This window comes from Onychomys torridus, chromosome 14 (assembly GCF_903995425.1).
Source record: "Onychomys torridus chromosome 14, mOncTor1.1, whole genome shotgun sequence".
In the NCBI taxonomy this organism is placed as follows: Eukaryota; Metazoa; Chordata; class Mammalia; order Rodentia; family Cricetidae; genus Onychomys; species Onychomys torridus.
The window spans coordinates 24083465-24371822 of NC_050456.1; the positions used below are offsets into that span (position 1 = coordinate 24083465).

The window sequence follows — 288358 nt, forward strand, 5'->3', positions numbered from 1 at the left end:
CCAGGCTCTTCAGAGAAAGCTGTCTAAACAAGTCTTACCCGACAGAGACACAGTGCGATCTGCCTTCTCCTTCACACGAAAGAAGCCACTCTTGGACTTCCTGGAGGCCACATCTGGAGGTGACATGTAATAGTCGGGTGGTGGTGTACCATGCCTTTAATCCCAGCACTTGGGAGGCAGAGGCAGGCCTGGTCTACAGAGTGAGTTCCAGGTCAGTCAGAGCTGTTACACAGAGAAACCCTGTCTCAAAAACCCAAATCACCACCACCAACAAACTAGTGGAGGTGGTATGTAAATTAAACAGGTACACTTATGTCTGTAACAGAATAAAAAGAGCAAACAAAACATTTCAGATAAATATTTTAATTATCTTATTATAGTTTACTTATAGTATAAGTAAACTACTATATATGGATAACCATATGCAACTATTTACAGGTACATAATCATACATATAAAACTTGAAATGAATACACAAAGCAGAAGGGTTAACACCACATTAGAGATGTTGCTTCAGTGCTAGAGAACTTTATATAAATGAATTTGTTCCAGAGCTTCTCTGTCAATGTCCTTTTGTGGGTACACATCGAGGTTCAGTGGTATCTCTTCCACCCAGGAAGACAGCTGCACATTAATCTATGAGAAAAATAGCATAAACAATATGAAAATTTCAGAATGATCCTATTATTTGGAATTTCACAATATCACCCTAAGTTACACAACAGATTTCTTAAAAGAATTACTTTTATATTTATTAATGTTTGCATGCATGTATGTGTATCATGTCTGTGCCTGGTCCCCAAAAAGGACACAAGAGGGTGTCAGATTCCCTGAAACTGGAGTTAGAGGTAGTTGTGAGCTGCCACATGGGTGCTGGGAACCGAATCCAGGTCCTCTGCTGAACCATCTCTCCAGCCCCCCATACCACAGGATTTTTATTACCATGAACAGTACTAAGTTATATAGTACCACATGAATAATTTTTTGTCATTCTCAATTTGTGGGCTTCAAGATTTATTTTACTCTGATTTGGAACTTGAAAAAAGTTAAAAAAAATCTTTAAAAATAAAATGTTTTTAGATCTATTTATTTTATGTCTATGAGTGTCTTGCTTGTGTGTAGACTGTGCCTCACCTATGTGTGCCTGGTGCTCATGGAGTTCAGAAAGGGGATTATCCTGGAACTGGAGTTATGGTTGGGAGCCACCCTGGGGTGCTGGGAACTGAACCCAGGTCCTCTGCAAGAACAGTAAGTGCTCTCAACAGCTGAGCCACCTCTCCAGCCCCTAGAATAATTCTTTGAATGTAAGTAGTGTAGTAATGACCATAAGGTTCAAACAATCAAAGATGGAAGCAGTAGGAACACATGGAAAGTACAGAACGCTGTTCTCACTCCCACAGCACCGGTGAGGAGCAATAGCTCTCCACAACCTGCGTCAGCTGTACCCCAAACCCTCTACAGTCTGGAGCCCTGACCACACAGATCTCTGTAAGGGAGTTTTCTGTTTAAACAAATTCAGCAGCTGTCACACTCGCACATGTGGATATTCAGGACAAACGTCCGGAGTCAGTTTCCTCCACCATGTGGGAGCTGGGATTGAACCAGGTTGCCAGGCCTGAGCAGCAAGGGCTGTTACCTGCTGAGCCATCGCACTGCCTCCAAGTTGTTTCCTTCAGTAAGAAAGCAACAACGTCATCAGTTTATGAGTAAGACCTATTTGATAAACTTTTAATTTTTTAGATAGGCTGGCCTCCAGCCAACTCTCAATCTTCATGCCTCAGCCTCCCACGTACTGGGGATTACAGACTTGCACCAATGTCTACAATTTTCACGCCTCAGCCTTTCACATCCTGGGATTATAAACTTGCACTAATATGTTTAACTTTTAAAAAATTTTAACAACTCATTGTATTTACTTTTTGTATGCATGTCTACTCATGTATTTGGTACACGCCATTTCTCTAGACTCATGTGTTTGTTTTCTGAGACTAGAGTTTTTGATATAGGCCAGGATGGCATTGAGGTCATTCATGAACCTCCTCATTATTGCCTCTGGATTGAGGAATTACAGGCGTCAATGGCTGTTTGGGCAGATTCATGTGCACAGTTAATGAAGCTGATATTTGGGGACTGGGAAGATGTTTCTGCAGTTAGGAGCATGTACTGCTCTTGCAGAGGACTCAGATTTGGTTCCCAGTACCCACATGATGGCTCACAACCATTCCTAAGTCCAGTTACAGGGATTTGATTCCCTCTTCTGACCAATATGGGTACCAAGCAATATGTGGTGCACATACATATACGCAGGCAAAGCAGTTATACACATAAATAAATCTCTAAGTCTCTAAAAAGCTGTTATTTTGGTAAGTGAAAAAAATCACTAAATTGGCTCATAAATACAAATATTATGAATGAGAAATTTAGAAAGAATTTTTTTTTAATTTTTTTTAAACAGGGTCTGGCTGGGCTTGAACTTGCTATGCAGACCAGATTGTCCTTAAACTCAGACATTCTTCTGCTTCTGCCTCCTAAGTGCTGGGATTAAAGGCATGTGCCATTGTGCCTGACTAACAATATATTTTAAAAGGGATGTTTCTATGAGAATGGAAAACTATGAGAGATCACATTATGACTGGTAGGCTCTCACAGGGAGGAAATGGAGCTGATAAATCAGGATTACTGTCTTTCTTTACACATTTCTTGATTACTTCCTATGCTGTAACAAGCAGAATTAGGGCAGGAGAGATGGTTCCGTGTTCAAGAACACCTGCTACACAGTCATGAGGACCAGAGTTCGGATCCCAGTGATTCTAGATTCTATGGGACTATTAATATCCATTGTCACACTGAAGTAGACCAGCCTGGGCCACAGGTTTCAAAAGAAAAAAAGGTTTCAAATTGACTTGGGAAATCAAACTGCATGAAGAACAGTCTTCCACTCTACTGGAAATCCTTGGACAACTTTGACCCCCCGGCGGCCCCTTTATTTTGTATGAGAATCAATATACAGACTGACTGACCTAAAAATGCACTCATCATTCATTCCTTCTGTTCTAAAGATCAGTATTATGATTTGGGCACTCATTTTTCCAGTTTAGTTCTGGAGAGGGGGTTCTGTTGACCAGGTTGGTCTCAGTGGGCTCAAGTGATCTTCCTGTCTCAGCCTCCCATGTGGCTGGGTTACTCTTCCCCTTCCACTATAATGTGGGGGCTAGTGTCTTACCCACATTCACTAGTGTTTATTAACGTACAACTATGACCTCACAGCTATTAAAAACTGTGTAGAGAAATACGGGAATCTATATCCAGATATGAATTACATTTCAATGTTTTGAGGGCAGAAAAATAAATCACAAAGCAGAACTTTAGCAACATTGTCTTGCTATTTCTAGAATGTTATATTAGTTATCAGAAAAAAAGCAAAGTTTTGATAAGAAAAAGTTGAAGGGCTGGTGATCTATAGATCAGTATAGTGTTTACCCAGCATGCATTAGCCCAAGGGATTTTCTGTTTGTTTGTATTTTTCGAGACAGGGTTTTTCTTTTCTTCCTTTTTTTTGGGGGGGGGGGTGGTGTTTCGAGACAGGGTTTCTCTGTGCAGCTTTGCGCCTTTCCTGGATCTCACTCTGTCGACCAGGCTGGCCTTGAACTCACAAAGATCCAACCGGCTCTGCCTCCCAAGTGCTGGGATTAAAGGCATGCGCCACCACCACCTAGCCTGTTTTTTTTTTTTTTTTTAAAGATTTATTTATTTATCAAGTATACAGTGTTCTGCCTGTATGTATGCCTGCACGCCAGAAGAGGGCACCAGATCTCATTCTAGATGGCTGTGAGCCACCATGTGGTTGCTGAATTAAACTCAGGACCTCTGGAAGAAACAGCCTGTACTCTTAACCTCTGAGCCATCTCTCCAGCCCAGGTTTTTCTTTCTATAGACCAGGCTGGCCTCGAACTCAGAGACCCACTTGCCCAGCTAAGGAGCCCTAATTTTAATTCCCATCACGACCAAAACTAACCAAGCAATCAACAGAAGCAACAGTGGTTACATACCTCAATACCTACGAGAGAATCCTGGAGACTTGGCACGGTCACTAAGAGTGACCCTTGTTTCCTTACATTTTGGATGATGTAGTTCCAGGCACTAGAACACATTAAAAACTGGTACGATCAAACAACAGGAAGATATTACATAGTAGTCAGAACACAGATAGCTCTCTTGTTCAATGTCTTGTTTAACATCTTTTCTCTCATGCTGGGGAGAGAAAGAGAGCCTCAACCATGCTAAGCAATCTACTCTGCCTCTAAGTTACAGCCCCAACCAAGTTTGGTGGTACACGCCTGGAGTCCTAGCACCGAGGAAACGGAGGACAGCCTGGAGAACACAGTGACCTTCATTCAGGGCACCAGCCTCGGCTACAAAGTTAAATACCGTTTCAACAAAACAACAACGGAAAGCAAACCCTGTGTATAGTCTTTAATACACAATCCAGCAACTGTACACTTTGCTATTTACACAAAGCTGAAAACACGTATTTACAAAAAAAGATCTGTACATGGATATTTACTGCAGTTTTATTCATAATTGCCCATCCTGGAAGCAGCCAAGATGTCCTTCCAGGGGAATGGATAAATTGTGATACATCAAGACAACTGCATATTGTTCACCACTAAAGGAAATGTGTGCTCAAGTCACGGACACAGAGGAGAACCTGGAAGGGCTCTGGATTGTACGAGTCTAATTACCTCGTGCTGGAAACTTAAAGCTACAGTTAAAATATCGGTGGCTGCCAAGGGTGAGGCTGGAGGACAGGACAAAGGGCTGAGCAGGGGATTTTTAGGGCCATGAACTATTGTCCATGTTTTAAGGCTGAGTGTGTGTCAATACACATGTATACACACACGGGCTGCACAACACCAAGAGATAATCTGCTGTGGACTGTGCCGTACCAAAGATCCATCATAACAAACATACTGTTCTGATGGGATCTGATAATGGCACAGATTCTGTAGGTGTGGGGGTAGAGCGTACAGGAAATCTTTATCTTTTTACACTGTTGCTGAGAACTCAAAACTTCCCTAAGAAAAGCAAAGCAGAAACCTGACACTGGATTTTTTTTTTTCCTGAATAAGAATGACAAAAGAAAATGCAGACAGTATCTAGAAATCTAGATGGCAAATGTTTACCCACAGGAAACAGAACTATAGCAACACAGTAGAAACTGGCAAATTTTCCAGTTCCTGAGGGGTGTTGGCCAAGTTACGAGGTTAGAGTTCTGAGATGAACAAGATGGGGATGTGGGCAACTGGAAAGTTTCTGAATAAGGAAAAATGACGTTTTCAGAGTCACACAAGTCAAGCAGGACCAGCATCAAAAGCTTTGTAGTTCCTCTGTGAGGCACATGAGAATCAGTCCTTCAGACGGAAGCCAGGGCTGAGATTGCTGGGGACTGAGGGAGATGAAGAGTCTTGGGGAACAGAGGGCACAGAAGCCAGGAACGGAAAATAATGGCAGCTGTGTGGACTACATCTTTTCAAACTCACACCGAGAGTGAAACCAGACCTCATTTGACTGTCTGTAGTATTTTGGGGGTGGAATTGCACTATCACAAGGCACCTGCAAGGTTTGGTGGGACCAGTCAGTTCTAAAGGATAACGAAATGGGACCTGCTGATGCATTTCAGAGGGCAGTGTGCCTTTGACCAGTTCTGGTTAACTCTCGGGGTTGATATGCACCGGACGCCTACACTACGTATGATCTCGACAGTTTCCCAAACCAGTGGGGGGCACCGGTGAGACAATTCAGGGGCACACAGGCCTTGCAGTGAGATGGGGAGGTGGGCGGGTAGTGGTATCTAGCATTTGCACTTATTTTTGGTTGAGGCTACAGCTAGCAGGTTTCGTAAGTTTCAGAACATATTTACAAGACAAACTGTTCTTTTTTCCTGGATGGGTATAATATCGCATAGCAACATTCAATAATAAATCTCACTGTTTTAGCTAGGGCTATTTTTTTTTTATTGTGATGTGATTCCTAAAAATGATGTATAATACAAGACTAAAGAACTATAGTAGTACAATCTTTTTTAGTACGATTTTTTTCGTTTATCTGAGACAGGTCTCCCAGGGATCAGGATGCCCTCAACTAGCTATTTAGCTGAATTCACAGCCATAGAGCACCACAGAAGAGCTGCATCTTCGTCCAGCTTGGGTCCCAGAACCCTGACTAGGGCAGCGAGGGGATGAAGTAAGGAGACAGACAGGAAGACGGGGCTGGGTGGGCTGTGCTCTCGGACGGGGAAGTCGCGGTACCTGGAAGCTCAGTGCTTATTCCAGACACGTAAACGGGATATCGCATGCAGCTGAGCTAGGAGCTGGGGCTTACGGGCTGACAGGGAAGCAGGCTGAGTTAATCTCACCAGGAGCATCAGTCCCTGCAGCGGAGCAGTCTCCAGGCAGTAAACATCCAGGGGGAGAAAGCTATGGTGGTCATTTCCTACACACTATTATCATCCGCACAGGGAGGAGAGGAAGGCTTTGCACACACCAATAAATAAATACATGTAAACTTTAAAAAAAGATTAAATACATTTCACAAAAATCAGGTTTTTCAAAATTTTGCATTTTAATGTTTCTTATTAAGATAAGTTGATTTGTCTGAAACTGTCAAAGAATAAATAAAAATTATTAAAAAAACAAGCTGAGCTTGTTTTAAAGTCAGCATGGAAACGTTTCTACCTCACTAGTCTCTTTTCACACCTTGCTGGGTATTATTTTAGTAACAGACTCCTTGCTTCAGTAAACAACATACCTGGCCTGTTCAGCCTCAGTAAGAAAATATTCGAAGACATTGTTCATCACAATGACATCGGCACTTTGCAGAAGGGAGCCTTGGGTGCGGATGTCTGCATGAAGCACCTGCAGAAGGATGAGCTCATGTAAGACTGTGAGAACACTGCATCCCGCAGCTACATGAGAGATGCCTCGGAGAGATGGCTCAGAGGTTAAGAGCATCAGCTGCTGTTCCAGAGGTCCTGAGTTCAATTCCCAGCAACCACATGGTGCCTTACAACCACCTAAAATGAGATCTGGCGCCCTCTTCTGGCCTGCATGCAGACATGCAGGCAGGACACTCTATATACAATAAATAAATACATCTTAAAAATAAAAAAGAGAGAGATGCCTCAACCGCATCCCACAGCCACGTAAGAGATGTCTAATGGCTCAGGACGCTGTGCAGACCACAGACAGTTCTTAGGATCTAGTAAACCCAAAGCTTGTAAAGAAGATGTTTTGAATGAACTATTTGTTTTGTTATAATTGTGTCCCCGATTCATAATTATTTTAACAACATTCAGAGATTTTTCCCATTATAATTACACTGTTAGGGACACAGTCAAAGGCTCTGGGTGTGATTATGGCGTTGCCCAACTAGATTTGTGTTCTCAGGCAAGCAGTGTCTCCTAGTGATTATCAGTCCTTATTACACAATATAAAGATTGAAAGGTAGATAAGAAAACAAAAACAAACCAAAAACCCTGCAGGGGCTGGAATGATGGCTCACTGGTGGAGCGCATTTACTGCTCTTGAAGAGAACAGGGGTTTGGTTCCCAGCACCCTCATGGCGGCTCACAGCTGTCTGTAATTCCAATCTCGGGGAACCGATTCCTTCTTCCCATCTCTGTGGTCACCAGGCATCACATTCGGTGTTCGGACACACATACAGGCAAAACACTCAGACACATAAAATAATAAATTTTTAAAAAGTCATATAACTCAAAACCTCAAGCCATAATTAAGGCTTTGCAGACCACAGGTGCGGTAACAAGAAAACACATTTATTTGCTCTGGAGAGAAACAAATAGATTTTACTTTAAAAGGAAGAGAAAAACCTTTCCCTTATGTTATGTGAGTTTTTTGCAAAGAAGTACTCAAGTCTTACAAATATATGGTATGTAAGGTGTTGTGTGGTCTGGTTTTAAAAAACATTGTTTTTTAAATTATAAACACTCTACAAAAGTTTTAATTCATTTGGCCTAGAACCTTTAAGCAGAGCTTTGACAATCTTCAGTAAAAGAGAGAGCTCGGAGGGCCAGGCTCTTGTCACAGACAAGCCAGTTAATAATTTCAGGCACTATAAACACGAAGCTTAGTGACGCAACAGACACGTAAACGAAGCCATTTCTTTTCATCCTCTCTTCTTGTCCTTAGTCCCTCCTTTTTCTTTCCCATCTACCTCTACTTTTTTGTTTATTCCTCCATTCTTCTACTACAATGACCTAGTCAGAAAGAGGACCCAGAAGGACCAATTAATCATGGGAGCCTAAAGAGACGCTCTCAGGGCTCCAGGAGAACCCTAAGGGATCCTCAGGGCAGACTCTGGACAACCAAACTCAAGCAATACTCAGTGGATCCCTCTTCTATGCCAGCTACTGCGCAGGGAGACAAGGCAGTTAGATGAGACGCCGCATCTGTGCTCAAGGGTGGTACACCGTAGTAATGTGACGGAAAAAGTCAGCTGATGCAACTCCCCAGTGCAAGCAACGGGATGAGCCAAGAGCAATGACGGGAAAGAGAGAAAGTTTAGTGCTAGCCTGGAGGAAGGGAACAGGAGAGTGTAAAACGACAGACCCTGTAGGTCAAGGCACTCACATGGTACACACACAGGCAAAACAGATAAAAAAGAAACCAAAAAAAACCTAAAAGCACAGAATGAGCCTGAAAGGGCTGATGGGTGTCAACAGGTGCTATCAAAAATGATTACAGAAACTGGTTTTGGTGATTTTAAGACTCTTCAATACAGTGCTTATCTACAGCTTCAAGGAGGGAAATGGTTAAGATTTCCAAAATTCATAAGGTGGCATGAAAAAGCTTTAATTTAGGAGTTAGGGATGTTAGCGTGTTTGTCCCACATAAGGCCCTGGGCTTTTTTTTCCCTCACTGGATAAAAAGAAAAATCAAGTTTTTTATCATAAAGTTACTGATGGTGGCCACAGAAGCTACAAGCTAGGATAAAACACATGGGAGTGTATCAGAATATTTTGAAAAGTGATAGACATTTCATAAAATATAAACATTTTATATGCCTTTATCACTATATTTAAAAACAAAAGCAAGAACTTGATTATCTGTTTATTAACTGATTCTTTAGAGGTCAGGATTTTTAAAGGAAGATTTATTTATTTTTGCTTTATGTGTATGGGTGTTTTGCCTGCATGTATGCATGTACCACATGTGTGCAGTGCCTGTGGAATTTAGTAGAGGGTGACAGAAACTACTGAGTTGGAGGAGTTATAGACAACTCTTAGCTGCTGCTATATGGGTGCTGGGAATTGAACCTGGGTCCCCTGCAATGCTCTGAACTACTTACGTATCTCTCTAGCTCCCAATGAGTTCTCAATTTTTAAATCCCAATTTTCAACTGAACAGATATTTTTGTTAGCTATGTGATTATTATATAAGAGCAGACTGAGGCCAGTCAGGTCTACACAGTAAGTTCTAAGTCAGCCAAGGATGAAAAAAAAGAGAACTCATGAATTGATATTTTGCAGTTCCAGGGACTGAATCCAGGTTTTGACCATGGAAGGCAAGTACTCTACCACTGAGCATTACCCCCATTTCCATGAATTCTATTAGTATCTATAATTACTAATATTCTAATAACATCTGTTACCACTAGGCAATGAGTTCACTCTGATCACTTACCGCTATATTTCTAAGATGACAGTAGGAAGAGAAGTTAGGTGAGGGAATAAAATAATCACCTTTATAAAAAAGACGAAGGTTTGATCTTAATCTTTACACATTTTATTTATTACTATTTATGCATACGTGTGTGTGCCTCCTTATTTGTATGTAAACCATGTGTGTGCAGGTGCCTGTGGGGACCAGAAGCATGTTGGATCACATGCAGCTGACATTACAAGCAACTGTGAACACTGGATGTAGGCGATGGGAACCTGGGTCCTCTGCAAGAGCAGCAAGTGCTCTTAACCGCTGGGCCCTCTCTCCAATCTCTTGATCTTTAACTCACTGAGTCTGTCAATGTTTAAGGACAGTAACTTAATATCAGAGATTGTTGATATTCTCTTACTGCCATGAGAAGTAAAGAACCTTATCAAAATTTCAAAGATTATTGCATTAAACAGACCCCCTCCAAAAAACCAAAACCCCAAGTCTTTTGTCTTATTTTTCTTCTCATAGGAAAAACAGGAAACCTGCCCTAGCCTAACACAGACCTCCTTCCCTAATAACCACGATCTTGTGACATTTACAATGGCTCCCAGTTTATAAGAAGATAAACAATCATGAGCAGTACAAGCCTTTTCGTTTTCAGTTTAATAACATACACCGGCAGCCACCCTCCGGAGCGTTACAGTTCTGCTACCCAAACCAGGACACGGAGAAAGAGAAGGAAAAACCTCACAGCAGGTCAACTCCCCCAGTTTCTCCACAACAGCAGCAGTAGGTTAGAATATGGAAGCAGTCAGGGAAGACTCCTGAGAGGTAGAGAACACACTGTAACGGTACCTTTATTCTGTCACTGAACTGGTACTTGTTAATGACCATTTCCTGCAACTGGCAAAATTCTCCATTCAGCTCTACTCCACAGAGCTGTGCGGCTGAGCTGTAAAGATATCCCTGAAACAGGAAGACAGGCATGGCGTAAACCAGTTAGCTTTTAAGTAGACGTTATACCAAAAAGCTCAAACTGTCACAAAACATATAACGTTCAGAACGTTACTCCTCAAGGTCTTGATTGGAGTCTGTTAATTCCTATCATTTAGCTGTATTTTTACAGACTGATCTCTAAGCTTTCCTGATAGACTGGGCATTCAGCAGTTGGAAATGAGGAAAGTGACCACATTCCCAACCTCTGTAGGGTCTCTCGAGCCTTGGTCATTTCTGGGGAAGTGATACCATGGCAGAGTGGAAGAGTTGACCTGTAGGGAATGCAGTGATGACCACACCATTTCTAACTGGGAAGGAGGGTGACTGACCAGCTCAGTTAACAAGGATGCGGAGAACTGCCTGGGATGGGGATCTTCTTTGCAGGTGACAACAATCCTATGGAAGGAAAGGTCAACTAACTTGACTAACTGATTTGAGAAGGATTCATGTAGCCCAGGTTGGCTCTGAACTTTCAGCTTCTGATGTCAAGATCAGAGACATGCACTATGGCTGACTCCTGATTACCTATCAACACAAGTTTGACTCTAGAACTCCATCATAGATATTTACAGTATGTTTCAAAGTACAGATGTTGATATGAAGAAATTGGTATAGCTTCAACCACTGACTGGCTATGGAGAAAAGTGTCAATCTATTTACCTTATCAACACCGATACTATACGTGCAATTATTGGACAGTACACGTCTGCGTATTTGCCTTCCCTCCCTCTCTCTTTTGTGTGTGTGTGTGTGTGTTGTATGTGTAAGTGAATATGCAGGCTCATGAGCATGGGAGGAAGCCTGAAGATGCTCTCCAAAGAAAAGCTAGTAGGGCTGGAGAGATGGCTCAGCGGTTAAGAGCCCTAGCTCTTAACTCTTCTACAGGTCCTGAGTTCAATTCCCAGCAACCACTTGGTGGCTCACAACCATCTGTAATGAGATCTGGCCTGCAGGCAGACATGCTGGCAGAACACTGTATACATAATAAATAAATCTTTAAAAAAGAAAAGAAGGGGTTGGGGATTTAGCTCAGTGGTAGAGCACTTGCCTAGCAAGTGCAAGGCCCTAGGTTCGCGGTCCCCAGCTCTGGGGGAAAAAAGGAAAGAAAGAAAGAAAAAAGCAAAGCAAAGCAGAGCTAGTGGGGGAGGTGGGCAGAGCTGCTGCACCTATAACCCTAGCATTTGGAAGTATTGAAAGAGCACCGTTTCAAGGCCAGCCTGATAATTCGGCAAGACCCCGCCTCAAACCCAACCCAACCCCAAACAGGAGCAATAATAACAAAAGCCATCAAATTGTGTATTATCTATTTACAGAATGAAAGTTTAAATCAAGAGTTGGTTTCTGTCTAAAGCGGGCAGTAATGCCAGGGAGCGGCAGCAGGGGTCACATTCCGCCGTGCCCAGACCTTTTTCTAATGACTTTAGAACGTTCGAAGTACCCATGATCTGAATTTATAGTGAGACACATGATATTTCTTTCTTCTTTTTTTCTGGCTCTTTGAGATGGTTTCTCTGTGTAACCTTGGTTGTCCTAGAACTTGGTCTGTAGATTATCAGGCTGGCCTTGAACTCAGAGATTCACCTGCCTCTGCCTCTGCCTCCCACTGGCTGAAGTGACATTTTAGAAACAAGAGTAGTTTTGTTTTGGGTCACAGAAAATTGGATACGGTGTAATCTTAGACACTGGCCAGTGTATACATTTAAAAACAGGGAACTAGCTATCCATAATCATTAAGTGACTTTCTATGACCACACAAAGGTTTCTTGGGCCAAGTAAATTTTTTAAAAAATGATTTTATTTTTAACTATATGTATGTTGCAGGAGGTGGGAAGTGGGATGTGCATGCATGTGCAGGTATCTGTGGAGTCCAAATACAGAAGAGGGTATCATATCTCCTGGAGCTAGAGTTACAGGTGGTTGTGAGCTTCCTGACCTGAGTACTGGGAATTGAACTCAGGTCCTCTGCAAGAACACTAATAAGTGTTCTTAACCACTGAGCAACCTCTCCAGCCATAATTTGTTATTTTTATGAGCTCTTATCAAAGCTCACTATACTACTTTTATTTTAATTTTCATTTATTTATTTATTTTGGAGCTGAGGATCGAACCCAGGGCCTTGTGCTTGCTAGGCAAGCACTCTACCACTGAGCTAAATCCCCAACTACTACTTTATTTTAATATAGCACAAAGAAAAAGAAAACAGGCACGGAGACAAGCCTGTAGTCACAGTACTTAGTGGACTGAGGCAGGAGGATCAGGAGTTCAGGGTTATTATCCTCACCTACATAGTTAAGTGTGAGGCCAGCCTGGGCCACATGAAAAGCACCCCCAAACCCCCACCAAACCAAACCAAAACAAAACAAAACAAAAAACAGAGGGGGTAGTGGGAAGGGAAGGGGAGGGGAGAGTGAGAAGGAGTGTCAGCCAGTCACATGGTCTAGTAGGTTTCTATTTGTCACGGTGTTGTGGACACAAACCAGGAGAGGAACTTGGACAGCTGGTCTCTGAAATTCCAAACCCAATACTACCATCCAGCAGAGTTTAGGAGCCTGCCGATGGATCCTATTTGACCTTATCCTGTCACTTTAAGAATAAAGCCAAGCTGTCACCTTGGATGGTGGCAGGCAAAGCTGTGGCTAGCAGAAGAAAGTGTTTTCCGCATGTTGAGTATGTCCACAAGCTGGACTTTACCCCATAGAGGACTGTGCCAAGTCTGGAGCCAATGTCAACCAAGAGCTTTCCTGCCAGGTCGGGCAGCACATGGTGATAGATGAACTTCAGCTCCATGAGGGAGAAGGAATGAGAGATAAATCCTGGAGAAAGAAGAGAGTGGGCAGCACATTAGTGGTTTGTCTCTGTTCTGAGACACGGTCCCACTGAGCAGCTCTGGCTGGTCTGGAACTCAGAGAGATCTGCCCGCTCCATGTCGGGAGTGCTGGGATTAACCTGCACCACCAGGCCTGGCTGGCTGCTTCTCTCCTCCTCGGCCAAGTTTCTCACCTTAGTTTCTGTGACAGCCTGACTCTGGTTTTCCTCTGACCTGGAGGACACTCAAAGACTCACAACATCATGTCTTACAGAGTTTAACTGTTAGGAAGGGGAGATAATTTAGTCATAAAAAAACAACAAACAGCCGGGCAGTGGTGGTGCACACCTTTAGTCCCAGCACTTAGGAGGCAGAGCCAGGCGGATCTCTGTGAGTTTGAGGCCAGCCTGGGCTACCAAGTGAATTCCAGGAAAGGCACAAAGCTGCACAGAGAAACCCTGTCTTGAAAAACCAAACAACAACAACAACAACAACCAAACAGAAGATGGTAACCAAATGGAAGCAGGTGGACCAGTCTCCGGGACAGCACACACGCTGTGCCTGTGTCCCAGTCACACAGCTCAGGGTGGGAGGGGCGGGGCCACCACACCCTCATCTCCCGTGGGTCTTCATCCTCACAGCCCCTCATCACACCAGTGATTCCTCTGGGGATCCCAAATTGACGAGTCCGTCTTCCGTGTACCTGTCACAGTCACCCATGGCGACAACCGTCTCAGGGTCGCTCGTTCTTGGGAGCACTCTGGGTGTCCAAACGCCATTATAACTGATCACATGGGGACAGAGCCCAAACTTCAGGTTTTTGTTTGTCAAACCTAGCTCTAGAAATGTTACAAACCAGCCGTTGGTAGACGGTATTTCAGTTTTTCCTCTAGCTCTCAGCCACGTCTTTTCCTATCCTGTGAATGCCATCTTCAGAGGTGTGTCACTTGGTCAAAACACAGCTCACACAAACTTTTCTCGGGACCCTGGGCTCTGCCTAACCCACCCAGTAATATTTTATTGCTCTCAGACTTGCTCAGCACGGACTCCTTCAGACCCCCTGGAAGTTACACTTCTCACAGGAAGGAAGCCAGCATGTGGTCCATGTCAATCTCCGCTGAGGCTGAGTACGAGGAGGAGGCAGGTCCTGTCTTCAGTCCTGACTAGGCTCTGGGCTGAGGAGCTATCACTGCTTACACAGTTCTGGAGAGGACACTAAGGAAACCAATCTCCGCGCTCTAGCCATTTTATCTACCCACCCACTCACTCATCTATTTAGTTGTGAGTGTGAGAGCGAGCGCACAGATGTGCGTGCCTCAGTGTGCATGTGGTAAGTGGGTTCCCCCTCCTACCACGCAGGCCCCGGGGAGCAAACTCAGGTCATCAGGGTCGACAGTAAGTGCTTTTGCCCACCGAGCCATCAGGCTGGCCCTTAGAAAGTATTTCTATGTTGTCCCCCTACTTTTAATTTTGGTAATAGCTATGCTACAGGTTAGCTTTTATTTTAAAAAATGTCCAATAATCTGATCACAAATTTACACACTCAAGACATGGAAAAAAAAAACAAACAAACCGCACACACAGACAGACAGACAGACACACAGACACACACACACTCAGGTAACAGCTCTGCAACCCTGAACGCCTACCCAGAGGCACTGTCTGGTGAGAGCCACACACAGCACAGTAGTTTCTGCTCATTTTTCCTTCCTCACACAACGAGTCAATGACGTCTTCATCATAAAGGAACGCATCAACGTGAACTGTGGGTTCTGGCTGCTGTCGCATCTGGAGAAACACATCAAAGGAGATAAAGTACAAAGGAACTTCTCTTTATTGCTAAATAAGGCCAAACAGCAGCAGCTGTTCTAAGTCCTGAGAACAAGGCACAGAAAGATGCTGCCGCTGATTCAATTCTGTTTACCGCTCCTCCTCCCTCTGTTTTTGCTGAGACACTGACAGCAGCCTTCTCTTTAATCTAGAAGGACACAGAACACGGCTGAGATCTAACTGTTGAGTCTTACATGTCAACGACCATCAAAATACCTGGCAAGTCATCTTTGTTCAGAAAGTCAAGTTGTCAAATTGCTAAAACATTATTAAAACTTCAAGCTTATGTATGTGGCCATGGTAGTTCCCATTTGTAATACCAGCATTTGGAAGATGGAGGCAGAAGTGCCCGAGGCTGAAGCTAGCCTGGGTTATGCAGTAAATTCAAGGCCAGCCTGGATTTCAGCCTGTATCAAAAATCAAAACAGGCTGGGCATGGTGGTGAATGCCTTGAGCCCAGTACTTGGGAGACAGAGGCAGGTGGGATACCTGTGTGAGTTTGAGAGCAGCTTGGTCTACACAGCAAGTTCTAGGCCAGTCAAGGTTATAGTGAAACTGCCTCAAATATAAATAAATAGATAAATAAAAACCCATTATATATCCACTAATATATAATACCTGTTACATATATAATTACACATATACCAGTAACATAAAACGGAGCCGCAGCTGTCCCTTCCTCCCAGCAACCCTCCTGTCTAGCCCCTCAGATGCTCGAATTACAAGCATGTGCTATCATGTTCATCTTTATTTTCCTTTTAAAAACTCTCACAGTATCTTCTTAAAGGCTATAGGTTAGTTTTTAATAAATGAACACTCTTCCTTATTTAATGTGTTATATTATAGCATGGTGTTGATAAGAACATTAGTAGCACCCCAACCCCATCACAAGCTTAGTACCAACAACACCCCAAACTGTATTCCAAAGTCTCACTTTAACATGACCTTCTGCCTCGCTCTTCTGAGAGCCATCAGGGACTGAGCCCTTTCTAAGACGTTCAGTGTTCATAGCACTCATGTACTATAGAAATGGGGGCTGCGGGTGGTGACCCACACCCATGACCCCAGCTCGGGAGGCTGAGGCCTCGATTTTGAGGCCAGCAGCATTACAGAGCAAGACCTGAGCAAAAAAAAAACTGATTCACCCATCAAATAATCAAACAAACAATACTCTCTGATGGTACCCCCCCCCCCCAAGAAAAAGCAACAACATAGGAATTAATTTCTCTGCACAGGTGTTTATAGATGGGAAGGCCCAGACTGTTAACTCTTGATTTTTTTTTTTTTTTTTAAAGATAGGCTGGTATTCTATCTCTAGGATTCTCTAAAAAACATTTGTTGAGTAAAACAGGACCGGGCAATCCAAAGGTTGAAGTCTCAAGAGAAATGGACATGACTGAGACACTAAGTGAAAACGGCTTACAGCTGATTTTACAGCTGGGGAGACCACCAAGCAGGGGCAGGGAAGAAGAGATTTCTTGAGTGGCACACAGAGAAATGAATTCCGTAGGGAAGAAGAGATTTCTTGAGTGGCACACAGAGAAAGGAATGCCGCTCAACACGCTCACTTTCTGAAGGGCTAGCTGCTCCGAGCACAGCACGGCCTCGGGGGGCAAGCAGCGGCGAAGGTCCTCGGCTATGTTCTTCAACATGACGTCATGATTATCTTGAGTGAACTCATCGAAGTCCCCTGAAAAAGAGCAAAGGGGAAAGAGAAATGCCCCCCCCCCCCTCACAGCCAGACCTAGACTAAACGATTACAGACACACACTTCCCATCAGACAGCATAAATTTGTAAGAAGCCTTCTAGACACTGGCATGAGAGTGCTAACCCAAGTTCCACCTAAAATGGTGAAATTTTCAGGCTGTCAAGATGGCTCAGTGGGTAAAGACACTTCTTACAAAAAAACCTCTATCTCTGGGACCCACATGGTAGGAGGGAATCACTCCACAACCTGTCTTCTGTCTCTACTTGCAATTCCAATTCCCAGCATTACCAGCAACCCCTACCCCACAAATTCTTTTTCTGTCTTCTAACTACTCATCAAATAAAAGCAAAGTGACTCAAGAAAACATGTAGTATTTAAACGGCTTTCTTTTTATTCATGAATAGTACTCCTCTAGTTTTCAGGGTATTAAACTTCCTAATAAATAATAAAATATTTTATCTTTGACCATATGAATCTTAGGAGGCATTGTTCAAGGATTACTTGGAAGACAGACAGCTTTAATCTGAATATCTTGACTCCAAATCTATATCTATATCCATATCTATGTTTATATATCTCCAATCTTGAAAGTAACAGGGCTGCGGATGATGGGTGGGGCGCAGGGTGGATGTTGTGTCCCAGGGGGTGGAAGGCTTGTCTACTTGTTCCAGGTCCCGTTTGTTCTCAGCAATGCATAAACCAAATGTAGTACCACATGCCTGTAACTCTAAGAAGCAGGAAGATCACAGCTTGAGGATATCACTGGCTACATAGGAGTTTGAGGCTAGCCTGGGCTACATAAGACCTAGTCTCAGAAACACCAAATAAACAAGAGTAATTGGCACCAACTACATAATCTATTTGAAATCATGCTGTCCTGACGCACCATAGCCAGAGATGAATACACACACACACACACACACACACACACACACACACACACACAATTATTTGTTTAGAGACAAGATTTATCCTGAAGCCCAGAGAGGCCTTGAACTCACAGCGATCCTCATGTGTTAAACTGCCTAGTTAAAACAAGATATTTCCTTAAAATTTTTTTTGAAAAAATATTTACTTTTATATGAGTGTTTTGCAAGCAGGTATGTGTGAGCAGTGTGTGTGTGTGTGTGTGTGTGTGTGTGTGTGTGTGTGTGTGTGTGTGTCTGTCTGGTGCCTGAAGAAGTCAGAAGAAGGGCATGAAATCCCCTGGAACTGGAGTTACGGTTGTGAGCTGCCATGTGGGTGCTGAGATCTGAGCCCAGGTCTTCTGCAAGAGCAACAAATGCTCTCAACCTTTGGGCCCTCTCTCCAGGAATCAGCCACTTTGGAAATCAATATGGCGCTTCCTTAGAAAATTGGGAATCCATCTCCCCCAAGACCCAGCTGTAGCACTCTTGGGCATATACCCAAGGAATGTTGAATCATACTACAAGGGCATTTGCTCAAACGACACATTTTTAAAGCCTGTGGCCAATCCCTGATGGTCTGGTAGAAGGGAGAAATAAAGATGGCCAAGGGTTGGGGATTTAGCTCAGCGGTAGAGCGCTTGCCTAGCAAGCACAAGGCCCTGGGTTCGATCCTCAGCTCCCCCCTAAAAACAAAACAAAACAAAAAACAAAACAAAACAAACAAAGATGGTCAAGATAGAAGGTTAACAGCAGGCCAATCCAGGTAAAGGTACACTACGGCATCCATTTTTCTGCAGTTTCCACTTTCTGTGGTTAAACTGTATCATTTGTAAGTAGTTCATAAATAATCCAAAACAGAATACAATTTATCTGGAAACACTCTCAGAGGTCTGCCACTCTCTAGGATGCTAAATGTTGACTGCAGAAGACTATGAGTGAAGTGTTAGGTTAGAAAACGAAGCATTTCACCTTTCTCTGAAGAGACTATTATGGGTTCTCTCTGCTATCCTCTACAGAGACAAGCTTCTCTGTGTATCCCTAAACATCTGAAGGGAATGCCACCCATTTCCTCCATTTCTTCAACTCCCCAAATACTGGTTAAAATTATGATTTTTTTTCTTGCATGTGTGTATGTATGCAGGTGTGTATGTGTGCATACACATGCATACACCTATGTAGGACACCAGATGTCAATGCTGGGTGTATTTCTCAATCACTCTCTACCTCAATTTTTGTTATTTTGTCATTTCATTCATTCATTCATTCATTCATTCACTCATTCTGGAGCTGAGGACCAAACCCAGGGCTGAGCACTATGCAAACACTTTACACTGAGCTAAATCCCCAAACTACATATATATTTGGTTTTTCGAGACAGGGTTTCTCTGTGTAGTTTTGGTGTCTGTCCTGGATCTCACTCTGTAGCCCAGGCTGGCCTTGAACTCACAGAGATCCGCCTGGCTCTGCCTCCCGAGTGCTGGGGTTAAAGGCGTGTGCCACTACTGCCCAGCCCTCAACTTTTGAGACAGGATCTCTCACTGAACCTGGAGCTTGTCAATTCAGCTACACTAGCCACCAGCAAGTCCCAGGGAGCCTCTTCCCTCCGCTCCCCAGGGCTGGGGTTACCGGCACTTGCTGCCATGCCCAGCTTCTTGGAGGATGCGGGGTTGAAACTCAGGTTCCCATGCTTGCACAGCCAACACTACCCACCGAGCCGCCTCCCCAGCACTACGCTCTTTTTGTAAAAACACTAAAATGTAATGTATAAGCAACACACGGGTTGCATTTACATATCGATATCTGTATATAATAATGATTATTAATGTTTGCTTAAAAAGGTGAAATGCAAATGTGAACTTAACAAGAAGTTGTAGATTTTCAGTTTGTATACAAACTCCTTTGTTACAAATAAATATTTATGCTTCTAAAAAAAAAAGAAATATACAATGAGATATAGTCTCAAAAACACAAAGCAAAGTAAAACTAACAAACAACAAAAACATTAAGCAAGTTCAGCTGAGATCCATCTGGGGGAGGACTCAGAAGCTTTCAGTCTGAGGAAACAGGATCAGCTGAGAAGTGGGGGGGTGAGCCTGTAGTGTCTGGACCTCTCCCATCTGTCCATATCTCTGCACCACTTTCCACCCCAGGCCTGCGTCACCCTTGCTGGCCCCACCAGACTCTCTACAGCTGCCAGAAACTTGGAGGCGTTGGTGAGATTGCCCTACTGATCAACCTGCTCAGCTGAGCTCCATTCGGGAGAGGTTTCAGAAGCCTGCAGCCTGCAGTCTGAGGAAACAAGACCAGCTGAGGAGCGGCCGAGCGTGCAAAACGCGACCTGAGCAGGCCCAGCCACTGAACCAGATCACCAGAGTCATAAGCCCACCCTACACCGACTGGGAACAGGTAAGGCCCCAACTCTGGTCTGGCAGAATAGGTCTCTAGCCCCTAAGCCCCTGCCGTCTGAGACCCACGGACCAGACAGCTACCTTTCCCTGCTCCCCCACCAAAACAAACAAACAAACAACCCCCCCCCCAAAAAAAAACCCTAAAACACCCAGGTCCTGTGAATCCAACAACCACTGGAGCATAGGCCCACTAACACTGATTGGACTAAGCTGCTCCCGGAGAAGCAGAGCCCAACAGCACCAATTCGACCAAGAACTCCTAGTGGACCAAGACTAACAATTAGAACAAGAGAGGCACCTTCAGACACAGACACCGCCTGCACCGAATGGAGGAAGAGATGAGTACACGCCAGTGCAAAAATACAGGCAACAACCTATATGACACCATCAGAACCTAGTGATTCTACACCTGCAACACCTGAACATACCAAGGCAGAAGAAGCAGAAGAAATCAATCCTAAAAATGACTTTAAGAAGATGATAGAGGCCCTTAAAGAGGAAATGAAAAACTCCCTTAAAGAAATGGAAGAAATGGGTTGGGGATTTAGCTCAGTGGTAGAGCACTTGCCTAGCAAGTGCAAGGCCCTGGGTTCGATCCTCAGCTCTGGAGGAAAAAAAAAAAAAAAAAGGAAATGGAAGAAAAAACAAACAAAAAATTGGAAGAAATCAAAGCAAGCCAAGAAAAAGTAATTAAACAGATGAAGGAAACGGTTCAAGATTTGAAAATTGAAATCGAGACAATAAAGACGACACAAACTGAGGGAATGCTGGAAATAGGAAATCTGAGTAAACAAACAGGAACTACAGATGCAAGCGTGACCAACCGAATGCACGAGATGGAACAGAGAATCTCTGATGTTGAAGACACAATAGAGAAAATAGATTCGTCAAAGAAAACACTAAAGCCAAAAAAGTCGTAACACAAAATGTCCAAGAAATTTGGGACACCATGAAAAGACCAAACCTAAGAATAACAGGAAGAGAGGAAGGAGAAGAATACCAACTCAAAGGCCCAGAAAATATATTCAACAAAATCACAGAACAAAAACACTAAGCACATGTAATATACATAGTTGAAAGAACAGTAAAAATAACATAATTTAAGGTTCTGTACATCTACTTTAAGGAACAGAATGTGACCGCCACTTCCTTTTGTAAATAAAGTTTTACTCATACCAGAAAAAGTAGGGTTGGGGATTTAGCTCAGTGGTAGAGCACTTCCCTAGCAATCACAAGGCCCGGTGTTCGATCCTCAGCTCAAAAAAAAAAAAAAAGGTAATACATAAAACTGTATTATATATGAAGCAGTGAGATGTTCTGATGCATGACTATATCATTTAATATCTAAATCAGGTCAGAAATATCTCCTATTTATGTGATATTTCTTTATGGTGAAAAACTTTCAAAATCCTCTATTCTAGCTTTTGAAAACATGTCATTATTTTATTTTATTTTATTTTTTGGTTTTTTGAGACAGGATTTCTTTGCGTAGCTTTGCGCCTTTCCTGGATTTCGCTCTGTAGACCAGGCTGGCCTCAAACTCACAAAGATCCGCCTGCCTCTGCCTCCCGAGTGCTGGGATTAAAAGGCATGCGCCACCACCGACCGGCAAAAAACATATGTCATTATTATCTAGAGCCAGCTTATTGTACAATAGCACACAATTACCTCTTTCCTTTTTGTTCTTTTAAGACAGGGTCTCACTTTATAGCCTTGAACTCATAGAGATCCACTTGACTCTGCCTCCTGAGTGCTGGAATTAAAGGTGTGCACCATCATGCCCAGCTTCCTTTTTAAAATTTTTTATGGAGTCAGGCTCCATACTGCCCAGACTGGGGAATGCCTGATTCTCCTGCCCCAACCTTTCAGACGCTAGGGTTATAGGTGAGCATCTCCACACTTCTCTAACCACTTTCTAAAACTACTTCCTTTGTGTGTGCAGTGATCAGTGGATAGTTTTCAGGAGTTGGTGCCTTCCTGCACACACAAAGTAAGTATTTCTTGGGAGCAAACTCAGCTGTCAGGCTCACTCACTGAGCAGTCCTGCTGGCCTCTGGCTTCTTTCTTTTCTGGAGACAAGGCCTCTATGTAGTCTTGGCTGGCTTTGAATACACAATGTAGCCAGGCTGTCCTCAGACTCAGACATCTATCTACCTCTGCCTCTTGAGTGCTGGGATCAGAGGTGTGAGCCCAGCAAGCCCAGCTTTCGGGATACACTTTGTTTAGAATAACATATTCATGTAATAAATAACCACAAACACCAAGTCTGCTAGCTGCCACAGATCAACTGGAGGAAGAGAGAGCTGGCCTGCATTTACAGAGCAAGGACACCAAGTCTTTGATGTCCAACTGAATGGCAGATGTTACACAGCCGACGGTAGCAGAACATGAACTTTGGTCATGCTCATAAGAAAGGCGTCCTTCCTTTTTATAGCACGGCTCTCTCTGCACAGGAACAGTCTTTCTCTTCGTAACTTGAGGAGGGTGACTAACACCAAAATACTTGGCTCTGAACTGATATGCAAGCAAAGGCCTTTTTGTTTCTTCCCTTGCATATCTAGTTTAATATTCTAAGTTACTGATTCATATAAGCTCCAGAAGAGGCAGATTATACCTTGTAATAAAACAAAATAGTATTAACATATATCTCACACTGTCTTAGATGCTCTGGTTCTCCCTCAATAATGGCTTTTCTCACTGTATTCCTAAAATCTAGTTAGATTTTCCCAAGGAGTTAATTAATACCTAGAACCTGCTTAGTTGCTCTTTACAGATAAAACAGTGTGATAACTTGTATGACTCAAATTTAATTCACTTGCATCAGTAACTTTTTTTCTGGTTTTCTGAGACAGGGGTTCTCTGTAGCTTTGGAGCCTGGCCTGGAACTAGCTCTGTAGTCCAGGCTGGCCTTGAACTCAGAGAGATCCGCCTGGCTCTGCCTCCCGAGTGCTGGGATTAAAGGCGTGTGCCACCGCCTCCTAGCACATCAGTAACTCTTAAAGAAAACCAAAAACTTCATTATATTAAATGAAAATATTTTGAGGCCCAGTTTCTTTGGATTTAGTTACGATCAGGTTAACAAAACAGAGGCTTGCTGTGAGCTTACCTTCTATAACTAAAGACTCTCAGAAGCTCAGTGTGCCCTCTCACCACGTGGCAGACCACCATGTACAGCTGCTAAGGCATGGACACAGTCAAGGACAGGATTTCTTTGTTCATCTGAGTTAGAATCTGCCTCTCTGTAACTCTGAATCGGTTGTCTCTTTCAGCATGAATGGTACCATCACCATAAGCTATATATTTACTGGATGAGCGCTCAAAGCATACTGAACTGTGCAAGTTTTCAAACACAGTCATTTATATCCAAGAACCCTATACACAGTACACATATCATTTTTTCTCTTAAAAACAAAAACAAAAACAAAAACCAAAACAAAAATCTGAGAACTCCGATTTGACTGCATTCAAAGGCATAAGATGATTTCTTTAGTAACTGTGGACTTCTTGGTGCTGGTTCTATGTAATGATCTTAAGTAGTTAGAAGTCAACCCTTTACTCACCTGGCTTTACCTCTGCTCTCTAGAACACTATCTCTAGAGACTCTGAACATTTTGGAGTTAGACTACTTGAATCTGAATCCTGCGCACACCAACTCATTATCAGAGTTACTCAACTCTGAGTCTCTGCTGCCTTATCTATCAAATGGAAATAGTGACCCACATCAAAAGACTGTTGGGTGTGTGTGTGTTAATGGGAACACAAATTGCAAGTTTAGAACATTGCCTTAGGGCTGGTCAGATGGCTCAGGGGTTAGAGGTACCTGAACTTGACCCCCAGTTTCACTGCTACACGCTGTCTTTTGATTTCCACACACATGCCCACACACATTCATACAGACACATAATCATACAAATAATTATAATAAAAATAGTGTCTTGGAATTGTAATCAGGCACAACCATCATTCAAGAAGCTCGTTTGCTCTGATAATTCTTGGGGCTGGAAAGATGCCTTGGTGGTTAGTATGTATTATTCTTGCATGGACCCAAGTTTAGTTCCCACACCCCAAGCCCTGAGCTTCCACCAGGGCCTAAACTCAAATGCATGTAACATCTCCTCCCATATATCTGAAAGTAATTTAGAAATTTACTAATTTCATGGTCAAGGTGAAAACTTGCCCAATTTGATCTTTTTTTTTTTGAGACAGGGTTTCTCTGTGTAGCTTTGTGCCTTTCCTGGAACTCACTTTGTAGACCAGGCTGGCCTTGAACTCACAGAGATCTGCCTGCCTCTGCCTCCTGAGTGCTGGGATTAAAGGCAGACACCACCACCGCCTGGCACAATTTGATTATTTTGATATGCTATAGTTTCATTTATGTATATTCCGAAATGTTCAACTGCCCTTGATTCATAATTGTTAATAGGAACTTTCAAACTTCAAAAGGAAATTTTTAGCCAAGATGAGTGAAACTGATATTACTTATGGTGGTTGGCACAAAACTGGGAAATTATTTTTCCCTAATAATGGCTATAACAATATCAAAAATTGGAATTCACTTTAAAATGTTTATTCTAGGATAGCCAGGGCTATGTAGAAAAACTGTTTTGAAAAACAAAAACAAACAAAAAAGGGAACTATGTAGACCAGGCTGGCCTTGAACTCAGAGATTTGCCTGCCTCTGCCTTCTAGTGCTGAGATTAAAGGTGCGTGCCATCATGCTCAGCTTAAAAAAAAAAAAGACATTTTATTTGCACATGTATGTATGTCTGTGTATGTACTTGTGTGTGCACGTGTGCCACAGTGTACAGGCACAGGTCACAGGACAACCTGCAGGAGTTGATTCTCTCCTTCCACCTTGTGGGTTCTGAGGATTGAACTCAGGTCAAACTAGGCTTGGCAGCAGATGCCTTTACATACAGAGCCATCTCACTGGCCCTAAAAAAAAATAGGTCTAAAGGCCACTGCCATTTTAATTTGTTACATTTATGTAATTTCTAAGCATTTATCTTTTATTACTTATTATTTTTATTTTTTGTTTGTTTTTTTGAGACAGGGTCTCTATATGTAGTTCTAGCTGGCCTGGAACTTGCTGATAGACCAGGCTGGCCTCGAACTCACAGAGATCCTCCCACCTCTGCCTCCCACATTCTGGGATTAAATTAAAGGCACCTGCCACTACAACTAACCCAGGCATTTACTCTTGAAAAACTTATTTTTAGTGTTTTAAATTACATGTGTGTGGTCTGTGCATGTGTCTGTGGGTACATTCAGACGACAGAGCTGCCATAGTCCCTGGAGCTGGAATTACTAACAGTTGTCAGCAGCTGGGAACTGAACTCAGGTCCTCTGGAAGAGCAGTGAGTATTCCTAACTGCTGAGCCATCTCTCCAGCTCCTCACCTCTGGACAGTTAGAAACCGCTCTAGTTGTGAAAAACTAGGAACACCATGATAAACATTTGGGCATGCATGGACTCCTTACTCCAGTACTCAGACACACTGAAGGCTTTTGCAACATACTTTCCAATTTCCTGCATGATTATACTAACTTTTTCTGATAGATATGGATAAGAATGGGTGATGGCCGGGCGGTGGTGGCGCATGCCTTTAATCCCAGCACTCGGGAGGCAGAGGCAGGTGGATCTCTGTGAGTTGGAGGCCAGTCTGGTCTACAGAGTGAGTTCCAGGACAGGCACGAAAGCCACACAGAGAAACCCTGTCTGAAAACACAACACAAAACAATAAAAAAAGAATGGGTGGCGCTGGGTACGGTGGCACCTTCCTGCAATGCCTCCCTCCTTTCTCCTCTCCCTTTCTACTGGCGGGAGCCTGAGGCAGGGTGAGCACAGATTCTAGGAGAACCTGGGATAAACAACAAAAATGCACACACACTTCATCAAACTGCCAAAGCACTGGATGTAATCATAAAAAACAAAGTGGGTTGTTTTCATTTGCATTTATATTCACTATTAGACCAAATGTCTTTTAACTGTATAACAGCTAAAGGTGTGGTAACAGTCCTTTGGAAACTTCACCCTTTTGGAAAAAGATTAAAGCCGTGTCAATTGACTGCCTGAGGGCAGTTGAGATTTTCTCAAATTATATAGAAGTAGGCAGGAGAGGGAAGGAAGAGCTTCTCTAAAGGACGACATAAATCCTTTCGAAGTTTCTGCTTACATTTAAACAAATATACGGGGAAGAAACACGGTCAAGGCTGACAGCCTGAGAGTCAAGCCTCACTTTGGGTGAGAGACCGTTCAGCTGGTAACGGCAACAGTGTTGCAGACCTGTCCAAGTTCAGTTGCCAGAACCCATACAGAGGCGGCAGGACAGACGGACTCAACAGAGCTCTGCTGTGAGGGCCACGAGCACGCTGTAGCACCAGTGTGCACACACACACTGATGTTAGTAATACATATTTTCAAATCCCACTTTTCCTATGTCGTATGTAGTCCTTCTATTGGTAGTTTTTTTTTTTTTTTGAAGCTGATTTTCTTTGTATCACTTTAACTCACGAGGTCGGTGATCACCTCCCTGACAAATGTTCATGGCTAACTAGTTCCCTGTGTAACAGACCCCACATGACTGCTACAAGCCAATCTTCTGCTTTAATCTCACTGCCATTTACCCTTCCTACAATTTCTGGATGATTTCCTATTTCTCAACATATTAAAATTCATTCTACACTTTTAAAGCCATTTATATCACCAGGCTCTAACTATCCTTTTTTTTTTTTTTTTTCAATTTAATCTTGAATTAACAAATAGTCATTATATATTTTTTCTGGGGTACAATGTATGCTTCACAGAAGTATCAAATCAGCCCAGCTATTACATCTTTCCTCTCACATACATATTTCTTGTTGAAAAGAACATTAAAATTTTTTTTTTTTTTTTTTGGTTTTTCTGAGACAGGGTCCCTCTGTAGCTTTCCAGCCTGTCCTGGACTAACTCTGTAGCCCAGGCTGGCCTTGAACTCAAAGAGATCTGCCTGCCTTTGCCTCCTGAGTGCTGGGATTAAAGCCTTGAAACACCACTGCCTGGCAAAAAAAAATCTGCTTTTAATAATTCTGAAATAGCTGGATGGAGAAAACTGCTTCCAAAAAGCTAAACAAACAAACAAACAAATAAATAAAATGGTGAACTAAACTTTGTGTCCAGTGATCAACATCTCCCCCTTTTCAACTCCATTCCTTACACTACACATAATGACTTCCACTCAACCTTATGGTTCTCCAAGTTTGGCAAGTTCCTACTCTATGTGTGTGTGCTAGCCTTTGAATGTGCTTGAACACCTGATCTTAAGTTAGCAGTGCTGTTGTGAGATGCTGTGGAACTCTGCGGGCAAAGTTGTTTGTGATCTAACAAAGTTTGCCTGAAGATCAGAGTGTTCTTTTGTGATCTAACAAATAAAGCCAATAGTCAACCACAGAGGCCGGGCGGTGGCCCACACCTCTAATCCCAGCACCCGGGAGGCAGAGGCAGACCGATCTCTGTGAGTTCGAGGCCAGCCTGGGCCAATCAAGGAATTCAAGGTTAGTTGGGGCTGGACGAGAGTCTGCCAACATGAAACAAAACAAACAAACAAACAAAACCACTTCTGTGTTGAAGTGTAGTTGGAACATGTAATTGAAGTGTAAATGTTGAAATTTGGTGTTATGTGTCCCGCAAATAAACAGGTATAACAATATACTCCTTATTTTGGTTGACTATACAGGCAGGTACAGATGGCACATCTGTAATCCCAGTACTCTGGAGGCAGAGAGAACTTGGAGGATTCCCAGTTGGAGGCTAACCTGGGCTACAGCTTGAGACTCATTTAAAAAAACAAAACAAACTGGGCAGTGGTGCACATGCCTTTAATCCTAGAACTCAGGAGGCAGGGGTAGTTCTAAGAGATAGTTCCAGGACAGCCAGGGCTACACAAAGAAACGCTGTCTTGAAAAACAAAAACAAAAACAAAACAAAACAAAACAAAAAAAAACAACAAAAACAACCCCCCCCCCAAACCCAACCAAACAAAAAAACCCAACCAGGCAAAAACAAAACAAAACCCAAAACAAAATACTCCTTCAAGTAATCTAATTTCTTAAAATATTCACGCTAATAAACATTCTTTAGAAACTCCAGTTGATTTCTAATCACAGACTTCCAGAGTGGAAGCGTGGCTGCTGAGTGGCAGAAAAGTCCCTTGAAGGGTGGGCGGTGGCTGGAGAGGCCTCCCTGCTTGGGGTTCCTTGCTGCTGCTGCTCTGGCAGGGGATCTGGGCGTGGCTCTCAGCGCTCACACCAGGTGGCTCACAGCTGCCAGGAACCCCAGTTCCAAGAGATTCAACCCCCTTTCTGGCCTCTGCAGCTCCTGCACACGTGGCACTTGCTCACACAGATATATCAATAAAAATAAATTTTACAAAGGAAAAAAAAAAAAAACCAGAACTGGTGGGATGGCTCAGTGGGCAAAGGCCCTGGTTGCCAAGCCTGACAATGTGAGTTTGATACCAGGAATGCAACATGGTAGAGAGAGAGAACCAATTTTCCCAAGTTGTCCTGATTTTCACATAAACACTGTGGCATGCTCCTCCTGCCACACCCCCATACAAACTAAAACTTAAAAATAAAAGTAAAAACATGCTTCTTATTCAGTGATATTGGGACTATGGTTTTATTAAATTAACATCCAGAACAGACTTGAAAGTCAATCCCATTTTGAACAAGAGTCTCAATTGATGCTTCTAAACCTGGGGATTTCAATTACAGACAATTCAACAAGACTAAGGGGGAAGTTATTTTAGTAACCGTGCAAGTGCCAGAGAAAGGCATCAGTGCATTTGTGTGTTGTATGCATGCATGTGGATGCCAGAGGAGAACCTCAGTGTCTGTCTTCCTCAGGTGCCTTCATATTGCTTTTTTTTTTGTATGTGGAGCTGAGGACCGAACCCAGGGCCTTGCACTTGCTAGGCAAATGCTCTACCGCTGAGCTAAATCCCCAACCCAAAATGAGGTTTGTTTGTTTGTTTTTTGTGGAGCTGAGGATCGAACCCAGGGCCTTGCACTTGCTAGGCAAGCACTCTACCACTGAGCTAAATCCCCAACCCCTTTTTAAAAAATTTTTAAGACTTATTTATTATGCATACAGTGTTCTGCCTACATGCCTGAGGATCTGCACGCACCATATCTTATTACAGATGGTTGTGAGCCACCTTGTGGTTCCTGGGAATTGAACTCAGGACCTCTGGAAGAGCAGCCAGTGCTCTTAACCTCTGAGTCATTTCTCGGCCCCTCTACATTGTTTTTGAGACCTGGTCTCTTACTGGGACCTGGAGCTCACCAATTAGGCTAGACTGGCTGATTAGGGACTCCCCCAGGAATTAGTATGTCTCTGTTTCTCCGGAGGTGGGATTCCATGTGCTAGGGTCACACTGCTGCGCCACTGTCAGGCTTTTTTATGTGACTTTTAATATTAATACACTTACGGTTCAGGATATAACACAGCCAGGCTGTAATCCCAGCAGTTTGGAGGCAAAGAGAAGTAGAGATGGAACTCAGGTCCTCATGGTTATGCATCAAGCACTTTGCTGTCAGGAGCACAAAGGTCCTTGCACTCACAAACAGCACTGGAGAAACCAGGCATGTTAAAAGATGCCAGGCTGTCTTTTCAAGGGTGTGGTGGTTTGAATAGGAATGGTCCCATAGACCCAGGTGTTTGAATACCTGGTCCATAGGGAGTGGCACTATTAGGAGGTGTGGTGTTGGAGTAGGTGTGGCTTTGGTAGAGGAAGTGTGTCACTGGGAGGTGGGCTATGAGGTTTCAGAAACTCAAGTCAGCTCTTGGCCTGTGGATCCAGATGCTGAACTCTCAGCTCCTTCTCCAGGACCATGTCTGATGGCACACTGCCACGATTCCCACCATGATGACAATGGAAGAAACCTCTGAAACTGTAAGCCAGCCCCAATTAAATGTTTTCCTTTATAAGAGCGGCCATGGTCATGGTGTCTCATCACAGCAATAGAAACCTTAACTGAGCCAAAGGAGAAGATGTATACCCTGATTTTCTTCTCAGAAGTCTGGGACTGGAAGTAGCTAATAGCTTAGGTCAGTAGTTCTCAACCTGTGGATCTTGGACCCTTGCACAGGGATCGCATATCGATATCCTGCATATCAGATATTTACATTATGATTCACAACAGCAGCAAAATTACATTTAAGAAGTAGCAACAAAATAATCTTTTTTTTTTCCTTCGAGACAGGGTTTCTCTGTAGCTTTGGAGGCTGTCCTGGCACTCGCTTTGTAGACCAGGCTGGCCTCAAACTCACAGAGATCCGCCTGCCTCTGCCTCCCGAGTGCTGGGATTATAGGCGTGTGCCACCACCGCCCAGCAACAAAATAATCTTATGGTTGGGGTCACCACCACACGAGGAACCGTATTAAAGGGTTGCAGCATTAGGAAGGTTGAGAAGCCCTGCACTAGGTGATCCTGGTGCTGTCTGTTGGGCCAGGCCATACCAGGCTCCCTTAAGCAGAACCAGATGACCTGTGTGCTACCTGAATGGCCAAGACCACACCAGATCCTCCCCTAGACCCTTAAGATAAACACATGTAGCTTATCTTTAGAACCCATCTTCATGGAAGAAGTGACATGTACTTTGAGAAGAGTTTCCAAGTAATTATGCCTCATTGTGTACTCAGGATTGTGTTACACCAGGAAACTTTTTTCCAAATTGTACTATACTTAAATACGCCTAAAACCAACTGCCCAGTGTCAGATTCTAGAAGCGCAAACCAACACTGGCTAATGAGTCATGTTGAACTGAGTTTTCTTCTGGTCTCACTAGGATCATTACTCTGCTGGCCCTGGTACTTGCAGAGTACACTTTACTGAGCTATCGCTCTATGCTATGATACATTTTTGGTGTGAGCCTGAACCAATAAGCTACCTCTTCAGTTCCAACACTGTATTTTTGTAGCCAATAATGCTTTCGGAATAAATGACCAGATACTGAAGTATGTAGAAAAACTAGAAGGAGGTTGGTGTGGTCAAATAACTGGGTGATGGTGGATGAAACAGGCAAGTTAGGACTTAATGAAGTGGTAGCAGACAGACAACATGTTCACAGTGAGACCCTGTCTCAAGAGAAGCATATTTTGTAAATTCCTATCTTGAAACACTCTTCTTGTATTGTCTATAACCACGGAGTGGTGTTTTTGGTTTCCTATACTTTCCAAGATAAACTTTGAGATGCTGCCTCAAGCCAACTTTAGTTTGGCGTCTCACTTAAAAAAATGACCTCTCAAAATGTTTAACAATCATTATAATACCCAAAGGAGTTAACTGTCTCTACACCAAGAACCCTTTTTTCTAATAGGTCAAGGTTGAAGGTCTCAAGTTGGGGTTAAGGGTGTAGCTCAGAAGGTGTGGACTGCTTGCTTAGCAAGCACAAGGGCCTGGATTTGACCTCCAGCACCAGCACAGGGAGAGGATGTAGGAGGACCAGAAGTTCTAAGTAGTTCTATGTTAAGTTTAGGGTCTAGCAGGACTACAAGAGACCGTGCCTCAAAAAATAACAAGACATTGGAGGTCACCACCAAATAAGAATATTTAAAGTAATCCGTCTGAATGAAAGCAATCTTGGGAATTAACGTTTTGCAGTATGGAAGGACAGCACACACTGGTACAGTTCTCAAAAAAGGGGGTAGCATATAAATAAGGCAGTGCTTTCAGCAGGCTTTCCTCTGCTAGAAAAGATCAATTTTATCCAATAACTAGATCTAATCACATTTCCTCCATTCTAATTTGTGACTTTTCACTTTTACTATTAACAGCTTAAACAAGTCTTTTATCCATCCTACCCCCCCCGCGAAAGACTATTATTAAATGGTCTCTTTTGCCATGTATAAAAAAAAAAGTACTAGCTACATAATTTTTTTTTTTAAACCTTGAAGATAACTCTACAGCCAAAAACCTCTTTTGAACATTGCCATTCCTGGTAGAATCCGCCTAAGCGAGTAACTTAACAAAGAGGTTCTAGAAGCCTGTCTAAAGTCAGCAGGGGAATCACAAAACCACCTAAAAGGTTGGTTCTCAGGCATTCAATCCTAAAATGCACTGTGATGGGCAGGCGTGAGGCGTGCGGCACTCAAGAGCTGCCTAGAGACTCGGCGCCCAGCCCCACCCTGTCCTGAAAGATCAAAGCCCGCAGCAAACCGCCGGGCCCTCGCTAGGACCGCTTACGGGTAGTTCTCATCCAGTGGAGCAGTGCCGGGACATCTGCTGGAGCCGTAGTCCGGAGCAGCTGAAGCACAGCTCGCCGAGCGGAGCCAAAGTCCATGGCGCAGCGGGAAGGCGGGACAGGAACAGGTTCGCACTGAGCACGCGCAGCCAGACCCCGCCCCCTGGGGGGGATACGAGCCGCTAAGCCCCGCCCCTTGAGGGGGATCCCGCCTCTCGCGGCTGCAGAAGCCCCCCTCGCCCCGCCCCCTCGCCGAGTCCTCCCGCAGGCTGTCGCCTAGTCGCTTTTTCTCAAGGTGGCTGGCTCTCCGAGTCCGGACGTCTCCTCGAGACTGCACCCGGAGAGGGCCGGTTCCGCCGCCAGCTCGCCGCCGCAGTGACGTCCAGGTAGCATACTAAGGTCAAAGGTCAGCTCAAGCGCAGCAACACCCTGAAACCCTTAGCGGAGGCGAGCCGCCGAGTGGCGGCTGGGTGCCCCGGAAGCGGAAGTATGTTGTCTTCGCGAAGGGCTGGACCACGCTGAGTGATGACGTCTCCTCGTTGGGCGGAAGGTTCGGTGGCAGTCGTCGGTGTTCCAGCTGGTGGGAGTTGGCTCCACGGTGCTGGGCGCTGGGCCCCTAGTTTATGTAGCTGGGAAGTTGGGCTGCGGGGTCGCCCCTGTCCTCCTGCTTCCAGTGTTCCCGGGTCTGCGTCTGCGGCGTAGGGGCCTCGCCAAGGACTCGCCGGCCCCACGGGCCACGGCGTGACGGGCGCCTTTTTGCGGTGAGTGCGGGGCTTTTCCTCGCTCTGCGCGACTGAGAAGGGAGCCCCGGGCAGCCGGACCCCTAGTGTGGGCGAGGCGCCCCTGCGGGAGTCTTCTCTCGTCGCCACAGGCTGTGATCGCCGGGACGGAGGTGTCCGGACACTGTTATTATCTCTAGTCCTCTATCGCAAGTTTTAGGATGCGCTGTCACCCTTTTAATTTGTCTTCAGATTTACCCGAGCCAAATACGATGTGAGCATTTGTAGTCTTGACTCATTGGTGGCTTTCCTGAGCGATTTTAGATGAGGCTGCTTGCCCCAAACCTTCTGATGTGTATCAGATTTTATCTTCCTGTCTTTTAGTGCTTAGCATAATGTTCTTTCTGCCTGGAGTGGATCTTGGCTAAATTAGTGAGTTAGTTCAGTGACAGTGATGAGATATACTGACGACTTTTTTAAAATCAGTTGATGCTACCTGACAATGCATTTTTTTAAAACTTTCTTATATCGACTTTTGGTTTTTGAGACAGGGTTTCTCTGTGTAACAACCATGGCTGTGTTGGAACTCGCTTTGTACGCCAGGCTGGCTTGGAAGTCACAGAGATCCGCCTACCTCTGCCTCTGCTGAGATTAAAGGCGCCACCTCTCCGCTTATATCGACTTTCATGTTGCCAGTCTTCACTTAGTTGTTAGATATTCATTTGAACAAAATGTGTACGGGGCTTCCTTCCTTCCTTCCTTCCTTCCTTTCTTTTTCATTTCTTTTCTTTTTTTTAAGCTGTAAGGATAAAGTAATGAAGGACACAAGCCCCAACCTGGAGAGGCTGGCAGTACAGAGAAGAAAAAAGTCCACAAATACTTATTACATAGCCTGATGAATAATGAGAAACTCTGGTTAGGCATAAAGAGGTACAGGATAACAGATGAAAGTTAATGTGCCCTAAGAGATTTGTCTGAACTGCTTGCTGTTGAAATCAGTTTCCTAACAGGCTTATGAGGATGGAGAGGTTGGGTAACCGTTGGGTGCAGTACCTGTTACATAGCAGTAGTGGTGCAGAAGAGGGGACATTTCCCTTCACCGCAACTGTGTTCGATGTGACTGATTAGTATTTTCTGACTTAATAAATAAAGAATAATATACAGGGAGTACTCCTGTAACGACAGCTACTGGAATGGTAGCTTTTCTTTCTTTTAAAGAGACTTTCTTTCCCCCAGTGTGCTTTTGGAGGGGGGAGGGGGATCAGTTAAAAACTACAGTGTCTTGGGGATACTTTTAGTCGTGTTTGATTCTCCCTTTCATTTGCCCCTTACTGCTAGAACACGAGATCTTCCATAGACTTCCCCTGGGCATTCTCACCCACCTGTGCTGCTTCCATGCCTCATTCCCACTGGCCGACCACCTCCATGCATCTTTTTCTAGCCTTCATTTTGAGAGTTCTGCACTTTCTGCGGGACTCAATAGGCCCAAAGCAAATGAGCTCCTTCCATCTCCCATTTTACCAGGTTGTGTAGTGTATATGTTGAAATGTGTAGAAGCGGTGTGTTTTTGAGATTTGACCCTTATTGTTGAGTGTGTTATGCGTATGTTCAGTTTTAAGAAAGACTCAGCCACATGTGCCTAGCTACTTTGTAGGCTGGGAAGGGAAATTACTGGGCCACAGGAATTGGAGGTGAGCCTGGGCATCATTATCAATACCCCATTCCTAAAATGCACAACAAAACTCTGTGTAATGAAAGGCACACTTACGCAGACATTCTACTTAGGTTGCAGACCAGTGAGTAACTAAGACTCTTGAATTTTTTTCTGTATTGATTTTTCTAACTTTCAAATCAGCTTCCCTTTTGCTTTTCATTCATCTGTTAATGACATCACTAGCCACCTGGCCATTCAAACTGGAAACACTGGAATAGTTTTTGACTGGTTCCTCTTCTTTTTACAGCCATTTGGTCATCAGTCCTGTAGACTGTCTCGTTGTTGTTCAGGAGCACTTTTCTTGTCGAAACGTTTGGATTATGGCTAGTATTTGCAGACTCTGATTCTTGGAGTTTTCTCCATTTGAATCATTTGCCATTGTTTCTAAAGATGTTTTTATTCTATATATATGGTTATATATGTTTTTGTTTCCCCTTGTGAGACAGGATCGTAATATGTTGCCTTGACCGACCTTGGAGCCATGGCCTCAATTGTTCCTCTTGCCTCAGCCTCCCACGTAAAACACCTGTAATGGACCTCACTGCCTAAGAGACTTTAAAAGTTGAGGACATCCTGGGCTGTGGTGGTGCACGCCTTTAATCCCAGCACTCAAGAGGCAGACGCAGGTGGATCTCTGTGAGTTCAAGGCCAGCCTGGTTTACAGAGTGAGTTCCAGAACAGCCAGGGCTACACAGAGAAACCCTGTCTTGGAAAACAAAACAAACAAACAAACAATTGAGGACAGTTTTCCCTTCCTGGGTTTGATTTGCAGGGTGCTGCTGCATGCAGTGATTTCTAGACCTGACTGCATGTCAGGGTCTATAAGGGCTTGCTTTGCTTTTCTACAAGAGTTTAGATAGGTACTATTCCCCCTCCCCCACCAGGTTATTGTCCCTGGGGATTCTGACTGAGGGTTTTAGTTTGAGCTGATAGGCATTGTATAAATGTAACTAATGTAACATTGCTTGGGCTTGTGCCTTCCTCCCCTTTTCCATCATTCCCCTCAGTGCTCTTTTTAGTTTCAAAAGCAACTATTTTCAAGGATTTTTTTTTTTTTTCAGTTTTTGTTTTCAGTTTTCATCTTGGCAATATTTTGTGTAAAGATTCTTTTTATGACTGACCTGACAGCCAGACGGTATCTTAAGAAAGGATTCTTGTAGGTTTTGGTTTGCTTTCTTCGTTCTTTCCTTCTGTCTCCCACCCAGGATCTTATGTAGCCTTGGCTGGCCTGGGACATGCTATGTAGACCATGCTGGCCTCACAGAGGTCTAGGAGTCTCCCTTCCAAAATAAAAGCTGTGCACTACCACCACCCCCCCTTTGTTTTTTTAGTTACTGTTGTTTATTAGGTGTGGTGTGGGGAGCAGGGGAGGTGTATGTATGTTTGTGCATATGTATGTGTTTGAGCAAGTGTCTGTGTGGCCTGCTGGTCTGAGGAGGAAGCTAGGCAAGAATGTTGGATGTCTTCTATCCCTCTCTGCCTAACCCACACCTAACGGGGCCTTTTTTTTTTCTTTTTTATTGTAAAATCTTTTTTAAGTTATTTTTTATTTTTTGAGATTATAAAATAATTTCATAATTTCTCCCTTCCCTTTCCTCCCAACAAATACCCTCTTTTATATCCCTGTGCACTTTCAAATTTATGGCCTCTTTTTCATTAATTGTTTTATACACACACACACACACACACACACACACACACATACTCCTAAATACATAAACACACCTGCTCATTCTGTATGACTGGTCTGTAGGTTTTCAGGGCTGACCATTTCTCCTGCTCTCAGCATTCCGTAGTTTCCTATAATTGTTCCTTCAGGTTGAGGCCACCGGAGGGCTGTTGGTTACCACCAGGGTGTGTGTGCCACTACTGCACCCTGACTGTACTGTACCAGTTGTTGTGGTGTGTAACGGTCAGAGCTGGGTAGGACTGGTGCTTGCTTCCCTCCCTTGGAAGCTTGCATGGTGCCTTACGGTACCAAGAAAGCTAGTCTTCAGGGAGGAGGTTTTCTGGTCGGTTTGGGCCCTGTGTCTGAAGTAATGAAAACGTGGTGTTTTCATTAATAGGAGGTGGGAAAGCAACCAAGGGTGATAGCAGTAGCCTATAATGTTTGGGAGTCTCTTGGACAACCCTGACAACAACTCAAAAGAGGGATTCTCATGTCTGGTGTTGCATCTTTATTAGATGGTTTTTGGTTCTTAGAGGGAATGTTGTGAGCCCAGATGAGAAACTTTGATTTCAACTATATATGTATATTTATATACAGACTTAATTATGTTTTATTTTGGTTTTGTTTTAGGTAGCTTGTTAATGGTGATTTCTTTGCGAACACTCTTATTATGGTTGTTTTACGCTCCTGGCCTTTGTCTGTGTTATCTCCCTGCCCGCTCCCTAGTTAGAGCCCTGCTCTATTTTTCCCCCCTCTCCATCAGACCACTTGTTCTCTAATACACCCCGTCTACTGCTTCCCCGCCCCAGCCATGGCCCCTTTCACCTTCCTGGTTTCTGCAGTCACTCTAGGCTGTGTGCTCATCTGAAGCTTTGGAGCTACGAGCCTTAGGTGAGCGAGAACATGTGGCGATTGAGACTGGGACTCTAATAAACCTGAAGCCCACCATCTTGACTAGCTAGCTGGCTGGCCGTTGGGCTCCCTGGATCTACCCCTCAGTGCCGGTGTACAGGCCCGCACAGCTTTTACATGGGTGCTGGGAATTCAAACTCGGATTCTCATGCGTGCACAGGATGAGGCATTGAGCCATTTCCCCAGGCACCTCATTATCATTTAAAATTATATTTACTTTCAGAGCAAATGTGGATTTATTAAGGAAGAGTGAGGAAACTCCAGAGGATGAGAGGGATTGCAAGGGAGGAATACCCTTCTCTTTTAAAATAAAGCCTGTTCTGTAGCCAGGTTGGCCTAAAACTCATGATCCTTTTGCCTGGGTCTTCTGAATGCTGGAGTTACTGGTATGCTTTACCATGCCTGCCCTAATTGAAATTTCTCTCCCTTCGCTCCATCACACTGAGGTTGGGGCTGGAGAGATAGCTCGGTTGGTGATGTGATTGCTATGGGAGAAAGAGGACTTGAGTCCAAACCCTACCATAGTTTAAAACTCTGGGTAAACATAGACAAGAATCAAGAATGGTGGAGATGTTGTTGTAATCTTTATGTCCAGCCAGAATATTTCGACTTACTAAAGTTGTCTAAGGGAGCCAGGGAGATAGCTCAGTCACTAAAGTGCCTTATATGCACAATGGCCTGATTTGATTCCAGGATCCCACACAAAATAGCCAGGCTGTAGCTGCACATATGTGTAATCTCATGGGGACATGAAACAGGCAGAACCCTGGGGCTCCTGGCCAGCTTATCCTACTTGGCCAGTGCCAGGCCAGTGAGAGACCCTATCTCAAAAAACAAGGTGCACAGCTCCTGAGTAATAACACTTGAGGTACCTCTGCTGTCTGTCTGTATGTATGCACACACACACATGTGTGACCACATTCACATGAACATACACAGCTATGAGGTGTTGCTATGGTTTTGATGTTATTTTTTTCCTTGTTTTTGAGATAGTCTCACTATGTAGCCCTGGCTGACCTTGAGTCTGCAGAGACCCACCTGTCTTTGCTAGGGTTAAAAGCATGCACCACCACACTTGGCTTATGGTGTTAGCTTTAATGTTAAGATTTTAAACTTTGAAAACCGCTGTATGGTTGTGGCCCACACCTTTAATCCCAGCGCTCGGGAGGCAGAGACAGGCGGATCTCTGTGAGTTTGAGGCCAGCCTGGGCTACAGAACAAGTTCTAGGACAGACTCCAAAGCTACACAGAGAAACCCTGTCTCGAAAAACCAAAAAAAGAAAAACAGCAACCAAAAAAAAACAAAAACAAACTGCTGAAAACCAGTTATTTTAGCGAGGTGTGGTGGCACACATCTGTACTCAGGTAGAGGTGTGAGGATTGTTCCAAGTTCCAGGCCACCCTGGTCTACATAGTGAATTCTAGGCCAGCCAGGACTGTATAGTGAGTGAGATTCTGTCTCAAAAAAAAAAAAAACCAAAAAAGGACTTTGTGGTGGTATGATAGGTGATTTATCTTCTGAAATTAACAAGAGAGCTTTGTCTGTATTAATCTGATGTTAATATATTGATTTTGAATGAAGACATTTTTATGCTGGCATGATTCATGGAGCATTAGTAGGTATTTTTTGTCTTTTTTTCTTTCAGAGCAGAGGCTCAAACCCAGGGCCTTGGGCTTGCTAGGCCAGTGCTCTACCACTGAGCTAAGTTCCCAGCCCATTTAGTAGGTATTTAATGAATGGACAAATGAGTACAAATCACACCTAGCTGGATTCCTAGTGTATATAACGTGTAGCATAAGCTCTGTATTTTACAAAGAAGTGTATTGGAAAGTTTTTCTTCTTGACCAAAAAATAAAATGCCTAAGTGTGCACTAAGTATACATATGGGTAAACAATATTAAGTATACACATAAAATTAAAATAAATACATCTTAAAAAATTAATACTCACTGCCAGGTGTGGTGGTGCATACCTGTAATCCCAACATTTAGGAGTTAGGGGCAGGAGATCAGGAGTTCAAGGTCATTAGGTACATAATGGGCTCTAGACCAACCGTGGATACGTTAAAAGCTGCCTCAAAAAGAACCAGACTGACAGACAAAAAGTGGTGTGTTGTGGTGTGCATTTATGGTCCAAAACTCAGCCTCTCGCTATAATCCATTTACCAACCGAGTCATCTGCCAGCCTGAACTATGGTTCTGTTTTTTTTTTTTTTTTTTTAAGATTATTTATTTATTGCCGGGTGGCAGCGGCGGCCGCGCCTGTAATCTCTGCACTTGGGAGGCAGAGGCAGGTGGATCTTTGTGAGTTCGAGGCCAGCCTGGTCTACTAAGTGAGTTCCAGGACAGACTCCAAAGCTACAGAGAAACCCTGTCTTGAAAAACAAAAACAAAAAACAACAAAAAAGATTATTTATTTATTAATTAATTATGTATACAGGTATACAGTATTCTGCCTGCATGTGTCCCTACAGGCCAGAAGAGGGCAGAAGATCTCATTACAGATGGTTGTGAGCTACCATGTGATTACTGGGAATTGAACTCAGGACCTCTGGAAGAGCAGTCGGTGCTCTTAACCTCTGAGCCATCTCTCCAGCCCTGAACTATGGTTCTTATCCCAATCAGTTTACCTGAAATGTCCAGTTTGAATAAGGCTGCCGATGTCCTGCAGCATTGTGTAGCCACTGCCGTAGTCAGTTTTAGAACATTTCCACCTCCAAACACCATACCTACTCGCAGGTCCTTCCCTTTATTCCCTGAGCCACTGTGGATCCCCTCTGTTCCTGTAGACGTGCCTGCTGTGGTGTTTAGTGAGGGAAATGATAGTCTCAGGTCTTCTGTGTCTGGTGTCACCCTCTGTGCACAGTGTGTTCAGGACTTATCCGTGTTGTAGCATGTTCTGGACTTCATTTCTTTTGATTGTCTATTAATAGCCAGGTATATGGCTCCCCACATTTTACTTAGCCATTCATCAGTTGAGGGGATATTTGGGTTGTTTCTATTTTTTAGCTATTATGAATAATGATGTTGTGACTGATCATGTTTTGTTTTTACATATATCTTGTTTTCTCTTAGATAAATACGTTGGAGAAAAATTTCAGGGTCTTTTCTTTCTCTCTACGTAGTCTCTGTCCTCAAAGTCAGAGACTTGAGACCTTCTGCCTCCCAAGTGCTGGGATTAAAGGCATACACCACTTCCCCCCCACCCCCAGACAGGGTTTCTCTGTGTAGCTTTGGTGCCTGTCTTGGATCTTGCTCTGTAGACCAGGCTGGCCTCAAATTCACAGATATCTGCCTGGCTCTGCCTCCCGAGTGCTGGGATTAAAGGCCTGCACCACTGCTGCCCAGCCACTCACTGAGATTGGCCTGGAACTTGCTATTAGCCTAGGCTGGCCTGGAATTCTTGATTCTCCTGAAGTCTAGATTTTATTTATTTATTTATTGAGCTGAGGATTAAACCCAGGGCCTTGTGCTTGCTAGGCAAGTGCTCTACCACTGAGCTAAATCCCCAACCCCTAGGGTCTAGATTTTTGTAAAGAAAATATTTGTAAAGTGTGCTGCTAAAGGTACGTGGGTAAGCTGGGCATGTAGTGCTCAGTAGAGTAAGCATCTCTCTGGGCTGTGGGAATCCCTGAGTTCAATTTCCAGCACCTTGTAATCTTTGTTCTTGGGAGGTGGAGGGAGACAGATCAGATGTTCAAGGTCATCCTTGACTTCACAAGTTCAAGGAAGCCATACATGAAACCTGCCTTAAGATAAATAATATTTTTTTTAAAAGAAAAATACTTATATAAAGAAGGGTTTGTTGGAAAATGTCACATTTGTTTCTTCTCCTTTTCCTCCTCCTCCCTTCTTTCTTTTTCTTCTTCTTTTTTTTTTTTTTTTTTAGTTTAGCCGTGGTGGTGTGCACCTTTAATCCCAGCCAGATCTATGCAGAGAGACTGTCTCAAAAACAAAAAAGAGCTACAGTATAAGAAATTGGATTTTTTTTTTTTAAATATATCCTGCCTATCCTAGAATTTGTTACGTAGACCAGGCTGGCCTTAAACTCACAGATACCCACCTGCCTCTGCCCCCCAAGTCCTGGGATTAAGGGTGTGTGCCATCATGCCCATCTAGATTCATTGAAAAACTTAGTTTTTATTTTGTGTGTACTTGAGTGTTGTATTTGCATGTATGTATGTATGTGCATCGCTTGTGTGCCTGGCACTTTTCAGAGGTTGGAAGAGGATGTGGATCCCATGGACCTGGAGTTACAGATGGTTGTGAAGCACCGTGTGAGTGCTGGGAATCAACCCAGATCCTCTGGGAGAGCAAGAGTTCCTCACCTGTGTGCGGTCTCTCCAGCCCCCTGGATTCATTTTCACTTTTTATGATGTCACGTTAACAAATCACCGTGGTGTCACAGATGGACTGTGTCGCTGTGGTGGCAGTGATGAAAGGAGACCCGAAACACCCACCTGTCCATGGGAAGTACTTACTTCATTGATTTAGCTTACTGGATATGGGACAAGACGTAAATCTGGACTCTTGCATGAAGTAGGTGCTCTTTGAGGTTAAACAACCATGTAACTGTTAAAAAACAAAACAAAACAAAAACCTTGGTTAAGGTAAGTAAAACTTTTCATTTTCATCATGGCAGCAATAATTTAAAATTTTAATTTAACTTTAATTTTTTTTTTTTGGAGCTGAGGATTGAACCCAGGGCCTTGCGCTTGCTAGGCAAGCACTGTACCACTGAGCTAAATCCCCAACCCAAATTTTTAATTTTTTTTAAGACAGGATCTCACTGTATCGCCCGGGCTGACCTCCAACTCACAGAGACCCATCTATCTCTGTCTCCTCTGCTGGATTAAAGGTCGTACTACCATGTCCGGATTTAATTTTTTTAATTAATTTTTTAAAGATTTATTTATTTATTATGTATACAGAAGAGGGCACCAGATCTCATTACAGATGGTTGTGAGCCACCATGTGGGTGCTGGGAATTGAACTCAGGTCCTCTGGAAGAGCAGTCAGTGCTCTTAACCTCTGAGCCATCCCTCCAGCCCCAATTATTTTTAAAATCTAGACAGTGTTTCAGAGATCTCCTGTCCTGTTTCCCAAGTGCTGGGATTAAAGGTATTCACCACCACACCTGGAAATAATAATTACTTTAAACTTATAAATTACAAAATTTTGCTTGAGTTGGAATATAATGTTTACTAATTACTCAGCCTGAGATATCTCCTTTCTGTTATTAGATCCTGAGTTCATTTCCCCCTCCTACATCTTTAACTCCCCTAAGCTCAGTCTCTTAAGTCTCCCTGTGGTAGATACATTAGCTATTTTCTTACTGTTTTCCTTTTGAATTAACTTTTTTATTCCGTTTTTTAAGTTTATGGGGTTTTTCTTGCCTACATGTATGTCTGTGCACCACATGCATGCCTGGTGCCAGAAGAGGATACCAGGAGAGGGCATCAGATTCCCTAGGACTGGAATTACAGGCAGTTGTGAGCTGTGCTGTGAGCTGCCATGTGGGAACTAGGACTTGAACCTGGGTCCTCTGGAAGAGTGTTTAGTGCTCTTATCTACTGAGCCATCTCTCCAGCCCCTTATTTTTTTTAAAGGATTTATTTTTATTATTTATGTGTATGAATCTGTGTGAATGTTGTGTGGGGGTCACAAGAGGGTGCCTGATTCTCTTGGAACTGGCTGTACAAGCAGTTGTGAGCTGCTTTAAGTGTGAACTGGTAATTGAACTCAAGTCCTCTGGAAGAGCAGTATGTTTTAATTGCAGAACCATCTCTCCACCGGGTTTCTCTTTTTCGTCTTTTCCTCCCTCCCTCCTTCCTTGCCTCCTTCCTTCTCTCTCTCTCTTTTTTGAGATTAGGTCTCTTTAGCCCTGCCTGTCCTGGAAAACGTATGTAGACAGGCTGGCCTTGAACTCACAGAGCCTTTGCCTCTGGAGTGCTGGGATTTAGACATGGGCCACTATGCCCAGCTTCTTTTTGTCTTATTTCTAGTATCTTATATACTCTGCAAAAATGGGATCAAGTCTAGATAATCTCAAAAGGGCTGTGTAGTTGGAAGTTTTCCTGTGTCCCCTCCAGTCCACAGCTGCTCAGACCCAAGTAAACACAAGGAGGCGTATATTAATTAAAACTGCTTGGCCATTAGCTCAGGCTTACTACTGACTAGCTCTTACATTTAATTAAACTCAGCCCATTTCTGTTAATCTATATGTCATCATGTGTTACGTGGCTTTAACTGTGTGTGTCATTACATGCTGCTCCCTGGACAATGGGCTGGTGTCTCCTGACTCAGCCTTCCTCTTCCCAGAATTCTCCTTATCTGCTTATCCTGCCTATACTTCCTGCTTGGCTACTGCCCAGTCAGCGTTTTATTAAACCAGTGTACAAAAGTGTTATCCACATCAGGGCTGCCAAAATAATTATTTTGAGCAGTTATCTTTTGCCCAATATTGTTTATATTGGACAGTTTTTAAGCCTTTAAAACTTCTATTCCTTCTATATCGCGCTCGCTCCTGACTAGAATGCCTTGTCACCACCCCCATGGCTTCCAGTGTTTGCATTCCTGCTCTTCTCTTTCACACTTACCAAATTCCCTTTTGCCTTCTTTCCCACCTGTTTAGTTTGCCGATATTTCAGAGTCAAATTTTGACAAAGCCTATCTTGTTTAGCTTAGCCTAATTTTGTTTTTCCTTCTGTAATTACTGTGACCCATTATTGCTAGGTGTACTTTACTAGTCATTTGTCAGGATTCTCCAGGGAAATGGACCAATTTATTTATTAATTATTATTATTTGCTATGTGTGTAGAGACAGGTATTTATTGTAGGAATTAGCTCAGACAGTTATGGATGCTGACAAGTCTAAAGTTGGACAGGAGTTGTTGGCAAGTTGCAGGCTCCTGCAGTAGTTGCAGGCTCCTGCAGTAGTTGCAGTCCAAAGGCTAATGTGACAGGCTGAATATCAAAGACTTGGGAGCTCATTTTCTTCTTTGTAGTTAGGCAAGAGCAATTTGTTTTGGCATTTATTCTGCTGTTCATTCATATACCTTGCCTTACCAGCTAGTAAGTAAAGCATGTTGAGGCAGACAGTACAACCATATTTACTTATCTCCATGAGTTCTATCATCCTGACATGGAGCAGTATATCTGTATACTTTTATAAAGGTGTACTTTTTTTAAGACTGTCCCATGTAACTCAGTCTGGCCTCCAACTCATTCCCGTTCCTCCTGCTCCCTGTTTTCAAGTGCTGGGACTTCAGAAGTCCCATGCCTGGCTTAAGAGAAAGGATTTTTGAGATTACTGTATTTTGGAGTTAAGAAATCAGGAAATCAGCTGGGCAGACCTTTAATCCCAGCACTTGGGAGCTAGAGGCAGGCCTGGTCTACAGAGCGAGTTCCAGGACAGCCAGGGCTACACAGAGAAACCCTGTCTTGGAGAGAAAAGAAATCAGGAAATCGCTTTAGAATGGGGAGAATAATTATTTCCTTGCTGGTTAGAGGAATAAAATGAAGTAATGTGATTTTTTTTTTTTGGAGACAGGGTCTCACTGTGTAGCCTCGGCTGGTCTGGAACTCTCTATAGACCAGACTGGCTTCTAACTCATAGAGGTCTGTTCTGAACTTCAAGTGCTGGCATTAAAGGTGTGTGCCAGTGGAGTCATTTAGTGGGTGACTGTCAGGTAATTAATTTGGCTCAGCAGTTGATTTGTTTTGTGCTAGAAAAGTTAAGTGATTTATGAATTAAGGTAAGTTGTCCTTTTCCTTTTTCGTTTTTGCTTAAGAGTAAGATTCAGAATAGCCCGGAGTTCTATGATGTGGGAATTAAGACTATTTCTGGAGAGTTCAGGTCCCCTTTAATTTACAAGTGGACACAGTGTGTCAGTCACTCATATTCATGAGCATGTGCCAAAAAGAGAACAAAATTCATTAAAGATCATGTTTTTATTTCCTCAACAGATACTGACATTTTAAATCTGACCACTTATATCTAAGATCCTCTAATTAGATATTTAAGTGGAATTAAATGAAATTAAAATATTACCATTTATATTTAAATAAAATTCTCTAATTAAATATTTAAGTTTAAATATTAAATGGAAGATATTTAAATCATAACCAAATAGCTGTTTTACCTTTCGAACCATGCATGTATTAAAGTTGCAGGTTGAGGTGATAGAAATTGAAAGTACTTTAATTTGAATTAAATACTAGCTGGGTGGTGGTAGTGCACGCTTGTAATCCAGCACTTGGGAGGCAGAGGCAGGTGGATCTCTGTGAGTTCGAGGCCAGCCTGGTCTACAGAGCTAGTCCAGGTCAGGCTCTAAAGCTACAGAGAAACCCTGTCTTGAAAAACCAAAAGAAACAGAAAAAAAGAAAAAAGAAAAAAGAAAAAAAAAAGAATTCAATATTATTCTTTTTTTCTTCAGTTAGGAGTTAATGAGAAAATAGTTTTCAATTAACATTTTCTTTTCTTTTCTAGAGTTCTCATAAGTACATCTTAAAGCCTTCAAGATGGTTCTAGCAGATCTTGGAAGAAAAATAACGTCAGCATTACGCTCATTGAGCAATGCCACCATTATCAATGAAGAGGTATGAAAATGCAGTATAAGATACATGTGCTGGTACATTGTTACTAGGATTAGAGAGCCGGACTAAATGATGATCTCTAGAGTTGTGATTTAATTTGATGTAGATTTAATATTGTGAATACACTGTAACAGTAAGGAGTGCATTTTATTGAAAAATCAACTACCCTGTTATCTTTTTTTTTTTTAACTGAAATTTATTTTTAATAAATGTGTATTATGTGTATGTCTGAGTGAGGTTGTATGTGTACCAGTGCAGGTGCCCAGGGGTGCCAGAAGAGGTTAGGTATGGGAGCTCAAGTTTCAGGGGGTTGTGCTAGGAATCAAACCTGGGTCCTCTGGAAGAGCAGCAAGAGCTCTTAACCACTGAGCCATCTCTCCTGCCATTATTTCATCTTAGTAGTCAGAACTTAAAAACAAAACAAAACGGAAAAAAAACCTACCTGTGTGTGTGTGTGTGTGTGTGTGTGTGTGTGTGTGTAAACATAAACAAAACCCCAAACAAAACAGTGTAGCTTTTGAAATACTTGAATCTGGAAATGTAGTTTGCTGTTCTGTCTCAACACAGAACTAAGACTTCATGGGATTCTTTCTCCTGGGTAGACATGTGCTTGCCTGTTTTTTTTTTCCGTATCTTTCATTCAGCATTCTTCATATAAAGGGAACAGTTTTGCCGTAGAGTGGTGGCAGGTACCGTAGGGAGACTGAGGCAGGCCAAGCCGGGGAGGAAGAGCTTCTCTCCCTTTACCTCCTCAGAGAAGGTTTTTCTGCTGATTCTGATGACAAATCATAGCTGAAACCATGATCATATCTGAAATAGTCTTTCTGTATTTATAGGTTTTTTTTTAGATTATTTGTTAATTTTATGTGTTTTTTAAACTTTTGTGTGTTTTTAATTTTATGAGTGTTTTGCCTGTTTGTATGTCTATGCCTGATGCACAAAGGTCAGAAAAGGGTATTGGATCCCCTGGAACTAGAGTTATGAATGATTGTGAGCCACCATGTTGGTGCTGGGAACCTGCCTTAGTTACTTGTCTATTGCTGACCAAAGTAACTTTCTTAAAAAAGAAAGTGTTTAGCTGGGTCATGGTAGCACATGCCTTTTATCCCAGCACTCAGGAGGCAGAGATGGGTGGATCTCTGTGAGTTCAAGGCTAGCCTGGGCTACAGAGTGAGTTCTAAGATAGCCAGGAGCACACAAAGAAACCCTGTCTCAAAAAACCAAAAAAGAAAGAAAGTTTAATTTGGGGTTCACAGTTCTGACCATCATGGTGTGGGGAGCATGGCAGTCAGGGAGGCATGCACTGCAGCAGTAGCTGAGAGCTTACATCTAATTTACAGGCATAATGCAGAGTCAGGCGGCCTGCTGTGGGTCTTTGCAACCTCAGCACTTACTGCCCAGTGACACAGCTCCTCCAACAAGGCCACACCTCCTAAACAGCCCACCAACTGGGAACCGACATTCAAAAATATGAGCCACAGAACTGAACTTGGATCCTTTGGAAGAGCAGAAAGTACTCTTAGCCACAGAGTTAGCTCTTCAGTTTAGTGGTATTAATAGTTTTTAAGTTGAAGATACTGTGTCTCTCACTCTCCTGTCTACTCAAAGGCTTGTTGCCATTGTATCTTAATGATTTGTTATTTGAAGGCAGATGATGATAGTCCATGGTATTCTTTCTAGTTTGTAGTAACAATGAAAAAATTATAAGTTTAGCTGGGCGGTGGTGGTGCACACCTTTAATCCCAGCACTCGGGAGGCAGAGACAGGCGGATCTCTGTGAGTTTGAGTCCACCCTGGGCTACAGAGTGAGATCCAGGAAAGGCGCAAAGCTACACAGAGAAACCCTGTCTTGAAAAACCATATGAGAGAGAGAGAGAGAGAGAGAGAGAGAGAGAGAGAGAGAGAGAAGAAAGAAAAAGAAAGAAAGAAGGAAGTTCTAAGTTTCACGTTAGAATCCCTGGCTCAAGGTGCCACTTTAGCCATTTCATAGTTGTGTGTTCGAAATGTGAGTGGACCGTTTAAAGGGTTGGGGATTTAGCTCAGTGGTAGAGTGCTTGCCTAGCAAGCGCAAGGCCCTGGGTTCGGTCCTCAGCTCAAAAAAAAAAATGTGAGAGTAGCATTTACTTTAAGAATTTTTTAAATTAAATAAACTAATACATTAAAACTATTTTAAGTTGAGTTGGAGAGATGGCTCATCCATTAAAGACTAAGCTTATTATCAAAAGTTTTCTGTGTTTCAGGAAAAATTGTAATACAGAATTTAATAATCAATATTTTAAAAACTAATGAAATGAAATAATTTTGAGACTGTCTTACTTGGAAATTACTTAGATTATTTAACAGAAATGGAAAATTAGTTCAGATTTTTCTTTTTTTGCCGAAGCTGAGGACTGAACTCAGGGCCTTGCCCTTGCTAGGCAAGTGCTCTACCACTGAGCTAAATCCCCAACCCGATCAGATTTTTCTTTACTGGAAGAGAATCTTCCCCTAATTTCCTCCATGAAGGTTTCTCTAGAAATTCTTACTAATATTAAATCACAACTTAAGTTGTTGCTTAGTCTTATAATCTACTATAACTAAAACAACAGCTTTCTGAATAACAACAACCACCAAAACTACACAGAGAAACCCTGTCTCAAAAAAAGAATAAAATGGTTATGATTAATACTTGGTTATTAATACCTGTGCAAAACTAAATGCCGTGCATTTTTGATAGAATGACTGGACATTAATGTTTTCTCTCCAAAGGTAATTAAAAATCTTTTCTTACCTCCAATAGTGTGGTATTGCTATATCTTTATTAAGCTGCGGTAGTACATGATACCTGATCAACCGTTATTTTTATGTTGCTGAAGTAAAACATTAAGCATATTTCAATTTTATTTATTTTCAGGTATTAAATGCTATGCTAAAAGAAGTATGTACAGCATTATTGGAAGCAGATGTTAATATTAAACTGGTGAAGCAACTGAGAGAAAATGTTAAGTAAGTTGAATTAATTGTGTAAAAAACGGTACAAATCAAGTTTGGTTTACTGGGATTGAGGAGGTGACTAGGGAAGCTTGCTGTATTATGATACTTTTATACAGCATTAGAATAATACAGAACTCAAGTGTCCGAAAACTGCCTGTGGAACAGGGTGTGATGGCTCATGCCTGGGAGACAGAGGCAAGAGAAGTTTTGAGTTCGGGCTAGCTTTCATTATATGAGTCTCAGGTCAGCCTTGGCTGAAAGATCTAGACGGAGGGAAGAAGGAGGACTGGATTTCCATAATGGTGGTTCAGTGAACCAGGACAACTTCATCTCATCGTAGATTTTCTTCTGTCTTCTTTATTTGGTGGGCTCAGTCATTTTATAGCTAAATGGACATACAACTTTAATGTAAAGGCTTTTTAACAGTCCAGTTTTTTCATGAAATTGAGGTAAGATTACCTGAGTCAGTCTTCTTCATGATTGAAGAATCATATTCTCTTTTGTTCTTCATTCTGGTTTCTCTGCCCGTGTTTGAAGGAGTACTGTGTGGTCTTGGGGAGAGGCACGTGGGTAGGCATCTAGAGCACATAGGCACCTCTGATAACTTCCTGAATCCAATGCTAGCATTCCTCCAGAAATGCAGAAAGCGTTGATAGTCTGGGAGGGATACAGAACTACGAGCATTTAAGAACTCAGAACTAGAAAGTCAGTGTGATTCTCTGTGTATAAACTTTACAAGCTTCAAGAAAAATAAAATTAATATTTGTAGTTATAGCCAGAGAATTTACTACTTATGCATTGAACTTGAATGAAGCCTTGAAAAACTAACCAAAGTTTTACATCTAATATTTTATGATATAATTCTTTGTGGTATAATCTTATGAATCTGTAATAATTATATGAATGTCAATTAGTTTATTAAAATGAATGATTGAGTACTTTTACATTCTATGAGATAGAAATACTTTCAGATTATCTTAATGGACTTTTCTTCTATCCTAATTGTCACTCTTATGAAGGTCTGCAATTGATCTTGAAGAGATGGCATCTGGTCTGAACAAAAGAAAAATGATTCAGCATGCTGTATTTAAAGAACTTGTAAAGGTAAAGTGTATCCAGAGTATGAGTCCATCAAACACAGCTTTTGAGTCCCTTCTAACATACTTTATGGACAGTTCATCTGTATTGAAATATAAATTTGAGCCCGCAAAGGTGTCTGCCTCTAAGACTGACGACCTGCATTTGACCCTGGAACCTGTGTGGTGGAAGGAGAGGGCCAGCTCCTCTAGCTGTTCCCCGACTTTCACATGTGTGCCAGGAGACATGAGCACAGACAGACACACGTACACACAGAAAAAAATGTTAGAAAAAACAAGTAAGTGGAGGGCTATTTTAACTTTTCTAAAGAACATTTGTGTGTGGGTCTGGTGAGATGGTTCAGCAGTTAAGAGCACTTGTTGCTCTTGCAGAGAACCTGGGTTCAATTCCTAGCACCCACACAGTGTGGTTCACAACCATTCATAACTCCAGGGGATCTGATGCCTTTTGCTGGCTGCCACAGGCACCACATGGTACATACATACATGCAGGCAAAACACACATAAAATGAATAATATAAAAAATTAATACAAGAGCCAGGAGGTGGAGGTGCACACCTTTAATCCCAGCATTTGGATTGTAAAGTTATTTGAACAGGAAATACACACTAATTTAAATACAAAGAAGGAGATGGTGATAAACAGAAATGACAAAGTGCCTGCCTTGCTATATGAAGCCCTAGCTCTATCCCTATCAAAATTAGCTTTAATTTAATTAAACTTTTTCTTTTCTTTCTTTCTTCCTTTCTTTCTTTCTTTCTTTCTTCCTTCCTTCCTTTCTTTCTTTCTTTCTTTCTTTCTTTCTTTCTTTATTTATTTATTTATTTTATTTATTTATTTTTTTTGTGTTGCTCTGGCTGTCCTGGAACTCAGTCTGTAAACTAGGCTGGCCTTGAACTCACAGAGATCCGCCTGCCTCTGCCTCCTGAGTACTGGGGTTAAAGATGTGCACCACCACTGCCAGGCAACTTTTCCTTTTTAATTTAAAAGGAAAGACAATTTTTAAAAGTATACACTGGCTGGAATTGAAGACTTGTATATGAGAAAAGAAATATGAAATATCTCATATAGATTGCATGCTGAAATGATAACATTTGGGTAATAAAAATATATAAGGCTAAATCATAAAATATTTTATTATTTATTTTATATATTATGAAAACCCCTCAAAACTACATTCATTCATTTATTGTGTCTGTGTGTGTGTCTGTGTCTGGCAAGTACGTACCATGTTCAACAGCTTAAGGGAGTTGGCTCTTTCCCTGCATCATGTGGGTCCTTTATTTTGTGTGTATGTGTGTGTGTGTGTGTGTGTGTGTGTGTGTGTGTGTGTGTGTGTCTGTCTGTCTGTCTGTCTGTCTGTCTGTGTAGGGAGTTGGCTGTTTCCCTCCATCACGTGGTTCCTTGGGATTGAACTCAGGTTGTCATGTTTGCTAATCGCCTTTGCCTGCTCAGTCTTTCCACTGACTTCCGAATTTGAAGTTTGTATGGGTCCACGGGTCCATTTGTTGTACATTTATGTAGTTGTGACGCAGACTGTGATGTAGACGACTCCTGACCTCTTCATTTGCCGTGAAATGCCTGAGTGTGACTTCAACACTGCGGCAATTATAAAAGTCTTCGGTTCCCCTGCACAAGGGGCTAGTAGACTCGTCTAAGAGTGTTGGGGTCGTGGTGGCTTTAAGAAATGGAAACATCCTTAGCTTGCTTTTTATAATGTCCTAGGACTTTTGAATGTCCTGTGTTAGTCCGACACTTTTATCTTTGGTCTCCAGCTTGTAGACCCTGGAGTTAAAGCATGGACCCCGACTAAAGGAAAACAGAATGTGATCATGTTCGTTGGCTTGCAAGGGAGTGGTAAGACGACTACATGTTCAAAGGTAAATGCACTGAAAAGTGTCTGTGTAAGATGTGTTTGTACAAAGTTTTGTTTTCAAGCCAAGCTATCTATTGTTGTTTTAGAGTTTTGGTACTCGGTATGTCTTCTCTGCTTTTGTAATATTTTTTTAGGACACAGAGTAGACTCCTATAGTCTCCTGTGATATTTGTCAGCATGTTAGACTTGTAAGCCAGGTGTGGAGATGCTTACCTGTCGTCCCAGACTGTTGTGGAGTTGGGAAGATCAGGAGTTCAAGATCATCCTCAGCTACATAGTGAGTTTGAGGTCAGCCTGAGCTGTATGAGACCACCTCAAAACAAACAGTGAAAAATAATGTTAATTCCAGTTCTTTTGAAAAAGAAAAGGCAACTCCTGTCCTTAAGGAATGTAAGCATGGCCAGATGTAGTGGAGGAAGGCCGGTGGATCTTTGTGTTGTGGCCAGCCTGTTCTGTAGTTACTTCCAGGCCAGCCACAGCTACTGGAGAGAAAGAGAGGGTGTAAGACAAGGAGAGCTCGAATGCACACGTGATTTTTTTAATCACTTGAAGAAAACAAGGGAATTGACTTTCTCTTTTGACACAATTTCCCTTTGAGTGTCCCACTGTTCATGATATTGCCTTTTATCTTACTATCCTTATGTTGATGTTTTATTTCTTACGTGGCCCTCTTGTCTATGACTGGGTCCCCCACAAGTGTTAGCCATGTTACAGTTTAAGGGTGAGGGTGATGGTTGTTTAACAGTGATTATTGCGGCCCTGTTACCTTACATTTATTGAATGAGAATTAGGATTTAAACTATGCCTCAGAATATTTAATATTACATTTAAGAGAATTATGAGCAGTTTTACTTTACTTCTTAGATAAATAAGATTAAACAAAAGTTATATATAAAATGAATTGTTTTCTGATACTTTATTTTTAATCTTCCTTTCCCAGTTAGCATATTATTATCAGAGAAAAGGTTGGAAGACCTGTTTGATATGTGCAGATACATTCAGAGCAGGTAGTGTGTTGAACTTAAACTTTTATTTTTCTTTTTGTATTTTTTATTGTCACATTTGAGGCTTCATTAATTCTTTATCTCTTAGGAGCTTTTGACCAGCTAAAACAGAATGCCACCAAAGCAAGAATTCCATTCTATGGAAGGTAGGTCACTATTTTTTTTTTTCTTTCTTTTTTTCTTTTTTGGCTTTTTGAGAGTCAGTCTCAGTTCCAGTTCTGTCTGACCTGGAAAACTCTAGTAGTCCAGGTCATCCTTTTGTAATCCTTGTAATTACTAGTGTAATCCTTTTGTCTCAGTCCTCTGGGTGCTGGGCTCACAGGTGTGTGCCACCATACGTGCCTTCCTTTTTTAATTCTTTATCATTTAACAGTATGTACTCAGGGCCTGACAGCCTGAGTTTGACTCCAGGAAGCATGGTGGAAGGAGAGAACCAACTTCATAAGGTTACCCTTTGACCTCCACATGTACTGTGGCGCATTTGTGGGTGGGTGTGCTCACATGTGTACGTGCATGCACACACACACCTACAAAAGTATTTCTTTAAGTAACTAAAGTGAGGTATATAGTAACACACCTAATTAGCACTTTTAATGCTTTTTATTGTCATCTACCATACAGATTTTTATAGGAAGATCGATCATTTTACATTAAAATGAGTCTTTGGACAGCTGTCTTAGTTAGGGTTACTACTGTTTCTGTGATGAAACACCTTGACCAAAAGGCAACTTGGGAGGAGAAAGTGTTTATTTGGCTTACACTTGTAAATCATAGCCCGTCATTGAGGAAGTCAGGGCAGGAACTCAGGCAGGGCAGGAACCTGGAGGCAGGAGGCCATGAAGGGTGCTGCTGCTGGCTGTTGAGCCTGCTTTCATAGAACCCAGACCGCCAGGCCAGCGATCTTGTGCAGGCATTTTCTCAGCTGGGGCTCTTTGAGAACTTCAGCTTGTCTCAAGTTGACCTTAAACTAGCCAGCGCAACTGCTTTGTACATGGATTCCCATAGCAGTGCCTAACGGATTGCACAAATTTGTCAAAACTCATCAAACGGGGATTGGGCATGTACCTTATGGAGTGAGTACTTGCCGAGGATATAGAAGGCCCCGAGTTTAATACCTAGGTGCCCTCCCCACCCAAAAAAGCAAAGCAACCCTCCCCACCAAGAAAAAGAAAAAGAACCAATTCTCATTAGAATGAATGAATGAATTCTCACTAGAATGAGTGAATGAATTCTCACTAGAATGAACCCAGTGGGGACTGATGAGATGGCTGGCTTGGCAGGTAACAGCACTAGTCGGCAAGACTGGCACCCCGAGTTCCATCTCCAGGACCTGTGACTCCACAGGTGCACCATGGTTTCTTCATGCTTATACACATACACATAGAGAAGATTAAATAAGTAGATACATATAACAAAAAACTGAACACAGTGGCACACTTTATTGTATCATTTGTTAGAAAGAGGAATTTAGTTTTAGAATGATAATTACTGCAATTTTTTATGTGACATACTATCTGTATATATGTAGTCACTGTCACTTTCTCTTTGAGTTTTCAAGCCTTGGCTGTCCTGGAACTCACTTTGTAGACCAGGCTGGCCTGGAACTCACAGAGATCGGCCTGCCTCTGTCTCCCAAGGGCTGGGATTAAAAGCGTGCGCCACCACCGCCCAGCTCATTGTCATTTTCTATGAAGAAACATTTACAAATTTTAGTTGTATGGCTATAATCTTAGTATTTAAGATGCTGAGGTTATAGCCAGGTGTGGTGGCATGTACACCTTTAATCCTAGCACTCGGGAGGCAGAGGCAGGCAGACCTCTGTGAGTTCTAGGACAGCCTGGTCTACAAAGCAAGTTCTAGGACAGCCAGGGCTGTTAGAAAAACCTTGTCTCAACTCCCCCACCCCCCCAAAAAAAAAGATGCTGAGGTGAGAATTATCATGAGTTTAAGACTACTCAGAGCTATATAGCTGATACCAGGTTAGCCAGGGCTGTATAGTGAAACCTTATCTTAAAAAATAATTAATAGAGGGGCTGGAGAGATGGCTCAGAGGTTAAGAGCACTGACTATCCTCCCAGAGGTTCTGAGTTCAATTCCCAGCACCTACATGGTGGCTCACAACCATCTGTAATGAGATCTGGCGCCCTCTTCAGTGTACATAATAAATAAATCTTTTTAAAAATTAATTGATTGATTGATTGATTAAATAATGTCTAGTAATGCTAATAACTGTCATTTTTATTTTAATATATTTATTATCTGTGTGTGGGTGTTTTGCTTGCATGTATGTTTGTGCAGCACATGTGTGCCTGCCTGGTGCCCTTCAGGCTAGAAGAGGGTGTTATATCCCTTGGAACTGGAGGTAAACATGGTTGTGAACCATGCCATGTGGGTGCTGGGAACTGAACCTGGGTCTTGTGGAAGAGCAGCGGGCTCTTAACTGCTGTGCGATTTCTCCAGTCCCTATACTTTATTTTTTTTTTAAAGAAGTATTTATTTTGTTTCAAGTGTGTTTAATACTCACATACCAGATAAACCTTAAATGTTCAACCTCCATGTATATAGTAGATGATGATGTCATCATGATGGGGTACTGTACAATCTCAAAGTATTGTTTCACAGGAGTATTTAATAAGTTCATAAAATGTTAACAGAATGTTATTAAATGGAAAAGCAGGTATAATATGCTTTGTAGCATGACTTCACTTATTAAAGAAGATTTAAAAATGCTTAAGGAAGCAATTCAGACAAAACATGTATTAGAATTATGCAGAGTTTGTTTATTTTTTCGAGACAGGGTTTCTCTGTAGCTTTGGAGCCTGTCCTAGACTAGCTCTGTAGACCAGGCTGGCCTCGAACTCACAGAGATCCACCTGCCTCTGCCTCCCGAGTGCTGGGATTACAGGTGTGCGCCACCACCGCCCGGCTTGCAGACTTTTTTTTTTAAGATTTATTTTATTTATCATATGCAGTGTTCTGTCTGCATGTATCACTGCAGGCCAGAAGAGGGCACCAGATCTCCTTATAGATAGTTGTGAGCCTCCATGTGGTTGCTGGGAATTGAACTCAGGACCTCTGGAAGAGCAGTCAGTGTTCTTAACCTCTGAGCCATCTCTCTAGCCTCCAAAGCTTTGTTTGCCTCTTTTTTCTCTTTTCTTTTTTTGGTTTTTATAGACAGGGTTTGCGCCTTTCCTGGAACTCACTCTCTAGCCCAAGGTGGCCTCGAACTCACAGAGATCCGCCTGGCTGTGCCTCCTGAGTGCTGGGATTAAAGGCGTGCACCACCACCACCACCCGGTTTATGCAGACTTTTGTAGGAAAGTTCAGTGGTGCTTCATGATGCCAAAGAAATGGCTTCTGGTTTTGTTACTTATTAGGAATATCTTCTTCTAAATTGAAAATATAATATTTTCACTTTTTCAGACTATATTAAAATGAACTGATAATTACCAGGTAGATAGTATTTGGATGTTTTCCCGTTGTAATGTTGTTTAATCAGTTGTTCGTGTTCAATAGCTACACAGAAATGGATCCTGTCATCATTGCTTCTGAAGGAGTGGAGAAGTTCAAAAATGAAAATTTTGAAATTATTATTGTTGATACAAGTGGTCGGCACAAACAGGAAGATTCTTTGTTTGAAGAAATGCTTCAAGTTTCTAATGCTATAGTAAGTAGCTTTCTGTACGACACCACTTAAGAGACTTTAGTCAGTTTAACTATGAAACCTGATTGAGTTTTTGGTGAATATAAGTTACTCCTTGCCTATAAGACATCTATTAAGTAGTTTATTTCTGTTTGGGGGACCTATAACTCTGTGATAAAGACAATGTCATCATTTTTGGTCTTCAGTGTAGAAAAATATAATGAAAAATTAAGAATTAACCTTAAATAGTTGTTGATTTTTTTCTCATTACCTAAATTCAGTAGAAACAATTATTTTGAAGATTTTTCAAAATGAAACATTAATATTGTCATTTAGTGTCTCCTTTAAAGCTCCTGAAAATGGAGCTGAGCATGGTGGCACATGCCTTTTATCCTAGTACTTGGGAGGCACAGATGGATCTCTTGAGTTCAAAGCCAGCCTGATAACATTAGCTAGCTCTAGGCTATCCAGCCAAGGCTACATGGTGTGTTAGACCCTGTGTGTTAGTCACTGTTCTATTGCTGTGGAAGAGACAACATGACTAAGGCAGCTCTTACAAAGAAAACATAATTGGAACTGGCTTACAATTTCAGAGTCCATTATCATCATGGTGGGGAACATGGTGGCACACAGGCAGACATGGTGCTGGAGAAGTAGCTGAGGATCCTACATCCAGATCTTCAGGCTGCAGAAGAGAGCAAGCCTCCGGGCCTGGCCTGGGGTTTTGAAATCTTAAAGCCCACTCCCAGAGACACACTTCCTCCAACAAGGCTGTACCTACTCCAACATGGCCACACCTACTAATCCTTCTCAAGTAGTACCATTCCCTATGGCAAAGTATTCAAATAAGTGAGGCTTTGAGGGCCATTCTTACTGAAACCTCCATGCTAAAACAAAAATAAAATTATGGAAATAATGTAGAGGTAAGAAGCAGCTCAACACCTGTTGCATACATTAGAATGTTCATGTTTGGTTGTCAGGATGTTGTCAATAATTCTTTGGTTAGTGATTGGTACTAATTAGTGTCTTTTTAGTGCTACTGTTTTATTGACAAATGGGGACAGATCTAAGGGACACGTCCTCAGTCTATTAATGATTCTGTTTTCTGAATACACCCTTCCACCTTGTACTTTTTCTGATTTACTTTTACTGTTCCTTTGCCTTCAGTATCTAAAGGTGTTTGCATAAACTCCTCCTCCTCTTCTAATTCTTCTCCTCCTCCTTCCCCTTCTTTTGTCCTCCTCCTCCTTTCTCCTTTCTTTTGGAAACAGACTCCAGGTAGCCCTGGCTGTCCTGGAACTCACTCTGTAGACTAGGCTGGACGATACTCAGAGATCCGTCTGCCTCTGCCTCCCAAGTGCTGGGATTAAAGGCATGCGCCATCACCTCCAGGCAGCTTTTCTTCTTTATTCAGTCCTCAGCTCAGAATAATTTCGAAGATGCTACCATATTTTCTTCTATATATCATGGACTCAAAGGTTTTCTTACTGTCTCTTTGTCAAGCCCTATGTGCCACTTAATTCACGGTGCCCCCCCTCCCCCTCCCTCCCTCAGTGTTTATTAAATAATATTTATAGTAAGCATTCTGTACATGCTCATGGTGACCTTTAACACCGGTAGGAACAAGTCTTTTTCATTCATTCTTTCTAGCAACCGGATAACATTGTTTATGTGATGGATGCCTCCATTGGACAGGCCTGTGAAGCCCAGGCGAAGGCTTTTAAAGATAAAGTAGATGTAGCTTCAGTAATAGTGACAAAACTTGATGGTCATGCCAAAGGAGGCGGTGCTCTCAGTGCGTGAGTATCGGATGGAGCTTCACTGTTGCGGTCGTTAAACCCTTTGCCCTGTAAATCATTTGATCCATGCCTTGGGATCATGTGTGTATGTGTGTGTATTTATGAGTTTCTTACTCTGCTTTTAAGACTATCTTAGTAATGAATTGATATGATGCATACAAGAGATTTAAGTAGAAACATTTTGGAGCCTGTCTGATATAGTTCTAACTAGTGAAAAGAAACTTGAATTTTATACCTTTTGTCTGTTATCTTTGAAAAATCCTTTGGATATTTGTTTTCTTTTTTGAGGTTATTATTGGTTTTTGTTTGTTTGTTTTTTTTCCTGTGTAGAGTTGCTGCCACCAAAAGCCCAATTATTTTCATTGGTACAGGGGAACATATAGATGACTTTGAACCTTTCAAAACACAACCTTTTATCAGCAAACTTCTGGGTAAGTTCAGTGTGGAATTATAGAACCATCTCTGAGATAGTGTGGATCTTAGAGAAAATTAGGGTTTTAACCCCTGTGCTTACTAACTGGCTCAAGACAGAGATTTCCTTCTGTGACTTACCATTCTAACCTCTGGCTTACTTTCCGTTCCTTGTTTCTTTGAAGTGCTGGGGACCAGTTTTGCTGCCGAGCCGCACCCCAGCCCTCTGTCCTCTTCTGTGGTTAGAATGGTAAAGTGGGTTGTTGGATGCAGAGCTTTTTGGGAGAGTTTGAGCACACACTACAGGAATGTGCAGTTAGAGTGATGGAAGTGGTGATGGCAGCAAAACTTGTCATCCTCTTAAAGTGTGTAGTTAGTGAGCACGGGGTGAGGGGGTCACCCCGGTCCATACCTTTGCTTCCTCCTTAGCTTCAGTTTCTTTCATGTCAAATACAGTGAGATCATGTAACCAACCCTGTAAACTGTTCCATGTATCAGTGTGCTCTGCATCGTGTAAAGGTGAGCACGTTGTCATGTTCATTTTCCGTTTGGTGTCTTACAGGTATGGGTGACATTGAAGGGCTGATAGACAAAGTCAACGAGCTGAAGCTGGATGACAACGAGGCGCTCATAGAGAAGCTGAAGCATGGTATAGTGCGCACAAAAGCATGGGGTCTCAAATGTTTCTCTGTCTTCCTTTCCTTTTGGTGGTGCTGAGGATTGAACCCAAGGCTTTGTGCATGCTAGAATTGCTCTACAGCTCTCTACCTCCCCACCCATTGCTTTTCGGAGAGAGATCTTACTGTGTAGCTGAAGCTGGCTTTGGCCTCTGATCCGCCTGCTTCTGCTTGGGTCATAGGCATGCACTATCGAGCTTTTTCTTGATTTCTTTTTCTTTTCTTTTTAAAAAGTTGGATGTGAGGGGAGTCAATTTGCACATGTCCCACAGCTCTCATGAAAAGGTTAGAGGATAACTTTGTGGATGAAGTTTGTTCTTTTCTACCTTTACATGGGTTCCAGCGGTTGAACTTGGTTCCCTGGGCTTGCAAGACAAGCACCTTTATTCACTGACCCATCTTCCCAGCCCGTCTTTTTGATATATTTACTATTAATTCATTAGAAATGATAATGTCTGTATCTAGAATAATCAACTTTTCAAATACTTTTTTTTAAACTGGGCATAGTGGCATATACCTTTAATCTCTTTGAGTTCCAGGCTAGCCTGGTCTACAAAGTGAGTTCCAGGCTATCCAGGGCTACATAGTGAGACTCTGTCTCCAAAAAATAAAGAGGTTCAATGCTTGTTTTAGATGATTTATATGCAAATCATTTTAATTCTTGGGCATCTGAGCAGCTACTGAATTAGTTTTGTTATCTTATAATCAAATTAGCTGAAAGTTGACATCGAAGCTTTTATTTTCATTCTTGCAAACAAAACATCTGAGAATTCAGAATACACTTAGTATATGTATGTATAGACTCAGGGTCTTGTGTCCTGGGCTGGTCTGGAGTACCTTTTGCTCTGGCTGCTGCCTTTCAAGCACTGAGATTACAGGTGTGCCATCACACTTGGCCTTTTTTTTTTTTTTTGCATATGGTTTTTCAAGACAGGGTTTCTCTGTGTAGACCAGGCAGGCTATCCTTGAACTCACAGAGATCCGCCTGTCTTTGCCTCCCAAGTGCTGGGATTAAAGGCGTGTGTTACCATTGCCTGGGTTTTTGGTAGTTTTGAGAGGAGGTCTTGCTGTACAGCCTTGGCCAGACTAGAACTCACTATGTAGACCAGACTGGTCTCCATCTGTGGCAGTCCTCCTGCCCTCTGCCCTCTGGGGTTACAAGGCTGCACCACCATGCCTGATCTATAGAGTATGTCTTTTTAAATCTGCCTTCCCAATTATGTGTGTATATACTAAACTATGTAAAAGGAAGTTTATAAGGATGAGATTAGGAACACATATAGACCCTTTCTTCACATCATGCAAGGGGAAGACCACTTCTGTATCACTGTTCAAGACTCAGATTCTTCCACTATGGAACTTCGGCTTTATCTGTAAAAAGTAGGTGGTGGTACTGATGGTTATGACGGTCACATAACAAGAGGAACACAAACACTTAACAAGTGGTTAATGGCCACCCTGGCTTTTCTCAGGCCATTTTGTTAATTCCTGTGTTTGTGTACTGTTCTGCCCTGCCTGCCTTCTCTTCATGTTGTACTCCTGTGTTTACCTCTCAGATGTTGGTGGGTTTTTAGGCATCATTGGAGGCCACCTCTTTCTTCCTTCCTTCCTTCCTTCCTTCCTTCCTTCCTTCCTTCCTTCCTTTCTTTCTTTCTTTCTTTCTTTCTTTCTTTCATTTTTTTTTGTGGAGCTGAGGAACGAACCCAGGGCCTTGCGCTTGCTAGGCAAGCACTCTACCACTGAGCTAAATCCCCAACCCCCCACCTCTTTCTTTCAAGCTTCACCCTTATTAATCTGTATGTTTACTAAACCATTTTTCCACTGATACGTTCCATAACACCTCACATTCAACATATTATCTTCCACCCTACTCTTGAACATTACCCTTGTTTGCTGTTTGTTTGTTTGTTTATTTGTTTGTTTATTTATTTGTTTATTTATTTATTTATTTTTCGAGACCGGGTTTCTCTGTGTATCCCTGGCTATCCTGGAACTCGCTCTGTAGACCAGGCTGTCCTTAACTCAGAGATCCACCTGCCTCTGCCTCCCAAGTGTTGGGATTAAAGACATGCATCACCACCGCCTAGCTCACACCACCATTTTTATCAGTGAGTGTTAACAACATTTGCCTGTGTCTGGAGTCAGAAACTTGGGTGTTATCTACTGATACTTTTTTTTGGGGGGTGGGGTGAGGTTGGAGACAGGGTTCCTCTATGTAGCTTTGGAGCCTGTCCTGGGACTTGCTTTGTAGACCAGGCTGGCCTTGAACTCACAGAGATCTGCCTGCCTCTGCCTCCTGAGTGCTGAGACTAAGGTGTGCGCCACACTGCCTGGCTTACCGATTGCTTTTTCACCTCCAGGACTTGGGATTGGACACAGGATCTTATGCATGCTAGGCAAATAGTCTGCCTCCCAGCCATGTCCTTAGCCTTCTTTATTTTTCTTCTAGTCTTAGTGCTTTCACCCTTGAACACCTCCAGTTTATCGACCAGTTTCTCAGCTCTTCTGCAGCCATGCTATTTTATCTCATACCTCAGTTGCTTATAAAAGAAAGTATTTAATTGCTTACAGATGCAGAGAGTGAGTCCATGACCATCTTGGTAGGGGACATGGCAACAGGCAGGCGGCCATGGTCGTCACAGTAGGGAGCTTGGCAGCACACAGGCAGGCGTGATGCTGGAGTACTAGCTGAGAGCTTACATGGGATTCACAGGTACAAAGCCAAGGAAGCATAACTGGGGCTGGCATGGGCTTTTGAAACTCAAAGCCCACTCCTGTGACACTTCTCCAACCAGGCCACACCTTCCAATCATTCCCAACCAATCCACCAACTAAGGGCCAGACATTCAAATATATGATTGAATGGGGACCATTATCATTCACACCACCACATCCAAACCATCCTTGAACTTGAGAGCCTCTTGCTTCAGCCTCTGGAATGATGGGGTTACAGATGTGTGTCACTAAGCCTGGCTGATCTCTTTATTCAGAAAATAAGAGTTTTCAGAAATTCCACTATGATCCCATCAATCTAAAATCCTCTGTCACCTTCCCCTTGTCCTTAGAGGGCTTATAAAAGACCCCGTTATCTAGTTCCTGTCTTCTCCATAAGGTTTGACTCTGCTATGTTTAGCATTCTGTGCCAGCCATGCTGAGCTTTGAATTTCTCCAGTGTAAGTTGCTCACACTTTTTGCTAGTCTGTGACATACATCCTCTCTTTATACTCCCTGTGGACAAGTACTTAATTCAGAGGATAACTTGCTGGAGTTTCTTCTCCTACCTTTATGTGGGTTCTGGGGAATCAAACGCATCTCATTAGGCTTGGTGGCAAACATCTTTACCCACTGAGCCATCTAGCTGATTCCACTTCTTTCTTTGTGAAAGGCCAAAGTGGATTATTCTAGAGTCTAAACACTGGTCCTTATAACAGAACAGCAAGTATTCTTAGTCGCCAAACCATCTCTACAGCCCAGTTCTGTATTGTGTCCATTTTCTCTCAACCAGTTTATTTCATACATGATTTCTCCCTTCCTAATTTATTATTGTTCTTGTTATCATTGTGTGTGTGTGTGTGTGTGTGTGTGTGTGTGTGTGTGTGTGTGTGTGTGTGTGTGATGTGTGTGTGGGTAAGCACACTGTGGCATGTATATGGCGATCAGAGGGTACTGAAATAGTTCTCTACTTCCACCTTGTGTGGTTTCCAGGGATTGAACTCAGGTCATCAGTTTGCCTGGCAAGTACCTCATCCACCGAGCCATCTGACCAGCCCATATAATTTGTTTTTGGTTTTGAGACAGAATCTTCCTTTCTTTGACTGACGAATCTATTTTCTCTATTGTGTCTTCAACATCAGAGATTCTCTGTTCCATCTCGTGCATTCGGTTGGTCACGCTTGCATCTGTAGTTCCTGTTTGTTTACTCAGATTTCCTATTTCCAGCATTCCCTCAGTTTGTGTCTTCTTTATTGTCTCGATTTCAATTTTTAGATCTTGAACTGTTTCCTTTATCTGTTTAATTACTTTTTCTTGGCTTTCTTTGATTTCTTCCAATTTTTTGTTTGTTTTTTCTTCCATTTTTTTTTGTTTGTTTGTTTTTATTTTTTCAAGACAGAGTTTCTCTGTGTAGCTTTAAGGGAGTTTTTCATTTCCTCTTTAAGGGCCTCTATCATCTTCAACTTTTTTTTTTTTTTTTTTGCCAGAGCTGAGGACCGAACCCAGGGCCTTGTGCTTGCTAGGCAAGCGCTCTACCACTGAGCTAAATCCCCAACTCCCCTCTCTATTATCTTCTTAAAGTCATTTTTAGGATTGATTTCTTCTGCTTCTTCTGCGTTGGTATGTTCAGGTCTTGCAGGTGTAGAATCACTAGGTTCTGATGGTGTCATATAGGTCTTTATGTTGTTACCTGTGTTTTTACACTGGCGTGTACTCATCTCTTCCTCCGCTCGGTACAGGCGGTGTCTGTGTCTGAAGGTGCCTCTCTTGTTCCAATTGTTAGTCTTGATCCACTAGGAGTTCTTGGTTGAATTGGTGCCGTTGGGCTCTGTTTCTCCAGAAGCAGCTTAGTCCAATTGGTCTTAGTGGGTTCTGTCGTAGGGAGCAGTTGTTCCCAATCGGTGGAGGGTGGGCTTATGACTCCAGTGGTTGTTGGGTTTGCAGGGGCTGGTTTTTTTGGTGAGGGAGCAGGGATTGGTAGCTGCCTGGTCCCTGGGGCTCTGATGGCTGGGGCCTAGGGGCTAGAGACCTGGACTGCCAGTCCAGAGATGGGGCCTTACCTCTTCCCAGTTGGTGTAGGGTGGGCTTATGACTCTGATCTGGTTCGGTGGCTGGACAGCTCCTTTTCTTGCGTTCTCAGGTCGCTCGCCCACTCCTCAGCTGATCTTGTTTCCTCAGACTGCAGGCTGCAGGCTTCTGAAAGCTCTCCTGAATGGATCTCAGCTTGACAGGTTGATCAGTAGGGCAATCTCACCAACGCCTCCAAGTTGTTGGGCTTCACAGGATCGGCAGCTGGGCCCCAGGTCGGCTTTGGGCAGAATGCTTGAGTCTTATGGTCTATTCCCCGAGTTATGGGATTCAGAATCTTCCTTTCATAGTCCTGGCTGATTATAAACTTGGAATCTTCTCTCCTCAGCCTCCTGAGTATAGAGAATACAGAATGAGCCACCATGCCCATCACCAAAATATTTTTGTAATCATCAATGAAGTTTTTTTATAGTCGTCAATGAAACTCTAGTTTTTTCATCCAGGGACTCTCTGTGTAGCCTTGGCTGTCCTAAAACTCTGTGTAGACCAGTGTGTCCTCAAACTCGAGGATTGATTCAGCTGACTCTGCTGGGATTAAAGGCCGTGTCATCACTCCTAGCATTATTTGAGTACGCTTGTCCTCAGTCTGTCCACTTTCCTAACCACGGACAGCTAAGCTATGAAGACATTTCAAAAATGTCATTTTCACTGTTTTATATTCTTGCCTGTAATGTATAGAAATTTTACATGTTCTATATTCCCTTTAGCTTTTGCTATGTTCAAGCCTTTTAACTGTAGCCATTTTAGTAGATGTAGTTTGCCTTATTGCTAAGTTTCTTGTAACTGCGTATGTCTATCTAATGTGCTAGAATAGTAAGCTTCTCTGGGATACAATCTGTCCATGTGCTTATTACTGCTTACAGCATTCATCCTGTCTTCCACTCAGTAACTGTGCAATGAATGTTTGTTGATTGGATACTATGCTTCAGGATGAATTCATGATTAAGGAAAATACTAGTTTTATTGAATGGAAATGTGCGTTTTCTCCTATATCTGAATTATTTATATTGTATTTCAGGTCAGTTTACATTGCGAGACATGTATGAACAGTTTCAGAATATCATGAAAATGGGCCCATTCAGTCAGATCTTGGTTAGTTATCTTTAAATGTTTCTAAAGTTCTTTGTCTGTTTTTGTGTTCATTTTATTTGTACAAAGAAAGCAGCTGTAATACACTGCAGTGCAGCAGGTATGGCTGTAACAGAAGAGCCACCTGCCTTGTTAGCGTGTGTCAATTGTGTACAGTAGTGGGTTTGCTATGATACATTCATGGGTTTATATAATGTACTTTTTATTGTGATTTCTAAGAACAGTTTTACTTGCATAAATCATTTGGGTAAAAAGTTTGTTTAGTAATTAGTTTCAAGGCTAGTATTTAAATATTGACATTTTGAGCAGTATTAAGTCATTGATGACTATGTTTCAATCTGTTTTAGGGGATGATTCCAGGTTTTGGAACAGATTTTATGAGCAAAGGGAATGAGCAGGAGTCAATGGCAAGGCTAAAGAAGCTGATGACGATAATGGATAGTATGAATGATCAAGGTAAGAGAGTGAGTGACTTGACTGGGCAGTGTTCCGGATAGCAGCAGGTTTTGAGTTTCATGATTTCTTGTTGGCAAGATGGAAGAAACTTAGATCCAAAGATTATTTTTAGGTAGATCTGGAGTAACTTGTAAGCTCTCACTAAAGGGTTGTGATCATTGGGCTGATTCATTGAGAGAAATTCAAGAAGTATAACACTTCTCTAAGTGAGCTCCAAAGAAAGAATTGTATGTTTTCATCTAGTTGATAGAAAGAAATGAATGGGGAAAATTACAGTCAGTTTTGAGAGAATCCTGTGCTTAAAAAAATTAAATGTTGGCTGGGTATGTTGGTGTACTCCTTTAATCCAGGCATTTGAGAGGCAGAGGCAGGTGGATCTCTGAGTTTGAGGCCAGCCTGGTCTACATAGCAAGTTTCAGGCTAGTGAGAGATACATGGTGAGATCCTATCTCAATATAAATAATCAGGGGCTGGAAGGAGGTCTCAGCAGTTAAGAGCACTGGCTGTTCTTCCAGAGGTTCTGAGCTCAATTTCCAGTACCCACATGGTGGCTCACAACCATCTGTAATTGTAGTAACATGGGATCTGATGTCCTCTTCTGGTGTGCAACTGTACATACAGATAAAACACCCATATACATAAAGTACAGAAATAAGTAAATCTTTAAAAAAAAAAAAAAGAGAGAGAGAAGCTATTTATAAATAAATAATCAAGTAAATTCAGTGTTTTTTTTTTTTAATTGTCTCTTCAATACTTAATGTGTACCTTTCAAATATAAACCATTTAATCATCATGGTTCTTAAGGGAGATAGTTCACTATTATATATCTTTTCCGGATGAAAAAAACTTATAATCATACTGAGTGAAAATTTTCAAGGTTACTGGACAGTAGAGAGGCTGGGGTCCAACCTAAGCATTTTTCTTGGGAGTCTGTCCTCAGTCACTCTGTAGGGTACATGATGGCTCTCCCACATCTGAAAACCTTTTTTTTTTTCTTCTTTTTGAAATCATGTTTGTATTTATTTGTTTATCTGTTTGTTATCGAAAGCCTTCTTTTTATACCGGGCAGGGGAGTATATATGGAAATGCCAGGCAACAAAAATTCTGTAATTAGAGTTATAACCAAATGACATACTTCCTTACATAATTATTCAGTTTATTTATAGTTTCAATAAAATCCCAGTCTCTAGGCAAGGCCGTGCACACTTATGATCCCTATACTTGGGAGGTGGAGGCAGGAGGAATAGGAATTCAAGGTCATTCTTGAGCTGTAAGGTAAGGTTGAAGCCAGCTTGAGCTACATGAAACCATCAAAAAACAAAAAATGATACTAATAAATAAGTAAAAGTCTAAATAAAAATCTTCCTTTTCATGTTTGTAGCAATTGGTAATAGTGATTCTCAAACTTAATCAAAATGGAAAATGCCAAGACTGGGTAGCTATATAAACACACACATGTAATCCTAACACTGAGGCAGGAGTACCATGAGTGAGCTGGAGGCTGGCCTGGCTATGTAGCAAGTTCAAGGCCAACAACAGCTATGTAGCAGCTCTTGGCTTCAGACTAAGGGAAAAAACAGTCTGAAAAAGGAACGCTCAAGATTAGCCAAAACACTTGGAGAGGTTCAAATGTCTGATGTAACTGAATATCAAGACAAGGTGGTTCTCCCCCCTCAGAGTCCTAAGATGCTCTGAACACTGTCTTCTAGAAATCTTCCCGTTTATTTGCATTCCTGCATCAGCAACTGAGAGTTTGTATCTGGAGGAGAGAGTTGACCCAGCTGTGTTTAGTGAAGACAGTCTAACTTCACGATCCTTATTGCCATTCTTTGCAGAAATCAGTGTTTACAGATGTGCATTTGTTCGCCTAGATTTGGTTTTTCTATTTCATGCATTTGTTCTGTAGTTTTTGTTGTTTTTTGAGACGGTCTCACTATGTGGCGTTAGCTGACCTGTAACTTGTTATGTAGACCAAACTGGCTTCAAATTAAAAAGAGATCTGTTTCTGTCTCTGAGTGCTAGGATCAAAAGCATGTGCCACCAGGCCTGGATCATTCTGTACTTGGACTGATTCCAGAAACTGCAATCTTATATTTCCGATGCTGTTAGCCAATCACTGGGGTCGATAAGACTGAGGCCACCTATTTTTTAATAATGGAAACTGACTTTTTTAAATTATTATTTTACATGAATGGGTGTTTTGCCTGTATGTATGTCTGGTCAAAATGGGTGTGCTGTGCCTGGGGAGGTCAAAGGGCATGGGGTTCCTTGAAGCTGGAGTTCCAGACAGCTGAGAACCACTGTGTGGTGTGGGAAGCAAACCATGATTTTTCTGGAAAATCAGCCAGTGCTCTTAACCACTGAGGTACTCCCTACCCCAATTTTTTTGTAGACCAGGCTGGCCTCAAAGTCAGAGATTCGCTTGCCTCTGCCCCCTGAGTGCTATGATTAAAGCTGTATGCCACCACTGCCCAGCTCCCCCGACCCACACTCCCTTTTATAAAAACTTGGTTACGTATTGCCAGGGGTGTGGGGGGACTTGGTATATGTGTGTAGAGGTCAGAGGATAACTTGGGGAAGTTGGTTCTTCTACCATGAGAATTTCAGGGATTGAATTCAGGTTGAATATCAGGCTTGGCAACAAGCGACTTTATCTACTAAGCCATCTAGATGGCTAGTTAAGGCATATTAGCGAGGTCATAAAGAGAATGTTGGGCGAGGCGTATCCTGTGCCTATACTCCTGTCACTCAAGAGGCCAAGACAAGATCACAAGTTTGAGCTCAGCCCGAGATACGGTGAAAAAGAGACTGAGAGGTGTTTTCTCTTATGTCTGCATTCTGGCTCTGTTTATTTTGTTTTTGTTTTGTTTTGAGACAGTTACACTATGGATTCTTTTTCTTTTCCCCCCTTTTTTTCTTTTTTTATGACAGGGTTTGCTGTGTATCCCAAGCTGGCCTCGAACCTTGTGATCCCCCTGCCTCACCCTCCTGAGTGTGCTACCTGCCATGCAGGCAGAGCTTAAAGCAGCTATGTGGACTGAAGTCCACCTCGTTCCTTGATTGCATACAAGTAAAGGCAGAAGAAGTGCGCCTCCTGTTCTGAGTGATCACACACTGAAGGGGCCTCAGAGTACAAGGGCTAGCGTATGACCAGGGAGAATTCCTCCATTAACTGTAGGTAGAATCTGCTGTCTTCTACCTGCTTAGGAGACCTACATTTGTGAATCAGAAGTTAGCAGCTGTTTATAGGGTAGAATCAGGCTAAGTGCTTCTGGTCTGTTTTTGAAATATGCCATATTGTGATTTGTGGAGGACATAGAAAGGACGGACATGTGAAATACAGAGTGACAGACATAGAGTTTCAGAAGTCCTCAGATTTTTCTTTTTTCCTTTTGAAGCCAGGTCTTACCATGTAGTCCTAGCTGGCCTGGAACTTGCTATGTAGACCAGACTTACAGAGATCCTCCTGCCTCTGCCTTCTGAGTCCTGGGGTTAAAGGTATGTGCCACCATGCTAGTTTGTTCTCAGAATATTCTGTTTAAGTTGTAGATAAAGTATACATATGTTTGCTTTGTTCTTTTTATTCTAATGCTATAAATATTTTTATTATATTCTACTTTAAATTTTTAAATTAGAAGCAAACCTGACAAACAGTAACATTTATTAAATCTGTTTTGTGGTTTGACCATTTACATGTCTCGTTCTGTATATAATAAGATAGATATTTTATAGTATACAGACAGCAGTGACATTTTCTCTGTAAAGAGAAACAAGCTGGGGAGATGGCTCAGGAGGTGACAGCACTCACTGTGAGGCAAGAGGCCTGGATTTCAGACCCCAGAACCCATGGTCAGAAGCCATGCGTGGATGTCCATTCCTCCAGCTCTGGTGCTGAGGAGTGGGGACAACCAGATCCTAGGAGCTTGCTGCTCGGCCAGCCTACCCAAAACAGCAAGCTTAGGTTCGTTGAGAGCCCCTCTATCAAACAGATAATTTGGGAGAGGACTCATTTGTACACACACATGTGTCAGTACACAAACACACCCTCCTCCCCATCTGAGTGTTGGTGGGGTGCCTGCCTAGCATTCAGGAATCCCTGTTAGAACCCAATAAACTGGGTGTGGTATCAAACCCAGTAATCCCAGCACTCAAGGAGTGGAAGCAGACAAATCAGAAACTCAAGGTCATCCTCCCCTTCATAGAGATTTTGAGGCTAACTAGGGATACATGAGACCCTGTCTCTGAAAACTAAAAATAAACAAAAACATGTCTGTACAACCCTCCAAAGTTATATATTGCTTGTTTGTGTTCACCTCTTCCCTGTTCAGTTCCAAGTTTTTCATTTGGCTTTATTTCAGTTTTCTTTTTTATAATTTATTTTTATTTCATTTACATTGGTATTTTGCCTGCATGTATGTCTGTGTGAGGGTGCCAGATTTTGGAGTTAGAGTCAGTTATTACCTGCCATGTGGGTGCTGGAAATTGAACCTGAGTACTGGAAGGGCAGTCAGTGCTCTTAACTGCTGAGCCATCTCTCTAGCCCCCTATTTTTATTTTCTAATAAATACATTTCCATTTTAGGACTGGAGGTATAACTCAGAGGCAGAGTGCTTAGCTACTGTGATAATGAATGATGCTCTTATGTAAATGATATTATTTGGTCCTTGTCTGCAGAACTGGACAGTACAGATGGTGCCAAGGTTTTTAGTAAGCAACCAGGCAGGATCCAGAGAGTTGCCCGAGGGTCAGGTGTATCAACAAGAGACGTTCAAGAGCTTCTGACTCAGTACACCAAGTTTGCACAGATGGTCAAGAAGATGGGAGGTATCAAAGGACTTTTCAAAGGTGAGGCAAAAAGGTGCTTTATCACTTCAGAGAAGGAAGTGAAGAATCAAAATATTACTGGAAAAGGTGCTGTTGTATTTCATGTTGTGGGGCTTGGGGCTTTGCTCAGTGGTAGGGCCTGTCTGAGTCCCTGGTTTCATCCCAGTACTGAAGAAGAGAGACAATCTGAACTTAATGTTAAGTCAAGTACTACCAGGATTTATCATGTGACACATGATTTATCTGTTTTTAGAATCAAGATGGTAGACATTAATATTGAAAATGATTTTATTTCTATCAACATACATACTATAGAATATTTAGAGAATGTAAGAGTATAAAAAATTCAACTCTCGTGCTGGAGAGATGGCTCAGAGGTTAAGAGCACTTACTGCTTCTAGGAGTCCTGAGTTCAATTCCCAGCACCCAGTTGGTGGCTCACAACCATCTGTAATGAGATCTGGTGCTCTCTTCTGGCCTGCAGTCATACATGCTGTATACATAATAAATAAATAAATCTAAAAAAAATTGAACTCTCTTTCATTCCTCAAAGAATCCCACAAATCCTGTGGAGACAAAAGTCGATATAACTGATTATTTTTTCATATTACTAAAAATTCTTCAAATATATCCATTAACTAGGTTGGGTATCACATGCTAACAGTCCCGACTTTCTTGAAACAAGAAAAGCAGCAGGGTCGTTGCTGGCCTGATCCTCTGCGATTCCTTTAAAGCTAGACCTGGTGTCAGAACTCCAGCAAAACTCAAGTCTGTCTGTCTGTCTGTCTGTCTGTCTGTCTCTCTCTCTCTCTCTCTCTCTCTCATCACTGCCTCCTCCTGTTTCAGCAGTGTTTGTGTCTAGATCCTTAGATGACTCTTCTGTTGTTGTGCCCAGTCAATTTCTAGGTAGTTCCATGGAGTCGGTTTTCCTCTTTGGTTAGAACTATGGTAGACACTAAGTCGATTTTCTAATGTAGTGTCTAGTTTAACGGTCACATATTTTCAGAACATTTCCAGTTGTAACTGATTGGAGTTGGTGCGTGGCCACCTCTCCCTTGTTCCGTCCCTTGATGTTTCTTCTCCCTATTTCTCTGTAAGGACATCTAAACATCCCTGCTTTTCATCTGCAGACTGTCTCAACGTTCTCATTTTACTTCATTTCTAGTCTTAGGGCTGGAGGTGTAACTCAGAGGGAGAGTGCCTGGCTAGCATGCTTGAGGCTCCGAGTTTGATCCATACTCCACCACCCCTCTCCAAAGTTTCAAGTGGGCACAGTGTCTATAATCCCAGCATTTAGGAGGCAAAGGATACCTTCAAGTTCAACGCCAGCTAGGGCTACGTAGTTAGACCTTACTTCAAAAAGTAAGACGAAGCTGGTGATGCCCCCTTGAAGCAGAGGCCAGCCTGGTTTATAAAGGGAGTTCTAGGACAGCCAGAGTTGCATAGAGAGTCTGTCTCAGTCAGTTGGTCAGTCAAACAAACAGTCTTCCTGTAAGCCACACCTGTTGATTGTTCATCTTTTCCTCACGCGGCCTTCCTGGGTTGACACCACAGCAACCAGCTGAGTGTTTTCTTCTCCTCAGTTTTGTTTGATTGGTGTAGTGGGACTGGGATCAAACTCAGAGTCTCATGTAGGCTGTGTAGGCTTTATACCACCAAGATTTATCACTTGGCCAGATTTATTTTTTATCTTTTTATTCCTGCTGGAATTTATTTTGCTATGTATAGTATAAAATAAAATATTGTTTTTCTGAAGAATTTATTCAGAGGCCTTCTTTTGATTTAGTTTCTATAATGTGAAAAAACAAATGAGCTGGGCGGTGGTGGTGCGCACCTGTAATCCCAGCCCTTAGGAGGCAGAGGCAGGAGGATCCCTGTGAGTTTGAGGTTAGTCTGGTCTACATAAAGAATTCCAGGACAGCTACACAGTAATATTCTTTCTCAAAAAAGGGATATACAAATATCTTTGAGATCATATGCCAGGCGGTGATAGCAAACTCTTTTGATCTCAGCACCTGGGAAACAGAGACAGTCAGATCTCTGAGTTTCTGAGTTCCAGGACAACCAGGGTTGCACAGAGAAACCGTGTTTTGCATGTTCGTTTACCAGTTACTCAGTCTCCCCTAGTTAGTCCTTTTCGGTAACTCCAGCTTTTTGTCCCACCTCCCCTGTCACTCTTCTGCGCCCTCCCAATGCTGGGCCGTGGAGCAGTCAGTGAGCCACTGAGCTCTGGCCACAACCGTAGTTTAAATTTTAAGCTATTATTTTTCAGTGAAGTAACTTTCGGTAAACAAGCACTACATAGATAACCACATGATTAGTGAACATTTTGTGTCTCCTGTGTTATTTGGGGAGATCGATATTTCTTTCCAGAATGGTCAGGAATACACCCAGGACAATCCAGGAGCACCACATGCCCATGTGGTCCTGTTTGGTCTTTTGGAGTTCCAAAAGCTGCCTTACTGTGTCCTTTGGATCTCTCCTTGTGTTGGTCCTCACAGCTTCCTGTCTCCTCAGGGTCCCTAGCAGGGGCTGCCTAGTTATATTAGGGGGAAAAATCATAGCTTTAAGAAATACTTCAGCCGGGCAGTGGTGGCGCACGCCTGTAATCCCAGCACTTGGGAGGCAGAGGCAGGTGGATCTCGTGAGTTTGAGGCCAGCCTGGTCTACAGAGCTAGTCCAGGACAGGCTCCAAAAGCTACAGAGAAACCCTGTCTCGAAAAACCAAAAAAAAAAAAAAAAGGAAAGAAATACTTCTAGCCAGGCATAGTGCCTCATGCCTTTGATGTCAGCACTCGGGAGGCGGAACCAGGAGAAACTGTGAGTTTGAGGCCAGCCTGGTCTACAGAGTAAGTTCTAAGATAGGCACCAAAGCTCACAGAGAAACCCTGTCTCAAAAAATGGGGGGGAAAAAAAAAAGAAAGAAAAGAAATACTGGGTCATGCCTTTGACCTCCTTACCCAGGAAGCCTGGCTTACATAGTAAATTCCAGTGTAGCCGGGGCGAATGCAGTAACAACAATGATCCTATAGATAGAATTTCTTGTGTTTGTCCCCCAAAAATGTAATTGAGACCAATATTAGTAAGCTGTATGATATTCTATACCACATCATATACTAACTAAAAACTTTTGTTTCATCAGGTGGTGATATGTCTAAGAATGTGAGTCAGTCACAGATGGCAAAATTGAATCAACAAATGGCCAAAATGATGGATCCACGAGTTCTTCATCACATGGGTAAATATACAATCTTTGGCCAGCTGTAGCATAGAGTTCCATTTATAAGGGTTGTAGTTTAATGGTAAGACTTTTGTAGGTAAGACTGTTCAAAAGGTGAGTGGTTGAAGGAAGATGACCCTCTGAATCCTGACTGGTTGAATTTTATTTTATAGAATACTTACTTCATTTGTCAGGAGACTGTGACAAATAAATGAGCAAATAAATGTATGTGAAAGCAAGCCTTTAGTATGGTTCTGGCCGTATAGTAAGTGCTCAGCAAATGGTAAATTCAGCCGCTGTCCTGAATTGACCAGTTTTTATAAAACTAATTCTTGTTACAAAAAGACTTTGTCTTGACATAGAAATGCTCTGTTCAGACTTCTTGATTGCGGACAGGAACTATTCCAAGATCTTTTCGTGTTTTACCTTATTCCTCGTGGTAACTTCATGAAGCACATTTTCCACTTTCTTTTTAGATGAAAATAAAGCCGATAACGCACATTTTTCATTGGTTGCTGACGAAATTGCTGTCAAAGCACTGTTTTAGAAGTTAAAGTACTTGTTAGGCGGAAGCAGTAAGCATTTCGAGTCCGCCTGGTCATGACCTGTCTTACTCTGGTCTCCCTCTAGGTGGCATGGCAGGACTTCAGTCAATGATGAGGCAGTTTCAACAAGGTGCTGCTGGCAATATGAAAGGCATGATGGGATTCAATAACATGTGAAGAAGATGCCTTACTATAAACTGACGTGGATGGTTCTGTTACCTCCTTAGACCTCAGAGTCTCCCCCCTTTTGCAAGTCGGGGAGAAGTTTCTTGCCTGTCCTGCTCTGGTTCTTTAGCCTCGCCCGTTTCCTTTTGTCTGCCTTCTCTTCTGACGGGAGGGAGGGGTGGCCGGTGTTTCAGGCGTCATCCTGTTTCTGCTTCACATCTTCTTGTAGTGTGACCGTCATAACACTTCTTAAGTTAAACAAATCATGATGTAAAATTTTAGTACTTAAAGATTTTTAATCGTCTCAAAAGCCAAGCGTCACATTTATAAACAGTCGCGATCAGTAAATTACATGACTTTGAAGGAAAGTGCTGCAAAATAAACTTCAAGTGACAAGTTCAAGGGCGTTGACGTTCTTTATGGTTCAACGTGCGCAGTGTATCCCCAGAAAGTAGACAGAACGCTGGCAGGTACATTTAAAGGGAGATATGGTAGAATAATTTAATCATGACTATTAGGAAATATTATTTACTTTAGGATAAAATAACTTTATTAAAAGTAAACCTCAGCTTTGTTATTTAAATTGAAATCAAGAATTTGGTTACAGTTCGTAACACATGACGTATCCAATTCTTTACATGTTTTTTGGAGTCCTGTAGTCCTGGATTGTTTTTAAAGCCATTTTTATGTTTCTTACATACTATTGAAGAATTATATGTTTTGATAATAGATAATACATAAATTTTCTAATGGGCAAGTAATATTAAATTATTAGGCTACAGTATTGTATATTAAAAATAATAAGGCCATGGCAAAGTTGGTTAGATTGTTGGTAACTGTTGCTGCATGTGTCTGTGTGGGTGTTCTTGTGCTGTAGCACATGTGTGGAGCTGAGAGGCAACCCCCCCCCCCCCCCCTGATTCAGGGTAGCTTCATGTAGTTTTGGAGCCTGTCCTGGATTCTCACTCTGTAGACCAGGCTGGCCTGGAACTCATAGAGATCCACCTGCCTCTGCCTCCCGAGTGCTGGGATTAAAGGCGTGTACCACCACTGCTTGGTCTTTTTTCCTTTTTTTGGACACAGGGTCTCACTATGTAGCTCTGGCAGTCCTGGAACTCACTCTGTAGCCCAGGCTGTCCTCAGACACACAGAGATCCACCTGCCTCTGCCTCCTGAGTGCTGGGATTAAAGGTGTGAGTCACCACACTGAGCTTCAGAGGACACCTCGGCAGAAGTCAGTTCTCATTTCACCATGTGGGTCTAGGGATTGAACTCAGGTCAGTCATACTTGGTACCAAGTGCCTTCACCCACAGAGCCATGTCGTAGGCCACAGTGTATGTGTGTGTATGGACTTATTGGGATGACTTACAGGCTGTAGTCCATCTGAATGAGAAGTCCAATAGTCTCGTCATTGCTCAGCTGGTCCTCTGTGTATCCTGGAATCCTGGAGAAGTAGACTGCAATACCAGTGGCCCACAACTCTGCATTTTGATTGATTGTTTTCCATAGTGGTCTATCCGTCTGTTACATGGAGAAGTTTCTTTGATGAGGGACAGGACTGTATTTGTCCATGGGTACAGGACAAATATTTAGGATGTAGTTAGGAGTTAGCCTGGTTTAGTGAAGTGGCAGCAGTGGTAGCTTGTAGGTTCTCCTCCAAGATGTGTGACTTCACTAGCCCTGGGTAGTTGGCTAGGTCTCCAGTGGCAGGCATAATTTCCAGTCCAGTTAGAGAACTGTTAGTTATCCCTAAGGTATGTGCCACATACACATTCCATGTACAGTGGAGCAAAGGTATGATGGCGGGAATAGCAGAGAGCTCACATCTTTATCTGCAAGTAGGAGGCAGAAAGAGACACACTGGGAATGGGAAGAGGATTTTGAAACCTCAAAGCCTGCCCCTAGAGATACATCATCTCAACAAGGCCATACCACCCAGTCCTTCCCAAACAGTTCCATCAACAGACCAGGTGTTCAAGCTTATGAGCCTATGGGGGCCTTTCTTGTTCAAACTACTGGAGAACCACACCCAGGTGGTCTTCCTGAAGAGCAGCAAATCCCCTTAACCCTGGCCATTCTCCAATCCCCTAATTAATTAATTTCCTTATAATTTTGCTTTAAATTCCAATTACAGTTTTTTGGGTTTTTTTTTAAGATTTATTTATTTATTACATATATAATGTTCTGCCTGCATGAATTCTGGCAGGCCAGAAGAGGGCATCAGATCTCACTGTAGATGGTTGTGAGCCACCATGTGGTGCTGGGAATTGAACTCAGGACCTCTGGAAGAGCAGCCAGTGAGTGCTCTTAACCTCTGAGCCATCTCTTCAGCCCCAATTACAGTGTTTTGACCATTATAATAATTTATCAAATGTCATCTTAATATTCTCTGCTTTGGGAATGAAAGTTACTGGTGTGGTTAATTTGCATCTCAGTTGCTAAGAAAGTAGCTTACTTTACCTCTAGATGAGTTGTCTAGCCTGTGGCATGTTATTGTAGTAGTTAGGTGATGTATGTAAATGTTTTGTGCTAGCTTCTCCTGAAGTTTTGCAAGGAGGAAGGACATTGACCTATGCTTACGATTGAGTACTTACACACCCATGGTCTTAAGCTAATTCCCTGCACTGACATATATAGTCTGTAGTGTTGTGGGATATTTGTACACTGTATGAAGATATATTGATGTGATTGGTTTAATAAAGAGCTGAATGACCAATAGCTAGGCAGGAGGTATAGGAGGCATAATCTTGGCTCAGGAGAGACGCCAACTGGACATGTGGAGTCTGACATACAGAATGAAAGGTAAAAAGCTACACAGTAAAAACGTAGATTACTAGAAATGGGTTGATTTAAGCTATAAGAGCTAGTTAGGAACAAATCTAAGCTATAGGCTGAGCTTTCATGCAGAAAAAGTCTTGTTACACATAGCAGGGAATTGATATCTAGGTAATTTTATGTTTTTAGAGTGAAACTACACCTTATCAGGCAGTATGATTTTTAATATTATTATTATTATTGTTGTTGTTGTTGTTGTTGTTTTTCAAGACAGGGTTTCTCTGTGTAGCTTTGTGCCTTTCCTGGATCTTGCTAGGTAGACCAAGCTGGCCTCAAACTCAGAGATTGCCTGGCTCTGCCTCCCCAGTGCTGGGATTAAAGGCGTGCACCACCACCGCCTGGCTAATATTTTATTAATATGAGCCTATCATTTAAGTTCTTTGGGGCATGTTTTCTTTATTGAAACAGGGCCTCACATTGTATATGTAACCCTGGCTGTCCTGGATCTCTCTCTGTAGACCAGGCTGGCCTCGAACTCAGAGACCTGCCTGCCTCTGCCTCCCGAGTGCTGGCATTAGAGGCGTGCAGCATTCTGCCCAGCTGACTTGTCTACTTTGTATCTGACCATTCTCTTTTCTTTTCCTCCAGTTAAATATATATCCTTTAGCTTCATTTAAGAGTCTTATTAGCTTAAAACAACAAAACTATCAGTACCAGTTGGATCATAAATATTAAAAACAAAACAAAAAAGCTAAGAAATTGCATGTAGTACCTGCTGCTAAGAGGGATAATTGAGGTGTGCCTGGCATTAACAAGTGCCCAGAGCACTCACGATTCAGCATCTTGTTCCTCCACTTGCCCCGTGAGCACAAACACTGTTGTAGTGCTTTGAAGAAACAAAGCACTAAGAGAATTGAGCAAGCTGTGGAATATGCTCAACTTTTGACCAAGAGAATGAAGGAGGAAAAGAATCAACAGGGACAGACTCCCAAGAGATGTAGGCTGTCCTCCATGAGAACGTCTAAGTCTGACTTAGTCAAAAATAAGTAAAGAATAACAAGTGATCAGACCTCGGAAAAAGAGAAGAAAGCTGGGCAGTGGTGGTGGCGCACACCTTTAAACCCAGCACTGGGGAGGCAGAGGCAGGCGGATCTCTGTGAGTTCAAGGCCAGCCTGGTCTACTGAGGAAGTTCCAGGACTAGCTAGACAGAAAAACCCTGTCTCAAAAAACCAAAAAGAAGAAGAAAAAAAAAAAAAAGAAAGAAAAGAGGAAGAAAGAAAAAAAAGAAATGCCCCATAAGGGCAAAGAGATGGGTCAGCAGTTAAAATAGTGTGTGCTCTTTGAAGGGCTCTGGATTCAGTTCTCAACACCCACATAGGCTATCTACATTCTGTAACCCTAGTTCTAGGGGATCTAACATCATCCTCTTCTGCCCACAATACATGCAGCCAAGGCACCTGTACACATTAAATAATATTATAAGGAATTGACATTCCTGACACTTACGGTGTTGTGGTTTTGTTTTGTTTTGGGGTGTGTGTGTGTGTGTGTGGTTTTTTTTTTTTTTTTTTTTCCCCAAGACAGAGTTTCTGCTTGTAGTTTTGGTTCCTGTCCTGGAACTTGCTCTGTAGACCAGGCTGGCCTTAAACTCACAGAGATCCACTTGTCTCTGCCTCCTGAGTGCTGGGATTAAAGGTGTGTGCCACCACTGCCCGGCCTTGTTTTTTTGTTTTTTGTTTTGTTTTTTTTCCCCCCCTTTTTTGATACAAGTATTTTTTTGTGTGTGTATAACCCTGGTGGAACCTTGACCAGGTTGTAGCCCAGGCTGGCCTTGTACTTAGAGATTTGCCTGTCTCTGCCTGCCTAGTGCTGGGATTAAAGGCGTGTGCTACCACTGCCCAGTTGACATTCCTGACACTTTTTTTTTTTTTTTTACAACCTAGAGAAAACAAGGTGTAACAGCCTGCTTTAGATATATTTTCTTTTTAATTTAATTGTTTTTTATTGCTGTGAAGAGAGACCATGACCACAGCAACTCTTTTTTTTGGGGGGTGGGGAGCTGAGGACTGAACCCAGGGCCTTGTGCTTGCTAGGCAAGCACTCTACCACTGAGCTAAATCCCCAACCTTAATATAATCTTTTAATTTATTTTATGTTCATTGGTGTTTTGCCTGCATGTATGTCTATGTAAGGGTATTAGATCTTGGAGTTGCAGACAGTTGTGAGCTGCCATGTGGATCCTGGAAATTGAACCCGGGTCCTCTGAAAGAGCAGTCAGTGCTTTTAACCACTGAGCCATCACTCCAGCCCTCTTTGTAATTTTTAAAAAAGTGGCTTATTTCAGCTGAGTGGTGTTGGCTCACACCTTTAATCCCGGCACTCGGGAGACAGCAGTAGATAGGATCTCTGTGAGTTTGAGGCCTGTCTGGTCACAGAGGGAGTTCTAGGACAGCCAGAGCTACATAGAAACCTTGTCTCAAAAAAAAAACAACCAAAAAAAAAAGGAAAAAGATTTCATTTTTATTTTATGTGCATTGGTGTTTTCCCTGCAGATATGTCTATGTGAGGCTGTCAGGTCCCCTGCACCTAGAGTTATAGATATCTGTGAGCTGCCATATGGGTGCTGGAACTTGAACTCAGGTTCTCTAGAAGAGCAGCTAGTGCTCTTAACCACTGAGCCTCTCCTACCTACACAGACAGGGTTTCTCTGTGTAGCTTTGGTGCCTGTCCTGGATCTCACTCTGTAGAGCAGGCTGGCCTCGAACTCACTGAGATCCACCTGCTTCTGGCTCCCAAGTGCTGTGATGACAGGCGTGCGCCACCACCGCCAGGCAGCTGAGACATGTCTTCAGCCCTGTGTATTTTTATTAAGCCAGATACTCCCCCCCCCTCCCTTACATCATACGTTTGTTTCTGTATATGAGTGCCAGTGCCTGCCAAGGCCAGGAGCATTGGATCACCTGGAGCTAGATTTACAGGCAGCTGTGGACTGCATGTGCTGTTAACTGTGGAACCACCTCTCCCACCTCAGATTCGCTTTTTTCCAGATAAACTCATGTCAGCCTCAAATGAGGAAAGCATATAGTGATAGCTAATGTTCACATTTTAAGAGTTATGCTTGCTTGCTTCTTACGTTCTTACTAGTGTTAAGTGCTGGGGGTGGTGGTGTATGCCTTTAATGGAAGCACTCCGGAAGCAGAGACAAGTGAAACTCTGACTTTGAAGCCAGTCTGGTCTATATAGGTCCAGGCCAACCAAGGCTATATAGTGAGATCCTGTCTCAAAAAGTAGAAAAGGAGGCATGCTCCTTAAAAGACACAAAGGATGGAGAATTATTGTTAGATAAGATTTCAGCCTTTACTTTGTTCTTGGCAAGTTAAGGGGTAGTAATCTCAGTTGTTACCAAAATGCTACAAGAAACAGCTGCACATTTTTGATACTTCATATGGTAGAAGACTGGAGAATGAGCTCCATTAGTTGATAATGTATGCCTGATTTTATAATATTTGGTAGTTATTGTGTTAACAGAAATAGTGTATGAGCTTGCCTTGAAGCAAGAAGACCTTTAGATTATGATTTTTGAAGATCAGTAATAGAATCCTTGAAAGAATTCTATTGTGTGTGTGTGTGTGTGTGTGTGTGTGTGTGTGTGTGTGTGTGTGTGTATTTGAGATAGAAGATACATTGCCAGACTGGTCTTGAACTCCTAGACTGAAAAGACCCTCCTGCCTCATCCTTCTGCGTAGCTGGCGCTATAGATGGGCGCCGTGGTGCCTGGTACTGCTCTTTACCACTTGTGCTGTTGAGCAGATTAACCTGTGTCATCTGTAAAGGTGATAAAGTACTACTTCAGAGTTATTCAAAGAGAGAAGCATTGCTACAAGAAAAGACCTTACAGGCTTCCTGATATATTGACCTCCACAAACGAAACCACTGCTTTTATTTAATGATTTTCTTTACGCCTAACAATCAGCAGAAATGGGTTGTCCTATTTCTCCTGGGCTTCATCGCCACCACCGTCAGTTGCAGGGCTGGGGATTGAACCCAGACATGCTAGGCAAGGCTCTACCGCTGAGCGGTATCCCTCAACCTCGTATATCATCCCTGATGAAAACATACCCATCTTAAGAAAAATTCTACTTAAGGGGTAGGATAACCTGAAAAAAGAGCCCCAACTAATGTAAATGTATGCATATACATTCACACAAGCTAATATAAACATATGCATGTACATATACACAGTTAATATAAACATGCATATACACATACACACATACACACATACACACAAGCATATACACACAGCTGTGCAAAGCCGCAGGAAGATTGTGTCTGATGAATATTCCTGGTTCACAGTTTTTGTTCGGCTTTCTTTTCCTGGTTTCACACAGTGACAGGTCCAAATCTACTTTTATAGCTCTGTGTGTGCCGGGTTTGAAGAACATAGAGGTGGTTTTGATTTACGCTGCAGCTTCCTTAACGGCAGCGTGAGAGGAGAACTGTTTGGCGTGTGCCTCCACTGCCTGCTTTCATTTCTTGAGCTGTGACAGTTTGGAAATGACTGTAAATGCTCAAAATAAACTACTGGGATTTCTTCAATTTCCTGTTGCTTTGTGTTGTTGATTTTTAATAAATTGCTCTTCAGTTGTGTGTGTTAAAAATCTGCCATTTTGGGGCTGGAAAGATGGCTCAGTGGTTAAGAGCACTGGCTGTTCTTCTAGAAGACCAGAGTTCAATTCCCAGCACCCATATGGTGGCTCACAACCATCTGTAATGAGATCTGGCACCTTCTTCTGGCCTGCAGGAATACATGCAGACAGAACACTGTATACATAATAAACAAATAAATCTTTAAAAAAAAAATCTGCCATTTTAAGGAGATATTTCCAGTTTGTTGAAATATAACTTGCATTCTGAATTTTCAGTTATGGTTCTTGTAAACCATGAAAATAACTCTGATTCAGCATTGAAAGTTGTAATTTAATGTTTGTTGCTAATGTGCTATATAACGTGTATTTATAGATAGCTGCATGTTAATAGTGATGATTGATTGTCCATGCTTGTAAGAGGGAAGAGATTTTGGATACACACAGTGTAGAACTGTGGTGTTTATAAGGTCAATTCACAGGACGGAACAATTGGCTCTTATTTCCAATTGGTCACAGTTTGGTTTTGATGTTTTGGGTGGTTTCAATCCTTTGTTTATACCACCATATCGAATCAGGTCATGCAATAACTTGTTTACTTCATGTTAGTTTGGCTGTACTTATTATCAGTGTTTCAGTGAAGATTTAAGGAATTGCTCTTTGTGCTTAAAGGTTTTTGTTACTGTTTTTAGATAGAGTCAACTATATCCAGGATTGTGAGGACAGCATCACAATTAACCCTGGAGTGGATGGAGGGGCACGTTTGTAGTGGGTAGCTGTTCCAGCTTTGACCTGGAAGTAGGCTGAGGGAGAGAGATGCTGCTAACCCCCACGATGAGAAGCAGATGTAAGATGCTGGTAAGCCACGAGCCACCTTATAAATGAACAGAAATGGGTTAATTTAAGATATAACAACAGATAGCAAGAAGCTGCCACGGCCATACAGTTTATAAGTAATAGAAGATCTGAGTGATTATAAGTGGGCTGTGGGACTGCGGGGGCTTGGCGGGACCGCAGAGAAACTCTCCAGCTACACACATTGTTGACCCACCTTTGTCAGAGAGGGGCCGAATATTAGGCAGAGTGAGGAGAAGATAGAGTGCACAGTAGAGAACTATCAGGTGAGGCTGTTAGGCCCTCAGGGCCTGCTGCTACTGTTCTCAGTAGCAGATATGCCACAACTTGGGGGATATTTCTGAATTGTGACTGGCATGAAAATACAGTTTAAAACTATCGAATGAGTCAGGTTTGTAATCCCAAGGCTGAGAGGCCGCAAGATACTGGGTTACAGGACAGCCTGATCATTTGAAAAAAAACGAGTGCACGTGGAAAGCTGAGAAGGAGGTGTGGCTAAAAGAGCCACTCACGTTATGGTACTATTCCTCACAAAATGGTGTGTGAAATAAAAGACCCCTATGTTGGGAAATAGGGGTCTCTAGGACTGTGTGAGGAAGCAAGTATAAAAGAGGATCTGGGGAGTTTGGATCATCACATTTCTGTGGCCAAAATAATGTGTATTTTTACAAACATCGTTATTTGAGACACGGTGTCTCATGTAGCCCAAAATGGCCTCAAGCCTGCTATGTATGAGGTTCCCCCCTCGACCCCCTTGCCTCTTAGTGTTTTGATTACAGTTGTGAACCACCTTGCTGGACTATATTTTATTGTTTGGCTTCGTACCTATTAGTGAAGATGTTCCTGTTCATAAAAAGATTACCTGGAGAAGCTTCAACTAACATAATGTCGAAGTTATGTAGTAAGTTGATGATACCTCAGCAGTCTTTGTGGTATTTGCCTCAAATCCTAGCACACAGGAGGTGGAGTTAGAATTGTAAATTCAAGTTTACCCTCTATGTAGGGAGTTCTATGGCAGCCTGAGCTACGTGAGACCTTGTCTCAAAAAGAAAACCACGAGGTCTTGTAGTAATTATTGCAATTACGGTTTCTTTAATTTGGTTGGACACTAGGGAAAATAAAGTTTGGGGGTCCGCCGCACCTCTTTACACAACACAGCCCTATAATTAAAATATCCCTATTCTCCAGCATACTGTAATTCACCCGTGGGGGCTTTTATTTCAGGTACATCTCGTGAGGGATGGAACATGAGCTGTGCGTTTTTTTACAGCCTCAGAGCCCGCACTCCTCAGCTATCTCGCACACACGCACTTAGTTCTGGTTTTACCAGCTCAGAAACCGGTATGTCCGGTCTCCGCCGCCCGGTTACCCGGCTGCCGAGCGCCCGCGGCCCGGGTGACCGCCGCCCGCGCAGGTAGGGCGGTGACCCGCGGTGGCCACGCCCCCGGGTCCGCGGAAGCGGCGGAGGCCCCGCCCCGTGCCCGCAGTCCAGGCGCGCCTCCGCGGGGAGGGTGGGCTGTGTGCTGCGGGCCGGGCGGCCACCGGTGCGAGCCTCCGTGGGAGCCTGCGTGCGGGCGGTGGGGAGCGTTCCTGCGATCACCCTCCGCGTCGCCGCTGCCCGGGCCGGCGTGACGATGGACCGAGAGCCGGGCCGCGCGGCGGCGGGAGAAACGGAGGCGGCGGCCGCCGCGGCGTTCGGAGACGCGGCGCGGCAGGTAGGTTGGCGGCGAGGGGCAGCCGCCGCCTCGGGTGCAGACCTCCGCTGGCCGTTCCGGGGTTCTTCTCGGTGTCCCCGTTTTGCTCGGACCCGGAGCGGCTGCCGAGGAGGGGCGCCGCGGCCTCCGCTGCCCGGGCTTTCCGGGGTGACGCTCCAGCCACCGGTTGCGAGCGAGAGAAAACAGGCGTGTCCCGGAAAGGCTGTCCTTAAAGTCGCCGAAATTGAGGCGCGGCAACCCTCGGCTGCTCGGGCTGCGGGGTCGGCCTGGCGGTGGCCAGGGACCGGGGGTTAGCGAACAGCAGATGCTCTGTGAGCATGCACTGTTGAGCTAGCTCGGTCTACTCTTAGCCAGCCCAGGGCCCAGACTCGGGGAAACTGTGCCGTCTGCTCACTCGCAGGCTTCAGTTAAGGTTGCCTGATCTGGACAACCAGCCCCTCGCTGAGACTTCTAGTCTTCAGTTCACCTAGTCAGTCCACTTATTAACGTCTGGAGGTGGGTGTTATCCCCAGTTCTCGGATGAGACGACCTGACCTGCACAGCCCAACACAGACAGGAACTAACAGCAATTGTGAATCACAAGGAGAGTGTCAACGGCTACCTTAAGACAGTGGTATTTAATATATTTAATCCTTTGTATAGAACATTTCAACATGTAAGTATAAAGATCACTAATGAGGTGTTTTACAACCTTTTTAAATTTTATTTATAATTGGGTGTGAGGCGCTCAGCCTATTGGGCCAAATGCAGTTCCTGGAGCCATCCTTCTCTTCATGGTGCCCCAAATCCAGAGGGCAGTTGTGATTGGCCACATAGTAAATGCAAATTAGCCACTGGTGGCTGGTGGTTGTGTCTCAATCATCACTGGTTTAGAAAACATTGCTTTAAAACCTACTTCGGGAGTATGTATACTGGTGGCTATTTAAAACTTTGAATTACTTCTACTTCATGTAAGAAAGGTGCTTTTCCAGTAGCGTCATTTTTGAAAATAAGTCCTTGAATGTTGGTCAGTCGCTTCCCCGAAACTACAGGTTGCTGAAGTGTGGCCCAACTGTGAATATGTCACTCCGAGTTGTAACATGCTAACAAAATCGGCTCTATGTAGCGGTTCCCGCGGAATCTTACCCCCACCCCTTCTTGTTAAGGGGAGGGTGTGACAGGTGAAGAGTTCCGGCTGGAAGCGGTAGGATCACACTTGTAGTTCCAGCACTTAGGAGGCTTTAGGAGGATTGCGTCTGTGTGAGGCCAACCTGGCTGGGCTGCGGTGTGCGTGATTGATGGTTGAGGGGAGACTCGAACTGTCGCCCCGCTGGCTTGAACTGCCCCTTCAGGAGTGCAGTCTGGATGTGCTTCCCGCTGCTGTCCTGCTTTCGGGGCTGCGCTCAATCTGCTTCATCCAGAGCCTGGCAGAGGGAGCCTATCAATACTTGCCTGTTGTTTCAGGGCGGCTCCTTGCTTGGTTTAGTAATACTAAGTTGTGCTAACTTTTCCTGGGGAGGCACAACCACTCCTCCAACCACCGCAGAAGGTCACCAGGGACACACTGATGGCTGCATCACCATCCCGTCCCACCCAGTCATGAGTGGTGATCTCATGGAGTCCCTCGTTTAATCAACCTTTTATTTCTATGTAGTCTTGAATCTCCCAGAATTACTTGGTAATGATAGCTGAAATTCTAGCTAAGGGTCTCCCAACCCTGCCTTCAACAGTTCCATAGACGTGGCCACCCCTGTATTATTCTTTAGTTGCCGGGGCTAAGGATCATTCCAAGATGGCATCTTGTTACCATCAGAGGAAAAAACGTGCCAGCCCACAGTGTTTTCATATGTGTGTGTATGCACATGTGTTCGGGTCCCTGAGGAGGCCAGGTAGAGTCGAATGCCTGGTACTGGAGTTTCCAGGCAGTGGTGAGCCACCTGACATGGTTGATGGGAACTGAACTCGGGTCCTTTGAAGAGTAGCAAGTGCTCTTAACTGCTGAGTCGTCTCTCCAGCCCCGGTTTTCATGGTCTTGATTTAAAAAAAATACACACACACACACACTTAAACAGTAAGGGCTATAGAGAAAAAGGTGAACCTCACAGGAATACCCGTGAGGCTTTTCTTCAAGTCACCACCCCACACACGACAAAAGTATTTCTGTGTACGCCTTGCGCTGCTTCCTTGTTGACACAGACTCACTTCATGGATAGAGACTCCTGGAGTTTACCAGGTTTTTTTCATCTTACTCACATTCCTGAAGTAAAAACACCTCTGGGAAGTCCAGGGGCTTGCCCAGTTTGAGGAAGAGGTCAGTGGAGAACCGGGAGGAGGAAGATGCCGACATCTTTCTTATATTTCCTTCTCCTGCTGTTACTGGAGAGAAACTCCATCCCAGCCTGGGGATTCATACCTGTAATGCTAACCTTTGGGAGTCTGAGGCTGAAGGATTGCTGTGAATTTGAGGCCAACTCAGTCTACATAATGAATTGTAGAGTAGCCTTGGCTACAGAGTGAGACACTGTCTCCAAAGAAAAAGAAAAAGGCCAACCTGAAGTAGGACGCAGACCAGGAGTAGAAACCGTAGACTTCCTGTGTTCTCAGTTAGGCCTTGGCCAGGCACCGATGCGACATTTTATACAGGCTCTTTTCTGAATAGACTTAGCAGAATCTCAGCCTCGGACCTACCGAGGAGCTCAGGTTTCAGCTGTTGGTTATTTAGCGCCTCTGTTACTAGGCAGAGCTTCTGCTGTTACTGTGTTGGCCAGAGGATATGGAACCCACCCCATGTTGCTAAATAACCTGGTTGAGGAAGGGGATGGAATAATTCCAGGTGTTGTATTTATTTTAAAAGAAGGAAGGCCTGGATGTTATGGGCATCTACAAAAAGACAATTTCTATTAAAAACAGGTCTTGTAGCCAGGTGTGGTGGCACATGCCTTTAATCTCAGTAACCGGGATTCAGAGGCTGGAGGGGCACTCTCTGTGAGTTGAAGTCAGCCTGGTCTACAGAGGGAGTTTCAGGACAGGCAGGAATAAGGGGAAGGGTGGGGGGACTGACCGACTCTGTCTTAAATACAAAACAACAACCAAAAAAAAAAAAAAAAACAACCCCACAGCTCCTGAGACTCAGGATTATGGTCTAGTTAACCATAAAATAAAGTTAATGGACATGTTAGAAAATTGTGTTTGGGGTTGGGGATTTAGCTCAGTGGTAGAGCGCTTGCCTAGCAAGCAAAAGGCCCTAGGTTCTGTCCTCAGCTCTGAGGGAAAAAAAAAAGAAAAAGAAAATTGTGTTTTCAGATCTTTGGAGGTTTTGAAAATGAAATTTGTAATTTGTATAACTGACAGTAAAATATTTTTTAAGGTTTATTTTATGTGTATAAATGTTTTGCCTTTATGTATGTATGTGTGCCACAGTGTGCTTGGTAACCAAGCATCAGCTCCCCTGAAGTGGAGTTATGGGTGGTTGTCAGCTGTGATGTGGGTCCTGTGTAAGAACAATACATGCATACATGCTCTTACTTGCTGAGCTATTGATCCAGCCTGCCCCCACTCCCCAGTAAAATATTCTCATATGCAGGCTTAGAATCTGTAAAAATGAAATGTCTGGAATCATCAGAAAATAGTTTTTATTTGTAATTGTTGAAAATTTTGTATCTAGTTATTTTTTGGTTGGTTTTTCCTGATAAAGCCTCCCTTCACCGCCCCATTTCCCAAGTTCAGGCTGGAAGCACACTCATGCCATGAATTGTCTCTCAGAGGCTTGCCACTTTCTAGTCTGGTTCACAAGCCATAGGCCAGGAGCCAGATCCAGGCACTCATCCTTTTCATAAGTGTTTTTGGAATCCAGCCATGTCCACTCATTATATGTGTCCATATGAACGGCTTCTCCCCGCCGGCTTTGCAGAGTTCACTTAGGAAAGACATTAGCTGGTCTGCAAAACTAAGACATCGACTATTTGGCCTTTAAGTTTGCTTAAAATGATAGGACTGAAATTTGCAATTTACTGTGTTGAAAACAACGGTTGGTTTTTATTACGTGTGGGTGTTCTGCCTGAACATATGTCTGTGTGCTTGCTGCCCAGAGCCCAGAAGAGGGTGTCAGCGTCCCGGGATCTGGAGTTCAGGTGTTTGTGAGCCGTCATGTGTGTACCCAGAACCTCTTAAGAGCAGCAAGTGTTGAGCCCTCTCCATGCCCCTCTTTTGTCTGTTCTGTAAGATAGGCTCTCGTAGCTCAGGCTGGCCTCTGAGTTACTGTGTAGTGGAGGCCGGCCCTGAACTCTTGATCCTCCTGGCTCTCCCTCCAAAATACTGAGATTATAGGCTTGCACTAGCTGCCACAGCTGTCCTAAGTCTTTTATATGAAATGAGATCATTAGAACAAGTCCAATGCCACTGAAAATCGTTACATACCAAGAATGTTACTCAAAATGTGGTTTTATACTTACGCAGTTTCGGTACTGCAAAAAACAACAAAAAATCCCTGTGAATCGTGTTTCAGGCTTTCTCTTTTGTAGATTTTAAAAATGGGCAAAAGTCAGGATTGACAGAAATTTTGGGCTAGTTTTTATGATTTAGGACAAGTATGACAACTTGAGTTCCATCCCTGGAGCATCCTTTTTAAAAATAGCTTGGGCTGTAATTCCAGCACTGGGGAGGCAGAGGCAGCTGGGTAGAGGCGGCTGGGTACAGGGCTTGCTGGCCAGTCTGCCTGGCCAGTCTGCCCTCCTTGGAGAGTTCAGGGCCGATGAGAGAGCCTGTCTTAAAATATAACAATGATGGATGAAACATTTGATTGTCCTCTGGCTCCACGTGCCAAACACATATATCACCCCCATCCCCAACACACACACACACACACACACACACACACACACACCCCTACACCTGCATTTCCCAAGCTGTGAGCAATCCCACTATTTGGTTGATGGACAAAGAAGGATCAAAAGTTTGAAGTTATACAAGATTAGCCCAGACCAAACACACATACACAAAACAAAAACAAAACCTGAGTAAATAATTCCCTCAGAGTGAAATTTGGATGTGTTTAGAATTCCATACATAAGTAGTTTCTGTTTGTTTGTATTGTATTTTGATTTTGTTTCTGAGACAGGGTCTGTGTGTCCCTGGCTGTCCTGGAACTCTTTATGTAGACCAGGCTGACCTCAGAACTCAGAGAGAGTCACCTGCCTCTACCTCCAGAGTGCTGAGATTAAAGGCGTGCGCCCCCATACCGGTCTCCTATAAGTAGTTTTGAAATTTGTAGATCTCTTTGTTAAAAAACTGTTGCCAAGGGTTGGGGATTTAGCTCAGTAAGGCCCTGGGTTCGATCCTCAGCTCAAAAAAAACTGTTGCCACATATATACTAATGACGAAGTTATCTGAGAATTCAGGTATAGAACACTGAAGGCTTTTCAGATTTTATTTGCACAGTGTTTAAAATTCTCCCTAACCCCCAAGGCTGGAGGGATGGTTCAGCAGTTAGGAATGCTTATTGCGCCTATAGAAAGGACGTGGATTTGGTTATTAGCACCCACATGGTGGCTCACAGCCATCCATAACTCCTGGACTAGGGGGTCCAGTGTGGGCCAGGAATACATGTAGTGCACATACATATTATGCAGGCAAAACACTCATATACATAAAAATAAATAATAAAAAAAGTTTCCCCCATTATAAATGCCTTCTCCACAAGAGCCCTTCGTCTTTTTAGAGACTTACTGAATTTGGTACCTTCTTGGCCTTAAAAGGATTTAGGATTCCTGAAGTTTGTATAATTGTTTTTTAATTGCTGAAGGATTTGTCTAGTTTCTTTGGTCTTTAAAATAAAGCAAATGGGCTGGAGAGATGGCTCAGTGGTTAAGAGCCCTGGCTGCTCTTCTAGAGGACCCGGGTTCAATTCCCAGCACCCACGTGGCAGCTCACAGCTGTCGGTAACTCCAAGATCTGACACCCTCACACAGACATACATGCAGGCAAAACACCAATGCACATAAAATGAAAAATAAATAATTAAACAATCAAGCAAATGTCCGTTAGCTTTGTTGAAACTCGTTTTCTTAACTTTTCATTCATGTAGGTGAGTAATGAAAGAGGCTTTGAGAATGTAGAGCTGGGGGTCATCGGGAAGAAGAAGAAAGTCCCTAGGAGGGTCATCCACTTCGTCAGTGGGGAGACCATGGAAGAATACAGCACTGACGAGGACGAAGTCGACGGCCTCGAGAAGAAAGACGTGCTGCCCACCGTCGACCCGGTACGTGGGTGCACATGGAGTGGAAAGGACCGTTTGAAGCTTAAATCAACCACATTCCTTATGATCCGGTAGAAAACATTGTTTTTCACACAATATGGATGGGAATATTTCCAATATTTCAACAGCCTAAAGCAGTTCTGCTCCTTTTTTTTTTCTTTTTTTCTTTTTTTTTGGAGACAGGGTTTCTCTGTAGCTTTGGAGGCTGTTCTGGAACTCGCTTTGTAGACCAGGCTGGCCTCGAACTCACAGAGATCCTCCTGCCTCTGCCTCCCAAGTGCTGGGATTACAGGTGTGCGCCACCACCACCTGGCTAAAAAATACCCTTACATTTCTTTCTTTCTTTTTTTTTTTTTTTCTGGAGCTGAGGACCAAACCCAGGGCCTTGCGCTTGCTAGGCAAGCACTCTACCACTGAGCTAGATCCCCAATCCCCTGCTCCTTTTTATCAACGTTCTTTATCAGTGTGAATTTATGTGAGGCTCCCGTAAGTAAGTCAGGGTTGGAATCCTAGTCCTTTTCAGTTCATAAAGGAGTGTTCTTCAAGGTAACAAAGTCCACTGATCCCATGTTTACAATGGCACCCCTGAGAGGTTCAGGTTTAGATGCTGGTCATGGGGCAGTGGCTGTATAAGCTGTATGCTAGTGGGGATATAGGCAATAAACCAATAAATGTTCTATGGTTAACCAGGCTCTCAAAAGTGCTATAAATGAAATAAAACCTAGAAACAAGTTAGAGAATTAAAAAATTATATTTAAGACATGCTAATTTTTATAACATTTAGCTCAGTAAATTTTTGGCTATTAAAAAAAAAATCAATTCCAGCTGGGTGGTGGTGGTGCACGCCTTTAATCCCGGCACTTGGGAAGCAGAGGCAGGCAAATCTCTGTGAGTGTGAGGACAGCCTGGGCTACAGAGTAAGTTCCAGGACAAGCAAGGCTACACAGAGAAACCCTGTCTCAAACCCTCCCAACCCACCGCCAAAATTCCAAATCTCTAGTACAGAAAATATTCAAAAGATTGTACAATATCAGAGTAGCCAGGCATGTTGAATATTAGTGGTTCTCATATAGTGGAAGGATTGTGTGGATAAATATTTTCCTTTTACAGTACACTGAAAGGGGTTACAGTTGTCCTTTAAAATGTTTGTATATAACCATGTTTTTTTAAAAGATTTATTTATTTATTATGTATAAAGTGTTCTGCCTGCATATCCGCCTGCATGCCAGAAGAGGGTATCAGATCCCATTACAGATGGTTGTAAGCCACCATGTGGGTGCTGGGAATTGAACTCAGGACCTCTGGAAGAGCAGTCAATGCTCCTAACCTTTGAGCCATCTCTCCAACCCCGATATGTATGTTTTTAAAAGTCATTGTCAACTGGTCAGGAGTTCAGGACCAGTTCCAGCTACATAGCAAGTTTGAGGCTGGTCTGGGCTACATAAGACCCTGTCTCAAAGGAAAAAAAAAAAAACAAAACCAAAAACCATTGTCTCAAAAGTTAATCCAGACAGGGTTTCTCTGTGTAGTTTTGGTGCCTTTCCTGGAACTCGCTCTGTAGCCCAGGCTGGCCTTGAACTCACAGAGATCCGCCTGTTTCTGCCTCCTGAGGGATTGGATTACCACTCTGGTCTACAGAGAGAGTTCCAGGACAGCCAGGACTGTTTCATGGAGAAACCCTGTCTCAGAAAACCAAAAAGAAAGAAAGCATGAAGAATACTTCCTACCCGAGGATTGAGTCTTTTTAAAGGGCCTTGTCGACCCCCTGCTCCTGTTCCATACAAATCCACCGTGTAGAGTGTAGTGTAGTCGTGGTTAGCGTATTCACAGGTATGCACAGCTTCAGTCAGTTTTCGCATGCTATGTCGTCTTGAAGAGCTTTAGTTCACTTTCTACCTCCATGTTCTACCTCATTCCTAGCAGCCACTAATCTTTCTGTCCCTCCAGAGGCTTCCCCATCATGAACAGACGCATGTTCTTTCTGACTGTCTTCTTTCATTTTGAGTGATCTTTTCTTTTTTTTTTTTTTTAGCTGAGGACCGAACCCAGGGCCTCATGCTTGCTAGGCAAGCACTCTACCACTGAGCTAAATCCCCACCCCTAGAGTGATGTTTTCAAGGTTCATTCATGTTATAACACATGTTGGTACTCTGTTCCTTTTTACAGTATCATTGTATTACACAGTATCCAAATAACACTTTATTGTGTGAATACACTGCATTTTTTCCATTCCTTTGTCAGTTACTGGGAACTCTGGTTGTTTATAGCATTTGGGTCATATGACTATTGCGCTGTGAATACAGGCTTTTGTGTCACTGTGGTTTTTATGTCTTGGGTCTGTAGCCAGGAGTGGAGTTGTTAACTGTTACATTTGAGGACCTTTGTCCAGTCACTTTTTATGGTGGCTGCACCATTTCTCATCCTTTTTAAATTTTCTTTTTTAGATTTATTTATTATGTATACAGTGTTCTATCTGCATATTTACCTGCATGCTAGATGTGGGCATCAGATATTATTAGAGATGGTTGTGAGCCACCATGTGGGTGCTAAGAATTGAACTCAGGACCTCTGAAAGAGCAGTCAGTGCTCTTAACCACTGAGCCATCACTCCAGCCCCTTAAAATTTTTTTTAACTTTCATTTTTATTTTGTGTGTACAGGTGTTTTGCCTGCCTGCATGTATGTTCATGTACCATGTGTGCATGGTGTCTCCTGAGTGCTGGGATTTAAGGTGTGTACCACCACACTTGGCTAGAGATTTAATTCTTCTGTTTATTTTTAAGGTTTTATAGTATCAGCTTGGGCATGGAAAGTCCCAAGTTCAAGGCCAGCTTAGGGACCACAGTGAGGTCCAGGCCAGGCCAGGCTACATAGTGAAGGTTTCTGTGTAGAGTTTGTTCATTCAGGTCTTTTGTTCTGTTTTTGTTTTGAGACAACCTGTAGCCCAGGCTTGTCCAGAATCCAAGGCGACTCTACCGTCTTAGCCTCTGAAGTGCTGAGATGACAGTGTGCTCCCAGTCGCAAGCAGACACATCTGTTTTGGGATAGTTTCTGTATGATATGGGTCAGGTCAGACTTCATACCTTGCCATGTGATTTTCCAGACTTCACAGTGTAAAGTCTGCCTTTGAGTGGTGACTTAGCCCCAGTGCTGTGAGGAGACACCATGACCATGACAACTCTTTTCTTTTCTTTTTTAAAAATATTTACTTTTATTATTTTTTAATTGTGTATGTTGTCTTATGTGGGAATATGCATACATGAGTGCATAGGAACTCCTGTAACTAGAATTACAGGCAATGTTGAGCCTCCATGTGGTGGCTGGGAATTGAACTCAGGTTCTCTGGAAGAGATGACAGTGCTCTTAACCACTGAGCCATCTCTCCAGCCCCTTAGCATATTTTTCAACAGTTGGAAGACATGAATCTATCATCTTTTTCCTTTTTTATTTTTTTGACAGGGCCTCACTATGTAGTCTTGACTGCCCTGGAACTTAGACCAGGCTGATCTCAGACTTGGGATTCTCCTTCCTGAGACTTGAGGTTAGGTGTGCATGACCACTCCTACATAGAGTTATTCCTCTCTCACAATAAAAGGCCAGTGAAACAATCCAGGCCAAGATGGGCACTGCCATGGCAACTCTTATAAAGGAAAGCGTTCAATTGAGGCCTTGCTTTTAGTTTTAGAGGGTTAGTCCAGTGTAATAATGGTGGGAAGCATGGTGGCACATAGGCAGACATGGTGCTGGAGAATTAGCTAAGAGCTACATTCTGATCTGATGGTGCCTGTGTGCGTGTGCGCGCATTGGACTTTTGAAACCTCAAAGCTCACCTCCAGTGACACACTGCCTCCATCAAGGTGACACTTCCCAGTCCTTTCAAACGGTGCCACTCTGGTGACCGGGCATTCAAGTCTGTGAGCCTGGGGGGCCTTTCTCATTCACACCACCACACGCGTCTCTGTTCTTGTTGAGTCCTTTGACTATCGAATATGGTTTTATTCCGGACTTAGTCCTCACTGACCCGGTGGTCTGTGAATCTGTTCTTGTGCCAGGGCCCTTCCTTGTCTCTTGTCTTCTGGAGCACTGAGCACAGGTGTGCTGTCCCGTGCCTGGAGCACTGAGCACAGGTGTGCTGTCCCGTGCCTGGAGCACAGGTGTGCTCTCCCGTGCCTGGAGCACTGAGCACAGGTGTGCTCTCCCGTGCCTGGAGCACTGAGCACAGGTGTGCTCTCCTGTGCTTGGAGCACTGAGCACAGGTGTGCTCTCCTATGTCTGGAGCACTGAGCACAGGTGTGCTCTCCTATGTCTGGAGCACTGAGCACAGGTGTGTTCGCCTGTAGATTTGGAAGATTTTGAAAATCTGAGTCCTGGGCTTGTTTGTATTTTCCTCTTTTCTAGATTGTTTCGACTGTTCTAGGTCCCTTAAAATACTGCATGACTTTTAGAATTGGTTGGTCAATTTCTGAAGAAAAGGTAGTGGAGATTGTGTTGAGTCTATAGGTCTGTTTAGGGCAGTGGTTCTCAACCTGTAGATTGCAACCCCCACAAGGCTCACATATTAGATATTTACATTATGATTCATAACATGAGCAAAATTACAGTTATAGGGTAGCAATGAGATAACTTTATGGTTAGGGATCACTACAACATGAGGAGCTGTATTAAAGAGTCACAGCATTAGGGAGGTTGAGAACCGCTGATTTAGGGAGTATGGCCATTTTATTAACCACAGAGTTGTTTTAAAATCAGTCTTGGGTTGGGGATTTAGCTCAGTGGTAGAGTGCTTGCCTAGCAAGCACAAGGCCTTGAGTTCGATCCTCAGCTTCCAAAAAAAAAAAAAAAAAAAAAATCAAAGTCTTGACAGGAAGACTAGAGGCACATTTTTGGAAGAAAATAAATTTTGGGGTTTTACCTGTAAGCTAACAATCCTTGGAAACCCACAGTGCAGCCCCAGATGGGTACTTTTAGATGGCGATGGCGGCAGGGAGGCTGGGGTGGTGACGTGGCTCTGTGATTTTGGGTCAGCAATATCTGTGTCCAAATAATGGGCTGGCTAAGGTCCTTCTACGTAATTGTGGGTGATAACGGTGCCATCGGCCTCTTCAGCCAGAGCAGGGTTCTTGGGTAATCCTCACTTTAGTGTTGGCAGCTACTGTCTCTAGAAACAACTACAGGAGAGCTGAGTGAGAACATCACCGACTTGTTGGCTTTTCATCTGAACCAGCACAGTACTTGGCACAGTGTGTGTGTGTGTGCGCGCACGTGTGCGCGCGCGTGTGTGTGTGTGTGTGTGTGCGCGCGCGTGTGCGTGTGCATGTGTGTGTGCGTGTGTATGTGTGTGTGCGCGTGTGCGTGTGTGTGCGCGTGTATGTGTGTGCGTGTGCGTGTACGCGCACATGTGTGTATATGTGTGTGTGCATGTGTGTATGTATGTGTGCATGTGTGTGTGTGTGCGTGTGTATGTGTGTGTGTGTGCTTGTGTGTGTGCGCGTGTGCGTGTGCGTGTGTGTGTGTGTGTGTGTGTGTGTGTGTGTGTGTGTGTGTGTTGGGGGGTGGTAACTCACTTGTACACGTATGTGGGGGCCGGAGATCAGCCTCCAGTGGTGTTCCCAGGAGTCAAGGTTTCTCACTGGGACCTGGAGCTTGTCACCTTGAGTAGGCTGACTGGCCTGTGAGCCCCAGCAGTCTTCCTGTCTCTCCCCTGTGCTGGGATTACACGTGCTGGCCACTGGGACGGGCTGTTTTCATGGGGTCTAGGAATCGAACTCAGGTCCTCAGCTTGCAAGGCAAGCACCTCACCAACTGCGATATCTCCTCAATCCCTGCAGACCTACTTTTCATCACAAGATGCTCTCTACTCCGTCTTTTTGGAGACAGCATCCTCGTGTAGCTCAGGCTGGCTTGGAACTTGATAGATAGACCAGGCTTGCCTCAAACTGAAAGTCTAATTATTCTAGCAATGCCTTCCAAGTGCTTGGATAAAATTATATGTATGCACATCTGGCTTACTCAGTCTTCATACATGTTCTAGTTGGCTTTTTAATGCCTTTATAGTCATGAATATATCTGTAAAAAAAGTTTATGAACAAATTTCTCTTTCTTTTTTAAAAATTTTTATTTATTTTTTATTTTTAGTTTTTCGAGACCGGGTTTCTCTGTGTAGCTTTGCGCATTTCCTGGAACTCACTCTGTAGCCCAGGCTGGCCTCGAACTCACAGAGATCCACCTGGCTCTACTTCCCGAGTGCTGGGATTAAAGGAGTGTGCCAATGCTGCCTGCCCCCCCCCCCCCCAGCTGAGGACCGAAACCAGGGCCTTGCGCTTGCTAGGCAAGCGTTCTACCACTGAGCTAAATCCTCAACCCTTCTCTTTCTTCTTGAAAGAAATTTAAAACAAAAAATAATATATAACAAAATATATAAACAAAAAAGTATTGGTCCAGTGAAGCATGTCTGTAGTGTCAATTCTGTCAATAAAAACACAGTTATCTTAGGCAGCCTTCACACAAGCAAGAACCAAGATTAGTTTGCTGTAGGGAGCATACTGCCAGCAGTTCTTGTCAAATGCACTGACCGGATTTGTGGAATTTGGACGTCAGCACTTACGTGTTTATTTGACTGGATTCCTACCTATGGAGTGCCTTCTATGCCTACTAATTATTTGACCAGTTTCTCTGGTTTGAAGACAGTGGCTGTTGGAAGAATGTTGCTAACCTGACTTCTTGTTGCAGACAAAACTTCCCTGGGGCCCCTACTTGTGGTTTTACATGCTTCGGGCTGCCACATCAACCCTCTCAGGTATTGCTCTACTGTTTGACTAGTGTATGATTGCTCTAGAAAGTTGTGCACACAGGAGTGTTCCCGAATGGGATGTTCCCACTGAAGAAGAAACAAGTTAGGGAACCCCTTTGCCCTCCCCAGGTTGCCAGCTAGCATTGGAGACTATCACTCTACCCGTACAAATGTGCCTCAGTTTATAGTTGTGTTAAAACGAACAAGGGCCAGCAAGTTGGCTCAGGCAGGTAGAGGTGCTTGCCACCAAACTGACCAGATTTGATCCCTGGAACCCCATCAGGGAAGAACTCGTTCCTACCGAGTTATCCTCTGACCTCCGTTTTGGCCCGCCTTAGTAATAGTAATAAAAACTACCCCTGGACCATGGCACCGTTAATGTGGACAGGGTTGTTGCATTTCGAGCCCTGTCACCATCCCTTCTGTTACCTCACCAGTTGGTTTCCTACTGTTGTTGATCCCATTGTGTCCCATGCTTATTCTAAAGCCTTTATAAACCATTCATATTTAATTTTTATTAGAATTTCATTTCTTCCTTGCATGTTAGCATCTTACTATTTTATTCCTTGTTATGTAATTATGGGGATTCATGGTTTCCTCCATGTAATTTTTTTTTGTGGTGCTGAGGATTGAACCTGCCCTGTACATCCTAGGCAAAAAACGCTTCCACTGAGTTATGTCCCAGCAATATTTTACTTCTTAAATGGAAATGTAACTGATATTTGAAGGAAGTGAATTATCAACTTATGCAATTATGCCAATAATTTTAAACCATAAAACTTAACTGTTTCTGGGGCTGGAGAGATGGCTCAGACATTAAGAGCACTGGCTGCTCTTCCAGAGGTCCTGAGTTCAGTTCCCGGCCACCACATGGTGGCTCACAGCCATCTGTAATGCGATCTGGCGCCCTCCTCTGACCTGCAGACATGTAGCCAGAACACTGTGTACAGAATAAACGAATAAAAATCTTTAAAACTTACTGTTTCTAGTTAACTACTTGATAACTTCTGTCAGTTGTTTTTATTGGAGCAAATCGTGGCTGGTATTGAGCTAACATTTATTTATTGAGCATGTATTGTGGTCACGGCTGATGGGACAAAAGAGTCCAAGCTTTACACACAGCTCTGTATTTGAATGTTAGCTTTTTTCTCTGCTTTGGCAACTTCTTTAGTCTTCTAAGCCTGACCTCTCATTGCCTGCCGGAGCCTTCTATATTAGGTGCTGACCTTGGTGGGACAGAACACACAGCAAAAGCAGCTTAAGAGCGTGTTCTCGCTCATAGCCGAGGTGTCCACACCATGAGGAGGCCATGGCAGGGCCATCCTCCCTTTCCTCCTCATTGATAATTACAGTGCCTGATGGGAGTTGTGAAGCTGAACTGTGGCTGGCCTAGTACACATCTGATCCCAGCACTGTGGAGGCTGGTGGGGGGTCATCGACTAAATACTCTGAATATGCTTGCTACATAGGGAGACACAGTTCTCAAAACAAACATGCCCAAATAGGAACGTGAACAGACTGGGTGTCCAGGACGGAAGTGAGGAGTCAGGGTGACACATTTATTGGGTTTAAGGACAAAACAGTAACTCTTGTATTCTTAGTACTACATAAAATGCTCAAGAGATGTTTATGAATTGTATGTCTCTTAATTTTTGTATCTTTAGTGTGTGACTTTCTTGGAGAGAAGATTGCATCTGTTTTGGGCATCAGCACCCCAAAATACCAATATGCCATTGATGAGTATTACCGGATGAAGAAGGAGGTGTGTCTCCTTTTTTCACTTTATTGATGGTTTGCCCAAGGCTGATGAGCTCCACAATGAATGTGTGGATACTCTAGGAGCCAAAAAGGTAGCTCCTGTGGTTTCTGCATTGGGAGACATCAAACACAGGACCTTACATATGAGCCCCAGACAAGGGCTCAACCACTGAAGATAGCTTATTTAGTTTATTAAATTAACATATTTTAGAATTCTTCAAAATTCAGATTTCATAAGGTAAATGTATAAAACTTATTGCTGGGCAGTGGAGGTGCATGCCTTTAATTCCAGCACTCAGGAGGCAGAGGCAGAGGCAGACAGATCTCTGTGAGTTCGAGACCAGCCCAGTCTGCAGAGCAAGATCTAGGACAGGTTCCAAAGCTACACAGAGAAACCTTGTCTCAAAAAACAAAAAAAAAAAAAAAAAAACCAAAAAACCAAAAACAAAAAACAACAAACAAAAAAAAAAAACCACCACCACCAACACCAACAAAAAAACTTACCCTAGGTTTTGTTTGCCAGTGCTAAGTCAGTTGTTTTGTGGTGTATTACTTTGATCTTTAGATACCTTTTGGTATTTTCGCTTTAATTTAAAAATGAAGAAACACCAGCCAGCCTGTGTAAGTAGTGAGGTAGTTACTGAGTCCCCAGCCTCAAGTCCCTGTCATCTTGAGAACTACGTCTCCCGTTAGGTTATGTATAAAATGCTCAGAACAGCGCCTCGTGTACACTGGCAAGCACACAGTAAACCAGACTGTGTTACTCTCCTTCAAGTGAATCAAGAGCAGCAGGTGAGGGAAAGCCAGAAGAGGCATGAAAACAGGGTGTGGGGTCAGTGAACGGCAAGCAGCTTTGTTCTTGGGGGCTGAACCCGGAGGCCAGCCTAGGAAGATCACCTTATTCCATTGTGTGGCTCCATGCATGCATGGTTTTAAAAAACAAACAAGAAAACACTACGAGCCGTGTTTCGAGGCTCCTGAGCCCGGTCAGCCCTCTTCAGTAGCTTCTCAAGTCTGTCCCACCTCAGGATGATACGATCCTCTCGAGAGGTCATTCTGTACTGACTTGTGTCTCAGGGTCCAGGAACAGTGCCACCTCCTCTATGAACTGAACAGTTCTGAACCAATGGGCTGGCTGTCTCCGTAGGGCTTCTGTATCACCCTCTCTGTACGTCAACTTCTTACTGGACTGCAAAGTTCTTGAGGGCAGGACCCGGATGATCTTGATTAGGTGCTTAGGGAAAAACCAACCATGCTATACCATTTAATGAATGAACCAACCTGTTAAATAGGATGTCACCGTATAATTAAAGTGTCACAGTAGCTAATGCAAGTGTCATAGTAGCTCATTTATTACTTTATTGGGTAAGTTAATTTAGCCAAGCTAAGTAGTGCTGGGCTATCCACTTTTGAAAGTAACGATTTTACTTTGAGAACAGGGGAACGACAGGTTTGTTTGGGTGGTGGTAGTTCTCTCTCTCCCAACCCCCTCCCTCCTGCCCTCCCTCCCACCTGTGTGTGGTATTAGGGATCAAACCTAGGTCCTTGTCAGGCGTGCACTTCACCACTGAGCCACACCCCCAGATGTGTGTACATTAGACATGACGCTCAAGTTCGGTCTGTGAAGAAAAAGATGCACTTCGAGAAGAAATATTTGTTCCCTTTTGGCCATTAGCATTTTAACTCCTGACATTTTCCATTTTTTTTTTTTTTTTTTTTTAGGAGGAGGAGGAGGAAGAAGAAAATAGGATGTCTGAAGAAGCAGAAAGACAGTACCAGCAAAACAAGATGCAGGCTGATTGCACTGTACAGACAGATCAGCCGGAAACAGTGGTGGCCAGCTCGTTTGTGAATATTAACTTTGAAATGGAGGACAGCTGTGAAGGACTTGAGGAGAGCAAACAGCAGGCAGCCTCTGTCCCACCATAGACGGGAAGGACTGCATAGAAAGTGCTGCCCTAAAGGTCAATCAGGAACTCTTTACATCTTGTTTAGTGGGGCTAAAACAACTATTTATATTTAAATTATTAGGGGGAAGTCTGTCTTTGTTCTTATGCTCTATCTATCAGAGTCAGCTCTGAAGTTGGGATGTTTTTATTATGAGTTAAATTACCTCCCCCCACCCCACCCCCCATTCATATATACTGACCAGTGCTAAGCCCAGTGCTTTGGTAAGACATTTCGCATGGCATGATAACACCCACCTTTAATCCTAGCACAGAGAGGCAGGGGCTGGTGGTTCTCTGTGAGTTCAAGGCCTACCTGGTCAAACGTAATGAGCTCCAGCCTAGCCCATGAGACCCTGTCTCAAAAAAAAAAACAAAAAAAAACAAAACAAAAAAAAACCAAAACAATAAAGGTGTTCCACATTAAAAGGGGAGTTAATTTGTTCCTTGAGATTTTTGGTTTTGGGGCATTTGTTTAAAAAGAGAAGAAAGGTGTAAGTATTGACTAACCGTCTTTGGAGCTAACAATCCTAACAGCCTCAGACTGAAGTACCCTACTTTGCCTCATGCAATGCCTGCCTTGCATTTAACACACCTGCCCATTAGTTTCACACTAGGATGGTTCAGAGTGTGCAGTAAAGGGAGCAAGATGGAGGCACTGTGGATTTCCTTCGTTGAGACTATGTTATGGAAAGTGTTGGATGTACTACTCGGAATCTTAAGATGGGTTTTCATTTTCACCACAAGCCACTCCTGTGTTTTTCAGTAGTTAATAACTTGCTCTGGTCACAAAGGAACACTAGTTACCGAGTGAGTTTGTAGTTCTGTCAGGTGTTGGTCCCTGTGACTACCCACGTGGCTGGCACCTTGGACATGTCACACTCAGCCCTCTGCATCAGGAAGGCTAGCTGGGGATGAACTGCTAACAGTCTACTTTTGTTCACCGTTTGGAAGTCACGGTGACAAGTCGGACAGTTGACGTGAACCAGGTTTGGCCCTCCCTCCTTACTAGGTCCCTTTACAAAGTTGTGTAATATGAAGCTAATTTTTGAGGAATATTCCTACATACGTGTTCAGAACCTTTTATATGTGTAACTGATTTATACAGATGTGGACAATGTTTTAGATGCTGATCTTTTAAAAGCCTTCTCATAGCTTTTAGAAATTAACATTTATAAACTGGCTTTCTAAGAAGCATGACGTTTTCTGTCTTCAACGTGTACATTTCAAACATGGATAGGTGAGCATGATTGTAGAGACTTGCCAGTGGACCTCTCAGTAAGTTCAACTGAAAGCTGGGTTTTTAACTGAATATTCAAAGTTTGAGTCAGTTTCAGTTGGACTGAAATTTGTAAAGCACAACAAGTATGGTGTCTTCCTTGGAGTCGTGAGCTGGTGAGCTAGCTCCCTTCCTGGGTGCAAACGATGTGACTTAGTTCTTAGAGGTTTATCTTTAGACTGTGTAGTTAGTGACACTATCAGTCAGTTTCCTAAAAACCAGTCTTAGTTGACAGTTGCTGAAACATGCTGGCCTGACCTCTGCCTCATGGCTTGTTTTTAAACAAACTTGGAGACGGAGCTACCACCTCAGACCCTAACTTGTTAGGAGGTGAAGGCAGGTGGTCTAAGGCACCTCTCCTGACATGCTGCACCTCAGAGTTTACGACACAGCCTCTGATTACAGTAGAAGGGGGGGGACCTGCAAAGCCTTGAGGTTGCTGAGTTTACTGCCTGCTTGTTGGGAGCGGCTGGTTTGTAATGCTGAGTTATTTATTCACCGGGCCTTATATTTGTATACTTTGGTTTATGCAAGCTATAAAATGATCATAAATGGGGTAAATGGTTTGTTTTCTTTTAGGCCTCTCTCACCTCTAGTAGAATTATTTTCCCCTCTGCATCACAGTCTGCGACGTTCTACTTTCTTCTCATCCCCCTAAAAACTGACCACAAGGCAGGTGTGGTGGTGCATGTCTGTACTCCCAGCACTAGGGAGGCTGAGGGAGGGTCATGAGTTGGAGGCTGGCCGAGACTACAGATCAAGACCCTTATATTTCAACAACAAAAAAACCCATAAACACATGAGTTAGTATAAGGAGTTAGTAATTCTCTAACAAAAACCTTTAACAAAAGGTACAGTGTTGTAAATGTAACTTGATAATGGTTAATAAAATTAGACAAAATTTCATACTTGTGATTTTAATGAAAACAAAATATTTGCTTGAATCCTTTTTTTTTGAAGCACCATCTTAACAAAAAAGAACTGGGGGGAGAGGGGGATGACAGTGGGTCCAATGGCTGCAGGCGAGCTTGACACCCTGACTTTGAGCTCCGGGAAGGAGAATTGACTCCAATCCACTGACCTCCATGTGTGCTCTGGTGTTTACACACAGGACATAAATGAAATCGTAAAAATGGCATGGAGGCACTCACCTTTAAACTCAGCACTTGGGAGGTAGAGATGATGGATCTCTCTGAGTTCAGGGTTCAAGGCCAATCAATCTAGTCCACATAGCGAATTCCAGGCCAGTCAGGGCTACATAGTGAGACCATGTCTAAAAATCACATCTAAAGCTTTTGAATCCAGAAATGCAGGGGTTTACTCTGATACTCTAATGGAAAAGGCTAATGTCCTTGGTATTCATGAAGAACAAACACTATAATCCTATATGAACACCAGAAATAGTCCATAAACTCAACTACCTACAGCAAATCTTCCTCTTCCTGAGCTAAATGGAACTAGAACTCACCACTTCATTAGAAAAAAGCAGTTGGTCCTATTACTTTGAAATGGTTCCCACCGCAACCAAAACTCTAGCAAGCAAGCTGTTGCTGTGTCGTACAGGCATGTGATGAGTTTTATTTAGGATGTTCTAAGGGTTCTGCGGCAGAGGTTTTGCATGCAGCATTCAGGCATCTTTAGGAAGGTGGTCTAGTCTTGCAGCGCTCACGTGTCATCGAGATCCGAAGAGTTCTCACTGTCATTTGCGACCAGGGCTTCTCTGTTCTCGTAAGTCCAGAAGCCATTCAGATCAATTAGAATGGTGGTGACTGTGTCTCCCTGATTACTGTTGATTAAATCCTGAAGTGAGATTTTCAGAGGATCCTGTGGTTTTACCATGTCAAAGATTTCATCCTGTAAGAGAAAAGGATAATAATGAAAGCTGGGCGAAGTAATTTCTGTCACACCATGATGTGAAAGCCAGGGTGGACTCTGAACTCTTTTTATTCCAGTCTTTTCTTTCCCACTTGATAGGCATCTCCTTAACACAGACTTTTCTTGGGCAATTCCTTAGCTGTCGGATAATGACCTCTCATTTTATAGATGATGAAAACAGGCTCAGTGTAATTCAAGCTCATAGCTAATTAATGGCAGAGCCATCTACTACAGTGTTCTTTGAATGCAACTGTTTTTATACTTTTTATTGCCTTCTAATGGTGGGGCAAAGTCTGGACATAACCTTTTCACACCCATGCTGGGAATCAAACCCAAGATGTCCCTCCAGGCAAGCACTTTGCCAGTAAGTTATATCACCATACCTTTTAAGTAAGAGCTGAGCTAAATATTAAAAATTTAATTTCCAATAATAATAGCACCTTTACTCTAGTCCCAGTATGGGAAGAATGGAAATCCGTATTAAAGAATCAGTCATGAAAATAACAAAACTGTGCCAGACTTAACTAGAATTGGTGGAAGAACCTCTTCTATGTTATGAAATATACAGTATAAATATTTGCAAGGCAATAACCTGTGTTTTCTAATTTTTTTTTCTTTTCTCAAGACAGGGTTTCTCTGTGTAGCTCTGGCTGTCCTGGAACTTGCCTTATATACCAGGCTGGCCTCAAACTCACAGAGATCTACCTGCCTCTGCCTCCCAGGTGCTGGGATTAAAGGCGTGCGCCATCACTACCTAGCATTTTCTAATCCTGTGTCGTAAAATTACTCAAGAATATTTAGTAGTTAGCATTATAAACAGTTACATTAAACAAATTTCTAGAGTAACTCAGGTTCATAAAATATAAACTTTTAAACTGTGCATTCTTTTTTCCAGATTAGTTGAAGATTCAAATGCTGGTTCTTAAATTCGTGTTACAAAGTTTGGAATTCAGTCCCTTCAGGCTTATTCTTGGCTAAATTGGTTAGGGTATTTTATTATGTTACTCAACTAAACCAAAAAGATACTGCTGGATGTTTCTTCCTGACTGGTGAACTGCTAACTAAATGCCAAGGAGCAGTGTGTGTTTCACTAACGGTGGTTTTCCTGATCTCTGTTTACTCATCTCTGTGAATGCTCCGTGTGTGCCAGCCAGGACCTACAGAGGGCCAAGGAGGGCCTCAGGTCCCTGGAGCTGAGTTACAGATGGTTGTGACTGCCCAGCATCGCCCTGCAGAGTGCTGGGAATACAATGCAAGGCTCCGGTGCTCTCACTGGCTTTGCCGTCCTTCCAGCCCCAGTAATGAGTTTTCATATTGAAAATGGATGTTTCTTTAAATCGGATGGATCAAAGCATGCAGGCTCTTTGAGGCAGCACACCAAGAAAGGTCTTGAATCTGAATAGTCCTCCAGTTGAATGTGGAGTACAATGAAAAAGACTGCTCAAGGATGCAAGCTGACACTCTTCAAATAAAAGGAACGAATGTTTCCATGAGAACACAAGACTGACAGTGAAATTATCAACTTTATCAATCAGTAAATCCAAATTTGTCTCTATTTCTGATGATTTAAGAATCAGTTCCAAACAAGTGACAGCGAAAAGCTGACTTGGAATAGTGTTTCATAATTCATAAATTACTTTCATATACAATTGGATAAAACATGACTTAGTATTATTATGGTTATATTATCTGATGTTATGTAAGTAAATAAAAGACTAACCTTGACATCTTGAAATGAAACAGGATCCTGTCCATGGATTTTCATTAGTTCTTGTATGGCCTGTATTTAATGGAAATTAATCCATAAATAAGAAGTGAAGCCCATAATTCCCACCTGCTCAGCCCAGTTCCTGTGCAGTCCCACACTAAGTCTCAGCTTCAGCATCTTTCTGACGGCTCCACTTCCAGTGCGCACCTGGGCGAGTACACCCCTGGCCCTGTCTACACTCACACCGAGCTATCGAGAACTTGGCAGAGGAGGAGGGTTAAGGCTGCAGGCTGCTGTCCCTATTTCCCAAGGCTAGCTCAGCCCTCACATTTGTTTCCAAAAGAGAATACTGAAAAGATGTCTAAGAATATCTGCTTGACTTTACCATTATATATTTCCTAAACATAGAAGGAACAAAACAAACAGACCTGATTTCCACTTTAAATCTATTTACTGTCGGAATCCTTTTAAATTTATAATCCATTTAGGTAAAACTGTCAGTAAGTAATTTAAACCAAACAGTTTAATGTATCTAGGGTAACAACGCCCCTGTACCCAAGCCACACTTACCCTGAAGAAATAATTGAGGGAGAAGACGTTGAGATACCCCTTGTTCTCGATGTCCAGCAGTTTGAACATGTATTGCAGGGCGGCAGGCTCTTTTCTGTTCTCTAAGGCAAGAACAAAGTCCAGGTAGGTCTTATAGTCCTACAGAAGAGAGAACATTCACACAGGGTCTGCAGTGGGATTTTAAATGAGCATCTGCCGAGATGAAGGGATTTGTAATCACAGATGGCAAAGTTAGCTAGTTTTTAAAATATGAAATAAATCTACTTGTGCATTTAGTGTTGGTTGCTAGGAATTCTACGTAGGCACTAATCTAGGACAGTTCTGAGAAACTCAGCTCATTTTTTTTTTTTTTTGAAGATTTGCTTAAACTATAATTTTCTTCCATACTATAGTATTGTCAAGTCAGTGATTAAGTTATTTTATGCTGCCATTAAGTTTATGTCTTCATTTCATTTTAGTTTCTTTGAAGAATTTCTCTTCTCTAAAATGAACATCAGTCTATTTAAATTGTTATTCAGAACTCATCCATGTCTGTGGGTTCAATCACCTGTGGGCTGAAAATATTCAGGTAAAAGTTTTAATTTGCACCCAACGTAGACTTTTCCTGTCATCAGTACTTAACACAATACCACTACATAGCATTTATACTATTAGGGATCACAAGTAGACCACATATGATGTGAGAATACTGGAGCCAGTACATGGAGCATTTGTGGATGCTGATACTACTCGAAATGGATTCTGGAATCAGTCAACAGAATCAGGTCTGAGCTTGCTGGCATGTCTGTAACTCAGAACTCTGAAAGCTGAAGCCAGCACGGGCCTGCAATTATTTCTCCAAAACCAAAGAAACAAGAAATCGGATGATTTCCAATAGGATGAGGAGGTTGGCTCTATGGTAAAGTGCTACCTCACAAGCATGAGGACTTGAGTTCAATCTCCAGACCCATGTCTGGGACGGTGGCGTGCATTTGTGGTCCTGATGCTGGAGAGGTGGAGATGAGGATCCCAAGTGTTTGGCGTCCAGCCGTTCTAACCTAATAAGTGCCTCCAGGTGAACCAGAGATCCTGTCTCAGCATTCCTAAGGATGACGCCTAAAGTTGTAGACCTCTAATACACAGGCATGTAAACTTGTATACACACAAACAGAAAAATTTAAAAAGACGAATGGAAGCTAGAAACATCAACAGAACAGAATGCCTACATCTTGAAAGGGGCACTTGATGATTACTTAACTTGCGTTTTTAATTCATTTTGCTTGTTGAAACAGCCTCACTCACCCCAGGCTGCCCTGGAACTCACTATGTGGCTCAGGCTGGCGTCAAACTCAAAGAGCTTATGTCTCAGCCTCCTGAGAGCTGTAGTTACTGATGTGAGCCACCATGCCTGGCAGAATACTTATCTTATATGATAAAAAAGAATACTCACTTGGAAAAGAACTTCACATTCTTGGAAAAGATTTTATAGACTATAATTAAAAATGATCTTTGCACCAGGCAGTGGTGGCTCATACCTTTAATCCCAGCACTAGGGAGGCAGAGGCAGGTGGATCTCTGAGTCTGAGGCCAGACTGATCTACAGAGCAAGTTCTAGGACAGCCAGACTACACAGAGAAACCCTGTCTTAAAAAAACAAAAACAAGGGGCTGAAGAGATGGCTCAGAGGTTAAGAGCACTGGCTGCTCTTCCAGAGGTCCTGAGTTCAATTCCCAGCAACCACATGGTGGCTCACAACCATCTGTAATGAGATCTGGTGCCCTCTTCTGGCCTGCAGGCATATGTGCAAGCAGAATACTGTATACATAATAAATAAATAAATAAATTTAAACAAACAAACAACAAACAAAGCAAAAACAAGAGTTAAGGAGATGGAGCTCCATCATGGCTTAACTCCATCCACTGAGCCCTCTGTTACTCAGCAGAAGGTATCATTCATGGCAAGACTCCAACAGGCTATGCGCTGTAGAGTCACTTCTGTGCCGCCTCACACCCTGCTTGCACACAGCGGCACAATACCACCAAGAGCTCACTCATCTCTACGGTTATTCCTTAGGCAGCCTTGGTTTGGGAAATTATGTCCTACCGTCTCTCATTTGTTTTGAGATGTTCTACACCAGTGGTTCTCAACCTTCCTAATGCTGTGACCCCAACCATACAGTTATTTTCATTACCACTTCATAGCTATAATTTTGCTACTGTTATGAATCATAATGTAACTGTGTTTGCTCAGATGGTCCTCTGGGGTCATGGCCCACAGGCTGAGAACCAGTGGCTGACAGTCTAGTCCATGCTGACTTCAAACCAGATTTCCCTGAGTTCTGGATTACAGGTGTGCAGCACCTTTCCTATGAGTTTTAATCTGTAGCCTTTTGTTGTTTGTTTTGTAAAATGGTTTTCATACAGCTAAGGCTGACCTTACAGTCATGATCCTCCTGCCTCCATCTTCCAAATGTTGGAATTACCAGCTTGTAACACCATGCTTGGTTCTGCATGTTTTGTTTTTTTGTTTTTTGGTTTTTTTTTGGTTTTTCGAGACAGGGTTTCTCTGTAGCTTTGGAGCCTGTCCTGGACTAGCTCTGTAGACCAGGCTGGACTTGAACTCACAGAGATCCACCTGCCTCTGCCTCCTGAGTGCTGGGATTATAGGAGTGTGCTACCACCGCCCGGCCATCTGCATGTTTTTAATAGCAACAACAGTGATTTTTTTTTTTAAAAGATTTATTTATTTGTTATGTATACAGCATGTATGCCTGCAGGCCAGAAGAGGGCACCAGACCCCATTACAGATGGTTGTGAGCCACCATGTGGTTGCTGGGAATTGAACTCAGAACCTCTGGAAGAGCAGCCAGTGCTCTTAACCTCTGAGCCATTTCTCCATCCCAATAGTGATTTTTAAAATGCTCTTTGGAAGTTTTCTTATCAAAGCTCAGTGTGGTGACCCACCTCTTTAATCTCAGCACTCAGAGGGCAAAGGCAGATAAATCTCTGTGAGTTCTAGGTCAGTGAGGGCTACAGAGTGAGATCTTATTTATTTTTTTAAGGAAACTTTCTTACTAGGCATAGTGGTATATGCCTTTAATCCCCAGCACCAAGGAGGCAGAGGCAAGGTAAAGGCTAGACTGGTCTACATAGTGAGTTAAAGGCCAGCCAGAGCTACATAGTTAGACCCAGTCTCCTACTACCCACTAAAAAATTTTCCTTCTCAAGTATTTTGAAAACATTAAAGGGAATATTAAACAAAATCCCTACCTCTCTAACACCTGTACAATCTATATAGTCTAAGATCTAAGTTCTTAAATTAAGTGTAAGTAGACCTCCTTGTATCTTGGGAGGGAAAAGGTCAACTGCATGCTAGTTATCTTCAGCTACTAATGCAGACCCAGTAATCCAACACGGCTCTCACAGGTGGCTATGGCAGCTCCCACCCGAACCCAGCACTGGGGACTTCAGCAGGAGTGCCTCCACAGGAAGTCCCAACAGTTAAGGCAATGGGCCTGACTTCAGTCAAAGCATATGAACGAGGTCTATGTCAGACCTGGCAATTTAATGACCGAACTATTATATAGAAATAGTCTACAGGCGGGGCAGTGGTGGTGCGCACCTTTAATCCCAGCACTCGGGGCAGAGGCAGGCAGATCTCTGAGTTCGAGGTCAGCCTGGTCTACAGAGGGAGTTCTAGAACAGTCAGGGCTACACAGAGAAACCCTTGTCTGGGAAAAAAAAAGGGGGAATGTTTTACAGGATTTACTGAATGCTCAGATTTTTCTTTTTACTAGCTCCTTATTAGGAGTGTCAGTATACTTAGGTATCCTGACGATGAAATGAGGAAATACTAAATTCTGAGCCCAGAAGGAAGGATTTGTAACTGAATTTCCATAAGAACAGACTCAGAATGTCAAGTAATTCCACTGACTTAACATTTTTAAAAAAAAATGTATTGCCGGGCGGTGGTGATGCACGCCTGTAATCCTAGCACTCAGGAGGCAGGGGCAGGTGGATCTCTGTGAGTTCGAGGCCAGCCTGGTCTACAGAGCTAGTCCAGGACAGCCTCCAAAGCTACAGAGAAACCTTGTCTTGAAAAACCAAACCCCCCACCACCAAAATTTATTTATTATGTATACAGTGTTCTGCCCAGAAAAGGGCACCAGATCTCATTACAGATGGTTGTGAGCCACCATGTGGTTGCGAGCCACCATGTGGTTGCTGGGAATTGAACTCAGGACCTCTGGAAGAGCAGCCAGTGAGTGCTCTTAACCTCTGAGCCATCTCTCCAGCTCCTGACTTAACATTTTAAGATCAGGTTATTAATCACTGATATTAATTTTAAGAACCTGTTACAGACTGGTATTAATAATGCTGAAGGAAGCAAGGCATGCTGGCACATTCCTGTAGCTCTGGCACTTGGGATGGCAAGACATGAGGGTCAAGAGTTCAAGGTCATTCTTGATTACAAACCAAGTTCAAGGCCAGTGTGGTCTACCTAAGACCCTATCTTTAAGACAGATAGACAAACCAAAAACTATTGATTTACATCAAGAAAATAGCTTATAGAAACCGTAGGAGCCTAGATTCTTGAAATTTATCAGCAGATTTCAATACCATTTCTCCATCGTAAGTGAGACACTCCTGGAAAACACGGTCTAAGAAGACATTGGTCATGGTTGCTGTTCCGTAACGGGAGAGTTCTTCTTTACTGAGCATGCCATTGTGATCTTTATCAAGATTCAAATACTGACCTTGCAATAAAGAATATAGGAACATATTCAGAGCCAAAATATTTTTTAATTAATCACAAAGGCTGGACATTAACAAAATGTCATTTTATTACCTAATAGTCTGATTGATAGTAAAGGTAGTGGCTTACTATCAATAGTAATAGTTGGGCCTTCAAATGTTGACTGGAACAACTACTAAGCTAAATTCACACAAAAAGCTCATTATGAAGCTTGTGATTTTTGGCCTATTACACTTACATTTTTGTTTTCAGTTCAACCAGTTAGAACATTCACAGATTTCTAAACTTGGTGGCTCAACAAGAAGCACCCATATGCTTTCAGCTTACGTCAGCAGTAACAGATCCTAAGTGAGTCAGGAGACCATTCAAAATAAAACTATAGAAAACTAATGAGATTCAATAAATCCAAATCGCTCCCCAATACCCGTCTCTGTGCATCCTGACAACAGCATTCTATCAAAATAAGACAACAATAGCTGCTGTTGGAGCCAATGAAAATGAACCAAATTACATTGTTCTACTGAAAACAAAGCATAGCAACTATGCAAGAGTTCCAAAAAGTTCAAACAGTAGTACAGTAAGGACATCTTAGTAATCCAGAGTGCTAACTAACCCTTTGGCGGGGAGAACACTCTGGTCTTAAGGTAAATAGCCTGTGCATAAAACAGAGGTCTGAGTAATGGAACTTGAGAACGGGATCCTACCATAGACCCTCAGGGCGGAAGGAGCAGAAAACCAATTTGTTTCTTGACTCTCTTTGGACAGTTCTTCATCCCTTAGCTAAAGAAACACAGAAATATAATTAGAAAATAGCAATTACCATGTGATAAAATTAAGTAGTTTAATAAATATTTACCTCCAGTAAATCATCTAGGAAGCTGCATGCTAAAATATCTTGAATTTTGATCTTCCCTTTAAAAAATATAATGAAACACAATTTCATTTTGAGAACAACTTATTTTTTAAAGATGTTATTTTACAAAGGCAATTATATAATTTATATGATAAAGATCTAGCTCTTAGATTCCTTATTTTGAAACAATGAAAACACAAACACACACACACACACACACACACACACACACACACACACAAGCAAAGTAAAAACACTCCAACAAAAAGACAAAACAAACCCCAATAACCCACAAAATCTCTACATATTTACTTGGTTTTTTGTTTTGTTTTTCCAGACAGGGTTTCTCTGTGTAACCTTGGCTGTCCTGGAGCTCCCTCTGCAGACCAGGCTGGCCTCATGCCTCCAGTTATAAGAAGCTAAGCAGTAAACTCCTACTAGAATTGTGCTGTCAGAACCTGAAAAGGTCATGTCATATTTTGCGACTAGGGACCATCTTGGTAATGGGGGTGGGGCTGGAGAGACTGCTCCGCTGTTGACGGTAAGGCTCCCATGTCTGAAACACTGCTACCAGTGCCTGTCATCAATGTCACCAAAGCCCCTTCTTTCCTTTTGCCAAGCATGGTGATGCACTCCTTGAATCCCAGCACTCCGGAGGCAGAGGCAAGCAGATCTTTGTGAGTTCAAGGACAGCCTGGGCTAGGCAGTGAGACTCTGCCTACTAACTTAACTAATTAAAAGGGTATAGCTCACTGAAAAATTGGGGGTTTCTATGTTTACTAACCTGGCCACCACTTAGGAAAGAGTAAGACTACATTATAGTAACATGACCCTCAAACACAGTTTTTCATAAAGAAGAGAGCAATTATCCAGTATGCCACACACCACAGATAGCAGATCATAGAATTGTGGAACTCCTTAGAACTGGAAGAAGTGACAGTGACTGGTCACCCAGGTCACATTTTGAGGGATGAAGGAAACTTTTTTTTTCTCTTTTGAGACAGAGTTTTACTATGTAACTCTGGCTGTCCTGGAACTTACTATGTAGACCAGGTCAAACTCCCAGAGCCCGCCTGCCCAGTGTGAAGGAAATTCTTCAGTGGGTAGGTGTGGTGGTTTAAATAGGAATGGCCCCCACAGGCTCCTATATTTGAATGCTTGATCATAAGGGAATGATGCTACTTGACCAGGATTAGGAGGTGTGGCCTTGTTGGAGGAAGTGTGTCATGAGGGGTGGGTTTTGAGGTTTCAAATGCTGCTTGCGGATCTAGATGTCGAATTCTCAGCTACTTCTCCAGCACCATGTCAGCCTGCACACTGCCATGCTTCCCACTATGATGACAATGGACTAAACCTCTGAACTGTAAGCCAGCCCCAATTAAATGTTTTCTTTAAAGTGTTGCAGTGGTCATGGTGTTTCTTCACAGCAACAGAACACGGAGACAGTAGGTGACATCCACCATTGAATAGCTGGTTACAGTCAGTGCGAGAATATTCTGAACTATCCTTATACAAAGCAAAGTATTGTGGCTGTCTTGTACACTGGTCCACTCTTCTGAGGTTTGCCAGATTATGTCACTGACATTAGAAAACAAAGGGAAATGGAAGAGACTTGTCTAATATTGAGATAGTATGCAATAAATAATATCCCCATATTTAAATTTATTTATGTATTTATTTATTTATTTATTTATTTATTTATTTATTTATTTATTTATTTATTTTACCTGTTCTTAGAGGGTCCAAAAAGAAGAAGAACTTCCTAACTGCTGTGCAAACATAAAAAGAATAAAAGGATTTTTCCAGCCCATCTAATTGTGGCAAAGTAGGGATAAGTTCCAGTATGTAGTTTTCTAAGTCCTGGAAACAAAACAAAATGGTTAAATGTCTTGCCTTGACTTCCTCACTATGGCAGACTAGAAACCGGATTTTAAGCCAAATGAACCCCTTCTCCCTTAAGATTGCCTTGCTCAGAGAATTTCATAACAGCAAAAGAAACAACATTAGGACACCAAGGTAATACATTTAAAACTCTCTGGTACACACCTATAGTCCCAATATTTGGGAGGCAGAGGCAGGAGGATCACTGCAAGTTCTAGGCCTGCCCAGCTACAAAGGCTGCAAAGTGAGACTTTGTCTTACAAACTCCAAATGAACAAACACAAGTCTCCTGTGGTGCTTTACATTGATTTTAACAACTTTATTTTTTGCTCTAACCATTCTAAACATGTGTGCCTGGTAGATCAGAGACATCTAAGTTCCTAAAAGAACAGGCTCCTCAACCTGGTGTCTGAATGAGCTTCCCAGCTCCTCCTGCTTTCTCCCAACTTTGGTCTCTCCATTTCCCTCACCAGTGTCCCATGCCTGTACACACGTCCGATCCAGCGGCAAGGTGAGCAGTCTCTCTCTGGGTAGTAGAGGTGGTGGTAGGATGTCCAAAGTGTGAACTGAATGGACCTATTTTCAGCTTTGGGGGTAGTTTTGGGTGCTGGTGGTGAGATAAGGTTTCACTACGTATCGCAGGCTAGCCTCAAACTTGTGAGTCATCTCCTGCCTCAGTCTCTGAAGTACTGAGCTTAACAAGTGCTTCCAGCTTCTTCTACAGTCACCGTTCATCTCGGCCACTATCATTTTTCCCTCACTCTGCTACCACAGACAGCGGCCTATCATTTCTGCCTCCATCCTTTGTTCTTATAATTGCCCATGATTCATCCAGAATGATCTTTAAAACTAGAAACGTGGGGCCTGGCAAGATGGTCTAGTGGGTGAGGGCACTTATAGCCAAGCTTGATGACCTGGGCTCAATTCCCAGGTCCAGATGATAGAGAGAACCAACTCCTACAAGTTGTTCTCTGACCTCCACAAACTCACACGAAAAAAATAAGACCAAAACCCCAAACCAACCCACACCCTGGTAACTCACTGAGACATTCACTGGCTTCTTTTGAATCTCAGAATCACAACCTGAACTCTCCACTCTAGCCTAAAAGGCTCCATATGTAGGCACCATCAACTTCTCTGACGTCACCGCCACTACAGCTTTGGTCTAGCCACACTGGCTCCATTTGTACAGAGACAGGCGAGAGCCCTTTCCTACAATGTAGATCTGAATCTTACAGCACAAGAATGATGCTCTTTCCTTGGAAGGGATAAGATGATGATCAAAACACATATGTGAATAGTTATTAACTCATTAGCTTTATTGATATTTATGCCTAACAGATCTTCTCCCTTAAGCTCTAAAAGAGGACTCTGTTTTGGAGAAAAAAATATAAGCCTAAAAAAGAGCTACATAATTTAGATAACTGCCAAAAATACTTAAGTAGCATAGCCATTTGGGTCAGGAGGTTTTAATCCCATTCCTAACCAGGCCTAATGACATTCGTACCTACAGGATATAAATATCCTCTTGGTAACTTATCACGTCCCTCTAAAACTACGGGTAAAAGCAAAGCCACTTCAGATTTCTCCTCTATTCTATAAAAGAGAAATTTCCTGGTCTTTATCAAAGTAATAAATAATGCATCCATGAAAACAGCCAAGCTGGCGAGGTGAGATGGCTTACAGGCAAAGCGCTTGCTGTGTGAGCCTAAAGACCCGAGCTTGAGTATAAAATCCACGTGGAAAGGTGGAAAGAGGACCAGCTCCATCAAGTTTTCCTTCAGTCTCCACATGTGTTCTGTGGCACATGTGAGCCCTACCCCATCTCTTTCTAGTCCCTAGAGGGGCTGGCTAGGGAGATGGCTCAGTGGTTAGGGCACTTGCTTTGCAAGTGTGAGGACTGGAGTTCAGATCCCAGAACTAAATGCCAGTGGGCGTGGCGGTCCACCTGTAACATCAGCCTTGGAAGACTGACCCAGGAATCTCCAGAGAAAGCTACCTAGCAAACGAGCCATGTGGCAGGCTCTGGGTTTGGTCAAAGAGCCTGACTCCATGAAGAAGAGGGATTGAAGATGATCCCGACATCAACCTCAGGTCTCCATGTCTGCCTGCACACATGCCGAACATGCACAGTTCACACACATACAAAGGAGATGGAAAAACAGAACTCGGAAAGCTTTTTTCTTCAGTAATTGTTCTCTGTCTCCGTCTCTGCCCCTGGGACCTCAGAGATAAGGTCTCAGTACATAGTCCTAACCAGCTTGGCAGTGGTCTTTATATCCTGGCCTCCTAAGCTAGCATTACAGGTATGGGGCACCACTCTATTCTCGTCAACCACTTTTAAAATCTGTTTAAATACATTCTATTTATTCACTGATAATGTTTTGTCATAGCTCAGGCTGGCCTGGAACTCTATATGGAGCTTCAGCTACCCCTGAACTCTGAATAATCCTCCTGCCTCAGCCTCTACAGTACTTGAATTAGAAGCATGTGCTACGATGCTCAGCTTCATTTTCCTTTTAAAAAGATCAAAAGATTTGTTTTTTAACATGTTAACAGAGGTAAAATCAGGCAAACAAAAGTTATGAAGACAAAATAAACTGTATCTACAACTTAGTGATGATTCATGTTAATACTTTGGTATCTATACGTTTATTAAATTGAGATCAATACTCACTGATTCCCGAAGGTACCCTTGTCCAGCAACATCATATAAACTGAGTCCTATTCTTGTCTGATGCAGCCAAACTGATAATAAACAGGAAAATGACAAGTAAATACTCAGATCTGTTCTTGAGCATATGAGAAAAGAGTAAGATCCTGGAGTAGATGTGCAGACCAGTTCCAGAACTCCATAAAGCCATTTTCACATAATTAAGTGACCAGTGATCCCTGAGCCACTTAAAATTGAATTCATTATTTTAAACAAAAGCCTCGTGTACCCTAAGACCGGTGGCAAAGTAGAGCTGCCAAAAGCAGAAACCCTTCTTCCTTTTTCTGGGTCATATGTACTGTCCCCAAAGGGCCTTCCCCGTCAGTCTGTCCTTTGCCAGAAAAAGGAAGAAGGGTTTAAAATAATGAATTCAATTTTAATACTGAAAATCATACCTCTGTAGAGTGCACAGAAGAACCATAATAGCATAGGAAAAAACATGCCACAAGGGAAAAGTAATAGAAAAGCACAGGCCAGTGCCTACTTGATTCCAGACAAAACTCACACACACAACAAATCACCTTTTCGCATGACGTAGTTAAAGAACTGCATGATGGAAATTCTTCCATATGAATCTGTATGAAGGAGTTTGGCAAAGACTTTTGCAGTAAAAAATTGCCTAAAAAAGGAAATAAAAATTAAAATGGTCTACCAGCATAGTACAAAACTGACATCTATAAGAATTAGAAAACAACATAAATTCATACAATTAAAAATCAAAGTAAGAAACAATAAAGACTCCTCATAGTTCAAAATTTGAAACAGTAAGTTATAAATGTTTGCATTCTTCAAAGAATGAGACCTAGGTGCATGCATGCCCTCACCTGCTAAAGCCTGGGCTCAGTTGCCTATCATGACGGCCCCTTGGCCTAGCCACAGTGAGAGGCAGGCTCATCTGCAGGGGCGCCCTCCAGTGCCAGGATGCAGAGTGGGGCTCCCAAGCTGCAGGAGGAAAATCAGTAGGGCTGCTGGGTAGTCACCCATCACATTACCCACCACACCTTAGGAAGGATAGAGAATGAAATTGGAGCGGTTGGTATTCCAGCTCCTGTTTCTGTGTATAAAGGTGGTAATGAAGGGCCGGGTGGTGGTGGTGGTAGAGGTGGTGGCGGCGGCCGCCTTTAATCCCAGCACTTGGGAGGCAGAGGCAGGTGGATCTCTGTGAGTTCGAGGCCAGCCTGGTCTACAGAGTGAGTTCAAGGACAGCCAGGACTGTTACACAGAAAAAACCCGTCTCAAAAAAACCAAAAACCAAAAAGGTGGTAAAGGAACGAACACTGGGGACGCCTGCATGAATCTGATGGATCTGGACACAGCAGCTCCAACAACTGCGACTGTGCCATCCCACCTGGCTCACCGGTACAGACCGCAACAGGGCTTCTAAAGCAGACACACACAGCACTGAGTAAAAATATCAGCCATTCTGAAGACGGTAACACTGAGAAGGAAATTAACCCAAAGCACCTAGAAGAAGAACTCCAGCTGGATATGAGCTTGGTCAGATGAGTGAGAAAACCCCTCTCCCCCAGAGTTCCTTTTCTTGTTGTTGTTTTTTTGAGACAGAATCTCACTGTGTAGCCCAGGCTGGCCTTGAACTCACAGAGATCTGCCTGCCTCTGCCTTCCAAATACTGGGATGAAAGGCGTGCGCCACTATACCCAGCTGAAGAGTTCCCTTTAAATACCGAGTGCACAGCTACTCTCAGCATCAGAACATGCTTAGAAGAAAGGGGGCAGCTGATTGTGCATGCTGTAATTCCAGCACCCAAGAGCTGATGAATGAGAACTGCCACATATTTGAGACCAGCCTGGGCTACAGGGTGAGTTTCAGGTCAGCCTGGGATAGAGCGAGACTGATTCACATCAAATCAAACCAGCCAGGCTGAGCCAACAACAAAAAAACGTTTTTCTGGCAGACTTTCTGAAGGTTTGCCTCCGTCTCTGCTGCTCTCCAATGCACTGGAGATCCATCTATTAAGGAACCCGAAAACCACTACCAGTACTTCTGATGAGAACTGGCTCCAACTTTGCTTACATAGTGAGCACACTGGAGCTTGTAACAGCTCACAGAAGAACCATCACATTCCCAGGGTGGTTCCACCATATTCTGTAAACACAGCATTTCTAGTCTAGTAAGACAAAGGAACAGACACTAAAAGCATGACCATAATTCTACCCATGGGATCAATTACTGAGTATGACCCACTGGTGTCTACTCTAAGCATCTTGTAGTAAAATCTCCTAGGACATTAAATACAGTGTAAATGATGTAATACACTGGCCATGATGTATATAGTATTTAAAAGATTACCTATAACCTTAATTGAGTTCATAGTTCACATTTCAAAATGCTGAACAGCATTAATAGTTTAAAAACTACATTAAAGACTTTGTCCCAAAGGAGTATCATGGTCTACTAACCACATAATAGAAAATATTATGTGTTTAAATGGATGTGGGTTGCTGTAGAGACCATGTAAGTATATAAATTACCATTAAGCACCTAACATCCAAGAAAGCCCACTGGAGTCTGTACGTTCCAGCTCTCGGGTGCCAGTCTCCAATCTGGCTGTGAAGCCAGCCCCTGAGGCGGCCAGCTCTCGGCTGTAGACACACACTCCATCTTCTGCTCATGTAGCCCTGGTCAGCGGAGTCTACCATCTGGTTTACCTTTGTGTGCCCTTAAAACTGGCGTCACAGTGAGTGAATCTGATTTATATTTATATCATATTTATATTTAAAAGGCTATAAATAGGAAAAAGTAAATCTTTGCTATGCTAAAAAGGAATGAAGACGGGCTGGAGAGATGGCTCAGAGGTTAAAGCTGGCTGCTCTTCTAGAGGACCTGGGTTCAATTCCCAGCACCCACATGGCAGCTCACAACTGTCTGTAACTCCAGTTTCAATGGATATGACACCCTCACACAGACATACATACAGGCAAAGAGCACCAATGCACGTAAAATAAATAAATAAGCTGGGTGGTAGTGGTGGTGCAGGCCTTTAATCCCAGCACTCGGGCGGGAGGCAGAAGTAGGCAGATATCTGTGAGTTCGAGACCAGCCTGGTCTAAAAGCAAGTTCTAGGACAGGTTCCAGAGCTACACAGAGAAACCCTGTCTCAAAAAAATCAACCAACCAACCAAAAAAAAAAATTTTTTTTTTTTCGAGACAGGGTTTCTCTGTGTAGCTTTGTGCCAAAAAAAATTTTTTTTAAAAAGGAATGAACAAATTAGAATCATTAAATGGCATTATTTTGTTTATTCTTTTTCTTTTTTCCAAGACAGGATCTTGCTGTGCAGCGTAGCACAAACTAACCTTGAATTTACAATCCTCCTGCCTTAGCTTCTAGAGTGCTAAATGACAGGCATATGCTACCATGTCCAACTTGGTATTTCCCCCGCTGCGCCCCCTCCCCTTCCCCCACCCCATCATCCTTCCCTCTATCTCCCTCTTTTGAGATGGGGTCTCACTATGTAGCTCTGGGTAGCCTGGAATTTGCTATGTAGAGTAGGCTGGCTTCAAAGTCACAGACATTCACCTGCTTCTGTCCACTCAGTGCTGGGGGTGTATACTGCTATACTCAGTGGTATTATTTTTCTTAATAACTTCATAGCACCATTTGTTCTTGCTGTAAGATTTATTATATTTCATTAAGTTGACTGCTTCAGTTTCCAGAGTACTGGAATTAAGTACCACTATGCCCAACGTATCTTATTTCTCTCTTTCATCTGAGACAGGAACTCACTGTGGAGCCCAGGCTGGCCTTGAACTTGTGACTATCCCCTGCATCAACCTCTCATGTGCTGGGCTTACAGACAGGTGCCACCACACCCAGCTTTGTCTTATTGCTCTTTCTAACTCCACACCAACACTTTTGCATGCATGGTACAGTACATGTTTGTGCGGCTGTGGGCATATGTGCATGTAGGTACATGCAGAAGCCAGAGGTTGATGGCAGGGATCAGTGCTCTCCACCCTATTTGTTGAGACAGATTCTCTCACCAAACATGGAGCTCACTGATTTGAGTAGCTGGATGGCCAATGACCTTGACAGATCTGCCCACCTCTGGTCTACCAACACCGTGGGTTGCACACATATGCTACTGTACCCAGCTTTTATACGATCACTCGGATTCCGACAGGCTAAGCCATCTCCCCAGCCTCCAATTTTTTTCTTGACTCTAAATAATTTTATCACATTTCAGTCACTTAAACTAGTAGGCCAAACGTCACTCCACTGACCCTCGAGGCATAAAAATGTCTGCCACGGTCCTCTTTAAATCCCATTGTTCTTACTTGCACTTTGGTCCAGCCTTTTCTCCAACCTTCAAAAAATTTTCATAATTGATCATTGCTTCCTCTCCAATCATAGGTGGTATCTGGTGTTTATCCAGCAAAAACCATAAGTTCTTAAGAGAATTAGGGAAATGGAAATGTTACAAGTTAGCGATGGATTTAAGAATGTAAGTGCACCGTTTCTGTCTAATAAAGGTGAATCAATGCCCCGTTACTTTGATGACTAATAAAATAACTGACACTTATTGTGCTTACTAAAGTTTAAGCTTCCAAAATACATTGCTTCTTTAATCCATGTATCTATCTAGTGTAGGCAGCTATCTACTTTACACATGAAAATTCAAGTATAAAGGTATCAAGTCCATTGCCTAAAGTCACACCATGGCAGGGGGCTAGGATTTGGACTTCTGTTTTCCACCCTGACAACCCACTAGGATTATGTGGAAACTTAAGAAACAAAACCTTAAGAGCACTATCCTTGGACATCAGGCCATGCAAGTTCAGCAGCTGATTCTGGTACACTTATACACGCCCTGTTTCAGAAACCTATGGAGTACTACTCTGCAGCGAGAATTCAAAGAGGCATAACAAAATCCTGCATGACTTAAGTATAAGAAAGAAATGGGTAACAGCTAAAGCCATGTGAGTCCACTTGTACCTGTAATTCTTCATTATCTAAGAGTTCTCTGCTTTTCCTCTGTAGAAAGACAGCTCTAGATTCCTCTCTTAACTTCTGAAGTAAGACTTCATCTTCCGCGGGCAACTAAAATCACATTGGAAAAGTCACCTTACATCAATATCAAATGAAATAGTCTGGGTAGCCAGCCTGCTGAGACTATATCACCGAACAGTATTCTTCCCACTAATACCTACAATAAAAATTAGAAGAGCCTAGAGCTCAAAAAAGGGGGATTAACAACTTTACCTTCTTGTACCAACTTACTGGTACAAGCTTTTAGTAGATTCAAAGTATTTTCTCACAGTGATAAATCAACTGTAATAAAATATACAAAATGTTCGATGTAATCCTTTGTTTTAAAAAATATATGCTTTGGATCCCATTTTTGAAATTACATTTCATTTACAGATTCAGGAACTTCCACTTAAACAGCACTTACCCTATAATAAAACCGAGGAATGGTCTTATAGAATTCATTTGTGTTTTTTCTACCTCCTTTCCATTCTGAGTAGTACTTGGTAAATAAATCCATTTCTTCATCTTTTAATTCTTGTTCACTTTTTTTCCCTAGTAACAATAGCAAAAAAAAATAATAATAATAAAAGTGAGAAAAAGCATAAACACCAAATATTATTTTTACTCAGGATAGCCTAGTATCCTAGGCTAGTTAAAACATCTGCAGGGACAAAAAGGCCTGTGTTTAGAAACTGAATGGACTAACTTGAAATACTGCCTTCCACTGAAGTAGCCTCCTTACATCAACCACTGACTTGTCCAGTACAATGAGAATCAGGGTGTTCCCTGTACTTGTGTTTATCATTGAAGCCTGCCTCTTCCGCAAGTCACTGTCTCATTTAAAAACCTTTAAAGTGTTTCAATTCATCCTATCACAAGTACTTGCTAGGACGAGGAGGATAGCTCAGTGGTAGAGTGCTTAGGTCGCATATACAGAGCCCTGGGTTCAATTCTCAGTGCCAGAAACAAGAACAGACACCCCTGAGCACCTACTGTACAGAGTCCTGTGCTGGACACTGTGGCTAGAGGAAGCAGAGCAGGCACAGGCCCTGACCTGATACAATTTTGGCCCCATGACCGCATGACCGCAGTTGGTCTTTAATAACAAAACAAAGAGCAGCACTGTCTGAGGCTCAAAGCTCAGAGCTCTACTGCCCTCCAACCTGCCTGCTGTTGACAGGTAACTTAATCACGGAGCCATTTTTCTTTATTGAGGATAAACATCTATGGAAACAGTGTGTACTGAGGTTCCAATCCTGGGTTGTGTGCACACTGTGCCAGCACTCTACCACTGAGCTACACCCTAGACTCCAGGCTTCTTTATTTCTTTAATAGGTCTCACTCTGTCCCTCAGGCTGGCCTCAAGCCTGTGACTAGCCCGGTGTCTCAGCCTCCCCAGAGCTGGGATTACAGATGAGAGTGACCACGGCTAGATCCCAGATCCCTGCTAACTCTCTTCCGAAAGCACAGGCTCTAACACACGTCCAAATCACCTCTGTTCACTCAGAACCTCAGGGCTGTCTGCACGCCAGCCTCACTGGGCTCTTCAACTCTACCATCTAGTTTCTCAAAAACTGTTTTTCCCCAGGTGGTGGTGGTGCACGCCTGTAATCCTAGCACTCGGGAGGCAGAGCCAGGTGGATCTCTGTGAGTTCCAGGCCAGCCTGGGCTACAGAGTGAGTTCCAGGAAAGGCTCCAAAGCTACAGAGAAACCCTGTCTCGAAAAACCAAAAAAACAAAACAACAACAACAACACTATTTTTCTGTCTCATTTTCTTTCAAAGGTGACACTGGGGTTCTTCAGTACTTTTCACACAGCACTTCTGGTACCAGTCACGTTAACTTTTAACCTTGAACCAAGCCGATAGTTTCTTTAGTATGGTTTAGTACTATTGGAGAAAACTGAAAAATTTTGCAAATAAAATGGGAATTGAAAAGGACCAATGAATTTAGCCATTAAGTGGTCACTAATGATTCTTCACAAGCAGGAATAAGAGACAGTAAGGTTTTTGTTGTTGTTGTTGTTTTTCCGAAACATTCTCCGTGTAGTTTTGATGCCTGTCCTGGAACTTACTCTGTAGACCAGGCTGGCCTCGAACTCACAGAGATCCGCCTAGTTCTGCCTCCCAAGTGCTGGGATTAAAGGAGTGTGTCACCTCTGCCCAGCCTGAGAAAGTTTCTTAACTGGGAAAGTTACCAGCATGTTTATATGCTAATGAAAATGATTAAGAAAGCCTGATGATGCAGGTGAAGGGCTATCCTTAAGAATACATCTTTGCGAAGGCAAAAGAGATTTAGCACATGGATGGGATCTCCTGCACTGATGTCAATGGATGGGATTTCCTGCACTGATGTCAACGGATGGGATCCATGACACTGAAGTCAATGGATGGGATCTCCTGCACTGATGTCAACGGATGGGATCTACTGCACTGAAGTCAATGGATGGGATCTCCTGCACTGATGTCAACGGATGGGATCTACTGCACTGAAGTCAATGGATGGGATCTCCTGCACTGATGTCAACGGATGGGATCTACTGCACTGAAGTCAATGGATGGGATCTCCTGCACTGATGTCAACAAATGGGATCTACTGCACTGAAGTCAATGGATGGGATCTACTGCACTGAAGTCAATGGATGGGATCTCCTGCACTGATGTCAACAAATGGGATCTACTGCACTGAAGTCAATGGATGGGATCTACTGCACTGAAGTCAATGGATGGGTTCTACTGCACTGATGTCAATGGATGGGATCTACTGCACTGAAGTCAATGGATGGGATCTACTGCACTGAAGTCAATGGATGGGATCTATGACACTGATGTCAACAGCTTTAAGTAGGACTATTAACACTATCCACACAATCTAGATAATTTGTTAAATGCTCATGGCAAGTAGTAGTATTCCTAGTACAGGTGAAGAGAAACGTAGCAAACATTGGTGGGGAGCAGGAGAGAGAACTCAGTAGGTTTAAGAGCAGCAAACGCTCTGTAGGTTTGCTGCTCTTGGAGAGGGCTTGGGTTTGTTTCCCAGCGCTCACACGGCAGCTCACAACCATGTGGAACTCCGGCTCCAGGGGATCCCATACCCTCTTCTGGCCTTTGCAGGGACTAATGGCCAACTGAGGGCAGGACAGCTCTCAGCCTCACTCAGAACCCGTGGCTCCTCCCAGCACTTCTCACCCCACCTCCTGCCCTAGAGGTCCCAGCCCAGGGGCTGGGCTTCCCTCTCCAGCCTCTACAACTCCTCCGCTCTGGAGTTTGGCTCTGCTCTTGGCTCCCATGTGCTCTCTTGGTCGCTTGCCCCCATCTCTCCTCTCTCTCCCTCCCTCTCTCATGGCCTGGTCTACTCTGCTGGCCATGCTCAGTCTGGAGCCTTCCAGATGCCTCTGGCTGACCTCTCCCTCATAGCTACAGTAAAGCCTTCTCCTTCATTCAGCAGGCACTGCACACATACGGCACACTTCCACGCATGCAGGCTATCACAACATGCTTGTTAGTGGTAATGGAAATGAGTGAGGAGGAAAGAGAAGATTGATAACGTATATGAGAGAGGATACAATTGAGGAGAAGCCAGTGAATATATGAAAAGGAATGTAATCTAGTGAGGGATTGGAGGGACTCAAGCAGGAGTAAAGACAATCCTTTTCTTTTCTAGAGACAGGGTTTCTCTGTGTAGCCCTGGCTGTCCTGGAACTCGCTCTGTAGACCAGGCTGTTCTCAAACACAGAGATCCACCTGCCTCTGCCTCCCAAGTGCTGGGATTACAGGCGTGCGCCACCACAGCCCGGCGGTCCTGTTTTTCTTTTTGGTTGTGAGTCTAGCTTTTAATGGCTGAGACCTCTCTCTAGCCCGGTTCTGTTTTTCTTTAGCCCGTTCGTTTCAGATGCCTGGGTGCTGGTGTGGAATTAAATCCTTTAATTTAACCAGACTGACCGGCAAGCCAAGTGTGAAGGACCGGTGAACGAACAATGTAAAATGGACTAATGACATTTAAAATGGAGAACGAGTTAAAAGGCGGCAGGCACTCGGGAAATTGGGGCAAGGAGGGTCTAAGTCAAGACTGGCCCGGGCTACATGGTAACACCCTGTCTCAAGGGGGAAGCTATAAGGATGAATTATATTGGTAAGATCGAAGGGAACCAAGGGTCTCAGTTACTCCTCATAAGCCTAAGATGGTGGAAAACGGGGGCCACAGTCGCGCTTTTGGTTCCCTGTAGGTCACCGGCCAGGGAAGTTTGGGCCGGCCCTCTGCGCATCGCTAAAAGCGCACTCCACTCCGGCTCCTTCGTCAGGTTAGTTTACCGGACGCGGAAAGCAGCACTCGTACTTCCTCCCCCGCCCCATTCACCCCCCCGCGCCACTTCTAGCCTGGGGCGGGCGATCTAGCGGGCGGTCCCTCCGGAACTCACTCTTCGGATCCTTGTTGGGCGACGCCAGGCGCCTGCGGAGCACGTCTTTCCAGTCCATGGCTGACTCCCGCTCAGAGGACCCTACATTTGCGGGTTGTTAACCGCTCCACCCACTACCAGCTCCGACGTCAGACGCCACCAAGGCAGGTGGAAGTTAAGAAGGACGCCCGGACGCCATCTTGGACCCGGGCGGAAGCCTTGGCTGCAGAAGGCAAAAACCGGAAAGGTGTGTCTGTTCCGAATACGGCGATCACGCTAGCAGGGGCGAAAAGCAGACATGAAATAGATGAAAAATTATTCTCCTTATGGGAGTGTCCCAGCTCACCAAACCTGATCTTAAAGGCCAGCAAGAAGCCCGCGTGAGCTCTTGGCTGTGGGCCTTTCGGCGCGTGCGCACCACAGGATTGCAGGAATCCATTGGCTTTTCCGACTTGAGAAAAGCACTTTCGTCACATTTTGTTCTCGCTCTTGGAAACCTTAATGGTCTCCAAGATTTAACAGAAGCTTCAGCAGCCGTCTTCAGCCCTCCTGGATACTAAAAGCTTCAAAACCGCCTTTCTTTTTTCTGTTTACCTTCGTCAGGCTCAATAGAACGCCTGCAACCAAGCCATTCAGGCCCTGGCGGCTCGTTCAGCGCGGTGCCTTGTGGGTACTGTAGTTTTCACCGCATTTATGGTTACTTTAAGCGTGCGTGGTGTGGTGAGTGTTGAATTAAGTGAACTTCGTTCGTCGGCCATTCGTACAGTTAAGTCTAAGCTCTTTCTGGACCTCGCTTTCTTCCCAGTGATGTTTATGACACGTCCTCCCTGTTCCCTCTTCTCTGAGGCGTTTTAGGGCCTGGAGAAAGTGTAAAGAGCAAGGGACCCTAGACTGGATTTTCTTGCTACGGGTGGGGCTGCGGTTGGTGGTTCCTGGTCGAGGTTATTTTATTTTCCTGTTCTAGTGCTGTTGGTATCTTGCCCTTCAGGACTGTTGTGATGCGCATAAGACAAACTAGCAGGTCCTTCTTGTGCTTTTTCCTCAGATTCGAAAATTGGAATGTAACAGGCACCTCAGGATTCCCGTTCCGCCTCCTGGTTTAGGGATTGCTATTGGTGTTAGGGACCCTGGATCATTGTTTAATGGAGAGAACTTGCGTGTTTTCCTTGCAATTAAATCACTCCTAAAGCACATTCTTAATTTGTAAGGGAGAAACCAGCAAAAATCTCCTTTTCAAGAACTGTGCTTAAACCACCAATCTCCTAATTTTCCATAGCGGAGTGGAGCTAACCCTCATTCAATTCACTGCAGAATGACCTTCTATTTACCTGGTTTTCGGAGCTTTCCGAAACTTTGGAAGAGTACCCCTTACTTTGAGCTGGGTCCCGCGAGCTCTCCTGTCTCTCTCTTTCTCGTGGTTACCGGGAACCAACACAGATGGTTTTCTGTTAAAAGCACGTCCCTTCCAAATGACAAAGCAATGAATCTGCTGGTTGCCAAGGCTAGAGCACTCAAGAAAGGAAGTGACAGGAATAGGCAAGTTTCTCCTGATCATTACTTTGCTGCTGGAGCCGCTAAGAAGAGGTCACAGGTCAGTAGCAACCCTCAGCATCGAGATCATGCCTTGCCACGCGTGCGCGCTCTCCAACTTCCAACTAAACCCTTGAATTCCGAAGAGTGGAACAAACTTAAAGAAGAGTTCAGTGGGAAGGCCAGCTTTGAAGACTGGGTCATTTCCCAGATGGTGCGCAGCTGTAGCTCTATAGATGTGGCTAAGTCTCTCTTGGCATGGGTAGCCGCAAAGAACAATGGCATTGTAGGGTATAATTTGCTCGTCAAGTATTTAAGTCTCTGTGTCTCTCATAAGCAGACATCAGAAGTTATTGATGTCTATGAAATCATGAAAGCCAAGTACAAGTGTTTAGAATCCGGGGCTAACACTCTTCTCATCCGGGGACTGGTCCACTCAGACAGGTGGAGAGAGGCCTTGCTGCTCTTAGGAGACATTAAAAAAGTCATGGTCCCTTCGAAAAGGAACTATAATGACTGCATAAAGGGAGCCCTCCTCCATCAAGATGTGAACATGGCTTGGAGTTTGTATCAGGAATTGGTAGGTCATAATCTCATTCCTCTGCTGGAAACTTTAAAGGCCTTCTTTGATTTTGGCAAAGACATAAATGATGATCACTATTCGAACAAACTACTGGACATTCTTTTGTATCTAAGGAATAATCAGCTGTATCCTGGAGAGTCATTTGCACACAGTATAAAAGCATGGTTTGAAAGGTAATCTTGATTTTGTGCATGTGTTTTTATCTCAGTACCTATATTTTAAAAGTAGACCATTTTCTGTGTTGTTTATTAGCTGGTGAGACTCATTTTATTCAGATTGGGCTCTTTCCCATCTTGAAGTAAGAATTATTTTACCTTTTGGGGGGGAAAAACATTCTCTTAAGAGAGTGGTAGGAATAATTTGTGTTAATCTCTACTTGTCACATAAATGGAAGTTATACAGTACATTTTGTTTTCATAGAATAGATTTCTTTATTTCTGAGACATCTAACATCAATAGTGGGCAACATCATAGCAAGAAAAGGGCTTAGCTGTGTAGGGGTATGCACACTTGTATGCGAATGCATACTCGCAGCTGTGAAGAACACAGTTTGACTTGGGGTATCTTTTATCAAAGTCCACCTTACTTTGAGACAGTCTCTTACTGAACCTACAGTTAGCATTTTGTCTAGGCTGACTGGTTAGCAAGCCCTGAGGTCTGCCTGTCTCCACTCCCATATTTCTGGGGTTGCAGGTACAGCCTTCATGCCAGGCTTGTACATGGGTTCCAGGGATCCGACCTCAGATCTTGCTTGTGCAGCAAACACTTTATTAACAAATGATCACATTCATATTTTCAAAAATAGTGATGGAAATAATGTGCTCATAGTTAGCCCATGGTCCCATGTCTCATCACTTAGAATGATTCGAGTGGGTGGGGCAGTTCCTGATCAATCCTGATACTCAAGCCTGTCCCGCAAGCCGCTTCCAAGTAACCACTCAGAGGCTTAATATTAATTATAAATACTTGCCTGATAGCTCAGGCTTATTACTAACTAGCTCTTGCAACTTAAATCAACCCATTTCTATTAGTCTATGTATTACCACATGGCTCGTGGCTTTACCTGTCCTCCAGCATGTCTTGCTCCCTCTGTGTCTCTTGGTGACTCTTCTGACTCCGCCCTCCTTCTTCCCATCATTCTCAGTTTGGCTTTCCTGCCTCACTTCCTGCCTGGCTACCGATGAGAGTAATACATATTCACAGTGCTCGGAAGGACTGTCCCACAGCATCCTGCCATTTTATTTTGCATCTTTCCTTGTCTGGCTGTTCTCCCAAGCTCTCCTTTGCTTTGGCTCATGCCACCAATGCCATAACTGCTGAATGCTTCAATCTTTAATCTCATTTCTTCACCATTAATTTATTTCAGGCCGTTTCCTAAAAGCTCCTTCCTTCTTTTTTCTCTTTTTATTATGTATCATGTTTACAGAACTTGTAGGTAGAAATCATGGCTAGCGATCTTAACGAGTTTATTGAGAATCCAAAGAAGAGGAATAAGAGTGTGAAAACCTTGGAGTTTAGGGTTTATTCTGTTTTCAAAACACTGGGTTTGGAGTAGAGTTTTAGAAAAACAAGTATCAAAACAATGAGAAGAACTGGTGGGAGAGAAATTAAGCTGGAAAATAGGGATATTTGTTTGAATGCAATTTTAGATTTGGGTGAGAGGTCACGAGGTGCCAAATTAACTGTTGAAGGAAAGAAGGCAGTAGGCCCCATGATCAGTAGGAAGTAATGGTAGTTGAGATGCTTGAGAGAGTAAATCAATAGATAATTTTGGATGACTCCAATCATGCTAAAACCGTGTGTATTTCTGGCGTCCTGTCTGTTGGGATGTCATTCTCAAGCTAACAAGGAATACCGTTCCTGGCAGTGGTCTTCCAAGGTAGCAGCAGCACAAGAGACTCCACGCAGGCGCCATGTCTAACAGCTTTATGAAGACAGTTAGAGCTGAGTGTGACTGAAATATTATCTCTAAGCTGGGTGGTGGTGGCGGCTGAAGCGGTGGCACACGCCTTTAATCCCAGCACTTGGGAGGCAGAGGTAGGAGGATCTTCGTGAGTTCGAGGCCAGCCTGGGATACAGAGTGAGTTCCAGGAAAGACTTCAAAGCTACACAGAGAAACCCTGTCTCAAAAAAAAAAGAAAGAAAGAAAGAAAGAAAGAAAGAAAAATATTATCTTTAGTTTTTGCATACTTCTAGTGAAGGTAGATTTAGACTTGAGATTTGTTGTTGTTATTGTTTCAGACTGGGTCTCTATATAGCCCTGGCTATTCTGGAGTTCTCTGTGTAGACTAGGCTGGTCTTGAACTCACAGAGATCTGCTTGCCTCTGACCCCCAGTGCTAGAAATAAAGGAGGACTTGAAGAGGAGGAGGGTTATGTCAGGAGGTGAACCAAAAGGATACTGTAGGATCTAGTAGAATGCTGCTCGGTCCTTAACCCCAACCACAGCCTGGCAGCCCTGTGAAAACCATCCTAAGAAAGTATTCTGAACTTCTCAGAGCTCTTCCTTACAGAATGTCTAAATACAGTGACGGTCTGTCTTTAGGTTCAGAAGGAATTTTTAACTTTCTGATAATCTGGTTTTGTAATCTTTTTATGTAGTATTCCTGGAAGACAATGGAAAGGCCAGTTCACTACAATCCAGAAAAGGTAAAAACCATTATTTGTCTTCAGTTTGTTTGGTTCATATATATTAAGTTCTGTTGGTATTGGCTTAAAAATAGAAAGGTCTGGAGAGATGGCTCAGTGGTTAAGAGCTCCTCCTGCTCTTCCATATGATCTGATTCAGTTCCCAGCACCCACATCTGGTGGATCACAAGTGCCTGTAATTCTGGTTCCAGGGCATCTTCTGCCCTCTGCCTGTACCTGCACATACACACGCGCACACTTACACGTACACTCACACAGACAAACACATAATTAAAAATAAATCTTTGTCAGGCGGTGGTGGCGCACGCCTTTAATCCCAGCACTCAGGAGGCAGAGGCAGGCAGCTCTCTGTGAGTTTGAGGCCAGCCTGGTCTCCAAAGCGAGTTCCAGGAAAGGCGCAAAGCTACAAAGAGAAACCCTGTCTCGAAAAAACCAAATCAATCAATCAATCAATCTTTGGGCCGGGGAGAGCTTCTAGTAATTAGAAAAAATATTTAAGAACATCTTAGGGGTATAATTAAAGTTCCTGAGATGGAAAAACCATCTGTTTCTGTGTTTTGAGAGTCTTGCTTTGTAGCTTAGGCTGGCTTCAAACATACAGTCAGTCATCCTGCTGCCTTAACCTTCTGTGTGTTGGGATTACAGGCATGTAGACAGATTTTGGAGTGCTCAAAGTGTTTTTCTCGTTGATTCTGTGAGTTTGTGTTAAACCTTGATGATGCTGGCCCCTGGATTGCTGACCCAGTTGTCTTTTAGGAAGTACTTTAAATTACGTCATCTAGCTCTTTCTGCTGTCTTTCCCTGTCACCATGATGGTGTGTGTGATTATTTTGGCTGATGCTCTCAAGAGCGTTGACAGTGATGGAAATCATGGTGAGCACAGGCCCTTCCTAGGCTGGGCCCGAGGTGTCCAGTTTGTTATTGTGATGAAGCACCATTATACTGGCAAATTTGACATTATTGATAATTATAGAGCAGGGGAGATTGCTGTGACCCTTACAGGCAGGTTAAATGAGTATGGTGTGCTCACTCCCAGATCTGATATGTAGGGAAAGTAGCACAATATTCTGCTCCCACCCTGCCAGTTTGCCTTCTCTGTGTTAACATCTTCAGTTGGCATCGTGAGCCATGGAGAAACAAGACAAAGACATGCAGGAAAGAAAACTCTAAGATTCTTTAAACAAACAGACAAAACCAAAAAACTACTTAAAATTTCCATTTTATTCTGTGTGAAGGTCAGTGGACAACTACCATATACGTTCCCTGGGATTGAAATCAGGTTGTTAGGCTTGGCCGCAGGCCCCTTTACCCATTGAACCATATTTGAAGCTTCTGTGATTCTTCTAAGAGTGTAAAGTATACGTATACATGAATTCCTTAGCAGAAAAAAAAATGCTTTTTTTTTATTATAAGATGCCTAGTGATTTTCTCTTCTGAGTTATCTGGCATATTGATGGGAGATATATTTAGGTTTACAAAAAAAGAAAAAAAATTCAAACAAATGTGATGATCACAAAGGTTTTAATGTGTTTTTTGTTTGTTTGTTTTTTGTTTGTATTACATTTCTGTTTCCTTGTGTTATGGAATTACTAATTTTAGGAAAAAATTATTTTCCAAGACATTAATATAAAACATTGTAATTCCAGTGGCCGGTGTTCAAGCTGTGGTAGAATCTTAGAGTCTATTCATCTGAGTCCAGAAGAATATGAATTTCTCAAGGAAAAAATCATGAGGGATGTGATAGATGGTGGTGACCAATATAAAAAGACAACACCTCAGGTGAGTCTAACAGGTTTATTGTATTCTTAGATTGCTTGTCTGGAGCAGAGGCCAACAACTGTTTTCTTGTAAAGGCCAAATGGCAAGTATTTGGGGCTTTGTGAGCCATACAGTCTCTGTTGTAATGTTTGGGTTTTGTTACAGTTAAAACAGCAATGGGTAACAGATGAATGAATGGTTGTGACTGATCCATTAAAACTTTCCACCAGGACTAGGAAGGTGGCTCATGGGTGAGGAGCCTGCTGTGTGAGCTGGAGGACCCAACGTAGAGACCTAACATTTACATAACAGCCATGCATGGTGGCCCATGCCTGGGGGAGGGCGTGGAGACAAGTGGATTCTGAGGCCTTGCTGATCAGTCGGTCTAGGAACAGTAAGCTCAAGGTTCAGTGAGAGGTCCTGTCTCAAGATGTGAAGTGGAGAATGGTGAAGGAAGACCCCAAAAGTTTACCTTTCACCTCTGTGTGTGCTGGCATGGGCACCCCCTCCCTGATTTATCAATGCATGCAGACCCTGCAAAACCAAAAACTATTCATGAAAACAAGTAATAGGCTAGATTTAGCCCATGGCTACAATTGCCGGTCTTCCACAGACTAATTTGTAGGGTTTGGTTGTTGTTGTTGGTTTTTTGTTTTGTTTTGTTTTTGTTTTTGAGACAGGGTTTCTCTGTGTAGCCATGGCTGTCCTGGAGCTCACTCTGTAGACTAGTCTGGTCTCTAACTCAGAGATCCACCTGCCTCTGCCTCCCGAGTGCTGGGATTAGAGATGTGTACCACTACCACCTGGATAATTTCGAGTTTTGTAGAATAATTGGATATATTACAAGTCATTGAAGTCAGTCTTATTATTTCTCGTCATAATTCAGTACTTATTAGGTAGGTGATTATTTTTTCTTACTGTTCCCAGGAAATGATTTTCAGCAAATTTTTTTGTTTCTTTGTTTTGTTTTGTTTTGAAATAGTTTCAAAACACTACATTGCTCTGACTGTCCTAGACCAGGCTGGCCTCCAATTTACAGAGATCTGCCTGCCTCTGCCTCCCAAGTGCTGGGATTAAAGGCGTGCATCACCACACCTGGCTCTTCAGCAAATTCTTATGAACATACTGTATTTTCTCATAACCTAACTAGTCAAGACAATTGAGGGTAACTTGATAAAATTATGTTGACATTTCGTTCATAGTGAATTTGATCTTTAAGATATTTATAGTAACTTCATTTTGCTTACCTGTAATACATTATGCTGAGAACTGAGATTACATTGCATATTTTTGAGTCAGGATTGTCCAGGATGGCCTGGAACTCGCTCTGTAGGCCAGACTGGCCTCCAACCTTGATCCTCCTGCCTTAGTGCTGTCCCACAAGGAGATGAGATGATGTCCTGACAGTCTTTCTTGGGGAAAAGTTGCCCATCATCATCTCAATCATTTTGTTGTTGTTAGCTACCAAATAAAAATGAGAAGTGGTCAGTATTTTGCCTTCTCATCCTGAGTTACAGTTTTCAAAACATATTCTTTTGTTGTTGTTGTTTTATTTTGTTTTCCAAGACAGGGTTTCTCTGTGTAGCTCTGGCTGTCCTGAATCTCACTTTGTAGCCCAGGCTGGCCTTGAACCCAGAGATCTGCTGGCCTCTGCCTCCTGAGTGCTAGGAATAAAAGCATGAGCCATCACTGCCTAGCTCAAAAAATATTCTTATGTTATTTAAAGACCTTAATCTCAGAATAAACAAAAACTTTCAGTATAATAATAATGCCTCACTGAGCATGGTGACACAGGACTGTAATCCCAGCACTTGGGAGGGAGAGGCAGGCAGATGTCTGTGAGTTTGAGGCCAGCTTGGTATTCGAGGGATTTTCAAGCCAGCCAGATATTTCACTATTTCACTACATAGTAAAATCCTGTCTCAAAAAAACAAACTGCCGGGCGGTGGTGGCGCACGCCTTTAATCCCAGTACCCGGGAGGCAGAGCCAGGTGGATCTCTGTGAGTTTCAGAGGCCAGCCTGAGCTACAGAGTAAGTTGCAGGAAAGATGAAAAGCTACACAGAGAAACCCAGTCTCGAAAAAAAAAAAAAAAAAAAACAAAACCAAAAAAAAAGAAGAAATGTGTTTTATAAATTTTTCCCCTGATCGGGATAATTACATTTTTTTTTAGATTTATTTATTTATTTTATATGTATGAATATTTGCCTACATGTATGTATGTGCACCATATGTGTGCCTGGTACCCATGGAAGACAGAAAAAGGTATCAGACCCCTGAAACTGTAGTTACAGATGGTTGTAAGTCACCATGTGGTGCCGGGAACCGAACCTGGGTCCTCTGCAAGAACAAGTGCTTTGCACCTCTGAGCCTCCTCTCCAGCCCCCCCACTGTCCCCCTTCAGTTCCTCTAGTGCCCCCTCAAGTTTGTGACCTCCTCATCTTTCATTATTGTTGTTGCGGGCCTTTTCTCCCAGAGGACCTCAGTTCCGTTTCCAGCACCCACATAGGGACTTACAACTGCCCATAACTTCTCTTCCTGGTGCCCTCTTCTGGCCTCCACCAGCACCTGGCACACACAGAGAACACATACACACATGTAGCAATACACATAAAAATGTATCTTTGAAAATGACTATTGTTATATATCTATCTGTACGTATGTGTGTATAAATAAACCTACTGAATCCATTCAGTGTTGCTCATCTATGTGACTGCTCAGGATTGGGTAATCTATAGTCTAGATGATTAATTTTATGCATGGTTTCTCAAATTTTATGTCTGAATCATCAGAAGATCTTAAAATGCCAATTCTAAATGAGCTGTCAGGAATGAGGCCAAAGATTCAGTATTTCAAACAAGTGCCAGATGATGTGATTTTGGTCTTTGGTTGTGAGACTGTAGGTTGTTTGTTTGTTTGTTTTGTTTTTGTAGGTGATTTTGGTCTCTGGTAGTCAGACTGTAGGCTGTTTGTTTGTTTGTTTTGTTTTTGTAGGTGATTTTGGTCTCTGGTGGTGAGACTGTAGGCTGTTTGTCTGTTTTGTCCTCATTAATTTGGTGCACATGCCTTCGAATTTGCTACATGCCACATGCTTCTCCTGTAACACACAACTCACTGTCGCTGATGTGCATTTGCTTGGAGCAGGGCTTTGTTTTTGTGACACTGGGGATAGAAACAGGGTCTCACACACACATGCTAGGTAAACATTCTCCCAGTAAGCTCCAAGCCCCAGTCTCTGATGCTCTTTGATCCCTTGATTAAGAGAGCGAGTGCCAAACCTCCTGTTGTAAAGGCACACGTCCCCTTATGGTTAATAAACAATCTGTGGGGTAACATCCCAAGGCCATGCTGATGTGTCTCCATTAACCTGTCGCCCAGTGTTGTTAGCATTATGGAGATGATGCCTACTTTCTGAAAGTGCAAAGAGGTGCTTTTGTCATTATTGAGTTCGTTCCTAGTAACTGATGCTGCATTGGTTGAACTGTTTCTTCCCACTTTCTGTCTTGTTTTCCATCTTCAGTGTGGGCAGAAGGACTCTCCCCGTACTCCCTCTGGGTGAGGCAGCACCCATTGCTGTCGTTTCTGTTGGTTTCCCGGTTGTGGCTAGGCGGAGCCCCTTCCAGTCAGTCCCATCTCTTCTGACAGCTGCCCAGTCCCGCCCAGTCACTGACCCTAAGGCGCTCCCACCCCAGTTAGGAGCTCTCCCACTTGGATTCTTCTGTTTAACGCCGCCACTGGCTCTGCATTGCTGGAACTCATTTTAAATACTCAGTTACTCTAAATGGACAGAAGAAGAGTTAACTGTTCATTTTTCTGTGTTGATTTCAACCCAGATGAAATCTTCCACTTGGATACCGTTAGTTCCAGATTCTAGACAGTGAGTGCTTCAGACAGCAAAGAACTTGATGTATCTAATCAAGCCCAGCTCACAGAGCAGCTCTTTCTCTTCATAGAGGTTTGGAATACAGTTTTCTCCTTGGTTCTGTACTGGTGGTCTTTCCCCTTCCTTGTCTCCTAATTCTTGGAGTAAAAACTGATAAAGCTATTAAAAAATAATAGCTACCATGTATGTTTAATAATTACTGTCAGTGGAAAAAAATACAGCTCTCATAATCATAATTTACTCTGGGGTGAATTATGAGTGACCATGGTCCAGGAATGTAGATTCAAGTTACCCCAAATTTCATGGTCCAAAGTGGCAATAGTTTCATTAGATTTTTATAGAAAAAGAACAAAGAGTCATAAGTTAAGACACTTTTAAAACAGAGTAGTGCAAATATCACATAGGCAGGTTATAACAAGAGGGGAGATCTCTGTTACAGGCCTCAGAAGCCCTGATGACATTCTAAGCCTTTGGGCTGGTGGAAGCTAAGTGTTCGTTTCCATTTACCTAATGCTCACAAGGATGTTAGGGCACACACAGAAGTGGGCAATAAGTGGCTATTCAGAGGGTTACTGTGGCCGGAGATGATTCAGCCCTGGACCTTCATCATTCCAGCTTTCCACAATCATTAGAGTTCTGATCAGTCCATGAGCCTTTGAGAACGCTGAACGTTAGTGCAGCTTTTGTTTCTGGGAATCTCGCTTGACTTCATGTGTGTCAGGCACCTCTCAGCCTGTTACCGTCACAAAAATCACAAAACGTCACAAGGATCCTAGCATTTCCAAGTCGGGAAGCTCAGGCTGAGAAGTGTGGCTGTGGTTAGAGTGCAGTGGGTGTGTGGCTGGACTGATTTGGGGTTCCATTTCTGCAGGCTAGGTGAGGCAGGCGTGGGCTTAGAGCACGTCTGTGGAACAGGGATGAAACCAACTCCTTCTGAGCTTAGAGGGAGGAATCAAAGATGATGGATAAGTTAGCTGGACAGGTGGAGTAAAGAGCGTAGGGCTTTTGTTCAGACTTCTCATTTCTCTGAAGTGCAGGAACAAATTGTTCATTTAAAGGAATGAAAGATGATGGTAGCATTAGGGAACTTGAGGAGTTACAGTCTTGGAAGTTTGGATTATTTGTAAAACAATGAATCAAAGTGTTGCTCCAGTGCCCCAGTTGAGGCTGGAGTGTGGATTACTAATGACATCGATCTGTCACAACAAGCCATTTTGAGTTATAGGAACAGAAAAGACAGGTGGATTTGATGGCATGAGGTTTCGCTAGTCTGGCACAGCCGGGCGAACGGGGAAATGGGAGTGAGCGTACAGATGAGAGGGTGACTTGGTGATGAGACCACGTTTAATACGGAAGGCGATGAAGGTGTGTGGCGGTAATAGAGATAAGATGAAGAGGGAGCGCCTTGAAGTTGAAGAGCGAGCTGAAAGGCATCGGGCTGGCAATCAGCTTTCCGTGAATGTTGCCTTGAGTTGGATTTTAGAGCGTGTGTGGAGTGAAAGGCAGGTAGAGTTGAACAGATGAACTTGAAGCCTGAAATGTCGGCAGCTCATACACAGAGATGGTGAGAGTGTCCATGGATAGGGTTTATTTTCATTTTGTTTACTTTTTCTTTCTGTTCTAGGGAGCAAGCCCTGGCGCCTTCTCCATATCGGTCAAGTGTGCTACCATTGAGCTATACTGCTAGCCCTATATGATAATCTCTAGCTCTCCTTCCCTCTACTAGCCTTCCCCTGTTTCAAAGTCTATCTTCTTTTTTAGATGAGCTTCTGCCAGGCGGTGGTGGCACACGCCTTTAATCCCAGCACTCAGGAGGCAGAAGCAGGCAGATCTCTGTGAGTTCGAGACCGGCCTGGGCTACAGAATTCCAGGACAGCAAGGGCTTCACAGGGAAACCCTGCCTCAAAACTAGTGTAGTTCTGGTTGACCTCTGTAGTCCTGTGTATCCCTGGCTGTCCTGGAACTCACTCTGTAGCCCAGGCTGGCCTCGAACTCACAGAGCTCTGCCTGGTTCTGCCTCCCGAGTGCTGGGGTTACAGACACCTGGCTCTCCCGATAGGATACTGTAATAATTACAACCACATCTGTGACAAGCTTGCCGTGTTCCAACATTTTGCTCTGCCGCTTAGGTTGGGGATGAAGACTGAGTCAGGTACCAACTTCTTGATCAATATGCTGGTGTCTGGGATAATGCATAGCAAAGAAGGAGAGGTACAGAATGACAGAGATCAAGGGTCAGTAAACTGGATCCCAGAGCAAATAGGACTGCTGCTACTTTTTTTTGTTTTGTTTTGTTTTTTTTGTTTTTTCGAAACAGGGTTTCTATGTGTAGCGTTGCGCCTTTCCTGGATCTTGCTCTGTAGACCAGGCTGGCCTCAAACTCAAAAAGATCCGCCTGCCTCTGCCTCTGCCTCCCAAGTGCTGGGATTAAAGGCATGCGCCACCACTGCCTGGTGCTAAGAACGTGACTAACATGGGTCAGAAATAAGTAGGAAAGGAAAGTCCACAGAGCACCTTGTAAGAGAAGCCAGAGCACTGGAGGTTCGGGTCCAGGGTCTGTTTTTGTTTCTGTCCTGCGGATCAACCTGGAGCATCCTTCTACTGAGCCATGCCCCCAGACCACAGAAAGAAAGGGGGTGTCAGGGGTGGTAATGCACATCTCCTAGCACTTGGGAGGCAGAGGCAGGAGGATCTCTATGATTTCAAGGCCAGCCTGATCTACGTAGCTAATTTCAGTATAGTAAGGGCTATAGAGAGAGACTTGTCTCAAAAAAACAAAAAACAAACAAACAAAAAAAAAACAGGAAAAAAAGAGAGAGAAAGGAGGTGGATGGGGACACGTTTGTCCTTGGGAACCATGGGGACTTGGTATAAGACCCACTTACCTTCCTAGTGCCCTTGAAGGCCAGATGAGGACACCAGTTTCCCTGGAACTGGAATTGTGGATGGTTGTGAGCTGCCGTGTGGGTGCGGGGGTTTTGACCCCTGGCCCTCTGGAAAAGCAGCCTGTGCTCTTAATTTCTGAGCCAGCTCTCCAGCCCCAAACCATTCTTTCGACTTCATTTTACCTTACTTTGTTGTTGGTTTTTATTTTTTGATTTATTTGAGTCAGGGCCTTCCAAGTGCTGAGCCAATACACCAGGGTCTCCATGACCACTTCAGTGTGCGCCCCCTGTCCCCGCCACACACACAGTGCTTTTGCATTAGTTTTCCATGACAGCCCTGACAAATGCCGCAAATTGGATGACTTCAAATGACAGAAATGATCCTAGCATGGTCCTGGCGGCTAGAAGTGTGAAATCAAGGTGTTGCTTGCCATGCGGCTTCTGGAGGCTCCAGGGGAGAGCCCCGCCCCCTCCTTTCCAGCTTCGGAAACTTTCTATTCCTGAACATTTTCTATTCTTCCCCCTCTTATTCCCCTCCATATCTTAAATATCCTGATTTAACTCCTCTGGCTTGGGGAGGTCCAGGGTTAGGGTTTTCCAAAGCTCCCAGCTGACCTTCAATTACAGCTGGGGCGGAGAATGACCACATGTGAGATTTGGAGGGACCTTACTGCGTAGCAGCTTTTCTGTGGGGTAGAGAGAACGCATCTCTAAAGATGTGAGAGCAAAGAAGGTAATTTTTTAGTTTTTTCCGTTTTTAATTAATTAGTTAATTGGTTTTGAGACACAAAGTAACTCTTCTGTTTCATTTTGCCTGTTCATTTTCTGTGACAAGGTCTCTGCATAGCCTTGGCTGTCCTGGGTGGTGACTCCTGCAGGCTTTACAGCAGGCGGGGAAGAGACAAGAAGGAAACCCGGCTCAGCCCGGTTTTATTGTAACCAGTGCTGGACCAGGACTTTTAGAGTCTGGCCCAGGTCATTCTACTTCAGTCATGTTTGTTTGTTTGTTTTTTGTTTTGTTTTGTTTTTTTGGTTTTTTGAGACAGGGTTTCTCTGTGTAGCTTTGCACCTTTTCTGGATCTCTCTCTGTAGACCAGGCTAGCCTCGAACTCACAGAGATCCGCCTGCCTCTGCCTCCCGAGTGCTGGGACTAAAGGTGTGCGCCACCACCACCCGGTTACTTCAGTCATATTTAAACACTGTACAATTTTGGAAAAAGTATTCGGGAACAACTAACTCAGCCCCAAGCGCACACAATAAACTCTAAGACATGTATACATTGAGATTCCTTACAAAGTACACTGACCTCTTTCACAAGACTGGGTACTATTGACTCTGAGATAGTGCCCAAGATTTAGGGTCTGGGGAGCTTGACAGAGGTAAACACAACACCCACGGGTGCCAGGATTGGCCTGGCCCAAAGGTAATGTGGAAGTCACTTAGGCTATTGTAAAGCACAAGTGATACACTCGTAAAACGGGGTTTATGGTCTAAAAGCAATGCTCAAGATTTGGAGAAGAAGTCTTGGATAAGTAAAATCCTAAATTCCAGGTGATAAGGCAGAGCCTGTCCCGTCAGACAGCAAAGGATCACCATGTTGTAAAATGACATTGCTAGTGTTCCAGAAGACAGCGTCTTCCCTTATTCTGTTGAAGAGGTAAACAGTGTGTTTAACTTTCCTGGCTTATCTGATGCATATCTGTGTGCACAGGGCTCTTTGTTCTCTACAGTCCTGGAACTCAGTATGTAGCCGCAGACTGACAGAGATCCACCTGTCTCTGCATGCTGCGCGCACACACACACACACACACACACACACACACACACACACACACAACAGTCTCTGCTGGGATTAAAGGTGTGCACCACTTCTCTGGGCATAAATTTATCCATTAGCCCAGGTGGCCTAATATTAACTATGTAGCCCAGACTGGCTTTGAACTCATGACAATCTGCCAGCCTCAGTCTCTGGCTGCCAGGATTTTGAGTGTGAACCCCTCAAGCACACTTCCTGTTTTAAACATTTGTTTGTGGTGCTTAGACAGTATAGCCACCAGGTGGCGATAGTGTAACGTGTAAATTCTAGATCATGTGGGCAAGTCAATGTTAAAGGTTTGAACTTTCTCAAAGGGACAGGTGTTTGTCATTGTTTTCAGTTAGGTGGGTGGTGGTAGGGAAAGAGAGGAGCTTTGGGCATGACGTTTTAACCGAACAAAGCAGAACTCCAAGTCATTTAACCCAAGACTAATTGTGTGGGCATCAATGAAGATTTAAAAAAAAAAAAGATACGGGTCAAGCATGGTGGCCCACAGTCCTCTTGCCCTGACCCCCCAAATGCTGGGGTTTACAGACCACCACACCACCACACCAGCCCTGGCTCACACTTTGTCCTTTGTTTGTTTTGAGACAGGGTTTCTCTATATGGCCCTGGCTGTCCTGAAACTCATGTAGACCAGGCTGGCCTTGAACTCAGAGAGATTCACCTACCTCTGCCTCAACTGCTGGGATTAAATGTGTGGGCCACCAAACTCGGCTTGTCCTTTATTCTTATAAAAGAAAAAGTTAAATTACAGTCCGTTTTCTGGTTTTGTTTTTCTTATAGACAATTGCTCACGTAAGAATTCCAATCTTTAGGGCTGGGGATGGAGCTGGTTGTCAGAGCATTTGGCTAGGACTGGAGAAGGCCTTGTTTGGTGCCCAGTTCCTTATAAACCCAACATGGTAGCACACACCTGCAGTTCCAGCGAGCAGAGCCAGGGGTACCAGAACCTCATAGCTCATCCTTGGCTACAGAGTGTGTACAAAGCCAGTCTGAGATAATGAGACTGCCTCAAAATAAATAAATAGACAAATAAGCAACTAACTAAATAGAATTCCCTAAGCTTTCATTGAGGAAAATGTCCAAAGTGTGGAAAGTAGAGACGGGTACAATGGACCACCCCTTCAGGATACAGTCGTGTTCACGAGTGTGCCCACCATTTCCTCTCTGCCTCTGACTAATGTGATGCATTCCAGCAGTTATTTATCCTAAGGTTACAGATTCCCCTTTTTTTTTTTTTTTTCCAGAGCTGAGGACTGAACCCAGGGCCTTGCGCTTGCTAGGCAAGCGCTCTACCACTGAGCTAAATCCCCAACCCCCAGATTCACTTTTAAGTAGCTTTCTTTGTTTCCCTTATCTTAAAAAATGTTCCTTTGTAAGGTTATGCTTTTCCTGCACATTTAAAAATACATTACTTAAAATTTTGGTTTTCATGTTCTTACACATTACTGAGGGTGGGAAGGTGCCTCAGTGGGTGAAGGAAGGACTTGCTGTGTGAGCATGAGGACCCGGGTTCAGATCCCCAGTGTCCACACGAAGGCCAGGCGTGGTGCTGTGTGTTAGCTCTTCTGGGAGGGATAGAGATGGGAGGACTCTGGGGGCTCAGCGGCCAGCCATCTAGAGGAAGCTCCAAGTTTGGTGAGAGACCGTGCCTCACAGAGTAGGCTGGAAAGCAATAGAGGAAGATGCCCATACTTGAGTTCTGGTCTCTGTGCAAACACGCTCAGGCACCTGCACACGCACATGTACCCCACACAGGCATCACATTCATGTGCACACACACATACAGAGTGGGAACCTGAGAGCTGTTTTATGTGAGTTGTATCTACTGATGTTTCTGGTTTAGAAATGTATTCTGGCTGGGTGGTAGTGACACACACCTTTAATCCCAGCACTTGGGAGACAGAGGCAGGTGGATCTCTGTGAGTTCGAGAACAGCCTGGTCTACAGAGTGAGTTCCAGGACAGTCTCCAAAGCTACACAGAGAAACCCTGTTTCAAAAAACCAAAGAAAGAAAGAAATATATTCTGATTGTCTTTAAAATCAGAACTATTACATGGACACATTTTATGGAAATTTTGTTCAAAACAAAAAATAAATAGTATCAGTGAGAAAGAGCTACATTATTTATCTTTGCAAGTCTCTAATTCTACAGCCCAGTAGACCACGTTTTTAAAATGGTAAAACAACTTATATTCAGACATAGCCACTGGACTTAATTCACATAATTCCAGCTCTGTTGGCAATGTCCAGAGCATCACAGTCAGGAGAGAGAGGGGCAGAAGCTGTGGCAATGGCATGGAGCTTCTCCAGTGTGATGCTTGTTGACCTTGACAGGGTGTTGTCCCCCTGGAGCCAGAATTTGATGTTGCTGTATAGTGGACCTGACAGGTTTTTCTCCGGGCGTTCTTCAGGGATGTCGGTGCTATCTTGGGAGCTGAAATGTCATAAGCTGTAGAGTTATAATATGCAGTTATAATTGTGTGTGTGAGAGAGAGAGACAGAGACAGAGACAGAGAGAGACAGACAGTGGATAGTTTTAATACTTTTTTTTTCTGAATTATGAGTTGTTGAAAATAGGTTATCACTGTATAGCCCATGTTACCCTCAAGTTCACTATGTGGTTCAGGCTGGCCTTGAACTCACCATCCTCTTGTTTTAGCCTTCTGAGTGCTAGAATTACAGGTATTCTGCACTATGCCCAACTCAGAACTGCTCTTTCTAGCTTTGAATTTGGCTGTGGGAGAGATGTGGGTTTCTTACTTTGCTTCCAGATATCATTTTATATATATAAAAGAGCGTTTTGCTTGCATGTATATCTATGTATCACTTGCATGTCTGGTGCCTGCAGAAGACAGGAGAGGGTGTCAGATCCCCTGGAACTGGAGTTACAGAAGGTTGCAAGCCACCATGTGGATGATAGGAACTGAACCTTAACTGAACTCTTAACTGCTGAGCCATGTCTCCAGTCCCTCAAATATCATCTTAATGAAAGAGTTGACAGCCAGCCTGGGCTATAGAGTCAAACCCTGACTCAAAAAAGAAAAAAGATCAGTCAAATAGACCACTGGAGGGTGTTGAAGGGGTGGCTTGAGGTGGGGAAAAAGCTCCTGTCACAAGCCTGAGGACCTGAGTTCAAGTCTCCAGAATCCACGTGAAGCCTGTCACATGGTGCAGGGGTCTGTAACAGCAATGTTCCTACAGAGGGGAGACAGGCAGGAGGTTCCCGAGAATCTGGCAAGGTAGTTATCGTGGTTTGCCCAGCAGCAAAACCAACACCTAGAGTCCTCTGACCTCCACATACATGCACTCACGCACAAAATACATACACACATCCTGAACATCCCGAATTTGGGATTCTCTTTCCTGAGAAAGGAGGAAAGCAGCCGGGCAGTGGTGGCGCACACCTTTAATCCCAGAACTTGGGAGGCAGAGCCAGGCAGATCTCTGTGAGTTCGAGGCCAACCTGGGCTAAAGAGTGAGTTCCAGGAAAGGTGCAAAGCTACACAGGGAAACCTTGTCTCAAAAAACCAGAAAGAAAGAAAGAAAGAAGGAAGGAAGGGAGGGAGGGAGGGAGGGAGGGAGGGAGGGAGGGAGAAAGGAAGGAAGGAAGGAAGGAAGGAAGGAAGGAAGGAAGGAAGGAAGGAAGAAAGGAAAGGAAAGAAAGAAGGAAAGAAGAAAAAAAGGAGGAAGGCAATTTCTATATGGTACATTTGTTTGAATTCTCATGGTGACGTTAAAATCAAGCCATTAGTCTCCCTTGATAGTTATCTCTTCGGTTAATTGACAGAAGGGAGGCCTTCTGATGTGTCTCTAAATACAGGAAGTGTGATGCATCAAGACGGCAGTGTAAGAACTGATGTAAGAGGACGTTGTTTTTGTTCGAGATAGGTTCTCACTGTGTAGCCCTGTGTCCACTGACCTGAACTCCTGTGTCAACATGCTGGCCTTGAACTCACAGAGCTCTTCCTGCCTTTGCCTCCCAAGTGCTAGGATTAAAGGTGTGTGCCACCACTGCCCAGCTTTACTGGATTTTTCAAAGATTATTTTATATATATGGGTGTTTTGCCAGCATGTGTATCTCTGTACCACATGGAGGACTTTGGTTCTCCTGGAACTGGAGTCACAGACTGTTGTAAGCCTCTAATGTGGGTGCTGGGATTTGAACCTGGGTTCTCTGGATAGCAGCCAGTGTTGTTAACCCCTGAGCCATCTCTCCAGCCACTTTTACTGGAATTTCACCAACTAGAGTCCAATCTCTTTTATGAGATTTGATTTCAAATGATGTACTTTGGGGCACTTTCCTTTTAATGCACCCATGAATTTTGTCTTACACAAGGTCAGGGGTGTGTTTGGCTCTCTTTTGAGAGTGTTTGAGTCACATTGGTGATTTTTAGATATGGAGACTGTTTTAGAGGCAGTTCTGAGAGATACTGGACTGGGAGGTACATGTGGATGGAAATGCAAGAAGTTAGGGGTAAATTCCTGTTTAGAAGCTACTGGGTTACTAAATTTAATAAGATATTTTCTTTATTTAATAAAGGTTAATTATGTCTTGTATTTCTGACAGTTTCCACATTGGATTATCGTTGCTTTAAGAGATTAAAATTTAATAAAAAGTGTAGTGGCTTGTGTACTTTGGAATCCTAACACTTTGGAAGTGGAGGCAGGAAAATTAGGAGTTCAAGGTCACCCTCTGCTGCATATTGAATTCAAATCCAGATTGGCCTACATGAGATCCTGCCTTAAAACCCTGAATGAATGAATGAATGAATGAATGAATGAATGAATGAATGAGCAAACAAGCAAATGAACAAATAGAAAAGCATTTTAGTATTTTCCCAATATCAGCTTATTTAACAAATTAAAACATTTAAGTGAATTTTAAATGATATATATGTTTGTGGGAATGTGCACATGAGTGTTGGTCCCCCTGGAGCTAGAGTTATGGGCGGTGTTCAGACTCAGGTCCTCTGGAAGAGCTATCAATCACGGAGGTCTCTCCAGCCCCCAGATTTCTCTGTAATCACGGACAGGTCACCTTGCTGCGCTCATTCTGCTTCTGATGTGTAAACCCAAGGTTGGACCAGATGGTCGCCAAGGCCGATCGGAGCTCGTTGATGTTGCCAAGCAGCTTCTTTATCTGGTAAAAGGGAACTCAGGCCAGATCTTCCCGTGGAGCAGAGCTGAAGGGGGAGCCCTGAAGACCAGGGTAGAAGGGAAGTTGTGATTTTGGTGTGTTCTGAAGTTGCAGTCTGAATATGCACTGGCAGGCTGGAAGGCAAGAAAGGGACAACAAAGAAAGTCTTTGTTGATGTTTCAGCTGTACAAAGCTCTGTTGAAAACCTTTTAACAGGCAGTGGTGTGGCGCACGCCTCTAATCCCAACACTCAGGAAGCAGAGACAAGCGGACCTCTGTGAGTTGGAGGCCAGCCTGGACTACAAAGTGAGTTCCAGGACAGCTAGGGCTACACAAAGAAACCTGTCTTGAAAAACCAAACTAAAAAGATAAACAAACAAAAAGCGTGTGATGCCTCCATGATCAGCTTTTTGGCTGTAGGTGATTGTTCTGCAAGCCTTGAAGAGATGAGAAATAGGAGAATTAAGAATTTGAGTAGGGTGGTGTGGTGTTTCATATGTGTACCCCTAGCACTCCAAAGGCTAAGGCAGGAGGATTCCCCCATGGGTTGAAGGGTAGCCTGGGCTACATAGTGAGTCCCAGAACAGCTAGGCGACATGACCTTGTCTCAAAAAAAAAAAAATAAATATGGACAATAACCCTGAAAATAGGGGGTGGATTAGATGGGGTTGTATATGGCACAAAATCAGCCTGAGTTCTTAGATAAAGTTAGTTTATAGGCTCGTGGAGATTTATTGTTCTTTCTCTTTTGTATATGATTTAAATTTTAATTATATATATATTTTAAATTCACACTTTATGGCCTGGTAAAGTGTTTGCCTTCTAAGCATAAAGACCTGAGGTCGGCTCCACAGCACCCGTGTAGAAGCTGAATGCAGAGGTACACATCTGTAATCCCATGCTAGGGAGGTGGAGACAGGTGGATTGCTGGGGCTTAGCTGAACTTGTGAACTCCAGGTTCAATGAGAGACCTTGTCCCAAGAAATAAGATAGTTGTGTTTTATCCCCAGACCTACGTGGTAGGAGAAAACCACCCCCAAAGTTGTCCTCTCCCTCTACACGTGTGCCATGACACACGTGTGAATACACACACATGCACACACTAAATAAATAAATGGATAAAGGTAAAATAATAATACAATATGATTATAATTGAGGAAGACATCATCCATTCAGTGGCAAATTCTGGCCTCTACGTGCAGGTGCACACACACACACATACAGAAAGAGAGAATTGGTGTCTTAGACAAATACATGTAGACTTGGGCTGGGAAGACGGCTCAGGGGTTAAAAGTACTGGCTGCTCTTCTAGAGGAGCTGGGTTCAATTCCCAGCAACCACATGGCAGCTCCAATTCCAGGGGATTCAACATCCTCATACAGACATACACGAAGGCAAAACCACCAATGCACATGAAATAAAATAAAATGCATATACACCTTCAGGGTAAAAGTTATGCAGAGGGAGATTATAAGACAGTGCATCCTTATCTTGCAGAGGCAGTGTCTTCCTGTAGGATCTCTCCTTAAATAAGCACTGTATACTTACATTCATTGCAAAATGAAAACTGTTCGGGACCTCACGACAGAGGGAAAGTCTCCTTTAAGCGACTATTTTGAAAATACTGAAAATGGCTGGGTGTAGACATAGATGCTTTTATCCCAGAGGTCACAAAACAAAACATCCCCAACCCTGGAAAATTACAGTGGTAACATGTAGACCAGGCTGGCTTTGAACTCAGAGATCCGTCTGCCTCTGCCTCCTGAGTTTTGGGATTAAAGGTGTGCGCCACCACCATTGACTGCTTTTTCTTGTTGTTAAAGAAATGAGATTATGCCCGGCAGTGGTGTTGCACGCATTTAATCCCAGCACTCTGAAGGCAGAGGCAGGTGGATCTCTGTGAGTTCAAGGCCAGCCTGGTCTACAGAGCGAGTTCCAGGACAGGCTCCAAAACTACACAGAGAAATCCTGTCTTGAAAAACCAACCAACCAACCAACCAAACAAACAAAAACAAGAAATGGAGTAGGCAGCACAGATCATTCGGCTTCCAAGCAGGATGGAGAGAGGCTTCCTATTGTATTGCATTGCCTCTGACTTTATAAGTTACTAACTTAAAAAACAACAACAAAATCCAATAACCTGTACATGTGACTCCATGGTACAGAGGAAACTGTAGCTAGAGCAGCAATCTGGAAAGCTGTATTGGCCCTGGCTTTTAGCACAGGTATAAACTGCAGATGGTTTCCGGGGTGGGGAGACTTCCATGCAGGGAAGTGGAGCCTGGGAGCTTATGTCCTCTACTGTGCTAATTGGGAAGTGGGAGGTGAGGGGATTTCCATCCTTTCTTAACAAGGTCTCCAGGTGCATTTCCTTTGGGTTCGTGCTGCAGGGAAGTGAAATGTGATTTCCTGCGCTCAGGAGTACTGGCTTTTCGTCTGAAGGTGTTATAATTGGCAAGAGTGGCCCGTGCATAGATTGAGCTATCGTTTGGCTGGTTAAACTGTAGATCGGTTTTGTTGTTCTGAAATTACTTGAATGCATATATGCCAGCAGTAGATTTGCTCGGGTGACTTGAATCCACAGACAGTTCTGTCGTCTCAGCAGCCAGCTGTTAATGGCCCACTGCTGTGACCAGCTGTTGGAGCTTTGGTCCTAGAGTGGACCAACCACATACTGCCATGTCAGCCGGAGTACCACAGCTCCTCTGTGCTTTGTTGAGCTGAGTGTTTATTCCAGAGTCTGAGAAATGAGAAAAGGCTGCAGGGGATAGCTGTGGGGAGAAAGTAAGGCCCAGGCTGTCAGGTACTGTGCCTAGGTAGGGTGGCCGGGCAGTGGGAGGAACTTAGCACGGTGGGTACCCAGGAACTACTGGCCGAGGCTGACAGCTACCTTTCCTGCAGTCTCCTGAGGCCTACCTAATACATTGTTCATTTTTCCAAACATATGTTTTGGATGCTGGCTTGGTTGCTCTAATCTCAGCAGGAAGCTCTAAAGCTGGGGACTGAAGAATCCAGAAGGCAAGGCTAACTGGGACTGTCCAGGTGCAGCCTAAGTCAATAAGTAAACCAACAGGCCTCCCTGCCTACCCTTGCCTTGCAAAGTACAAATAAATGTATCCTTTTCTAGTCTGAGAAAACACACACCATATATATAGACGTAGGCCAGACCTTTGCAGATAGGAAATTGTGATGATTTCTTCCCAAGTGACTTGCCATGTGTTTATGACAAAGGCCTCCACAGCCACTGTCAGAGAGATGTCATCTAGCTAGAAAAGAACTGGTTATTAAGTGCCAGAACAAGCTGACAGGTCTCCTGTGGAACCTCTGGTCACAGAGCTGATTGATGAGATCCGAGGCACAGCCTTGCGTCCCTGTCAGCTGTGTGTGATCGATGAAACTATAAACTAGTATTTAAGTCCAATTTAAGTTTACTTCTGTTGTGTTGGGGTAAAGCTTTTAATTACATTCATTTAATGGAGAGTGCGTGCGGGCGGGCATGTGTTTTTGTTTGTGTGTTTGTGTGCACCACGGTGCAGGTAGGGGTTAGAGGACAAATTTCAGGACCCCTTCCTGTCTGTCTATCCTGTGCGTCCTGGGACTGAATTCTGGCTGGCTGTTTTGGCAGCAATCGTCTGTTCCCACTGAGCAGTCTCCCTGCCCTGATCCTGTTTTAAATGCAAAGTGACTGTAGCCAAGGGTTTATGAACCATTTCTAAGTGAGTATTCATTATGAACACAACATGTCAACAATAAATCTTTCTGGACTTCTCTAGTCTGTCTTCACTGGCTTCCTTTGGACTTGTAGTACTTATTAATGCTATAACGAGGACTGTGTTCTTGTGCAGGGTTTGTTTTTCATAGCATTTGTTTTCACATCAACGAAACTAGAAGCTCTGAGGGACTAGCACCTTCTGTAATTTCCAGAAGGCGTGGTATTGTAGGCATACCACAAGTACTGTTAATGTAGAGTAAATAGGCAGATGTTTACACTTTGTCAAGGCTGCTGTTGATTTAGCTGCTTCGGTTAGTAATAACTTTCTGGAAGAAGAATTTTCTTTACAGGGAAGGAAAATGAGGTTCAGAGAAGTCACTCAGTCACCGACATCACACAGCCTAAGTGTTGAAACCGGGATTCAAACCTAGATCTTTGCACTAAACAATGCGTGCTGCCCACAGCCTGCTACTAATTCTGTCTCCTCATTATACTGATGTGTAGTTTTGAGGATAGAAAAGTAATGCTTAGCTTGCATATTTGCTTAGTTATGACAGAAGAATAGGTATGTGAATGTGAGTTAGTGGCAATGTTTAGCAGGAATAATGAAATCAGTTTAAACTCGGTCGAAGGTCACAGGAACATAGAATTTCCCTTCATGTCGTCGATTACTGCTGGATGACTCATCTTCCAGCTCTTGGTTGGTCTTTAGTTACTGTGTTGTTGTGTGAGTGAGACATGCAGGGGAACCACTGATGAGGTGTACAGGGTTTGTCATCTGAGCCAATGCGTGTTCCCGGGATATCCCTGGGATTTCTACCTAGTGTCCTTATCTCTTCCAGCCACTGTTTCTTCTTCACCCAGCCCCCTTTTTTCTTTTGAAGACAGGATCTCACTGTGTAACACAATGGGATCTCAGTTCAGTATCCTCCTGCCTCAGTGCCCAGCTTTGTAATTTGATTACTAGAATGTGCCACCAGGCCTGGCCTTAGAGCTACTGTAAAATTATTTAACAGGTCAAACTTAGTGTTGTTTCTCTTATACATTCTCTCTTCTTGGGTTTTTAGGATTCTCCCTTTTTTCCTGACCCCTCTTTTTTCTATTTTGGTGTGTGTGTGTGTGTGTGTGTGTGTGTGTGTGTGTGTGTGTGTGTTATCTGTTTTCATTAAAGGAGAACAGAAAAACCAGAACAAACAAACAAATAAAAACAGGCATGGTGGTCATCTCAGTACTTAGAAAACAGTCAGGAGAATTCCTGTCTTTCCTTTTAAAATCAGCATTAAACCAAGTTAGGTGATAATTGTTTCATTTGTATGAGAACATCTAAAACTAATGGCTTTTGAAGACATGACAGGTAAATTATGTTTTATAAACAGCTCATTTAGCTCAATGAAGTCAGGAATAAACGGGAAATTGGGGATAGAGATTGTGCGCCTGGGAAGTAAGAAAGTAAACTGTAAAGGTTGTCTGTGTGGAGGGCAGAAAGGAAATGGGGAGTGAGTACTCTTAAAACTGAAGACTGGGTGTGGTAGTGCATGCCTGAGGCCTAGCACCCAAAGGCAGAAGGAAGATTTCTGCTCACTCAAGGCCAGTTTGATCTACCAAGAAAGTTTCAGGTCAGCAGCCAACAATCTCTAGAGAGACCAAGATTATAGTCTTTGCAGGCGTCCATCCACTCTACTTGTGTGCGAACACAGGAGCACATTTATCAGTACGGGCAGTTGTTCTGAGAGCCTGTGTTAAAGACAAAGAGTAAGCCAGGCAGTGCTGGCACATGCCTATTTAATCCCAGCACTTGGGAGGCAGAGGCAAGCGGATCTCTGTGAGTTCGAGGCCAGCCTGGTCTACAGAGCGAGTAGGATAAGCTGGGCTATTACACAGAGAAACCCTGTCTCAAAAAAAAAAGATAAATAATTGTTGGCAAGCAGTTATTTGAAGCAGTTGAATGGGGCTTTTGTAGTATAGGCTTTCTGTCACGAAACCATTCAGTTTTCTGTGTGAGTGTGTATGTGTGAGTGTGCCTTTGCCCAGTGTATGCAGAAGTCACAGTAAGATGTCTGGTGGCCTGCCCCATCACTCCCTCTGCCTTACTCTCTTGAGACAGGCTCTCTCACTGAGCCCTGATCTAGGCTGACATCAGCAAGTCCTAGCAATGCTCTGTCTGAACCCCACCCCCACCCAGGCTCTGGATTACAGGCTTGCATGGGGTCATGCCTGGATCATGTGTTTTTGTGAGTCCTGGGGAGCTAAGCTCAAGACCTAGTGTTTCTGCGGTGAGTACTCTTACTCACTGAGCTGTTTCCTAGCTCCAATTTTATAGTATCTCTATACTGGCTTTTTGAGGTAGGCATTAATTGTAACACGAATTGCTAATCGTCTTATTAATAAAAAACTCAGAGCCAGATATTGGGGTGAAAACTGAGAGATCAGAGGAATAGAACAAGCCAGCCACAAGTTCTTACCCTAGGAAATCCTCAGCCCAAGTGAGAGCTACTTCCTGTATATTCATGCCTATATACCTTTCTGTGCACTGCCATCTTACTTCCTCTCGCTGCCCAACTATATCACTTCCTCTTTCTGCCCAGCTCTCTTACTTCCTATCTGTCTGTATAGACCTCCAGACCTCCATGGTTAGTGCTGGAATTAAAGGCGTGTGCCACCACACCTCGCTCTATTCTAGTGTGGCCTTAGGCTCACAGAGATCCACACTGATTCCTGCCTCCTGAATGCTAAGGTTAAAGGCGTGTGCTACCATGCCTGACCTCTGTGTTTACTGTAGTGGCTGGCTTTTTCCTCTGATCCTCAGATAAGCTTTATTGGGGTGCACAAATAAAATATCACCACAATTAATAGCCCTGTTTTACATCCGAGGAACTGAGACCTAGGAGAGTGAGGTGATTGCCAAGGCCATGTACGGTAGCAGACAGCCCAGCAGACAGGTGCAAACCCAGATGAGCTTATTCTAGTTTAGTCTCTTTTTGAATCTTCATAGTTTCTTTGCCAACTAATCATGGAATCTTGGGGACTGGGGAAGTGGCTCAGTCAATAAAATGCCTGCCACGAAAGCCAAAGGACTTGAGTCTGGATCCTCAGCATCTATGTAAAGGCCCAGTGTGGCAGAGCTGGGGGAGGGCACAGAGACACATGGCTCTTTGGAGCTCATTGGCCAGGGTAGCCAAACTGATGAGCTCCAAGGTCGGTGAGAGACCCTGTCTCAAAACTAAGATGGCCAATGCTCTAAGAAGACACGTGATACTGACTTCTGACCTCCATAGACATGTGCAGACATGTGCATGCATTTACCCACACTCTGATACACAACTACAGCACATCACATACCAAACACACACACACACACACACACACACACACACACACACACACAGACACACGCACACAAATAAGTTATTTTTTAAAGGAAATTAAAATGTTGAGTTTGGCTAGTTTTTCCAAATAAATGAAAAAATCTATAAAGAATATTAAAAAGAGTCTTGGATAACCATATGTGTGATTGCCTTTCTTTGGGAATAAAAAAAGGTGTGTGTATGTGTGTACATGTGTATTTGGTGGACATAAGTGCACATATGCTGTGGCACGCATGTGAAAGTCTGAGTGACTTTTGGGAGGTCTCTTCCACTGTTTGAATTCTGGGGATTGAAATCAGGTTGTCACACTTAGTGGCCAGCTCCTTTACCCACTGAGGTGTCTCTCTGGCTCTTCTCTGGGAATCCTTTTTGGATGCTGTTAGATAGGGTTTCCCTCTGTGTAGTGCAGTGGTGATGTGTTTGTGTGTTGTGATGGACAGCTCTGTTTGTGTATAGTAAGCCTGTGCCACATCCATGCATGTCGCTTGGTCTGTCTCCGTGCACACTGCTCAATTGTACTTCAGGCCAGTTCTCGCCCTTATTAGAGGAAGAAGAGCTTGTCTTCTGGTTCCTGTTTGAGAGGGTTTCAGTGATTCTTACTGTGGAAAACACTCACTTTGTTTTGAAATCCCCCAAAAGGGGTTTAAATACTCGGTTTCCGTCCGAGGAAAAAAGGATGCTAGGCATCATTATGTTGGTGTTTTATAGGTGCTTCCTGGATGATGGTGCAGCAGAGGGGATTTCCAGCATCTGTAGCTTAGATCTACTTCCTGAAATGAGAGTAGAATTGAAGGAGAAAAAATCGAGGTGTGGTAATGCATACCTGTAATCCCAACACTTGAGAAGGTCAGGAATTCAAAACCATTCTCTCCTAAGAGTGAGTCCAAAGACAGCCTGGGCTACATGAGTCCTCTCCTCACACCCACCTCATCCCCAGAAAAGTCCTCTGGGAGTGTGCAGCATTCAGATCTTGTTAATTGCCTGTGTTTGCCTGGTTTATTCGTTTTTAACTTGGAAGCAAGATTTTTCAATTGAGAATATGTTGTCTTTTTGCTTTTAGCTACTCTTGGTAAACCCATAAGATAGGATATGAAAGGAAAGCAGGATGGATTCTAAAAGAATATTTTTATTTCATTTTGAAACTATACTTATCTGAGTTAAATCTATTCCCCCAAAGCTTAGGCAAATTTAGGAAATAGCTTTATACTGGTGAGTAAATTCCATTCTGTCCAGAATTTACAAAATAATCCACTTGGAAATAATGCATAATTACTATTGAGCATGTATCTTGAACTCCGGATTCAAAATGGTTCAGAATTTTTTTTTCTGTTTGTTTAAGTTTTGCTACTTACAGCCAGGCCAGCTTCAAACTAGCAGGAATCATTCCACCTCCAACTCCAGAGCACTAAGATTACAGGTGCAGGACATACTCCTGTAGCTGGAGATTTCTCCAGCCCTGCAGGGTCCCGCAGCCACTTAGACTCAAGTAAACACACAGGACTTATATTACTTATAAACTGTATGGCTGTGGCAGGCTTCTTACTGTCTAGTTCTTATATCTTAAATTAACCCATTTCTATTAATCTGTAAGTTGTCATGTGGCTTGTGGCTTACCAGTACTTTACATCTTACTTCTCATGGTGGGGGCTGGCAGCGTCTCCTGACTCAGCCTTCCACTTCCAGAATTCTCCTCTCTGCTTATCCCGCCTATATTATATTTACTGTCTGGCTGTTGGCCAATCAGCATTTTATTTATCAATCAATCAGAGCAACACATTCACAGCATACAGAAAGATATCCCCAGCATACTCCTGGTTTATGCTGGGATTACAGGTATGGGCCACACTCCTGGTTTATGCTGGGATTGCAGGTGTGGGCCATATTCCTGGTTTATAGTGGGATTACAGGTATGGGCCACACTCCTGGTTTATAGTAGGATTGCAGGTGTCTGGCTTATGGTAGGATTGCAGGTGTGGGCCACACTCCTGGTTTATACACTGCTGGAGATCAAATCCTGGGCCTTTTGAGCACTAGGTAAGCATTCTGCCAAAAGAGTTACATCTCCAGCCCTAGGACAGAATTCTCTCTCTCTCTCTCTGTCTCTCTCTCTGTCTCTCTCTCTAACTTTTGTTGATTCTTTGTGGGTTTCACATCATGCATTCCGATTCCACTTATCTCCTCTTCTCCTGGCATTTGCCCTCTGCCCTTGCAACCCCCACACCCCAAACAAAACCAAATTTAAAAGAAAAGCCAAACACTGAACAAAACAAAGAAAACAAACAGAGAAGAATCTTGTTGTGGAAGCTGTAGTGTGGCCTGTGGAGACACACAGTTTACCCTTTGGTCCATTCATCTTTATTTGCCAAGTGCTCATTGCCACAAGTCATTGGTGTGTGTGCGTGCGCGCGTGCGTGCGTGCGTGTGTGTGTGTGTGTGTGTGTGTGTGTGTGTTTTAGTGCAGGGTGTGTGTGCGCTCGTGTGTGCACACGAGTGTGTTAGTGCAGGTACCCCACAGGCATCGGATCTTCTGAAGCTGGAGCTGAGGAGGTTGTGAGCTGTATCTCCAGCTCCTTTGCTTTGTGTTTTAAGACTGAATCTCCTTTAGTCCTGGCCTGGAGCTCACTGTAGCCCAGGCTTATCTGAATTCCTCATCTTCCTGCCTTCACCTCCTGAGTACTGGGGTTCAAGCATAGACCACTGACTGCACCTGGCTACTTAATTCTGATCTCTAAAATATGTTAAACGTATTTTTGATGAACTTATTGTAAATTTGTAGCTTTTAAATATTGAGCCTCTGGAAGTAAATGTTTATTAGGCCAGAATAAAATTCCTAGGTCAAATAGAATAACAGTATCTTTAGATTTTGAAACATATTGCCAACATAATTTACCAGGAGAGTAAAACGATTCCGCTGTGTCCTGCAGGTTAGAGAATTCTGATGTGTTTCCTGTGTGTCCTCTGCTTACAGCCCTTCTGGGTAGACACTGTTGCCTGTCTTTGTCCATGAGGTTCAAAGTAGTTACCGCTTGCTTTGTCAGCATGAGTAGAAGAGCTGATCCTACCCAGACCTGGCTGAGTCCAAAGCCTAGCCCATGATCTGCATCATATTGTCACTCACAGATACTACAGTCTTGTCATTTATATTTCACTTTATTACAATCTGTGTGTCTGGTGTATGTGCATGTATATATGCTAATGTCGTGTGCATGCTGGTGTGCATGAGTGTGGACATGGTGTGTGTGACATGGTGTGTGCTGGTACACATGTGTGTGGACTTGGTATGTGGACATGGTGTGTGCTGGTGCGCATGTGTGTGGACATGGTGTGTGCTGGTGTGCATGTGTGTGGACATGGGGTGTGCATGTGTGCAGGGAGAGGCTAAGGTCAGGCATCTTCCTTGGTTGCTCTCCACTTTATTTGCTGAGTCCCAAGCTCTCTGGTGTGGCTAGTCTGGCTCACCAGCTTGCTTTCAGAATCTCCTCTCTCTGGCCTGAGTGCCGAGTTTACAGGAGGCTGCCATGCTGCCTGGTGTTTATGTGGGTGCCGGGGATGTAAACTCTGGGCCTTATGCTTGTGTGGCAAGTACTTTATTGACATTGAGCTGTCTTCCACGCTTCTCATTGTCCTGTTTAATAAAGAATAGCTCCCCTGAATAAAAAATGGGAGGCTGTTCGGGAGTGACTTGCAGGTGTTCCGCCTCAGCCCTGAACTTTGGTGATTCCCAGTTCCTTCACCCTGGGCCGTCTGTCCATCCTTCTTCTCCTCTACCCACTCTCCAAACTTCAGTACCTCTGCTTCTCCTGAGCACATGCATGCCAGTGGCTCACAGGTCTGTGTAGCTCCAGCCCCTGAGTTCTCTTCAGACCTCGGGCTTCCGGGGGACATCTTCCTAAGTCCTGGACTTGCATTGACAGCCTGAGTGGGAAACCTTTTCATTCTTCAACACTGTCTTTATGTTGCACACTCGGATAATAGGTAACACGGAGTGTTTGGAGACACATCATTGTCCCCTCGCTCTGGTTGCTGTGGAGAAGTTGCTATCTGTCCAGCCTCTGTTCCCTTGCACATGGCCTCTGTTGTTTCTGACAGTTGTTGTTTTTCTCGTCTCTTGCTGCACTGTGACCTACCTCGGTGAGGTACCATCGGAGGTACCATTCTCCACTTGGGATTTATCAGCTTCTGGAAACAGCTTTCCCACCTTGAACCAGTTCTGCGTAATTCTCAGCCTTCATGCCTCCAAGCGTTGGTTCTCCTGAACTTCCTACTGGATGTTTCGTTCCCCGCGTTTCTTCATTTTTAATGTATTTCACTACTTTGCACATTTAAGTTGAGTCTGGGGTAACTTCCTTAGATTTGTCACTACTGCCTCTTCAGATGTCTTACTACTTTATTTACTTATGAGTTCGTATAGTTATTTATTTGGTGTGTGTGCATTGCCGTACTGTGGCACACGTGCAAAGGACAGGACAGCTCCACCATGTGTGTTCCAGACACACACTCAGGTCATCTGGCTTGGCAACAAGTACTTTACCCGCTGGAGGTCTCACAGGCCCCAGGTGTCTGTTCTTCATGGTCTCCTTAGGGGTCCCTCCCCCACATACAACTGTTTAGTCATTTGCAGGCCCTATTTCACCCATCATAAGTGTGCAGTTTAATGACTTTTGAGTAAGTGTATATATTCGTGTGACCATTAGTATACTGCAGTACAGTAATAAAGTATTAATTATGCTACTTCTGTTCGAACCAAGTTTCATCGGATGCTTTGGGTTGACCTTGCCTTGACACCCAGCTCCCGGTAAGCACTGATCTGTTCTCTGCAGTTTTGCCTTTACTAAACACTTACTGTAACAAAAATCTTAGGACGTTGTGGGAGGCCAGCTCCCACTTTTTCCAGGTTCCTATGAGGAGGAGGGGGGTAAGAAGATAATAACTAGAGGGGTAGCGAAGAGGAGAAAGACAGAAACACAGGACAGCTTCCAGGAGGACCGGGTCAATACTCAGCGGCCCAGACGTTTATTCAAAAGGGCTTTTTATAACAATGCCAAGGGGCGGGGCAAAAGACCTCCCCCCTGCTAGATCAAAGCACACCTCACAGGCAAGTGCAGACCTTCCAAACACCTGGTAACCACACCCGTGACCAAATCAGCCCCTCATGCAGCCCTGCTGGGGAAAGAAAGCAAGCTCAGTTTCTCTGACCCTGAGTAAGTTCTCTCTAGGAAACCTCTGTGGGTCTCCACAGGACATGTGATCCTTTTGTCTACTTTCACTTAATAGCATGTTCTTTTGTAATATAATGTTGTGTGTGTTTTGTGTGGTTACATGGTTTCCTTTCGTTGCTGCATAGCATTCTAGCATGTGAGTACACCACAGTTTGTCTGTTTACTTTCCCCGTCCACGTGATTGCAATTGTGTTTGCTTTCATGCAGCGCTGGGGAGTGAGCCTAGGGCCTCACACACCCAGACACGCACTCTGCCGCTGAGCTGTAGCTCTGGCTCGATTTCAGACTATTTAAAAGACGTTTAAAAATTTTTATATATATGCATGTATGTCTGTGTCCCATGTGTGTACCTGAAATCCAAGGAGGCCACAAGAGGGTATCAGATCCCCAGGAACTGGAGTTCCTGCCGTGAGTTGTCCCATGGGTGGGTGCTAGGAATCAAACCCAGCTCCTCCGGAAGAGCAGCCAGTGCATTTAACCATGGAGGCATCATTCCTATTTCAGATTTTTTTTTTCTTTTCGAGACAGGGTTTCTCTGTGTAGCTTTGCGCCTTTCCTGGAACTCGCTCTGTAGACCAGGCTGGCCTCGAACTCACAGAGATCCGCCTGCCTCTGCCTCCCGAGTGCTGGGATTAAAGGCGTGCGCCACCACTGCCCCGCTCTTATTTCAGATTTTTAATTACAGGACTTATGTTCCAATTTCTGAGGATTTTTAAATTTTTCTTACATGTTTTAATTGATTTTACAAAACTCTTTCTTATTTGTTTCTTGAGACGAGGTCTTATTATCTAGCCGAGACTGTCTTCAAACTCATGATCCCTCTGCCTTAGTCTCCTCAATACTGGGATCATGGATGTGCATCACAGGCCTGGCATTTGACATTTGTTTTATATTGTCTCTTAGGTCATTCTGTTATTATCCTTATCCTGGGTTCTTTGGGCTCCATTCTTATTTTGTGAGAGGCCTCATACATGATTGATAGTTTCCTGTGTGTTTATAGTTTTAAACTAATGAATTCAGTTTTAGGGAAGTTTTTTCTCTCTGTAGGAATGCCTTCGTGGCCAGGGATATTGATAGACCCTCCAGGGAAGTTTTGTTTGCCTCTGCCAAATGCCCAAGAGATAATCACTAGACTAGGCCCACTTCCTGTACTCACCCTTGTGAGCACGATGGTTTTGTCTAAATTTGTACTCCAGACCTATTTAATGCATGTGCCTGTGGCATCTTTTCTTCGGGAATCCTCTCCCTTCCCAGACCTCTGATGGATGACTTAAAAAATGAATGTGCCTTATTTATTCAAGAGTTTGCTTCACCTCTCTCCTTCCTGCAGGGGCATTAAAGGTCAGACTGTTGATTACCCCTCCCCCCCCCTTCCTTTCCATTCTCACCTGGAGTGTTAGTGCCAACACTTACGCTCACCACTCCCACTTTCTAGATCTGGCTTTGTCTTTGGTACTTGGAGTGCTGGGGCTTTGTTTTCTTTTCCTTATAAGGTCAACCATGCCTTAAAAGCTTCTTGGGTCTGGACACAGAGTTCAGTTAGTAGATCACTCGCCTAGCCTGACAGAGCCCTGGATGCAGTCCCCAGAACCACAGAAATGAAGCATGGGAGCCAAGGCTTGTCATCGAGGCTCTTGGGATGTAGAAGCAGGAGTCGAAAGTTCAAGGCCAGCCTGGACTACATATGATATTATCTCAAAAACCTAAATAAATATTTTGTTGTATTAATGCAGATTGTTTAGCTAATTATTTTTATTATTTTCGTTTTGTTTAATTTGGGGGCAGGGTGATGCTGGGATCAAACCTATGGTCTTGTTCATGGTAGGCAGGTGCTCTACCACTGACCTATGCCTTGAGCTTTGTTTATTTGAGTCAAGGTTCACTGTGTAGCTAAGATTGGCCTCAAACTTGAACCCCTTCCACCTTGCTGGGGTTCCATGAGTGTGGTATTACACCTGACCACAAAAATTTGGGGATTTATTTATTTATTGGTTTTTCAAGACAGGGTTTTTCTGTGTAGTCCTGGCTGTCCTTGAACTTACTCTGTAGACCAGGCCGGCCTTGAACTCACAGAGATCTGCTTGCCTCTGCCTCTTGAGTGCGGAATCAAAGGCGTGCACCACCACTGCAAGGTCTGGGGGTTATTTATGTCAGGAAGTTTTGTTTGCTTTCTTTTTTTCTTCATCTTACTGAAATCAGCAAATTCAGATAAAATTACAAGGTTTCAGGGTTACAGAAGTTGGCCTGAGTTCCATCTCCACAGCCTCTGTAAAAACACTGAATGTGGTTGTGTGTTTGTATTACCAGGAGGTGGACAGGATGGTCCCTGACCTGCTGGCTTAATTGATGAGCTTCAGGCCAGTGAGGGACTTGTCCTCTGGCCTGCACATATGTGTTCATGCATGAGCACGCACACACATAAACATTTTTATTTACAGGTCCAATAAGATAGCATACTGTTAGCGAGGCTATACCCTGTCTGAGAAATACCCTGTCTGAGAAAAACTAATTTTAAAAAAGGGTATCATACTGTAGTAATCACAGATAATGAAACAACGGTGGGAAATTGAAGTATCTCTCACAACTTCCTATTAAATAAGAAGTCTGAGCTTCCCACACTTTCTATTTTACAAGGACTGAGGAAGGCTCAGGTTCTCCAGCCTCTGTTGTCATGCTCTAACGGCACTCTCTGGACCTGTGACTCAGTTTCCCTGCCTGCACTGAGGCAGTCACACTGTCAATGATAGAAGTTTCCTCGGTTCTTGTCTGACTGAAGCAAACAATTCAGCCTATAAACAAGCCTCAATGGAAATGCTATTCTAATGAAGCCAGGGTCTAGGGGTGATGTAGGCCGTTCCCTGGGGCACACGTGTATCAATTTGGAAATGGTCTTAGCACCTCTGCTGTAGTGGGTCAAGTGTTAGCCACAGCTGCAAGATATTTAACCACAAAGGGGCGTTTGGAGCCTCAGGAGCTATTGCTACACCTGCACCTTCCTTGGTTCCCTCATATCTAACTCCCTGTGTCTTGGTCTTGGTGTCAGGGATTACTTGGGAGCTATGTCCTAAAGAAGTCACATCATTTAGACATTAGGTACAAAGGTGTTTTTTATTGGTGTTCCCATGCTAGGAACATTGCTTGTTCCTAAAATAGCTGGTATTCCCCTGCTTTTCTACTTCCTGTCTGACTAAAGCCAGTTGTCTTAATATCCCCTTTCTTCCTGTCTTAAAAAAAATACTGTTTGTCTTGTCGGGCAGTGGTAGCACACCCCTTTAATCCCAGCACTTGGAAAGCAGAGGCAGGTGGATCTCTGAGTTTGTGGCCAGCCTGAACTACATAGTGAGTTCCAGGACAGCCAGGGCTGCACAGAGAAACATTGTCTTGAAACACCACCCCCCCCAAAAATAAATAAATAAATAAAAAGTGTTAGAAATTTTAGCATCTCCACTTACCAAGAAAAATCACTTGCTCAACCTGGTAGTTTTCTCATATACTATTAGGAGAATTGAAAGTAGAATCAGGCTCACCATGTGGACCTTAAGATTTTTATAATTATAAATCGGCTTTTTCCTTTATTATGGAGCTGAGGCGTCATTTCAAATTTCTGGTTTCTTGCTTGCATAGTGCAGACTGCATTTCCGGGTTACAGTTGTAAGGCCGTTTCGCAGACTTGCTTCATTATTTCTAATGTGAACTAGGATACGGTGAAGAAATCAACTTTGGCTGGTTTTAGAGTTCGTTTTACATTTCTTTACACTTTTCAGTCTTATAGTAACAAGCATAAAGAAAGCATTTTCTTTCTTTTTTTTCTTAATTTAAACTCAAGATATACATAATCTTTTGGAGGGTACAGGGTCTCATGTAGCTCAGGCTGGCTTCAGATTCCCTCTGGAGCTGAGGATGACCTTGAACTTTCTATCCTCCCATCTCGGTCTCCCAAGTGCTGGGGTTGTAAGTATGTGCCTCGATGCCCAGCTTTTCTCTCTTTCCTTCCTTCCTTCCTTCTTTCCTTCCTTCTTTCCTTCCTCCTCCCTCCCTCCCTCCTCCCTCCCTCCCTCCCTCCCTTCTTTCTTTCTTTCTTTCTTTCTTTCTTTCTTTCTTTCTTTTTCTTTCACTTTTTAGGAAAATCTGTCACCTGGTGGTGGTGGTGGTGGTGGTGGTGGTGGTGGTGGTACACACCTTTAATCTCAGCAGAGGCAGAGGTAGGCAGATCTCTGAGTTCAAAGCCAGCCTGGTCTATAGAGTGAGTTCCAGGACAGCTAGGGTTACACAGAGAAACCCTGTTTTGAAATTTAAAAAAAAAAAAAAAAAAAGATGAAAGAAAGGAAGGAAGGAGAGGAGAGAGAGAGACTCTCATGTAGCCCAGCTGTCTTCAAACTCCACGTATGGATGAACTTATACTTCTCATCTCCCCCTCTCAACCTCCAGAATGCTGAAATTATAGATGTACACTACCACTTCATTTTCTGTTTTGTTTGCTTGTTTGTGAGACAGGGTCTCACTGTGTAGCCTGAAACTCACACAGACCTGCCATCTTTGCCTCCCTGGTTCCAGGGTTAACAGTGTGCACCGCCATGCCCACCTGGATTTCCTTTGAAAGCCGTGTCCTAGAAACTCACCTGTTGACTCCTGCAGACACTCATGCATGTGGGAATCAGAAGACAACTTGGGTGTGTCAGTTCTTTTCTACCATGTGGATTCTGGAACTTGAACCCAGATGATCAGGCTTGTAGCGAGCACCCTTACCCACTGAGCCATCTGGCCAGCCCTATTTTATTTTCTTATATTTAGACAGTGTTAGTATTTATTTTACCTGCCTGATCCCTGCCAACATTTGTGATAATAGCCTCTGTTTGTAAATCATACTTACAGTTCCTTTGTGGTTATATTTTCACGAAGTTTTAAAGCACAAAATGAATGAAGGCTTTGAATAAAGCATGGTGGTACCTACCTATAATTCCAGTGCTCAGGAGGGTGAGACAGGGGGATTGTGAGTTTGAGGCCAGCTGTGGGATATATGAAACAAACAAACAGAACTAAAACAATGGCAACATTGTGCTGATTAATGAAGGGGATACATGATAGTTTTGTGAAGTCCACATTTGCAAAACAGAAAGGCTTCCTGCATGTCAGTGAACACTTGAAGATGCTCCATGTCATATAGCCGTGAGCATGATCATAATACAGACAGATAGCTTCCAGGCTTGGGGAGGATGTGGAGAAATTGCAACCTCATGTTACAGGTAGAAAAGTACAACAGGTCAACCACTCTGGAAACAGTCTGGCGTAGAATTAGTATGTGATCTGACAGTGAACTCCTAGGTTTTCCAAAAGAAATGGAAATGAACATCCGTGCAAAACTGTCCACCCGAGTTCACAGCAGCATCTTTGTTAGTAGCCCAAAGCAGAAAGAATGAATGCTCACCAGCTGGAGAGTGGACAGGTATGCATAGTAACAGCCATAGCATGTTAAAGTGTTGACTTATGCTGCCATATGAATAAGCACTGAAAATATCATTCTAGTGAAAGAAGCCACTTTCTAAAACCTCTGCTGTATGTGTGGCTCAGTTTAGAGTAAGTTCTCAGAATAGGAAATCCAGGGAAACAGAATAGGTCACTGATTGAGTTATGGGGGCTGGGGGAAGGATTGACTGTCACTGAGTCTTGTTTTTATGTGGGTTTTGTTTTTCTAGGAAGGACAGGTAGTTTAAAAGTAGATGGTGGTGGTGTTACACAGCCTGTGGTGTTCTTGGTTTTTTCTCTTTACTCTTTGTTCTTTGGGGTCCTGACACCAGCTCCCAAGTAAATACACAGTCTTATTCTTACTTATGAATGCCTGGCCTTAACTTGGCTCATTTCTAGCCAATTTTTTTTTAACTTAAATTATCCATCTACCTTTTGCTGGGCTTTTTTCTCTCTCTATTCTATATACCTTTCTCCTCCTATTTATTCTCTCTGTCTGGCAGCCTTGCCTCTCCCTCTCCTGCCTAGCTATTGGCCATTCAGCTCTTTATTAGACCAAACAGGTGTTTTTAGACAGGCAAAGTAACACAGCTCACAGAGTTAAACAAACACAACATAAAAGAATGCAACACATCTTTGTATCATTAAACAAATGTTCCAGGGTTGGGGATTTAGCTCAGTGGTAGAGCACTTGCCTGCAAGCGTACGGCCCTGGGTTCGATCCTCAGCTCAAAAAAAAAAAAAAAGGTTCCAAAGCCGGCGGTGGTGGCACATGCCTTTAATCCCAGCACTCGGGAGGCAGGGCAGGCGGATCTCTGTGAGTTCGAGGCCAGCCTGGTCTACAGAGTGAGATCCAGGAAAGACGCAAAGCTACACAGAGAAACCCTGTCTCGAAAAACCAAAACCAAACAAAAAAAAAAAAAACAAATGTTCCACAGCATAAACAAATGTAACACATCTTAAAATAATATTCCACAACAAACCTGTAAATTATTTCTTCAAATGGATAAATGGCATGGTATATTAATTATATCACATTAATTTTAAGAAAAGGTTTTTTTTAAGAAAAAATATTTTTAGTGACAGCCAAGAAATAAAAGATTAATACACAGGTAGACTTTTTATATCCTAGATCATTGGCCAATGTATAAACATGGACATGGAAAAAATAAAATTGTTCTTTGATTTTTGTTTACTGGGTGTTTTTTTTTTTCCCCTTGTTATGTTTTGAACAGGGTCTTGTGTAGCCCAGGCTGCCCCCAAACGCCCTCTGTAACTGAGCACTGACCTCCCAATCCTCCAGCTCCAAATGATGGGCTTGCAGGCATGCACCCCCACATTCAGCTCTATTCAAATCTCCTCCCCCCCCCCCCCCCCCCCCCCCCCCCGGAAAGCTGCTGAACTATCAGGCTCTGTGCTGCCTTTGGTACCTGCTCTCTTAGTAGGCCAACTCTTTTTTTGTCACGCCTTATCTGCACTAGCTGCCTGGTGGCTTTTGAATTCGGCAACATAAATGTATTTCACTGGGCTGGAGAGATGGCTCAGCGGTTAAGAGCACTGGCTGCTCTTTCAGAGGACCTGTGTTCAATTCCCAGCACCCACATGGCAGCTTACAACTGCCTGTAACTCCAGTTCCAGGGGATCTGACACCTACACACAGATATACAGGCAGACAAAACACGAATACACATGAAATAAAAAATAAATGTATTTCACTGGTAGGAGCAGGTGCATCTCTGCGAGTTCCAGGAGAGCCAGAGCTACATAATCAATCAAAGACCCTCTCTCAATAAATAAACAAGTAAATGAATGAGTAAATAAATAAGTAAAAAGTGTTTCACTCAACCTGAGCTCCAGGGGCACCTGTGGAGATACTGCCCTGGACCCCTAGCTGACAGTGTACCTGGTGGGCAGGGCTTGAGCAGTGGGGATGAAAGAGCAGCCGGGGATTCTGGATCTTTTTCTCCAGGTAGAGGGTATATAGACCAGGAGGATCATCTTTGGGGATTTTATGGCATATCCAGAGGGTGTCATGAACTGTCCCAGGCACACCTTTTCCCAGTCTGTAGTTTTAAGGAATTTCCAGCCGCTATGGACACCACAGTATCAGAATAGGAAGGGAGTCTGTACGTTATCTAGTCTCTTTTCTTTCCAGAGACATGTTTTGATGTCCATGTCTGTGATCACTGCTGAGATGAGTACAGTGTTCTGCTAAGCACAGCACCAAAGCCATAGTTGATAGTGAAATGGAAAATGTTTCTAAGCTCGTTATTAGTGGCAGTTTTCCTTCTTTTTCCGAGACACGCTGGCCTGGAACTCATTGTACAACCCCAGGCTGGCCCCACACTCCTACTAATCCTCCTGATATGTCAGATGTGGCCTCTTAGAAAAACTCCGGGTTAGCAATTTAATGACTTGTCTTGTTTCCTTTGGCTTATCTAGCTGTATATGGACAGAAAGAAAAAATAATAATCATCATATTTAAGTTTCAAACCTGGGACAAACAGCTGAGGTGCCTATTTATCCTGTCAAGGTGGACCTGGCCTCCAGCTTCTCCCATCAGCCCTCAGCCCTCAGTCTCTGGCTGTTGCAGAGGATGGCTGGCCTACCCCGCCCTCTGCCTGGAACTCTCCAACCCAGCAGCCGGGCTGCCCTCCCCCGAGGCTCTTCCCTATGTAATCCAGACTTTTCCTTACCCCTTGTGCCTTTTGCCTCCTGGCCATTTGGCCTCCTGGCTGCTGCACCTGATTCTCTCTCTCCCCTCTGCCTTTCCCTCCCCTCTTTCCTCACATGGCTCAGAGTCTGGACTCTCCCAGATGTCCCTGCCTCTACCTATCTATACTCTCACATTTATCTATAATACGCTTTCTCCTCCACCATACCTAGGAGGAGTCATGTCCTTCCCTTTCCTTTATATTTCTTTTTTTCATTCAGTATTGCATAGACACTTTTTGTTCTCCTTGATATTTTTACTTTCATTTATAAAAATTAATATTCCTACTCCAACAAAATTGAGTTGGTTTTGTTACCAACTGCAGGTTTTACTTTTGATTATTCTATTATTGTTGTGGGTGGGTGGCTTTGCCTGCATCTATGTCTCTGTGTGCTGTACCCATGGGAAACCAGAAGAGGGCGTTGGATCCCCTGCAATAGGAGTGACAGGTGGTTGTGAGCCCTTCTGTGGGTGCCGGGAGTTGAACCTGGGTCCTCTGCAAGAGCAGCCAGTGCTCTTAACCACTGAGTCATCTCTTCAGCCTTCTGTGATCCATTTGAAAATAATTTTGTATGCAAAGTGAAATCAAGAGTAAGGACAGTTTGTTTTCCACTTTTTGCCTTACTAAATTTATTCTGAGATGAGAAAGGGATAAAAGAGGATAACGGAAGAAAATATGATTAAAGTACATTATAGGGGTGTGTGTGTGTGTGTGAGAGAGAGAGAGAGAGAGAGAGAGACAGAGACTGTGAAAGAATAATCCCGTCTAAAATAATTTGGACTTTTATTCCTTTTTATTTTATTTTCTTCTATAGTAAATGTGCTCTTCTATTATTTCTTGGCCTTTTGGCTAATACCAAGCACAAATTTCCTCTACTGACTTGGTTAATTTTTGTTTTATTTTGTTTTTTGTTTTTCTAGACCTGGTTTCTCTGTGTAGCCTTGGCTGTCTTGGACCTTGCTCTGTAGACCAGGCTTGTCTCTAACTTACAGAGATCTGCCTGCCTCTGCCTTCTGAGTGCTGGGATTAGACATGTGTGCCATACCACCGCACTAAACATACATTTTTAATTGAAATAGAATTATATCCCTTTCCTCTTCCTGACCTCTCCCGTTAGCCTTCCTTCAGACCCTCCCATCTGCCTCTTCTACTTTCATATTGATAACCTTTTCTCTTGGTTATTGCTGTTATGTATTTCTCCATGTAACATATGTATGCTCAAATATATGTAAATGTAGCCTGCTGAGTTCATTATTGTTGTTTGTGTGTATATGGTTTCAATGGATGCACTCTATCCTGTAAGGGGGCTTGTCTGTTGTGGGAGAGATTAATTCTCCTTGTCCCAGTAAACATTAATTGCCTGTAGCCCTTTGTCTAGAAGTGGAACCTGATGAAAGTTCCTCCCCTTCCATGTTAACATGTCCACTGATGTTGCCTTCATTCAGGTCTTTTATACACAGCCATTTCTAGAGTCTGTTTCTCTGACTTCTTAAAGCAGAAATACACTAAGTGTGGTGGCACACACCTTTAAATCCAGGCAACAGAGGCGGAGCTCTGAGAGTTTGAGGCCAGCCTGCAATTCATAGGGAGTTCCATGCCAGCTGGTACTACATAGTGAGGCCCTGTCTCAAAAAAAAAAAAAAAAAAAAAGAAAGAAAGAAAGAAAGAAAGAAGGAAAAAGTAAAGACCATGACTGTTGACATTTCTCTCTACTAGGTAAATATTTCAACCACCCCCTTCTACATATTTGGGTTTGGGGTTTTTGTTTTTGTTTTTGTTTTTGTGGGGCAGACTCTCTCTATATTATAGCCCAGGCTATCCTGAAACTTGGTATATACCTAGTCTGGTCCACGGTGATCCTACAGCCTCAGCCTTAGTGCTGGGATTTCAGGCGTGAGCCTCCAACTTTCTGCTGTTTTTATTCCCTATCTCAGAAGTCACAGAGCTCTGCCTGGAGACGTAGCTCAGCTTCAGACCAAGCTCTTACGTAGCGTGCAGAAAGCCTTGAGTTCAACCCCAGTACAACAAGAGGTTGGGAAGCCCCGCTCTGTCTCACTGTTTATTCCAGCACTTGCCAAAGAGAGGCCATGTTTACATTCGAGTGGAGGCCCAGTTAGAGGCCAGCTTGTGAGGTAGGAGTAGTGTCAAATAATTTTTAGACGTGTTTTGAAGTCACCAGGCTTTTCCAGTGTCGTATACTGTCCGGTTTCTGTCCGATTTGGACTTTCTGTTATTATGGGTACTCCAGAGTAACAGACCAATTCTGTCATTTCCAGAAGCAGGACCCCCTCTCTTTCCCATAGCACTCTTCCGTGTGACAGTCAGCACCGTTTATTTGGTTTGTCCTCACAGTGAGCTGGGGGGCTTGTCTTATTGATACTGTCGTAAGCATAGAGTAGTAATGACACATACTTGTAATTCCAGCACTCAGAGGCATAGGCAGGAGGTTCCTGCGTTCCTGCCAGCCCAAAGTACATAGTGAGTTTGAGACCAGCCCGAGCTATACAGCAAGACCTTATTTCAGAAAACAAAATCAAGGGGGAAAAATGTTTGTTTGTTTATTTGTTTGTTTTGAGACAGTGTCACTGTGTAGCCCTAGCTGACTTGAAAATTCCCGAGTAGACCTCAAACTCAGAGATCTAACTGTATCTACCTTCAGGGTGCTAGGGTTAAAGGTGTGTGCCACCAAGAAAATAAATAAAAAATGTAAAATGTCGGTCCTTGTTCTCTCGTCACGGTGGCCAGGTAACAGGGTTCTGTGTCTTCACATCTGTGAAGAACAGGACTTAAAATCTTAGTATCCCGATCTCTTTGTGAGTGTTCGGGGGGGGGGGGGGGGGCAGGCAGTCTAGCGGCTGTAGGAAATGAAGCAGGACGTGAGAATGTCCTGTGAGGGGAAGCACAAGAGATTGTAGAGCACTGGGTACCTGTGCAGTTGGCTTCTAAATGCAGCCTGTTTAGAATTCCATCCCATCCTCTGTGTGTGTGTGTGGGGGGGGGAGGTTATGGGAGGAATATTTCAATTATCAAAATCATACTAAATCACCTCGGGCACGTTTACAGTGAAGTCCTTGTCTAGTTCTCGGGTCTAGCCGGTTGTATCTCGGGCTGGCCTAGGCTCACTGTATCTGAGGATGCTCTTGAGCTCTCTGCTCCCCTCTCCACCTCTGTGGGGTGGAATGACATACCTGATTTATGCAGTGCTGGGGATCGAACCCGAGGCTTCAGTATGGAGCAGACAGGCTCTCCATAACTGACCCACATCCCCAGCCCCTAAGCTCTTGTTGACGTTCTGTCTGGCTTTGCCTCTTTAGGAACTGAAGAGATTTGAGAACTTCGTAAACTCCTGTCCTCCTTTTGATATTGTTCTTGATGGCCTCAATGTTGCAAAAATGTTTCCTAAGGGCCGTGAATCTCAAACTGTAAGTATGTTTCATTTTGTCATTCTCTCTCTGTAGGAATAGTTCTGCCTTTCTGCATAGCCTCCAGCTTGCTTTCTTCCGGCCTCTACTTTCTCCTCGGAGTCACTGTCTTCCGGTGGATCACATCTCTCTAATTTGAAAGTTAATACACCAAGTTATAATACTGAGATACTAGGTACTTTACTCATTACCTCAGGTTTCCACACATGATACATTGTTCATAAATTAACCTATGTGGTTGTTTTCCCACTGGGTGCTCTTTTGTTTTTTATCGATTTGTAAATATACTAGCAGTTTCAAATAAAACAACCATGATTTTTCAGGCTTTCCCCCTCTTTTCTTTTTGAGACAGTCTCTCTATGTAGACCAAAACTGACCTGAACTCACAGAGGCCCCTCTGCTCTGCTTCCCAAGTGTCCCCTCTGTGACCGTGATTTTTCTATAGCAGCAACGAGATTAGAAAGTTAAAGCTCATTTTGCACAATCAATCCCTAGAAAACAACCAGGACTTTAAAATTGGACTGTGAGAGCCCCTGGATTTCAGCTGTGGCTGTTATCATTGTGATTTGTGCTGTTCTTCGGCAGTTGGAGGTCCTGTTCCTGTTTGATTGCTTGTTTGTTTTCCAAGACAGGGGTTCTCTGTGTAACAGCCCTGGCTGTCCTGGAACTCGCTCTGTAGCCCAGGCTGGCCTCGAACTCACAGAGATCCGCCTGCCTCTGCCTCCCAAGTGCTGGGATTAAAGGTGTGCGCCACCACCGTCCGGCCGGTCTGAAGAAAGAGAATAGAATGGTCCCTGTCTCTAAAGATGTTGCGAAGACTGAGTGACTCCGTATGTGAAAGCCCGTTAGTACACAAACTTCACAAGTGCAGCTACGATCGCAATTACTATTCAAGGGAACGCCCAAGTGGAACAGTAATTCTTGTTTGTCTGTAGGCTTTTATCTGATAGTTTCAAATATTTTTCCTGTCATTTATGACAATGGAAAATGCTAAATTCTAGACTGAGCATGGTATTGCATGCCTTTAATCCCAGTATTCAGGAGGCAGAGACAGGTGGATCTCTGAACTTGAGGCCAGTCTGATCTATGTAAAGAGACCCTATCTCAAAAAAACAGAAAGAAAAAAATGAAATACTAAGTTCTACCTTAACATTAGAGTCAATCTAGGCCAGGTATCCAAGTAATAGTTGATTAAGAATTGAAGTCAGGGGGCTGCAGAGATAGCTCAATGATTAAGAGCACTGACTGCTCTTCCAGAGGACCTGGGTTCAATTCCCAGATCCACATGGCAGCTCACAACTGTCTGTAACTCTAGTTCCAGGGGATCCAACATCCTCACACAGACATTCATGCAGGCCAAACACCAATGCACATAAAATTAAAAAATTGAAGTCAGTACTATTAAAAGCACAAGACAAAATAAAACAGTGTTAAGAAACTGTGTTTTAGGGGTGGAGTATAGCTCGGGGGAGAGGACTTGCTAGCATGCAGAGGCCCCGATTTCTATTTCGGCTGCACAAAAGAAAACTCAAGCAGACATAAAAGTTGGTATGATGGAGTGTGCCAATAACCCCAGACTTCAGGAGTGTGCCAATAACCCCAGACTTCAGGAGTGTGCCAATAACCCCAGACTTCAGGAGTGTGACAATAACCCCAGACTTCAGGAGTGTGCCAATAACCCCAAACTTCAGGAGTGTGCCAATAACCCCAGACTTCAGGAGTGTGACAGTAACCCCAGACTTCAGGAGTGTGCCAATAACCCCAGACTTCAGGAGTGTGACAGTAACCCCAGACTTCAGGAGTGTGCCAATAACCCCAAACTTCAGAAGTGTGCCAATAACCCCAGACTTCAGGAGTGTGCCAATAACCTCAGACTTCAGGAGTGTGACAATAACCCCAGACTTCAGGAGGCAGAGGCAGAGACAGGATGATCTCAAGTTGGAGGCCACCCTGAGTTACCAAATGATACGCTCCCATTATTAAGCATATTACAATGTTTGCCTTTTTTTTTTTCCACAATATTTTTGTTTTGTTTTGTTTTACAAATAGGAGTCCCAAATAGCCTGGGCTGGCCTTGAGCTCACTAGGTAGCCAACAGTGACCTTGAACTTCTGACCATCCCGCCTCTACCTCCATACTTTTCCATCACTGGTTAATTATATGTCTGGTGTGCTTGGTAAACTCACTATTGAGGAAAGAATCTTGCATTCTTTATTCGTGGAGTTTCACTGTGCTCTCCTAGCTTGATCTTAGCGCTTGCTTCTTAGGGGCATCAGGAATTAGGGAACTAAGGAAATAAGCATGGGGGCTGGAAAGATGGCTCAGTGATTAAAAGGCTATTCTGCTCTTGTGAGAGACCCAAGTTCCGTTTCCAACACCCATATCAGGTGGCTCTCAACTGCCTGTGACTGCAGCTCCAGGGACCTGACTCCTCTGGCCTCCTCAGACACCGCACTCAAGTGCATGCACATGCACACACATGTTCACATAATTTATCACAAAATGTCGGGGCGTGGTGGCACTCATCTTTAATCCTAGAGCTCAGGAGGCAGAGGCAGGTGGAAATCTGTTAATTTGAGGCCAGCCAGGGCTACATAGTGAGATCAACTACAAGTCTAGTTGTGAATTTATTTTCTCAGTTTTCAGATATATCTTGTATGTGTGTTTTACATTTTGATTTACTTTCCGTGTGTGTGCATGTGCATTTCACCATGCTCATTGGAGGTTAGAGAACTTGCCAGAATCAGCTTCCTTCTTTCTCCGTGTGGGTCGTGGAGCTGGAGCTCAGATCATCAGGTGTTCTAGCCACTGAGCCACCTCAGTGGCCCTCAGCACTCAAGGCTGAGGCAGGAGGACTGTGAGTTGGAGGCCAGGCTGGACTACAGTGAGTTCTGGGCTACATAGTAAGACTCCGTCCAGAAGAGGGGAGGAGAGGAGCAGTTGCTGCTTTGGCAGAGGACCTGGGCTTGGTGCCCTGCACCCACAGGGCAGCTCATCACTATTTCTAACTCCAGTTCTAGAGAATCCGATGCCTCTTTCTGGCCCCAAATGCCAATATGCACCATGTAGTGCACATACATGCATGCAGGTGGACGCTCACGGATGTTCTTAAAAGAAAGAACCATAGCATGAATAAAGATAAACAGAAATTACACTATTTTCATGGTTTTAGACTGAAGAGAGTGTATATTTGGCACCACCATCAACTCAATTACTTGTCCCCCCAATCAAGTATTCCAGGCTTAATTATTATCTTTCTAGCCAGTGTGGTGTTGGAGCCCACCAAGGTTTCCTAGTGGCTTCACCCAGCAGGACTGCATAAGAGGATGATTGGGCCACACGGGCCTGGGTACCAGGTATTTGGAAGGGTTTATACTTGGCTGTATCTAGCAGGGGGAGGTCTTTTTTGCCTCGCCCCTTGGCATTGTTATAAAAAGCCCTTTTAAATAAAGTTCTGGGCTGGTGGGTTTTGACCCAAGCCCTCCCGAAGCTGTCTTGTGTCTCTGTCTTTGCTCTCATCATCTAGGTATCTCTTTCTATCTAAATATCTCCCACTTCTCCTGCTCAAAAGTACCCTGGTGGTAAAAGTGGGGACCAGTCCCCCACGGTGTGGTGGGGCATACTTATAATCTAGGACTCTGAAGGCTGAGGCAGGAGGACCTCAAGCTTGCAGTTAACCTAGGCTACCTTGTTTGAGAAAATAAAAGAACAAACTAACAAGCGTTATTCTTTCCCTAGCTTCATTCCCAGTTGACTGGCAGATTGTGTCGATGATCACCCAAAAGTTCTGCCGCTTTCTAATTGCTTCTTCCCGTTGCCAGTAACATTGCCTTTCATCAAAACATCTAAGCTGCCCTCGTGCCTCGTCTCTCTCTAATACCTTCCTGCCTAAGAGTGATGGGATCTAAGTTCTTGTGGACGATGGAGCCTTTCACCGTGTAATTGCACCTCCTCTCAGCCGTCTCTCGGCGGCCCTCCCCGCTGTCTTTCACTCAGGTATTGTGCCACTGGAACTCTCCTTGTTCCTCAGACATTCTGAACCTCCTCCCGCCTGTTCTTTGCACTTGCTCTTCCGTCAACCTTTGATGCTCTCTCTCGTTCACGTCGCTGTCGCTCATCAGCACCTCAGGAGGCTTCTGAGGTGCAGGTACTGGCTCTGCTCACCCACTGTACGTTTGGTGACGTCAACCCTGGTCACTCCTGGTGGGTTAAAAGTGACCACCTAGCTGACCGTGGTGGTGCACACCTGCAGTCCTAGCCGTCTGGGGGTGGATGCAGGAAGGTCACGCGTTTGAGGCTAGTCTAGGATGGGGACTCAGGGAGACTGGGTAACCTGCAGACTGATTCTGCACACAATGAGCTCAGCCAGTCTACTGTGTGGTACCCAAAAACTATGCAGAACCCAGGCCAAAGTGAGAAAATAAGCGATTATCTAACCCTGGTTTTGGGTGGTTGGTTATATAGCAATAGTGACTGGAGTTTGCTTCTCCATTGCTGTGTGAAAAAACAGTAACGAAAAGCAACTTGGGAGGAGTGGGTCTACTTCACCTCACAGGTAACAGTCGTGATCGAGGGACGTTAGGGCAGGATTTGGTGCACCACGGAGGCACACTGCTTACTGGCCTGTCCCCTGTGCCTTGCTGTTGTACAACTCGAGACCACCTGCCCAGGGGTGGGAGGCCCAAAGTGAGCTGGTCTCTCACATCAGTCATGAATCTAGAGAATTCCCCATGGACATGCCTGCAGGCCAGTCTGATGGAGGCCATTCCTCCACTGAGCTTCTCCATTATGTGACTAGTCTGTGTCAAGTTGACAAGCACTAACCAGCACAATAACTAGTTTAGTTAGTACAATGACTCTGTTTTCTTCTCGGTACCCTCCATTAAAACATAGCACCCAGAACTAGACGCCTTGCTCGCTGCTCTTCAGCACTGAGAAAAGGGCCTTGTATATGGTGCTCAGGACATTTCCTGCATTACTGACAGAGCAGACAGTTGACACTACAGGCACTCATGTAGCCCATCAGCCAGAATGACGAAAGACACCCAAAGTGTTACTCTTAGTGCCTGCTTCTGTCTCTTGTTTTTTTTTTGTTTTTTTGTTTTTTTGTTTGTTTGCTTGTTTTGTTTTTCGAGACAGGGTTTCTCTGTAGCTTTGGAGCCTGTCCTGGACTAGCTCTGTAGACCAGGCTGGTCTCGAACTCACAGAGATCCACCTGCCTCTGCCTCCCCAGTGCTGGGATTACAGGCTGTGCCACCACCGCCCGGCTCGCCTGCTTCTCTTACCACCCACTGACTGAGCTGAGTTTTAGACCCTCCCATGCCTTGTGTGAAATTTAAGGAGCTGGTTAATTTTTAAAGATATCTATTGATTTATTTAAATGCATTTATTTAATGTAGATGTGTGTGTGCCACGCACATGCAGGTGCCTACAGAGACCAGAAGACAAAAGCTGCGTGATGGTGCTAGTTTCTGAGATGTACCTGTCCTAGTCTGGAGCATCATGCAGTCAGTCTACAGGCGTGGGGATAAAGTAACCCAGAGCCTGTGCACTCTGTAGAGCAGGAGCATGTGGTTTGTTTATTGTGGCTGCGGGTTTTAGAATGTGTTTAGTGTTCTGCTTTGAATAACCGACAGCTTTTACTTATTCATTTTTAGCCATCTTTATTATTAGCCTCCGCGCTTTACTGAACTGGCGCTCAGGGCCCAAACTTGAGTCACCAAGGACACAATCTTCTTCTCCGTGAAGTCACAACATGAAGGGCTGGAGGAGGGGGCCCCGTGGGAAGTGTGCAGACGTGAGGACCTGAGTTCAGATCCCAGCACTCACACCAAAACCAGGCATGTAGTCCATGCCTATAACCCCAGCATGAGGACAGGCGGCAGATCCCAGGAGCTCTCTGGCCAGCCGGTCCAGCCGAAATAGTGAGCTGCATGTTTAGTGACTCTTTCTCAGATAGTGATTGAGGAAAGCACCTCATATCAACCTCTGGCCTCCATGTATACCAGCCTAGGCAAGCACACCCTCACACTTGCATACATCATGTACATGTGTGTGCACACAAACACCCCCCCTCACATTTACATACATCATGTACCTGTGTATGCATACACGGACACACACATCCTCATACTTATATACATCATGTACAGGTATATGTACACATGAACACACACACCCTCACACTTACATTCATCATGTGTACATACATATGCATATACACACCTAAACACATGAATACACATATATACATAAGCATAAATGTACAGCATCACATGCATATACCTATATATGCATACACACATATACCACATACAAGCACACACCACACACATACATATACAAATACACATATACACAGGCATACAGACATACATGTACACATTCCCTTATACACATACACACAAGTGTTCATACATATACGCATGTACACACGTGCATACAAACAATACACTCATGCATGCACACCCTCACACATGCATACACCACACACACCCTTATACATGCACATAACACACATACGTGAACATATACACACTCATACACACATATACATGCACATGGACACCCTCACATGCATATGCACACACACACATACATACATACTATCACATATGAATATGCCACACACATGTATACACACACGCACAAACACATACACACTACAGGACACACATGTATTTGTACACACATACTCATACACGCACACACATCCATACGTGCACACACATGCATATACATACACAACAAATAAGCAAGGAAGAAAAGATAAGAAAAGGAAGACAGGCCTTGAAGAGCCTGCTGTGGAGGCTCACGCCTGTACTCTTGGCACTTTGGCAAGAAGTTGGTGAATTCAAGACAACGTGAGCTGCAGAGGGAGACCCTCTCAAAATAACAAAACAGGCGGCTCTTTGAGAAGCTCACTCCCATGCTCTTGGGTGCATCGTACGTTTTTCCCGAGAGCCTTTCTTTCTCAGCCCTGGTGCTCAAAATATCTCAGTAAACCAGCTCCCCACAAAACCCAGAAGCTACAGGAAAAAAAAAAAAGAATTCGTGTGGATATTCCAGAAAAACAAAAACCAATTCTAGTCAAGATAGGTCAGATTATGCCGCAGTAATAATTCAAGTTTTCAATAGTTTAAACACACTAACTTTTTTTTTGGGGGGGGACACCTGCCCATTTAAGGCTATCTGTGTTATTATCCTCCTCATTCCAGAACCCAGATAACTAAAGTGCTGCCAATCACAGTGATGGGGCAGAGAGCTGTGAGGACCGTGACGACTTGTAAAGCTTCTGCTCTGACTCCATCACTTCCTGCCTCCCTCTTAAAGTTTATTAGTGTGTGTGCGTGTGTGTTTCTGTATGTGTGTTGTGTATGTGCGTGTGAGCATGTCATGGCATCCGGCTGGGTCGTGGGGATAGGCTAAAGTCGTCATACTTTCACAGTGAGTGCTCCCCGCTCAGCCCTCTGCTCATCATCAGCCAGGGCAGCCGTCCGTCCCGAGCTCAGAAGAACAGGGGGGGCGGTCTTACCCGTGCCCGGAAGGACAGACTGTTCTCCGATGATATAGCTCTTCTGGCTGCCACACTGAGGGTGCTGATGGCTTCCAAGCTAGAAATGAGTTTTAACACAGCAGTGCAAACTGTCTCTGCCTAGATCCTTCGTGGCCGTTCTGTGAGATGCTCCTATTGATTATTTTTCTTAGAATTACGGGAGGGTTCTAAGTCTCCGTGACTCATGCCTGACTCATGCTCTCACGGCTTTCATTTTAAGAAATGAGTTTTTCTTTTCAGTCACCACGTGTGTGTTAATACTTGGTGATGTGAGGTGGCTTGGAGGGGGCAGGAGCAACACGCAGCTTTTCACTTGGGAAACGAAAGAATAAAAGTGGAAAGGTTCTTAGCCGCAGTTTCTTCATTGTCTCCTGCACCCCACACACCTGCCCGTGCGTCACTCCGGCACTTGCTCTTTCTTCTGCAGCCTGATTTTAGATCTCCAGCGTTCCTAAGCTCCTCTAATAGAGGGAGTGTGGGGGAAGCACACCGTTTTAGTTCATCTTGCCAGCTGTTCCCAGCTCTGCTCCTTTTTCCTGCAACTAACGGAGAATTGGTTAAAATGGCTTTGGCAGAATGAAAATGTATAGTGTAATTTGAAAGAATTGTGGCCAGACATCAGCACTGAATGCTCCCATGTTTGCAGCTTGCTTAGGGCCGTGAATGGAAAGCCGTTTGGTTGGAAATGCTGCAGAATTAATTCTGGTTGCCGGTGAGAGGAAAATGGAGGCAGGGTATTAGCCATTAAAGGTCATTTGATGGAGCGTTTACTTGGCAGCGCGTTCTCTCTATTTATTTCTCTCCGTTGATTTACATGACCTCTTGTTAATGTGTCAGTCCCATGAAGCAGCGCAGATGCTGTAAGCTGCGCTCATGGCTTATGTGTGTGTAACTTTGTCCCCTCACTCCATGCTGCAGACATGCTGAATTGTCACCGCCTGGGCTTGACGCTGTTTCCGCAATGTGAACGTGGTGAGGGAGCTCCGCTCCTGCCGTTCACAGCGGCAGATGGTAGATGCTGAAGTGCATCGTCTTTGAAAGACTCTTCTGGGGGTGGATTCGTCCTCCATCTTCACCGTCACCCCAGACAGTGCCTTTACAGGAAGCTTGCTCTGGTCCTGCGTCCTCAAACCTGGCCTGTGTTACTTTTTCCCTTGAGGAACACACTGCTGCCGTGTGAGGGTTTTTCTTTTTCTGTTTTTCCTTTGTTTGTGTGGAGAAAATGTTTCAGTTTTGTTTTGCTTTGTTTCCTACATTGGAATCTAGAATCAAAAATTGTTGTTTCCACTTTGGGTTGAAGTTTTTGCACTACAGATAACTGGAATGGTAGGGGCTGGACATGAGAGCTAAATACTTTTTCAGTTTGATCAGCTGGTTAGCAGTAGATGTTTTTCTGTTAGAATTTGACAGGTAGTTGACTTTTTTTCTTTTTTCTTCTTCTTCCTCTTCTTTCATCATCTCCTCCTCCTCCTCCTCCTCCTCCTCCTCCTCCTCCTCCTCCTTTTCTCCTTCTTCTTGTCTACAGGTGTTTTGCCCATGTGCTTATCTGTGCACCACATTTGCTAGTGGAAGCCAGAAGGATTCAGACCCCTTGGCACTGGGGTTACAGAAGGTTGTAACAATGCCATGTGGGTACTGGAAATTGAACCTGAGTCCTCTAGAAGAGCAGCCATCTTAATGATGGTTCATCTCTCCAGTCCCCTGTCAGTATTTATTTTTTCATTTTTAAGATTTTTCTTTTGTTTTGTTTTTTGAGACAGGTTCTCACTATATAGCTCTGGCTGTCTTGGAACTCACTGTGTAGGCCAACCAGGCTGGCCTCGAACTCTCAGAGATCTGCCTATCTCTGCCCCTCAGTTGCTGAGATTAAAGGTGTGCGCCATCACACCAAACCTTTTTTTTTCTTTTCCAGCCCCCCACTTGGTCCCCCTGACAATATGTTTAAGAAATGCAGTTACTCAAGTCTTTCTAATTCAGAAAGTTTGTCTGAGTCACTCAAAATGAACCAAGTTTTTATTAACATTTCTGATTTCAAGATTAAGAACCATGTAGGGAAGGAATGAACTGACTTCCAGAAATTGTCCCCTGAGTTGCACACACACATGCACATGCATGTACACACACACACTGAAAGAATCTCTTTTAAAAGAGCAGCTGGAGAGTTGGTTCAACTGTTAAGAACACTTGCTGCTCTTGCAGAGGACTGGGGTTCGATTCCCAGCACCCACATGGTGCTCACAACCATCTGTAACTCTTGTTTCAGAGAATCTAATTCCCTCTTCTGGCCTCCAACAGGCACACATGTGATATAAAGACATACATGTAGGCCAAACACCCATACACATAAAAGTGAATAAATAAAATAAAGTGGCACAGTGTTTACATATAGCCTGTAAACATATCCTATATTTGTCAATTGAACTCTTAGGCTATTTATAATCACTAGTACAATTTAAATAGTTTTCTAGGAAACAATGACACAATAAGAGTCTGTATACATCTGGCTTTGATACATTTTAAAAATATTTTTTCAGTTCATGGTTGAACTTGAGGTTGGAGAATCCATGGATACTGAGGACCAACAGTATATGAATTTAAATCTCTTTGGCATAAATGTCAGCTATATAAATGTTGGGCTGTGATGTAGAGACATAGATAGCTTCAGGAAGGATTGATAGCTATGTATCTTCCTCTGGAACGAGGCCCGTGTGAGGTCAAGGCACATGAAGTAAGTAGCCGGTGCTGCCCAGCACATCACAGGTTTGGAAGTCCACGCAGGCCACTTGTCCATTCCCCTCGATTCGATTCCATCTGGATTGAAATTTAGACTGATATTGTTTCTAGTCCTCATCACATTTTGTTTCAGGGTTTTGTTGTCATTATATTTTAGATGTACTTTTTGTTTTAATTATGTACGTGTGGGGAAGTATGTGTACACAAGTGAAGGTGCCGTCAGAAGCCAGAAGAGCATCAGGGCCACAGGAGCTGGAGGTACAGGTAGTGTGAGCTGCCTGGTAACTGTGTCATCGCCCCAGCTCCTGGTCATACGCTTTTATAAGTACTCACACATATTTTAAAGTTAAGACACTTTAAAATAAATCTCTAGTAGTAGAATCCTATACACTGATGTTGCCGCAATCCAGCGAAAAGTTTGCATGCATGGGTGTTTGCATGTTCACATGTGTGGGTACATGTGTGTGGGGGATTGAACTCAGGTCATCAGGCCTGGCAGCATGCAGCTTCACCTGCTGAGGCATCTCACCAGCCCCAAGGCAAGCAATTTTTATAGTCATATAGGTTTTTAAAGTAATTTTAGGGTAGAAACTTATTTTTTAAATTAAATGTATAAAACTCACTTTAGAGGAGTAGAACTTGGTCCTAAAACTTCAAAATAGAGGTTTGTTATGTTGTCATAGCAACTGTTATCAAGGAATTATATTGGCGTAATGATGCTTTAATTTGCTTAGAGTATGAATTTTATTTATTTTCTGTGGGGTTTGTTTGTTTTTGAGACAATAATTTATGCTGTAGTCCAGGCTGGCCTTGACCCTGGGCAATCCTCCTGTCTCTGTAGCCCCAATGCTGGGACTTTTTTAAAATGTTAATTAGACCAAGGAAAAAGTGTTAATTGGAACAACATGAGACTAAAAGTAATCCAACAGACTATCAAAGCAGTAAACTTTGACCCTTTCTCTCTAGGGAATCTGAAACATCCCCAAACAAATCACTGATGGTCTAGATTCCTGGGACCAAAATGGAAATAGTGAAGTTGACCCATGTATCTTAAACCAGCCGACACTAGCAGCATTTAAATTCTAGCTCATACACACAGAGATGATGTCTTAGGGTGACTGTTCATCAAGGTGATGAAACACCATAGCCAAAGCAGCTTGGGGAGGAAAGGGTTTATTCGGCTTCCGCTTCTGCACCACTGAAGGAAGTCAGGACAGGAACTCAAGCAGGGCAGGAGTCTGGAGGCAGGAGCTGATGCAGAGGCCAGGGAGGGAGCTGCTTACTGTCCTGGTCATCCTGCTTTCTCAACTTACTCTTTCTTATAGAACCCAGGACCACCAACCCAGGTGGGACACCACTCACAATGGGCTGGGCCCTCCTGATCAAACACTAACTAAGAAAATGCTCTATAGACTTGCCTACAGCCTGCTCTTATGGAGACATTCTCAGATGAGGCTCCCTCCTCTCAGATGACTCTAGCTGTATTGACATAAAACTAGTCAGCAAGATGGCTTCTTTGTGGTGCTGGTGAGTCAAACAAACCCGAGGCCTAGGCAGATGCTTTACAACTGAGCTGTCCGTTCCCAGCAGTCTTCTTTAATCTATAAGCTCAGGGCATGCTGGGAAAGTAAAGCTAACCCATGGCTCCTTATTTTTAGATAGTTAACAGTTTGGAGCTGGAGAGGTGGCTCAGCAGTTAAGAGTATAGTAGCAAGAGGCTAGGGTAGAAGGGTCATAGTTCTAGGCCAGCCTGGGCTACAGAATAAGACCATGTCTCAGGAAAATCACAAGACTGAAAAGGATAAAAAGAAAATAGTCACATCTGTTCCTCAGGGGTGAGTAAGTGACTCTGGGCAGTAGATGAGGTTATTGACTCATACTCAGGGCTTGACTGAGGAACAGTGGGCAGTACTTGGGCATTTTTCTTACGATTCATCCTTCATGACCTGGTAATAGAGAAGCCAAGTCGCTCTGGGCTGAACAGTGCCAGGCTGACTACTTCTCTGTCACTGCCACCCCACCCACTCCTCTTACTTGACACATGTGAGTGCGCTTTTGTCATGTGACTGGTGCCTGCACCTCTTAGAATTATTGTTATAGGTACCAGCTTGTGAATGAAGGCCAGCTACTGTCAGGTAGCTGAGATTTAGTGACATCATCCAGGATGTTAAGTAGAAACCTGAATGAAGTTAGACAAAGTGTCTGTATTCAATTTGTTTCCACATTAATTTCTTTCCAACTCTCCAGAAAGGTACACCTTTCGTAATAGTCCCAACTTCTCCAGCGCATTCATTAAGAAGAGCTCAGGTGTCAGGTTTTGCTGCCAGGTTCCTGTATTTGTTATCGCTCAGCACAATCTTAGTGCTGACTTGTTCCCATCTTAATGTGTCTGTGTGATAAGTATTTAGGGTGTGGTGGGACTGACTGTGAATCATTATTGTGTGTATCTTGCTTCTATGACAGTATAGTAAAACATTCTCCTCAGAGGAATGTCACAGGTAGAGGCCACTATGGAAATGGCACCAATTTTAACAACAACAACAACAACAACAACAAAGAATTTCTTGTTGGAACGCAGTGATTCCATTGTTGGAAGTCAGTGTTTTCCTGTGTTGAAAGCTATGTAAATGACTCTTACCTAATTATGACAGTGATAAGGCTTCGGCCATCATTAGTTCTGTGGTGACGCGTATTCTAAAATAGCACTTTTCTTTTAAAATAATTGTTTCACACTTTTCACTATTGTTCAGGCTGGTATTTTCTCCCAGCCCCAGATAATTAAAACCATTAAATTAAAGGCAGTTCAGTTCTTCAGGCTGTACTTGTTTGGTTTTTATTTTGTTTATTTGTTTTCAATAATTCACATTTTTTTTCTAGGTATTACTGGGAAGAGTATCTGGTTCTATTTTAGGCTACCTCTCTCCAAAGAGGATACTCTATATTTTCAGTCATTTCAATTCATTTTGTTCTAGAAAAGATAAGATGGTTATAATCACACAATACAGAAAATAGAACAAATTTAGAAGTTAAAAACAAACAAACAAACATAAGACAGAGAAAAATAAAGTTAGGAAAACAGAAGGTTTGTTGGTGTGGAAAATGCATACATGATCTCTCAATTTGGCTGGAGTTCTATCAGCAGATGTAGATGGATCATGATCTGAGCAAGGCTCTCCATCTCATGGGCTCGGGCCTCATTTGTGAGCACCTACACTCCCTTCCAAACATGGTTTCACACACGAGGATTCTGAAAGGGGGAGATGAGAGAGACCGAGCTTAGAAACTGGGAAGTCTGGAGGTATACCCGGTTCTGGTCTATCTTCCAAGTGATCTCTTTCTATAAGACTCATTAGTTTAGACAGTTCACATCATGCTCAAGATTAAATAGGAATAAATTGTTGAGGGAAAGTGTTATTCCTCCTTGAAACTAAAGGGATGTTTTTTTCAGTGAGCTGTCACGGTGCAGGCCTGTGAGGCGTTCTTTGTCATTCATAACACTGTTGTTTGGTTGGAGTGAATGGACTGTGTGAGAACTGTGGAAAGGAATGGGAAGAATGTGTGAGGCTCTGAAGGGGTCGGATAATTTAGCACCACTAATGTCACTGTCAGCAGTGGTTCATAGGAGGCCGAGGAGTGCATTCAGCTCTGTTTCTGTGTACTGTGTCCAGGGCGGACACGTGGATTGGGCAACCTCTGTAGAAGCTCTTCAGGGGTGGGACTGTGTGGAATTTGTTGTCCATGTTGGCATGTAACCTGGTGGTGTAGTCATGTTGGTCTGGTTCATATTATTGAGAGTTCATAGGTTACTCTTAATGTTTCATTCTCTAGGCGCTACCCTCCTGGGCACAATTTATAGTCTGCAGGGAAACCCTCTTAAACTTTCTTCTGGTCTGTTTAGGAACGACATAAAGGTAATCTTACAAAATTTAAGGTTGGAGAATAAGTGGAAATAGCAGTCTCTCTTCAAATAAACCAAAACAACCCCACAAAATATACATAATGTCTTAAGAGTTTCCATCTCTTACCAGAATAACTTAGGGGTGAAAACCCCAAAGCCACAGAGTCCCCTGGCTATAGAGTGTGAGTGTACCTAACTCAACACAGCAGTCCCCTGGCTATAGAACACGAGTGTACCTAACTCAACACAGCAGTCCCCTGGCTATAGAACACGAGTGTACCTAACTCAACACAGCAGTCCCCTGGCTATAGAACATGAGTATACCTAACTCTCAATGACTATCTGGTATTGTATTTTAGCTATTTTATTTCATTGTCTGTTACCTGGTCATCACTGTGACATGTGATTGGAGTGAAAGCGCCCCTAACATCTGACTCTTTATTATTTTACTTGTCATTAAATCCTGGCTTCTATGAATTACTTTTGTGTAAGGATGCCAGGCTGTAGACATAAGCCAGGTCATCCTCCACACCTGTATACACACACCCACATTCTGTCGTATCTTTAAACACTAGTCCTTTTCATGCTTTATCACGAGTATAGTTTTAGTATTAGCCATAGTGATAAGAACCAAAAAGTTCAGTACCACTGCAGGGTGCAGCTAACAGACTTCGGATGTTAAATACATGTATACATACATACATTCTCACACATGCATATTTATGATGCGTATGCTTTGCTTTTCTGAGACTTTGCTTACTAGATAACCCAGGATAACCTAGAACTTACTATTTAACCAGGGTGCCCTCCAACTCAAACCCTCCTGCTCTGCCTCCAGTGTGCTGAGATGACAGACATGTTTTGGGGGCTAACAAGATGGCTGAGTGGTTAAGGCACTTGTCACCAAGGCTGTGACCTGAGTTTGACATATGGAACTCACAGGGGAAAAGAGATCACCACTCATACAAGTTGTCGCTTAACTGCCACATGTTCTCTGTGCAGACGCACACCCACACCTGGATGTGGTTTTTGGCTGATTACTTTTGAGACGGCTCTTACGTAGCCAGCACTGGCTGCCAAGGATGACCTGAGCGCCTCTTCCTCCTGCGCCTATCTCCAGAGTGCTGGGATTACAGGCGTGCACCACTAAATACCTTCTTTTTCAGAAGAATAATAGAATAATATTGGGGGCTAAGTATTTTGTCATCCACATTTCAGAAGCTAGGATATAGGCCAGTTCTTGATGATATTGGTACTTTTTACAGCTTTTTAAATTATAAAAGTAACATTTTTTTACTTTAGAAAATGTAGAACACAAGCCGGGCAGTGGTGGCGCACACCTGTAATCCCAGCACTCGGGAGGCAGAGGCAGATGGATCTCTGTGAGTTCGAGGCCAGCCTGGTCTACAAAGTGAGTTCCAGGACAGCCTCCAAAGCTACAGAGAAACCCTGTCTCCAAAAACCACAAAAAAAAAAAAAAAAAAGAAAAAAAGAAAAAGAAAAAAGAAAACATAGAACACAAAAATAATCTCACCACATATAGCCAATTTTTTAACTTTATTGTATTTCCACTTCTTTTTAAAAGATTTATTTTTATCATTTTATTATGTGTAGGTATGTGTGTCTGCATGTACCCACAGAGGTCAGAGGCTTTGCATCCCTAGAGCTGGAGTTATAGACTGTTGTGAGCCATATGACCTGGGTGCTGGGATCTGAACTCAGGTCCTCTGGAATAGGAGCAAGCAGTCCTAACCACTGAGCCATCTCCCCATCCTGTATTGCCACTTGCTGGCTTGTTTTTAGATGAAATCTCATGTGGCTCTGGCTGACCCCAAACTCAGAATGCATCTGAGGATGACCTTGAACTCCTGATCCTCCTGCCTCCACTGAGTGCCAGGATTGTATGCATACACCACCACTCCTGGTTCACTTCCTTTCCCCTTTGAGATGGTGTCCATGGCATGCACTCCACAGGCCTTTCCACACTTCTCTTTCTTTCCATTAGGTTGAGACACTCTGCACCTAGACATAAGCTTGATTTTGGTTTTGGTTTTCTTTCATCTGGTAAGGTCTTTCCTACAGAATTAAATGTTTTGGAAACCATTCTGAATGAGTAATAACTACTTTCCTACTGGTCATAGTTAGACTGTTCCTGGTTTTTAAAATGTTAGAGTGATGGCGTGGGGCTGGGGATACGGCTCTATGCTTGCCAAACATGCACCGAGCAGCGTATAAACTGGGTTTGGTAGTGAGAGCTTGGAATCCCGGCACTGGAGGTGGAGGCAGAAGTTGCAGAAGTTCAATGTCATCCTCTGCTACATGGTTAAGGCCAGCGTGGATATACATGAGACCAAAAGCAATAGAGCCATCTAACGCCATGACTCAACCTCTGAAATCTCTTGGCGTTGTATGAAACCTGTGTTCAGTTGCTGTGTGTGAGTGAGGAAGGCAGGCTCTGCATGTCAGAGCGCTCGTCAGACAATCGGATGACCACCTTGCCCTCCACTTGCATGTGCACACACATTTCTGGGTACCAAGAAATAAGGGGGGCAGGCTGAGCCATCTCTGCAGCCTGTCTCATGTTTTTAATGGAGAGCAGAGTCAGGGAGTTTAGGACAGTCTTGATGGTCTTCAGCTTGTCATCTTCCTGTCTCCAGCTCCCAAATGAACCCTCACACCTGGCTTGTGTGCATTTTGTGTGTGTGTGTGTTTTCTCTCGGGTATCTACCTGAGTGTAGAATTGCTCAGTTGTATGATGACTCTCTAACCTTTTTGGGAACTGACTGTTTTCCAAAGGACTGCAGCATTTTACATTCCCACTGAAAGTATGAGGTTCTCCATGTCATTACCAACACAGCCTATGATATACTTGGGGTTTCCTCATAGTCATGCTAACAGGGATGAAGTTATTTCAAGTGATTTTGCTTTGTACTTCCCTGATATTTAACGATGTTAATCATCTTTTAATATGCTTATTAGCCATTTGTATACATTTCTTGGAGGAATACTATTTTACTTGCCTACTTAAAATTTGATTACTTTTGTTTTACAGTAAGTTGTAAAGTTTTCTCAAATATATTTTGGCTACTAGGTCCTTATCAGATAGAGAAATGATTTGCCAAACCTTCCTCCTATTCTGCAGCTATTGTTACTTTTTTTTTAAAAAAAAATATTTTCATTACATTTATTTATTTGTTGTATGTGTGCATGTGTATGTCAGGACAGCTTTCGGGCATCAGTTCTGTCCTTCCACCATGTGGGTTCTGGGGAGTGATCAGGTTGTCAGGCTTGGTGGCAGGAACCATCTTGCTAGCCTACCCCTTTCTTTACCTTCTTGAAGATTTCTGCCTCTTCTTTCCCTAAAAAAAAAAAAAAATTACAGTTTTACACTGAATTTCTTTGATCTGCTTGTGTTCATTTATTTGTTGGTTGTTTTTTGTTTTTGTTTTTGTTTTTTGTTTTTTGTTTTTTTCAAGATAGGGTTTCTGTGTGTAGTCCTGGCTGTCCTAGAACTCACTCTGTAGACCAGGCTGGCCTCAAACTCAGAGATCCACCTGCTTCTGCCTCGCAAGTGCTGGGATTAAAGGCATGTGCCATCACTACCCAGCTTGTGTTCCTTTTTAAACTATGGCATGAGTAGAGTAACTTTATCCTTCAGTCTGTGGATATCTGTTCCTCACACTGAGAACTCTATAACATCACTGGATAACTTACTAGGAAATTGCTGTGTACCTGTTGGCTTTGTCAGTCTGACACAAGCAAGGGACATCTGGGAAGATGGAACAGCAGCTGAGAAGATGCCCACTCCAGATTGGCCTGTGGGCAAGTCTTGATGATTGATGTGGGAGGGCCCAGCCCACTGTGGGTGGGGCCACCAGGGCAGGCGGTCCTAATCATTAAAAGAACAAGCTGAACAAGCCACATAGATTCTCCCATGACCTCTCCTTCAGTCCTGCTTCTCTGTCCCTGCTTTGAGCCCCTGCCCTGACTGCCCTTCATGATGGACTGCCGTCTGATGTTTAAGCCAAACAAACCTTCTCCTCCCCCAAGTTGCCGTTGGTCATGGTATTTTGTCACAGTAATAGAAACCAAGCTAAGGCAGCCTGCTCACTGCTTTCATCAAAACACGTCTCGATTGCCTCGAAAGTAAAGGCGTCAGTTTCTGGAAATGGTACAGAAAAACTTTCCTAAGTGGGAGCTTTTCACATGGACTCTGATTTATTATTTGTCTGCATTTTGTTTTTCTACCAGGCAGGAAGTGACTAGAAAAGAGACTCTTAGACTTAGAACTCTTAAAATCTACCTGCTGAAATTCTCTCCGGCCCCTCCTTTGCATGACTCCCTTCTGTGTTTTGTCTCTGTGCATCTCATAGGATGTCATTGGGCATAGTACCTGCTCAGCTAGTCGAGGATCATCTTAGCCAGGAGATCCTTAACCTGGTGTATCTTCTCCTGGATCAGCTCAGGCTCACAGTTCCAGGCATTGTGCCATGGGCATCTTTTGAGACCATTTATCTTCCGCCTGCCCTATCTCACTCCACTTTTTTCCGGGTTCACATTGAAACACCTCTGACAGAGTTGAAGAGTTTGGAATCATGGGATGTCATTTGACATAGGTTCACATTCTGTGTATGAACAACTCTCAGAGATAACAAATCTTCCTTATGTTGAGCCAGACCTATCCTGAGATGTGACTGGACAACAAGCTCCAAGTTGCTCTTACATGGACGTAGTGGGTAAAAGAACATGGCACCTTAATTGTCATGTTGAGAATAGCACCTCTGCTAATTCTCCATCTTTCTGATAACAGCTTTCTAGGAGGAATGAGATGCTTTCCGAAACAGAAACAGCCACACTATTGGGAAAAATACTCCTGTTCCTAAAGATCACTGATTGCCCAGTGTCCTTGCCTACTTCATGTTTCCCAACTTAAAGGGAGCCATTTCATGCTATCATTAACCATCATGCTATTGACAGACGTAGTGAATCTCCTCCAGGAGGGCTGGGAGCAGATAAGAAAGTCTGGGGAACTTCAGTGCTGGTCTTCTCCCTCACAGGAACCATCCAGACAGATGAGGACAGCTTTTGTTTATTTCCCTGAATTGGCTCTTTTTTTTTTTTTTTTTTTAATTTTTTATAAACACTTGGATTTTAGTTATTCCTCTGTGACAGAGTTTCCATGTTATCCATTCTGCAGGTATTTATCTAGGACCTAATATATGTGTTATGAGACACTGTGTTAGTTGTGCGGGGATAAATATCCCAGAATCCTTGTCATCTAATATTTGATCTGAGGAAGGGATAAACAAACTATAGTCACTATTTTGATCAGTTTAAGATGCTCTAGGAGGGGCTGGAGAGATGGCTCAATGGTTAAGAGCATACTGCTTTTGCAGAGGACCAGATTTCAGTTCCCAGCACCTACATGGCAGCTCACAACCATCTGTCACTCCATTCATTTCTAGGGGATCCAGTGGTCTCTGAGGGCATGAGACATGCGCATACACATATGCAAGCAAACATGCATACACATACAATAAAAATAAAGATTTAAAAACATAATACAGTATTAGTTAATATTCTAGTCATGCTGAATAGTGCGTTTTTTGGTGCTACTTTAAATGTGATCCTGCCCTTAACTGTACAACCAGTAACCACATACAAGATTCATCCTTGACCATTTCTTGACCTCCCTCTCTTGAGGCTGTCACTCTGAAGATGAGTATATGAAGACACAGATATGAGCCAGGCATGATGATGCATGCCTATAATCCAGCACAGGGGACTGAGGGGAGGACTTAGGCCCTGTTAAAAAATAAAGATGAGGGATGGAGAGATGTCTCAGCAGTTAAAAGCACTGATTGCTCTCCCAGAAGACCCAGGTTCAATTCCTAGCACCCATATAACAGCTCACAACTGCTTGTGACACCTTCACACAGACATCCATGCAGGCAAAACACCAATGCACACAAAATTTTAAAAAAAGAAAAGAAAAGGAAAGACGAAATGTTAGAGACATTTCTGTAACTGAGTGGAGCTCTGTCGGCAGATGTGTGTGTAGTACATGAAGTTCCAGTGTGGGGTGGGGTGGGGCGTAGGGTCCTATTGTGGCCAGGGACTATGTCTGTGGCATACTCTCTGTGGGTGGGATCACTACTCCCTCACCTTCTGTGGTCTGAACTGGTGTTCTGGTACTCCAGATCCATGTTTCTCTCTTCTTTGAACATTGCAGCCATCTTTGTGCATCTTCTGGCTTCCACTCTCTCTTCTTCAAGGATTTCATGATGTGTGTGTGTGTGTGTGTGTGTGTGTGTGTGTGTGTGTGTGTGTATACACACACGTATGCGCACACGCGCATGTTCTCAGTCTCAGAGTAAAATTCACCTAGAAGAGTGTGCTCTACTGAAGCAACTTCCTATCATGTCATTTGCATTTCTTAACTGCTGAGCCATCTCTCCAGCCCCCTAATTTTATTTTGAATGCTTTGCTTTCCATCTGTTTTATGTTTCTTGGGGTTATAAATTACACTCATCTCCTAGGCTAGCAAGATGGCTCAGCAGATAAAGACATTTGCTGCCAAGCCTGCTGACCTGGGTTTTATCCCCAGGTCCCATATAGTGGAAGGAGAGAACTGACTCCCCAGAGTTCTCTGACCTCCACATGCACACCGTGACATGAATGACACGCCGCCGCCCCCCCCCCCCACGAGTGTGCCATACGTACATATGCACAGAAATAAGTAAGTGTAGTAATTCACAGAATTTTAAAGTAAGCCAGATTACACACATCCCATCTTGGAGCTCTGTGAACTCAGCCCTTAGGTCTAGGACCTGCCTTTACCAAAGTCCCTGCCTTCACTGTTACAAAGGCCAAGCCAGCAAGCAGGCCTCTTCCACATCACCTCAGTTTCCTCCCCTCAGTCACGGTAGTCCTGACTAGACATTCTCTCTGTTGTTTGATCTGCTTTCTGAGAAATGAAATTGTTGATATGGTATCAGTTTACCAGGTGCTCAGATTTTACCGGAACGAAACCCCTCCGTGGTGCTGGGAGAGGGGCTGTTTCCTTTCACTCCAGTGTTCTCTGTGTGGCTCTATCTGTCCTGTAATCTGGGTTAGGACGTCTTCGCTGTGCCCTGACTACAGGCGTGTCATTAGACTAGAGATCACTTTCCAGTTCATGAGTTTCGGGGCCATTTGCTTCTTGTTTAAACTTTCCAAGTACGCTTTCCTTGTTAAGTCTGTTCTAGAGATTATTAAGAATGAAGCCAGTGGCCTGTGTGGATACGTTATTGGAAGACTTCACTATGTTCATTATTGAGGCATACTAGTGTCTCTGTGTGGGAGCGCTGCTCTTTTTTAGATGGTTTTAAGAGACGTCAGCCTCTCCCTCATCGATGCTTACTGTTGTACATCTCTTCCCACCCATTTCCACAAAGGCATGGCAAATTGGAGGAAATGAGCACTTCCAGAACTTAGGCAAGCAGACTATCCCCCATACAGGGGTTGCAACTAGCATGGTAGAGGTGGAGTTAGAAATCGTGCAGTGACAACCATCTATGAGATCTGATGCCTTCTTCTGGCCTGCAGACATTCATGCAGGCAGACCACTTACACAAAATGAACAAATAAATCTTAGAAGGAGAAGGAGAAGGAGTAGGAGAAGGAGAAGGAGAAGAAGAAAAGAAAAGAAAAGAAAAGAAAGAAATCGTGTGGCAGAGTCCCGACAGAGCTCCTTACAAAACATAAATGCCACATGTTGTTGTCACACTGTGTACCCAGAGACCTTTGTAGTACTTGGAGTGAAATTTTGTTTGTTTTTTTAAGATGGAGACTCAGTCTTAGCTCAGCAAGCATCCTGCCTTGACCTATTGGGTTCTGAGAATATAGATGTGAGCCAACAGCCCAGAAAAAAATTTTCCTTAAATAAACACTTGAACTATGGAGAATAGATCTCACTTAACAAACACTCATGTACAGTTTATTGTGTGTAAAGTGATTTGTAAACAACAATTTATTTAATCATCATGAACAAATCTCTATTTTCGTTGTATTTATTTTGTTAGTATGGGGGTTTGTTGGTTTATTTTTATTTGTCTGAGTAGACTCACTATGGAGCCCTGTGGAGTGTATGGCAACCCTTCTGCCGAAGTCTCTTTAGTGCTGGGATTATAGGCTTGAGCTGCGCTTGGCTCTTCTCTCTAGTTCTAAGAAGGAATTGTAATGGACCCCTCTTAGCTATGTTAAAAACAGTGTACAACAGCTCAACACATTGGTATAATGTCTTCTTGGTAGCGTGGCTGTCTTCTGTGACCCTGGGTGCCATCATTTGAGTCCCTCCAGTACGCACCTGTAGGCTGAGGCTGTCTGTTGGCTTTCAGGGTTCTTCCGTCCTCTCTCCTTGAGCAGGAAGAATCCCCAGAATGAAGGAAGAGCCCTTTACACTTCCCCCACATTCTCATCTCCTGGCACAGTCCTGATTTATCTTAAAACAAAACAAACACAGTGATGCACACTCAGAGGACAGAGGCAGACAGATCTCTGTGAGTTTGAGGCCAGCCTGATCTACAGAGTGAGTTCTAGGCCAGCAGGCAACATGGTGAGACTGTTTTACAAATAAATAAATAGATAAATACAAAATTCTAATTAAATTTTCTCTTTTTTCTTCCTCATTCATTGCAACACAGCAGCTAATTAAGAATTGTAAGATCTGCCTGGCAGTGGTGGTGCACACCTTTAATCCTAGCACTCGGGAGGCAGAGGCAGGCAGATCTCTGTGAGTTCGAGGCCAGCCTGGACTACAGAGTGAGTGCCAGGAAAGGCGCAAAGCTACACCGAGAAACCCTGTCTCGAAAAAAAAAAAAAAAGAAAAATGATAAGAAAAGAAAAAGAAAGAAAGAAATGTAAGATCCTCAGTGTTAGCTTTGAAGTAGTTCTTTTTACCCATAGTAACCTGTCTGCTCCATATCACTGCCTGTCCTTGCCGAGGGAGTTAGAAGCATACAGTGTAACCTTGAATACCTTTGTTTGGATTTTGACTTTGGGGTTTTTGTTTGTCTTTAGAAGAAGGGTTTTGGTGTCCTAGCTAGCCTGGAACTCATGATGATATAGACCAGGCTGGCCTCAGAATTACAAGAGTCTTGCTGCCTCTGCTTCCCATGTGCAGGAATTATGGGAGGGAGTCGGTTTGGGTTGGTTTTTGAGGCAGTCTCACAATGTAGCCCAGGCTAGCCTCTAAATATAGGTATTTTAAGAGAGTATGAAAGGCTAAGGCGGGAGGATCAGGAGTCCTAGGCCATCTAGTAAGACACTCCCCCCTTAAAAAAAAAAACAAAATAAATAAAATTCAGGTAAATTAGTAAATGGGCAGGAGCACTTTAGGCTATAGCATGCTAGGCTTTTTATTTTACTTTCTCCTACACTGAACCCTAATATCCTAATTCCTACATGTCCTATAGATGGCAGTACTTGTCTAGAGAATGAAGTTCATGTGCAGTTTGAGGATGGTTAGCAGCTGGGTTTCTAGGGAGTTCATTTGAACTATTCTCTCTTTGTTAATTTTTCTGGACCCTCTGGATATCTTAAACACAAAGTTTCTTCTTTAGTCATATTTCCATTCCATTTTCTTCAGCCATTATCTGACCTCCTGTCTAGTTGGTGTAATAAAGACCACAACTAAAATCAATTATGGAGGAAAGAGTTTATTTATTTGGCTCGCATATCCTGGGTCCCAGTCCACTGAGAGAAGCCAAGCCGAGAACTGGAGGCGGGAGCTGGAGCAGAAACCAGTGAGTAATGCTGCTTACTGGCCTGTTCTGCCGCATGGCCTGTTCAGTTTGCTCTCCTGCACTGCCAAGACCACCTGCCCAGCTGGTACTGCCCACAGTGGTCTGGGCCCTTTCAAGGAATCAGCGATCAAGAAGGTGCTCTGCAGGCTTGCCTACAGAGCAATCTGATAGAGAGGCGTTTCCTCAGTTTCCTCTTCTCAGATGATTCCAGCCTGTGTCAAGCTGACAAAGACCAACCTGCACTCCTCCCAAACCCCCTTTTCTTTTTCTTTTCGGAAATCACAGTGCGTGCACATTTTCTCTTCGCAGGACGACAACTGGGATGTATGATTGCGCACATGGACAAAGCCCATGTAAAGTTGCCTATGTGTTTTTCTCAAGAAGACTGATTATCTGAGGTCATCATTTTAGTTGTGATGGGGACAGGAAAAACATTGTCATCTGTTTCACAGGTCTGTAGTTCTGGAGCCAAGCAGGTGAATGCAGACATGAAGGAAAGTACCTCACTTAGGAGTTTGAGCGGCTTGTTTCGTTGGTTTGTTGTGGATTTATTATTTGTATTACATTTATTTATTCATGGAGGGTACATGCCACAGCATATATGTAGTCAGAGGACCACTTATGGGAGCTAATTCTGTCCTTCCACCATGTGAGACCTGGATCTCATTCTCAGGTCATCAGGCTTGACAGTAAACGCCTTTAACTGATGAGCCAGCTCATTGGCCCATGTTTATTTCTTTGAGAAAGGGTCTCATATTATTGCCCAGGTTGTTCCAGAGTCTACTATGTAGCCAGACTGGCCTCAGAGTCCTGGTGATATTCCTGTCTCAGCCTCTATGCCTAACTGAAAATCTGTTCTGTTCTCCCAGAACATTTGGGATTTTGCTGTGGGTTCACTCGTAAATATCGAATGCTTACCGAATATTAGTCATGTGCTGAGTGGGTGCCCTGCATTGTACTTATGAAAGGATGTGGAACCCACCTCTTTCCAAGTCACGTAATTCCTGTAAGAGAGCATTGGAAGGAAGAGGAAGAAGAACAGAGAAGAACAGATTGCTGTAGGAGAATTATAGCTCTGCTTACCTCAAACACGTCCACGGTACTCAAGGAAGCTGGAAGGGTTAATCAAGGAAAATCTATAATAGGAAATCTATTTCCTAACCATGGCAGAGTGGGACAGATACCCGAGAGTCTGTGCAGAAGTGCTATTCAGAATGCTACTGTTTGGGTAAAGAAAACACACACCCCCATCTCCCCCACACACTTACATTGGTGTACATGCTTGTAGACATCTCGCTAGAAAGCAGCTTGGGAAATGGATAGTATCGTTTGCCTTTCAGGTAAGGAGTTGGGTGTCTTAGAGGTAGAGTAAGAGGAAAACTTTTCATCAAATACTCTTTAGTTTATTTTAGATTGAGAACCATATAAGTTAATTGCTTGTACAAAAATAGAGTTGTGCTCCCTTGGAACATCCTATAACCACACTTGAGAACATATTTACCAGTAGTCTTTTATTTTGTGGGTTGTATAAGCAATTACAATCCTAAAGATAGGCTAGATAGACGAAAAGTATCACCAAGGATCATTTGAGTGTGTAATATATTTTGTTTTGGTTACAGGGAATTTCCCACTTTTATTTTCATGCCTCTCAACTAGTACATCCTGATAAACATCCAGTGGTTGAGAGTAGGTGTGGTTCCTCCCAGAGAAGCCAAGTGTAGGTTTTTGTGTACATCAAAGAGTTACATGGTTTGTATCTGTTTGGTTTTGTTGTTTTAGTGGAAGTTACATGTGAACTGTGCCAGTAATCCTGGCTGAAGACAGATTGAGAAGAAAAAAATTGGACTCAGTGAGTCCATTTGTATTGTCCAGAATTTGGAGTGAATTAGATTTCCTTTGTGCAGTGAATTGCTTTTGAAGTACTGTGGGAAGAGTTGTGGAAGACACTCAGAGCCGAGCAGGGCTCACTTGTGAGACCCTAGCCACTGGAGGGGTGACAGAAGGAGACTCTCAGACTTGTGGTCAGTCTAGACCACACTGCAAGCCCATCTCTAAACACAGCAGACACATATATGAGAAATCCCATGAGATATGGAATCATCCATGTGAGTCCCAAGAAATTCTATTAATGTATGTGTTTAAGGATCATGTGAAAACATAGAGCAGCGGTTCTTAACCTTCCTAATGCTAGTCATCCAGTTCCCCAGCCATAAAATTGTTTTATTGCTCCTTCATAACATGACATGCCTTTGTCTTTCCTCAGAGAACTCGTGCTAAGTCACTCTAAGATTCACTTGTCACTTATTTATCTTTAGCGGGGTTTTTTCCCCCCGGTGCTTTTGAGAAATTAGTTACTTTTTCTCTTTTTTAGTTTTTCTTTCTCGTTTTTTTTAAGATATGAGTGTGTCGACGAAATTCTAGACAGTTTTATTAAATAAGGAACACAGAGCCAAATACAGAGTTAAAGCCAAAGAGATCAGAGCAATAGCCACCTAGCTTTAGCTTACCACAAGCAGTAGCTTCTCCTGAGAAAGAGACCTTCTAATCTCTGACTTGTGTATTTATTGCCTTTCTGCTCTGCCTTCTCATTGGCTCTAAGCCCAGCCACATGACTTCCTCATCACTGCCTGTCTGTATAGACCTCCAGGTCTCTATGGTTGGTACTGGGATTAAAGGCGTGTGTCACCACACTTGGCTGTGTCCTTGACCACACAGAGACTCTGCCTGCCATTTGATCGGACTAAGGGTGTGGGGGCTACCACTGCCTGACTCTGCTCAATGGCTCTCTATGACCTCTGATCTCTAGGCAAACTTTATTTATAACAAACACATAAAATCACATTTCAGCACAAATAAAATATCATCATTTATGTCACATGAGTGAGCATACATGGGCAGGTGTAGGTATAGGGGCATGTGTATGGAGGCCAGATGACCTGAAACTCACCAATCAGGGTAGGCTGACTGACCACAGGAATCCCTCTGTGGCCACCACCCAGGGCTGAGATTGTATGTGCATACCATCATGCCCAGCCTTTTTTTTTTTTTTTTTCTTTAAAGATTTATTTATTATGTGTTCTGCCTGCACACCAGAAGAGGGCACCAGATCTCATTACAGATGGTTGTGAGCCACCATGTGGTTGCTGGGAACTGAACTCAGGACCTCTGGAAGAACAGTCAGTGCTCTTAACCTCTGAGCCAGCTCTCCAGCCTGTGCCCAGCCTTTTTAATGTGCGTTCTGGGGAGCAAACTCATGGCACTTTACTCTCCCCTCCCCACAATCCCTTTAAAAATGTTTTTCTTCTCTAAGGAAACACAGGGTTTGTTTTTTGTTTTGTTTTGTTTTGTTTTTCATTATTTTCCTCTCACAATAATCACAACAGCATGTTTGTTTGTTTGTTTGTTCCTGAATTATGTGATAGTTCTTCATCTTGATTTGTGGTCAGTACACATGCAGTTATAACTTGCATTTTTATTTTTAGAAAGAAACAAGGTTAGGGCTGACAAGATGGCTTAGCAGGTAAAGGCACTTGAGTCTCAGCCTTTTGACTTGACTTTGGTCCCTAGGACCTACATGATGGAGAGAGAAAGTGGACTCCCGGAAGTTGTCCTCTTACCTGCACAGGCACACACACACACACACACACACACACACACACACACACACACACACACAGAGAGAGAGAGAGATTTCATCAGTGTACTACAAAGAGCAGTGGGCACGGCAGGAAGGACAGCCAGACCCCCATCTAGTGCTGTCACCTGCAGTCCCAGCCCTTGGGGGCAGAGGCAGGAGGCCCTGGGATTTAACGTTACCCCCAGCTACTTAGTGACTTTGAGGCTAGCCTGCCCTACATGACTCTGTCTCCAAAGTTCCCATGCACTGTAGCATGAATCTTAAATGGTCTTATTAATAAAATCAAACCTGAAGCCAGTTATTGGGGTGAATGATGGAAGATCAGAAAAGCAGAACAAGCCACAGCCAACTTTACCTCGCCAGTTCCTCAGCTGATCCTGTTTCTTCAGACTGGTAGTCTCTGTGTCCTCATCCTGAATGGATCTCAGCTGAACTGTGCTGCTCCAAAGCCTAAAAGCTTAACCAGCCAAAAGCTTCTAGTTTCTGGTCTTCACGCCTTATATACCTTTCTGTTTTTGCCATCACTCCCTGGGATTAAAGGTGTGTGTCACCATGCCTGGTTGTTTCCAATGTGGCCTTGAACTCACAGAGATCCAGAGGGATTTCTGCCTCTGGAATGCTAGGATTAAAGGTGTGAGTGCCACCATTTTCTAGCCTCTGTATCTAGTGGCTGTTCTGTTCTCTGACCCCAGATAAGTTTATTAGGGTGCACAATATTTTGGGGAACACAATACCACCACAACACTCCTCCAAAAGAAGGCAAAGAAGCCTGCCTGTACTTTTTTTTTTTTTTTTTTTTTTTGGAGCTGAGGATCGAACCCAGGGCCTTGCGCTTGCTAGGCAGGCGCTCTACCACTGAGCTAAATCCTCAACCCCCTGTCTGTACTTTTTTATGTTGCATTTATTTGTTAGGGAAAGAGATGTGGGAATTAGACCGTTGGCTTCCTCCAGCAGTGGCTGCGCAGCTCTCTTTAAAGTCCAGGTGTCCTGTAGCTAAAGCACCCATTAGCAGTATTACTCATACAGCCAACTTAGAGAAGAATTGAATTCGTCTAAGAAAGCTCCAATGTTGGTACTCATCATTAGGATGCAATATGGGCGAAAGACAGCAACTCTTGGTGCATACAAGGTTGGAAACACTGAGAAGTGTGTTTACTTGCACATTGTTACAGTTAAAATCTGATAGAAAGTTTAGAGTTGTGTAATTATGGAATATTTTCTACCCACAAACTCTCTGGCTGTGCATTTCACATTCGTTAGCAATTAGGCTCAAGGATACTTGGATTCAAATTTGCTTTGGAAACTGATTTTTCCAAATACTGTTTCCTAGATCTTTACTAACATGATGTATGACATCAGCTCTTCAGCTCCATCAACAGCTTCTTTCTGAGAGATAGCTAAGTTTTTCCTTGCTCTTCCCTAGTCTGCCCCCCACTCCGTCCTGGGCCCCCCCCTTACTCCCACCCCTACCCCCCACCGTACTGAGTATGAACTAGGGCCTCATGAGCTAGGCAAGCTCTCTGCCATTAAGTGATATCCCTACACCTCTCTACTTTTCTCTCTAATGTACCATAGCTGGACTTGGGCTCACTCTTCAGCCCAGGCAACCTTGAACTTGCAATCCCCCTGCTTCAGACTCCCCAGTTGCTGGGCTTACAGTCCTGACCAGCCAGTTGGACTTCTGGTCAGACATTTTTTTTTTTTTAAGGTTTATTTATTATGTATACAGTGTTCTGCTTGCATGTATGCCGGTAAGCCAGAAGAGGGCACCAGATCTCATTACAGATGGTTGTGAGCCACCATGTGGTTGCTGGGAATTGAACTCAGGACCTCTGGAAGAGCAGCCAGTGCTCTTAATCTGGTCAGACTTTTAAAACGTACCCCTGTCACCAGTCTCACCCTTACAGTCCCGTGAAGGAGCTCTCTCAGTTTTGGATCACTGTTGGACATCTGCTAATTGCACATGAGGTGTGAAGCCATGTTCCAGCCTCACTTTCACTTTCTTTATCCTTGTTAGGCTTCTCTAGAATGGGGTTGATGGAAAAAGTAAACTTGGAAGGTTTCCACAAGAGGCGAATGTCATCGAAACTCATGACACTGAAGAGTGATGCTTGGTGGCATGGAGGTGGTCAGTGTGCAGTGAGGATTTCCTAATACAGATTACAGAACACCTTTCCCTGCTTCCCCAGTGCTGGACCACCATGCTACTTACATTTCTAATTTTTTCTGCTATGCATGGATGTGAGTACACACATGCCGTGTCTCACATGTGGAGCTCAACAGACAGCTTATTAGAGTTGGTTCTCTCTTCCACCTTGCAGGTCTGCTGGGCATTGAACGTAGATCATCAAACTAGGCTACAGGTGACTACCTCCTAAGCCGTCTCCCTAGCACAAGATTGTTGCTGATTAGAATGGGTTTGAGGTTAGAATTTTCTAGGTTTGAAGCCCACCCCTGCTGTTTACTGGCCTGTGACTTTGATCTAGTTCCATAACCTTGCTGAGCTTTGGTTTCCCTATATAAAAGGAGAATGAGGAGGCAGTGTACCAAATTCATAGGATGTCTGTGAGGATTAATGGTGAGATATATAGAAACGCTAACTTTTAAAGTATTTTGGACACACCATAATTGCCCAGGAATTCATAATAGAAGTAGACAATAATTCCATTTTGTCTAGACACCTGTGAAAAAGACTCTCCAAACATCTCCTTAATGAGAGCCACTCACCCCAGCATGCTTCTGCCTTGATCAGAGAAACATGGTGAACATTCTTGCCTTGTGTATATTCTGATTTCTCCTATCAGCGTCTCCCTTAAATCACATCCCCATTATTACTTCCGGTCATTTCCAGTGCCTGGGTCCTCATTTCTGCTAAGAAAAGCAGAAGTGAGGGAGATGTGCAGGGTTGGGGATTTTTAAAGACTCTTCTTAAACCTACATTGTTATATTGAACTATATTTATATGAATATAGTATTGGATAGATCTCATCTCTGAGAAATACAAAGGAACTTCCCTATTAAAGTCTGAAATGTGTTAACTTTTAAGGGAACAGAAATTATTATGTTCTTCACATGCAGTATGATGGTTACACAATTATAAGAGATTGTAATCAAACATGAAGACAGAAACCCTCTGCTCCTTTTTTTTAACTCTACACTTTGCATATGGAGAAACTTAGGCTATTAATTTGCCTCAAGGACATAAGGCACACTATTGAACCTGAACAAGGTTAAGTGTATGAAGTTGTGAATTTTTGTTTTTTGTTTGTTTTGCTATCTGTCTGTCTATCTACCTATCTACCTACCTACCTACCTATCTATCTATCTATCTATCTACCTACCTACCTACCTACCTACCTATCTACCTCCCTTCTCTATTTCTCTGTTTCTCACTTTGTAACTCTGGCTAGCTAGGAACTCCCTATGTAGGACTAAGCTAGCCTCAAACTCACAAAGATCTGCCTGCCTCTGTGTGCTCCTGAGTGCTGGTATTTAAAAGAGGTGTGCCACTATGCTCTGCAGATTTAAATATTTTTAAAATTGCATTTTATTTATTTAATTTGGTTTAGTTTTGGTTTGGGGTTGTTTGAGACAGCTTCTCTGTATGTTGCCTTGGCTGTCCTAGAACTCACTGTGTAGACCAGGCTGGCCTTAAACTCAGAGATCCGCCTACCTCTGCCTCGCAAGTGCTGGGATTAAAGGCATGTGCCTCCATGCCAGACTCCTATTCATTTAATTTGTATGCGCATGCATGTACATGTATGTGGAAGTCGGAAGACAATTTTCAGGAGTCAGTTCTTTCCTGTGCGTCTGGGGGATTGAATGCAGGTGGTAGGCACCTTTACCTACTAGACTGTTTCTAAGACTCTGTTTGTTTTAAATGTAATTTTACTGTTTTTATTTATTTATTTATTTATTTATTTATTTATTTATTTTGTTTATTTATTTGTGTGTGTGTGTGTGTGTGTGTGTGTGTGTGTGTGTTTACATGTTCATGTGAATGCCCCCAAGAACTGGGGTGACAGGTGTTTATGAGCTGCCTAACGTGGGTGCTGGGAACCCGTCCTCTAGAAGGACACCCAGTGCCTGTTACCCAGTGAACCTTGTTTTGCTTTTTGAGACAGAGTCTCACTCTGTAGCCCAGGATGACGTGGAACTCACTGTGATCCTCCTGCCTCAGCTTCTACCTACATACTGGGATTGCAGCATATGCCCCCACAGTTGGCAGGGTTGGCTGTACTTTGTTTAATTAAAAAAGGTGGAATCTTGGGAATTTCATGTAGTCTCTAATTCAGAGCCTATATAGAGTATATGGAGGATAGGTGTGTGTCATGTATCATTTATAAAGAAAACAATTTAGATATGTGGTTTAAAGAGAAATTAATAAAACATTTCTGGCCCCAGCAGCTGGGTTACAAACCCCCTCTGTACTTGGTCTTACCTCTCCATTCCCCTCCTCACTGCTTCTGTCTGTGCCCCAGTGGGTAATATGATCCTGACTTTTTTTTTTAAGATTTATTTATTTATTTATTATGTATGCAGTGTTCTGCCTACATATATGCTTGCAGGTCAGAAGAAGGCACCAGGGGGCTCGAGGGATGGCTCAGAGGTTAAGAGCACCAATTGCCCTTCCAGAGGTCCTGAGTTCAATTCCCAGCACCCACATGGTGGCTCACAACCATCTGTAATGAGATCTGGTGCCCTCTTCTGTATACATAATAAATAAATAAATCTAAAAAAAGAACAAGAGGAGGAGGAGGAGGAGGAGGAGGAGGAGGAGGAGGAGGAGGAGGAGAAGAAGGAGAAGAAGAAGAAGAAGAAGAAGAAGAAGAAGAAGAAGAAGAAGAAGAAGAAGAAGAAGAAGAAGAAGAAGACGGCACCAGATCTCATTACAGATGGTTGTGAGCCACCATGTGGTTGCTGGGAACTGAACTCAGGACCTCTGGAAGAGCAGCCAGTGCTCTTAATCTCTGAGCCACCTCTCCAGCCCCAGGATCCTGACTTCTACATGAATAATTGTCTTGTGGTTTGGAGAACTGAGTGATGAACTCAGTGCTAGCTGAGTGCGGAGGGGTATATTGTTGTTAGGAGAGGCTCTGCGGAGGTAATACGCTGGACACCGTCTCTGGCTCATAATCTGGCTTTTTCACTGGGAGCCCTTGTCTTGGGAAGCCAGATTTCATAGTCTTTTATAAATCTTTGGACAGACTGTGCCACATGCAGGGTTGTTGTTTGGACCAGGTACTCAGCTTCCAACAAAAACATTTTCAAATAGAACGTTCCAGCTTTCAGGAACAAAGCAAAACTAAACTTCCTTGAAATTTCAGTAACACAAAGGTCTTTACTAGTGGAGGCAGCATTGTGTTGACAAGGAAGGAGGGAGCTCCAGTTAAGGCAAGCCGTGACCAGTCAGAATGGCAGTGTGGTGGCAGTGGGGTCCTGATGATAGAGTGGCCATCTCTTGAGGCCCTTTCCAATCAGGACCCATTGCCTTCTCTAACGTGGATACTCATAGTAACTGGCACCTACACTTAGCATCCTCCTGGGAATTCCTACGCCTCTTTCCTGGCCTGGATTGTGTTTCCTGTTTTCCTCTTTCTTGGGTTAGTCTCTTTAGTCAAAAATTATCCAGAATCTACTTTTCTTTTGGAGGAGCATTTGAGGCAGGTTCTCAGGTAACCCAGCCTGGCCTTGAACTTCTCATTTTCCTGCCTCCACCTCCCAAGTGCTGGGATGATAGCACCGTGCCACTGGCCTGGCTCTCCAGGAATTTTCTTAAGGGAGGGGATGCATGGAAAGTAAAATTGTTGGTAGTTTCCATGTTTTCAAAGGTCTTTACTTAATTCTCACACAAGATAGTGTGGCTGAATATACACCTAACTATTAGAAATATATATGTGGAAATAAATTTTCTTTCAGAATTGTGAGGACAGTTCTCCAGGCTCTTCTAAGTTACTCTTCAAAGTTTGCATTTATTACTGGGGGTGGCGGAGTTTGAGTAGAGGCAGGACCGTGCCGTGCTGTGGCGCACTCGGAGATCAGAGAACAGCTTTGATTGTTCTCACCTGGTCACTGAGATCTGGGATGGGACTTAGGTCCGTCAGACCTGCTCAGCAGGCACCTCTACCCACTGAGCCGTCCATCACACCAGCCCTTCCAGGAAAACTTCAAAACCTTCTCACCTCTAGCGTTCTTCTTGTTTCCTTTTTTGTTTGGGTGTTTTTGTTTTTGTTTTTGTTTTTCAAAACAGGGTTTCTCTGTGTAGCTCTGGAACTCACTCTGTAGACCAGGCTGGCCTCAAACTCAGAGATTCGCCTCCCTCTGCCTCCTGAGTGCTGGGATTACAGGCATGCACCCCCACCACCCAGCTTCTTGTATTTTGTTTCTGGGGTTTTTGTTTGTTTGTTTGCTTGCTTGCTTGCTTGCTTGCTTGGTTTTTGTTTTATTTTGTTTGGTTGACTGGCCCGTTAGTTTGATTTGGGAAGGTGTTTTAGTCCTTGAGATTGAACCAGTGCCTTGTACATATTAAGCAGGTCCTCTTACTTCTGAGCTAAATCTGCAGCTTTTTCCTCTCTTTTTATTTTGTAAGGACTTTTTATTTTTCATTTTGTGAATATGCATGGGTTTGTGCCCATGAATGCCAGGTGCCCAAGGAAGCCGGAGTTTCAGGCAATTGTAAACCACCTGATGTGGGTACTGAGATCCAAACTCGAGTCTCCTGCAGAGGATGTGCTCTTAAACCCCTGAACTCTCTCTCAAGTCCTCACTCCCTGAACCCAGCCTTCACCATATTTTCCATTTGGAACAGAGTCTTACTAAGTTACCTAGGCTGGCCTGGAACTCACTCCAGAACCCAGCAGACCTTGATCTTACAATCCTCCTGCCTCAGTCTCCCCACTACCTGAGATTACAGGCTGTGTCACTGGGCTTCAGTATGACTTCAGATCTTTACTATAAGATCACTTTATTCCCTCTGAAAGCTTGTGAAATCTTCCCCTGCCTCCTCAACTTTAAAACTTTACATGGTGCAACCTGTGGGACATGTTTGCATCCATTGAGGTGGCCAGGAAACAGACATTTTCATTCTGGAAACTTTCTGTCTGTTTGGTGAGCTGATTGTTGGTTATTTTGTTGGTGATGCCATCTTTGGAATTCCTGCCCCTCTCCCCAAAACTCTTAGGCTTCTGCCCCCCACCTCAGCTATAGTTCTGTAGGTTTGAGTTGCCCGGTTCTGCATTAAGCTGCATGCCTCCAGCCAGTCTCTGCTTCTGGTTCTTGAGGCTCTTGAGGAAGTGTGCTGATCCTTAGCTACTTCCGTGCAGATCTGACTTTGTCACCCCTGCCAGGTAAGTTTCCCCTGTTTCCCTGCTTTCCAGCTTCTAAAATTAGGTTGTCTCCCAGGTCTTTGTGGACTTGTCATTTTAGAAAGTTTTTAATTACAGTTTTAAGGGAGTTTCAAGTGGGATTAAATTTATATGTGTGTTTGCCTTCCTAACCTAAAATTTTATGTTCTTCTCCTGCTCTGATCCAGTATTGCCAGATTGACACAAAGGCGTCCCAACCCCAGGCAAAATAGCTGTGAAGAGGTGGAGGGGACGTCAGAAACCCTTCATTCTTCTGGTTCTGATTCATGACTCTTACTGGCTGACACCAAGAAATTTTGACCTAACGGACCTGCCAGAGAACTGCACGTTTCCCCCTGAGAAAGATGGAGCAGTGAGGTTTTAGAGAGCTTAGAAACGTGTCGTCAGGTCAGCCTCTTGTGATGGGTGTCTAAGTGGGGAGCCCCTGCTCTTAGCACCTCCAGCAGTCCCTCCTTCACGCTGGACCTAACAGGTTTCCGCCCCAAGGACAGACACGATTCTTTGATACCTCAGGGCTGGAGAGATGGCTCATTGGTTATGAGCACTGACTGTTCTTCCAGAGGACCCGGGCTCAATTCCCATCATCTACATGGTGGATCACAACTGTCTATAACTCCAGCCTCAACAGATCTGACACCTTCTCCGGCCTCTGGGGGCACTGCACACACATGCTGCACAGACATACATGTAGGCAACATGCCCATACATTCAAATACAATGAAAATATACCGGCACATGCTTGATCTAATAGCCACTAAGGAGCTTCATATCATCTACTGCTGAGGCACTTAGGGTCGTTCTTGCTCTCGTGCCTCAGCAGATTCTTGCCCTTGTGCTACACTTACCTCTTTTCAAGTGTGTCTTGTCTTTCTTATTAATAACCTCACCAGCTTTGTTCCAGTGACCTGTTCTGAAATTCTTTTCTGTGGTACACAATCAAGATCCTAGATGAATCTGAGTTGAGGCTCCCAGGGGGACTCCAGGCTGCACAGGCCATGACATTGAGTTGCAGTTCATTGTTTTATTTGATTTTTTTTTCTTTTTATTAGAAAAAGGAGTTTAGGCTATCTTCATTCACTGGGTGGGGCAGTATTAATAACTGCTAACGTTTATTGGGTAATTTTCCATATGTTTTGTATCTACATGTATTATCTACAGTAGTATTCACAATAAACAATTATTATTTCCATTCTACCAACAATGTGTCAAAGGCACAAAGAAGAAATCAGCTTTCCCATTTGATAGAGTTTGTACCTCATAGAGGCAGAATTTGGAACCAGGCTAGTACCAAAGCTTGTGTCTTCATAACTATTGTTGTATTATTAAATAGTAGATGCCAGATGGAAAAGTTACTTTCATGTGTCTGTTCCAGTTCACTTACTGTATAAGCCCTCCAGATGGCATTCAGTTGGAGTCATAACTGGAGAAATCTGAGGTACTTTTTAATGTAGTCAGGTCTTGCGTGTATTTTGAACAGACCAAGATTGTTCAGAGAAAACAGTAACAGTCATTGTGTGCGCTCGGTGTGGCTCTGTAAGTGGACAGGAGCTGTGTTGACTGGTGCAGGTGAAGAGGCCGTGCAGATTCCAAACCTTCTCTTCCAACCATTGACTAGTGTCCTACGGCCCTCAGAGTGTTCATGTGCTTTCCCAGAGTGAGAACGGTATTCTCATATCTTGGATTGGATCTAGAACCTTGTGGAAAACTTTTTTAAATGTTTTAAATTTATGTTGATTTGGGGGTTGGGGCTCTTGTGGTTGTTATTGTTTGTTTGTTTGTTGTTTTGTTAGCTCACAGAGCTCTGTCTGTCTCTGCCTCCCAAATGCTGTGGTTAAAGGCCTACACCACTACACCTGGCTATTTATTTACTTTATGCACATGGGTGTATGTCTGTCTGTGCACCACATGCATGCCTAGTACAGAAGAGTCTGGAACTGGAGTTGCAGCTGGTTGTGAGCTGCCGTGTGGATGGTAGGAATCAAACCCAGGTCCTCTGGAGGAGCTGGTGTGCTCCTAACCTCTGAGCCGCTTCTCCAGCCCCTGTAGAGAACTTTATAAACATTTTGAAAATAAGATTTGAATGCTTCAGAGTAAGATAGCTCAATATTTCTAAAATTAGCTTTCAGTTTTCAAAATACCTACCCTCCCTTGCCTTGCAGAATAAAGGAGACACAGATGCCTTGTAGAGACACTACAAAGGCCAAGAACGCATGTAAGTACTCAGAGAAAAGTCACACTGTGAGTCAAGAGCCAGATCTGTCTCCTGGACTGCTCTGGGTCTCCAGGCTGGGGATCCACCCAGGCTGACGGTTTGATCATTTTCTCAAAGGTTAGATTGCTGTGTGGGTGCTAGAGGCCTCAGAGCAGACAGTAGTGTTCAGGAAGCACATCCCACACTGGACAGGATGTGCCCGAGGCAGCAATGGTATTTCTCTTCCTCAGTAGAATGGTTTCATTAACTGAGGACAAGATGAGGTCATTGAAATCTCCCTAAAATGCCAAAGACTGACAAACACAGGCTATAGGATGAGTCTTAAAGCAGTGGGATCAGGGTGACATCAGAACGAGGTGATAGAATATAGTCTACATACATTCTCCCCAGGCATTTGGAGCTTTACAGAGCCGGTCTCTGAGTAACTTCAAATTTGCACAGAGAGATGGAGGTGGGACTCTGCCTCAGTTCAGCCTCGCCCTCTCCCCTCTGCCTCCCCACCCAACATCCAAGCACGTGGAGTTTGCATGCACCCAGTGAAGGCTCCCCTCTTCCTGCTTGACCCACGTTCTGCTTCTCATCTTCCAATACCCCCACTGTCGGCGAGTGCTAATCTCTCTTCCATGGCATGTACAGTTTGGAAAGTTTCAACAAAACAGAATTATTAATCTCCTTTTTTTAAAAAAAAAAAAAGTCATCTTCCTTTCTGCAAGCTCCTACTGTCAGTGGTAAAACTGAGGCCGATGCAGCATCAACTGAACAGCGGGCAAATAAAATCCGGATATGAATATTGGAGACCAGAAGCCTCAAGCCACAGTTTTAGGTTTCCTGCACGTTTTTCCATGCTAGTATTTCCAGCAGTTGCACAGAAAAATGCTGAACGTGGCAGTCTCTTGAGAAGTGGTGCCATTGTCTCAAACATTCTCCTCCTCCCGAGACTTACCTCGGTAGAAAAGTGAGTCCCGCCAGGGCCGTGAAGGAGGGTAACCGGCGGAAGGTAACAGGGGCACAGACACGTGGGGAGCACCAGGTCCTGGTGTAAGTTACGGCTTCCCTTGTCTTCTCTGCTGTGAACAATAAGAGCATGCAGAGCATCCATTCCCAGCGTGTTTGTGGCCTTGCACTGCCTCGAGAATTCTTCATTTTCCTGTCTCTGAAATGTCTTAGTTTGTGGGAAATGGTTATCAAAACAAACAGCTGCACGTGTTTACTTTTTTCGAACACGGTTTCTCTGTGTAGCTTTGTGCCTTTCCTGGAACTCGGTCTGTAGCCCAGGCTGGCCTCGAACTCACAGAGATCCGCCTGCCTCTGCCTCCCGAGTGCTGGGATTAAAGGTGTGTGCCACCAACACCTGGCTGAGTCTGTTTACTTTTATTCTCTCATCTGGCATCTACCCTGGTTTGAATAGAAACCCACCCCAGCCAATCTGCCACTGCTCAGTGCCATCAGCCACGGCACCACGGGGCTGTCTGCAGTGAAGCCGCCACACAGGTGGTGGTGAAGCATTCCTGGCCTCAGTCTCCCAGAAGACTGTGTGACTGCATTAGAAAGTGATATTCCTTTATGTCGAAGTGTCCATAGGCTGTTCGTGGTTACTCTAAGAACCTCTGTGGTTTATGGTGCTTTAAATGTCTCCTTTTATAAATAACTAAGACATACTTCTTAACAGTGGGTTCTATTTAATATTAGTTTATTTGCCTTTTACAGCCCAAGCTCTGAGCTATAGTGTAAAGAAGAGGCAGGTCACAGGCTACATCCTGTTACATCCTCCTTGGTGTGCATATTCTCATGGTTTTATGTGGGAAAGCAAGACCTTCAAAAGCTTAGGTATAATTTAAGAAAAAAAAAAAGAAGGAAGGAAGGAAAGTGAGGAAGAAAGGGCTTAGGTCTGTCAATCATGTGTGCCTTGATCCTCCAACTCTCCACCCAGTCCCAGTTTGCACTAATAACAGCTGCAGGCCATTTCGGTGAGAGCAGTTTCCACTTAACCCAGCTTCCCCTCCACCCCAGGTTCTGTAAGGAAAGAGAAAAGTAGAGTTCGTGATTCTTAAAGAGCTGTTTCCAAGCCTTCGTTGTCACAGTGGAGTAATAACAGTTAGCAGGAACTCCTAGGCAACGCTCCTGAATACGTTATCCAAGGACCCCGACAAGATAGTGGAATTGGAGTGCGCCTCCTAACTAAAACTGACCTGAAGTACAGCTTCCCTGGGCTCCCTCACCACCAGTTCATGAAGGAGAGAACCCTTCAGATGACATCGTTCAGCATTAGCATGTCCTCCCCCCCCCCCCCCCCCCCGCACTGCTTCATCAAATGCATGCCAGTTGCTTCATAAAGCCACTAAAACGAGGTAATGTTGTCTGAGAATTTTTCCTGAGAGCCAAGTAGTTTTAAGATCCTTTAGGGCTGGAGAGATGGCATGCTCACAACTGCCTTTAACTCCAGTTACATGGAATCCCAAACCCTCTTCTGGCTTCCACAGGCTTCTCCATGGTGGTGTGCACATAAACTCATGCATGTACACACATGCATAAAAATAATAAATAAATTCAAAAAGACCTTTCCTCTTCATTACCACAGACTCATGAAGGCACACACATGCATAACAATAACAAACAAATAAATAAATAAATAAGACCCTTCCTCTATATTACCACAGACTCATGGAGGCACACATATGCATAACAATGATAGACAGACAGACAGATAGAAAGAAAAATACCCTTCCTCTACCACACAGGAACATTCTGAGTAAGTACCGTATTTCTTTTTACTTCCTCATTCTTAAATGAGAAAGCACTCTTGACTTCCTTCATAAATTGCCATTAGAGGTAGTAAAAATTATGAAAGACTGTTTCACCTTTCATATGAAGAAATTTTATGTAAATGATATAACTTTACATTTTTGTTGGTGGTGACATATTTTTTGTTGTTGTTTTGTTTTTGAGAGAGGGCTTTTCTGTATAACAGTTCTGGCTATACTGTAACTCCTCTGTAGACCAGGCTGGCCTCTAACCCACAGAGATCCGCCTACCACTGCCTCCCAAGTGCTGGGATCACTGCCTGGCAACATGATAAATTTTTATAACAAAAGGTTAATGGAGGGGGAGGAGATGAATAAGTAGAAGGTACTTTATTCATTTTGCAAATAAAGAGATCTCAGCAAAAAAAGTAAAAAAGGAATTTGGAATTCTGGGACCAGAACCCCGAACCACCAGTCATGTGCAGATAGAAATTTGGGGTGTGCTCGGTTGCTCCTATTAAAGCGTGATCTTGGGCAACAGACGCTTCAACTGTGATTCCACCTAAAAGCACCTTTCTCCAGATGGTAATGTGCAGGGTTGGGGATTTAGCTCAGTGGTAGAGCGCTTGCCTAGCAAGCAAAAGGCCCTGGGTTCTGTCCTCAGCTCAAAAAAAAAAAACAAAAACAAAGGATAAAGGAAATGCAAATGGTAATGTGGAACCAGAAGTATACCGCCCTCATGACCACCCGCCAATGCCCCGTGTTCTCACACAGAGAGGATGCCTGTCAGCTGTGGGCATTGCTGGCCTCTAACCACACCTGGGCTTTATCCGGTCCTGCTCTCCGCTCTCGGTTAGCATATCTGCAGTCATGTAGAAATTCCTATGCCCAGGCCACAGAAAAGAGCTATCAGGAGGAAAGACCACTTTTCTACACATACAACACGCACACGTTGTCTTTCCTGGGTTCAGTTCTTCCTAATGCTCCCTCCATGTTAGTGCTAGAGGCATTCTCTCCCTATCTCTAGATTCTTTCTCAGGAAGCCTCTTCCAACAAGTATTTGCCTGTTGTCTTCAGCGTCTGCCCTTGCTACGTACTTCTGATCAAATATCCTCAAGTCTCTTTTGTCTTAAGGCAGGTGTGTGTGTGTGTGTGTGTGTGTGTGTGTGTGTGTGTGCACATATATAGTTGGGTTTTGAAGAGGCTACACCACTTGGTCTGAGTGAAGAGCAGAAGTGATTGTTTGCTAAGCAAAACAGAGCTCTGCTTTTAGGACAATGTCTACACAAAGCAGTCTTGGGGTGTTCCTCCCTTAGAGCCCTGCCTACTCCTGGGGAGGGTTCTTCCTCCTCTTTCCTTAAACCTACATGTGTTGTGCTCAAAACTGGAAAAAAACAAAAACAAAAAACAGTCTTATATAGGGCCTAGGAAAGCAACTGACCTCTCAGCACTGTGTGCTATGGGACCATCAAATTGTTATATGCATTTGCAGGCTCTCTTTCTGTCCTTACATGGTGCCTCTGCAGCGTCGACTCAGGCTCTTCCTGTTGACATGCCTTTCTCTCTCTCTCTCTTTCACACACACACACACACACACACACACACACACACACACACACATTCTCTCTCTGTATTTTCCAGTATTCCTCTACTTTCTTTCCTTTTAGGTCCTCATCCTGTTCCATGATGGCTCCTCCACTACAATCCTCATCTGACCCCAAATCTAAAGCTTCCTATTGGCTGCCTACCAGACACCTACCAGGAAGAGCCAACGTTGCTCCTCTCCAGACCCTGCTTGGGAACCACCGTTTACCAGTGGTCTGAGTCTTGTTTAGTTTGTCCTCTTTATTTCCCACCTGCAGTCAGCGACTGCCCGGCTCTGCTTTTGCAGCCCCGATGGTGCCCTTCTCCATCTGTGCTGCCGCTCACTGGCCTTGCTGTTTCCTCCTAGTAAGCCCCCATTCTGGTAGAATCTTGCCGTCTGCAATGGCAGTCTCTGTTTGAAGTCTTTTCATCTCCTCCCACTGCCTTCAGGCAGGAAAAGACCCCTGTAGTTGTGACCTGTCCCTTCATTTCCCACCTCATTTAGACATTCTCCTTGTCATCTCCCTGAACCTCTGCCTGAGCTGAATTCGACTCTTACATTTCCTAGAACTCAGCGTGCTGATGATCTTTTGAACATGCTGCTCCTTGTCCTTGGAAACCCCCATTCCTTGTGTGGTAATTCATCTGGAGACTCAGCTGTGCTGTCTGTCGCTTGCTCTGTGGAAATGTGCCTGACCACATTGCTCTCCTGAGTGTGACTGAAGCGATGTCCCCTGTACTCCCTCCTGGTGGCTCTTCCATTGTGTTAGTCCTGTAGCAGCAATGTCCATGAGGCTGGGAGATAATCGCCCTAAGATATGCATCCTTAACAGATTTTGCCTCAGAACTTACTGAGAAGACTCTCGGGAATGCTGCTGAGCAAAGTGGCCTTTCTGTCATCGAGACCATGCTTTGAAATGCACGCCCATTCACACAGGCATGGCACAGTTATAGACTGTGCATCCAAGCTGGTCTCTAGATCCAGACACCAGTTTTTGGAAATCATATCCAGTTGGAGACTATACGTCTTGATACCAGAGGGATAGAGTCAGCAGCATTTGAATGTGGAAAATTCTGTGAGGACAGCCGCATTTCTTTAACTGCAAGAGAAAAGGGAAGTTGGGCCTGGTTACACAGGCAAAGGTCTGGAACCCAGCTACTCGGAGGCTAAGGCAGAAAGATGGAAATTCAAGCTTTGCCTAGGATAAATTCAAGGCCAACATAAGCAACTGAGACCCTGCCTGGAATGTTTTTAAAAGAGCCCTGGGTATATATCAGCAGTACAGAACTTACCTAGCGTGCACAAGAACCTAGGCTCAGTCCATCCAGTACTGGGGGCCCAGGGGAGTCAGGGAAGTAAACACTAGAGAAGAAAGTTACAAGCAATTGCACGTATGCAGCTTTGTTTGTTTTTTAAATCCTAATTTTTATTTTGTTTTGAGGCAGAGTCTTCAAACATAGGCTGGTCTAGATTCAAACTCACCTTTTAGCACAGGATAGCCTCAAATTTGAGGTCCTCCTGCCTCAGTCTCCCCAGTGCTGGGTTTACAGGCTTGTGCCACCCACCACGCCTTTTGAAAACTTTTTTTTTTTTTTTTAAACAAGGTAACTTAGGCTAGCCTAAAACGCAAGGTCTTTCTGCCTCTACTTACCAATGCCAGGATTGCAAGTGTGTACCACATGCCTGGCTGAGTGATGACTATTGTATGTAGGATGTATATTGTTATTTTGCTGAGGATCTGATGTAATTTTTTGCAGATAGCAGATCCCAAGGGCTTTAGAGTTTTTGAAGATCTAGTCCATACAACCCCAGGAAGTAGTATTTCCTTCAGTGTCTTACAGACCTTGGTGAAATGGTAGGAATCATAGAAAACAAAAACCCAGACTCAGAAGTGAGTTCCTTTTAGATAGCTTAAAATTTGGCTTATTTTGTTTTTAACATACAAAATTGATAAAACCTCAGCTCTGCCAGCCTCTATGGGTTTTCTTGGTTTGGTTTGGTTTGAGTTTTTTTGTTTGTTTGGTTGGTTGCTTAGACAGGTGGTTGGGTTTTGTTGGTGGTAATGGTGGTGGTTTTGAGACAGGGTCTCCCTGTGTAGCTGTGGCCAGCCTGGAACTCACAGAGCTCCACTTGCCTCTGCCCCCGAGTGTGAGCCGCCACACTCAGCTGGTGTAACCTTCTTAGTGTTCCTTCTGCTTACAGTGTGCATCAGCTACAGAGCAAGTTTGAGGCTAACCTGAGCTACATGAGGCCTTGTCTTTTTAAAGTGTGTGTGTGTGTGTGTGTGTGTGTGTGTGTGTGTGTGTGTGTGTGTATGAGTCCAGGTACCTGGAGGACAGAGGCATGGGATCCTCCAGATCTGGAGTAGCAGGGAACCCAGCTCAGGTCCTCAGGAGAAGCAGCAAGTGTTCCTAGCTGCCTTGCCATATAACTCCTCCAGCCCTTCCTGGTCCTTCTCCTCTTTCTCCTCCTCCTTTTTCTCCTCCTCCTCCTATTATTATTATTATTATTATTATTATTATTATTATTATTATTAGTTTATTTTAGTAAGTATACAAAATAATGGATTACTTTAGGACATTTTTGTACACTTTGCTCGTATCCATCCCCCACATCCCCCCCCACACACACACACACGCGTGCACACGCGCTTCCCACTCCTTCTCTTCCTCCCCAGTACCTCTATGTCACTTGGGTGTGTGCTGTGTCCCTCCTCACAGTTGTTCCAGGTCTTTGTCTGTCATCCCATGCACCCCCCCCCCAGCTATTCTAATACAGCCTGGAGACAGTGCTGTATCCAGCCATGTATAGTAACTAATGAAGATACACAGCTCCAAATCCAGTCCCAGGTCGATTTGATTGTTTTGATTTTGAGACAAGGTCTACCTGTGTAGCTCAGGCTAGCCTGGAACTACAATACTCGTGCCTCGGTTTCTTGAGTGCAGGCATGCACCATCACACCTGACTTAGTTTTATTTTTAATGGAGCATACCGTTAAGTTATTGCTATTCTGAGTATCCCCATGACTTTGAGCCAGCACACTAGGTCCAGCTTGCAATTTACTCCAGAGGCTTTTCATAGCCAGACCATCTACATTGTCAGTTACCTTTGTTGCCCAGTCATCTTTTAAAAAACAAAGCCAAAAAAAGTCTTTATTCTCTTATTTTCATTACTTTCAAAAAATTGTTAGAGACCTCTCTGGCACAAGGTGGTGTCCCAGAGTAGCTGAACCTGTGGTTTTCTCTTCTTCCTTATTAATTTCTACCTCAGAGTAGAAATTGCCTGGGAGTGTTTATCTGAGTACGACTACATCTGAAAACTCAGTTTTGTTTTTCTTTAGACCACGTCTTCCTAGCTGCATGGAAAGCTGAAAACCGGAGTCAGCGGTGTGGGGTTGTGTTGTTGGATTGTGGGGCTGAAAACCGGAGTCAGCAGTGTGGGGTTGTGTTGTTGGATTGTGGGGCTGAGGACTGACCCACGGAGCTCGTGTTGGTCGACAGGCCTCCACCACCAAGCCAACATGCCCTGTGTTGCGCTTCAGACAGTCTCTCCCTGAGTTGCTGGGACTGGCTGGCCTGCAATTGGAGAACCTCCTGCCTCAGGGTCTGAAATACTGGGGATTGTAGCTATGAAGCACCATTCTTGGCTTCAGCATGTGCTTTAACATTTTTAATTTATTTTTGTAATAACTTTATGGTAATTCTTATTAATGGATCCAGTTTCCACTTTGAATCTATGTTCATAGAAAATAATCTGTAATTCTGTAATTTCAGTATAGTTTTAAAGAAATGGAGGATCCCAGAGATGCCACCTACACCTAATAACCTGAGTTCAATTCCTAGCATGCACATGGTGGAAAAAGAGACTCACTTCTTGCAAGTTGTCCTCTGAGCTTCTCTCTCTCTCTCTCTCTCTCTCTCTCTCTCTCTCTCTCTCTCTCTCACACACACACACACACACACACACACACACACACACACACACACACACACACACACACACACACACACACACACACACACACCAGGAATGAGTACATTCTGAAAGAAAGGCACTTTTAATGTCTTTAATGATAGTCAAAGTCATGAATCATACTTTTTTGTTTATGATCATCATTATTGTTGCTGTTAGTTTTGTGATATAGGGTCTTTCCTGACATAGTCCAGTCTAGACTTGAACTGCCTCAGTTTGCTAAGTGCTGAGGTTACAGGCATGGACTGACATGCTTGGCTCCCAATGTTGGGCATATTCCTCAGCTAATCAAAACGTGTTCATTAACCATCAAATATGTGTACAGTCAGAGCTTACCTTTTCTAGGCTTAATAGGCAAGTAAGGAAAATATAGTTATTGTCTCATTAGAAACAGTATGTCTTTAAATTTTTATACACTATGATAACGCCCATGTTTTCCATATAGAGAAAAATAACTATTGAATAAGCACAGAAGTCACTACCCTAATTTGAAGCACAAATTATATTTTAAAAATTATAGTTACTGTTATTGCTGGTGGGGGATTTGCCACAGCTCACGTGTGGAGGTCAGAAGACAACTTTGTGGGGCTGGTTCTCTCCTTCCACCATTATGTAGGATCTGGGGATTGAACTTGGATCTCCAGGTTGATGGTGAGCACCTTTATCTTCTGAGTCATCCTGGTGGCCTACGAAAGGCTACATTCTACCTATGAAAAACCTTCGGTTAGGATCTCCACTCTGGTTCCAGCGTCTTCTTTGCTTGTATATTAACTCACTCAGTAGACAAGTATTGGTTTGTTTTCATTCTAGAACTGGTAGTTAGGGGGCAATAAAGCCGACTACTCTAAAATCATATTAGTGATAGAGTAGAGGCAACGAAAACCCAGGGTAAACATCAGATACACAACTACACAGTACAGACGGCATGGACCTGCTTCATGCAGACAGGTTGGTGCTCTGTAGGAACAGCGCCTCACCCATTCTTTTCTTGTTTTGTTTTAGACAGGATCTTGCTGTGTAGCTCAGGTTAACCTCAAACTAGCGATCCTCCTGCCTCAGACTCCAGAGTATTGGGATCACAGGCAGGTGTCACTACACTCAGCTAAACACCCAAGTTCAATCCCCAGAATCCACATAATAGTAGAAGGAGTGGATCAACCCCACAAAGTTGTACTCTGACCTCCCCATGTGTACTGTGGCAAATCCCCCACCAGTAATAATAGTAAGAATTCTCGGCCAGGCGGTGGTGGTGGTGCATGCCTTTAATCACAGCACTCAGAAGGCAGAGCCAGGTGGATCTCTGTGAGTTTGAGGCCAGCCTGGTCTACAGAGCGAGATCTAGGAAAGACACCAAAACTACACAGTGAAACCCTGTCTCAAAAAAAAAAAAAAAAAAAAAAAAAAAAAAAAAAAAACTCTTTTAAAAATTACTAAAAATAGGGCTGGAGAGATGGCTCAGAGGTTAAGAGCACCAACTGCTCTTCCAAAGGTCCTGAGTTCAATTCCCAGCAACCACATGGTGGCTCACAACCATCTGTAATGAGATCTGGGGCCCTCTTCTGTATACATAATAAATAAATAAATAAATAAATAAATAAATAAATAAATAAATCTTTTTTAAAAAGTTACTGAAAATAATGCTGAGTGATGGTGACTCATTCCTTAAATCCCAGCACTTGGGAGGCAGAGGCAGGCCGATCTTTGAGTCCAAGGACAGCCTGGTCTACAGAGCAAGTTCCAGGACAGCCAGGGCTACATAGAGAAACCTTGTCTTGAAAAAAAACAAAAACAAAAAAAAAATTGTTAAAAAATATTGGGTTGGGGATTTAGCTCAGTGGTAGAGCGCTTGCCTAGTAAGCTCAAGGCCCTGGGTTCGGTCCTCAGCTCTGGCAAATATATATATGTATGTATGTATGTATGTATGTATGTATATGTATATATGTGTGTATATATGTATATATACATATATATAATTTTTTGCTTCAAAATTGGGGCAGTGACTTCTCAGTCCCATCACTATCTCGGGAGCTCTAAAGGGTTCAGCTTTGTTAGTCTGTCTTTAGAAACCCACACCTGGAGCCAGTGTAGCCTGACTGGGCAGGGGGTAGGCATCCATTTCGAAGTTGACCATGGCGGTGTATGCCTATGATCCCAGAGCTGGGTAAGTGGAGGTATGAGAGGTCAAATGTTCAAGGTCATCCTTGACTTCATAGCTGGAAGCCAGCCTGTGCTAACTGAGAGCTCTTGTTAAACAAACAGCAACAAAGAAGACATTAATTTTATCATTTTCCTCAGGCTTTGAGAGGTGGGAAATTAAGAGCTATTCTCTTCCTGCTCAGAACTCTGACTCACCTGAAGGAACCAGCTAGAAGAATCTGTCCAGTTATTTGAACTTTTGTGTTTGGCTCTTGGTGTTTTCTAGCTCCTGGATGTAGTTTCCCAACTAGCCCAGCAGAATCTGCAGTTGCTGGTCCTGGGCCGAAAGCACATGCTTATACCAAGCTCCAGGTGGAGAAAGGACGAGATGGAGCAGGTGCAGAGGCAAGCCCACTGTTTTTTTGCTGATAACATGTGAGTACTGGAGGGAACAGGTCAATTAGCCTGGGTTCCAGTCATCTACTTATCAGCTGTCTATTCTGTCACGTGGAATGCTTGCCTGAGTGCATGCAACCTCATTTAAAATAAAACCAAAAATGGGTTGGAGGCAGCCTACAAAGTCTACAGTAGAGCAAACTTATACATAGATGAGGACATCATCCTGAAGAAGAAGAGGAGGAAGGTCAGGAGTCAGGCTAGCACTTAGAATACACACCATAAAATCCTAAATTGACCATCGAGCAGACACTCAACAAATATGAACGCAGTGCTTGTTCTTGGTGACGACAACGACAAAGCCCTTTTAGTCACCAGACAGCCTCACCGTAGCCAGTGTCAGTGCTGTGGGAAGTGGAGCTGTGGGAAGGATTCCTCACCTCACAGCGCTCATCCCTCGTACAGGGGGCAGCAGAGAGCCGAAGTCCTGGCATAGGAGGAAGCTGGACACTGGTAAAGTAAGAAGGCCAGTATGGATGGGTTAGAACAGCGACCAGGAAGGAATCTTTGGGGGCTGGGATGCAGTTCAGTTGGTAGAAAACTTGCCTGGCCCACGTGAAGCTCTGAGTTCCATCCTCAGCCCCACGTGGAACCAGTTGTGGTGACCACCTGAGATCTCAGCCCTGTGGGGTAGAGGCAGGAAGATCAGGAGTTCAAGGCCATCCTCTGCTCTACAGAGGCCATCCTGGGGTACATGAGACCCTGTCTAGCAAAGGGGGGGTAAGTGGGGGGAGGGAAGGGGGAGGGAAGTCAGAGAGGAGGGAGGACCTCACAAAGGGTCTGGATTTACTCTAATAGAGAGGAAACTGCTGTGGGGCTACAGCTTCCCAGGAAGCCAAAGGAACGTGGAAAACACGTTTCGTTACACAGTGTGCAGTTCAGAAACAGAAAGCAGCTATGCAGGGAGATGGGAGAGCCTGGACCGTACAAACAAATGCTCAGCGTCCTCACGGGTTTTCCTACCACCTACACTGGCGCACATGGATTTGCAGCCTTGCCTGGCTATCACTTGGCAATGTGTGAGCCTCGGCCCTAAGTCTAGGACTCACTAGTTCAGAAGTGAGAACTTGAAGGTGTGTCAGGCTCCCACACAGAATTTCTTCTTGAAAGGGTCAAATGGCTCTTGATAATGAAGCGGGAGGCCAATTCTCACTGAAATCCCAGACCAAACCACCTTTTCAAGCCGAGAGGAGGATTTTTGTTGCTTCAGGAGCAAAGACTTGATCTTCTTGATGTCACTCTGGCAGTGTGGGTAAGCATCAGGAGTGTAGGCTTGTTTCAGATCGCAGACCTGCCTCTCCCACCTGGGAAGGTATTTACTTCATATATAATCTTCATGAGGTTGTTGTGGCGGGTGAATGAGTTGATAGTTATGACATGGAAAATCTGGCACCAAGTTCATGGAAAGCCTGTATGTTCATTACCATCATCATTGTTGTTTTTCTTATAGAAAGAAACTAGATAAATCATGTGCTCTGACCCAGAAGTCTCTTGGAAATGGTCTTGGTGCCAACTTGGTCCAGACCCTTTGTGAGGTGCCTGTACCTTGGCCTGAAGTTAATGTATCTGCTGAAAGTCTAAGCTCTGTTATAAAGATTGATTCACTAGTTTTCTATGTCTCTGGATATAATTATTTATACTTTTACTGTTAACTTGTGTTCTCCATTAATGTACCAAACAAACCTTTTCAGACATAAAACAGAGCATAGTGTAGTGAGTCCTGATAACCCCCATGTAAATGTGACCCTGCTCTGACATTAACTCATCTTCTTCCACAGAAAACCTCGGTGGGTTTTTTGTTTTTGTTTTTTGGGAGAAGGTCACAACCCTGTAGCCGAAGCTGGCCTGAAAGTTTCTAAGTCTCGAGCATTAGCGGTCCCTCCCCTGGCTTTCCAGTGTTTCAGGTAGTGTCACCAACTAAGGACTCTGGGCACCTTTTGAGGGTCACTCAGATCACTCTCAAGAAATCGGGGCACCTCCAGGGAAAGTCCGAAGAGAAGTAGCTGGGGCCTGGAAAAGAGTCTTACTCTTCTTCCTCCTGCCTGCTGCAGCTCGGAGGATGATCCGTTCCTGCTGTACGCCACCCTGAACTCAGGCAATCACTGCAAGTTCATCACCAAAGATCTGATGCGGGACCACAAGGCCTGCCTGCCTGACGCGCGCACCCAGCACCTCTTCTTCAAGTGGCAGCAGGGACACCAGCTGGCTATCATGAAAGGGCTCAAAAGGTCAAAACTGACTCTGCAGGTATGGGGTCTGTCTAAGTGATGCTAACAGTCTTGTCTCAGGAAAGAGTGCGGCTCGGTTTTTAAAATGTTGAAAGTTCTAAATACTTCGTTTTTGTTTTACTTTGGTGTTTGGTAGTTAGCCAGTTCCTAGAAAGAGCATCTGTCACCAGCCGACCCCAAATTGATTGACAAATTAAAACATCTGAAACTGTGCCTTCACCTATACTTAGAAACCCGTGTGTTTCCATCTTCCTGTTTATTTGAACTAGCTTGAAACTTCTTATCCTGTCATGCTTTTCCTTTTAAACACCTTTTCCTAGTTTTTAATTTAAATTTTTAAATTACATTTGTGTTTTCGTGTGTGTGTGTGTGTGTGTGTGTGTGTGTGTGTGTGTGTGTGTGTGTGTGATTAGAGACTAACTCAAAGCATACACATATTAGGCAAGTCCTCTACCACTGAACCACATCCCCAGCCCAGTTTTTACTTATTTTGGGACAGGCTAGCTTTGAGCACACTGCACATAGGCAGATCTTGACTTTACAATCCTCCTATGTTACTTGCAGGCCCAGCTAATGTATTGTACTCTTTTTTCATTTTAATTATGCATTTGTGTGTGTGTGTCTGTGGTGTCTGATCATCCATGCTGGTGCCTAAGGCACGAGGATCCTGGACCTCTGGAGCTGGAGCTACCCAGTGTGGGGCCTGGGAATGTGCTCAGGTCCTCTGCTAGAGCAATGCACTGAGCCTTCTCCCCAGCCCGTGTGTTATATTCCTGAAGACTGCTAAGAGAGTGGACTCTAAGTTTTCTCATTGTGAAATAAAAAGTTGGTAACTTATAGCTTGAGTGGCCATCCCACAGCGTCTGTGTACTTCACAACGTGTTGCACACAGGACTATAGATAAGTTTATTGATTTAAAAAATAAGCTAAATGGAAAACAAATTTATAGGAACGAGTATCCCATGACATCACATCAATTATTAAATCAGCAAAATCAGGACTGTATTATGGGAAATGATTCAAAACAATTGACCTGGTTTCCTCAGAAAAACAACAAAAAGGGAAAAATGGAAGGAAGTTCAGTGAAAATGGGGTGGGGAGGGAGGCTCCGACCAGAGGATAACTGAGCAGCCCAGTCTCTCGGAAGGAAGCAGCCCTGTTTTACTGCCCACTTAACAGAGAAACTGTGAAATAGATGTATGGAATGTGTAATAATAGGGAAAATACAAACAGTAGAAATTCGATGAGGCTGAGGAACTGTTGATTAGTCTGATACACATATATGCATACGTGCATTTATGTATTTTAATATATGCATGCATATATAATTTTTAATCAGCTAAGCTTTCCGCGTGTATCCCCGTCAGGTCTGAAGCTCTCTAAGTAGCCCAGGCTGGCCTCCACACCCTCTTGTCTCCTTTGCTGGGATTACTGGGTGCTTTGCTACCTTTTTTTGTTTGTTTTGTTTTTGTTTTTTCGCGACAGGGTTTCTCTGTGTAGCTTTGCGCCTTTCCTGGAACTCACTTGGTAGACCAGGCTGGCCTCGAACTCGCAGAGATCTGCCTGGCTCTGCCTCCCAAGTGCTGGGATTAAAAGCGTGCGCCACCACTGCCCGGCTACTTTGCTACCATTTCTATCTGATGTCTGTGCTGGGGAAAGGCTAGTAATAGCATTGATCTTAGAATTACAAAATAAATAACATTTTTTAGAAGTACACATCTGAGATTCACTTCAAGATAATCTTGAGAGAAAGCTGTTTTTCTACTTTCTACATTTAATTTTTCTCTTTTCTACTTATAAAACCAATAAACACGGGGTTGGGGATTTAGCTCAGTGGTAGAGTGCTTGCCTAGCAAGCACAAGGCCCTGGGTTCGGTCCTCAGCTCAAAAAAACTAAAAACAAAAAACAAAACGAAACAAAACAAAAAAAAAAACACCAATAAACACAATGAAACAACCCTATAACTTATAAATATGACACTCCTATAGAGAGCCCTTATCCTTAAAATGAAGCCCCCCTTCTACATTATTTTGTTTATTGTTGTGGTGGTTGGAGAGATGGTTCAGTGGTTAGTGCTAGCCAAGTTCCAATCCCTGCACCCACATTATAAGCTGAGTGTGTTCTTGCACATGCCAATAGCCTCAGCAGTGTATGGAGTAGAGACAGGAGGATTGCTTGGGCTTATTAGCTTCCAACCTAGCAAAACCAACAAACAAAAAAACCCAGTAGCTCCAGGTTCAGGCAGAGACCCAGCCTCAAAGGAACAATGTAGAAAGTGGTGGAAGTCTCTGGCTTCTGTGCACACACAAGCCTGTGCATCGGTACGCCTGTGTACGCCTGTGCATGGGTACGTACATGTGCATACACCACACACACAAGAAGGAAGGAAGGAAGGAAGTCAGTCAGTCAGTCAGTCAGTCAGTCAGTCCGGTGTCAGATAACACACATGTTGCTCTTCCAAAGGCGTCAGTAGCCCATTGTTGTTCTCACCATTTGGCTCTCAAATTCCTCAGAATCCTCTCAGCTATGACACAGTGGTGCAGACAACTGGAGACTCCTGGCACATACCGTATGATGAAGACCTGGTGCAGAGATCATCCTATGAAGTGCCGACCAAATGGCTATGCCTCCAGGGAAAGGCGCAGGCACCCGCCCCGTGCTGAATTTTAACTGGACACCTGCTGGTGGTGGCGGAGAGCCTACACCCATGCTAATTTCAGGCATGACCTCCATCCTTCCTGAAAATAAAAAGATTTCAGTAGCACTGTTTGCTTCGCCCAACAAATTGAGTTTTAGCTTTGTCCAGTTTTGTTTCTGAGGCGGGGTCTTGTTTTGTAGCCTCGGTCCTGCACTTTATACTTCCTGAGTGCTGAGGTTACAGGAGCGGCCACCACGCCTGCTGTGTGCACTACAGGAGATGGGACATCATAGGGCTCCATGGGTGCAGGGTCCAGCCAGATACATGAAGCCCTGGCCCAACAAACTGACTTCTGAGTTAAGTGGGGAAAAAATAGCATCTTTTCATAACTAGCTGAACCTCCACCACCCCCCTTTGTTTCTAGAGTTTTATCCAGAACTGGGGGTCCTAGCACAGAGTCTTGGTCCCTGTTCCTCTGCTGGGCAGCTCTCCACATAACTGGGAAGAGGCAGCCCCCTACGGTTGCTCCTGCTGACTTAACCCTCCAGGCTTACCCATTGGCCCTTCTCTGTTTTATACTGTAATTATATACCTTTCCAAGTGGATCATGGTATTGGTGTGATGTGGTATGCCAAGATGATATTCAGAAAAAATCTGAAGTTTTTTTGTCAAAATTTTAGAAATAAAAACTCACTTTGTAGAAAACATAGAACAGGATTTTGAGCTGGCAAGATGGCTGAGTGGATAAAGGTGTGTTCTACCAAGCCTGACGACCTGAGTTTGATCCCTAGGACCCAGGGCAGAAGGAGAAACTGAACACAGAAGTTGTCTTCTGGCCTCCATGAAAGTGTGTCTCCACACACGCGTGCACAAGCACACGCACACTCACACGTGATAAATGAAATGTAAAAGTAAAGAAATAAATTTAGACATGATTGTAAATGGAGAGCCCTGGAAGATGCTAAGGACCTTGTTTTCTAGATCCCTGAACTATGTAGTGAGCTCTGTTCACACCTCCAGGCTGTGCTCAGAGCCCTGTTTTTTGTTTTGTTTGTTTGTTTTTGTTTTTTGTTTGTTTGTTTGTTTGTTTGTTTTTTGAGCTGAGGATCGAACCCAGGGCCTTGTGCTTGTCAGAGCCCTGTTTTTTACGTTAGTTCTGAGACAAGGTCTCACTGAATTATCCAAGCTGTCCTTGAATGTACCGTAGCCCAGGCAGGCCTTGAACTTAGCATCTCCTCTGCTTTAGCCTCCCAAGTATCTGCAGACCCGTGACATTATATGTGGCTTATTTTTAAAGAAATTATTCTGGTTATAAGAAAAAAAAATTTTTTTTCCCTTTTTCTTTTAACAGCTCTGACTGTCCTGGAACTCGCTCTATAGACCAGGCTCGCCTTGAACTCACAGATCAGCCTGCCTCTGCCTCCCAAGTACCAGGATTAAAGGTGTGCGCCACCACACCTGTGTAAAGGGTTTTTGGTGGTGGGGGTGATTGGAATAGGGGGTGGTTTTTGTTGGTGGGGAGGATATTGAGCAGGGTCCTGCAATGGATCCCCGTCTGGCCAGGAACTTTCCGCCATCCATCTGCCCGAACTCCCAAGTACTAGGTTGCAGCCGTGAGCCACCATGCTTGCTTAGATTGAATTATTAAAATTGCCATGAAAGGGGCCGGGGAGAGGTCTCCAGTGGTAAAGTGCTACCCAAGCTGGAGACCTGAATTTGATCCCTGCACTCACATGGAAAAGCTAAGCTTAGGGACATGTGCTTATGATGCCAGCACCAGGGCGGGGGTCCAAGACAGGCAGACTGCACACCCCGACTATCTACTCGGGTGAGCTTTAGGCCATCAGAAGAGCCTGTCGGAAAAATCAAGGTGGCTGGCTTCTGAGGAACTGCTCCGGAGGTTGCCCTCCGGCCTACACATGCGCACACACAGATAACTGAGCATTTATGTTAAACAGTGCCATCTGAAAGGCTTGTGGTAACTCTGGCAGGAAAAGATCTTCCCGACTAAACAGAACTGAGTGCCACTCTTCTCTTGGGTACTATTTAAAACCTAATCCAAGAAGGAAATGCCTGAGAGGTCATTGTTAGCAACTTGAATCTCCAATGTGTTAGGAGAGAAATTCAAGGTCAGGTGGGACAACCTCATCACTCCCGGCTGAGCAGAACATTAGGGTTCGAGTTCAGCTCCCATCTGCATATCAGTCCATTACTAAAGAAGGTCTCCTGGCCTGTCTGTGACTACATAAGAATAGAATGTCCGTGTCCAGTAGGTGCCAGCGGAATCCCTGGCAGTTCTGGCCATCTGGCTTTTCTGGGGCAGAGTGGAATCCTGGGCTGGGGGAATGGGACAGAGCATCCACCCCCCATGAAACAGCTTCTCTTGGTGGTGGATATGGCCAGTCTCCGAAAAAGTGAGTTCTTTGTGGCCCTTGTTGCTTCAAATCTGTAGAAAAGAAAGAAGTCATTCTTGGATTGTCTTCCTCTTTAGTGACCTGGCCCTAGAGTTCAAGGCTCCCTTTCTTTTTAAGACAGGGTCTCAATTCTGTAGCCCAGAACTCACTATGTAGACCAAGGTAGCATACATACCCAGTTTTATGTACATATATGCCCATTTCCTTGTTCTAACAATTTTCTGTAGTGTTTTCTTCAGATACATTATTATATACTCATAACAAGGTAAGTTCATAGAGCCAACTGGGACTTAGATGTGGTTTAAAAAAAAAAAAAAAAGGCCCTTGGAGCTGGAGGAAGGAAACTCAGGAATTCAGGGTCATCTTTAGCTATTTAGCTAGTTCGAGGTCAGCCTCAGCTACTTGAGACCCTGTCTCAAAACAAACAAAAAAGACTTTAACTGACCTAAACTAGGCCGTTCTGTATAGTGCAACGTGATTCTGCATTATCAAACTCCTACTCAAGGATTGCTCATGTTCAGAAGAAACTGTTCCCAGAAGCTGTCTCAAGTAAAAGGCCACGTCCTTTGGCACTTGCTCTCCAGCAGGAGTGCTCACATCCTTGATGAGATGGGTCCTTTCCAAGTCAAGCCCTCTGATCTCCAGCTCATAGAGAAACCTCTGGCCAGGCTGTGTTTGTGAAGCAAACTTCTAAAGAACATAAAGAGCCTTTTGTTTTTCAGAGCAAATCATGTGGGTTTTGTTGCTATTAATCCAGGAACAAAGGGAAGTTTATGTGAGAAAACCATTATTGAACATTTTGTGCTTTGCAAATGTCAATAGAATATTTTTCTTTGATTTCCAGAATCACCACAGTCTCCACCTCTCACACTAGTGATTTTTGGCCCTCTGTAATTTGGTTTTTTGTTTTTTTTTTTGTTTTTTTGTTTTTTTTTTGGAGCAGGATCCCATTGTGTTACAGTTCTGAGGGGCAAGGTATCCTGGCAGTCAGGAGCCAAAGAATACCACAAAGTCACACTGTACAGCAAACCTCACACAAGAGGGTAGGTAGCTGCCTCTGCTCAGGCAAGAAGCGCAGGGAACTGAGCAGAATGCAGGGTTTATATAGGATTTCTTGGGGGTGGAGTTTTCCAGATGGCCTGAGATTGGTGAGTTTTTGTGGTCTGATCTTGGGCAAGCTCAGGGATTGGTGGATTCTGTTTCTTGGCTCTGGTCTTGGGCTTGGGGTAAAGTCAGGGTTTGGGTGTTCTTTCCTTGGTCCTTTTACCTTGCACATACCACAGCACATATGGAAGATGCAGGGACTGAATGCAGGTCATCAGTCTTGGTAGAAAGCACCTTTACTTCCTGAGTCATCTCATCAACCTAGGATTTCCAAGTTTAAAGATTTTTGTTTTTTCGAGACAGGTTTCTCTGTGTAGTTTTGGTGCCTGTCCTGGATCTTGCTTTGTAGACCAGGCTGGCCTCGAACTCACAGAGATCCACCTGGCTCTGCCTCCTGAGTGCTGGGATTAAAGGCATGCGGCACCACTGCCTGGCCAATTTTTTTTTTTTTTTAAACGTTTGTGTGCGTGTGTGTGCGCGCGCGTGTGCATGTGTGCACGCGCGCGCACGCGCATTCATGTGCTTCACACATGGGGAGAGCAGAAGACGACTTCAGGAGTTGGTTCTGTCCTTCCAATCGTGGGTCCCAGGAATTGAACACGGGTGGTCGGGCTGGACATCAGGCACCTTTGCCCACTGAACCATCTCACCAGCCGAGGATTTCAAACTTTTAAGTTCATCCCTTGGACCACAGCCTCTTTGCCTGCCCTAGTCCCTCAACACAACTACCAGTTCCTTGGCCAGTTTTCTTAAGGTTTATTTTATTTTTATTTATGACTTTATATCTGTGTAAGTGTGTGCTGAGAGTGTGTGGGTGCTCTCAGAAGATCACTGGAGCTGGAATTAAGGCCGTTGTGAGCACCCAGTGTGGGTGCTGGGAACTGAACTTGCTTTCCTTGGAAGAACAGCAAGCACTCTTAACTGCTGAACCATCTCTCTAAGCCACCCTTGACCAAATCTTAAGCCTTACAAGCTTCTCTACTGCCTGTCCCCTTCTGGGGTCACCTGATCTCCCCATCCCTCTCAAAGCATTCCATGCAGCCGATGACTTCAATCCCAGCAGATTCTTTCATTCACTTCATCTACTATAGTGTCTTCAATTCCAGGCCTAATTTCCAGGAGCCAAATTCCTCTTCCTTCACTACTATGTGCCATTCCACATTGCTGGGAAGGCCATGGAGTTAGACACACTCTCCATTGGAGGACCTCCTTGTCATCTAAACTCCTGAAGGTGCCCTCTCGATCTTGCCTCCGTCGTCCGCTAGTGCGGAAAGTGGGCTGGCCGTGCACTAGTTCTCATACTGGAATGGGCTGAGGATGACCTAGGGATCTAACTTCAAATGCTGCTTCTGGCTCGGAGTTTAGCTGTGCACTAGCGTGTGTGCATAGCTGGGTTCAGTGCCTGGTACCAAAGGAAGATGATTCAGGAAGAGCATCCCTGGTGATGCCAATACTGCAGTTTATAATTTCAGTAGAAGGGACCTCAGTGAGCCCCAAGATTTTATTAACGACATGTTAATTTGTAGCGTGTGTGTGAGAAAACCACCTCAGTTGTCATCCTCGGGAACACGCTAAACTTCCTTCATTACAGGGTCTTTCATTGGCTTGGAGCTCAGCTCGATTGACCAATGAGCTTCAAGGATCTTCCTATGTCTACCTCCCCAGCGCTGGGATTACAAGTGCTTGCCAGGTCTTTTTATGCTGCTTCTGGAGATAATACTCCTGTCCTTATGTTACTGAGGGAGGCAAGCACGTCATCTGTATGTCCAGCCCCTGTTCGGAATTGCTGTTACAGAATTGCATAGTCTGACTTCTGAATTGTGATTGCTTTCCTTAAAGTGACCGTAGGAGTGTGTGTTATCTAAGGGGAGCAAAGGTGTAATGGAACCTTCTAGACATATCAACTAGAAAGAGAAAAACTGAAGGAAGGAGTGGGAGGACAAACATCCGTCTGTCCTGTTACAGTCTGCCTCACACTTGCTCCAGAAACACCCTCTGCCCTTTCCCCGACTTACTCCATACTGATGAGCATTTGGATAGTCTCCAGTTTGGGCCTATTACAAAAACCCTGCTTGTGACTAATAATGGGTAGGAAGCTAACGTCTGGAAGATGGTTTTTTTTTGTTGTTGTTGTTGTTTTTCTGCTTTCTTCACTTTACACCCTCATAAGCCTTCACCTACATAGTTTATCTGTCCAAAGCCTAATTCCAGTCATGCTACTCTGTTTGCTCAAAAACACCGACCAGCTGGGCTGTGGTTGTAGCTCAGCCTAGCAAGCGTGGAGCCCTGGGTGCAACCCCTGTTATCACATGAGCCAGGTGTGATAGCACGCACCTGTGATTCTAGCATGTACTTGTGACTCCAGCACACACCTGTAGTCAATCCTAGCACAAACCTGTGATCCCAGCATGCACCTGTGATCCTAGCACTCAGGAGTAGGAGGAGCAGGAAGTTTAAGGTCATCCTCGTCATGGACTACATTAGACTTTGCCGAAAGCAAGCAAGCAAACAAAAAACCAAGTGTGGTGGTGCATGCCTGCAATTTCAGCACTAGGGAGGTTAAGGCAGGACAATCTAGAGTTTAAGGCCATCCTTGTCTGCATAGCAAGTTTGGAGACAGTTTGGGTTATCCTGTGACATTGCCTCAAAAACAAAAAACAAAACAAAAAAAACCCACAAAACAATAAAACAAGTTTCAAGGTCTCCCTGTTACCTTTCAGCTAGAGCATAAACCCTGTTAGCATCCAGGGTCTTGTCCCTTGCCTTTGCTTTGTGTGTGTGTGTGCGTGTGTGTGTGTGTGTGTGTGTGTGTGTGTGTGTGTGTGTGTGTGTGTGTTCGTTTCAAGCTGTTTTCTTCCTCTGTTTCAGAACACCCTTACACACACTCCCAGCTTCTGACCCTACTTGGTTCATCTGTGTGTCTCCAGAGCAGTTAGCTGTTTCTTGTCTGTAGACGTGTTTCAGTTACGTTGTCCAACTACTTTGGAGAAGTTGTTTGAAAATATCTTCCTGATTTTCAACCTCCTATGCCCACTTCTCCTTTGAGTGAATTCCCCCTTCGCTCCTCGGAATTTTGTCTGTGAACAAAACGCCCTTTGTGTGAAGTTTGGGTCTCTCAAGCCCTGGCAGAGGAGCTAGAGGAGAAAAGTGTCAGTGACTGACTGGATGTTCAAGATGCAGTTCCTAGGCCAGCGCTCAGGAGGTAGATGTAGGAGAATGAGACATTCCAGGCCAGCATTGGCTAGATAGCAAGTTCTAGGCCAGCCTGGACTAGAGAACCTGTCTGACAAAAAAAAAAACACCACAAAAAAACAAAAACAAAAAACAACACCCAAGTGAGGCGGGGGTGGGGGGTTCATTTCTAAATCAATGAATGAAATACCTGTTTAATGTTCAGAAGCCTCATTCATTTGCATTCTCCCTCTCCCTCCAATTACCCCAAGAGGATATGGTCTTTTGAACATCAGCGATGGCACTTTTGTGGTAAGAAAATAGGAATTAGAGGAAGCCAATTCGGAAACCTCAAAGAAGAGGAAGTGTCTCTCAGCTGAAGGGAAGGCTGCTGAGTTTTATTTCCTCTTTGCTCTGGACTCTCCTGGTCCCCCACCCACATCCTTCAGTCAGGAAGCAAGGTCCAGGAGGAACAAGGGAAAATCTAAAAGACCCGCCACAGCCTCGACAGTCACGGCCACTGGCAGATGTTTGCAGTCCCACACCCCTGTCCATTCACAGGTGCAGCTGAATGGTGTGGGACAGAGTGAGTAAGAACAGGCCACTTTCTAAATAAGGAAGACTTTCACTTCGGAATACCAAGTGTGCTCAGGTAGTTACGGTTCTTGGCTCTTTACTGGGAATACAGCAAATTGAGCCTTGTTCACCAGTCCCCTTTCCGCGGAGAGAAGCCGAGTTCAAATCTAGTAGTAATTGGTTTTGTTTTCATTGTAGTAGTTCATTTTATTTTTACTTTGCCGTTAGAGACAGAATGGTCCCTTTTCAGAGAAGAAACTGCTGTTGTGACCACTAGGTAGCCTGTGGCAAGACTCAGATTCAAACCCTGGTTCTCCAAACAGAGCCTGCGTGGGCTCAAAGTCCAGGACTTTGTTTCTGTCTTCCCTGACTTGCTTTTCACGGGACCATTTGCCGTTCTCTGAGCCCTGAAAGGCTTCCGGTGTTATGCCTAAGGGGAAGCTGTGTCACAAACCACCAACGGTTCAGGCTAAGCCAGCTGGGCTCTTCCTGTACCTGGGCAGACCATTGAGACTTCTTAAGGAATTCACAGTTTTCTTGGCTTCCAGAAACTTCAGCTGAGCACTGGGTCTTCACTGAAGGCAGTTTGGAAAGAACCAAAGAAACATCAGAAGTCTAAGATGATTATAGTGAAGTTTTTATAGCTAAAATCCAAGGGTGAGTAGCAAAGTGAAGGTCTTGGCTGTGCAGAGGGGACAGTGGATGGTTATAGATAAACGCCTTTGGGATTGAACCAATGCTAGTTTATTCCTTTTCAAATCAAACAGCATTTATCGTTTTGGGTAAATGCTGGGAGAATATAGGCACAGAATTATATTGACTGGTAAGGAAGGGTTGGCACAGAGAGAAATGACAGAACTGGAGTGTGCTGTGTTGTTAGACACAGTGTTGTACCCCCTTTAGTCTCGAGAGTAGGAGAACCACACTGAATAGCATGGACCAGGGCAGCTGGGGACCACTGCTTAATAGAATCCTGTCAGATGGGAGTTTGAAGACTATGAATTAAAAATATAATGAAGTTGGAGCTGGAGAGATAACTCAGCTGTTACGAACCCTAGCTGCTCTTCCAGAGGTCCTGGGTTCAATTCCCAGCACTCACATGGCAGTCCATTACCTTCTGTGGCTCTAGTCCTGGTAGATGCAACAACTTCTTCAGGCCTCCTTGGATACTGTGTGCACCTAGTGCACAGACATACTTTCAGGCAAAACACAGATACACATGATTTTGTTAAAAAGTGCAGGTATTAAATTAACTTACGTTTCAAAAATCACATCCCAGCCCACATTTGACCTCTCATTTGTCCCTGTCCTGCTCATGGATCCTAGAACTAGAACATAGATAAATTGCCTTTTCTCCTTTACAATTCGTGATGAGGATTACTGGACTGCTGCTACCAGGTGCCAGGAGAACCTTCCGACAGAGATGAACCAGAGAGATTTTTCTTAAGTGAATGGGAGGATTCAGACAGAGTCTTGTCTTCAGGGAATCCTCTGGGGAGACTGAATGGTGAAAGTCTGGCTAGGGAGGGCACAGAATCCCACATCCCTCTCCTTGGTCAGGCAGTTCTGTCCTGTCTGCAGCCGCCTTTAAGGGGAATCCCTACTCTCATAGGCTACTTAACTGTTACATGGATGAATTCACAAGGCATTGTGTTTTAACACCTGATAATATCACAAGGAACCACAGACCTCATTCTTCTCTGTTCCCTACCTCATTGAAACTACTGGGAGAGTATTTTAAGTTATGGACTTTTTTGTGTATGGGGGTAGGTGGGAGTGAGGTGGGGGGCAGGGGGATGAGAGGAACAGGAGTCGAGTCTTGGGCATAATAGACAAATCAGTCTTTACTAGAGACCCCAAGGGCAGGATTCTTATCTTGACTACCAGGCGATTCAGCATGTCACCAGGAAGGCTACACCTCCACTCTGTACTTTTGCCTGGTGGGTAACCCCTACCTTCCACTTTCTTCTATCCCCAGGGAGAGTGGGGGCATGGCCGAACGGAGGCCCCCCAGAAAAATTTCCAAGACTCACGAGATGTCAAGTCATCTCTAAAACTTTTCAAAAACCCAGAAAGTCATTTCAAAAAGTCTGACTTGGTGGCCACGCAGAGGGGAAGAGCAAACTTTCCATAGAGACAGCAGGCTTGCCCCACAGGCTTGTACGAAAGCAGCGGCAGTACCATTGCCCAGACTTCAGTGACAGCTCCCTGAGCCAGGGGAAGTCCACTTGGCTGAGTGGGTTAGCTGCTGCCCAGGGCGCATGTCATGAAGCCTGCTTCCAGGGGATTTCCCTTTGCAATGGAACTGGCAGAGTTTCGTCTTTCTGAAAGATTTCCCACAGGAATACATTTGACTCTGTGGAAAAATCTCAAATGTGGATTTCTCATTTAGTCACAAGTTTCTTCAAATAAAGAAAGTCAACACAATTATCCTAAGTAGTAAGAATGGATATTCTATGAATTGTCTATTGCTTACTTCATGCTAGGCCCTCTTTGCTTGATGGCTAAACTGCCCCTGTCTCATCTAAACGAGGTTCTAATTCTGTCAGTGTCTGTACTGAAAATAAACCTGATTTCTTTTTTTTTTGTTGTTGTTGTTGTTGGTTTTTGTTTGTTTGTTTGTTTTTGTTTTTCAAGACAGGGTTTCTCTGTAGCTTTTGGAGCCTGTCCTGGACTAGCTCTGTAGACCAGGCTGGCCTCGAACTCACAGAGATCCACCTGGCTCTGCCTCCCGAGTGCTGGGATTACAGGTGTGTGCCACCACTGCCCGGCCTAAACGTGATTTCTTTAAGGAAATGTTACAATATACCATCCCAAATCATATATACCTCTTTCTCAGCCTCGGTAAATGCAGCCACACCCTAAGAGATCAAGATTTGTTTGAATCTGTGAAATCTCATGGCCTTGTTGGGTGTGTGATTTAAAACATCCCAATCATACAAGGTGACAAAAATCTAGTTATGTCTACCGGAGACTTATGACTATGAAACATTTCTCTGTTATTACTTTGTCTCCAGTTTTCAAGGAAGCGGAACAGTCATTTATTGAACTATTGTGATCCAAGTCCTGTTCCAGGAGTAGTAGTGGATATCATTGATACCCAGGCTCTGCTCTGCCAAACTGGTGAAGCCTAGACATGCAGTTCTTGGAGTTAAACCACATAGCTGCCAATATTTCACCCACAGAAGCCTGCTTGGACTGGAGGTGTAGTTTGGTGGTAGAATGCTTACTGAGCATATGTGAGCTCCTAGGTTCAACCTTCAGCAACACCAAAATAAACAGGCTTCTCTGGAGCAGCTCATAGATAACAAAGTGTCCATATGCCAATTAGATCCCGTGTTTAACTGTGCAGTGGCTGACATTGACAAATTAGGGCAGCCTTATCCAGAGGCTCTGAGGATGGTCAAAGAGCCAAGATTTCAACAATTGCGGCACACAGAACCCGTGCCGATGACTGCTTGGTACAGAGTTAACTGGGCACAAGCGGCACAAGTGATTGTGACCCTAAACAAGAAGTTCCTGTCATGTACATTTCTGACCACAGATACGTCACCAAGCAGATGCCAGATGATTTCGGAGCTGTACGGTTCTATTTTGTTGTTGTTGTTGTCTTCCGAGACAGGGTTTCCCTGTGTAGTTTTGGTGCCGGTCCTGGATCTCACCCTGTAGACCAGGCTGGCCTGGAATGCACAGAGATCTGCCCGGCTCTGCCTCCCGAGCGCTGGGATTAAAGGCTGCCCAGCTCAGTTCTATTTCTTACAAGACAAAGTTCCTCTGCTTTCCTTTGACCAATGTTATTGGCAGTTCATTAAACATCCAAAGCATGAATTATTCTAGTCACCCATGTCTTTATTATGAGCTGACACTCTCTTTTGTGCTTTTTGAAATATGTTTTCTTGAGGATCCAAGCCAATAAAAGACAGGAATTCTATGTAGTGGGCAGGAAGGTTGAAAGAGACAAACTGGTAGAGATGGGCTTCAACAAGAGGGCCTGGGCATGGGTGGTCCTTGAGGAGTAACCAGGCAGTGGGGGAGGAAGCAGAAGAGGATAGTTTATGAACAGCCCTGGTCCCTAACCTGGATGTCAGGCTTCATTCAGCAGATGGTAAGGAACCCAAAGGAATCTAGGTAGAGAAGCAACTTGAGATTGCTCTAAAAAAGTTGACACACAAAAAAAACTAGTGTCCCAGGGTAGACCAAAGGGCTCTAAATCTGAACAGTAGGAGAAAGAACAAAAAGCTGAAGGAGAGTCACGTCACAGGTGTAATCAGCAGCATTCAATAACACAAATGGGAAGCAATATTGCTAACAGTCCTCATTTGCTAGGTACTTAAATGCTAGGGACTTTGCTTAGCTCTTCTCATTTACTCTTTACCCCCATAGAGTGGATCTTATTATGCAAGTTAGCAAGAGAATCCAGCTTGGGTTAGGTCACATATCTGAGAACTGTTGCAAAAGGAATTTAAATTCAAATTTAAATAGAAAATAATACACTTTTTTTTTTTTTTTTAAAGTTATCTGGTCAGTGGTGGCACACGCCTTTAATCCCAGCACTCAGGAGGCAGAGGCAGGTGGATCTCTGGGAGCTCAAGGCCAGCCTGGTCTACAGAGTGAGTTCCAGCCAGAACAGCCTCCAAAGCTACAGAGAAACCCTGTCTTGAAAAACAAAAACCAAACAGTTTGCATTTACATGAATACGCCACCCTTGGAGTATCCTTGGAGGCCGATACCCAGTAGCCGAAGCTACAGATGGTTGTGAGCCACCCAACATGTGCTCAGTAGCTTCTCTGGATGAGCAACTGCCCTTAACCACTGAGCTACCTTTTCAGCCCCAAGGACGACATTCTTAATTTATATGCTCTAAAGGATTTAGAGCATATAAGTTAAGGATTTGGGATTTATATATAAATATATGTATATTTATATATAAATAAAGGATTTGGGCTGGAGAGCTGGCTCAGCCATTAAAGGCTAGGCTTGCAACCAAAAATATAAGGATTAATCCATTTCATTCAGCAAATATTTATTGAACGCTTTATATATGCTTGACATTGTTCAAGTTAATCTGTATCAGTAACAAGGCTATGGATTTCTGTCTTCTTGACACTTAAGAGTAAGGATAAAAGGAACATAAGAAGTGAATAAGTTTTTTGTTTTGTTTCGTTTTGTTTTTCTGGCTTTCCCAGTGTGAGCAGCCATGAAAAACAGAGTCTCTGGAGACTCTCTGAACTAAGCAAGCAGCGTGGGAAGTCCTCCACAGGAACCAGCAAAAGTACCACAAGTTCTGGAAACAGTAGAGCTGCAAATGAGCCTAAAGAATGTCAGGACGGCAAATGCTTCTCAGGCACCATCAGCCTAAGTCCACTCCCTGTCCCAAGTTCTCTGTGTGCATCCCAGGGGACTGGCAGCACGTGATGAGTCCAAGGCTGTGGCTATCTCCCACACGGACAGTGAGGTGCTAAAGAAGCTTTGCAAGAGTAAGAAACAGGAAAAGGGGCTGGAGATAGTTCAGTGGCTAAGAGCGGTGACTGCTCTTCCAAAGGACCTGAGTTCCATTCCCAGCACCCACATGGCAGCTAACAACTGTAACTCCAAGATCTGACACCCTCACACAGATATGCAGGCAAACACTGATACACATAAAATAAAAATAAATAACTTTTAAAAATTACATTCTTAAAAAAAACAAAAACAAACAAACAAACAAAAAAACAGGAAAAGAACTTGGCCAAAAAGTGTGATGCCTTTTGTCCAAGTTTCTGATCCAGCAGATCCCCAAATCCTGGGCCCAGGCCTAACTAAGGCTGGCAAGTTCCCTTCCCTGCTGGTGCACAATGAAAATATGGGGCCGTGGTGATGAGATCCACATCAGTTTGAAGAAGGTGTCATGTCTAGTTGTTGCTGTTGGTCATGTGAAGATGAGGGATGATAGCGGTCTGCAACATCCACTTGGCTGACCATCTCTTGGTGCTGTTGCTCAAGTGCTGGTAGAATATCTGGGTTTCATACATCAAGAATCCGGTACCTGCATTAGAGCACAACCTAATAGTTCTCGGTGCCACCATAAAGTAAATAAAACTATGAATTACGAGCAGCCAGCTAAGACATCAGGAGCAGCAGGAGGAAATGCTGAAGAATTGACCACTGCAAGGCATGGACTCTGAACACAGAACGCAGGTGTGGGCTTGGAAGGAAAGAGATGAACAATTCTGTCTTTACCTAGTTTGGGTTTTGAAATGCTGTCTGTTTACTATGACAGAGATAACTAGGGAAATCCAGCTTCAAAGGCGAGTCCAGTGTGAGACCTAAATTTGAGAGACACCTGGATGCTAGGGGAGAAAAGGGGTGCATCATTCCCCTAGCAGCCTTGCAGAGAACTCCTTATCCGTGACTGGTAAGGCGAGCTGTAGGAGTCATAGTACACCTGCCTGAGAGACTGAGGAAAGTAGTCAAAAGGTCAGGAGTTGAGTCTGCGTAGGGACCTGAGCTGTAGACAAAGGACAAGCTCTTATCAGCACACTGGGAATTGGAGCTGGAAAGTACCGAGTGTTCCAGAGAGCTGTTTACATGGACTACTTTCTTAACCGTGTTTCAGTTCTGGGCTTTCTTTTCTTTCTCTCTCTTTTTTCTGTGTAGCCCTGGCTATCCTGGAACTCACCCTGTAGGCCAGGCTGGCCTTGGATCCAGAGATCCACCTTTCTCTGACTTCCAAGTGATGATATTAAAGGTGTGTACCACCACACCTACTTTTCTTTTTTAATACTTCACTTCCTGACTTATTTTTATTTTATGTGTACTAGTACTTTGCCTGCCTGTATGTCTGTGTGAGGGTGTCAGGTCCCCTGGAACTGGAGTTTACAGTCGTGAGCTGCCATGGTGGGTGCTGGGAATTGAACCCGGGTGCTCTGGAAGAACAGTTAGTGCTCTTAACTGCTGAGCCATCTCTCCAGTCCCAATACTTCACTTTCTAAAAGAAGAAAAAAAAACAGAACTCAAGAAATTAAAACTTCCTTATGAAGAATCTCTTCGTTAAGTGTTTTGCTTTAAAATAAGTGTTTTTAGAGAGTACACCAGAGACCTGAATAGTTCAGTATTACAGCAGTAAATTATTACAAATATTGGTGTGAGTAAATCTTTTTTTTATCTAGGGGGAAAATAGCTTAATATTATGCTTCAAGTTTTATATTCGCTAAGGAGGAGTTGTGCCTTGGGGTGCACAATGTGCAGAATGTTTCAGCTTGAAAAGCCACCAATTTTCCAAGAGCTACTTCACCTACTTGGAATTACTTCCCTGTATCCATCCAACGCCAGCCTTCTATGAAGCTCCTGCTCTTTGGATCCTGCTCATTGTCAATTTAAGACTGCTGAACCTCAGGTTCCCATTATTTGTACTTCAACCTCAACTCCACTTTTAAGACAAAACAAAAAAAACTGGGCCGCTGTCCAAAGGGAGGTCTTGCCAGACGAGAAGAAAACTGTTGTTTTTCCCAGTGGCTTTCAGATCCTACAGGGGCAATCCTTTCTCCCCAAATCGTTCTACAGAAGTGGCGGGTAAAATAAAGGTTAGGAAAAACAAAGCCAGAACTCCAGGAAGACAGGACAGCAAGCACAGGCGCCCAAACTAACGACGGTCGCGGTGACCACACGGTCTCCTGAGGTCACAGATAGGCAAATCCGTACCGCGGGCCCCTTGAAAACTTCCTCTTTGGGACAATTTACTCTCCAGAAAGCCCTGACGGCCGCGACCCGGAGCCACTCGCCCAGAAGCTCGCCAAAGCAGTCTCCGTGCTCGCGGCCCCGCCCACCTGGGGCGGGGCTTCGGGAACACCCCACCCCCCAACCCCTCCCACCCGGAGTCAGCGCCGGTACCTTGAGCCGCAAACCCGAGCGGAAGCCGCTCGACCGGTGCCCCGGAAGCTGTAGCCATAACTTCCGGGAGGGGCTTGTGTGCCCGGTGTGTGTGCTACGCGGTGCAGTCTGTGTTTGAAATAGTGGGAACGCCATGTCCCGTGGCTCCAGCGCCGGTTTTGACCGCCACATTACTATTTTCTCTCCCGAGGGTCGACTCTACCAAGTAGGTGAGTGAGCCAGGGCCGCCTGTGGGACACTCGAATTGCTCTGTCATGCTTCGGCCTGGAACGAGCAGGCGCGGCCCCAGTCATAGTCTGGGGCTCGAAGCAGGGCCAGGGCCAGGAAAGGAGGAGGGTCGATCTCGTGTTCCCATCCCCGTCTGCAAGCGGACTTTCAGGCTGAAACCAGAGCCTGACTCCCTTCGGGAGCGCCTCACTGTCCGGACACAAAGAGTTCCCGCATTGCACTGAATGCCTGCCTGCTCCAGCTTCCGGGGCCCCCCTAGCCCAGTGCCTCCCAACCTTCCCAGTGCTGCGACCCTTTAATACAGTTCCTCCTGTTGTGACCCCAAACCATACAGTTATTTTCGTTGCTAACTTCAAAACTAACTTCGCTACTGTTATGGCACGTAGTGTAAATGTCTGTGTTTTCGATGGAGTTAGGTGACCCCTGTGAAAGGGTCGTTTGTTCCCCCAAAAGGGATCGCTGCTTTAGCCCCATTCTACCTGGAGCCAGAGTCTTCTCTCCGCAGAGTGTTGGTTCCTTAACCAGCCAACTGAAATGCACCCCCGCTTCTTTGTTGTTGTATAGATGACTTGCTTTACGATCACTTCTGTACAAAACATTCAAAGCCCTACCAGACAGACACTACTGTTCCAAAAAAGAGATAAATGTTACTCGCCCCCGATGAAGCCCACAGCTTAAAGGAAGTGACAGATCTGGAACCAGACGTAAACTGCAAGATAGAGGAATTGTAATAAACTGCTCCTGAAGCTAGCTCCTCGATTTTAACCCCCATCTCTATGAATGCTCCTATAGTTTAAAAGCTAATTCTCAATCTAGTTGAGGCAATGTGCTAATCTTTACTAAAGGAACAGCTTTAATGGACAGAGAGCTGAACTCGCTATCAGCTACCCCATCTAACAGATTTTGGTAAATTGATATCATGGCAGGGTTTAGATTAGGATTATAAAACAGACTTTTAAACTCTTGCCATAGAAAAATTAGTGTTGGGGACTGGAGAGACGGCTCAGCGGTTAAGAGCACTGACTGCTCTTCCAGAGGACCTGGGTTCAATTCCCAGCACCCACATGGCAACCCACAACTGTTAACTCCAAGATCTGACACTCTCACTGACATACATGCAGACAAAACACCAGTACACATAAAATTTAAAAAAAGAAAGAAAATTGAGTGTCAGAAGGGCCTGACTGATGCACGTCTGGTCCATGGTAATTTTATTTTGGAGTAAATCTTTTATCTCAGTGTCTTGGCAAGGACTATCTTGGTTGAAAATCCTCGAGTTGGCCTATAAATGGAGTTCTACTCACCTATACATGTAGAAGTGAGGGTAAAGAAGTTGACCTACTGCACAATGTAGCTATATATTGTATGTGACGTGCCAAGGACCACCGTCACTTAAGTAATTTGGTAACCCATGTAATTCACCTCATTTGAAAGTTGTGATAAAAGAGGTGGTGGTCCTGATGAAGGATTTTTTTTTTTTTTTTTTAGTGTTTTATTTCTGAGTTTGAGAGAGTTGTTTCTGTGTTAGATTATTGTTTGAGGTGTTGATTTGGATGTTTTTTAAGTTAGTAAACAAAAAAGCCACACTTAGACTTGTTTCTGTAAATTGCATTGTAAAAACTGGCCATAAAATAATCATCAGGGCTTCTTCAATTTGGTGGATAGAAAGGCTGAGTATAGTGTCAGTTTAGTAGGATTCAGGGCATCATTTAGGCCTTCTTAAGAAAGAGAAAGTGAAAGAGTAGTATAAGCGAGTAGTATGAGCAAGCAGTATAGTGGTGCAGTCTGCACTAGCTGGCTTAGGGCCACACCTGGATTAAGGTACTGCCTGTGCATCACACTAGCTGGCCTGGGCAAGTATATCATCATTGCTCAATTTCTGTTTGCAAAATTGGACCAATAATTCCTCCTTTTATGGTTGTTGTGAGGATTAAATTAGGCCATACATAGAGATTGCTTAGTGTGTGCCTGCTAAATAATGAGTGTTTGGTATAACACGATGCCTACCTGATTCTTTGGCTTTAATAAAAACATCTGTTAAATTAGGATCTCTGTAGATAAAGAATCTTTTCTTTGGGTCCAACTTGCTTAGTTTGCTGGTGAAATATATGTGTCTATTCACAATATTATAAATGCTGTATATTAGGTTAAACTTTAGACTCCCTGAAGACACAACCTCTAAGAACTATATAAAAAAAAAGCCAGTTGTTAACCTAGACAGTTGAAGACTAATAGAACAAGGTGGAGTGATGTTAAGGAAGTAAAGATTGATAGGTGCTCCTCACTTGCCAGTTTAAGACCCCAAGATACCATAAGGGTTTGGAAGTAGTGTTTTCCCATCATGCCTGAGCATCGTCTGCATTTAATACCCAACACCAAAATAAACAGTATAGTAGTACTCAAGGCAGAAATTTAAATGACAGTACTAAGCATAATTATAAACATGATCTGTAATTTTAACAGTAGCAATAGGTAGAGTTTTAAAAAAATAACACTTTGGTAACTATTGAAATTTTTTTCTTTTTCTTTAGACCTTAAAATAATTTTAAAAAAATACATTTTATGTATTTTGTGTGTGTAGATGTCAGAGGACAACCTCAGGAGTCAGTTCTCTCTTCTGCCATGTAGGTCCTGGGAATCAGGTCAGGGTGTCCTACTTACTAGCGGGTACCTCTACCCACTGAACAAGCTGTCCTGCCCTGAAACATTTTTCCCTAAATATTTATTTTATTTTATTTTATTTTTATTTTTATTTTTTTCCGAGACAGGGTTTTTCTGCGTAGCTTTGTGCCTCTCCTGGAACTCACTCTGCAAGAGCACAACACTCTTAGCCCTTTAGCCATCTCTCTAGCCTCTGAAAATACCTTGTTTGTTTGTTTGTTTTTCGAGACAGGGTTTCTCTGTAGCTTTGTGCCTTTCCTGGATCTCACTTGGTAGCCCAGGCTTGAAAATTCTTTTCTTAACAAGTGTGCAAATTGTGTTTGTGTGCAAGCATGTGTTAGGAATTGTAAAGCGTATAGGTTTAAAGTTTAGCTTTTTAAAATTATATTGTATTGTCCATGTATATGTTTGTGTGTTCATGTGTACATGTGTACATATGTGTATGAGGATCAAAGGGCAACTTGTGGGAGTTGGTTCTCCACCATGTGAGTCTCAGGAATGTATCCCAGGTTGTCCTTCATGCTTGTGGATGCCTTTACTCACGGATCCTGCTCTCTGGACCTCAAATATTATCTCTTAATGTATGTATACAAATTGCATTTGTGCAGGCATGTGTTAAGAATTATAGAGCACCTTGCTGTAAAGTTTAATTTTAAGGTTTGGGATGTAACTCCATGGTTATTGCACCTGAGAAAAAGAAGGGTTGAGAGGAAGAAAGAGGAGAGCGTTAGGTATATGTGTGTACACATGTGCTTGCACCAAAGAAGTTACAGGCTCAACACTGCTATGTTTTCAAATCTTATATTCTCCTCCTGGGCCAGTACCAGGATTGCTAAATCACTGTTTAAAAAGACAATTAGGAAGTTCTATGAGATGACTATACTTCCTGATTATGTAGCCTTTAAACTTCAGGAAACAACAGAACATCTCTTGTTTTGTTGTTTTTAAAGGTTTATTTCATTTCTAATTATGTGTATGTGTGTGTATGTCTGCGTGGGGATATATTTGAGTGCAGGTGTCTACAGAGGCCAGGAGCATTGGATCTGCCTGGAGCTGGAATTTCAGTTGACTGTTGAACTGCCTGATGTGGGTCCTCTGCAAGAGCAGTAACACTATTAACTGCTGAGCCATCTCTCCAGTCTCCCATCTTTTATTTTTTAATAATCAAACTTTACAGGTTATTTGGATCTTTCATCTTAATTTTCCAGCTCATGTTTATCTAGGAAGAGGAAATTAAATTTGTAGCCCCCAAATCAGTATAGCATCTATATTGTTAATTGTTAGCACCTCAGAATCACTTGTATATGCTTTGAAGCCTGATGTGTGTCCAAAAGGGGGATGTGCTTCTCCGCTGTTTGCTGGCATCACCGTGTGAGCTACTGACACTGAGCCATTCATCACCCGGTGTTGCTTGCTTGTCCTGAACTTCTGGTATAGTAGGCATAGTACCTTTTATAGTTAGCCCATTTCTCCACTAACGTTACATCAATGAAAACTTGAAGGAAGATGGGAATTGTAGGAAATCAGCAAATTATAAGAGATTACTATGGGCAAAAATCCCTATATTCAGAACAGTTGTTTACTAGCCCTTTTATTTGTGAGTAAGGAAGGAACTTATATCTTTTGTTTTTAAGATTTGTTTTTTTGTCTGGCAGTGGTGGTGCACACCTTTAATCCCAACACTTGGGAGGCAGAAAGCAGGTAGATCTTTGAGTTTAGGCCAGCCTGGTCTGCAGAGTGAGTTCCAGGACAACTACACAGAGAAACCATGTTTCAAAAAACCAATTTTTTAAAAAAAATTTATGTATATTAGTGTTTGAATGCATGTATGCATGTGCTTCCCGGTGCTTGCAGATGCCAGAAGAAGGCAGGAATCCCTTGGGACTGGAGGTCAGGGAGTTATGAGCTGCCTTATAGGTTCTGGGAACCAAGTCCAGGTCCCTTGCAAGAGCAGCAAATGCTTTTAACCACTGAACCATCTTCCCATGCCAGCAATTTGCATCTTAATAGCTTGTTTTTATATTGAACACAAAAACTACTGTATGACAGTTTGTCTTGGTTGTGTGTGTGTGTGGTGTGTGTGCACATGGTGAAATGCAATGCTAAATTAAATTGCACACTCCAAAGTCAGAAGACATCAGTAATCTTGCTCTTCCAATCTCTGCCTTACACCTTTGAGACAGGGACTCTCACTGAATCCAGAAGTAGTCTGGCTCCCAGCAGTCTCCAGTGATCTCCTGTCATCTGGCACGTACATATACATGCTCAGGGGTTACAGGCATGTGACCATGCCTGGCCTCCTGTGTGAGCGCTGGATGTTTGGATTACATGGCGGCACTCCTTCCTGCTGGGCTATCCATCTTCCTAGCCCAGGTTTTGTTTTGTTTTTCAGTTTGTGTGAGGGTCAGAGAACAACTTGCAGGATTTACTCCTACCTTACGGAATCTGGGGATCAAACTTGGGTCATCCAGCTTGATCCTAAGTGTTTTACCTGAACCATCTTGAGGGCCTTGCTGGGTTTTTTGTTTTAACTTTGAGACAGGGTTTCGCTGTGTATCTGAGTCTGGCTTTGAACCTGAGGCAATCCTCTTACCTTAGCCTCCCCAGGGCTGAGATTTAGGCATGCACTACTGCCAAGGACTGTTTTTTGTTGGTTTTTGTTGTTGTTGTTGTTTGTTTGTTTGTTTGTTTTCTTGGAGCTGAGGGCTGAACCCAGGGCCTTACACTTGCTAGGCAAGTGCTCTACCACTGAGCTAAATCCCCAACCCCAGGACTGTTTTTTAATGTGTAAAAATGACAGTTTCAAGGGCTGGACCTCAAAAAGAAAGAAAGAGAGAGGGAGAAGAAAGAGAGAAGTAAGAAGGGCCAAACGCATGCGCCTGACAGCTTCATGATTTCAAGACTAGCCAGGGCTGCATAGACTCTGCCTCCTAAAATAAAGACCTAAATATATAAGCCAAGCATGGTAGGTGGTTTGTGTTTGTAATCTTAGTGGTGCCAGTTCTGGGGCGGCAGAGACAGGCAGATCTCTGGGACTTGCTGGCTAGCAGCCTAGCATACTCTGCAAGCTCCAAACAAGCAAGAGACCCTATTTAAAAAAACAAAACAAAACAAAACGAGATGGATAGCCCTGAGAAATGAATGACACCCAAGGTTGTCCTTTCGCCTTCACACATGTGTGCATGTGTCCTATGCACACGGACACAAAGGATTGAATAATTTGATTCACTTGGATCTTAGTCTTCTTTAAAAAAATTATTTTTAACTATGTGTATGTGTGTGGGTATGTGCTTATGAGTGTAGGTGCCCAGAGAGTACAGAAGAGGGCATCAAATCTTCAGGAGCTGGAGTTAAAGGAAGCTGTGTGTGAGCAATCTGATACCCCTGGGAACCGAACTTGGGTCCTCTGGAGAGCAATAAACATCCTTAGCTGCTGAGCCATCTCTCTAGCACCTCCAGTCTGCACTATAGTCCTCTTGATAGATTTCTCTGGGTGATTGCTTCATTGTTTGAAACATGGTCATGGTATTTTTTGACCAGGATGTCCCTGAACTCATGGGCCTTCTTCTTCAACCTTAGTGCCAGAATTATAGGCCAAGGCTACCAGAGCCAGCTTCTTTTGGTAGTTTTGTATTTTAGATACTATGTTTTTTATTTCGATACTTTTCCTTTTTAAAAAGTTTTATTACTTTGTGTGTGGGTACATGTGTCAGTACACTAAGTGGTGTTCAGAGGCAGCTTTGTGAGTTGGTTCTTTCCTTCTGTATTCTTATGTCAGTTCTGGGTATTGAACTCAAGTCAGTAGGTACCCTAGTTAGGAGCTGTGACAAAAGGCCATGACCAAACCAGCTTGGGGAGGAACAAGTTTGTATGGCTTACACTTCACAGTCACAGTCCATCACTAAGGGAAGCCAGGACAGATGTCAAGCCAGGAACCTGGAGGCAGGAGCTGAAACAGTAGCCATGGAAGAACACTGGATACTTGTTTCTTACCCTGCTCATTTATGGAGGCTCTGGCAACTCCTCAGAGCCAATGTCCAGAGTAACACTTACAGACAGGCTTTTGACATTGTCGTCTACTATGTAGCGTAACTGGAATTAAGAATAATTTTAAAAAGAGAATCATGGGGGAGGGGACTGGTGAGATGGTGGTTCAGAGGACCTGATTTCAATTCCCCGCATCACATGGCAGCTCACAACTGCCTGTAACTCCAGTTCCAGAGGAATGACACCTTCACACAGGCAAAACACCAATGCATATAAACAAACAAACAGACAAACGAATGAATGAATGAATGAATAAATAAATAAATAATTAAAAATCATCTTCTGAGCTGGGTGATGGTGGCACATGCCTTTAACCCAGTCCTCTGGAAGCAGAGGCAGGCGAATCTCTGTGAGTCGAGTCCAGCCAGGGCTGCACAGAGAAACTCTGTCTCAGAAAAAACATCTTCCATATTTTCTTTATTAACACAGGAAATGATAGTCTTATTTCTAATCTTTTCTCCTCAAAGACCATCATCGTCAAACTATGTGATAACAAAGTAATTTGTATTTGGTTCACATCTTGATGCCAGTTTTTAAAAACAAAGTACACAATCTGAAGTTTGTAAGAAACCAAAGAACCCTATGTTGACTGTTCTTGACCTAGGAAAACTAGGCTTGGTTGAATTATGCCCATAAACAACTTTTAAGGTGATGAGATAATTAAGATCTGCTGTGATAAAATTAGAGTAAGACTGTCAAAATTTGATGCTTGAACCTAATGAAAATTCAGTAAAATAAAATTGGAAGAAATGGAGCTGGTTTGACTGATTTATTGGCATTTGTATTATTTTGACTTTCTGTGGTTGGCATTCCATGTTCATATAGTTTAGCCTCATTCTTTTAACAATAATTTGTTAATTAAGAGTCTGTGATAAATTTATCCCACCTTAGTCAGACATGGTGGCACATGCTTTTAATCCCAGTCCCAGCACTCAGGAGGTCCAGGACAGCCAGAGCTACATAATAAGATTGTCTCAAAAATGGAAAGAAAAATGTTTCTATCTTTTTGGGGTTTTTTGTTTGTTTGTTTTGGTTTGGTTTTTTTTTTGTTGTTGTTGTTGTTTTGTTTTTTGAGGCAGGATTTTTTTGTCCTGGCTGTACTGGAACTTGCTCTGTAGACTTAGGCTGGTCTCAAACTCACAGAGCTGTGCCTGCCTCTAAGGTGTACACCACCATGCCCAATTCTACTTTTTTTCTTTTCTTTCTTGTCTTTTTTTTTTTTCCCCCTGTTTTTGGAGACAGGGTCTCTTTGCATAGCTTTGCGCCTTTCCTGGAACTCACTCAGTAGCCCAGGATGGCCTCAAACTCACAGAGATCTGCCTGCCTCTGCCTCCCGAGTGCTGGGATTAAAGGCGTGCACTGCCCGGCCTTTTCTTTTCTTTTCTTTTCTTTTCTTTTCTTTTCTTTTCTTTTCTTTTCTTTTCAAAAGATAGAGTCTATGGTGTCTCAGGCTGGCCTTGAACTCCCTATACAAGGATGACCTTGAATTTCTGATCTTCCTATTAGCATTCACCCAATGCTACTAACATTCTAGTCCCCATACTCAGATTGACCCAGTACTTTGTTCATACTAAGCCTGCATTCTACAGCTGAGCTACACCCCCAGCCCCTAGTCCATCTTTCAACAACAACAACAACAACAACAAAATCAAACCTGTCTTGTTTTCCAGAATATGCTTTTAAGGCCATTAACCAGGGCGGACTCACATCTGTGGCTGTCAGAGGGAAAGACTGTGCAGTGATTGTCACACAGAAGAAAGTGCCCGTAAGTAATTAGCCCAGGGAGTCAACTGCTGCAAACTGAAGTGTTTGAGGTTTTCGTGATTTTGAACAGAATTACATTACTAACTATTCATATCAGCACTGTTCCTGCTTTGACTCTTACTAACCGTCCAGGGGCGTTGAGAGACTCTTAAAGATGGTTTGGCTGAGTAGTAGAAGTAGCACGTTAAACTTTGTGATATAATTATAATAAATGCAATGAGATTCCTAAGTCTTTTGTTTTCTGGGACCTTTAATGCACAGAAAACATCTAGTAGAACCACCTTCCTCTACCCTCTTTTCAAAGATTGGCTATAAATAAACTGTAAAATGAATAGAATATATGTTTCATAACTTCTATTCTATGGTTTATTGATACAATTCCATACTGTTGGTTTTTTATAACTGCACTGCAGGGAGGCCTGTGGACCTTACAGTGAAATGGTTGTGATTTATTTTGTTCATTAGGACAAATTACTGGATTCCAGCACAGTGACTCACTTGTTCAAAATAACTGAAAACATTGGCTGTGTGATGACTGGGATGACAGGTAACTGGTGACTAGCTGCCTTCTTGGAAGTACAAACCTGATGTTATTTCAGCATAATTATTTTATTCGTATTGATTTGTTTTTGCATTTGTTTATCGATTGTGTATGTTGTATGTGGGAGGGGTGCACTGTGTTGTGGCATGTGTGAGGTCAGAGGGCAACCTGTGATAGCTGGCCTTCTCTACCATGTGGGTTCTGAGGATGGAACTCAGGTCAGCAGACTTAGCAGCGAGCACCCTGACCTGCTGAGCCATCTTGCCAGCCTGTCTTTTGTGTTTTAAAGATCCTGTGGTGTCTAATTTTGGGGTATTATTAGTAGATTCACTGTCTTCCAGAGTTGGTATTAATTTATGTTTGTACAAGTGTGCTCACTTGTGTGTGTGTGCTTGTGGCAGCCACAGGTGTCTTCCCCTACCATTCTCCACCTTGTTTTTCAAGGTAAGGTCTCTCCCCAAATCTGGATCTCTCTGTTTCAACTAGATTGTGTGGCTAGCAAGCCCCCAGGATCATCTTCCTGTTTCCATGACCTGCCCCCCACCCTTAGGGTTACATGTGCGGGCCCAGCTTTTACATAGGTCCTAGGGATCCAAACTTAGGCCCTCATGCCTACACAGAAATTTACTTGCTGAGCCGACTCCCCAACCCCTAGCATCAATATTTTAAGGCTGTCAGGAATTTATTTGGTTGTTGTTCAGTTAGTTTAGTTCACTGTTATTTAGTTGACTGATTGGCTTTTTGATTGGGGGAGCTGTTTGTTTGAAATAGTGTCTGGAACTCACTGTGTAGACCAGTGGTTCTCAACCTTCTTAATTCTGTGGCCCCTTAATATAGTTCTTCATGTCGTGGTGACCCCCAACCATAAAATTATTTTCGTTGCTACTTCATAACTAATTCTGCTACTGTTATGAATTGTATATAAATATCTGGTTTTCAGTGGTCTTAGGTGGCCCCTGTGAAAGGGTAGTTCAACAGCCCTCCCAGGGGGATCGATACCCACAGTTTGAGAACCACTTGTGTAGACCAAGCTGCTCCTGCTCCTGCCTGCTAGGTGAAAGGCCTGTGCCACCATGCCTGGCTGATGATTGGGTTTTTGAGACAGCATCTTGCAGTATAGCCTGGGCTGGCTTCAAATCCAGTAATTGTCCCCCTCAGCCTGCTGAGGGCTGGATTGTAGGAGTGGCTTGTGGGCTATTTTGAAATCGTAAGTACAGTGGAGTTAGGTCTTTATCTGCTGGTGGGTCTGGACCCTCATAGACACTGTATTTCAGAGGTGGTTAATAATTTAAAGGGACCTAAACAATTAATCTTACTCAGATCTAGTCATGACACAAGTTAGAAGTGAGTGAGCATTTCTATGAAATGTACTTTGGCTCTCAATTTTCTGAATTCAAAGGAAAATTCAAGTTTAAAACAAAGATGAAGAGATATTATTCTCTTCCTTAAAGCATATATGTATTTTAGGAGGCTGGAGAGATGGCTCAAGGCTTGATAGCCCTTGCTGCTGCAGAGGACCCAGGTTTAATTCCCAGCACCCACACAGCAGCTCATGATCTCTTTTGGCCTCTGAAGGCACTGGGCACATATGGCACATGCATACAGGCAAACACTCATACACATAAGATTAAAATAAATCTTTCAGAAATAGTATTTCTCATGAAACTTTTTTGTTGTTTTTGTTTGTTTTGTTTTTCGAGACAGGGTTTCTCTGTAGCTTTGGAGGCTGGCCTGGAACTCACTTTGTAGACCAGGCTGGCCTGGAACTCAGAGATCCACCTGCCTCTGCCTCCCAAGTGCTGGGATTACAGGTGTGCGCCACCACTGCCCGGCTCTCATGAAACTTTTTTTAAAAAGCACATTCTTTGAGAGTTGTTAGACTTTTTTGTTATTACATGTATTTTGCACATGTATGCCACCGTGCATGTGTGGAGGACAGAGGACAGCTTGTGAAAGTTGGTTCTCCTTCCACACTGGGTCCTGGGATCAAACTCAAAGTCATCAATCGGGCTATCTGCTGCACCATTTTGCCAGCTCCATTTATTAGATTCTTGTAGAAACTGTTTTGACTGCTGGGGAAAGGCTTGGTGTAAAGGAGCAATATGGTATATAGAGTTAGCTCCATGTTTTAATCTTTCTTTCTTATATGTACTCCACGCCAAGTTGCTCAGTGTTCATCATCATGAGAAAAAGCCGCAGTGGCCCCTTGGTCCTTCTAAAACTTGTATTTGAAATGAACATATAGCTATATATGGTGGAGAAATAGGCTTTCACATTCATTCTGTGCTTCTAAAGTAAATCTTTGGGTTGTTTATCTTTAAGCTGACAGCAGATCCCAGGTACAGAGGGCACGCTATGAGGCAGCTAATTGGAAATACAAATACGGCTATGAGATTCCTGTGGACATGCTATGTAAGAGAATTGCTGATATTTCTCAAGTCTACACACAGAATGCTGAAATGAGGCCGCTTGGTTGTTGTGAGTATGCTCAGAAGTCTTCTAAAGAATTGAGTTACGATTGTCTTGAAAACGTGTAGAAAGAAACTGAGACACTCGGGTTCTGAACATGTAGTTTGAAATTAAAGCTTTGAATTCTGTTTTGTTTTGTTTTATTACTCAAAATATTTCTGTTTAGGATATGTGATGTGGAATATCCAAGTCCCCATTTTATTAAGGTTTGTAATGGGATTCCACTGTAATTCCAGAGTATTCATTCTGTGAATTTTAGTAGGGACAGTGCCAGTGTGCTTTTAGTCATTGGATAAAGAATTGGGATAACACAAAGGCTTATAGCTTATATATGTATTTCTAATTTAAAAAAAATTGTTGTTTTCGAGACAGGGTTTCTCTGTGTAGCCCTGGCTCACTCTGTAGACCAGGCTGGCCTTGAACTCACAGAGATCCACCTACCTCTGCCTCCCGAGTGCTGGGATCAAAGGCGTACACCACCACACCCAGCTTATATTTCTATTTTTCAAAATGAAGTTTCATTGAGGAAGAGTAAGATTTATTGATCTTTAGATTTAATGTTTTATAAACTCACCTGACAATCTCAGTGCATATTTGTTTCTTTCTTTTTCTTTCTTTTTTTTTCCTTTTTTCCCTGAGGCAGAGTTTCCTGTGTGTGACCCAGACTGGCCTTGAATTTAGATCCACCTGCCTTTTCCTTCAGAGTGCTGAGATTAAAGGCGTGTACCACTACTGCCTGGCATCTATTTGTTTCTGACATCATTCCAGTCCCCCAACCTTCCTTTTGTGTGTCTGCTGTGTCTGTCTCGTGCTGGGGCGAGGGGGGGGGGGCTCAAATCCAGGACTGTGTTTGCTAGGCAGGTGCTCTACCACAGAGCTACAGACCTAGCTCTGAGAATTAAATGTAGTGTTTCTTTTTAGCAAATGTTCTGTTGGCCTCTTAATCATTATTTCTCCTTTAATTTCTTTTTCCTGGCTCTCGCTCAGTAGACCAGGCTGGTCTCGAACTCACAACTGTCTGCCTCTGCCTCCAGAGTGCTGGGATTAAAGGCATGCGCCACCACCGCCCGGCAATTTCTTGTTTTCTTAATATATGGTGTTTTGCCTCCCTGTATTTGCCTACCCTGTGATGACCTATGGAGGCTAGAAAAGGGTGTCAGAATCCCCAGAACTGGGGTTAGATGGTTATAAGCTGCCACATGGGTGCTGGGAATTGAACCCTGATCCTCTGGAAGAGCAGCCAGTGTTCCTGTGACTGCTGAGCTGTCTCCAGTTCCTGATTTCATCCCCATCCCTCCCTTACTCTTGGAGTCTGAGTAACTCTAGCTTCCCTCACATTTGCAATCCCCCTGCATCAGCCTCCCAGGTGCTAGCATACAGGTATGGCGGCTTGTTCGTGCTCCTGTGTTTGTCCCATAAATGTCGTTACTTCTCAGGCTTTGTTCTTGGGCCCTCTCTCCCTCCTCTGCTGTCTAGTTAGCGTCACCCTTGAGTGGCTTCACTTGCTACCTCACCTCTTTGCCAGTCCTCACCTGGTTTCTTTCTTTCTTTTTTAAAAATAATTCCTTTATTTTTATTTTTTGTGCATTGGTGTTTTGCCTGCATGTATGTCTGTGTGAGGGTGTTGGGTCCTGAAGTTACAGACAATTGTGAGCTGCCATGTGGGTGCTGGGAATTGAACCCGGGTCCTCTGAAGAGCAGCCAGTGCTCATAACTGCTGAGTCATCTCTCCAGGCCCTCAGGTGGTATCTCCCCCCCCCCCCCCCCCCATCTATCAGACTCTTTGGACACTTGGAGTCGTTACTGTTGTACATGCCTCCTCAGCCTCTCTTTCGTAGTCTGTTCCACTCTCCCTTCACTTTCTCATTGCTGTGTCGCCATCGTCTCCTAGCTGTCCTCTGTGTTCAGGAACTTTTCTAAAAGGACTTTGGATTATTAGAGCAAAGACAGCGATCTGAGGAGACTGGCGATGGCATGGGCTTTGGTCTTTTTGACTAAACTTCTTAACCTGTCAGTAAAATGTTGAACCTGTTTAAGCAACAACAAACTACAAACAGCAGCTACCTGTTCCCTGACCTCTCAGGGTTATGAAGCCACATTTTAATGCTTTGGGAGGCCACAGAAACCTAAAACTAGGATCAAATAGTGATTAACATAACTATCTGACAACGCCCAGAGAGGAAACATTTCGTAGGACTGTAGGACGTGTTGAATTGGAACCTTTCTTTTCAGGTATGATTCTAATTGGCATAGATGAGGAGCAAGGCCCTCAAGTGTACAAGTGTGACCCTGCAGGCTACTACTGTGGCTTTAAAGCCACCGCAGCGGGAGTGAAGCAAACAGAGTCAACCAGCTTCCTTGAAAAGAAAGTGAAGAAGAAATTTGATTGGACGTTTGAACAGACAGTGGAAGTAAGTTAGCCAAAGGAGTTGAATTCTCTTACTGCTCTGGAAGAGTAAGCATCCTCGTGTTACTGATAGTCTATGAAAGCTATTTCTTAGTTGGGCAGTAGTGGCCACGCCTTTAATCCCAGCACTCCAGAGGAAGAGCCAGATGGATCTCTGTGAGTTTGAGGCCAGCCTGGGCTACAGATCGAGATCCAGGATAGGCTCCAAAGCTACACAGAGAAACCCTGTCTCAAAAAACAAAAACAAAAACCAAACAAACGGGATTTAGCTCAGTGGTAGAGCACTTGCCTAGCAAGCGCAAGGCCCTGAGTTCAGTAAAAAAGAAAAGAAAAGAAAGGGGCTGGAGAGATGGCTCAGAGGTTAAGAGCACTGACTGCTCTTCCAGAGGTCCTGAGTTCAATTCCCAGCAACCACATGGTGACTCACAGCCATCTGTAACAAGATCTGGTGCCCTCTTCTGGCCTGCAGTCATACATGATGTATACATAATAAATAAATAAATCTTTAAAAACAAACAAAAAAAAGACTATTTCTTAATGATGTCACAAGATCCAGGTTTGTTAGCTTAGTGGTATAATTCATATCCTTCAGCTAACATAGTTCAGGAAAGGAGGCTGCTTTTATTTATTTACTTCCTGTTTTCACAATGGATTTGAAACAAAATCCAACAAAGACATAATAAAAATGGAAAATAAGAATCAAGGCAAGGCCGGGCAGTGGTGGCACACACCTTTAATCCCAGCACTTGGGAGGTAGAGCCAGGCGGATCTCTGTGAGTTTGAGGACAGCCTGGGCTACGGAGAGAGATCTAGGACAGGCACCAGAGTAATACAGAGAAACCCTATCTCGAACAAACAAAAAGAATCAAGGCAAGACTCAAAGACTGGCGTGGCTACTATGATTAATATGTTTAAATTGGGCTTAAATTTTCTGGATAACAAAGCTAAAAATACTAAGATTTGGTAATATTGTTTTGTTAACATTAATTTGGAGTGTCTGCGTGTGCCGTGACACTCATGGAAACCAGGACCAATTTGCAGGGGTCAGTTCTTTTCTGCCACAGGAGTCCCAGAGATTGAACTCAAGTTGTTAAATTTGGCAGCAGGCACCTTTACCCACTGAGCTGTCTTGCTGTTCAGTAATAATTACTTTCATGGTCCTAAGTAAAAGCAGCTACAAAGCAAGGTCTTGGAGAGCAGATTGTTTCTCAGTAGAAGAGTATGTGTGTGCACAGAGGGCTGGGAAGTTAGCTCAGTCAGAAAAGTGCTGATCTTGTAAACTCAAGGATCTCATCTCAGTTCGGTGTCCAGAACCTACAGCACAACCTTGCTTAGGCTTGTGATTGTAGACTGTTGAGGTAGAGAGAGGCTGCCAGTCAGCCCAGCCTAGAGAGACCCTGCCTCCCAAGGTTAACCTCTGACCTCTACATAATGCACATTTTTAAAAAACTTAAAAGCTGGTTGTGGTGGTATACACCGGTAGTCCCAGCTTAGGGGAGACAGAGGTGAGAGGCTCATGAGAAGTTCAAGGCCAGCCTGGTCTACATAGTGAGTTTTAGGCTAGTCAGGGCTTCAGACAAGACCCTTTCTCAAAACATAGACACATTTTTAATTGCTTATATCTTATATTCTTATATTGAAAGAAAATATAAAATAAGTTAGTTCTAATATAGAAAATTGAATGGTATGCCTTCTTTAAATGTTTCTTAAAGTATAATTTATAGTTACATTAATCACATCACATATAAAGCTGCTTAGAACATTCTTAAATTACCATAACCAAACCGTAAACATTTTAAAGGTTCATGTGTCAGTCTGAATGACTGAACCATTCTTTAATCTCTTTCACATGAGGTGTTAAACATAAAGTCCTGCTTATACTGGTCATCAAGCAAATGAATTATGTATTTGTTTATTTGTTTTTTGAGACAGTTTCTCTGTGTAGCCCTGGCTGTTATAGACCACCTGCCTCTGCCTCTTGAGTGCTGGGACTCAAGGTGTGTGCCACCACACTGAACTGCAAATCCCATTTTTATATATTTCATCTATTAGGTTTGATAAGCTCCTTTAATTTGGGGTTATTTAATAGAAGCGGGTTTATGTCAGCAGTTTGTTAGTAATATGCCTGTAGGACCGTGTCACTGAAACACAGAAGCGAGTGTCTTGTGGTGGTACTAATAAGCCTGGGGTGGGGACCTCAACAGCTGGAAAATATTATGTTTTAATGTTGGCATTCTTTTCAGACTGCAATTACATGCCTGTCTACTGTTCTGTCGATTGATTTCAAACCTTCAGAAATAGAAGTTGGAGTAGTTACAGTTGAAAATCCTAAATTCAGGTGAGTTATGTTATCAGCCGTGTGTTAAATTCTAGACTAAAAAGTAGAGACATTAGAGTTCCTTTGTGCTGTACGATGTTTGTGTGTGGTGGTGTGATGAAATATGATTCTCTCTTTCCTTTTTCTTCAGTATCTAAGGGGGATCTATTTCATAATTTCTTAGAAATGGTGGTACAGACTTGTGATCCTGGCGTTGGGGAGGCTGAGGCAGGGGGATTATGAGTTCAAGGGCCAGTGGCTCATATAACAAAAAACCTTACCTCAAACAAATGATTATAGAAAAATGGTTAGCTAGCCTGCTCAAAAGCCGTGGATTCAGTCCTAGCAGTGTAACAACGACCCTGTTTGTGATCTGTAAAACAGAAGCAGCTTTCTTCCTCTTCTGAGTGACTTTAGACCTGACACCAGAGGTGACCCCTCAAAAACAGCCTTATTCTAAGTAAAACGAGCAAGTGCAGCTCGGCGGCGGTCAGGTGCTGGCCTGGCGGGCATGGTGTCCTAGGTGTGATCTCTACATTGCAACACGAAACAGACCTTCTGTCTCTTCAGTTGCAGCCAGTAGAAGCTGTTCCACGGTAGTCGTTTTCAGGTGGAGCTTGGGTTATTTGCTGGGTAAGGGAGCTTTGAAGAGTAACAGGAAACACTAATCCACAGTTGAGGTGCTGGTGTCTTATATGTTCTTACTCAACAAGTGACTTAGCTCCGACACATCCCCTTGAGTGATCCAAGTGTGCCCTAGTGGCTTGTGTCAGTCGGCTCATCCCTCCAGCAACCTGTCGGGGTTTGTCTGCGTGGACTAGGAGGCCTTTGGTTAGTGAAAACACAATTCAGTCCACAGATGCAGAGCTGCTGAGGGACATGTAACCTGGTCAGTGGGTCTCCTAGACTGCAGCTGTGGTCATTGTTGGGAAATTGGTACACTGTTTCAGACCTGGAAGAGTTTTTCAGTGGCATGTGTGGTTTTGTTTTGTTTTGTGACCTTGTCTTGGGATGTAGGCCAAATGGACTTGAACTTCCCGCATGCTGGGGTTGCAGGTTGCTCTCCCATACAGACTTCTGTAGTATGCACTTTCCCCTCTTCTGATTTGCTTTGCTTTTTTGGTTGCCTGCACATCAGTGATACAAACATGAAGAACCTGTAGAACTAAGAAAATAACAGGTGCACCTAGCCTAACAATCTTTCTGTAGGAAAACGTCCCCTTTTCATTGACCACCACACTCGTCTGGGTTCCTCTTTCTAAGCACCGAAATTCCAACAGGCACTTTACTTTCTTATCCATTCTGAGACCTTTTTACTGCAGCTGAATGTTATTTGCATCTGTTATTTTAAAATTGAGCAAGAAACCAACTATCTATGTAAGCAAACCGGTATAACTGGGTGTTATACACAGACCTGCAACCCCAAATGTTGGGCAGCTGAGGCAGGATTATAGGTTCAAGGTCAGCCCTGAGGACATAGTGACATGTGACTCAAAAGCCCTGAGAATGTAGCTCGTGTGAGAGTGTTTACCAGCAGCAGAAAACCTCTAGATCCGATCCCAGTACTGTAAGGAGGGAAAGCCCTTGTATAATTTCTAAATTCTTTGATACAAAGTGTACTTGAATAATAACAAAGAACATACAGAAATAGCATAAGAATCTGCAACTTTATAAGCTACTCTTCTCCAAGTTGTAAAAAAAAAAATGATCATTTTGACAAATTTACCTTTTTAAAAGTTTAGTAGTGAAGTAGGACATGGTCATACATACCTAGAATTCCAGATCTTGGGAAGTAGAGACAGGAGGATCAGAACTTTAAGGCCATCGTCAGCTACACAGTAAGTTCCAGCAAAGTTATGAGACCTTGTCTCAAAACAAAGCAACAAACAGAATCTCAGCAGTGACAGGTCATATCAGCAATGTTGCCAAGCAACTGATTCCTTTAAGACAGATATTTAGAAAATACATGTTCCACACGAAGCACCTTCTGTTGAATAGATTTTTAAATACTATAATTGTATGTATTAGGGTTTTTATTGCTGTGAAGAGACACCATGACCATGGCGGCAACTCTTCTAAGGAAAACAATTGGGCTGGCTTCCTATAGTTTCAGAGGTTCAGTCATTATCATCATGCTGGTGAGCATGCGGTGTGCAGGCAGACATGGTACTGGAGAGGTAGCCAAGAGTCCCACACCTTGCAGGCAACAGGAAGCCAGCTGAGACACTGGGCTGTACCCTGAACATAGCAAACCTCAAAGCCCACCCTCACAGTGACACACTTCTTCCAACAAGGCCATACCCACTCCAACAAAGCCATACCTCCTAATAGTGCCACTCCCTATGAGATTATGGGGGCTAATTAACATTCAAACTATCACACTTTATTTCATGGATAGTTATTGCGTCCAGGCAGTTTTGGGGGGGGGGCATGTGTATATGTGTGTGTGTTCATCACGTGTGTATGCAGAGGCCAAAGGTTTGAAGGTCTCCTCCTCCACTTTATATGCTGAAGGGGTATCTTTCACATGCTTACTGATTGAGCTAGTCTAGCCGGCTTCCTTCTGAGCTCTGGGATTCCAGGTGGGCCTCCACACTTACCTGTGCTGGGATCCAGCCACTGTCTACACTTCATTCACTGGGCCATCTCCTCAGGCCCGGCCCCTTTCCCCCAACACTTTTTAAAAATTTACTTAAGTTTCTCATCTCAGTTAATATGAAATTGAGTTATGTTTTTAAGGCATTGACACACAAAATCAATTGAATGTAGTTAATATAATTTAGCTTCATATTAATTCATTTGAAATGTTTTCAACCTCAGCTTCAATTAAATTCTGGATCTGATGTCAAAGAACACTTCCATGTCTAGATGAAAGTGATGTGGTGTCCGGGAGTTCCTGCAGTATAATCTGAGGGAAGAGTCCTGGGCGTGTAGATTTTGAAAAGATTGGTTATAAGTTGGTAGTTGCTGAAGTTAGTTCATCCGTACCTGGGAGTTTGTTGTACTGACAAGTATGTTTGAAACTTTCCATAATAAAAGCCTTTTGAAGTAAGCAGTTGTGACTTCATTTCACTCTTTGCCTTCCAGGATTCTCTCAGAAGCAGAGATCGATGCTCACCTTGTTGCTTTAGCAGAGAGAGACTGAACGTTGTCATTAGTTTACCAGATCCATGATGCCATTGCCTGTGTGTCTGGTAACAACAGACCACCATCATAGCGGCCCTGGATTGAAGATGGACCCTCTCCCTCTCCTCCTGCCACTCGGCTGGTTAGGACTCTGTATAAATAAAAGAGTGCTTTTGGAAATGGTTGTGTCCGTCTTTCTTAGCCTCTCATTAAGTGTTAAGCCCTAGGATGTACAGACTAGTAAGTGTTCACCATCTGTGTCGTAACTCTAATCAGCTGTTTACAAAATGCACCTTTTGTTGCCCCACTTCAAACCACTGATTGGCGTACTGAGCAAGCAGCAGACTGGGGAGCCGACTTCGAAGCTGGCTGGCTGGGTTGTCGAGTGAGACAGGCTTTATCTACACTTCTTGTTCCAGTGGGACGTCCCTGAGCTCAGAGTTCCCCAGAAGACTTTCTCCTAAAACGCTGCCACATGCTCTGCCGAGCTCTGCACCTCCAGCTGTCTTCCTAGTACTTCAGTGTTCAGAAAGTGTGTATCTTTGTGTGGTGTGGGCATTTGGGTTTTTGTTTTTTGAGATAGGGTCTTACTGTTTAGCTCCGACTGGCCTGGAATTCACTAGGTCTGGCTGGCCTAGAACAGCTTAGCCTGCCTGTCTGCCTCCTGAGTGCTAGAGCTAAAAGTGTGTTCTTACCTAGCTGCCTTGAGGAAACAGGACTAGAAAAGAAGGATCTGTTTTGTTTCCCGAAGATTAAGTACTGAAAGGGAACACAGAACTGGGTTTACAGTTTAGAGATAACACCATTAGCAAATGTTAAAGGGGAAAACTACATATTCAGAGTACTTTTTTGTTTGTTTGTTTTGTTTTGTTTTTTTTGAGACAAGGTTTCTCTGTAGCTTTGGAGGCTGTCCTGGAACTTGCTTTGGAGACCAGGCTGGCCTTGAACTCACAGAGATCCACCTGCCTCTGCCTCCCGAGTGCTGGGATTAAAGGTGTCCCACCACCGCCCGGCTTGAGAGTACTTTTAAGATTTCTTTGTTTTCACTTATGTGTAGGTGTGTATCTTTGTGACTTTATACATATCATGTGTGTAAGTGCCCTCCAAGCTGATCCCCAGGGCTGGAATTCCAGGCAGTTGTAAGCCATTTGGTATGGGTGCCAGGAACCTAACCTGGTCCTTTGCAGGAACAGTCCTCTTAAAGTATTTTAACCTCTGAGCCATCTCTCCAGCCCCTTTTTGGTGTATGTTTGTTTTGTTCGAGACAGGGTTTCTCTGTGTAGCCCTGGCTGTCCTGGAACTCACCCTGTAGATCATGCTGGCTTCAAACTCAGGCATGCACCACTACACCCAGCCAAGTTATTTATTTTTTATGTATGGGATAAAAATTAAATTCTTTAGTTCGCTAGTGACTTAAATCACTGATTGTTTGGAAAGAATTCAGTACATTCTATATCCTCATGTGCACTGGGTAAGACTTGCTGTTGACCTGAGAGGTCAAAGTGTCTATTGGATGAATAAAATACTAATTCCTGAAGTCAGTTGCTGTTCATAGCCACTAGGCCTGCATAGGAGGCCGTGTGAGCATGTCGTCACTAGAAACAGGAAACTTCACCAACCACATCCTCTTCAAGGCTGAGTCAGGAGTAAGCTCGCCTGCAGGGAGGCAGTTCTTTCAGGTCAGGGGCTACTGCTCTGAGTACCTGTCTCAATCTGCTAGATTCTCAGGAGGCTGCCAGATTTGAACATGGGGTCTGAAAAGTCCACTTCCCTGAACAGACCACATCCACGGAGCCTGGACTGATTGACTTCACTCTAGAGTCACAGATGAGAAGCTAGCCAATGACTTTCTCTCCTAAGCCTGTTTGGAGAGAGAACTGAAGTCAGTTTGATGGAAAAATCTAGATAAATGAGGATTAATTATTGAATAGTTAAAGAATATTAGAATGGGTTATGCTAAGCTAAAAAAGAAACAAAACAATTGAAGTATACAAATTCTGAGAGAACAAGAATGAATTTTTAATGCAAAATTTTATTAAAATGATAAAAATGAATTAAATCATTGCATGGAAGCCATTTTTAATTTTGTGTTGCTTTGGTTGTGTTTATGGGGGTGTATGTGCATGTGTGGGAGTGTGGAGGTCACAGGACTACTTTAGGAGGCAGTTCTTTCCTGTCGTTTGGGCCCTGGGGATTAAATTCCAGTTGTGCTAGTGACAAGCCAGTCACTCCTCAGCTCTCAGGACATTCTGTTGATAAGAAACAGAGTCAAGTGTGGACACTGTGTCCGTAACCTCAGGAGTTGGGGGGCTAAAACAGGAAGATGGTGAATTTAAGGTCAGCCTGGGCTACTTTGCAGGTTACAGGGCAGCCTGAACTATAGTGAGACCATCTTCTAAAATATCTACACATACATACAACATATAAAACCAGAACTGTCTCTGCAGCTGCAAATGCACCTGGGGGGGGGGGGCGGATGAGGGGGTTTAGTGTAAGGAGTATAATATTGACAAGAATATACCCAGACATTCTTTCCTCACTGGCTTCCCCAAATTGAAGATTCAAATTTATGCCATAATCAAATTATTACTCGAATGATTTCCAGGATATCTCTTAAGGATCAGAAATGCTAAGATAAATATGTTCTAATGGTTCTGTATGGTTCCAAAGTACAAGAAAAAGTCTCACATTGACAGCTGACATAGTGCTGAATTGGTACGTCTATGCTACCATAGTCCCCACAGCACAAATCCCAGATAACGCTTTTCCTTTATTCTGGAAAGTGCAGGTACCATATTAAGAAATGAAGTTAAATGATACCAGGAAGAAGGTAGAACTATGATTTGCTGGTTTTGTTTATCTTAAAAAAAAAAAAAAAGTCTAGGGGTTGGGGATTTAGCTCAGTGGTAGAGTGCTTGGCTAGTAAGCACAAGGCCCTGGGTTCAGTCCTCGGCTCAAAAAAAAGCCTAGTACTGGAAAGATGGCTGTATGGACAAGGACACTTGTCACCAACATGACTTGACGACTCAATCCCTAGGTTGCACATAGTAGTAGGAGTAGAGAACTGACTTCCAGAAATAGTATTTTGATCATGCATGCACATACACAAAATTAATAAAAATAAAATTTTAAAGTAGCCTAATAAGTATTGTTCTTACAATATTCCTTAAACTCTTAAATTTACTGTCCATATGAAAATGCCAGAATGAAACCCATTACTTTATGTGCTGACTTAATTTTTTTCTTTTAAAATTTTAAAGTGAAATGTTAGACCAGGTCTGGTGGAATTTATGAGTAATTCCAGCATTTGGAAGGCTAAATCAGGAGGATCAAGTGTTCAAGGCCAGCCTTGGACATGTGAGACCTTTTTCCAAAGGAAACTTTGCTAGCCTAGTCAAAAAACACCCACTATAAAACTTAAATAGTAAGAAAATTCTAATGAAATGTACTAACACCATGTCCCCCCAAAGACTCAGGCATGTGAGAGGTTGGTGGAAGTTCCAGCAGGGGGCTGTTTACCTTTGACAGAAGACTGGTTCTCTGTTGAGGAAAGCCATCCTCTTCTACTGAGCATGCAGCCTTAGCGGGGTCTTTCTGACCAGCCAGATCATCCTCACATCCAAACTGATGCATCTGAACATGTGGTCCCCATGGTGGTGCTGTTGTGTGAGGTTATGGACCCTTTAAAGGGGTGAGGTGGAGGAAGTGGGATACTGGAGAGTGGGTGTTTAAGGTTGTGACCTGCCTTTATTCCAGCCTGAGCTCACTGCTTCACGGTCACAGAGATGTGAGGGGCCATTGCCACTCAGCTGATAGCTCAGGCTTGTTACTACTTAACCTTTACATTTAAATTAACCCACATTTCTTATTTATGTTTTACCGTGTGGCTCAAGGCTTGTTACCTCATTTGCTATATGTCCTGCTTCCTCAGCAGCTGCTTGGTGTCCCCCCTCTGACTCCACCCTTCTTCCCATCATTCTAGTTTGATTGTCCCACCTATAATTCCTGCCTGGCTACTGGCCAATCAGCTTTTTTTTGGGGGGGAGGGGGTTGTCTTGTCAGCTTTTTATTAACCAATGAGAGTAATACATACTCACAATGTACAGAAGGATTATTCCACAGCAGGGTCCAGAGGACCAAGAAAGCATATGGCTGAAATGGCAGGGCTGTATAGGAATGAGAAGCTGGGGCAAGTTTAGGGCAGGGGGTAGGGTGTGAAGAGCCAGAATGCCAGCATGGACTGGGTAATGGCTACTTGAGATGCTCAGGGAGCTTTGGAGGCCAGCATGCACTTTGGTATGCTACTAGGTGCGCAGTCAGCCGTTTAGACCTGACAGTGACATAGTAAGTCTGGCATAGATGAGACATGACAGGAGAAGGGAGACTATGTTGGGAGGAGCCCAAGGGAAGGGAAGGGAAGCCAGGTAGGGTGACGCAAACTGCTGCAGGTTTGAGGCCACAAGGCCCTGCTTCAGCAACTAAATAAATAAGTAGAAGGAGAGGGGAACGAGAGGGTAAGGAGGGGAGAAGCCCATCACGGTAGGTTTTGGTTCGTGGAATCTGGATTTGACAGTATAATTATTGTCTCATATATATTTCTATATCATACAAACATCTATGATAGGGGAGCAGAGGGGTTGTTTGAAGGAAGGAAAATACAGAGAAGGGTGAAGGGGAGCAAGAGTGGAGACTACAGGGGTATGAGCAAAGTGCAGCGATATATGAACACGCTATAATAGAAACCATTATTCCGTGTGCTCGGTGTGGTGGTGTAGATGAGAACGGCCTGCATATGGCCAAGCATTTGAATGCTAGGTTTCTAGTTGGGGGAACTGGGAGGGGAAAGATTAGGAAGTGTGGGCTTCGAGGTTCAAAAGCCCACACCAGACCCAGTCTCTCTCCTTTCCCCTTTCTCTCCCTCTTTCTACATTCAGATCAGGATGTAAGCTCTCAACTACTGCTCCAGTGCCATGCCTGTATGCCTGTCTGCTGCCATGCTCCCAGCCATAATGGTCATGGCACACTGTAAGTGTACTTCTAATTACGTTTTATTTTGTAAGTTGCCCTGGTGCCAAACGAAATTTTTTATTTATTTATTTTATTTTATTTTTTTACTTTTTATTTTTTGGAGCTGAGGATCGAACCCAGGGCCTTGTGCTTGCTAGGCAAGCGCTCTACCACTGAGCTAAATCCCCAACCCCGAAATTTTTTAAAAAGAGAAGCTAGCTCCTACCCATGATGAAAGTATAAACGCCTTTAATGTTTTGTCATTGTTATTGTGTGTGCATAACTGAGGGGAGACAAGCTGTACCATACTTGGGGAGGTCAGAGGATGACTTTCTGGGTTGGCTCTCCCTTCCACCCTCACATGGGCTCTGAGGTCTCCAGGCTTGCGCAACAAGCACGTTCTCCAGCTGAGCTCACTGGCTGGTAAACTTGTAGATGTGTACAAGGGAGAAGAGAGACAGCAGAAGAAAGGTCATTCTGTTTGCAAAAATCCATGAAGTAACTGGAGAGGCAAAATTACGTGGACTTTTTACTTACAACATCACAGTTTTTATAAACAATAAATTAGATAGCATTCAATACTGTAAAATAAGAAGTAGCCACTAAATCCGCTGTTTTGAAAACTAGTGATGTAGAAGATGTAGTTTTTTGAGAGGAACAAGGTCTTGCTGTATATAGCCCAGCTTGACCTTCAACCTACAGTCCTCCTGCCCCAGCCTCCTAAGTGTTGAGATTGCAAACACACACCAGCTTTACACAATGTAATAATGTGCAAGAAGCAAGATACAAAGTATCCAATGGCAGGGCTCTGGTTCAGCCCTCAAGTATTTGCTTTCACATATACAAGGCATTGTGTTCAATCCCCAGCATCAGAATTCATGGAACAAATTCCTTTTTTAATTCCTTTGTCTAATTTATTCTGTATGGGGAAACTTCTGAGTCCCACCAATAGGTCCCACTCACAATTGTTCTCCATGAGTTTCTGCTTCCCTGCCTCAGGGCCTTGTCTGATGTCCGGAGAGCCTGTTCAGTCTGCAAACTCAACACAACCTAGAAGTACAGGGAAGTCATGCCAACTGGAGCTGATGTGTAAATTCCCAGCCTCCTGTGGGCGTTTCTGGGATGGACTAGAGACAACCCTAGAATTCTGAAACTGTGCAAAATACAGTTCATGTACTGCTTTCCTGGGAGAGACCCCCCCAGGTTTCCTAAGATATTCAAAGAAATGTGTTTCCCAAGAGAGGAAACATATGGTGACACCAGACTGCTCACTGGGCATTTCTGGGGAAGTCGAAACCGCATGTCATTTCAAAGACGTTTCTGCACTTCATGCTTCATTTTACTGTACTTTGCATTGTTTGTTTGAGACAGGGTCTTGTTATGTAGCCCCGGCTGGCCTGGAGCTAGGTATGTAGACCAGGCTAGCCTTAAACTGGAGCGGTCCTTTTCTCTGTCTCCTGAATCCTGGAATCATAGGCGTGCACCACCCTATCCGCTGCATTTTTAAAATTTAAATTACATTTGCCTATTTTGGGGGGGGTGGGGCGAGCTTGTCCATGACACACCACTCATGTGGCAATTGAAGGATAACTTGCAGGAATCAGTTTTCTCCATGTGGGGCTCTGAGGATGAACCCGGGTCATCAGGCCTGGCAACAAACACCTCTACCCACTGAGCCATCTTTCCAGTCCCCTCTTTATATTTTAAGTAAGGAACATGTACAAAGAGACTGAGAACGCCTTAACTGTGCAGCAAGGTGAAATAAAGACATGAGCCATACCCAGCATGCTGGTGCACGCCTTTAATCCCCTCACCCAAAGGCAGGGGCAAGCAGACCTCCGTGTTTTAGACCAGCCTGATCTACATTGCAAGTTCCAGGCCAGCCAGAGTCACATGGTAAGACTCTGTCTAAAACAGAGAAATTTGTGAGCCGGGCGGTGGTGGCGCACACCTTTAATCCCAGCACTCGGGAGGCAGAGGCAGGTGGATCTCTGTGAGTTCGAGGCCAGCCTGGTCTACAGAGCTAGTCCAGGACAGACTCCAAAGCTACAAAGAAACCCTGTCTCGAAAAAACAAAAAAACAAAAGAGAGAGAGAGAGAGAGAGAGAGAGAGAGAGAGAGAGAGAGAGATTGTGATCCAGGGAGATACTTTACTGCCATTAGAAATGTTTTAAGAATTTTAGATGAAGGGCTGAAGAAGTAACTGAATGGTTAAGAGTACTTGCTACTCTTGGAGAAGACCCAAGTTCGATTCCAGCACCTATATGGCAGCTCACATCGATGTGTAACTCCAGTTCTAGGGGATCAGGTGCTTCGCAAAGCACCAGCCACACACATGGTGCACATATACGCATGTAGCCAAAACACACATACACGTAGAATAAAATACACAAATTTTAAAAAAGAATGTTAGGTGATGTCAGAAACGCTTTTGGCCTAATGGGAAAAGCACGGTATTTTATTGTTACCAAATCTATGATGTGAATAGCACTCAGGGAAGAGAACTACTGGAACCAGTTTGTATTTACAGGAAAGCTTTAGGATAAATATTAATGTACAAAAGGTAAATTGCTTTCTTGTATTTCAGCAATAAATGTTTTTATTTGAAATTTGAAATACAATACCATTTAACATAACACTAAAAAAAAAAAAAAGAAAAAGAAAAAAGGGAGCGAGCAAGAGAAAGACAGACAGATCTGTGTGAGAAAAACGTTACAATGAAATAAATCCAAGACCTAGAGAAACCGACACCCCATGTTTGAAGATTCAAAGACTCATTGCTGTCAATACATCAGCTCTCCCCAACTTCGTCTACAGAGTCAACATAATCCTAACAAAACCTGATAAATCATCAGGGGAGATTGACAAACTGATTCTAAAGTTTTTATGGGGAAAAAAAAAAAGAACCTAAACAGCCAATATAGTACTAAAGTACAGAAAAGTCAGAAGACGCACACACTCTGACTTCAAACTGGGTGGATTTAGTGCTGAGAGAGAACCCAGAGCCTCACACACGACAGACAGCGCCATTGGTTCCATCTCCAGCACGTCAAGACTTCCTTAGAACTAATCGAGACAACTTGGTGTTGACGTGAGAATGAACAAATCCACCAGAGATCGTGAAATCGAGACAGCCAGCTCTAGACCCCCAAACATAAAACAAACCCGGGCTACTTTTTTCCCTTAAAAAATGTTTTTAGCCTGGTGGTGGTGGTGGCGCATGCCTTTAATCCCAGCACTGGGGAGGCAGAGCCAGGCAGATCTCTGTGAGTTTGAGGCCAGCCTGGGCTACAGAGTGAGTTCCAGGAGAAGCACAAAGCTACACAGAGAAACCCTGTCTCGAAAAACAAAAAACAAAAAATGTTTTTAACTGAAATTACATTACTTCTGGGGGTTGGAGAGATGGCTCAGCAGGTAAGAATACTGTCTCTTCCAGAGGATCCAAGTTTGCTTCCCAGAACCCACATGGCAGCTCACAACCATCTGTGAACCCAGTTCCAGGAGATCCAGCACTGTTTTCTGGCCTCCATAGCTGCTGCATGCTCATGGTGCACATACATATGTCAAGCAAAACACTTATAACATAGAAGCAAAATAAATCTTTTTTCTGAAAAAACAACATCACCTTCCATCCTCTCTTTCCTCCCTCCAGCCCTTCCCAGTTACCCTCCATCAAACCTTCCATGTCTCCCACTCTCAAGTCCATAGCCTCTTTTTATTCTCTTACTATTGTTACATGCATATGTATCTAAGTATGTATGTGTACAACTGCAGGAGGTGAGTGACTGCTCTCCCACCTGGACAGCCCCACGCCCTAAGCCCCTCCCACCTGGACAGCCCCACGCTCTAGGCCCCTCCCACCTGGACAGCCCCACTCCCTAGGCCCCTAGGCCCTGTGCCCATCCCCTTCCCATCACATCCCCAGCAGCCTGTCAGCTGGTAAGAGTCTTGCAGGCAGGCTGCTCTACCACCCCTGCTACCCAATGGACTCTGCAACCTACTCTACCCCACAAACCCATGGAACCCATCATCCTCCCCCCATGCCCAACCATCCCCCATGGCATCAGAGGTCCCCAGAGACACAGGCACCACCTGCACCAACTGGAGGAAGAGATGGGTAGATGGCAGTGTAAGAATACATTCAACAACATAAAGAGCAGTATGGTACCACCAGAACCTAGTGGTTCTACAACAGCAAGACCTGAGCATCACAACACAGATGAAGCAGAAGAAAACGGCCTTAAAAATAACTTTATGGGGGTTGGGGATTTAGCTCAGTGGTAGAGCGCTTGCCTAGCAAGCACAAGGCCCTGGGTTCGATCCTCAGCTCTGGCAAAATAAAATAAAATAAAACAAAGCTATAAAAAAATAACTTTATGGGGCTGGAGAGATGGCTCAGAGGTTAAGAGCACCAGACTGCTCTTCCAGAGGTCCTGAGTTCAATTCCCAGCACCCACATGGTGGTTCACAACCATCTGTAATGAGATCTGGCACCCTCTTCTATATACATAATAAATAAATAAATCTTAAAAAAATAACTTTATGAAGATGATAGAGGCCCTTAAAGAAATAAAAATTCCCTTAAAGAAATCGAGGAAAAGACAAAAGAAAAATTGGAAGAAATCAATTAATCCCTTTAAGAAAGCCAAGAAAAAAACATCAAGCAAATCAAGGAGATAGTTCAAGACTTAAAAATTGAAATTGAGGCAATAAAGAAAACACAAACCGAGGGAATTCTGGAAATGGAAAATCTGGGCAAATGAAGAGGAACTACAGATGCAAGCATCAACAACAGAATATAAGAGATGAAGGAGAGGATCTCAGGTGTTGAAGATATGATAGAGGAAATAGATTAAATGGTCAAAGAAAACACTAAATCCAACAAAGTCTTAACACAAAACAGCCAAGAAATCTGGGACACCATGAAAAGACCAAACTTTAGAATAATGGGAATAGAAGGAGAATACCAGCTCAAAGGCACAGAAAATATCTTCAACAAAATCATAGAAGAAAACTTTCCCAACCTAAAGAAGGACATGCCTATGAAGATATAAGAAGCCTATAGAACACCAAATAGACTGGACCAAAAAAAGAAAAAAAGTCTCCTCACTACTTAAGAATCAAAACACTAAATATACAGAACAAAGAAAGAATATTAAAAGCTGTAAGAGAAAAAGGTCAAGTCACATACAATGGCAGACCCATCAGAATTACACCTGACTTCTCCATAGAGACTATGAAAACCAGAAGGTCCTGGACAGACGTTATGCAGACACTAAGAGACCACAGATACCAACCCAACAAAACTTTCAATCACCTTAGACAGGGGAAACAAGATATTCCATGACAAAGCCAGATTTAAACGATACCTATCCACAAATCTAGCCCTACCAAAAGTACTAGAAGGAAACTCCAACCCAAGGAAGTTAGCCACACACATGAAAAACAGGCAATAGATAATCCCACACCAATAAATCCCAAAGAAGGTAAACACACACACACACATACTACCATCACCAACAACAAAACCAAAAAATAACAGAAACTAACAATCACTGGTCATTAACATCCATTAATATCAATGGACTCAACTCACCTATAAAAAGACACAGTCTAACTAAATGGATACAAAAACAGGAGCCATCCTTCTGCTGCATATAAGAAACACATCTCAACTTCAAAGACAGGCACTACCTCAGAATAAAGGGTTGGGAAAAGATTTTCCAATCAAATGTGTTTGGAAGGAGTCTGGTGGAAGATCCACCTCAGCTCCCTTCCCCATCTCTTTCCCTAAACCTGCCCCTTCAGAGCCTGCCAAACACAGCTGCTCCCCCAGAGAGGCTCAGGATGACTCCCACAGGGGATATATAAGCAGCATCCCTGAAAACAGACTTGTGGTTCTTCCGGTCTCACATCCCTGTCTCATCTCTGTGGGGCAGGGAATTGCCCAGGAAACTTTACACATTAAATCTGGGCTTTTCCAATTTGGTCTGATTTGGTTTGTTGCAATAGCAGAGAGGCCTTCAGGAGGCCTAAAACTTATCAAAATGGACCTAAGAAACAAGCTGGTGTAACTATCCTAATATCTAACAAAATAGACTTCAAGCTAAAATTAGTGAAAAGAGATGGAGGAGGACATTTCATATTCATCATAGGAAAAATCCATCAAGATGAAGTCTCAATTCTGAACATTTACACCCCAAGTACAAGGGCACCCACATTTGTAGAGAAACCTTACTAAAGCTTAAATCACACATCAAACCCCACACACAAATAGTAGGAAACCTCAACACCCCACTCTCGCCAATGGACAGGTCTGTCAGACAGAAACCGAACAGAGAAATAAAGGAACTAACAGATGTTATGATTCAAATGGGCTTAACAGACATCTATAGACCATCCCACCTAAACACAAATGAATATACCTTCTCAGCACCCCATGGAACCTTCCCTAAAATTGACCACATACTTGGTCACAAAGCAAATATCAATAGATAAAAAAAAAAAAAAATTGAATAATCCCCATGTATCTTATCGGACCACCATGGTTTAAAGTTAGAATTGAACAACAGCACAAATCACAGAAAGCCTACAAACTCATGGAAACTGAATAATGCTCAACTGAATCAGTCAGGGAAGAAATAAAGAAATTAAATAGAATTCAATAAAAATGAATGCACGAAATCCCTAAACTTATGGGACACTATGAAAGCAGTGCTAAGAGGAAAGATCATAGTACTAGATGCCTACATAAAGAATTTGGAGAAATCTCACACTAGTGACTTGACAGCACACCTGAAAGCTCTAGAACAAGAAGAAGCAAACTCACCCAGGAGGAATAGACACCAGGAAATAATCAAATTGAGGGCTGAAATCAATGAAGTAGAAACAAAGAGTTGGTTCTTTGAGAAAACCAAGGTAGACAAAACCTTATTCAAACTAACCAAAAGGCAGAGAGAGAGTATGTGGTGGTATTGTGTTCCCCAAAATATTGTGCACCCTAATAAATTTATCTGGGGTCAGAGAACAGACAGCCACCAGATACAGAGCCAAAAATGGTGGCTAGAAAATGGGTCAGAGCAAGCCATAGCAGAAATTGGGCGGTGGTGGTGCATGACTTTAATCCCAGCACTTGGGAGGCAGAGCCAGGTGGATCTCTGTGAATTCAAGGCCACATTGGAAACAGCCAGGCTTGGTGACACACGCCTTTAATCCCAGGGAGTGGGGGCAGAAAGAGAAAGATTATATAAGGTGTGAAAACCAGAAACTAGAAGCATTTGGCTGGTTCAGCATTTGACTGGTTAAGCATTCAGGCTTTCGAGTAGCAGTTCAGCTGAGAGCCATTGGGATGAGGACACAGACGTTTGCAGTCTGAGGAAACAAGACCAGCTGAGGAACTGGCGAGGTGAGGAAATTAACAAAATTAACAAAATCAGAAATGAAAAGGGGAACATAACAACAGACACTGAGGAAATCCAGAGAACCATCAGGTTATACTTCAAAAACCAGTACTCCGCAAAATTGAAAAATCTAAAGAAATGGTCAGTTTTCTGGACAGGTACCCCATACCAAAGTTAAATCAAAACCAGATAAACTATTTAAATAGACCAATAACCCTTAAGGAAATAGAAGCAGTAATAAAAAGTTTCCCAACCAAGCCAGGTGATGGTGGCACATGCCTGTAATCCCAGCACTCAGGAGGCAGAGGCAGGTGGATCTCTGTGAGTTCCAGGACAGCCTCCAAAGCTACAGAGAAACTCTGTCTTGAAAACAAAAACAAACAAAAAAACAAAAACAAAAACAAAAACAAAAACAACGTTTCCCAACCAAAAAAAGCCCAGGGCCAGATGATTTCAGTGCAGAATTCTACCAAAATTTCAAAGAAGAGCTAATACCAATATCCTGAAATTGTTCCACACAATAGAAACAGAAGAAACATTTACAAACTCTTTTTATGAGGATACCCTGCTATCCAAAACCACACAAAGACAAAACAAAGAGAATTACAGACCAATCTCCCTCATGAACATTGACACAAAAATTCTCAATAAAATACTGGCAAGAATACATTTAAAAAAAAATTCACCCACCATGACCAAGTAGACTTCATCCTAGAGATGCAGGGTTGGTTCAACATATGAAATCTGGCAATATAATCTGCCATATAAACAAACTGAAAGAAAAACACACACACACACACACACACACACACACACACACACACACACACGATCATCTCATTAGATGCTGAAATAGCCTTTGGCAAAATCCAACACCCCTTCATGATAAAGGTCTCAGAGAGATGAGGAATACAGAGAACATACTTAAACATTAAACATAATAAAGGCAATATACAGCAAGTCAACAGCCAACATCAAACTTCTTTTTTTTTTTTTTTTTTTTTGGTTTTTCGAGACAGGGTTTCTCCGCGTAGTTTTGGTGCCTGTCCTGGAACTCACTTGGTAGCCCATGCTGGCCTCAACTCACAGAGATCTGCCTGCCTCTGCCTCCCAAGTGCTGGGATTAAAGGCGTGCGACACCACTGCCCGGCTAACATCAAACTTTTAAGTCTTTGAAAAAAGAAATGGAAGAAGATATCAGAAAATGGAAAGATCTCCCATGCTCGTGGATAGGTAGAATCAACATAGTAAAAATGGCGATCTTGCCAAAAGCAATCTACCGATTCAATGCAATCCCCACCAAAATCACAACACAATCCTTCACAGACCTCAAAAGAGCAATACTCAACTTTAAATGGAAAACCAAAAGAATCTTGTGCAATAAAACAACCTCTGGAGGCATCACCATCCCTGACTTCAAGCTCTACTATAGAGCTACAGTAATAAAAACAGCTTGGTGTTGACATAAAAACAGACACATTGATCAATGGAATTGAATTGAAGACCCTGACATTAATCCACACACCTATGCACACCTGATTTTTGACAAAGAAGCCAAATGGTGCAATGAAAAAGAGAAAGCATCTTCAACAAATGGTGCTGGCATAACTGGATGTCAACATATATTAGAATGCAAATAGATCCATATTTATCATCATGCCCAAAACTCAAGTGTAATTGGATCAAAGACCTTAACATAAATCCAGTTACACTGAATCTAACAGAAGAGAAAGTGGGAAGTAGCCTTGAACACACTGGCAGAGGAGATCACTTCCTAAATATAACATCAGTAGCACAGACACTGAGCTTGAAAAGCTTCTGTAAGGCAAAGGACACAGTAAATAAGAAAAATGGCAGCCTACAGAATGGGAAAAGATCTTCACTAATCCCACATCTGGCAGAGGGCTGATCTCCAAAATATATAAAGAACTCAAGAAACCAGACATCAAAATACCAAACAATCCAATTAAATAATGAGATAGAGATTTAAACAGAGAATTCACAACAGAAGAATCTCAAATGGCCAAAAGACATTTATGGAAATGCTCAACATCCTTAGTCACCAGGGAAATGCAAATCAAAACGACTCTGAGATACCATCTTACACCTGTCATACTGACTAAGATCAAAAACACTGATGATAGTTTATGCTGGAGAGGATGTAGAGTAAGGGGATCACTTATCCACTGCTAGTGGGAGTGCAAACTTGTACATCCACTCTAGAAATCAGTATGGCTGTATCTCAGAAAATTGGGAATCAACCTACCTCAAGACACAGCAATACCGACCGCTTTGGGGCATACACCTAAAGGATGCTTAATCATAGTACAAAGACACTTGCTCACCTATGTTCATAGCAGCATTAATTGTAACAACCAGAATCAGGAAACAACCTAGATGCTCCTCAACCGAAGAATGGATTAAGAAAATGTGGTACATTTACACAATGGAGTACTACTCAGTGGTAAAAAATAATGATATCACTGGGCGGTGGTGGCGCATGCCTTTAATCTCAGCACTCAAGAGGCAGAGCCAGGTGGATCTCCATGAGTTTGAGGCCAGCCTGGGCTACAGAGTGCGTTCCAGGAAAGGTGCAAAGCTACACAGAGAAAAACTGTTTCGAAAAACAAAAAACAACAACAAAACAATGACATGAAATTTGCAGGCAAATGGATGGAACTAGAAAAAAATCATCCTGAGTGAAGTAACCCAAACCCAGAAAGACAAACATGGTATGTACTCACTCATAAGTGGATATTAGATGAAAAGCAAAGAATAACCAGGCTACAATCCACAGCCCCAGAGAAGCTAGCTAACAAGGACCCTAAGAGAGACTCATGGATCTCCCTAGGAAGGGAAAATAGATGAGATCTCCTGGGCAAACTGGGGGTATGGGGGAGATAGAAGGGAGGGAATGGGGGATGAGAACATTAGAGAATGGGGTGGCTGAGTTGGGGGAGAGACATAGAGGGAGAGCAATGAAAGATTATCTTGATAGAGGGAGCCAGTATGGGGTTAGGTAGAAACCTGGTGCTAGGGAAACTCCCAGGAATCTACAAGGATGACCCCAGCTAAGACTCCTAGCAATAGTGGAGAGGATGCCTGAACTGGCCTTCTGTAATCAGATTGGTGACCACTCTAATTGTCATCATAGACCTTTCATCCAATAACTGATGGAAACAGATGCAGAGATCCACAGCCAAGCACTGGGCCGAGCTCCAGGAGTTCAGTCAAAGAGAGGGAGGAGGGATTATATAAGCAAGGAGGGGTCAAGATCATGACAGGGAAACCCACAGACAGCTGACCTGACCTTGTGGGAGCTCACGAACTCTGAACCAACAGCTAAGGAGCCTGTATGGGACTGAACTAGGCCCTCTGCATGTGGGTGAGTGTTGTGTGGCTTGGTCTGTTTGAGGGGTCCCTGGCAGTGGGACCAGGATCTATCCCTGGTACATGAGCTGGCTTTTTGGAACTTATTCCCTATGGTGGGATGCCTTGTTCAGCCTTGATGCAGGGGGAGGGGCTTGGTCCTGCCTCAACTTGAAGTACCAGGCTGCCAGATAAGGGAGGCCTTACCCTTTTGGGGCAGTGGATGGGAGTGGGGGAGAGATTGGGGACAGTGGGCAGAAGGGAGGGAGGGGCAACTGTGGTTGGTATGTAAAACGAATAAAAAATTTAAAGTATGTATATGTATCACCAATATGAATAACTACAAGCTGCTTTGCCCGTGTTAGCAGCCCGTCTGCTGTAGTTCTCTGCCTAGGGGTGGGGCCCTGCTCCACATTAACATGCCCATTGATATTACCATGCTCCCATCTCGGTTATCCAGCCATTTATTTCTACCATAGACTATCTTATGGCAGACTTCCTGGCATTCTGGCTCTTAAAATCTTTCTGCCCTACCTCAGGAATGTTTCCTGGGTCATAGACGCAGGAGCCATGATGTAGGTGTATCCTCTGGGGCTGCAGTCCACACAATCTGTTGACCATTATGTCCAGCTGTGGATTTCTGTGGCGGTTTCCATTTGTTGCAAGGAGAGCTTTGATGTGGAGTGGTAACTACAGTTTTCCAGAAAAGATGAGTCTCACCCAAAGACTCAGCTTTGGGAAAGGAGCAGCAATACATTCATTGGAGAAAGAACTGTTGTTTTTGACAAATAATGTTGCAAAACTGGGCAAATTCCACATGCAAAAAATATGAATCGAGACACAAGCCTTACACTTTTCACGGAATTAACTTTAAATGTACCACATACATGGCCTGATGAGGCCAGAAGACATTGGATCCTGTGGAAATGGAGTTATAGACAAGGTATGTTCTGGGAACTGAACCTGGTCCCCTGCAGCAACAGCCAGTGCTCTTAAATGTTAAGCCTTCTGCTCAGCCTCAATTTGGTTTATTTTTATTTATCTGCATGTATTTGTGTGGGAAACGTGTACATAGTGCAGCACCTGCAAAGGCCAGCAGAGGGCAGCAGGTACTCTGGAACTGGAGCTGCAGACTACATGACCAGGCCCAATGTAGGCGCTGAGAACCCAACCTGGGGCCTCTGGAAGAATACCAATCACTCTTACCCTGAAGTCATCTCTACCACCCCCCAGTTTTTGTTTTTGTTTTTGTTTTGAGACATGGTCTCACTGTACAGCCACAGCTGGCCTGGGACACCCCATGTAGACCAAGCTGGCCTCAAATTTGTTCTAATCCTTCTCTCTCTGCCTCTTGAGAGTTGAAATTACAGGTGTGTGCCACCATGTCAGGCTCATTTCCTGTGTTTGCTTATTTATTTATTTATTTATTCATTTATTTATTTATTTATTTATTTATTTATTTATTTATTTTGATAATTAAAAATGTTACAGTTTAGGGCTGGACAGGTGGCTCAGCAGTTAAGAGCACTGGTTGCCCTTCGAGAGATCCTGAGTTCAATTCCCAGCAACCACATGGTGGCTCACAACCATCTGTAATGAGATCTGGTACCCACTTCTGCTGTGCAGGCAGAATGATGTATACACAATAAATAAGTAAATTTTTAAAAAATGTTACAGTTCAATTAATTAATTAAATTATGTGTGGGGTTGTGTGCTGGCACAAATGTCAAGGTCAGAGGACAGCTTGCAGGAGTTAGTTCTCTCCTATCTGGTTCAAGGGATTGAACTCAGATCATCAAGTTTGATGGCAGGCCTTTCTGAGCCATCTCTCTCTGTCTCTCTGTCTGTCTCTGTCTCTGTCTCTGTCTCTCTCTACACACACACACACACACACACACACACACACACACACACGATATAAATAAATAATTTTTTTTTTTTAAATTCCACTAGTGAGCCACTGTGGATGACTTGCCTGTCCAGTCATTGTCGTTCACAGGCTTTACAGCTGGGTAAGAATAGCTGGTTGCTTTTCCCTTGGCACCTTGCCCAACACTTTCCAATACTATGAAAGGCAGTCTTCAGGGAGGGGTTCCAGGCTCCTCCTGTGTCTAAAGTGTACGGTGGCTTTTTTGTTTTGTTTTGTTTTTCAAGACAGGGTTTCTCTGTAACAGCCCTGGCTGTCTTGAAACTCACTCTGTAGACCAGGCTGGCCTCAAATTCACAGAGATCCGCCTGCCTCTGCTTCCCTAGTGCTGGGATTAAAGGCATGCGCCACCACTGCCTGGCTGTGTACAGTGTTTTAGGCAATGGGGCCTTACCTTCACATTCTGGAAGCAATTAGGGCAACAGCACAACATACAGGTAAATATATAAATCCTAAATAAATAATGATACTAAGGAAGCAGCAGGATGGCTCAGTGGATAAAGGTGCTTGCTGCTTAGCATCAAATAAAAAGAAAGCACACACTTTTTTTTCCATGAGCAAATAAGTCAAAAATCCCCCCCAATAAAATACCAAAAAGGGGGTGTGGGTTACTCTTATCCATTTCTCCAGTGTTCCCACACCCCACAAATAGCACAGCCTCGAGAGCAGGTTGACCATGCTGTTCATGACTCCTCAAGCCCTGCATGACTCTGCTTTTGGGTCACTGTCCTAAGCCAGGTGGCCCCATATTGTGCACATTCATGAAGTGTTTTCACAGTTCCAGGGGCACCCATTTCCCCCATTATACAAAGCACACGTACCGCCAGGAAGCATAGAACCTACGTGTCCTGGTGCCTCAGTTTCTCTACCTAACACTCCACAAATAATTCTCTAGAACCTTGTTGTCTTACCTGTAGGTGCAAGGCGACATCACCACCATGTGACAGCGTTTGGTTCTGTCACAGAAACATCATCCTGGGTGACAGAAAGTGTCTTTCCACTGACTCCTTTACACAAGGAAGAGAAGAAGAAAAAACTCACTGGGCTGGTTTTGAATGTTCTGTGATACCACTTTTCCATGCAGTATCTTTTGAGGCTAATCATTGAAGACTTTTCAACTGAAGTGTGCTCAGTTTAAACTCAAGAGGTTCTTTGAGTTTCACATGAGAAGTCTAGGGAACCTTTTTAATTGGTTTTTTTAAAAAGGTTTCTTTATTTTTATTTTATGGGTATGAGTCTGTGCACTACATGTGTACAGTGCCCGAGGAGGCCAGAAGAAGTCATTGGATCTTTTGGAACTGGAGTCACAGATGGTTGTTAGCCACCATGTGGGTGCTGGGAACCAAATGTGAGTTCCCTGCAAGAACCATAATGGCTCTTAACTGCTGAGCCATCTCTCCAGTCCCCTGGAGGATTGTTTTGAAAGTGTGTAAGCCAGGTCCCCACAGCTGGCCCATCAGACCAAAGGCTCCCTTGGGCACTGCTGCTCTGGGCACGTGTATTTTGAGAGTCTGTTTGCTGATGATTGGGAAGCAGCAGCTACAGGAGACATGGTAACACGTGATCAAGTATCCTGGGGACTCACCTCACTTGACTCCCCTTCAGCCAGTGTGTAGCCTGCAGTGTACTGAGGTCAGGTTTCTGGAAAGTGACTTTGTGTATTAGGTTCATATTGATTGTGCCTCTGCTAACCACATCCTTGAAGGGATTAAACATGCAAATATCTACCAATCATGAACCCTGCCTGGAGCACAGCAGCCTCCTCTTGGGACTCCCCTCTCAAGGGTTTGAGACACATCCACCTTGTCTCTCTACAGTCCCTTCTCCAGGACAGGCCTTTCCCAGGCCCAAAGGGTTGCAGAGGCGAGCCCAGAGACACCGGGTTAGAGGAAGGCAATGATGGCTGTCTCGGGTGGGGAGTGGTTCTGCTTGGGTTTGGAGAAGCCACTGATGTTCCTTTTGAGTGCTTGCCATGAGAAAACTGTGGGGGTTGGAGCACCCTCCTCTCCAAACACAAGCGCCTGACTTAATTATTGCACGAGGTGACCTGCATAGCCTGGTTAACCAGGTTGTGCAGCTCCTATCTAAGACAGCGCTGCACTGACTAAGGCCTTGTTGGGACTGGAATGGGCATGAGGAGGGAGAGCAGAAAACAGGAAAGACCTGGTTTATCTGGGCAGAGGAGGGGTTCTCTGCGGGGAGGCCCAGCTGACAGTGTCAGAGGGCTCAGCCTCACTGGGGTTTTCCAGGGACAGAGGCCTGGATCAGTCACTGACTGGATTTAGCTTCCTAGTCCATAACTACCACCACAAGGACCACCAGGTCACACCCTTTAGGCAGCCTTGGGGCCTGGTGGCATTTATTTCTGAGAACTTATGTGACTCTTCAGCAAGAGTGGTAGGGGAGAGTTTCTCTTTTAATGCTGGCACTAAGAACATTTTTAAAAAAGATTTGTTTGTTTTATAGGTATGAGCCTATTGCCTGCATGTGAGTATGTGCCCACCCCACCCCCAGGCTGTGCTGGTGTTTCCTGAGCGGCAAGAGCTAAGCTGTGAACAAAACGTAATGGGGCAAGTGTACACCCTCTAAAAGTTAGTGCTCTTGTCCAAAGAGAATGGCTGTGGAGCCCTTCATTTCAGGGCAAACTAGAGAGGCTGCTTGCTTCTTTCTACCTCTCTCTGTTCAGAAACACCCTAGAAATGCACGTTAAGAGGTGGCCAGGAGCTGGACGTGGTGGCATAGACCTACTTGAGCAGTAGAAACAGGAAGATCAGAAGTTCAAGGCCACCTTCAGCTACATAAGAAGTCTGAGGCCAGCCTGGGCTACATGAGACTATTAAAACAAAACAAAACAAAAACGATAGAGAAGGCTAGACAGAGGCTATGGTGTTCCATCTCTCCTCAGTTTCAGAAACATTTTTGTTTTCCACATCACATGGTGCCTCACAACCATCAGAAAGCCCAGTTCTAGGCGATCTGATGCCCTCTTCTGAGCTCCAAGGGCACCATGCACACATGTGGTACACATACATCCGTCCAGACAAAACACTCATACACAGAAAACACAATCAAATAATTGAAAACAAAACATTTAAAGAAAAAGAAAGTAACAATTTCATACTGATTTACCAGAGCAGATATAACTCCAGTAAGGATCCAAGCAAGGCTGGCTGAGTCCCTCGGGCACTGAGCACTAAGGCATCTCTTGTGGAGGAAGTCGCCACCGAGACTTTTGTGGCAGTTTTGCATCCTGTCTGCTTCCAGCAGGGTGGAAGTTTGGACCTTTGCAGATGCAAATTAGACATGACACGCGAGCCAAACCAGCCTCGGGGCCGCCTGTTTCCAGACAGGCTCTGTCAGGGACAGCCCCAGGGACCCACAGCCCATGGTCCCTAAGAGCTTGTTCTTAACTCTCTTTCGAAGACCTTTTCTGCCACAAACCATGTGACGATCTCCTCTGGGACCTTGCTTTTTCATCTCCTCCCTCCCTCCTCCCCCTCCCCCCCCTGCTCCCCCTCCTCCCCCTCCCCCTCTTCCTGTGCAGTATATTTCATGCTCACTGTGAAGTAGGGGGATCCTGCAGTTTCTTCAGGTCCAGGCAGAGATGCAGGGGCTCGGCTGATGTTTCATTCTTGAAAAACCCCAGTTCCAGTCTTCCTTGCACAAAACGGGGGAGCTGGTGGCCCCAGAGTTGGGGGGAGGGGAAGAGCCCCATGAAGCTGATGTGGTGGTCCGAACCTATAATCCCGGAAGTTAGGACCACCTTGAGTTTGAGGTCAGCCTGGCTTACATACTGAGACGTTATCAAAAAAGTCACGTGAAGCCCCCGTTCGGACACTTGTCCCCCCCCCCCCCCCCCCCCCCCCCCCCATTCCATCGAGACTGGAACAGTGCGATTCCTGTTCACAACTAGCAAACCATAGCCCTGACTGAAGCTGGCCTCGGATAGGCCCGGGTGGCAAAGCACAGGTGGGGTAAGGACGTGGCACCTGCATCCCCACACTTCCCACTGCGGGCACTTTTAGCAAGCCGGTCACACGGTCACATCCCAGGTGGAATTCTCACGCCACGGCTGAGGAAGTTACAGACTGAGTTTTAGCTTCAAAAACTTTTCGAATGATTACGACACAACAGTGCTTTATTGTAGCTGCTATTGTGATGTTTTTACATAGAGTCCCTGGCTGGCCTGAAACTTACTATGTAGTCCAGACTGGCCTCAAACTCGCAGAGGGCCACCTGCCTTTGCTTCCGGGGTGCTGGATTAAAGGTGTGTGCCGCCACATCTGTCCTGAGAGGGAGCATGTAAAGTGCTACAGAGAACACTGGCTTGGGTCGGGCATGTGGCTCAGTTGGTAGAGTGCTTGCCTGGTGTAGCATGGAGTCCTTGGTTCAATCTCCAGCATCATGCAAGCCAGGTGTGGTAGTGCATGCTTATAAACCCAGCTCCTGGAAGGTGGAGTCGGGAGGAACAGGAGTTCAAGATCATCCTTGTCATAGCTGAGGGCTAGCCTGGGCTACTACTCCAAACGACCGGCTAATAACTAGCAGCAGGGTATGAAGGCCCTTTCAGGTTTCCACAGCATCCTAACCCTCTAAAAGGTGATTTCCTGAGAATATTTTCACATTACATAGACAAGGTCAGCAAGGCAGAAGCCAGCCTGAAGGTAAGTCCCCTATCCAGCTCCCCTCCCTCCCTGGCTCCCTACCTGGCAGAGCAGATGCGGCCCTGTGTAACCTACACAATCCTTGTTCAGCCAGGGAGTGAACTTCCCACCTTTTCCAAACAAAGATGTTCTCCTAGCACTCGGGAGGCAGAGGCAGGCAGATCTCGGAGATCAAGGCCGGCCTGGTCTACACAGTGAATTCCAGAACTACACAGAGAAGCTCTGTCTCAAAACAAGCAAACAAAATGAAGACATTCTGGGCCCCGATCACTGACTTACTCAGGATATACCAGGCCCTTTTCTGTGGGGTCCCCAGCCTTTGGGGAAGGCCCTTCCCCTAACAAGAACCGTTTCTTCCTGAGAGAGCACATGAGGTGCCATCAGGACACAAGCTGCTTCTTACCCTCCCATGAACCAAAATAGATCTGTGGTCTGAGAGGGGCCTTGGACTCAACATTGTCTCTAACTTGCTTTCTGTTCTGGGTTTACGGAGTCCCCTAAACCCTGGTGGTCCAGGTTCAGCTGGACCCCAGCACACAGCTGTGAGGCACCATACCTGTACTTAGAGTCTGCCTTCGCAAGGGTTCCTCACCCCAGCTTCTTGGCCATGGGGGAGGAGAAGATGGATGTGTGAGTCCAGGGCAGCTGGGGGAGGAAGGTCTGACGTGGACACCTCAGAGGACAGAGGAAGGAGCTGGTGACATTAGCCAGCTCCTACAGAAAGCCTAGCGCCCAACTCTGTGCTCCCATTGGAAGACATGGCCGCTTGCAGCCTGCTTGGGTAAGAGATTATGCAATCTCACGATGACTTTTGTCACCTGTTGAGAACTCCAGGCTCACAAGCCAGCTTGCTTATCAGGTTATTGGAGTCAGGAGGACTGAGGGCCTTGGGATGGGGAAATCCTATCTTGCACAGCTTCCTCTCCCTGCACGGGCCCCACAGAGCTGGGAAGGCCTTCCGGGACCTGACATCTGGCTTCTGGGCTCCCAGCCAAGTATCCAGAGGACACTGGGACCGACACTGGAGTCCTCCTATCTCCCTGGGGCACAGGGACCATGATGTTCCTGCTCTTAGCAGAAAACACCTGAATTTGTCAGAGCCTTGGGTGTGGCCAGCTCCGGCTGCCCTGTCCACTTTGTCCTGTAAGAAACTGAGGAACACTGGTCTGGACCATTTCTCTCACCTAGATCATGTCCTCCTACTGACAAGGCTCTTATCGGCCAAGGACTGAGTCATAAACCTGGTGTGAACCTGCCCAGCCCACAGCAGGTGCTCCATGAATGTTCTGTCTCAAGGCCCTCTGCCAACCAAGCACTATTAGTCAGCATCAGTTGCACTTGGAAATGTACACATCTGAGTTGTCATAGTTGCTACATTTAAAAATCTTTTTCCCCCTCTGATACAGAGTTTCTCTGTGTAGCTCTGGCTATCCTGGAACTCATTCTGTAAAGCAGGCTGGGCTGGAACTCAGAGATCTGCCTGCCTCTGCCTCTGTCTCTCGAGTGCTGGGATTGAAGGTGTGCACCACTACTGCCCTATCATTTTTTGTTTGTTTATTTTGAGACAGGGCATTTTTCTACAGGTCTGGCTCCCTAGGGCTCTGTGTAGATCAGGTTAACCTCTGCATTCTGTGCTGGGATTAATGCCTTTAGGCTTTTTTTTTTTTAGATTTATTTATTTATTATGTGTACATTGTTCTGCCTACATGCATGCTTACAGGCCAGAAGAGGGCACCAGATCTCATTACAGATGGTTGTGAGCCACCATGTGGTTGCTGGGAATTGAACTCAGGACCTCTGGAAGAACAACCAGTGCTCTTAACCACTGAGCCATCTCTCCAGCCCTAGGATTTATTTTTTATTTTTTTGTTTTTCCAGACAGGGTTTCTCTGTGTAGTTTTGATGTCTGTTCTAGATCTCACTCTGTAGCCAAGGCTGGCCTCGAACTCACAGAGATCCACCTGCCTCTGCCTCCTGAGTGCTGGGATTAAAGGCATATGCCATTGCTGCCGGGTGCCTTTAGGATTTTTTTTTAAAGAATGCTTTGAAATGAAAATAGTTTACCACATAGATTAGAAAAACAAAATCTTTGAATGGTGTGTTGTAGTGCAGTGGACAAAACAGAGTGTCACTATTATGGCTCCTAAGAATCAGTGCATGCAGCAGGCTGAGAAATAAACCCTGTGCTGTGTACACTTGTCAGACCTGAGCTTTCAAACCTCAGCCTAGTGTCCTACCATCCTGAGGTCCTGAAAGTAACTCTGTCTTCCCTCATTTCCAAATTCCTTTCCCGTCCCCTCCACCTCCCCACAGATCATAGCCTACAGTCAGGACAGAGAAACAGGTGCAAAGTAGAATATTCGAGATTGGGCCCCCAGTGCCCTCCCTAGGATGCTGCTTCCTGGCTGACCTCATGCAGTGGGGCCAGAAAGGAATGCAGTGCTGGGTACCACCCCAGGTGCAGCCCAGATGCAGGAGTGTGGTGGGAATGTCTTATTCTGCAGCCTGGTTGGCAGATGGTGTCTTAGGTGGTCTTGCTGCCGCCGAAGGCTTGCTTGGGCCGAGCTCGCCTCCAGGTCGGAGAGGATGGTACAGGAAGTGCCCAGGCCTGCTTAGGACCCAGGCTTCCCACTCTCCAACCTGGAAGCGTGGGGGAGGTGTTCAGAGCTTCAGGTCTCCCTCAGCCAGAGCTGTAGACCCAGCAGCATCCTCTTCATTCCTGCTCAAGCTTGTTTCCGCCTGGCCTCCTCTCCTGTTTCCTCAACACCCCCCCCCCCCCCCACCCCACCCCCCCCCCCCCCCCCCCAGCTGCTCCCAGCTCTTTCAAAAATCCCCTCCAGGAAATTTGTTTGTTGCTACAAAATAATGCAAATCTGTTGCAGGGCTGCCAGGCAACAGGCTGTCTCTGTCCGTCCCGTGTCCCGTGAGCACTGAAGAGGGAGGGTGGGGCAGGTCCTGAGCATTTCAGTGCACCCTTGCAGACACCCCGATGGGATGGAGAAGCTGAGCCTGTGCCATCAGGGACAAGGCAAGAGGGTTCAGCTGTGTGTCTAAGGGAGCCAAGCTCAGCCCCAGGAAAGGCCAAGCAAAACCCTCAGATGTTCCAAGGCCTTTCTTTCTGATTAATAAACAAATGGTTTATAGACATTAAACTTTTGTATGTATTTCAAAGCTAATGTTTCTTATACATTGAAGTTTTTGTGTGGTTGGACAGGTGGCTCAGTTAGCCTGGGCTACGTGAGACCCTGCCAAGAAAGAGCTGGGGGAAGAAAGGAGAGAGGAGATAAAGGGAAAAAGGGGGAGGGGAAGGGGGGAGGGGAAGGGGGGAGGGGAAGGGGGGAGGGGAAGGGGGGACGGAGGGAGTTGTGGGTCAAGCACTTCATGATGTGCTGTAGGTGGCACGTGGCAGGGATGTAAGTGCCCCGCAGGTGGGCTCCCAGAGACACCCTTTCCGAGCAGAGTGGGAACGGGAGGGAGACGGTTAAACAAGACTGAGATAGGCTGAGTTGACGTCAAACTCCTCTTAGTAGCCGGTTTGGGTTATTATTGTTTGGAGCAGGATCTCACTCTATCGCCAACTGGCCTTGAACTCATGGCCTTCCTCCTCAGGCTCCTGAGCGCTGGGCTTCCAGGAGCCGCCATTGCCTCGCCTGCTTATCACTGTCCACATTCCTCCCAGCCCACCCCAGTCACTCCATGGCCTAGATGAAGGTCTGAGGCGAATGCTGTCTGCTCCCCTGCTCCTTTCTGTTCCTGCGGTAGATGCCGCCCCAAAATTAGGCTGTGACCACTCTGAGAGGAATGGAGTTTGCTGGGCTCCTCCTAATTGAGGCAAGGTGATAGCAACACACATCGGCCATCTGCCACGTACCTGGCCCTTGGGTGAGTGCTGAGCGTAAACACTGCTGACTTCTTGGTAGGTAGGTACCTGTGAGGTAGATGTTTTCCTGCTTGACAGATGGGATTCTGGGACTCAGAGAGATTAGTGACTGGCCCAAGGTCACATAGGGGGTGTAACAATTCGAAACCAGGCCAATTTGAAATTCCGTGACTGATCTTGAGTCTTGTCTTGTCCTTGGGACATGCTACATAATGTGCAGCCCTTTCCTGCAAAATCCAGCACTTAATCCACATTCTCACCCAGCTTCCAACTCAAAGGTTCATAGTTTCATGGCACCCATAAAAGGGGGCCAGAGGTTCCTTGGAGGCCGCAGAGATGTGAGCATTTCATCGTTGGCTCTCTGAGATGGCCTGGGAACTGCTGAGCAGGAAAACACAAGGACAGGTAAGACACACAAGGCCTCACTGTGTCTTCTCTAAGACATAGACCTAACAGGAGGCAAGCCAGAGCAGCTTTGCCTTACAACTTCAAATACAAAATATGCTTCCTGTTGGGTGGTATTCTACAATTAAATTTAAATTTATCCCACATGGTCAGCTAAGTGTTAAAGGAGTTGGGATAGAGCTGGACCAGGGCAGAATTCCTGCTCCCTTACAAGGGACACTGATCCTGTCCAGCCTCACAAACAGGGTCTCCCCACCCTGTCTCCAGGTTGTGTTTAAGACCTAGGACAGAACAGGCTGCAGACACCTAAGAACTTCTGTTTGTGTGGGTATGTGTCTGTAAATGTGTGTGTGGTGCTGGGGATTAAACCAAGGGCTTTGTGAATATTAAAAACAGGTACTCCCCTGCCTCATAACTAAGAAACTTTCTTTTTTATACCCTGTGGCTTTATACTATATATTTATATTGAGACAAGGTCTTGCTGTACAGCCCTGGCTGGCCTTAAACCTGAGACTACCTCCTGCCCTAGCCTTCTGGGTGCTGGGATTGCAGGGCATGTGTCTCCCACACCTAGTTGGCCTTACACTATGATCAGCCTGTTCCACCCTAATGCTGGGATTTTTGTTCTGTTTTCTTTCTTTCTTGTCAAGGGCCATGACACTTTCCTTTTCTGTTTGCTTGTTTGTATTCTTGCTGTTTTGTTTTGTTAGGTTGCAGGGGGTGGGATGGGGTGGGGTCTCACATAGCCTAGGCTAGCCTTAAACTCACTGTGTTGACAATGATGACCTTGAATTCCTGGTCCTCCAAGTACAGTGCTAGGATTAAGGGCTCACAACACCACAACTCTCTATAGCTAGGAATCTTTCCTTTGCTTGCTTTGACACAGGACACATTGCAGCCCAGACTGGCTGGTACTTACTATGTAGTCAACAGACCTTGAACCCCTGCCTCTACCTCCCAAGTGCTAGTATTACAGGACTGTGCCACCACACCCAGCTAGAACTAAGATTCTTAAGCGAGGCCCACAAGCTTGTCTGATGAGCTCATCAACCCTTCCCTCCCTCCAAACAAGCACACTGCCTCTGTTCAACCAGGCTTTGTCCCTGGAGAGGGGCTGGCTGAGGGCAGCATCCTTGACCTGCCTGAGGCTCACCATGGCCTCTACATCCTATGCTGACTTTCTGGACTAACCAGAGTGCCCTCCCCTCCTGCCTCTCAAGCTTAGCAGCTGTGGGAGTGGGCCAATGAGGGACAGCTCAATGCAGCTCAGTCTCAGCAGTCATGAGCTCCTTCTGTTACCTGGTAGTTTCTAGCCTTCTGGAATGTTCATCATTGTCCATCATCACCATATCCTGAGTGCTGAGACGCCGTGGGCTTTGACTTTGCATAGGCAAATGTACTTCAGCTTTGGATGATCAGACTCGAGGCTGCTGCAAATCTTCATTCTCTTATTTCATCTTTTGTGGAAATAGAGTATTGTGTTTGGGGGAAGGCTCTGGGACTGTGTCATAGCTCCAGGTTGTTGGAGCAAAGACAGAACAGGCCGAGACTGGGTGGATGGGAGAATCGACTCCACTCTTTGCAGCAGGGTAGGCTCAGGGAACGGGCATGAATAGAGGGAAAGTCCTGGGGGTTCTTGAGCTGCTTGACTGACCGGGGCTCCCCAAACTTCCTTGTAGCTCTGGGCCCTTTGGCCTAGCACTCAGCAGCACTCTGGGCTCACCAGCTGCTGCATCAGAATTGCTTGATGCTTCTTTGTGTGTGTGTCTGTCTGTCTGCTTTTGAGGTAAGATCTCACTCTAACCCATCCTTACCTTGAACTCAATCCTCCTGCCTCAGCCTCCCAGGTCCGAGGATTACTGATGTGTATCACCAACACCCTACCTTACCTAAGAGCCTGCCTAAATTACACATTCCTGGGTTCCACACCATGTCTGAGGACATTCTGACCTCAGAGGAGGGGAAGAGGCCCCTCACCTCCTGGTAATTCAGTGCGCATTTGAGAGTTTTTGTTTGCATGGGCACGCCACACCTCGCATCGCTGATAAAGGCAGTCCTACACCAGATACTGTTCCTCTCAGCCAGCTGCCTCACTGCAAGATGCCGCTGCCACCTTGCATCTCAGTGTCTCGGTGTTCCCCGCAAAGGAACTAGCCAGTTAGGTGTGAGAGCTGCAGCCTTGTTCCCAGGGCACACTCGTCAGCGTTCTCCTCTGCTGTTGCCGGGTTTGGGCCTTGCCCTGCAGGACTCTGGCCAGTTGACAGTTTGGGAAAACCCCCAGGGAGTGGCAGAAGCAGCTGTAGAGGCAGGAGGGAGGGGACAGGCGCCGCCAAGGGCTGGCATCTTCCTTCCCTTGAGTGCCGTCTGGCTTCCTGCCCAGGTTGGGGCCCTGTCCCACTCCCTCCTCGGCCTGGCTGTAGGCTTCTCCCCTTTGAGTGCCCGCTTCCCCCTGTTCACGTGCACCCACTTCCTCTGGACCCCCATGCCTGCTTCTGTTCCCCCCCCCCCCCCCGCACTGTACTCCCTGCCAGGTGGACCTCCCCCCACATCAGCCTGCAAATTTGACTTCAGGGGCTCCTCCACTGTTTTTAAGAATCCACCAGGACACAGAGTTCATTCCTCCCTCCTTCTTGAGGTGCCTGGGGCCTGGCATGGCTTTCACATCTGTCTCAGAAGGTCACACCCATCCCTCATATTCGTGGATGGTCACTTCTCCCCTACCCACAAATGAATGTAAAAGAAAAAAATTTTAATTGCAAAGCCCTCTGTACACCTCCCACTCAACACTGTCTCTGAAGACCCGGTGAAGAAGCAAACACAGTCCCTTGCCGCTCTTGTGAGCTCACGTTCTAGTGGACAAGCGGACCAAGAGATAAAGACAAGACGATGGTAAACGCAGACTCCCAGGGCAGGGGTGCGTGCTGGAGTGTGGAGTGATGGGTACTGAGGGTGTGGCTTATCTTCACCACACCCGCTTCTGAAGCCAGCAGAAAACCCACCCCAGGCCAAGTCCAGGAGAAAAAAGCCTTGAACTACTCCAGACCACAGAGCTAAAACAGGAACCAACTTCCCTTCCCACCCGTGCAAAGCTGTGGCTGTCAGTGTTGGAGAGCCAGCAGGTGCTTTGAGTGCTGACAGGAGGCGGGCAGTGACCCCCACACATATGAGGGATAGACGTGACCTCCCGAGACAGATGTGAGGGATATGCCAGCTCCCAGGTACCACAAGAGGAAGGAAGGAATGAACTCTGAGTCCTGGTGGATTCTTGAAAACAATGGAGGAGCTGATGAATTCAAATTTGCAGGCTGGTGTTGGGGAGGTCCACCTGGCACAGGGTACAGTGGGGGAACAGAAGCAGGCATGGGGATCCAGAGGAAGTTTGTGCACTCAAAAAGTGTGGTGTGTGTGAGCACTAAGCACTGTGTAAAGTCAAAGAACAACTTGTAGGAATTGGTTCTCTCTTTACACT

The 288358-nt window shown here is 43.9% G+C and overlaps 6 protein-coding genes across 10 annotated transcripts; 4 read left to right on the top strand and 2 right to left on the bottom strand.

Annotated features, from left to right (window-relative positions):
* Positions 1-407: 407 nt before the first annotated feature.
* LOC118595746 lies at positions 408-33041 on the bottom strand. The gene is made up of 8 exons (XM_036206517.1): positions 32556-33041; positions 16872-16993; positions 15123-15261; positions 13359-13480; positions 10527-10637; positions 6808-6914; positions 4050-4140; positions 408-636 (listed from the first exon to the last, which is right to left on the bottom strand). Exons 1-8 carry the CDS (start codon positions 32650-32652, stop codon positions 520-522), a joined length of 906 nt encoding a protein of 301 aa, XP_036062410.1. The 5' UTR covers positions 32653-33041; the 3' UTR covers positions 408-519.
* Srp54 (signal recognition particle 54) lies at positions 32800-75146 on the top strand. The gene is made up of 16 exons (XM_036206513.1): positions 32800-33314; positions 46059-46168; positions 49059-49150; positions 50158-50242; positions 52011-52115; positions 53052-53118; positions 53204-53261; positions 56632-56782; positions 58409-58557; positions 58888-58988; positions 59531-59617; positions 65464-65537; positions 65882-65990; positions 70665-70835; positions 73957-74052; positions 74665-75146. Exons 2-16 carry the CDS (start codon positions 46091-46093, stop codon positions 74754-74756), a joined length of 1515 nt encoding a protein of 504 aa, XP_036062406.1. The 5' UTR covers positions 32800-33314; positions 46059-46090; the 3' UTR covers positions 74757-75146.
* Positions 75147-84468: 9322 nt separating this feature from the next.
* On the top strand, positions 84469-103647 carry Fam177a1 (family with sequence similarity 177 member A1). Its single transcript, XM_036206518.1, has 5 exons — positions 84469-84737; positions 90799-90972; positions 97698-97764; positions 99423-99520; positions 101239-103647. The coding sequence occupies exons 1-5, from the start codon at positions 84657-84659 to the stop codon at positions 101443-101445; spliced, it is 627 nt and encodes a 208-aa protein (XP_036062411.1). The 5' UTR covers positions 84469-84656; the 3' UTR covers positions 101446-103647.
* On the bottom strand, positions 101861-127121 carry Ppp2r3c (protein phosphatase 2 regulatory subunit B''gamma). Of its 3 annotated transcripts, XM_036206515.1 has the most exons (14): positions 127057-127121; positions 126484-126738; positions 122491-122618; positions 122031-122135; positions 121373-121485; positions 117598-117695; positions 117041-117111; positions 114210-114342; positions 112486-112541; positions 112334-112409; positions 111494-111630; positions 106895-107032; positions 106337-106396; positions 101861-104595 (listed from the first exon to the last, which is right to left on the bottom strand). In XM_036206515.1, the coding sequence occupies exons 2-14, from the start codon at positions 126539-126541 to the stop codon at positions 104407-104409; spliced, it is 1362 nt and encodes a 453-aa protein (XP_036062408.1). In that variant the 5' UTR covers positions 126542-126738; positions 127057-127121; the 3' UTR covers positions 101861-104406. The 3 variants fall into 3 exon arrangements, with proteins under 3 accessions (XP_036062408.1, XP_036062407.1, XP_036062409.1); XM_036206514.1 differs by having other exon boundaries at positions 126484-127092; XM_036206516.1 differs by having other exon boundaries at positions 104534-104595; positions 106895-106995; positions 126484-127095.
* LOC118595743 (protein only RNase P catalytic subunit) lies at positions 126455-224246 on the top strand. Of its 3 annotated transcripts, none has more exons than XM_036206509.1 (8): positions 126455-127227; positions 127508-128748; positions 131176-131223; positions 132870-133002; positions 170495-170602; positions 218507-218655; positions 220728-220923; positions 223419-224246. In XM_036206509.1, the coding sequence occupies exons 2-8, from the start codon at positions 127775-127777 to the stop codon at positions 223566-223568; spliced, it is 1758 nt and encodes a 585-aa protein (XP_036062402.1). In that variant the 5' UTR covers positions 126455-127227; positions 127508-127774; the 3' UTR covers positions 223569-224246. The 3 variants fall into 3 exon arrangements, with proteins under 3 accessions (XP_036062402.1, XP_036062405.1, XP_036062404.1); XM_036206512.1 differs by having other exon boundaries at positions 218507-218625; XM_036206511.1 differs by having other exon boundaries at positions 126455-127182.
* A 14452-nt stretch (positions 224247-238698) lies between these two features.
* Psma6 (proteasome 20S subunit alpha 6) lies at positions 238699-258417 on the top strand. The gene is made up of 7 exons (XM_036206200.1): positions 238699-238886; positions 247284-247378; positions 247843-247924; positions 250241-250396; positions 252620-252798; positions 255038-255132; positions 258199-258417. Exons 1-7 carry the CDS (start codon positions 238811-238813, stop codon positions 258254-258256), a joined length of 741 nt encoding a protein of 246 aa, XP_036062093.1. The 5' UTR covers positions 238699-238810; the 3' UTR covers positions 258257-258417.
* Positions 258418-288358: the final 29941 nt, after the last annotated feature.

What these genes read in the sequence shown, in the direction of transcription:
- LOC118595746 (XM_036206517.1), bottom strand. Translation starts at nt 32,652, where the DNA reads ATGGACTTTGGCTCCGCTCGGCGAGCTGTGCTTCAGCTGCTCCGGACT. An exon ending in AGCAGCTAGCCCTTCAGAAA is followed by an intron (nt 15,262 to 16,871) that starts GTGAGCGTGTTG and finishes GTGTTTCTCCAG; the next exon opens with ATGCGACAGCAGCCAGAACC. An exon ending in ATTCTCTCGTAGGTATTGAG is followed by an intron (nt 637 to 4,049) that starts GTATGTAACCAC and finishes TTTTTCTCATAG; the next exon opens with ATTAATGTGCAGCTGTCTTC.
- Srp54 (XM_036206513.1), top strand. Translation starts at nt 46,091, where the DNA reads ATGGTTCTAGCAGATCTTGGAAGAAAAATAACGTCAGCATTACGCTCA. An exon ending in CCACCATTATCAATGAAGAG is followed by an intron (nt 46,169 to 49,058) that starts GTATGAAAATGC and finishes ATTTATTTTCAG; the next exon opens with GTATTAAATGCTATGCTAAA. An exon ending in GCCCATTCAGTCAGATCTTG is followed by an intron (nt 65,538 to 65,881) that starts GTTAGTTATCTT and finishes AATCTGTTTTAG; the next exon opens with GGGATGATTCCAGGTTTTGG.
- Fam177a1 (XM_036206518.1), top strand. Translation starts at nt 84,657, where the DNA reads ATGGACCGAGAGCCGGGCCGCGCGGCGGCGGGAGAAACGGAGGCGGCG. An exon ending in TGCTGCCCACCGTCGACCCG is followed by an intron (nt 90,973 to 97,697) that starts GTACGTGGGTGC and finishes TTCTTGTTGCAG; the next exon opens with ACAAAACTTCCCTGGGGCCC. An exon ending in TGCCACATCAACCCTCTCAG is followed by an intron (nt 97,765 to 99,422) that starts GTATTGCTCTAC and finishes TTGTATCTTTAG; the next exon opens with TGTGTGACTTTCTTGGAGAG.
- Ppp2r3c (XM_036206515.1), bottom strand. Translation starts at nt 126,541, where the DNA reads ATGGACTGGAAAGACGTGCTCCGCAGGCGCCTGGCGTCGCCCAACAAG. An exon ending in TAACTACGTCATGCGAAAAG is followed by an intron (nt 117,112 to 117,597) that starts GTGATTTGTTGT and finishes GTTTATTATCAG; the next exon opens with TTTGGCTGCATCAGACAAGA. An exon ending in CCCTCAATTATTTCTTCAGG is followed by an intron (nt 106,397 to 106,894) that starts GTAAGTGTGGCT and finishes CATTAAATACAG; the next exon opens with GCCATACAAGAACTAATGAA.
- LOC118595743 (XM_036206509.1), top strand. Translation starts at nt 127,775, where the DNA reads ATGACCTTCTATTTACCTGGTTTTCGGAGCTTTCCGAAACTTTGGAAG. An exon ending in TTCACTACAATCCAGAAAAG is followed by an intron (nt 131,224 to 132,869) that starts GTAAAAACCATT and finishes TTGTAATTCCAG; the next exon opens with TGGCCGGTGTTCAAGCTGTG. An exon ending in ATAAAAAGACAACACCTCAG is followed by an intron (nt 133,003 to 170,494) that starts GTGAGTCTAACA and finishes TTGCCTCTTTAG; the next exon opens with GAACTGAAGAGATTTGAGAA.
- Psma6 (XM_036206200.1), top strand. Translation starts at nt 238,811, where the DNA reads ATGTCCCGTGGCTCCAGCGCCGGTTTTGACCGCCACATTACTATTTTC. An exon ending in TCACACAGAAGAAAGTGCCC is followed by an intron (nt 247,379 to 247,842) that starts GTAAGTAATTAG and finishes TTTGTTCATTAG; the next exon opens with GACAAATTACTGGATTCCAG. An exon ending in GTTGAAAATCCTAAATTCAG is followed by an intron (nt 255,133 to 258,198) that starts GTGAGTTATGTT and finishes TTTGCCTTCCAG; the next exon opens with GATTCTCTCAGAAGCAGAGA.